Source organism: Diadema setosum, chromosome 8, assembly GCF_964275005.1.
Source record: "Diadema setosum chromosome 8, eeDiaSeto1, whole genome shotgun sequence".
Taxonomy (NCBI): Eukaryota; Metazoa; Echinodermata; class Echinoidea; order Diadematoida; family Diadematidae; genus Diadema; species Diadema setosum.
In genome coordinates, this window is record NC_092692.1 from 31,276,767 (window position 1) to 31,551,941 (window position 275,175).

Genomic DNA, 275,175 nt, shown 5'->3' on the forward strand with positions numbered 1-275,175 from the left:
GTATGTGCGTAATTGCTTTGCTGTTATATTGTGGGATTTTCAAAATTCACTGTAGTTTGTTGCTAAAATGTCATTTTTAGAGGAACATTAATAGAGTGATTCGATTGGGTATTTGATTTCTAAAATGCTATTAGAAGATTAACGTGGTGCGATGTGATGAAAACTAAATAGGGGTTCTCAAGTCATAGATGAAGGTATTCATGATAAAAAAAAAAATCTCGTGTATGATTTCTGATCACAACGCATTTCAAATCATAATCTAAACACACATTTTTCAGTGCCTTAATGTTTTGTTCGGTTTTTTTTTTTTGTTACAAATAAAAGCATGCTTAAAGTGAAATCGCACGATGACCAAAGTAATAATAATCATAATACCCCCCCCCCCTTCATGAAATTCCTGGATCCGCCCCTGTCTTTGCCTTCGATACAATAATGTGCAGACAGGCTTAAAGGACAAGTTCACCTTCATAAACATAAGGATTGAGAGAATGCAGCAATATTAGTAGAACACATCAGTGAAAGTTTGAGGAAAATTGGACAATCGATGCAAAAGTTATGAATTTTTAAAATTTTTGTTATGGAACCGCTGGATGAGGAGACTACTAAGGCTCGTGATGTCATATGAGTACAACAGTATAAAGAAAATGTAAAGAAAATTCAACATATTTTCACTTTTTTCGCATAATAAAAAAGCACTTGACTTGCCTCTTTCTAAAGGCAATGGGAATAACATTACCCATAACATATATCAGTAACGAGTCGAGGGAATGTGTACTTTTTTCAGAAGATGAAATTTTGTGAAATTCTCTTTATATTTTCCTTATAATATTATTGTTGTACGCATGTGACATCATACACTGCAGTAGTCTTCTCATCCAGCGGTGACTGCACAAAAACTTTAAAAATTCACAACTTTTGAACGAATTGTCTGATTTTCCTCAAACTTTCAATGATGTGTTCTACTAGTATTGCTACATTCTCTCAATCCTTATGTTAATGAAGGTGAACTTGTCCTTTAAGTTACTTTTCAGTTTTGATGGGAGATAAGCGAGTGAGGTCATGAGCTAATGCAATATCGTAATGCAGCCCTACCTTCGGAAAGATTTTTCACAATCAGAGAGAGCAGAATATTGTACGTTATTAAACGAAAATTGTAGTCAGTGTGCCAAATGCAGTGTTAAACAGCGGTTCAACAGCGCCATCACTCGGTTTGTCGTCGACATGTGCGGGCGTTCACGAGTCAATGCCACAAGGCTGGCATCAATACCGCAAGTAAAATCTCCAATACAATAATTAAGATGTTATCACAAAATCAAGAAAAGTCGCATGAGCAAGTTGTTGGTTACTGATGATATCGTTATTGTTTTGTTTTGATCCGGCCGTTTTATTTTGTTTGGGTGTTTGTTTGTTTGTTTGTTTATTTGTTTGTTTGTTGTTGTTGTTGTTTTTTTTTTTTTTGAGGGGGGTGAGGTAGGTGGGATGTATTACTAACTTACATTTGGTTTGAGTAATTTTGTATTGTTTTTGGTTTTGTCTTTTGGGGGTCTTTTCTATTTCCGAAGTTGAAAAAGAAAAAAAAAATAAAAACAACTAGGCCTGTTTCTGGGTTTGTTTTTTTTTTTTTTTTTTTTTTTTTTTCATTGTGTGTTTTGTTTGATTTTGGGGTGTGAACAACTATGTTTTTCTCCTTTTTTACACCAATGAGAAGCATAACATTCAAGTGGGGTAAAACTCTTTTAAATATCAATTCAATTTCAATTCAATTCAATTTATTTCCATTTCCATTGAATAAACAGAAAAAATATATACATTTACAGAACAAATTTATAACAATTTCAAAGAAAACGTACAAGTGGTGACGAGTAACAACAGAATTTCGTTTCTAAGGTATATACCTAATACAAAGATTAGAATGGAAATGGAGGGTCCCACTTAAAAAGCAAAGCTTGTAGGGTATGGGACCCTCTAAAAATACGTACACAAAGTCAAAGAAACCAATGTCAACTGACATGAAATTAACTTGGGAAGGGGAAAAAAGAAGAAGAAGAAAAAAAAAAGAACAAAAAAAAAGGGGGAAATGAGACTATGGTACAACACGCGCCATCGTGGACACAAGCATACTGTACTATATTATGAAAATGCAATAACAAAACAATACAACGCTCCCTGGTTTGAAATTGCGATTGATTGGGTGCATATGCCGGTATGAATGCATAGGAACGGATATAAAAAAAGAGAAAGAGAATAGACTCACTGTTACTGGTACACTAAAAGAAATATCTGAGGTAAACTTATGTTAGACAGATTGTTTTCCTTAAAAGATGATTTCTGTGTGATAACTTAATACTTGTAAAAACAAACAAACAAACAAACAAACGACTTGATTGAGAGAATGAAACCGAACCTAATTTGGTTGTATATCATAAGATTTCAACAGAAAAAATTTTAATTTGTTTTTAAAAGAATTCAAAGTTTGTGCTGTTATTATGTCGTTGGGAAGTGAGTTCCAATACTTAGGTCCCTCGTAGATGAAGGTTTGCTGAGCCAGCAAGGTCCTAAAAAATGGTAAATGAAATTCGTTCGATTGCCTTGTAGGATAATTATGAACAGATTGATTTTTTGAAAACATTGATTCAAATATATATGGAAGATTATTTTTATTGTAATTATACATAAATTGTCCTAAATTAAACAAATACAAATCTTTAATTTTAAATATTTTATTTTCAAAAAATAACGGATCAGTATGAGACAAATATGCAGTGTGACATATAATGCGCAGTGACTTCTTTTGTAGCAGAAGTAATTTATCCAAAAGAGTTTGATATGTATTTCCCCATACAAGAATACCGTAATTTAAATAAGGCAATATGAGGGATGAATATAATGTAAGCAGGGACGACAAAGGAAGACAAAATTTAATCTTGTTGATTATACCGATGTTTCGAGAAATAATCTTACATATACTATCAATATGAAATTTCCATGAGAGCTTATTATCAACTGTTATTCCCAGAAATTTGATATAAGAAACATTTTCCAGCGGTGTGCCATCAAAAATAATATCAGCAGGTAGTGCCTCAATGGAGTTGCTGAAAAGCATATATTTTGTTTTTTGAAGATTGAGAGATAATTTATTAGCTTTTATCCATTGAGCAACTTTTTCTAATTCAAAATTTAATGTCTTTATTAGGGTAAAAGGATTATTATGCGAAAAAAACAAATTTGAATCATCCGCAAAGAGAATGAAAGAAAGAATATCTGATGATTTACAGAAATCATTTATATAAATAAGAAACAGAAGCGGACCTAATAAACTTCCCTGTGGGACCCCACATTTAACATTTAACATTTGTGAATTGCAACCATTTAAAGAGACATATTGCTTCCTGTTCAAGAGGTAGCTCCTGAACCACTCCAAGGCCTTCCCACGGACTCCGTAATGTTGCAATTTATTAAGTAAAATATCATGATTAATGGTGTCGAAGGCCTTGGAGAAGTCCAGGAACAAACCTATGAGATGTGAGGATTTGTCCATAGCATGTGCTACTTTTTCTACAAAACTCAATAATGCATGTGAGGTGCTATGTTTTTCTCTAAAACCAAACTGAGTATTTGAGAGTATATTATTGAATTTCAAAAAAGTAAGAGTTCTTTTGTAAACAATTTTTTCAAGAATTTTGGACAGTGTACATAACAAAGAAATTGGTCTATAATTATTAACATCTAATTTGTCACCTTTTTTAAACAAAGGAATAACTTTTGCTATTTTCATACTTTCAGGAACAATACCATAAAAAAGAGATAAATTGAATATATGAGATAAAGGATCCGCAATTGAAGATATTACTCCCTTCAGCAGAAAATTACTGATGTCATCGTGTCCAGCACTTTTTTTGGAACGAAAATCAGAAACAATATTGATTATCTCCTGACTATATGTTGGGCTAAAAAACATTGAGTTTAAATTTGGTGGACCTAAAAATTCAGAAAAATGTTTATTTGAAGATGGAATTTTGCTTGCAAGATTTTCCCCAATGGAAGAAAAATGATTATTTAGAATATTACATATATAATGAGGATCTTCATGAATCTTATCATCAGATCTAATTTTGGTAATATTCGACTTGTTATTTGATATATTCATTACTTGCTTTAAAACTTTCCATGTATTTTGCATATCATGCTTATAAAATTGTAACTGCTTGGTATAATATTTTTTCTTTTCAATACGTATAATTTTCGTCAAAGTATTTTTATAACTAGTATATTTCAGTTTTGATTGCTCAGTAGGTTTCATTTTAAATTTATAATATAAATTGTTCTTTCTATTTATTGAACGCAAAAGTGACTTAGAAATCCAAGGTAACCTGGGTACCTTTTTATAGTTGGATGTCTTTTCTCTTCGTTTTGGAATATGAATGTCCAAGAGTTGAGTAAAAATATGCATAAAATATTCAAATGACAAATTCACATCATTTGAGTCAAAAATAGACGACCAGTCTGTCCTATCTAAACTAGCACCCAGACTGGCTACGTTTTCATGTGTAATTCTTCGTCTAGATAAAGAACTAGATTTATTATCAATAATATCATTTAAAAAGAAACTAGTCAAAATGGGGAAGTGATCTGTAATATCTGAAAGTAATATAAGAGAATCAGGAGAAGGCAGAATATTAGAAAAAATATTATCAATAAGGGAGGCGGATTCATTAAATATACGCGTGGGCTTAGATATCAAAGGTAAGAAAGAAGCAGATAGAAATATTTCCATAAAATCTTGTGAGATTGTATTTTGTTTCAATAAATCTATATTAAAATCTCCCATTATGAAACATTTTTTATGAATAAAAACTGGATCCTTCATTAAATTCGCAAAATATTCCAAAAATGATTTCATATTCGCACTGGGTGGTCTATACATTACACCTATGATTATATTTCTACTGCCAGGGACTGTAATTTCAATAAAAAGAGATTCAATAACTTCAGTCATACAGTTGAGCTCATCACGAACTATATAATCATACTTTTGTGAAACATATAAAGCAACGCCCCCACCCGCCCTAATTTGCCTGTTATTAACTACAAAATCATATCCGTCGAGGGCAAAAGGAAGACTTAAATCATTGGAAAGCCAGGTTTCGGTTAAACCTATTATCGAAAATTTTTTCCTGATGGGATCATCTAAAAGTAACCTCAGTTCTTCAAAATGTTTATTAATACTCCTAATATTAAAATGTATGAGTGAAAAAATGGTGTCATCATATTCCTTGACAACATTATTAAACTGGTTGAGAGTAAGATATTCCGAAGATGGGCTTTGCAATTGGTTTTCTATATCAAAGTCATAATGAAATTCTTTCGACGATGTATTAAAACTATCTGAAACACAATTATCGAAAAACATATTATTTTGATCAATATCTACTTCTCTTTCTGCCAAAGAAGGTCCTACCGTATCGAAAAAATCATCATCAGTAATTGAATTGAATGCAGTGTCTATTGGATTGTGTAGTACAGGGTGAGCGTAATTGCCATTGCTTGTATCCACGAGGGCACCTGTCGAGTGCAGCACAGGGGATTTTGACATCTTGAATGTCTGTGATGTACGAGACTAAAAAGAAAGAAAATGCTACATCTTAGTTGGAAACAGAGTCAATGTAACATTAATCCCATACACGAGGTACCACATATATTACAGAATAACGTATTAACAATTATCTAAGAGCGTCTTCTGCCTTGCTCTACTATATAATAGGAATTAGAATACACCAGTTAAGAAATCAGGTTACAGAAGGAAAAAGAAAAAAAAATAAACTAGGTAAAATGTCCCTTGACATAAATGAGTATTACATTAACCATTTTCAGAGAGTGATAGAAAAAAAAAAGGAAAAAAATAAAACACCTCTCCTATACCAGATGCAGACATCTTGAATTGAATGATTAACATTCACAAATTTATGTACATGGGATGACATAGATACAACATTGGTTAAATGCGAATGGGTGAATGCCCGCCATCGTATGGTCACAGCGCGAACGGTCAATAACCACCAGCATGGCGCCCCCTGCCACGCCCCGCCGATGAGGCAAGGGATCGCCAAGCAGTACCTCAATGAAGGCGCCAACAAACAACCACGTGACGGGGAGGCGCCATGCTTCGGACTGCAATATACAATGAAACAATAGAACGCAATCATCACCTGTGTATTACACTTGGGTGTCGCAAATATAGCATATTCAGCTTTGTGTACACAGTATAAACGCGCAGATGAAGGAATGAGAAAAAGGGAGTTAATTGTATAGGGAAACGTAGGTCAGTAACCACCAGCATGGCGCCCTCTGCCACGCCCCGCCGATGAGGCAGGAGACCGCCAAGCAGTACCTCAATAAAGGCGCCAACAAACAACCACGTGACAGGGAGGCGCCACGCTTCGGACTGCATTAATGAAACAATAGAACACAAACATTACCTATGCATTACACCTAGGTGTCACAAGTACCATAATATGCAGCTCTGTGTACACCGTATAAACACGTATGTTTTAAATCATCCTACTATCCTGTTATAAAACGTCATGTTACGACATTTTGACTCCCGCTTGCCTCTAGGGATAAGGACAGACAATGTCCAATTTAACCATGAGCGTCTGTAAATTTCATACTGAGTTAAAGAAATGCACTGGTATGTATGACATTTACAGTCATCACCTGTGAATTACACTTTGGTGTCACTATAGTAGCGTATATAAACAGCTTTGTGTACAGTTAAACGCGGTCATGGGTGATACAATCCAAGAAGAAATTTCAGACTGGCATTATAAACAATTGACCCAATATAACACAGACATTAAGGCATGTGTTTTTCAATCCAAAGGGAAGTTACAGACTGTAAATCATAAAGAATGTACATTATTCCTGCATAAGTAAATACTATATAGATCACAAATGAGTAAAACAATGACCCTTTAATATCGCCCGTTGAGAACGACAAGGGCGCTAAGCTGTCATAAAACTCATAGTGTTCAAGACAACCCAACGCCCCACCCACTCCCAGCAGACGATAAATCAATTAAACACTTTTATATTATTTATAGTTTGTGTTTAAATTCATTACTCAACTCTCTACCATCATACTATTTCACATACAGATGAAGGAATAAGAAAAATAAAAACATTAAAAGGCTTCATAACTTGTGGTATTAAGGTGGTTCGTTCAGTTGAGTGAAGAACAACAACGCAAGTGTATTAATCAAATGAGGTTCATCTTAGCAAGTGAGCGTGGTTTGAGCTCGAGTCTAAGCACACACCTGAAAATGATATTCTAACAGGGAGAATGGGAAAAAAGAATTACCTTTTAAGTCTTATTTTCCGTGGACAAACTCTGTGTGCAGCTGCCCTGCCCGTTTTCGTAGACAAACTCTTTATCATATGCTGACAACTGCTTTGTGTTGTGAATGTATTAGCGCTGTCTTTGCCCATGAAAAGTAGGCAAGATCTGCGCCAACACACATACAAGTTACAACGTAACATAATACTGATTGAGTGTTTTAGAAATCCTACTTTCCTATCAATAACATCATATTACAAATTTTAAATACCGGTTATTTCTTGTATTAAAGGAGAAACAATGTCCAATGTCCAATCTACTATCAGCATCCATAAAATTTCGTACTGAGGTGAGGGTATGCATTGGTATGTATGACATACACAGTCATCATGCCTATTACACCTGGGTGTCACAAGTAGCATAAACGTCAGCTTAGTGCACAATTCAATCCATGGAGAAATTGCAGACTGACATCTTAACGGCCAGCAGAAGCATTGATAATTTGATTTCATTATGAATATAGTGCGATCATTATTAAGCGTGACGAGATGTAGAATAATCTCATTTACTATCTTTGAATTTGTATTTTTATGGAGTTTATAATTGTTGTTGTTGTTGGCAGCTACATAATCCACTGAAAATATAATTAATCAAATCAAAACAGAATATTATTATATTTCGACTTTTCAACTTGCCCAAAGGATTAGAAAAAAAAAATCCACAGGAGGGCACCAGTTATTAAAGAAACGGTCAGTTTAAAACCAACATCATATCTAAAATCCTTTTTCTTTCACAATCACACAGCAAAAATTGAATTAATAAAAATTCCTGCAAAGGCATGAGTCACTTGAGTGTTTCTTGCTAACGACATTGCCCACAAACGTATTTTCCTATGACCACTCATGACATGTTCTTTTTTAATCCATTCTGTGCGCATGGAGTCAAAATGTGTACAAAGTTCACACACAGACCTATACGAGCAAGGACAAAAGGTAATTAATGTGGCACGCAGAAGGGTTAATGGCTGAATCACTTAATCTTGTTTTGAATCTTGTGGGGGTGCTGTGGCATAGTGGATAAGACTCTCGACTCACCATCGGAGGACCCGACTTCGAATCCCGCCCAGTGCTGACGTCCTTGGACAAGATGTTTTGCCCACCATGTCCCTCTCGACCCAGGTGTATAAATGGGTACCTGGGGCAATGCTAGGGTAATAATAATGACAGGGCCCTCTGGTAGAGCAGTGGCAACACTGAAGAGGCTACCCTGAGTAAATAAGACCTTATTATTATTATTATCATTATATATTATTATTAATATTATTATTATTATTATTATTATTATTATCATTATTATTATTATTATTATTATTATTATTATTATTATTATTATTATTATTATTATCATTATTATTATTATTATTATTATCATTATTATTATTATTATTATTATTATTATGTAGGGCCTACACTTGGTTCGAGTGAATGCAGCACTATTTGTGGAACACATCAGTGACAGTTTGAGGAAAATTATACATGAACAATTGAGATTTCCTCTAAAAATACTACACTGCCTTTTGAGGTTAAGAAGCATTCTACTCCTCGCCTCCTCCCTATAATTCTCCTCTTTCCCTTGTTCTCTCTTCTCCGCCATTATAAAGATGGGGATGAAACTGATAAAAATCATTATTCGTCGCTTCAGGCCAGAGTCAAGATGTTGATGAGATTTTTTCTTTACGTTTCTTTTCTTTTTTTCTTTTCATTTTTATTTTATTTTTTTTTTGCTCCTGAATATATAGATGAACATCTACTCCCAGAAGACTATGGGTTGCCACCACAAGGACTCTAAAAGAAGGATTATTACCTTGTAGATGCCTGAAGCATGCTACGATATACGATCGTTCTTGTCCGTGCAGTACTTTATTTTCCAATTCCGTTGTTATAAGATATCATTCGTGGTATAGGTATCGCAATAATCAGACGTTGCATGCCTAGTACAAGACACCGCAAGGGAATTATGCCTGGGTATTACTATTCAATATAAACACACACACACACACACACACACACACACACACACGCGCGCGCGCGCGCGCGCGCACGCACACACACACAGTTTTATATATATATATATATATATATATACTCAAATAAAAAAATAAGTTCCCCCCTAGCATTTTGGGATATATCTCAAAAAGCATTTTGGCGATTTTCATAATTCAAACGGGAATGGATAGGGATTCCTTTTTTTTTTTTTTTTTTACTCATAACATGAATAGCACATCATTGCCATCAGTTATCAGTGTCTTGTCCGTGCAGTCCTTTATTTTCCAATTCCGTTGTTATAAGATATCATTCGTGGTATAGGTATCGCAATAATTAGACGTTGCATGCCTAATACCAAGACACCGCAAGGGAATTATGCCTGGGTATTACTATTCAATATAAACACACACACACACACACACACACACACACACACACGCGCGTGCGCACGCACGCACGCACACACACACAGTTTTATATATATATATATATATATATATATATATATATATATACTCAAGTAAAAAAATAAGTTCCCCCCTAGCATTTTGGGATATATCTCAAAAAGCATTTTGGCGATTTTCATAATTCAAACGGGAATGGATAGGGATTTCTTTTTTTTTTTTACTCATAACATGAATAGCACATCATTGCCATCAGATATCATTATTGATGTGAAAAAAAAAATGCATTTTATGTCAAAATGCATGGGAAAAAAAAAAGTTGCACTAAAGGTTATATGAAGCATATTGTTTACATTTCCTATGCAAGTTAGCAAATGACTTTTTGAAATTGTTATGAAATTCTCAGGAATTTCTTCAGGTACAACGTGCTTCCCTATTAAATATATTGACATCATTCAGAAACTTGAGGCTTGTATCCATGATGTCAAAAAGTGGATGAGCTCTCATTCACTGAAGTTAAATCAGGAAAAGTCAGATTTGTTATTTATTGGCTCCAAAGTTCTACTTGATAAGGTCAGTCTTCCTTCTTTATTGAAAAGGCCTATTGTTTAAAAAGTATGCATAACATCTGTTTAATAGGGAATCACGTTGTACCTGAAGAAATTCCTGAGAATTACATAACAATTTAAAAAGGTCATTTGCTAACTTGCATAGGAAATATACACAATATGCTTCATATAACTATACGTGCAATTTTTTTCCCATGCACTTTGACATAAAATGCGGTGTTTTTTTTTTTCACACCGATAATGATATCTGGTGGCAATGATATGTCATTCATGTTATGAGTAATAGAATTCCCTATCCATTCCCGTTTGAATTATGAAAATTGGTAAAATACTTTTTAAGATATATCCAAAAATGCTCGGGGGGAACTTACTTTTTTGGTTGAGTGTATAAGGCGTACCTGTGCTATAGGGAGTCCTGTTTATTTGTCTACTATACCCAACAGATATACCCATCGGATATATGTATATATATATATATATATATATATATATATATATATATATATATATATATATTATATATTATACATATTCTATATATATAATGATAAATGTATATGATGAATAAAGATACATAAGCATATTGTGCAGATATTCATATAATAGGACACATCAATACTCCAAAAAATGGCAATCATTAAAACTCGTGATATAGTGAACAGCTGCAAGACAGCAACGGATTCAAATAAATTGTGTCCACCAACACAACGCATTCATTCTAGTGGCTTGCCTGTTGCTGCGCAAGATACTTCTGAGGAACAGCATGAATTCTTGATAGATTTGCTGAAATAATCTATAATGATGCTACTTAGGAAGCGCTTCATACGTTTTATAATTTAATAAAAAACTTTCTTTCTCTTGTCTCACTCTTTCTTTTTGTTACTCCATGTCTTTATCCTCTCTCTCTCTCTCTCTCTATCTATCTATCTATCTATAGGCCTATCTCTTGTTTGTGTTTCGGATAACTTTTGGTATGTACCATCTACGGATAAGGGTGTTTCAATGTTAAAAAAGAATGCACGATCACATTACACACAAAACCAAAGCAGCATTCTGCACAAATCTTTAAAAAAAAAAAAAAAAAAAAAATCTCACGAGTCAAAATATGTTCTATATTAAGAGTCGAGAAAGCTGAAAGGCTCTTACAGGCCTACATAGCAAAACGTGAAAACGTTTGCATTACAGAAAACATCATCGCACATAACATAGATCAGTGATAAAGCTGACTAACTTCAAGTCGATCGATTAATTATCGATTAATTAACAATTCATATCATTTCAGTTCCCAGAAAATATCTCGAAGTCAAAGAGATAGACTGATATCATTTTTTTTTTGTAAATTACAAAATCGCAAGATTACTCATAACACACTGCGCCGCAATAAAAGATACTGTTAAATTAATCTATAAAGCAACAAAGGGAAATCATGCTTACAGACTTCTGAATATTACGAGATCTGTCGCAAATACATTATCTTGTGCTTTATGTAGTGCAGACTGTAGCACATATCATTGGTTTACACGCCCAATTAGCCAAACCCATAGCACACATAACCATCTGCCACAATAGTTAATACAGACATTTATAGCCTATACATTTAGATTTCTGTCCAAGCAAGAGTGTTGGAAGTCTCTAGTTGGACATACTGCAGGATGATACATATATACAGACATAAGCCTATACTTTTTGTCCAAGCAAAAAATCTTATTGGCAGACAGTAGTTGGACATGATTTTACATAATGTATAATTGATATATTATCATCATATATTATGTTATACAGACACGAGTCTATACTTTTATATTTTCTGTCCAAACAAGGGTGTGGGCACTGGGTAGTCTGTAGGTCCCTACGTTAATTGGACATAAATGCAGAATGGTTATTTGAAGGCCTATAGAAGAGCCACAGCATTTTCCATTATATGATTGGAAATGCTATCTGAGTATAGGTTTCATGCACATATGAGATTAGGATCATTATTTTACGTAATATACCCAACAACGAACTCATCTTTCTGTCAAATCATGCACATCACTGCATGGAACGTATAGTCCATGCAATTTATGTTGTAATCACTGAACACATTTCTTTAACTCAGCTGAGCTTGATGCCAACAAATTATTTTCGTCCGGTTTTCATAGCATCACATATGAATACGAACATTATTATTCTACTGATTGTGCTAATCGTTTTACCCTTGCCCTTTGGTTACACGCAAATCCCTTTTCAAGGGGAAAAAATGTTCCGCTATTCATATGCTGTGATCGGATTTGTCCAATTGTTGATTGGTGCTTACACTAACTCATTAGCATAACATTACACACTGCCGCTGAAATGAGCTGCTGCTGTGGTCTTTGCTGTTGCTTTCTTTGCTGTCATCATTCATTCTGACGTCATAAAAACGAGTAGGCCTACTATAGGGGGATTCTACAGCATTCATGTCTCAGCTAGTAGTAAAGTCTCTGTAGGGCTATTCTACCACAGTAAGTAGAGCCAAATGCGTTTCCTCATTGAGGCTCTCCGTGTCGCGTCTATCTTCAAGGACGAAGTCGTGGACATCGAGTCGGTGTTCGTTGTCCGGCAGCTTCTCGGCGCCCGTTGTGTCCGGGGGTCGGAGCGGCGGGACGGGAGCGTCTGTCTTGCGAGACGGGGAGGCTGAGTAGCGTTCTGTTGGTATAGAATGACCATTATAAAGACTAAAATTCATCGGAGTTTTTATAGGCTCCTAATAACGTTTAGCTCGTGGTGGGGAAAACAATGCATCAGGGGTCTCTTTAACTTGACTGTTGATAAATTTTTTCCGATAACTAGGTTGCCGAACTTAATGATGTAAAACCACGTAAGTTTTTGTTTTTTGATTTTGTGTGTTTGTCTGATTTTGTTTTTGTTTTTGGTGTGTGTGTATGTGTGCATGATTAGTTTATATTTCCCCAGTTCATAAATTGTCAATCCTTTTAATTGTAAATATCAAGTAAAAATTAATCTCATATCAGCATCTGCTGGGAATCTACACCCTACGAGCAATGCTTTTATGTAGATCCCTCATATTTCACGTGTTTAATTGTCTTAAATACTGTATTTGACAATTCATCCATGCATTTGTTTTGTTATGTTTATGGTTTATTTGTTGAAATGTGGAAAATGAAAAAAAAAACACAATTAGTGTATTACAACTGTGTGTGAGCATAGCACTGTACGAGAAAAGGAAGGAAGGAAGGAAGGTTGGTGGGTGGGAAAGCAACAATATCCTAATTCTTCTCGGCTCTTGGTAGTCAAACGATCGTCTTTTCCCAGACTTTTTGTGCGTTTGCAGGTAATATTACGTTGTTCTCTGAAGTAAACGAAATGAGAATGTCATGAAAATGAGTATGTTTGCATATTTGATTTGTATAATGAGAGAGAATGGGCAATAGAGAAGGAGATGAATTTCCTTCTCAATTTATCGTTCGCATGTATAAAGTAAGTCGTATATCTTTGTCTTCTATAATTATTAGGTTATACTGATTGTGTTATGCATTTTTTTGTTCTTTGTAGTTATTGTTCTGTTTGATTTCTTTTGTTAATTGTTTGCCTTTAAAGCAGTTCACGTTGAATGGGGCTTTATTAAACATACCCGTGTGAAGCTGAGGTCGAAGGTCAGGCCTGGAGAAGAGGAGAGGGGGCGGAGGAGAGTCGGCTTCAAGGGAGGGCAGTTTCGGCAGGGGTCCACGCCCCGGGTCTCGGCCGCAGTGGCGAGTCACAGCCCGGTGGATGTCGCGTGCGGCCTTTTTCGATTCAGTCTTCAGCTCGCAGTAACCTGCAGCACATAAAAATACACAGCCGGGAAAATGATATTATGGTATCACGTCCTTCTTCATCTTTGAAAGTTTTTCTCACATCCTATTTTACATCATAATTAGATCAGTCTATATTCATACGAAAGTACCTCCCTAGAGCTATACAACTGACTTTGAATACATGCTTGGCTCTCTTCTTGCTTAGATTTCGCTAATTCACTGCCCTGCAACCTCCTTATTAAAGAAGAAGTATATTTAAAATCTAGCAACTCCAGAATTCTACAGCTCGCCCTTCAACACTCATTACAGAAAATCAAACTACCTACCGCCAGTTATAAGGTCTTCTCACCGGCTCCCAAAAGATATAAGAATTTCCTTCAAATTCCTTTTGCTGATGGACCATGCCATGATATTCGTCTTCCCCTGATTATGTAAATCTATCATACATTGTCATACAAACCCACAAATCTATGTTCTTCCGCAGATGCTCTTGTAAGTCATGTTAAAGTTAAACACTCATTCGATAATAGAGATTTTTTGTGTCATTAATTCGAAAACTTTTGAACGACCTCCCCAAAGACAAATTCTAATCAAAGCTTTAAACTTACTTATATGACCTTATCCATGCCTTGTATTTCTGATTGTTGTTTTATGATGCCCCTATAATATTATGTTGTTTTTCATGTGTCTTACCGTGTGTAGTTATCCTATATATTGTATCAATGCGCCGTGGGCGTCGAAAAGCAGACCTGGGCACTTATAGCCAACATTATCATGTTTGTAGTATTTTCATTGTTATCTTTATCATAATAATCATCGTTATTAGCATTTTTTAAAACATCTGTGAATTTGATAGTTTTGTTATCAATAAAATGAGCTACTTATCATTACCATAAACAGCACCATAGCAATCATAATCGTCTCTGTAAGTGTTATTCTTTTTTTACGCCCTTCGATGATTGAATCTCATCTCCACTTCTGTGTGATACTCTCGACACATACTGCGTACTATATGGGCTGTTTTTGCTCTGCAATCAGCACTGATCTCACGCACGGTGATATTTTCCATCCATATGCACTTAACTCCTTCTCCCTCTCATTGCCGTTGCACTTATTGCCTTTGACGTCGACTGGCACCCAGGCGTGCATCGGGCTAATCATCCATCAAGGAGCTGTCGGTTTGGGTTATAGCTAGTTTTCACGCATTGCTTGAAGGTTGGAAGCCTGTAAACAGATTGCCCTGGCCTGGGTTCAAATCCAGTGCCCTCTGCGTTTATCCCTTGACAAGATGTTTTGGGTACACGTCACGAGCTAGACACCGTGGAGTCATATACAGCCCACGAGTCATACCGATGAGGAAGCACTCGTACAGCCCACGAGATATAAGCCTCACGAATCACAGAGCACATTGGCTAGACACAATAGTGAACAAGGCTTATACGTGTTCGACATCAAGTGAAAAAAAAAATGTCCACGAGCTGTACGGTCCACGAGCTATACACTAGGCCTAGTTTGCCTAGTGTTTATAGAACTCATGGGGCTGTTTCACTTGGTGTGTATATAGTACTTTGGCAGCATGACTCGTGGGTGCATGACTCATGGACCTTTCTCCATTAGCTCGTGGGCCGTATGACTCGTGGACTTCTAGCTCGTGGGATAACCCTGATAGTTTGCTCTCGTATGTCCCTCTTACCTAAGTGTGCTACAGTCGTTAAGTGCCAATGCTATCTTAATGGGGGTAATTACAATGGTAAGAATAGAGCCTTCTGAAAGACAACTGACCAGTAAAGGGCTACCTCGTGTAATCACGCAATAATACAACCATTTTCCACAAGGAAGGAGTTGAGGGGCACATCGTTATGACATACGGGAAGCTGACATTTTCTCACCCCTATCGCCGCCGATATTATCCACGTGGAATCCGAACGTCACGTCGTTCGCTGCCGAGTCGATTATCCGCTCAAGGTCCCAAGCGCGCGAACAGGTCGGCGGGCTGAGGGTGGCCAGACACATCTTGTGTTTTGTCACGTGAAGCGCCATCCGGAACTCGGGCGCCACGATACCCTTGACGGGATACACGGTCCAGCTCTCTGCATGGTTGCAAAACATCGTCTCCACGATTAATCTTTAGCAAAGTGATTAAATGATAATGTTTTCCTTTTTCTTTGGGGATGGCGTGCTAATAATGACGAGGGGATTGAAAGACATGACAATTATATATGAAAGCTTCTCTTCAAGTTGACATTTATCAAAGAAGCAAAGTCAAGCATCGCAGAGCAATGATCTTTCATTAAGATTATAAGATAACTTCAAAAATGGAATTTCAACCTTCCCCATTTATAACTAGAAGAAACATGGGCTTCTACAGTTTCACAAAACCGTGGTGTCAGAGGAAATGAAGTATTATACGGCCTATATACATAAAATTTTGTACTAGTATCCACTTTCCTGTTCGAGGTGGCATTCATCGGGGTTCAAGTCAAGCATCGAAGAATAGTGATTTTCCTTGTAACATAGACTAAATAGCTGCTGATATCCGACCTTTGTAACCAAAAACTAAATAGATTGATTCTAATGTTTTGCTACCCCCCCCCCGTCTCCCTACATCAAACTTTTCAATAAACATATTTAAGTTTTCCTATCTCAAAAAGGCACCTATCGCGCGCCTGCTGGGCTCTTCCACTTGCACCAGCACTCACCTCACTCACCTCATTCTCTCTCTATAGTGTCGATACAGTATTGCTGCAATGCGATGCCAGAATGTCACTGTTTTTTTTTCTTGCTTTTTCTTTACTTCTCGATAAGTATACCAGATGTATGTTTTGCCCATTTTCTTTTTTTTTTCTCTTCTCTTTCAAGGCTGTCGTATCTTCAAGATTAAATATGCTTATTTGACGACAGTCTTCTGCATTCACACTCCCAATACATGTGCCATAATTCAGTCAGATCATCTGATTCACTTTATCTCGAGTGGTTCCCCAGTTGACGTGTTCTCTTATTCTTTTCTTTAATCTGTACACCTATATCTCAGTTTTATATTCGGATGTCCACACTGTATGTTCCATTGTCTTGTAAACAAAAAGAAGTGACTGAATTTCATTTGTAATATATATTCGATGCAGAAAATTCCTAATAAATTCACTTGAATTTAACTGAATTTAATTGAAATAGTGAAATTTCACACATAAACTCTCTCTCTTTCGCGCGCGCGCGCACACACACACACACACATGCACATTGCACATTAAGGTATATAACCTTAATGTCGGTCACAACCACGTAGGCACCTATTATGTCTACACTAAGATGATGAAATCATTGCTGCAAAAAATTTCCCATTTGACAGTGTTCGATACGATATGAGAAATGATAAAAACTCAGTCACCGTTTATTAACGCTACTGTAAGAAGTCATTAACTAGAATCATTGTAAGTCCTATGTTTCTAAATAATGCCTTCTTAAATTTTGTTTAATGAGAAATAGTATATCTAATGAAGATTTCTTACATGTTTTTTTCTTCAGTTTGGCCGATTTCAAAACCATGAAACAAAAACAAAAAACAAAAGCACAATTCTGCATGTTTGATTGTAATAATTATTATTGACTCATCAAAGTCTATAGGCCTTCGATTATTTATGACTTATGTTTCCTCTTAGCAACTGATTTTTTTTTCCTTCGTCACGTGACAAGATTGACAAGGAGTTGTTTGTCATCTGTGTTTCGTTACCAAGAAATAAAAAACACCCCTATACACATATAAATAATTTTATAGAATTCACGTTCTGAGTTGTTGGTTACATAATATAAGATAAATCATTTTTTTTTTGAAGGATGTTAGTCATACTCTATCATTGATCTGACCATGGAAAAGAATCTTCAGCAGCCCTGTGTGTGTGTGTGTGTGTGTGTTTACAAATTGTGTGTGGAGTCTTTAGTACAGCTACCCTCTGTTATCATGATTATAACAATTTATTTATGTCGCGATTTCCAGTGACTGTACGTTATATCAGATGCTAATTGCGTGCGGCGAGATCGATGTCACCAGGTTTAATAATTCTATATTTAGAGAGTCATGCAACTTTTCTGGATAATTACGTTTGAGTAGTTTACCGCTTGTCGGAGTTGCTTACTGAAATCCTGATGGACACTAAAAGGGATCGAAGTTCACAATTCGTCATAATTAATTGGAGCTGACCCTCTTACAAAACAATGATCTGAAATGTCAACATACTTTGTATCAACAAACATGTCGCCATGGTATATGAAAATGAGTGGTAACTTACCGCTGGTAAAGTGCGATTTCACCATCGAGTACCACGAGGTGAGGTCGGCCGACGCCATCCGCTTCACGAAGAGGTCTCGTGACGAGAACTTGGACTCCTGGAAGAGTATCGTTTCGGCCGAGAGCATGATGGCCCAGTACTCGATAGCGGAAGTCCGGTGCTTCTGATTCTTTCGAAACATACCTCTCTCCGTACCATTAAAGGTGTCCTTGTTGAGGGCAAAGGCGCCCTTGAGCACCTTCTCGTCCATGTTCTTGAAAATCTTCAGCTGGAACAAACCTGTGGGATGTTTCACAAAGAATTTAAGTCGATCTTACGAGATAAGAGTAACTTGAAGCCATGGTATAAGCTGTGTGTGTCTTCAATGATGTTCTAACTTCGTAATGAAAAATAAAATTTCGGGGAATTTTTCATGCAGCCATATTACAAATAAAATAAAATAAACAAAGGAATTTGTCTGCAAATTTTGATACCAATTTGAAGTGGACACTGTAAACATTCAATAAAACTAAACAGGGAAACCAGTGAAATACCATAATTTTGGGGAGTTGATCTTAACTTTTAAGATAGACCTAAATTCTGTGTAAAACAATCCTTTACCCCTGTGTCCATTAGGAATCATCTAGGTATCCATTGGCGGATCCAGAGGGAGCGCACCGGGCGCGCGCCCCTGTTTATCTTTTGTTAAAAACAAAAGAAATATGGGGGCGTGCGCGCCGCCCTTTAATTTTGTAGAATGAAGGCGGCTCCCCTTTACGGAACTTCTGGATCCGCCCCTGGTATCGGTATGGAGTAAAGTTTATTCCAAACTTCTGTATCCCACGTCCTTCATTTAACAAACCAACAAAAGGAAAGAAAGAAAGAGGGGTTATGTTTAGCCATACTTATGTACACCCACGATGAGAAACTTGATAAGACATAGAATTATCAACGAATCATATTGGTTTATTCGTATTACGAGTAGAATACTATCAATGCAATACACTTTGCATGCAGCATGAATGCACTGTAAAATTTGACACAATTTTCGTCAGCTCTTATAAGTTTATATCTAACTGTTCAGTTTGTAACCTATCCACCTGAAGTGTTACTCTCTTGGATACAATATTAAGGCCAGGAGATTTTTTGGTTTGTTTTGTGAAACGATACTGAAGGTATTACTTTGAAGAACTCTATAGTCATTTTATTTTGACTGGACTTGTGCGTAGCATTTACTAGTTTATCTATTAGATGCTTGTCTTTTCATGGACAGTTCATTGACAATGCAAAACCTGTTAATCAAGTCACGTTGTTTCTCCTTAACTAATAGTTTGGATATTCAATTCATCCTATTTTGGTCACGTAACCCTGCATACAAGTTAATGGGGGAAAATCTACATGGAAATATGATCTTCCCCCTACTCGGTATATCAGGCAACAAGACGAAAACTGTGCAGTGAGCATTTAAGCAATTGGGACAAACATTGGCAGTAATAGATGTAATATATCCAATTTCACATCTGTACGTAACTGAATTAGCTTTCATTGAGCTCTACATGGGCACAAGAAGTTTCAGTCGTCTTTCAAGATAAAAAAGGTAAATGAAACTACAAATTAAAGATGCATCTTGGATGTCAGAATAATGTTGTTGTTCTTTTTTACTTTCGTGATTGCGACTCTTTATTCCGTCTTTGCTATATTCCAAAAAGGTTGCCTTAATATCTCTATTTCTATAATATAACTCCTCCTGATTTGAACGCTGCATAGAAAAAAAAAAACATTAACTTTTTCTCTGTACTAAACCTTACATACTCTTGGTCATGCTCCTCTCATGTCTTAAAAGACTCATCTTCACAAAAGTGCTCAGCCGTAATTGAAAACATGATATTGATGGAAAGGTATAGGTACAATATACTTGGAAAATTATATCACAGTGATCAGGACAGCTGATTCAGCTGCAAATGAGAAGAGCTTGCAACCAAAAGGCGCTAAATCCACTGAAAAATAATGGATTTAGCGCCTTTTGGAAGCAAGCTCTTCAAATACACAGCAACGTTAGTTGATTTACATACAATCAAAATAGCTCTCCTTATTGCTTTTGTTTGTTTGTTTGTTTTTTTTTTTGATGTTGCTCGGTTACGCTGTCTTATAGCGAAAACCCCGAAATGTTTTGCCATGGCTTAAAAACTAATTCACATGCGAAGCGCAGTAAATCAAATAAACAAGAAGAGAGATGATTCTGTGTTCGAGAAGTACAACATCTTTAAGGCAAGAGTTAAGTCAATATTTATTTCTTTTAAATGTATCTTTCAATTAATAACAAAAGAAAAGTCAGAAAGTTCAGTAGAAAGTTGAACATTGAAATTGAGTCATATACACTATATCACTAAAGAAAAAGAGTAGAAGTATTTCTCAGAAGATATCAATCCTCCTCACAAGACTGGTAACCGGAGCGATATCTAGCAAGTATATATGAATAACGACAACCATCACAAATAAATAAATAAATATGAATATATATATATTTGCACTGAGTTGTGAAATTAAATGCGATTTGCAATCATTCAGAGAAGCTGATCATGAACACAATAATTATTGCATTAACCACACATGTTTTTCCTATTCCTATTCCATAATAAAATCTAATCTAGATACTGTGAAATCAAAGATAAAAGACTTTGTCAATATGTATGCTTTGTATTTAGTTGTTAATCGGGATTAGGAAAAAAAAAAGGTAAACTTACCCGCACTTTCATCACCCTGCAGGACCACCCATCTCTGTGAATATGAAAAACATGAAGAGGAACGAGTATATACGATTTGAAAAAAAAAATGGTATATGACAATCATGCAGGTGGAATTATTGTATATTTGCTTCCTATACACACATACGCACACATACACACACACTCACACACACACACACACACACACACACACACACACACACATATATATATATATATATATATATATATATATATACAGGTATTATATTCATTCATTTATCATCATTCTTACAACTGTGCTATTATCATGATTACTGCCAATATTGCATCAAATGTTATTTATGTAACGGTGTCCGTCTGCCTGTCAGCAATACCTCTTATTTATATATGTATATATATATATATATAGTTATAGTTATATAATATATTTATATATTTATATATTATATTCATATATCTATATAAGTACATAATATGGAAGGAGAGACAGAGAGAGAAAGCCACACATGGCAGACAGAGAAAGAGAAAGAGAGAGAGAGAGAGAGAGAGGAGAGGGAAAGGGAGGAATATAAATTCCAGGCACAATAACACTATAGTGTAATCTCACACTTATTATACTGATTGGAAACAGCTGAAAGTACTGGGTTTGTGGCAGTTCGACCAGAGGCTATATATTCAGCGAAATACAAACATGACTATGATATGAGAGAAAGAGATATGGACGACAAAAAGAGAGAAAAATAGGTCAGGGATATATGCGCAATGTCCAATGGTTTCAAATGACATGGGCTTTCTAAACTTACCAGATTTTTTCTCTCTTTTTTTTCCATCTCTCATCTCTCTTTCCTTTTTTAAGATCTTTTCTTCTTATTTCTTGAGAATTCGTGCTCTTTAGAATATTATGCAAGGGATATTCTCCAGTAGCTTCCAGTGCCATCTATATACGCTGTTAAGCATGATTTTATTCCATCCATATCTTCTCACTTTCCCTTCTCCCTCTCCCTCTCTTCTTCACTTCCTCTCGCTGACTTTCCATCAACCCCCCCCCCCCACCAGTTTCTCGGAGTCAAACGTATTCATTTCCATCGTTTTACGTGAAATGCCCCTTTGCAGTATCACTGCCGAGACAAGATTGAGTGCGGGTAGATTGGGCTGGACTGGCAGCTTCCTCAATCGATTTCAGGCCTCAAGATGTTTACGCAGTTTTATTCTAAGATACTATGTCTTGCTCTGGGTCGGGTTCCTCCACACGATTTGCGAGTAAAAATGTGTCCTTTGCAACCAATAACTATGGCGTTTGGCAAAGAAGAAGAAGAAGAAGAAGAAGAAGAAGGAATACATCAAATAAAATAGATAAAACACACACACACACACACACACACACTGTTTTTGTTTTTCAATAATCTTTATTTGATTTCAATAATTTCACATGACAAAAGCATCCATCTTGATTGTTTAAACAAAATATACAATCGGCAATGTTAAACTTTGATCAGCTAAAAAAAAATACAAAAATAAAACACACACGTACACCGAATCGAAGCCTCTGTATAATATTAGCACGATGTCCACGATTTCTGTAATTCCACACGACAAAAACATTCATCTTGAATGTATACACAATATACAATCGGCAAAACACACACACACACACATAAACAAACACACACATGTACACACACACACACACACCATATCGAAGCCTCTTAGCACGATGTCCACGTCCGCATCTTTACGTGCAAAAGGCCCCAAGGATCACCGAATAAAATTCACTGAACATGACAATGCGTTGACTTCCAACACGAAAACTACAGGCACAGTTTGCCGACCAGTCAGCGTTTAATACGTGCAGTGTTTGCATAAAATTCGTTCTTCAAATGAAGAACTGCCACAAAGTTCACTTTCCGGTCATAGCTATGAATACCAAGTTTACACATAATAGAACTCCCACTTATATAGATCTCTCTATTTATCTATCTATGTTGAACCAAGACGTTGTCCTTTATTCAAAGCTAACACAAATAATGTTCTAAAAGTAAGTATACCTCGATATAAAAACCGATTTGTATTCTTTGGAAGAAACCTACTTTGAATAAGAAGGTTCTTTTAATGTTATAAAATTCTTTGTTTCACCATATACATTTGCTTTGCTCTAACAGTGTATGGGGTAAGTGCAATAAATCTAAAACCAATTCGATATTTCAATTACAGAAAAAAGGCCATCCGAACTCGTACACATTCTGCCTATTTAGTTCATACCAATGCTTTTAAACCAACTCATACCCTGAAAGTGCACCATCTTTACACCTATACAAATCTGCTGTTAAGATATATGTTCAAGTATATTGACAAATTACTGCGTTTCTTTCACGACGCATTTATCTCAGATTGTAATGTACACTCTTATCCTATACTCGCCATCACAATGAGTTTAATTACTAAACAGCCTGAAACCACTATAGATCTTCTAGTATCTAACACCAAGGACCAAATGAAATCATGTATACGTACATGTATATCACTTTTTTCTATTATGACCATGATTATAATAATAATGATAATGATAATAATAATAATAATAATAACAATGATAATAACAATAAATATTATTATCATTATTATTATTATCATTATTATTGTTATTATCATTATCATAATAATAATAATAATGATAATAACAATAAATATCATTATTATTATTATTATCATCATCATCATCATTATTATTCACTTATAATATTATGTTCATTCAAATTTGGCATTTCAACTTAGCATACAGACAGAAAATCATATTACATGATATAACATAAAGAATGTGGTTATTCCAGGTGCATACCGCTGATTGCCAGGGGAGGAAAAGGCAAAGTTAATCACCGAGGCTCGAGGCCATCCTCCCCGACCAGTGCATGCACCTATCAGAGTCAGCTATATCAATCTAAAACAATTACAAACAATATCAAATAATACATTATTACATAAAAGAAATATGCACTTCGAATATATACAAATAAATAAAAAAATATTAGCTTATCATACACAATCATTGGGATTAGTCGATTTACCTTTATTCAAACCATTTCTTTAAAGCATATAGTGTTCAGAATCACTCTAATACAAATCATTCAACAAACAAATTTAAGCTTAGCCATAAAAAGGGCACATCGTACCATGACCGGTGAGCACACACACTCGCACCATGGCAGCATTCACTTCACGCATCTCACCTTCATGTACCTGAAAAATCTTTTGTCGTTATTGCGACGTGATGCCAGAATAGCAGATATTTAATTTTGATTCTTTCTTTTTTTATGTCACTATACGACTCGTGTTATCTATTTTTTTTTTTTTTTTTAGAGGGGAGGAGGAGGGGGCGTCAGGATGTGGTATCTTAAAGTCATTTAAGTAATGTGAAAGTAAGCCTTTTGCAGTCCTCTACTACAATATTCTGCAATGCTTTTAGTCAGATCACTGTGTGTTCCTTTATCTTGAATAGCACTAAATCAACATGTTTGTTTTCTGTTATCTGACTATTGCACACGTAAACTTAAGTTATGTTATAATGTACCAATAGTACACCTTATTGTTTTAGAAAAAAAAAATGATTATATTTCACTTGTAATGAGTTAAATGCAGAAGATTCTGAATAAATTGAAATTGAACTGAAACTACCCCTCCTTCCCTCCCTCTCCCCCCCCCCCTCTCTCTCTCTCTCTCTCATGCATACAGGCACACACAGGTACACAATGTTACATACAAAACATATTATCTCTATGCCCGTGTGTATGGACAGATGGGGAAGAGATATTCAAAATTGTTGTTTGTTCAACCTGGTTCAAGGAAAAAAAAAAACAACAGCGACAGAATCGTTGCTGCTATAGAGGCGCCCGCAGGGTTCTCATGATGTTGATAAATAGCTGCGAGCATTCCTGACCTGTTCGTTAATAATTAAATTCATGTATTCGATTGCGTTCTTTGCGGCCACCGGGTAAAAGCATCACGTGGAATTGGCCATGCATCATGTCTTAGCATTTCCCCCCCTCTTGTCTGTACTCCCTCGCTAATGCGAGTTTCATCTGTAGGTTTCAAGTGACTCCTAAAGCTGGATGAAGATAACCTCTCTGCTACGCATGTCTTCGTTTCTATGACAACTGGGGGTGATGCATCTCGGCCCTTAACGGCGTCATCTATATCACTCTGTTAATTCTGAGACGAATATTTAACTGCTATAGGAAAGTTTACCTTATCCAATCTTATTTCATTTCAATTCAACAAGCCAAATAAAGTACATTACTTATGCTCATAAAAAGAATTGCAGCTCTGCAAAATGTTTCCAGAGTCGACAAGGAAAGTAATAAAAAAAAAACCACATAATGAACCAACGCCGATTTATTTATTTTGTTCGTAGACCAAAATGATTGTGAGCTGTTTGTGAAATTTCGCGATGGAATTCATTTTTCCCCCGAGCGACATGATCGGAGCCCGTTCTCTGGTGTAGTGTAAATTGATGTGATGATTCTGTCCTTGCACACTTTTTTTTTCCCAATATGGTGATCACACTGTTGCTGCAATGCGTATGATATAATGTTTGTGTATACTGAATATCCTGGGGTGAGTTTATCAAATATAACTGTTCAACGTGAACTAAACGAAGTAAACAAACACCCTTGTAATTGTGTCGAAAACAAAAGAAAAGACAAAAGTCTAGTACTGTAGATACCACATTAACTTAATGACTTTAGTAACACTGTGCATGTGTGTATCATATTTATAAAAGATTCATGAAAACAACCTTAATGATGTCATAATTATGATTGTCATGAAACGTTTAAATCTATTGACTCATTATAGCTGAAGACATAGACATGAATCCTTATACAATATAGATGATTAATGTGCCAGGCTGCCAGGTGTTTATCATCTTTATATTCAGAACCTAATTTCATTGAGCCCAATTATAAAACTTGCGATGGGTATTCAATTCAATTCAATTCAATTCAAACTTTATTTCATTTTTCGAAAAGAACATAAACATTTCACTTTCATTGGTAACAGAGAATAAGGTTACATAATCAAAACAAAGTAAAATTGAAAAGAGAACATAATTGTGGAACCTTGGGGTAACAAATAATGTTGTAATGAAAATTGACTGAAGTGATATAGGCAATATAACATTACACAAAATATCGAAAAATGGAGGGACCCACTAAAAAGGCAATGCTTGTAGAATGTGGGCCCCTCAGGTACAGAATGTCAATAGAAAATGAACTGATGCAAAAAGGGGAAAAAAGATCGGGAATAAAGTCAGATAAAAAAAAAAAGGTCTGGAAGCCGAATAAGAAGACAGAGTAACGGACAGACACACATACACAGGCGAATGAACATAAAACGAGACTGAGACGACAAAACTTATGAAAGGGGACTTCAATACAAGACAGAACGAGGCAAGGTTGACATGATAGGAAGACAATACAGCGGACAGAAAAAAAAAAAAAACAGATCCAGCGATCCTCGACAGAACTATGTCGAAAAAATATTGGGATGCGAGGAAGGGATACATAAATATGGAAAAATAGAGAGAAATAGATGCGGAGGTACTACAAGTAGAATTGAATCTACTCAGTATATACTTAACACTCCTGGCGTTTTATTTTAATCAGTCTAACGATTGATCCAAAATAACCCTCTATCGCTTTCTTTTCCCCCTTAGAATTGCATCCATTTTAGTGTAATATCATTTTATTGTAGCCAAAGTCTACACGCATTTTCTCCTTTTCAAGAGAGCGCCAATTGTTTGAATCTATCAAGATGTACTGCATGACGGGAGATCAAAAGTCAGTACCTGAACCCAAACAATGCTTAGAGCTTATGATATAAAGACCCAAACTCTATAACATTTACATAATTTCTTCATGTCGTAAAACTCATGCGTTCGCAAACATTCTGACAAAAAAGGAGACAAAGTATCATAAGCCTTTAATTTTTTTTTGACTTTCATTTCACTTATGCATCTTTTAAACAAGGTTAACATGTATGCAAACCTTTGTACTAACGATTTGAAAGAGATACAAAATAACTCTATATAATCCCACACATGTCTGCAAGCGGGAGGGGGAGGGGACAAGCCTTTGACGTCTCTTTCAGTTTGCCAATTCATCTGCTCGTGGAATGAGTGGGAAGAAGTAACATTTTCTTCTCAGTTTTTCTGTATTTTATAATACATACATAATGAGGTGTGTGTGTGTGTGTGTGTGTGTGTATGTGTGTGCGTCTGTGTCTGAGTCTGTGTGGGTATCAGAAACTCGAATTGAGAGTCCCATGGATGCATGATAAAACTGCTAATTAAAAAAACAAACAAAACAAAACATTAGAATTACTGCGCACATAGACAAAACACCACTAATACAATGTACAGCTATAGCTACTGCAATATCAATGGTAATAATGATCTTTGAATCATACAGCAGTGATAACAATGTTAATATACCTATGCTGATTACTGTTTATGCCAATAACTTACCCGTTTCGCTTTCATAGTCTTCAAGCAGACGATGTGATCGAGATAACCAGTGCTGAACCTTCTCTGGTTCGCTATCTCCTCCGTCTGCCTGGTTAGCCGGGAAAAGATAAAGCTGCCTCCAGTCATGCCGAAAGTCGTATTTATAGTTCGTCACACTAAGTGCTAAAATCCACACAAATTACCTGAAATCTTTGACTATAGTTCCGCAGAATTCAACTTGTTCTTGTCCATGTGCAGTTTTAGCCCTGATTCCACATGAAGCCATAGAGAGAATCGTTTAAATCAAATGGAAGACATCACCTTCCGTCTTTTCCTGCTCTCATCTCATTTCATCTCATCTCCTGAATTTTATCTACTCTTTTATAGCTTCAGCGAAGGGTTATAACCTCACTATAGATCGTAGAACCTCTTTGGACAATACATATTGTTTGAAAACGAGTTCGTTACTTTTAGCTCTGATCCGGTGCGGTTTGCAGTTTAATGTCGTCGGCACATCATTTTATGGGCCATACAGAGATGATAATCGTTCTCACAGGTACGCTTGCAGGAAAATGTCTCTTTGATGTGCAAGAAGATAATGTTAACTATTCTTAAAAGGAGTTTCTGTCGTGTCTTACAAGATGGTCTCCGCAATGCATTCGGCGTTATGACCACGTTAACTATCAACCGCAGCAACGCTTTGTTTTATATACGCGACACGATTTCGTTCGCTGTAGCACTTGACAACAGGCCTGCTACGTCAGTGAGCAGCCAGATTTTCTGGATGTAACAATGTTGACTACCCAGATCACCCCCATCTGATTGAATCGGAGGTCGTTGTTATAGAGAGCAACCGTCATGGGCAACACGAAATCTATTTCAAGTGAACTGCGCGAACGTCCTTTGGTAGAATCCGCTGCTATTACCCAATTCGTCAATCAATATTGTGCGCAGCACGCAGGTAAAAATGAGCGAGAAGCGTCCACACATAATCTTGTTGACGTTCGCGCGTAACAAGGGACGAAAATACGGATGATTTAAATCCATCACCATAACCGAAACGGCGAATCTCATGAATAATGTTTTGATTTCATCCATTAAAAAAAGAAAAGAAAAAGAAAAAAAGAAAACATTGCAAAGAAAAACCAAAAAAGAATACATTCCATGACTTACTGCTCTATATTTCCCAAACCAATCTTTGGGTTATTGCTTGATTCTCGTATTTCATTCTTATTCACATCATTCTTCAGGAGTAGGCTACACCGAATGTGGAAATTTGATTTCTATCCGTCCTTCATTACCAATCAAAGCACGGCGGGATTGGTTATAGCTTCGCATACATAATACGTGAGTTCACACATCTCGAGTAACTCTATATGTATGACTATGAAATCACTGCTTAGAAAGTAGAGACACTATTATAATGATGGTAACAGTACGAGCCCACATTTATCAGTGCCATACAGCGACTGATTTTCAGTAAACACTCAGATGAAAAGTACACTAGGAAAATGTAAATCTAGTCCCTCTTTTTCCATCATTCTGTATCGTATCCGATGAGATATAACCCTACAATAATCTGAATGATTTGCGTGCCCTGTGTATTCTGAGTAGGTCAGAAACATGGAACAACGTGGTATATTATGAATATATATATATATATATATATATATATATATATATATATATATATATATATATAAATATATATATATATATATATATATATATATATATTACTTTAATATATAAATTATAATGTAATAATTATATATCATAATATACCATATATATATATATGTTATATTATTATATATATATATATATATTATATATATATATATATATATATATATATATATATATATATATATATATATAATGTATAATTGCTTTGTTTTCAGTTCTCAAAGGTATAAGAGCATGTATACTTCACAATTTCGATATTAATGTTTTCAAACCAATTTTAGAACTGATGTTACTGAATGACTTTGTGCCACCAGGGAGGTTCATGAGAAGAAACTTCTCACCTCCCTGGTGTCACTATTATTACAAAGATCGCTAGTTGTTCGGCCTCATAGGCCAGGCTCCATTGCATTATTGTACCTTATCCATTTGCATACGTTTGTTTGTCTTTACAAGCTCGAATCCTATCTTAAATTGGTTTGGTTTGTTTCATTATTCAAGAGAGGATTTTGTTTCTGCACTTCCTGCATAATACTTGATCGTTACAGTAGAATATCGACATGAAATTAATCAACAGCAGGAAGAGAAAAATTTAATAAAGTAAACATAAGTTACAATTTTATCAACCCACAATTAATATATAAAAAGATTGTGCTTACATGAACATAATCTAGATAGATAATGGTATAAACATGTACTGAACAGTTAGAAAATGCAGAAAGCCGCCTAATATTCCTTGAAGAAAATGGCCGGCCTTATTTGATAGTGGTGCATAATCTTGAGGGCTGCATGGCATGAATAATAAATGTTGCTTGCGAGATTGGAAATTGAAGGAAAATGCATGACTTGTGGTGCTTGTGCGTGCACCTGATACTGAGGATGCAGTCTACTGTACAGTCATAACATAACATAACATAGCTAAGTATAGATTTAACATGTAACGTATACCAGTGACCAGCAACGCTGTAGTCGGGGGACCTTTTCCTTGGGCGGGGAGCGAACATGCAAGATTTAGTTACCTCTTTCTAAATATTCTCGAAGCACATCTGTTTTAATGACAATTTTGTGTGTCCACGTGATGTGCTCTGCGTATCAACTTCGCGAGATGGCATTGTATGTATAGCTGTCGTCCTTTCATTTAGTTTTCTTTGATTTTGTTCTTAGATTTGGTTTCATCCTTTCTTTTATCGCTGCACTCTATTTACTCAATTTGCCCTTGAAAGCTCTCCAATTGAAGCACTGAAGCATCTACGGAACTTAACTGGCTAAAAGCTCTGTTGTTTGTGTACACAAACTTTTGGGTTATCCCGCATCAACTGTCAGTATTTTGTGTGTTCACTAAATACTCCAGTATATACTCTGTAGAATAATGGTTTTTATAGCTTCATGCAGAATTATCCATTCTTTTCCATTCTTGCTTGCAAGTTTAGGTAAAAGGGCTATACTGTTTGTAAATTCTTTGCTTTGGTCATAAATATGTAGGCCCTATTGTTTATATTTACGAGAATGAAACTCAAAACAAATGAAATTATTATAGTATAGACCATTTAAAGCTAACCTATCCAAGGAATTAATAAAAGAGTTATATTTCATTTCATTTCATTTATTTCCACATTAAAAACAACAATCATTACATTTCAAGTCATAGTATAAACATATTCATTGTGAGGGACCAATTAAGCCTTTCAGACTTGTTGGGAATAGGGCCCAAAGTAAATATCTGCATGCTAATATATCTAAAATCATGTATTTCGTGCAGGATTGAGGTTTAGTTGAAGACATCGTTATATTGATGAAAAGGGCTATTATATTCCTATTAAAAATCATTGATTCGTTGATTAAAAAAAAACAAATGGAAGAAAAAATATATCTAATAACACTAAAAGTAACAAAAAAGATTATGAATATACATGGGTATCTGGGAACCAATTCCCACCTCGGTAAATGGTCAAAGAAAGAAAGAAAGAAACAAACAAACAAGGAGAACAAAAAAAAAACCACAACAACAACAAACGAACAAACAACGCAACTCATCAACAGTACCATATAGCCCGTTTTTTTTTTTGTTGAAAATAAAGATAAGTTACCAAAAACAACAACAACTGCATGGTGCTATACCAGGACAGCTAAACAATACATGGTCGAATATAAAAAGTTATTGATGGTACAAACAGAAAGGGGACACTTATAGGTTCTATACTTCTGGCTATGTAGGCCTAATGTATTGAAGCCAAGAGAGCGAAGACATATATAATCATTTGAAGAGATTGAGATTTAGAGAGTGGAAAAGATATCACAGGGAGAACGATATTTGTGGCTGAAATCGAAGAATGAAAGAAAACATGACTAGCGACAGATTCCCTTTGATGTTGACGATCATCAACAAAACATTCTACTAAAGAGAAGATGCCAGATGGTGTAACCATCATCTATTTTCCAGAAACTGGACAAATTTATTGATAAATCGTTCTTTCATTTTTATTTTAGTGTTCATCTGTTATCAGTGACGTGACGACTATAGGAATGGATAATGAATCTAAGAATGCTGTTATGTTGTCAAAGGAACAAAAGAGATGTTCCACATGTAGGTGCCATTAATGTGAAGATAGGCCCTACTCATTTGTATGATTTCATAGGATAAAGACAAAATTAATGTTCCTATAAATCTGTGAGGACAGTACTTGTTTACTGTAAGTCTTTCCTACAATGAATGAATGCCACTATATACCATGTTTCAAACTGAGTACAGTATGCCGCACATTGTCGTTTACACGTATTACAGTGTACTCCCAATGACTGTTTAAATAAAACGCATTAGAGCAAGCGTCAATGATAGACAGATCTCAGTTTACTTTCACTGCTATAGTGTGTGTTTCCTTGTCTTTTCTTCTTTTTTGGGCCTTAGAATACAACAAAGTTGAAATAGTATATTGTTTATGCACTATACAAATCAAACATGTTATTAAAATCTCCGGTTTTGTCCTGCTGCATGAACGCTACAAGTGAAACGAGGAACCCGGTCTGCTGCTAATTTGTATCACTGGCAAGCGAATGCACCAACACATCGACATCTACGGCAGATAGCACAAACGGCATTGCGAGAAATGTCGGCAAAGAGCGGATGCACTGATTTTACGACAAGCACACTAGCTGTGTGGCGGTTATGCCAGCGGCCACAGAAATCATGGAAATTTAATCATGATTGTATTATGCCTTATTCGCGAGCTCGTGCGATACTCTTATTCGCAGCTCATAATCATAATTATACACTCTAGATTGTACAGTAAGATCCAACCATGGTAAGATCATGCAAAGCTTGAGGAGCCGATATAAGATGGTCTATGAGCTCAAGACTACAACACACTATCCACGCACCCCCATGACCTGTTACACCTGTAGTACAATGTAGGGATATGGATACACAAATTTTATCGAGTCCTCGCAGACCACATCAGTCGTTCGGATCGGAGCTCGGAGGACAGTGTTCTTCTTTGTTGGTTTCGTTGTTGTTTTTCTTTTTCCTCTCCGCTCGCGCGCGTGATTTGCAGACAGTTGTTGATTGGTGTATCGCGATACCGCGGTATACGGTAGAGAGGACACCTGTGGTGTGTACCAAGCATGCACGGTACGGTACTCGCGCTCGACTCCCGTGTTGAATTACGATCGTCTTCATACAATCAGGGAGGTGAGACAAAACCTCCCTGATACAATCGATATCGAGTGGAAACTAGCTAAAATCTACCGTGTAAACTAGTGCAGCATGCATGCAGCAGACACCCGATTGAAAAGCAAATCAACATGACTCGGATCATTGGCATTGCCATTGGATGGCACCTACTCCACGCAAAGTAAGAATTGATTATATCTCTCGTGTTCTGGGACAAGTAATTATTGGTTGTCCGAAATGTGCTGCACTGTTCATCTACAGATCTAGGCCCAGATCTATGCGATGGACGGGTCTACAGTGTTTTTGATAAAATGTGGAGAGAGTGTCGCATTTTTTTAGCAACTTGTTGACATGCGGTATGCGTAACGTTAGTCCCACGCGTTTGCCGTTGTGTTGACTGTAAGGAAAGATCTCGCGGGGCATATCATGATTGTGTTGTTGTGTTTTTTTTTTCTTTCTTCTTCTCAGTTTTTGTGTGTTAAGTCATGAAATTTTATCGACTTGCTGTGCGTGGGTATACATTTATGACGAATGCGTGCATATAGACAACCTATGAATTAAGTGTAGATCTATTCAAATTCGACAATTATTGTTAACGTTAGAAGGTTTTATTATACTTTTAATATAGGGCCTAGACGCTAGACAGGACTGACTTCATCTGTTCATAATCACATGTAGGAACCTACCATAACTTTCGTCTTTACAACCAGTTACCATGAATCATGATTTAAACCAGGGTCCAGGCAGCGAGTCTAACCAGTTAGATCTCTAACCTGTTATGTCTATTGTCAAACGTTACTCGTTACTGACGTAAGATCTAACGTTGTCGTTGGATTGTTCTAACGTTGAATAACAAAAAATGGCACAAGCAAAGTTAGTAGATCAAGGTTAACTAGTTAGATTACTACAAAGTACAAAAAGACCTAAGTGGTTAACGTTAGTTAGAGTAGGAGGAGTGGGATGAGTTAAAAACTAACTTTGGGTCATAACATTCAGACCTAGGCCTAACTGTTAAGTGTTACTTTAGCTAGGACTCGGGACAGGAGTTTTAATACCAAAATAGGACTCATAATTGGATATCAAGCTATTCAAAAGTTTATGCATGATAACAGTATTAAGTTGACCAGTGTCCAGTCACACTTTCACTACAATGACTACAAAACAATGTGAAACCAAAGTAAAGAATAATGAAATTCAGATAGATTAGCCATAGATCTATCACTATAAAGGCAGTTTAAGCTTTCCACTGCTCCAGACCCCCCCCCCCCTTTTTGTAACTAGTCTATGGTAATAGACTGGAATTCAGTGGAAAGCATTGCGAGCAGAAATGACTAAATATACAGTTAACTCGCCATCTTTGGATTCATTTAACGATGAATCAAATTTAGATTTCTAACAAGTTGATACTTCAATGATAATAGGTTTGTGGAATTTAACAGCGCTGTGGCTGTGCCAGTCCACACTGATATAGTATTGTTACACTGTAGGCATAGCCTTAATGCCCAGGTACTCCCTCTTCCTCAGAGAAGGAGCAGGAGCAAAAGAAGCAGTAGAAGAATGCAGAGGAGGAGAAGAAAAAGGATGAGAAGAAGAAGAAGAAGAAGCTGGTTGCTTGCTGTTGAATGGACTTTGTTTTTCTTTTCATTCAATTTTTGTTTCAATACTTTCATTAAATGTCTGTTTTGATGCGGGATCATATGCTGCTGAGGCTACCTCAAGCGTAAGCCTCACCATTGATTTGTACCGTATGTAACTTGTAGACTTATTTGATGTATGCAGTAGGGTCAATCAATTTCAATAAAAGCAACTCGATGCAAGAATTGAATGATTGGAATAATAAAGACTTAATAATCTTCCTTCTGCATCCACAGATGTTTCTTCTGATGACATTTTTTACTCTCTCTTTGCTTGTTGAGAGATTTTTTTTTTATTTTGATATGTTCCATTTAAAGGACAAATTCACCTTCATTAAAATAAGGATTGAGAGAATATAGCAATATTTGTAGAACACATCATTGAAAGTTTGAGGAAAATCAGACAATCCGTTCAAAAGTTATGAATTTTTGAAGTTTTCGTGCAGTCACTGCTGGATGAGAAGACAACTGCAGTGTATGATGTCACATGCGTACAACAATATAAGGAAAATATAAAGAGAATTTCACAAAATTTCATCTTTTGAAAAAAGTACACATTCCCTTGACTCGTTACTGACATGTTATGGGTAATATTATTCCCATTGCCTTTAGAAAGAGGCAAGTCAAGTATTCTTTTATTGTGCAAAAAAGTGAAAATATGTTGAATTTTCTGTACATATTTTTTATACCGTTGTACTCATATGATGTCACGAGCCTTAGTAGTCTCCTCATCCAGTGGTTCCAACACAAAATTTTTAAAAATTCATAACTTTTGCGTCGATTGTCCAATTTTCCTTAAACTTTCACTGATGTGTTCTACTAATATTGCTGCATTCTCTCAATCCTTATGTTTATGAAGGTGAACTTGTCCTTTATGGGTGTTTGAAAGATGAAGACCAAATTATGAATGTGCAGTGACACCACAAGTTCTTGGCTGCAAAACTGGTGTACTATTATAAGGTGTATTTTGCTTTCTTTTTTTCCCCTGATGGTCATAGTGCTGCATTTATTTCTTACCATTAACTTTTTAAAGCAGTTTTAGGTTGTTTTGTATACAGTCAAACCTGCCTTATTAGCCACCTGTTGCATATGGCCACTGAAAAATCCCCTCCCCTCCTGAGGAAAAAGCCATGTGAAAGATGCCCTTCTCTTCCATCACATGAAATGAATTATGTGGTGAATTGATTGCACTTTTAACATTGAAGACTTCTTTGAATGAACTCAAGATGACTGTCATACACTTAAAACATCATGCAGTGTTTCAAACTCATCTGACCTTTAAAGTTTTTCTCTCAATTTGAAATCCAATAGTAAAGAACACTCTACGAGAATTTTTGGGATTTTCTCAAGGTTGTAGCCCTCCTCATTCAATGTCAAAACTGATGCTACACTCAGTTTCTTGTCATCCTGCACATCCCATTTTGGAACAGCATCATCCCCCCCCCCCACTATTTACTTTTTTTTCTTTTTGTTTTTTAACAAAATGCTGATGAAATATCAGAAATTTTCTGTTTTGCATCTCCGTTTGCATCCTTTTTTGAGTTGCCACATTAACTTTTTTTTTATTACAACTATGGACAGCCAAAAAAAAAAAACATTGTAAATTCATCTACAATGTACTGATCCTACTGTCAAAAAGCATTGTAAATGTACCTACAGTATACAGATCCTGCTGTCATGTAGGCATTGCGTTAGAATCTAACTAGTGCACATACAGCTTTATGTTGTACTAGGCAAGAATGATCTACAAACCAGCCACTGTATGTAGTGTGTGGCTGTGGGCCTACATTGTAGGGGTGGCACGCTGTTGAGAAAAAAACAAAACATGTACTAAGTATATCATGAATTTAGACAAGTTTTCTTCACACACTGAAAATTGTACATCGTATGCATCCTGCTTTCGTGCTTGTGGTTTATATTGTGGTTTTGCACCTCCTAATGATGAGTGAGTTTCAAACTTGTCCAAGCTCATCTTAAATATTTCAAAAACCTTACATCGGTGGATCCAGGAATTCCATAAAGGGGGGGGGGGGAGGGGGGGGGGGGTGCAAAAAATATTTCTTGGGCCACTCACGGGTTTAATTGGCTGACAAGCAAAAAAAAAAAAAAAAAAGGCTCCCAATGCCATTTCTCGTGCCACTTCAGGTTTCAGCAGCTGACAAGCAAGCAAGCAAGCAAGCAAGCAAGCAAGCAAAAAAAAAAAAAAAAAAAAGGCTTCAGTACAATTTTCTGGTGCCACTACAGTTGAAAATCAAAGGGGGGGGGGGGACACACAAGCACTCCATTAATTTTTTTCTTTTCATTTCTTTTGTTTTAATGAAAAAATAAGGGGGGGGGGGGCATGTGCCCGGTGCACTCCCCCCCCACTGCCTAACATGCTTGCACCTGAGTCTGCAATATCACGAAGAAGACATTTTATTTTTAACTCTTTATGTGCCATGGTGGAAAGTCCCTGTGTGCCACATTATTCTGAGACATGAGCATAGCCATGCTTTGAGAAAACATTCTGTTGTTCAAATCTATATAACATCTGTATAGATTTTAGTTAGATTGGACATTTACTGAGCAAAGTTGTAGAGAAAATTCCAAGCTATGCTTTGATTAAAATTGTATGACAAATCGATAATTGTTTTTCTTTGAAATGACCAGTAGCAACATTACAGTAAAGGCATGACTTTTGCACACAAAACAGTGACAGAAACTTGTAATGTACATGCAAATCTATTAGGGAACACCACTTGATAGTCAATCATCACATAAAATGCAAGCTATATCATAGAGATGAACGTAAGCACAAGAAAAGTTGTCATTGTTGATGTATCGATCGGTTTGGGCGGGTTGTGGGTTTGAGCGGAATATGCGAAGTTGGCACGCCGTCGACTGAGTTGGATGTGCGAACATGGCACATAAAGAGTTAAGACAATTTACATGACAGAATTGCAATTGCAGATGTATGCAACAGCTTCCAATCAAGAAAATAGTAATCCCGTGTCACATTTCTCCGAAAATTTGGACGAAAAATACTTTCTTTATTTCACTTGGCCTTAACTTCTTGCTGGTGTAGAAGATGGTATTGTAGCAAGAACATTGCTTTCTCTGAAAAAGATACAATAATAAAGACATGAAGAAAGAAGGAAGGAAGAAAGGTCGTAATAAGGATGATAAACAAAGACCAGAGGGAAAAAGAGGGAGATGATAGATTTAAAAAAAAAAAAAAAATTTAACCAGTTGTCAGGCAACTACTAATTGGGTAGTAAAGATGTGATGCACATCTGTGTCTTCCAGTCCCGTCATTTCCCTTGCTCCCATGGCCATAGTGAGGATATTTAGTGAATATTCTCCAGGTTGTAGTATCAGGTTGTGGTATCAGGGAACTCTAGAATAGATTGTGAAAGAAAAGAATAATAATCTCAAAATATGGGGAGTGCCAATTTGTTTAGAATGAATAGACATGGACAATAACCTCATTTGGAGGCTAGACATTGTTTCCAGTGATACATTATGTATGTGTATAAAGTGACTTTATCAGGATCTCATGAATAAAACAGAACATGCCAATTTGTTTAGAATGACTAGACATGGACAATAACCTCGTTTGGAGGCTAGACATTGTTTCCAGTGATACATTATGTATGTGTATAAAGTGACTTTATCAGGATATCATAAATAAACAGAACATGAAATTTTTGGTGTAAAAAACACATGGTCTGCTTTTAAGGACTGCATTTGATAAGAGCAGAACTCCAGCCCCCACCTCCCCCCCCCAAAAAGGTGAGGATTAAAGTTCAGAAAGTTAGTGTTTTGGATACCAAACATGAATTCTTATAATCTGTTAGCTGTTTCAATTTTTTTTTTCCTTTCTGTTGTCTCTAAAGGGGGTGGATAGTAACTGACGAGTGGGAATCAGTTGGAATGCTGGGGGATGACTGTTCCAATTCTTGTGGGAACTATTTAAGAGTACATTATATGTATATATTGTTGTGTGAAAATTATTTGCTTCAGAACGGTCTCATATTCAAGTAATGTGCAGTTTAATGCCCCGTCACTGTACAGGCATGCAAACCTGGAAATATTAAACTGCACATTACTTGAATATGAGACCATTCTGAAGCAAATAATTTTCACACAACAATAGATATATAATGTACTCTTGAATGAATCCCACAAGGATTGGAACAATCATCCCCCAGCATTCCCACTGATTCCCACTGATCAGTTACTAGCCACCCCCTTTAAAGCAAATCTCCACAGGAATTCTATACAGCAGCAAGGCCTAGAAATGTATTTCTCTCTTTGATAAATATAATTCAATACATATAATCTCCCTCTCGGTATTAGATGCATTACAGATTATGATAAATTCAAATCTGTGTTAGAAACTCGCCTTTGTGATAATTGGGTAATTCCATTGTGAAATTGTGACATTCAACTTGAAAATTCAAGTTGAGTAAATTGAAATTTCCTTTCTCCCCTGATTTGTTAATCCCATTCTTCAACTTATTCCACTAGAAATCTGTTTATTACTTCGCACACTTTCAGTCAGCATAGGTAAACAGGTATGACAAAATACCTATGTTACACAGACTTCATTTTTTTGACATCCTCAGTAATTTTGTGTTCTGAAATGATAACAATGAACACATCCAAGTTTTTTTTTTTTCCACCATAACACATCAACATGTTATCTAACAGGCACATGAGATCATTATTAGTAAGATTGTATGTTCTGATATCAACTGCAAGACACTTTTATTAACATGCTTTTTTCTACAAACCATTTACAATTTCAACCAAAGGTTTAACTTTTTCTTCAAGAGTGACACAATAACAATATTCTTAAAAATACTACAATTGAAGGAAGTGAGTTGTATGAATATTCAAGTGAAAACATGATTTTATTGTTATCATCAGGGGTTTTCGTACAACATCCGTGCCCACAGTGTACTACCTGTGTTACACGGACAGTATGTCTTTGTAACATAGGTACACTATGACATATCAACTGATTTCCTTTGTTGTGGTGTGAGATGTTAAAACCTACACATATAGACTTTATGTATGTTCCCACAAATAACACTAATGTAACAGTTCTTTGGAATTATACCTACTGCATACCTTTGGAACAAAACTTTGGAACAATACCTATGTTACACAGACTTCAGTTCTTTGTAACTCTGGTATGAAAGAAGGCAGACTTAATCAGATGAAGAAGAAGAAAGTCAAGCCTTACACAATTGGACCTTATATACACTAACAACATCATCAACTGTTAACTCAACTAAGAAAACTAGTAAAGAGAAATCATACAAGTTTTCTTGTCTTCTCCGTGTTCTTTCTTTGAAGTTAATTTCTGCTCTTTTCTCCAATGTCCATTTAGCCCTCTATTTTTGTTTTTCTTCTGTCCATTTTCCCTCTGTGCAGTTTTCTTTTTGTCTAGTTTGTTACGTTCGCTTTTCTTGGGTGTTGCTCTGTCGGCCACCTCTTTCTGTTTGTGGAGTGCTGTGGATGTGTCCTTTTCACTCTTTCACATAGTTTAACATGTAGCGGTGGCAGAGGAGGAGCCATGGCAGATTCATCGACAAACTGGACAAAAGATGTAAAGAGAAATAGAATAAAAAGATTAACAGAAAATTTGTGTCGGGTTGACTTTATATTCCTGTTGATGTGTCTGTGTGTTTATGAATGGAATTAAATAATTTGAACAATTTGGTTACATTTCTACCTCTTGGCATACCCATAAATTGGCTAGAGTTCCATTTGTACCCCCCCCCCCCCCACCAAAATTGAAAAAAAAAAGTATGGGTTATGCTTAAAATGATGAAAATATTAATAATAATAATATAGCATGTAAAACATGGGAAAATATCATTTTCATACTCTATGCTAAAAACTTGTTTTCAGATGTAAGCTAGCAAGGGCAAGGCACTGCACCCGGTATCCTAGCTGTGGTTAGGGTTAGGGTTAGGGTCAGGGTCAGGGTTACGGTTACAGTTATGGTCCTTAATAGACCCCAAACAAAATACTAGGCCCCATTTTTTATTCAACCCCCATCAAAATTGTCGCCCTCTTTTGGAATTGTAGTATAGAGCAATAATAGTCCAATTTTGATGGGGGTACATATGGAAGTCTTTCCTACCCATTACCCACCCAAACTGAGGAAACTGGCATTTTAGCTTTGAGACTTCACAGTGGGTGAACGTGGAATGGAAACGGTGAACCCATGTGAAATGTTAACTTCATTAGAGCATCTAAGGTCAGTGAAATCTTGGAAGGAAAACATTGACATTTTCGAAGTAAATCTGTTCAAGAGAAAGAATTTCACAGCTCCTAGTTCCCGAAATAGCACCAACAAAATAAGGCAAACTCTATTTCTCTAGCTCAGACGCAGTCTGGATGTCTACGTTTTCCACTAGTATAATACTAACTCTAGCACGTCTACCTTGGTAGATACCAATGACAAAAGTAAGGTCCAAAAATTCACAAAAATCGGGAGGTAAAATGATTTTATATTGCAGTGAAGATACACTGATATACTTTTGTACGTTTTTTTACGAGAGGAACATATGCTCCTTTTGCAGAGACGGGCATGGAGGGGAAAATTGGGCGATCAAAATTACGAACATGAACCTGTAACAAATATCTCAGTATGTGGGACTGCAGTATCATCATCCACCGTATTTTTGGCCAGTTCAGAGGTTTAGATGTCGTTTTTTTCCTCCAATACAGTTACAGAATATGACGCATGTAATTATTTTGTAAAATAGCGTAAAAGCTTACCAATTGACATCAGAAACATCAAAACTCTTGTCCCAGTGTTACATGGACATCGGCAGAAAAACAGATCTTGCACTGTCCAGGTACGCTGTAGGTGTATACTAGCTGTAGTATGAGTGGTTTTCCCGCCGTTGGGGAAGAACTGCTAGTGACTCGAATACGATTGCTGAAGTTGGTAGCTCTTTTTTTTTTTTTTTGCTGCGATACGCGACTTTCTCATCCAGTGTTGCACGAAGACGCCAGACTTTGCACGGAAGTACAGTAATATGTTCCATATTTTCTCGTTTATTTAGAGGATTTTGATGCTAATTTTTGGATAAGAATACTCCTGAAATATGATTCTCATTATAGAAATAAAGTTTCTGATCATATTATGATTGAAAGTGTATGTAAAACCATGCAATACTTGTGTTACAACAAAAATCGCTGCGGACTTCGTTGTAACATAGGTCTGAGCCTGGCTTCAAGATGCTCTGGTGTTCTTATTTTGTTTCACATGTTTATGTGCCTTAGAGACTTTGTAGAAGTCACCTGGCCTCTCTTTATTATGATAGGCATAATGCTGAAAGAATATATATTTCATTATTACATTGCCATGAATATGGCATATATTTATGTCACAACTTGAACCACAAAAAAAAAAAAAATGAGACATCAATAGTGAAACAGTCACAGACAAAATATATTTGTACACAGGCTTTTTTTTTTCCATCAAATAATTCTTCACACATTTCTCTCCAAGAATAACCGCAAACCACATACAATTATTTGATAAATTTTTCAGAATATGACTTTTATTCTCTGCACAACATGAAAACCTAGAGAAGACCCAACCCCATGAAAACACCCAATAGTTGATTACATGTTGGAATAGAAAAATATGTGATAGATTTTGTTTCATTAATTTTGTACGCGCATAGAGACTTATCTTATCACCGATATTATGTATTCTAAGAACTGATTATTATTATTATTATTTGTCACCTTAAGAGGGCAGTAGATACATGGTGTAATGTTCCCTGTCCTTCACAGTACCACAACTTGCGCCCCCCCCCCCGACTATCTGTCAGTCTCTCTCTCTGTCTCTCTTTCTCTGTGTTTGTCTCTCTCATATACATTGATGATTCTTGTCAGCTAGATCTGATCTATGAATTGTGTGTTTTGTTGGCTGCCTGTATTTAATCGTTGACATGCCTGTTTGCACTAGGCCTAAGTGTTTGTTCGGTTGGGGTGTAGGAGATCTGAGATCTTTTGCTCAATCATTGAGAAACCGGGAAGAATAAAAGTTTTGCTGCCAACCTCGGGTCCTTCTATCTCAAAACCCCTCAGTCTGGGATTTGTCCTCAGCCGATTGACTTGTTCATAAAGAGAACACACACTCACACACACACACACAGCGTTCGGATACTGCAGGATAAACGTACTTGATAGCTGGCCTGCCAGAGGATTGATTAACGTGAGTAGAGCGTAAATTGGTGGCTAATAGCTTAATTTCACAGCATGGGTAATTGTAAAGCTAACCTCTGTGTGTACCGAATGGCATGGCAAATGCTTCCAACCATAGGTGGCAGTAGTTGGTGCATGTGTAATTACTGGCCTGGCTGATTTTGAGTGCTCGCCGATCCCAGCCATTTAGCAATGATTAGAAACTGTATTGAATATCTCGCCAAGGTAGTGGATTGGCGGGAAGGATATAATTTATCATGGAAGGAAGTATGGAATGGAAGTATAAAGCTGGCAAGTCACAACTACATTACAATCAAGAGCCTTTCTTTGTTTGGCCTGTGATCAAAATTTGGAATGTAAGGGGCAGGCAGGAAGCTATATTCCAGTAATTGGTAGTAGATGTGGACAGTTTACAAGCTTAATCTTTGAGGTTTGTGTAAAAATTATGTTACTGAAAGTCATAATGAAGAATGAGCCATTGAATTGAGAAACAGGAACTGATAAATAGTATAATAAGTCAAGTCAGTTTTACACAAACTATTTTGCTGTGCATACATCATTGGTTAAGAAACCCTCTGTGGGCTTCAAAATCTACTGTCAATCAGTTGTGTTATTACAAGATTGTGAGTCCAATATTTGTTTTTTGTATTATTCTTAATTTCAAATAATATGACTGCACAAAACCATGCATAACTGAACATTCTGAGCTGCCATAATGGAAGTTTGACTTCTCAGAGAAATAAATGAAAATAGAATGTATGTATAGCAAATCCAAATTATATTCTGAGTTTCAGTTTTCTATATAAATTTGTAAAAGGTTACAACAATATACTACAAAATGATATCAAGCTTTTTTTTTTGTCATATTTGTGGCTATTATTATTTTTTTTTATCATATATGTATAGATTTTCTGTTTTCATCAATCAAGAATCCATTTAATTGGTTTTGCAAGAGTAGCAAAAAGTGCATGGTTATGGTAACAGTGCATTATGGTCCCCAAGTTAGGAAAAAAGGCTTGTAGATTGAAATTCTCCAGTTTAAAAGTGATTTAGAAGGAATTTGGCACATATGGGCTGTAAAAGTGAAACTTTTTATGCATTTTATGTAATGAAAAATTACTGGACACAAATATAAAAGCTCAACACAATTTTTTTATGTGTGTGTGTTTTGTTTATTACAGTGTATGTGTTTCATCAACATTATGTTACACTGTATTTTTTGATTCTGTGGAATTAAAAACAAGCAAATTTCATCTTACCCTGCCGAGTGCAGAGAATTACTCCGGTTGTATTGTCATGTGAAGTGAAACTGTGCAAGATATATTTCAAGGGGTGGTGGAAAGTGTCTTCCTGGCAGTGTACCAGTCCGGAAGTGTTAAGTACAGGAGTTTATTACCTTCAGTGATAGATTGATTTCATGTGCCTCATCTTGGGCAACATCCGTATTTGGATCCTTCACTCTAGTGTATCAAGGGGTTTTATTTATTCATTCATTTGTTTGTTTGTTTGTTTTTTTTTTGGTTGCTTTGATATGATCAATTGTGGATGCTCAGGGATATTGACTTCACTGTCTTAGTTTTGTGTGTTTCTAAACCCATACAGTCTTCCACCCCCCCCCATTAAAACAATTACCCCAATAGAAAGTGCAGATGAACACATACATGTATGCTATACTTTTCACAGGAAGATTATACTGAATGCTTTCCTTCTAAAGAAATATGTAATGTAATGCTGCCTGAATGAATAAAGAACACTTTTTCTTCCTTTTTTTTCTTAATGCAGGGTTTCTTTACTTTAGTAGGTCATGTTATTGTAAGAGAGATACACTGATATATGCAATTTAAATAATTTTAGGGTTTTTGAGTAGTAAATACAATTGTGTGAGTGCTGGTACAAATCAAGTCTTTCTCCTTTAGTACTTAAAGTACCTTGTGTTAATTTCTTCCACTGGTATTTTATAGTTACAAAGGTTATACTGTATATTTACCTGATTTTTTTTTTTTGTAGTCTATATAAAATACAATAGCTGTGAGTGCTGATACATATCAAGTCTTTCTCTTTTACTTAAAGGACAAGTTCACCTTCATTAACATAAGGATTGAGAGAATGAAGCAATATTAGTAGAACTCATCATTGAAAGTTTGAGGAAAATCGGACAATCCATTCAAAAGTTATGAATTTTTAAAGTTTTTGTGCAGTCACCGCTGGATGAGATGACTACTGCAGTGTATGATGTCACATGCGTACAACAATATAAGGAAAATATAAAGAGAATTTCACAAAGTTTCATCTTTTGAAAAAAGTGCACATTCCCTTGACTCGTTACTGACATATGTTATGGGTAATGTTATTCCCATTGTCTTTAGAAAGAGGCAAGTCAAGTGCTCTTTTATTATGCGAAAAAAAGTGAAAATATGTTGAATTTTCTTTACATTTTCTTTACACTGTTGTACTCATATGACATCACGAACCTTAGTAGTCTCCTCATCCAGCGGTTCCAACACAAAAATTTTAAAAATTCATAACTTTTGCATCGATTGTCCAATTTTCCTCAAACTTTCACTGATGTGTTCTACTAATATTGCTGCATTCTCTCAATCCTTATGTTTATGAAGTTGAACTTGTCCTTTGAAGTAACTAGTGTTAATTTTATTCCACTGGTATTTGAGAGTCACAATGAATATACTGTGCTTTTTGTTGTTTGTTAAAGTAGAGTTCCTTTTGTAACAAGTGTCTTTTAACCCGTTGAGGACAGGCTGATTTTGCTACAACACCCATTTCCCATATATACTTGCCCGAGTATACTCGGTACTTGTCCTAAACGGGTTAAACAAAATATGTATACCCAATGGGTGTGTACAGATGAGGAAGGAGGGGCAGGAAGAGGAGCCGCATACTTCATTTTTTTTTTTTTAATGGTCCATGAGTGTGATGAATTTACGCAGGCAGGGTGAGGCTTGAATAAATAGCAGTGTGTGGATAGCACTTCATCCCTTTTGCAAGAGGCACCGCAGAATTAACACTGACCATTTGTTGGATGTATTCACTGATGCAAATACCTGCACAACTTCTAGTGGAAGTGAAATAGTCATGCCCAGATGCAAACGTTGAATGACAACAGACATTCCTATCTTAAAGCGCAGGACAATGTATTCAGTGTATAGTATCAATTACAAACCCTACCCCCCCCCCAAAAAAAAAAAAAAAGAAAAGAAAAAAAAAGCGAAAGTAATTGCTGCGTGACAGATGACAACTTATGCTTTCCTCTAAACAATGACTAGTGTGTTGATCAGTAATATCAGACATTCTTAGAAGTCTTCCCCTTCTAAAATGTACCACAAGTATAGGGCAATCTATAAACAAGATGTAGTAGGTTACTTGGTATCAGAAACACCATAGCAACAGCAAAATGCATAACTACAAACTGTCATTTCCTTGAAAACAAAATCGAGCATGAGCTTTTTTGTTTTAAAATCAGTGTCATATCTAGTACAAATGGAATTCATCCTGAAAACCGTAATCAAAGATTGACCGATGTGGCATATTATAAAAAAATAAATAAATCAATATTTGGAGTATTTTAGATCAAACAAGTGAAGACCAAATGTGAGAACTGTATTCATTTGACATGGAAAATATAGATTTAATTGATTTATCAATGTATTCCCTACAACAGTCTTACACAACATTCTTGTTGGCACTGGTTTGACTTTTGTATCAAATATCTCTCTTGCTCTTCCAAATAGATACCCTGCAGTGAGTACAATTGGATTTGTTGTCAGTATCTTACCTCTGCTGAAAAAGCGGTGCAAGCTATAAATGATGGAGTGAGAAGAACTTCTACTGGAAAGAGAATTCAGTTCCAGGAGAGGACAAATTGGAATCCTTCCTGCAGCGTTCCTCAGTGAGCAGCCATCATGGAGCTGGTAAGGAAGCCACTTGTGGTAATACCATTAACAAATGAAAGCCCATGGAAAACCCTACTTGTATGTGTAGGGACTGCATCCAAAATAAAACAAAGCTTTAATGAATATTTACATTAATGACACTTGATGAAGATATAAAAGTGATTCTGATTCTTATGCTTATATTCCTGTTACCTATAGATGATAACATTTCTTATCCATGGGGATAGGAGACACAATGTAAAAGTTGTCAACAATATGCCGACATTTTGGATTATGAGCATTTCCTGCCAATTACAACATATGCATTCATAATCAAATACATCTTTGTTACTTATTTGAACAATTTTTCTTTTACTTTGATTTTTTTTAATGATCAGCTTGCCTATGTAGATATGTGTCCAGTAGTACAATCATTTATTGATATTCTTACCATTTCATGCATCAAACACTTTGATTCTGTTTTTGCTATCATATGTGTACATAAGCTGTAAAAGTCACAATCATGATGACAGCCAATGGAAGCTAAAGAAGGCTGCTTAATATTTCACTTTTTTTTCCCCACTGCATTCATCTGACTGCAGAGTTGTTATCTTTTGTCCAAGCTGAGAAGTAGTACATTAGTGTAATCTTTGTCATTATCAGAGGAGGTTAAAGAATTGATGATATTATGATGATTTCTTTGCTCAGTATGAGATGAGAAACAACAACCCCACAACCCCCCCCCAAAAAAAAACAACCCAAAACCCAAACCCCCCCCCCCCAAAAAAAAAAAACACTACTAAACAGACAAAGCAGTGTACAGTATGTCCCCCAAAAAATTACAACGGGCCCTCTGCAATGATATCTTTAAAAATAGTGAATCAATCTAAATACAAATTCAGGGTATGAAACTATAACTCATTGCCCACATCTTACAGCTGAAAACCCCATTCGATTTGCTTCAGTGGTCAAAGAGAAATGAAGAATTTTGTAGAGGATGTCAGGAATCTCTTTTGTCCAAATTCTGTCTATTATTTACACACAAGAGCATTGAATTGCTAAAATTGGAAGAATCAGACTCATTACATGCTTTACAACAATCCACATTTCTCTGTGACTGCTTAACCAAATTGAATGGGGTTTTCTGCAAAATAGAGCTAAGATGTTATATTTTAAGACCCTGAAGTAGCACTTAGACAGGTTGATCTTATTTGGTGTTATCAATTCGAAAAAAATCTGATTGTAATTTTTGGGGTGACTTACTGCAGATGTCCCCCCAAAAATTACAATCAGATTTTCGCATTGATAACGCCCAATATGATTATTTTTTTAAATGCTACTTCAGGGTCTTAAAATATAACATTTTAGCTCTATTTTGCAGAAATCCCCATTCTAATTGGTTAAGCGGTCACAGAGAAATGTGGATTGTTGTAAAGCATGTCATGAATCGGAGTTTAGCATTTTGATGATCTTGTGTGTGAGTAATAGACAGAACTTGGACAGAAGAGATTCCCGATATCCTTTACAAAATTCCTCATTTCTCTTTGACCACTGAAGCAAATCGAATGGGGTTTTCTGTAAGACATGGGCAATGAGTTATAGTTCCATACCCTGAATTTGTATTTAGATTGATTCACTATTTTTAAAGATATCATTGCAGAAAGCCCCGTTGTAATTTTTTTTTGGGACATACTGTACTGTACATGTACATGTATGTCTGCGAAATTGGTATACCATGCTTCGAAGTTGATTTTAATAGACAAGTCTATTGTTGTTTTTTTTTTTTTTTTGTCAAAATAGTGTGGACAGGCTTATTTAATTCAAATTTATATGTGATATAAGTAATGTGAAAATTGAACACATCCGTATTAATATTAATCTACTCAAGAATGCATTCATTACTTTACTCTTAATGTTTACTTTGAAGGGATATTAGCATCTCAAACCATCTCCCTGCAAAATTTAATGCTCATATGTTCAGGAGCTGTACAGTGATCCTCTATATTTGGTTTTATTAACATTACCTAAAGGTACTTTACTGTTTTATGTATTTGGCTACAGTTTATACAGTATGGTATCATTTCTTGTCCACAACAATGGGTCCTTTGATTTTTTTTTTCTCCTTTCTGTGTCAGAGGTCAATCGGTAATCTACACTTAAGACAGTCTGTGGGTACAGGACAATCTTTCTGGGTTTCCCCCGCTGATCCCTTGTATAATTGTGCCCTTTGACCAGGATATGATAGCCTGCAGTCGACACTGCACTGCTGTACTTTCTGTTTACATTGCTTGTAAGCCTTTAATCAGCCCAATATATTAAATGTAGACAGAACCACCTGTAAGCTGATATGAATCTGTGGTCTCTGGACCCTAAAATTCCTTCAAAGACAAGCAGTCTATTCGTTGACAAGTCTCATAAATAAGACTTACAAAGTGTAACTACATGTATCCACTGATGTTTTCATCGTATCCAGAGCTTACTGCATATTCCATCAGTAATAAAAGTTACGTTCAGACAGGAGCCCTTAACCTCAAAGTTAGGAAACTTCGAGGTTAGAGCTTGTAGTTAGGGACCGTGAAGACGCACTCGTAGTTAGCAAACCTCGAGGTTTGCTCGATGTTTCAAGCCATGAGAAATCTTATGGTTAGCGCTCTAACCACAAGCCGCGGGGGGTCCCCACTCGTAGTTAAGCACCGTGTGGACACAAAAAATAACGAACTCCAAGTTAAGAGTGACCTCGCCGTAAACTCCAGCCCCCACAATTTCCCTCTGCTTCCGGGTCAACCTCCCAAACGTGCACCACAAATACACTACACGTGAAAAACCTGTGACGCACGACACAACAACATCATCTTTTCTTCCCATGCGCTTGATCTCTGAAACTGAACACGTCGAACTCGCTACTGTATTCTATATTCTTCTCTGACGCTAAAAAAATGTTTTCGACGAATATCTTCATAAAGGCATAAAGTCATCAGTGCAGTGCTATCTCTGCATACCATGACAGAGAAAAAGAGTACCTGTAAGCGAGTCCGACAGGGTTGGACTAAAGAATAAATAGACGCCTTGTTAGCAGTGTGGGCTGAAACTTCCGGTTTTGTGGTTTTAACATCGAGTGGGACCCACTCGTAGTTACGGGGGCAGAAGCTTAACCTTGAGGTTTCGTAACCTCGCGGTTAAGATTCGTCGTGTGGACATACATCGCAGTTAGGGGGCAAGAGCTAAACCTCGAGGTTTCCTAACCTCGAGGTTAGGGCCTGCCGTCTGAACGTAACTATTAGTGCAATTGTGTGTTGATCTTAAAATCAGCTGGGGAAAAAAACAGTGTAGGAACTGCTTTATTTCAGCAAGATCCAGTTTCTAAACTGCACCTGCACACTAGGGTTTTTATCCAGTGCCTTGATTAAGAAGGACACAGTACAATAACGAGTGCACTATGTACCGATTTGTTTTCTATTTCATATGTCATCTCTATCAAGCCACCATTCCATCACCAAAGTCCATTGTACATTTTTGTATGGCATGTCAATGATACATGTACTGTGCAACATTGTGGTTAAAAATGTTGTCAAACTTTGCTGGTTTGCCTGTTCTAAAATGGACAAAAACAATAAGCAAAACAGTACACTACAACCATGGTCAAACATTTAAAAAAAAGATTTTTTTTTCTGTCATTTTTTTTATCAATCCCTGTGTATGCACAAATGGCACTTGTGCTCCTAGGCAATGTCTAATATCTGAAATCATTTATTGGGATAATTAAAGCAATAACTGAAAGTGAACTCCTAAAGATGTTAGAGAAGAAATGTGAAATTAGTTCCAGCAAACATCTACAATAAAGTGGTGTTGTGGTGTTAAAAAGTACTACCGGTACATACTTAGGTTGTGACAAAAGTGGGGAATTAGGAAGAAGAAAAAAACAAAAAAGAGGTGTGAACTTGAAGAGAAGGATATTAAGGGGAAGAAGTCCTGAAAATAGGCTGAATTTAATACTCAGTAACTCTTCCTAGAGAGAGTCATAAAAATGACTGTGCAAAAGCACTGGAGATTTTAATAGTACAAATGATGATTAAGATGCTCTAGGATACTTGATGATACCAGCTTGACTTTTTATCATTATGCAGAGGTGATAGTCTTTGAACAAAGGACAACCAATCGGCCTGAAACTTCAAGCACTTAGAATGTCCTGATGAAGAGCTTTTGTGCAGTTATTTCACAACTCTCTCCCAAGAAGAGTTATCCACCAACTATATTCCATCGTTCCCTTTAATATCCTACAGTCATAACTTCCCTTCGAGGCAATCTTTTTTTTTCTTTCCTTTTTGTTCTAATTTCCTTCATTCATCACAACCCAACCATCTGTTGAAAGACCTCATCACCACTTTATAGTTGTTTGCTGGGACTGAGTTCTCATTTCTTCTCTCCCATTTTGGGATTGCATTTTGAATTATTGCTTTCTCTTCACATTCCTTCTTCCACAGGAGTCCTTTTAGGACTTCTTTAATTATTGTTTATTTTTCTCTCCCAAAGCTTTTTCCTACAGTAGTCCATCTCATCACTTCTCTCTCTAATGTCTCCATGATATTCCAACCTTCTGCTCCCCTCTCCTTCCTCCTCTCTGGTTTATCTTTCTCCCCCACCAACTTTGCAACTCTTAACCAGATTCTCACTATATTCTTCCATCCAACTGTCCCTGTCTCCTATCCTGTCTCTTTCATCGCAACCTCACCATCTAGCTCATCACTTCTCTTCTACATGTGCAAGCAGTATTTGCCTTCCTTACACTCTCCCTGTATTACTTCCCTTCTTCCCTCTCCTCTTTATTAGTTATTCTTTCTCAAAAAACAAAAAACAAAAACAAAAAACAAAACAAAAACCCCCCCAAAAATTATTTCGTGGACTACTTACCCGTAGTGTTACTGCGAACCTCTCTTCCTCATTTACATTGTACATTACCATGCAAACTTGCAAACAACAATAAATCTAGTCAGTCACAAATATTTACTCTTAAAAGCATGTAGAGGTCATTTCAACCTGTAATAGGGCCATATTTTACTGCTCACAATCTCACCAGATTTTAAAACTTATGGCGACGTTATCAAACAATGTAAATATTTCATCCCTTTAGTCTAATTGTCTTTGTTTTGTCTTCCTCCAAGAATAGCCATGTACCTCATAGAAGAGAAGAATAGGCAATATAGCTGCCTTAAGTCGATATTGGTCAATTTACTGAAAAAAAAAATACTAGTGAAACCAGCCATACACATGTTGTACACTCATACATACACCCACACAAACACCATGCATTCACTCACAGGTTATCATTTTCGACATGTTCAAAACTTCAGGGAATTTCAGCCATGTCCAAAATATGAAAATGTGTGATTCTCAAAAGAAGTTTGAAACAAAAAGAATATTCTGGAAGTGGAGAAGGTTACCTCAGTGAAAAAGGTATTTTCTTGCAGTAAATTGCTTTTACATTCACATTTTCCCCAAGTGCACTGTCACAATGCACAGTTTGTGAGTCAAACATGGCTTCTCCATACATGGGGAGTGTTTTCTGGTGCCTCCAAGGGTAAAAGTACATTATATCTGTGGTTGCCAAAGTTCACAAGCAAGTTGTGCGTGCCTGATTCCATCAATTGGTCAGAGCTCAAAATGAGAGTTCGTTGCTAGCTGGCTACAAACACTGGCAAGGGAGTGTCATACAAACTGCCAAGCCCCTTGTCCATCATCCTGATTTTTATGCCTCCGCCACGAAGTGGTGCCGGAGGCATTATGTTTTCGGTTGTCCGTCCGTCCGTCCGTCCTTCCGTCCGTCCGTCCTTCTGTCCGTCCGTAATGAATTTTGTGGACAGGGTAACTATCAAAACCTTTTGAGGTATCCTAATGAAACTTGGCATGTATGTGTATTAGGGGGTGAAGTTGTGCCTATCAACTTTTGGGTGCACATGCTCAAGGTCAAAGGTCAAAATGTCAAGGTCAAATACATAAAATTTCACTATTTCCATCATATCTATGCAATGCCTGAAGATATTTTCTTGAAACTTAGTGTATACATGTATTACCCAATTAAGATTCTCTGGTGAAAGTTTGGGTCATGAGGTCAAAGTTCAAAGGTCAAAAGGTCAAATAAAAACATTAAAACTTCACCTTTTTGTCCCCGCCGAACGAGTTCGAGCAGGGGACTATGAAACGGGCTCCGTACGTGTGTGTGTCCGTGCGTCCGTCCGTGCGTCCGTCCGTGTGTGCGTCCGTGTGTGATCAAAATGTTCAATTTGCTACTTCTCTGTCATTTATGAGCCAATTTTGATTCTGTTTGCTTTATATGATAGCACTACATGGGAGCTTTGAAACTTCTACACAGAATTTCAGTCTTGACCTTTGACCTTGACCTTTGACCTATATTGTACATTTTGCTACAAAATGCTACTCCTTCGCCATTTCTAACCCGATTTTGATTGCGTTTGCTTTAAGTGATGGCACTAGGTGAGGGCTTCAAAACTTCTATACAGAATTTTGACCCTTGACTTCTTTGACCTTTGACCTTGATTTTTGACCTATATTGTACATTTTGCTACAAAATGCTACTCCTTCGCCATTTCTAACCCGATTTCGATTCCGTTTGCTTTATGTGATGGCACAAGGTGAGGGCTTCAAAACTTCTTCACAGAATTTGACTTTTGACTTCTTTGACCTTTGACCTTGATTTTTGACCTATATTGTAAATTTTGCTACAAAATGCTACTCCTTCGCCATTTCTAACCCGATTTCGATTCCGTTTGCTTTATGTGATGGCACTAGGTGTAGGCTTCAAAACTTCCAAACAGAATCTTGACCTTTGACCTTTGACCTTGATTTTTGACCTTGCTTGTACATTTTGCTACAAAATGCTACTCCTTCGCCATTTCTAACCCGATTTTGATTCCGTTTGCTTTATGTGATGGCACTAGGTGAGGGCTTCAAAACTGTTACACAGAATTTTGACCTTTGACTTCTTTGACCTTTGACCTTGATTGTAGACTTATATTGCACATTTTGCTACAAAATGCTACTTCCGGCGGGGACATATATTACGCACCGCGTAATTTCTACTTTTCCTTGTTTCTTTGTACCTTGGAAATTGTTCAAGGTATCTACATGGAACATAGTATGTTTACATGTACTGACTGGCAGTGATTATTTAGAGAATTTAGGGTTCATGGGGTCAAAGGTCAGGGGTCAAAGGTCAAGGGCAACACTTCAAAATTTTACTATTTCCCTCTTGTTTATGCAATGCCAGCAGGATTATTTTTTTTTACCCTTGGTGTATGCATGTATAACCTAATAGAGATTCTCTGGAAAGTTTTTTTTTCTTTTGTTTTTGCCTCAAAGGTCAAAAGGTCAAAGATCAAGGGAAAGTGCTGAACTAAGTTTTTCCTCCATATCTCGGAATTGGCTCAGGTTATCTTGAAACGTACTACATATTTATGCATGTTCTGCCTGACAGTGATTATCTATTATGAATTTTAGGGTCAAAGGCCAGATGAAAATGGTAACAATTTACTATTCAATACAGAAATTCCACTTTTTCTCCATACATTGTACCTTGAAAATTACTCAATGCATAAACGTTTGAATGGGTCAAAGTCAAGTTACAGTCCTTAAATCCCAAATACATGCTCTCCTATTCATCCAATTAAACCTAGGTCAAGGAAGGTGAACATTCAACACATTTGTGACAAACTTGTCATTTTAATATTTTGCCAATTTTGTGAAAATGTAATCACACATTGTCCACATGTACTATTATGTACATTATGGCGGAGGCATACCAGTCGCCATAGCGACATTTCTAGTTCTTATTTAAAATCAGAAGGGATAGGCCAAATTGCTGCACTTATGTCCCCTTTATACTGCTGGTGAAATTTGGAGCCTCCTCAAGGAGGTTTACAAAGCCTGCTCAAAAAAGCAACCAGTCTGTTGTCTGTTCAAATACTGCTCGGGTCGCCCACTCATAAGTGGGCTCTGACTGCTGGCTCCGTTTTCATGGTGACTGACTTCCCCTCTGATAAATGATGCAGGCTTTTGAATTTCTAACATAATTTTAAATGTGATTATGAGTGCAAAAGTGTGCAAGTGCTGTGCACAGCATTTATCAGTGGCGGTCAGTCACAATGGCTGGTTTGTTCATGTTAGCTGGCAATGACCTTCAGTGATTATTAAACTTCTGGATCAGCCACTTCTCAAAGCCAGTAGCGTTTCTACTGCAGCAGAGGCACTTGAGGCTGTTATAGGAAGGCTGTAATTAAGAAGAAATTTGGCATACGTAGTAACTGTGATATCTAGTTGTGCTGGACAAATTTTCAAGAGTAGAAGTACATTTGTATGTTGCCATGGTAATGATGCATTATGCCCCCAAATCAGGAAAAAGACTTCAGATGGAACTTCTCAAGTTAATTTCTAAGCAGTTCAAAACAAATTTGGAATACTTATTGAACTCAATGTAAACTTGTATAGGACAAAGTTGTAAGAGTAGCAGCGTTTGTAGTTGCTGCCATAATCATGCACCTAGACTCTTGGATGCTGAAATAAAATACTGAATAATGGATCCTATTTCAACTTAATGTGCATCTAATGTCATATCAAAGGAGGATCCGTGTGATTTTAATTGGATGTCATGTTTCAGTTTATCAATGATTAACCACATTTGAAACTGACAAGTTGTACAATGAGCAATTAATGGATTTGATTAGATGTTTTCATAGTGAAGTTACTTTGAAGTGCAAAGATCAATGCAGATAATTGAGTATCGATACTAGTTTATAATTGATAGCATGTGAAAGAAACCATTGTGCAAGAGAAAACGAAACCTTCAGAGCGGTTTGGTATTGCTTCAGCGCTCTTTAGTTGTCTTCCAAAGATCAATAGGAATTTCAAGTGTGTGATCCATTAGCCCCCATCAAACTCTTTAGATACCACGTGCAGCAGTGTATGTCACTTTTTGTCCTTTCATACAGTATGTTTGTCCAGTGATACTTGGGGATGATCTAGTGCTTATGCTTGTCAAAACAGATGTGCAAAAAATTTTGATTTTTCAAAAGATTTTGCAAAAGCTTGAGATTTAACACAGAAAATACATGTAAATCATTCTGTATCATTTGTGTTGAACAGTTTTTCTCTCCCCATTGAAACACATAGGACTATCAATTGAACAGTGTTGAAAACTGGCTGTTATTTTGCACTTTTGTTTTTACATTGCCTACCCAGAAGCCACTTGCATTAAATGTAAAGGTAGTGACAGAAAAAAAAACCCAGAATCACGATCCGAAACGCGTTTGAGGCATTTTCAGGGGTTAGATAAACGCAACCATGTTTTCAAATGCATTTAGAAACGTCGTTTTGAAACGCCTTTCAAAGGGCGTTTTGAAACATGTTTGAGACCACAATCGCTGTTGTGTGAGTAGATAAATGCAATGAAATTTTGAAACGCGTTTATATCTCAAGGTCAAATCCCAGCTGTTTCCGGCAGTGCTCTCTACCCATTATTTGTGTGTGACTGAGGAGGCATTTTTGGTGGTAGCAGTTGACCTTTACTTCCAGGGTCAAATGGCGCAAAGCAGCTGCGCACTGACACCACTCGAATTGCGATTGTATGATGGTTAGATAAATGCGGCTCCCCGAGAATCGCGTTTCAAACCACATTTGCAAACACTGTTCCAAACACGTTTTGAATCTTGATTCTTTCTCTCAAGTTAGATAAATGCAGCCTATAGTGCTTAATGAGTTTTTATGCCTCCGCCACGAAGTGGTGCCGGAGGCATTATGTTTTCGGGTTGTCCGTCCGTCCGACCGTCCGTACGTACGTCCGTCCGCATTCGTTTATGCGATAACTTGATTAATATTGACTGGAATTTTACCAAACTTGGTCCAAGTATAAAGTATGATGGGGCAATTAATTGATTAGATTTTGGGTGAAATCGGCCAAAGGTTAAAGGTCAAGGTCAAATCATTAAATTGTATCTGTTTACGCGATAACTCAAGACTGGATTCAGCAAATTTCACCAAAATTTGTCTGAGGATGATGTATGATGGGACAATTACTTGATTAGGTTTTGAGTGAAATTGGACAGAGGTCAAAGGTCAAAGATCAAGGTCAAATCCTAAAATTTATCTGTTTATGTGATAACTCTAAACTGGATGAAGCAGCTTTCACCAAACTTGGTCCAAGGATGTTGTATGATGGGGCAATTAGTTGAGTAGATTTTAGTGACATTGGCAAGAGGTCAAAGGTCATAAGGTCAAGGTCAAATGCTAAAAACATTGCTATTTCCCCCATATCCATGCAATGCCCGAAGGTATTATCTTGAAACTTATTGTAGACATGTACTACTGCATAAAGATTCTCCAGAGAGAGTTTCATGTCATAAGGTCAAAGGTCAAAAGGTCAAAGGTTAGGTGAATATGTTACAATTTCACTTTTCTTGCAAATGGTTCAATGTATCTTCATGGAACTTGGTACATACACATGTACTGACTGGCAGGGATTTTCTTGGGAATGTAGGGGTCATGGGTCACTAGTCAGGGGGTCAAAGGTCAAGGTCAATTCCTCAAAATGTTACTATTTCCCTCATTATATACTAGTATATGCAATGCTTACATTATTATTTTTAAAACTAAAACTTGATATATACATGTATTCCCTAATGGAGATTCTCTGAGAAATTTCCAGCCAGAAGGTCAAAGGTTAAGGGTCAAAGGTCAGGTTTAAATGCAATATAATATATGTATATTTTATACTGTAATTACACTCTTTTTTCATACCTTGAAAATTACTCAATGCATAAACTTATAAAAGGGTAGGTCAGAAGTCAAGTAAAAGTTCTCAATTCCCCAAATACAGGTACCTGCACTCTTAGACAATTATAGCAAACCTAGTTCAAGGAAAGTGAACATTCAAGATATTTCTGACAAACCTGTCATTTCAATATTTTGTCAGTTTTGTGAAACTGTCATAACACATTGTGAAGACATTGTACCATACACCTATTGGGAGAATCATGCATTATGGCGGAGGCATCAGTCGCCATAGCGACATTTCTAGTTGATGTCTGAAGCACCCATTCATTCATTCCAGGTTTCTATAAAACACATATTGATGGTGATAAATTTCCTGAGTGTCAAATGTGGTTTCATACCCATTCCCATGTGCAGGGGTCCCTGGTATGGTTTGACGGTGGGCTGGAGTATCCAGTACCAGGCCGCATTGTGTCGTCAGACAGCAATGTGATGAAAGTGCTTTGTGCCAGTGACGGGAAGGTGAGTTAAAAAGGTTTCTTGAACTTTTGATTAGATTTCACAATCTTAACCAAATATGTCCTCATGGTCAATTTGTCAAGCTACATGTACCAGTAGTATTGATTGACTCAATGGAAAAATGCTGTCAAACTTGGCCATGATATGAAGAAAACATTTTTTCAAGCTTTCTTAACCCATGCCCAGGTACACAGCATGCAGTTCATCCCTCCAAAGATGACTTCTACATGTATGTGTAATGTTAGCAAGTCTACTTTTGTGTGGCAATGTGCCTCAGTCGAACAGGGAGGCCATGTTTATGACACAATAGGGATTAGGGGGATTAAGTAATCTCTATTCACGAACAGTTAGTTTCCAGGCATCGGTGCCAATCGAAGAAAGTAGTCCAGCTTGAGTGCCAATGATTTGCAAATGTATACAACAGATCATGAAATGGTTTATTCATATAGGCCCGAATTCACATAGGTGGTACAAATGAAACCATGGTTTAAACCATGGACAAAAAACCATGGAGCGCCAAGTGTCGCACGGAATATTTCGTTACGAAATTGGTCATTTCGTCGACAAAATGACCGTTTCGTTAATGAAGTTATCATTTCGTGGAAGAAATGTTCATTTAGCTACAAAATGTTGTCATTTCGTTACCAAATAATCATTTCATCAACGAAATGACTGATTTCGTAACGAAATATTCCATGCAACACTTTTGGCGTTCCATGGTTTTTGTCCATGGTTTAAACCATGGTTTCATTTGTACCACCTTCGTGAATTTGGGCCACAGTGTACATAATGTTGAAACTAGAGTCATGATTGCAGGTTCCTGTACAACTGGTTTTAATGAGCAGTGTAGTGTAGAGTTTAAGGAATCAGCTGCACTTTTAAAAAGCTGTATAATTCCTTTATTCTCACTGTAGAGAAACAGTGTTTATTGCAAGATACTCTCAAATCTAAAGACATTTGATTACACACATCACTTTGATTTTAAAATAAACCTGAATTTCAGGTGTATAATGTACAATTTGTTAAAGTCACATGTGGACAAGCAAGTCATTTCTTGTATTGATAGTAGTATAGGACATCCTTGGTGGATGTAAATAAATTGAGGAAGTAACTTGTATTCTAAGAGTGCATCAAACCCCAAAACAAAAGCACTTTCATTTTATTGGATGAGATTGAGCTGGCAAAGTTGAAGGAGACAAATGATGTCACTACTGCTCTGTTGCAGAGGGTCTAGAAGATCCACAATGAGCTTGTTTACAGGGATATGTGTGTCACAGTTGTTCTCAGCCAAATTCGAGGGATCTGTAATTGTTCTATCTGTTGCCTTACAAATGAGACAGATTGTGTGATGCAAGCTGAGTGGTTACTGTAAAATTTGTGAACTGCATACTTTGTAAACTGCAATGTGGACTGCAACAAAGACAGTCATTATTACTGGGTACTACTACTAATTCACCATGAGCTAAGAAACTCTGCATTATCAAAGTCCAACTCACGAACCTTATGCTTTGCCTGCAATAAAAATCAAAGAAATTAATAGCGTGGTTTCAGAAGCATTTTGAATTGGGTCAGAAGTACTGCCTTGAATTGAATGACTTGCAGAGTGATCAGACTACTGTATAATGTGTCGCGTTAGAAAGTGCAGCGACAGCAGTATTGCTGGAAGATGAAAATAGTGTGAACAAACAAACATTCTTCAGACAGACTTCAGAGAGGAATGGACAAGTGGGAGTATGAATGAGACTTTTCTAAATGGATAAGCTGTTATGAAACTATACAGTCATGTTCTTTACCAAATTAAGTCCATTTTCTACATGAATGTGGCATCTTTTTTATTAAAAGCATGTCCAAGGTGAACCTTTTTTTTGGGGGGGGGGAGGTGGGGGGGGGGTCATACACCTCTAGCATCTCATGAAGCATTCTTAACTTTTTAATGCAAAAAATAATATGTTCTTTATTTTTAGTCTCTTTATGAAGACTTTCACTTCTTTGTTTGACAGGTTGAAAGGGCATGCCAGTAATATTCTTTTATCATGATTAAAATGTAACAAGTGTGGCATTACCTGGTCTATAAAACATGAAAGGAGTCAACCATTTATGACACAGACAGCTCATCTGAAAGATGCCATGTTGCATGAATTACATATATCGATCATTGCTTATTTGTTCCCTTTTTTTTTACCGAGTAATTTCACCAATATTTTGCCTTTGCTCATGAAAGTAAACCTAGTTTTTATTTTTCCCCTCAAGTGTGTATGTTGGGTAGTGGAAAGGATAATATGATATACCCTACTTCCCGTACGTGTGTATGCTCTGTAGCAATGTTTATGAATATAAAATGGTTTATGAAGTATGAATGATGAGAAACAAATTGACTGTGTCACAAAAGATGTCAGACTACAGTGTATGGAATATCATACACATGTAAAATGAACACACATATTGTGCATGTACATTGTACAATTGTACAGTACAATGTACATGTTTTCCTCTCACCTCCCTGATCAGATATACTTAAAATGTTTGTGTGTGTGTGTGTGTGTGTGAAGAGACAAGAGAAAGTGTTGACAATATGCAACAAGTCTTTGTATATTTTTTATGGTTATGATTATGTTTTGGGTTTGATTTGTTATTGATGATTGTATTTATTGTTTGCATACATTCAAGATAAATGTTTTTTGTTATGTACATGTATTATTATAGAAATCGAATAAAGATTACTGGTATTGAAAAACAAGAAAAGTACATGTGTATCATACATGGTGTACATGATGTGAGTACACACTCTGTGAATTCTACATTTGTAGCTACCACTGTAACCCAGGCAATGAAGGGGGATGGAACCACTATCTTTGAAGCAGACTACAATGTAGTTTGTGTTGATATTGTCCGCAATCAATGTTGACTTTCCCTTTACACTTTCATCGGCAAAGAATGCCAATCTGTACACACTTGGAAGGGAAACCTAAACAGTGGATTTGAACCATGTTTGCCAAACTCAGACACTTGAGGCTCTAAATGCCCAGCCATTTTACTGCATTTTCTTAGATCATTTCTCTGTCCCCATCGCTCCTGTAAATATTGATTCTGAAATGAAAGCTGAATCCTTCGAGTTGCTTCAGTGGGCCTCTTTGGGGTTTGTGGGTCTCTTTGGGGTTTGTGGGTGTGTTCATAGCAAAGGGAAGTGCCTGTAGATTATGCAAACTTGAAGAAAGGGACGAAACAAAGTTTAATCCGTAAAACCTGTTGTCAGTCAGTAGAGCCAATATGGGGGCCCATCCCCCTTAAGTTTGTGTTTAATCCATAAAAAATGCCAAGTTGGGGGGGGGGGGGGGGTGTGAGGAAGTACATGCATATTCACTCTGGAGACATGTCCGATATTCTGACTTTGGCCCTTTTTATAGTTGTCTGGACTCAGTGCCCTGACTTCAACATTGTACAACTTGTCAAAACTTGCTATGGTACACATAAAGTCTGCAGTTCGGTATGAGAAAATAATGTACACGTACCTTCAATACCTAGCAGGACCCTATGAGTGCACTTGTACCCCAAATTTCATCTTTCCCCTACCCTAACTTTCTGCGACTCCTGTGAACAACAACGACGACAACAACAAATATATCCAAGTTGCAGATTATACAAACATGTATAACAAAGTATTACAAGGCTACCTCTTGAAAAAAAGAAAAGAAAAGAAAAGAAAAAGATCTTCATCTCCTGAATATGTACATCTTTGCAGGTATACAAAACTGTAGAAGACATACAAGTATAGAAGTTATTAGTGCACTCCCGTTTTAACGAACATGGTTATAATGAAATTCCGGTAACAACGAAATAAATATTCAGGCCGCAATATTATCGGCTCTACGTGTATGTCTTTTATTGTTTATTTCTTCGGTTACAACGAAATTTCGATACAACTAAAGAAAACTACCGGTCCCGAGGACTTTGTTATAGCGGTAGTCCACTGTACTGGCCAAATCTTAATTTTGAGGTACAGCATAGAAAATGTGTTTGTTTGTGTATTGTGTATCTCTATGTAATGTACACATTATGTTTGAGTGACTGCTTGATTGTTTGGTGAACCAGAAATGTGAAAGATTAAATTTTTTTGATAAGGCAATGAAAATGAATAAAAGGTATTTCTTCGTCACTTCTGCTCATTCCTGTGCAATAAATCCTTTAATAGGACAATTTAAAGATCTACCAAAATAGGTCAGTTGATACAAAAATCATGATACAGTTGTATACAGATCTATACATGTATTTTGTACCTGACTGGGCTACTGATTGCTTTGTGTGAGTCATACAAACGTGTTTCTACATGCATTATATTTCATCCATTGGTTGCTCAGTTTACCGATAATCCAATTATCTGAAGGCTGGTCTGCACGGCCATCACACAATTACATTGTAAGATTGGCATTGACTGTGATATGACACAAACATTGTACACAGTTACACAGTGTTTGTATGCTTGTATGCTTGTATACCGGTACTATATTCAAAGCGTAAGCCATGTCTTCCCTTGCAATTTCATTGTACCGTACCAAAATACTTAGTAAATTGAACTTTTGACCGCTTTGATAGCTTGAACATATTGCATGCATAAATTTATGTATGCTGTGATTATTGCATTTGTATTGCCCACTGAATACTTACAATATAGTGATAATGATAACATGATAAAATAGTAGTAATGAAATGATGACGATGATAAATACTAAACTGGAACTTCTACTACTACTTCTACTAATAATAAAAATGATAATTGATAATAACTTGATAATAGTAATAATAATAATAATGATAATAATAATAATAATAATAATAATAATAATATCATTATCATTATTATATTATTAGTATTTTTTTTCATTTTTCTGTATGGCGTTGTAAATGATTCTGAAACATGAAAATAAGATAATATCAGGGCTCATATATTTGATTTTCTTGATACAAGATTATCTGATTAAGGGTGAGGTAGGGGAATAAACCATTAAATAGTTCATAATACTTTGCTGGGTTTCTTTGGGGATTTTTATCTGCAAGTACATCAGAACAGAAAGAAGGATTCATAGCTTTATGGACAGAAAAATATGGACAAAGGGGACATTATAGTGAAGGACTATATTGTGTGTCACTCCAGATGTAAGCAAAAGAAGAAAAAAAAATGTGCCTTCCCTAAGATTTTTTTTTTTTTTTTTTTTTTTTACATCAAAGCAGAATTCATTGGGGCACTTCAGTGTATTACAAAATGTAGATTTCTCCCACTCATCATGTTGATCAATTAGGCAAGGACCAAATACTTTGAAAAGGCAATCGCTTTCTTTTTTGTGAGTAGTGCGCATGTCTGGCAAGTGCCTTTGGCAAGTGGGCACCATGCAGTAATCATGTTCTGTACACTTGACAATGGCTCCCCCTGGTATTTCAAGTGTGAATGTACAAACATTTGTATGGTTGGGACTCAAAAAGAAGCTAATTCTTCCAATGGATTGATTTGTTACTCCATATAATCCCATTTTGACTGAGAGAAGTAACTTTACTGCCTTGAGGCAGTTAACTTGCTCAATCTTACACTTTGCAAAATATACAATAGAACAATGATATCTGACTGTGCCATGGATCATGATAATTGAGAATGTACTCTCCTGGATCAAAATTCAAGTGTGTTCACTGTTTTGTTTACTTGTGTGTATGCAAGTTTTGTGTTGTTGTTGTTGTTTTTTTTTGTTTCAAGTAGTATCATTGAAAATATTGTGTAAGGATGATTTATTTTCAGGGATTTTGAAAAATTGTTTGTGATTCTTCACTATCTCAAAAGCCCTCAAAGTTATTTAAAGTCACATCAACTGTGTGGTCCAAGGCTATGTGAGACACTTACATGTAAGTGGCCAACTTGTGTTGGTCATACAGTACACCAAACTTGGTTAGCCTTTAATCTCACAATGGGCTCCTTGAATTTACTTGTTTTCAGCTCACCTCTGCAATGCAGTAAAGTGTCAGATAACATATTTGTTTGTTTACTTGTTTTTTTAAGCACTGGAGTTAACATCTGATGCTGTGTGTGCAAGTGTTTTGACGTAAAAGCTACTGATCCAGTTAATAACATTATCAACTAACAGGTGTAATGATACACAGTATGATATGCACACACACTACACACATGTATTTTAATACTAGTAGCAGACTGTACTGTTAAAAGGCAGTGCTTATAGTACAAGGGTTAAATATATGGCAGTTTATCAGAGTGCTAGAGTAAACATACCATTAGTCTAAAATCTTTTTTAAAGAATATTTCTGTAATGCATCATGATATTTGCTTCTTTTTTTAATGCCAAAATTCCCATGATGGTCTGATGAAATGGAAATGATGGCAAAGTCTGGTTACAATGCCCTCCATCTTTGTTCTAATGACTGACCTTTGAGTCCCCACACCTCTTCTGTCAACAGCTATCAACAATGGTATCGAAGGCTTACCTGTGCACAGAACAATCTTCCACGATATTCCCTCCTTCTGTCTTTCTAGGTTCAGTTCTTCTTTATATTATATATATGTCGTTTGGAGTGTGATGAATACCATTTTTGTCATTCTCATTGACTTAATTTTTTTTTCAGAGGCATGTGTCATTCTTCTGTAGCTGTGCTCAGATGTTAAGTAATGCATTTTTTTAGGGATTATAGGGTTTTTATGGACAGATATTTGAATGTCTGAGATAACCTTGGATTGTTCTTCATAAATTTACATTTAAACATAATCTGCTTCGCTGTTGTATTATAGTCCATGGATAACCACTCTAGCATGAAAGCAAAATGAGAAGGAAGCAAATAACCAAAGCGTGTGAAAGCTGTTACATACAGTACATTGTAAACACACAAGTACGTATCTTTTTCGCCTTTTCAACAGCGATGAAATATCACAAAACAAAGAGATGTGTGAGCAATTACAGAGATAACTGTGTGTACACTTCAGTCTTGATGGCGTTTTTTCCAACCAGAGCTTTTGGCCTGTACATCAAAGGCACAACCTTGTGCTGAGGATGAATTGCTGTGTTTACGCCGACTATGGCGTCATTATACCAGTCATTATGTTCATGAGTAATGGGTATCGAGAACATTACACCAGTGCAACATGAACATTACTGGAGCTGCCAAGTTAACCTTATATGACTATAAACAGGCAGCAATAGATGCATGGTACCTATGTACCAAAATGCATTGTATTTATCAACTTTTTTTTAAAAAAGGGACAGTAGCATGCTATTTTTCCTTCTTTTTTTGTTTTGTTTTGGAAATAACAAATATTGGACATCCATATTAAGAGACACCAAATCCCGGTAATCAGAATGTGCTGCAGACTTAATCATGAATTCTTATTCATAATAAATCATCTATTAGTGCAAATAATTTGGGGAACTTCTATCCAGTGGATTGTATGATTCATGAAAGAAGTCATTAGGATAAAATCAGAGAGTCATTTAACATACATACAGTGTAATGATTTCAGGAAAGAAACCGTGCATGATACTTTGCCTTGAATAAATATTATGCAGTATGCAATACAGCCACTACTATCACAGTAAGTCCCATTTCTCAATCATCCAGGCCAACGGAGTGTTTGATTAGGTTTGTCTATCAAAAGGGCCCATGGTGTCCACTTTCTGAAATTTGCAATAAGACCCCTGCATTAACAATAATTGTAGTACGCAGATGGTCACCAAGTCTGTTGAAAAAAATTTGATTTTTAACACTTTCATATCTCTGACTTGCTACTCAAACACTTGCAAAGATACATGGAGTTTGTGAATATAAATGGATGTTCATCTTTAAGCTGGATTCAATGTATGGTGAAGGCGATAGGGGGAGAAACCTCAGCATTTTCAAACTGCCTCTCCCATCTATCTGTGTCACCATAGTCAATAATGCCCCCAGGCATTTGCATTCCAGTAGACTTATTGTAAATATGCAACTGAAGATGAGACACGTTTTATTCTACCTTTTACAGTAATATGAATCTTTGATTGATGCAACTTCAAAAGTACAGTATACATTGTAATAGGTAGATTTAGAGCACATGCTCAGAAAGGATTTATAAACTTGTGTGTCATTTCTTCACAATAGATTTTTGGTAGGCATATTTTGCGTGACCTTCCAATTTTTGCAAAGTTTGCTTCATCAACAAAAATGTACTTATAGCATCAAAATATTGGCAGGGTCAAATGTGAGGTTGGACCCTCACCTAAGTTGGTAAGAATCTTAGCACTCTTGGTGATCTTTTTCTGCTTGTTTGTTTTTCAAGAAAGTTTTTGTGGGAGATTGTGAATTGCCCTTTCGTTCATACCTTAAAGTTTTTGTTAATATTTTGATATCACCAAAATGGAAATGTAGAATGCTCTCATTTATTATTTAGTTGACGGCAGCTTTTCAAAGGAAACCCTCTGCTTTAAACACTTTCATGGTGCGTCAAAACCTGTCTCATTCATGGACATATGATTATGTTGCATGCAGACAGCCATGCAACAAGTGACAGCTTGGTACCTCATGTACAGGTTGTACACTGATATTTTATGTGAGCACATCCCATAAAAAAAGTAAGCCAACATGTGTTAACATCTCATGTAGATGACATCCAGATTGGGCCCTATTCACAGAGAGCTCACTGCAAAAGCAGATACAGTGTAACATACTGTAATTATGACAAGACTATCAGCTTAATTTCTACTAGATAGGGACACAAAGTGTTTGCATGTCTCTGTGCTTGTAAATATTGATGTGAATGAAAATAATCCAAGGTGCACCATGCCATTATGTGTAACACATATAACCTAAAATAATATGCCATACACTTTTTATATCGCTATTAAGATGCAAAATTTTTATGGTGTTTAAATTAGTTTGCTCTCATTCACATACCTGTGAAACTGAGCATAAACTGTGGAAGTGACAAGAAAGGTTAGAACAAATAACTTAGACATGGTGTGTGTGTGTGTGTGTGTGTGTGTGTGTGTGTGTGTGTGTGTGTGTGTGTGTGGTATACATGTCTGTGTGCCTACAATATGTGAGCCCCCTGCAAGTGCTATTAATGTAGTCACTCCAGGAAATATGGTAGTCCAATAGGCAATTACATTGTAAATGCCATTCTGGGTATGAAACTTCATGTACACTATCAATGTGCAATCCACATTACAAGTACTTTTGATATTTGATATCTGTGATGATGAGAATGTAAGGTACCATCATAATACTGCTCTGAGAAAATACAACACCTTGTACTCCATAAATCACTCATCGCTGCTTCTATGAACATTGAGCCAAGTTTGTCTTTATACACGTACATAGCGTTGTGACATATTGCTTTTATATGATCTGCTTGGTATGTCTTCTAATTGTTACTTGCATTTTGATGAGAATTGTCTGCAATATCAACCACAGCATAATTCCACTATTAAGGTAGATCATTTCTTGTCCTCTTTTTCTTTTCATTTTTTTTTTCCACTATGCAGTGAGATTGTGTGTGTTTTGTTTGTGACAACAGTATCGCAAACTGTTGTGGAGCATTAATTTGAATTGTAGTTTTCATTGGTGGAGTAGTTCTTTTTTTACACGGACACTCATGTGCCGTGTTGAATTAACAAAAAGAATGAAATTAACATAATCATGTTATGAGACTGCATTTTTTTTTTGTCTCTCTCTGTCTGTCTGTCTGTCTCTTTTTTGCTTCAATGCAATGTTCTTCTCCAAAACTTGCATTCACTTGTTTTGTTTTGTTTTTTTCTGGAGAATTTGTTAGACATTTTAGTTTTTATTCAGAGTATGTAAATTCATACAAAAGCAAAAGAAATTGTAACAGTGAATTATGTATTAAAGGCTTTTCAAACATATAGTGGTTTATGTGAGTTTCTGTACTTCCCATACCATAGTGCTGTCTTTGTAGAAAGCCTGTGGGCCTTAGTTGCAGGCCCTCACTCGTGAATTGTTTCCTTATCACCATCTTGAACTTCAAACACTTGTTCAGACCATGATTTACATACCGGTATGCAAAGTCCATCGCAGCAGAATCTATTATTATAATCGAGAGAGCTGTTTTTTGTAGAGCTGTCTCCTCCGAAGCCGTCGGCTCCGGGCCCCCCAGACCAGTGTCGTCGGCAGTGGGAGGGTCTCTTCTATTCGGTCGGCCGGGTTTCGGCCGCGCTCCTCCTCTGTGTCGACGTCGAGAGCGGTACAAAAAACAAAGAAAAGCAAAAGACAAACAACAACATGCAGCGTTTGCGTGCTGGCACGCTGGACTCCCGCTTCAGTGGCGAAAGCTCTATCATCGTTCTTGGACGCACACACACACACACGATGTATACGGGTTGAGTATACAGCTCACGCCAGCTCGCAGGCCGGCTCAGGTCGCACACACAGAACGCTATACAATCTGTGGTAGCACAGTGGGCATTCTCGCTCGCCCAGCTGATTGTTCGCGGAGATATGATACACGCACTATGGGTACCGGGTACGGGCAATATATTGCAGAGAGATATGTGTGTGCATTGAGCCTGTCGCTGTGTTGCATTGCATATCATGATGCGTTCTCGGTACACGGGAAGCTACGAATGCCGTATGTTATTTCCAAAACTGCAGGATCCTCTGCAGCTCAACTACGTCATTCAGTTTACTCTCAAGTCGAGTATCATTGTACTCAGACCGTTTACTGCAGTGATCTCGACGGCTAAATATGCACTTCAATTTTGTCCATGCCGATCGTGCCTTTCCATATCAGATTACAGGCCTGCGCCTGTGTATGTATTGATGATGGTTACACGAAACACACTATCTGCTTGCACGTGATATGGGCTCTCATATGGTAATACACGGCTCGGTCATACAAGGGCATTTACGTACAGTGCGCCATTGGCATGCCCAAATGAAAACAGCGAATGCTGTTATTTTTAATTGTATTTTGCACAACTATAGGATACTATGCAGCTCAGGTACATCATTTAGTTTGCTCTCACGTCGGGTATCATTGTAGTCAGACTGTTTAGGACGGCTAAATATCCACTTAAATTTTTATCCTTGCCGATTGTGCCCTTCCATTTCAGATTACACGCGCCGCTGTCCATTCGTTTATTCCATAGCTGCTGTAAACATGAATATTCATAAGACACGTGCGGACATAGGGGAAAACCTCGCTTTGCCGACCGCCTTATATTTTTGAAGTTGCAAGTGGAAATTAAATGGGTGGTTCTATAGTCCGTCAAACCAAGTTTTGGTGATAAAAATAAAAAAGAGGGAACAAATGAAGACAAAAATATTCTTCTTTTTCCCATAACGTGGGAAAAGAAATATTAAAGAAAAAATACGAGGCCCTGAGACCCATGGATACCCACGGATGCCTACTTATTAAACCTATAACGACTATCATCTCCCCTCCAAAAATACTATTTATTAAATGATGATACAATAATAGTATTCATATAATAATGATAATAATGATAATGTACAGTCTGATGCAGATAAACGGGCGAGGATATGTAAACATATTGTCGTTGTGTGTGTGTTGTTGTTTTTTTTTAATGACGTGGTAAAATGAATATTATCATGACATACGCCACTTTTCAGCTTTTTCATGACGAGAAAAAATGTGTGTGATGGCATGGGGAAGGGGGAGATATGCAGGGCAAAATGTCAATGGCACCCCCCCCCCCCCCCCCCCCCGACGTATACAGGAAGAATCTTTGGCATAGAAGACAATCCTCGAATTTCCACGGGTGCTGCTAAGTTGATCTGTGATAACAGCAAGCGGGGTGATTTTAAAGTCCCATTCCATGGACCGGCTCCTCAGCTCAGGTGTTAGGAGGGGATGGCCATGGGTAGAAGAGGGTGCAAAAGAAGAAAGGAGAAAATAGTAAAGTTCTTTCTTTTTGACTACTAAAAACATGGCGAAAATAATATGAATAAATTCAAAAAATATGAGGCCCTCAGACCCGTGGATTTCCACGGGTGCTGCTAGTGTATGATATACCGTAATACGTTCACTTGTTTGGGCTGCACGTACGTAGCTTGAAGGAAATGTAAAGTGTAGTTGTAGACTGGTAACAGAGAAGTTGTCCCGTGTACATTGTAGATAATCCTGATTCTGTAAGGAGTAGAATATCTTTTTGAATCATATCCATATTGGTAATTATGCCACCTCACAAAGGAGAGAAGATTAGTGCTACCAATATTCTGTAGACAAGAGACACAAGAAATATATTCTAGATTTCACTGACTTAAAAATCAATTTGATAATAGCTGTATCATGAAACATATTCTGAATATCAAGTTGAGCAAGTATTGATGGTCCATACACATGTACTGAGATGATGAGGTTAAGTGCTGAGGCGCTCTAATCCAGGGTGGATCCAAGAGCTGCTATACCACCACATCAATGCCATAACTCTAAACAGCAATTCAGACTCTCAGGATCACTGTCTCCAAATTTGTATTGCTATTTCACGTAACTGGTTTTAATCTTGCCTATGGATATTAGGAGCATTTTGAAGTGAGACGTGATGTCTTTAGGACCAATAACATTTAAATAGCACCTCATTGGCTTTGTCTGTTAGAATCACCATCACCATTCTTGATCAGTGCTGACTTTGGCCTTTGTAGCAGGATTTTATAATCTGGGATTATTTTTGGACTAGCGAGAAAAATTAATGTGATGAGGACAAAAATAACTGTCAGTTATGTGGTACTTGACTGATGGAGCATTATCCAGCATGTGACTAGTGATGGGATGATGTCAGGGATAATGGTAGTAGTGTGGTGGTGGTATCAGAACTATAGATTGTCGTAACTGTGCTCTTCTCCATCAAAGTGTAAAGTGATATGGTACAAATATTGAAGTGGTGTGGTAGTAACTGCACTCTTACAATGTATCTTCGTAACAAGTGTAAAGTGAATTCGTTCTTGTAAATTAAATTGCTTCTCACTTTCTGTTTAAAGTAATTTACATCATCATTGTGTACCTTTGTTATCACAAGAATGGTATGTGTAGGGTTTGGTAATAGGATTTGTTTGCATACTCCCTCGTGTGGTTTTCATGCTGTTGATTTCTCTCCCATTCACAAACAACAAACTTTAATTGTTTGACACATTATCCCTCTTCATTATAGTTCACATGTAAGATCTTGTAAATGCATAACTGCATGTTTTCATCTTTATGGCAGTATAGCTTCATAGCATATAGATGTGCAAACATGCCACCCCATGAAACATTCTACACCATGAAATGTGCCATGTTTGCAGTATCCCAAATGGAAGATTTCCTTAAGGATTTTTGTTGTTGTTGTAAGAAGCGAGGACAGCAAAGCAATTTATGTGTGGAAATTGAAAATGACAAGGTTGAGAATTTTATGATGATACTTACAGCTGGAAGTTGATTTCTACATTACTTTATTACAAGCGGTCTTAGGAGTGTCATTATTGTTCTTTCTTTGTCATGAAGTCAGTGCAAGCCAAAAAATGAAACCACAGAAGCCCGGCATACATGCTGTACCTGTATTTACCAGGGTTATGAATCCACCAGCCGCCATAAAAGATGAAAGATCTAAGAAAAAGCACTGCTAAGGATAGAAATACAAAATTGTAGGCAAAATGGCACACTTACCTGAAAGGCAATCCAAACTACAAAGAAAATTGTATTCATTGTAGACCTGTATTTAACCTTGTACTTGTATGTCGTACATGAATGCCAAAGTTGAATTTTATACTTTAGATTTTCTGTAGATATGCAAGTATTGTACACTTTATCTCTATTAGTGTATGCCTGTGCAAATTGATATTAAAAACAAATGGTTTATATGATCAAAGGAGAAATAAAAAGAAAGGAGTGTGGAAACAACTTTAAGGGGAAGAGAATGGTTCTCTTTCGTGGAACAATGTTATCATTTCTCGTCTTGTCAGATGTACAGTGTGTGCTGTAAAACCAGAAATTTTTGTGAGCATAAAATTTTCACGAACTTTGCGAGGAGCCACGATTTGTGAGAGTAAAATGCATGCAAAAGGTTTCATCTACTCAGTATTGAATGCCAGTGGCAATTTGTGAAAGTTTCATGCTGCAAAAAAGGCCACCAGCTCCTATTCGCAAAAGTTTCATACAGCGAGGCTGATGTCTCTAGTTCTACAGTATGTGACGTGAAAGAAATATGGAAGTGCCATATAATCGGGCATAATGCATTCATTAAGGGGGAAATCCAATCCAAATATAAGCTAGTCTGATAAAAAAGAGTAAAATCTTACAAGTTCAACAGTAAAAAATTGACTGAAATCAGATGAAAAATAAGGAAGTTCGGACATTTTTAATTTTTGCGAATTTCTGCAAAAACAGTATTTTTACAGTGGATATGAATATGCAAATGAGTGAGGTAGCCATGTCATAACCTCATAATTTTCCATTGATCTTGTAAAAAAAAATGATGAAAATTCAATGTTTCTGTCATTGAAGTCTGAAACATGATGTTATTCCTGGTTGAATAACTTCAGAATAGTGATCAGTTACATATATGTAGATATACGAGCATTTCAGACTCGGGCATAATTGTGTTTGAATAATAAAAAACTGGAAATTTCACAATTTTATTTACAAACTATATGGTAAGTTGTGAGGGGATGACATGCTCACTTTGCCTTTTGCATTGTTCATATTGATTGTTCAAGAACCGTTTCCCTCCAAATAGCGAAACTTCAAAATGTCATAACTTTCTTATTACTCATCCGATTTCAATCAAAATTATACCGTTGAACTCATAATATTCTACTCTTTCTTATCAGACTAACTTATATTTGGACTGGATTTCCCCTTTTGTTGGAGGTCTTGGGATTAAGCCCAACTGTTGCATTTAATAGAAGGGTCAATCCACGTCAAATCATCCAATTTTCAGAAAAGTTGTCACCCGACCCCCTCCGATTTTCTTTAAAATCGCACCAAATGTTCCCCAAAGTGTCTGACGGAAAATCCCAAAATATTTTGCCCCAAGGTCAATTGGTTGCTAAGATACAGCCTCACATAGCAACCGGTGCGCATTCCAAAATATTAGTTAAAAGAAAATTAGGCATTTTTGATTGACTGTTTTAGCATGGATATTAATGCAAAAATGTTCATTATCTGGAAATTGAGAGACCTTTATAGTCTTTGCAAGAAAAACTTACTGTGACGCGAAATTGACTTTTCGTTAACGTGCACGAGGTCACCGAAAATGGTGTTAAATGTTAATTTTGAAAATTTTAATGCATATTTAGAGGCTAATATCTTCCACATTTCATCACCTTAGGTTCTAAAATATTATGCTGTTGAAGGCTTTGACTTGCTCAGTAATTTTGGAAAAAGTCAGCGCATTCATGCGCACCGTTTTTACGGAGAGCGCCCTCAAAGTTGACAAAAATGAAAAATGTGCCAAATTCAAGGTCACGGATCACCCTTCGTCCCACCTAGGAATGGCATCAATTTTTGTGTATTGATAGACATTTACCTATGTTATCTTGGGTTACCAAAGAAATTTTGCTACCGAAATGTTCAATGGCAAATTTACCCCACCGAAAATGGTCGTAAATGGCCAAATTTCCATGTAATATCACATATTGGGTTTAGAGGACATTTCAAATGTCCACACTTTCAAGATGAAAAGCACTAGCCCTGTGATATTTGCAGTAGGCATAGTGTGTTATACATATTTCAGTAATATATACCACAAAACACTTTTATTACTTAATAATGACCTTGAAATTTAATCCAAAATTTGATAAAAACAATAAATTGCTCCATTTTCCTCATTGCACTGCATATAAATACGTGTTTTGAAAGACATTTCACAGAGCAATATTTCAAGAATTATGAAAGCTGAAAGCCTACCTTATTAAGGTTCTAAAGTATTTGTGCTCTTCTTTCAGATTTAGTGTCAATTTGATCATGAATGTTTCACCCTTGACCTTGAAGCCCTTCTAAAAATAGCTGTAAATTTGTTAACTACAAATTACACATACGACAGGTGTATTATGGCATGATAATTGTGATTCTTTCACAAACACAAAAGCTTTTTATGGTGTAAATGTGTATACTGGAATTAATCTACACTCATGCTTGCAAGATATGTTACAATTAATAACTTTGTTCTGACAATGACCCTCTATTTATGACCTTCAAAATCATGAGAAATGCCTATTCCTCTCCATAAAGACCTGTATTATTGTACTGAATAATAGTTGATAATATGGATGTTGCGCCCAACATGATATATATTCTTATTCTAGCCTGTGAAACGCACATTAAAAGGACTGGGAGTCTTCTTTTTCGGGGGATTTGTTCTGCACCTTATGAAAACTTCCAAAATCATTTCAATTCTTATGTATTTTCTTGTTTTCGGAATTTCTTATGTATTTCTTTGTTTTTCATTTTCTAAAGCATAACTGTGTTTTCTTTTATTGGAAATTGTCACGGGCCACTTTTCTACCATAACCAGAATAAAATTAATCAATCAAAGTGATAGAGATAGTAAAAATGGTCAAGTTTTTATGAGTTTCCAAACAAAGCACTGTTTTCCATAGGAAATGCACACAAAATCACAAAATATTACTGTCCCCTTTTTTGATTTAAATTGAGGGTCATTGTCAGAACAAAGTTATTAATTGTAACATATCTTGCAAGCATGAGTGTAGATTAATTCCAGTATATACATTTACACCATAAAAAGCTTTTGTGTTTGTGAAAGAATCACAATTATCATGCCATAATACACCTGTCGTGTGTGTAATTTGTAGTTAACAAATTTACAGCTATTTTTAGAAGGGCTTCAAGGTCAAGGGTGAAACATTCATGATCAAATTGACACTAAATCTGAAAGAAGAGCACAAATACTTTAGAACCTTAATAAGGTAGGCTTTCAGCTTTCATAATTCTTGAAATATTGCTCTGTGAAATGTCTTTCAAAACACGTATTTATATGCAGTGCAACAAGGAAAATGGAGCAATTTATTGTTTTTATCAAATTTTGGATTAAATTTCAAGGTCATTATTAAGTAATAAAAGTGTTTTGTGGTATATATTACTGAAATATGTATAACACACTATGCCTACTGCAAATATCACAGTGCTAGTGCTTTTCATCTTGAAAGTGTGGACATTTGAAATGTCCTCTAAACCCAATATGTGATATTACATGGAAATTTGGCCATTTACGACCATTTTCGGTGGGGTAAATTTGCCATTGAACATTTCGGTAGCAAAATTTCTTTGGTAACCCAAGATAACATAGGTAAATGTCTATCAATACACAAAAATTGATGCCATTCCTAGGTGGGATGAAGGGTGATCCGTAACCTTGAATTTGGCACATTTTTCATTTTTGTCAACTTTGAGGGCGCTCTCCGTAAAAATGGTGCGCATGAATGCGCTGATTTTTTTCAAAATTACTGAGCAAGTCAAAGCCTTCAACAGCATAATATTTTAGAACCTAAGGTGATGAAATGTGGAAGATATTAGCCTCTAAATATGCATTAAAATTGTCAAAATTAACATTTAACACCATTTTCGGTGACCTCGTGCACGTTAACGAAAAGTCAATTTCGCGTCACAGTAAGTTTTTCTTGCAAAGACTATAAAGGTCTCTCAATTTCCAGATAATGAACATTTTTGCATTAATATCCATGCTAAAACAGTCAATCAAAAATGCCTAATTTTCTTTTAACTAATATTTTGGAATGCGCATCGGTTGCTATGTGAGGCTGTATCTTAGCAACCAATTGACCTTGGGGCAAAATATTTTGGGATTTTCCGTCAGACACTTTGGGGAACATTTGGTGCGATTTTTAAGAAAATCGGAGGGGGTCGGGTGACAAGCACTGGATGATTTGACATGGATTGACCCAGAAGAAGATCTTGAGCAACACACGTATCTAGATATCTAAAAGAATACTAAATGTGGAGATGTACAAATGTGCACAGTATTTGGTTAAAATACCCAGTTAGTTTGCTTTCTACGACTCTCTTAAATCATGCTGTGTGATACTTCGAGCACCATGACCTAGTGGGGGGGGGGGGGATTTCTCGTCGCTGGGGCAACAAGACCTCGTATCCACAAAATGTCAAATGTTCAGGAGAGCCAAAAAACATGGCGGCGAAAGCACTGTGGCGAATGGGAGAGGCTTTCCTTTGACATGCCGTGGTGGCTTCATTTTTGGAGTAAGACAGTTGTGATTTGGAGAGGACATCACTTAACCCATTATTTGACCATTAATCCAAAAAAGTCATTTTCACCCAAATTGCAGATACAAGGTCTTGTCACCCCAGCGACGGGGTTACGCGTAAAACAACGTATTTTCAGTGTGAGCTATAGAGCCACAAGAAGATGTTCTGTGTCATTGAATTGTGACATCATAATAACCCATTTTGCCTTGACTGCTGATAATCAACAATCTCTTTTCCGTAGTAGGAGCAACTATTGAAGTGATAAACCAAACAAAGTTCACTGGGTGTGTCCATACACTGTAAGGTGTGATCACAAAGTTATTCTGCATCCTTGGTCAAATACAGTGTACATGTTCCCACAGGGAGATTGCATACCATACCTCTAAGGAAAGTGAGTTGTTTTTTTTTCCCCCTTCAAAGCTTACACATATGCCTTGTGAATGTAATGTCCAGGTTAAATATAATATCACACACCCAGTTTTAGTTAGTAATGGGGTAAAGGAAATTGTTTTAATAAAACCAACAACTGGAATCTCTGGGTAGGACCACTAGAGGAGCAAAGTTCAATAGGTGTGATCTCTAGGACTATTAGGTGGTGCAAGGGGGGTAATTTTTGCCCTCAGCCAAACATGTAGTGATAGAAGTTTGCCTTCGTGAAAGAATGTGAAGTAATGTGTATTCAGGAAAGATCAGGCCACGTACATGTTTGGACAGTTTTTTTTTTTTCCGGTGGAAGGTTGATGCTCCATGTTGCATGTAGGCAGAGTATTTTTAGTGTGATGTGCTGGTATCAGCTCTGTAAATATCTTGTGCTTGGAGTACCAGTCTGTAAATGTACATGACAGCTCAATTCACATAGATCTCCCTTCACAATGAATGTGACCATTTCTTTTCTTAGCTTGTCACCATGATGTTAGCTTTGCCACTGGATACCATTGTATCACCACTGTATGACATATTCAATACACATCATGTTACAGAGCTTTGTATGTACTTGCATATCCCATGTTAGATTTAAAGGGAAAATCTATTGCATATCTATGCAAATATAATCCATGTTCAAGTTGTATCAATGTCTGTGTCAAGGAGGTAAATGTATTTTTGAAGTCTACAAAATCTTGAAGGCTTTCTTTAGTTTTGACTAGAGTGATTATAGAAGACTGTACAGTGTACATGCCCATACTAGACAAAAGGGAGAGCATTGTAATATGAATAAGAGAATAGATTTAGCAAGAAGACATTGTGCAGAAGACTTTCTTTGAGTTCAAATGTGATTGTAATCCACATCTCTGTACAGTGAAGCCCCCAGTGTGTAACAAATTTCCCCTGATTATGTGGTCATGGTATTCTTTTACAAAACACATTCAACACTTGTAAGCTGATTTGAAATTAACCCTTTGAGGACGGACTGATTTTGCTACAACACACATTTTCCATAGACACCTGCCCGAGTATACTTGGGACTCGTCCTCGACGGGTTAATGTAATATCTTTTCAAAACAAAACCAAAGGAAGTTATTTCTTATCTCTCTCTCTTCTTTTTTAGAGGTATTATGAACATTTCTATTGTATGTTGAAAGAGACATCATAGCACCTAAATGTTATTGAAAATGTATTGTTACTTTATTTTTCTATCTCATGAAAGAGATACATTGATCTTTTCTTCAAGCTTAATATTTGGTAAACGTTAGCTGTTCTCTCCTAGGATGTCATATGATGCCAGATATTTCGTAATGTCAAGTTAGTTTGTTTTATGACGGTTAATTCTATGATACCTGATTATATTCTTGCAGGAATACACCATTGATGAACCTCGAAAACTGCTCAGGATCCGACATGACCAGATTGAGATTGAGAGCATCCCAGATATGGTTGAACTCAGGTAAACTTTTGGTTTTATTCTATTTTAATAACTTGTTCACAAAAATATCAGCTTTTGAACACCTCAAATTTTTGATTGAATACATTGTACAGTATAGTCATACTTGTTCCAGTTCTTACAAATATGGAATAAAGCACACATCCACCAATTTCAGCTGTAGGTATTCAATGAATTGATTTCTTTTAAGTGCCAATTCATGAACTGAACATGGTTTCTGTGCACATTACGGAGATCTGCCAATGTTCCTGCACCCACATATTGGGGGACCTTTTATTTTGTAATTTTATTATCATACTGTATGTTGAGGTTGATGGTTAACACAGGTTAGCATGGAATACATGTATGTTTATGGCAATGAAATCTAGCTTATGATTAACATTCTATGCAAGCTACAAAGTTCCCTTCCATGCATTTTTAAATATCTGTGACAATTTACCTTCTATGACTTCATAAACAATTCAAAGTATATAATTATTTTGATGTGCCTCTTTGACAAATAGACACATTGGATAACTGTTTGTAGACTAGTATTCCAGAAGCTCACCTCCACAACGTCAAGCAATTATCTATCCATGTAGAGTCCCCTATCCTACCCTTTCTGAAGCAGAACGCGTCTTTAGTTTTTACAAAGAACATAGAAAATAAATGACAAATACTGCAATACTGCACAATGTATACCTATGTGCACATACATGTACATTGTATATGTACACACATATATATATATATGCAACATACATTGTATATCTCCCTCTGCCCTCCGTCTTTTTTAATTGTTACTTGATATTACGCTAATATTGTCACATCCTGGAGACAAGACATTGTGCAAATCTATATTTAAAGAAGACAGTCTTGCAGTAGCTGTCAAAATGCTCAGTTTGTGTCCATCTACTCCAGCATTTGTCAATATGCTGCAAGCTTTTAGTGCAGCACATGTGGGTTATCATGCTGTGATGCTGATTGCTGTGCCATAAAGCCATGCATTCTGTTTACAGGCACCTTGTATCTGCCTTACCCACTGGAATCCATCTCACCTGTTGCCTGCTAACACACGCGCAAATCAGGGTGATAATTAACATACACGTATTTACTCTGCAGCTGCACGTGTAACATGCATGTGTACATTGGTAACCTACAGATGCATTTCGCTACATGTATACCAAACGAGGGAGGTCAAGAAAAAAAATTGTGGTGGTCATGCTCCTAAATGTAATAAATAGGGCAAATACATTTTATGTTTTGAAATTGGACTCTGCTTGCTTTTCTGCTTTCCCCCCCCCCCTTTTTTTTTTTTTGGAACTGTATCATGATGATCCATTTTGAGTTCATATTCAAGTATACCTGTGACTAGGGATTATAGAAGAGAAGGGTCAGACAGAACTAACTGAGGACAGAACATATTACCACTGTGCCATGGGTGGACTGGGAGGGGAATATGTTTTGTTAAACTGTAGATGAATGATTTAACATCAAATCAGTGCAGTATGATATTACATTTTCAGCTGACTTGTAGAACTAATTTCCTTCTCTTCTTCTCTGCTTGTTGGATTGGGAGAAGCATAGATTATACATTTTTTTTTCTAGGTAGGCCTAATTTGAAATGTGTATTTATAATGATGTATATTGTACAGGTGGATAAAAGACAGTAAACAAAGTGTTGGCACTTTTTTTTTTTTTTGCCCGAATCACAGAATATGTTTATGTAGAGGAAAAGCTATGATGTGTTGCCACACCCATTATCATGTATATCCTGTTCAAATCTTATTTCAGGGACCTGCACGAAGGTTCTGTATTGTTCAACCTGCACACGAGATACGAGAAGGGGCTCATATATGTAAGTCCAGTAGGCCTGATTCAGCCTGTCATCATCCCTCTCATCAGACTTGATATGTATCTTTAATAATGATTTGAATGTATTTTTTTTTTCTTGGCTCAAAATCAGTAACAATATGCATTCATATCAAATGTATATTCTTAGAATCTTTTACACTTTATGCAAGTGATATGGTACTGTCTAAATAAACTTGGGACTTGGTAGCCTGGTCAAGCATGTGTTTTGAAATACATTGTATGCCACTTGAAGATTCAAAATAAAATTTGATTAAATAACAAACTTACTGACTCAGACTTTACACCGAGTGTCACTGAAGGAGATTTGAAAAAAAGTGCAATAAGATTAAAACAAAGGAAGTATGGGAGAGACATGTTTATGAAAATTAAGATACAATGGATCCTCCTTTAGTAGAATTGAAAGACATAATAAAACTATGAGGAGATGGTGAAATTGGCTACAGATAAATGTCATTAGAGTGAACAAAATATGGACAATGAAATAGGAATCACACAAAATACATGTAGCTCGATGAAAGTACAGCTTGATGGTCATTGCTGTGAAATTATAAGTCTATTTTGATGATGTTTTCTGAACCAAGAGAGAAACAGGAAGTGGATAGACACAGAAAGAAGTGTTAAGTCAATAAAGGGAAGTAAAGTTAGAGAAAAGAGAACTTTTATAGTGGCAATACTGACATCCCATTTCCAATGTATGACACAGGAATTATCCAGAAATGTTGGGTATCCAGACAGTAAGAATCAATCCAACAAATTGAACAAAATCAAATTTTGATGTCTTCCTACATCAACAGACGTACACCGGAAGCATCCTTGTTGCCCTCAACCCATACAAACTCTTCGACGACATCTACAACATCGAGACTGTCCGACGATATGAGGGACAGCTAATTGGACACCTCCCTCCGTAAGTCCACAACACTTTTTTCTCACGTTTTTACAAGTGTTTGTAGCTGGCATGCTTCATTCATACAGCCCCTCAGACCCTTTCTGAAATGGTTTAGAATGGGTTGGTTGATCTGAAGATAACTGTCAGAATTGCCTATAAATTGGTTTTCAAGCTCTCACAGGCGATGGCTTGTGGATGGTGCATAACTGTATTTGGTTTTACTTCCATGTATTTCATTCAAATTAATGTACAGTATTCTTGTGTCGTTGTTTTTAGTGCAACTGATTGACAAATTGCCCTTGATTGACTTTTATGTCGATGAAGGGCAATTTGTCAGTCAGTTGCAATATGTTGACTAGCTAATTTTATAAGAATATACAATAGCTTATGAAGTGTTGTGTAAGTAGGGTGTCTGTTTTTCTGCTCTTATAGTACATTGTACATAAACAGCAAAGCCAGAAATCTTGAATACATGTGAACAAAAGCTGATGGATGTTTCAACTGCCTCTTTTGAGAGTATCAGTGTTTGCCTTACACTTCCATTGCACAGAGATTTTTTCTCATCAGTCGTTCATCGGAAGCAAAGTTTATTGCTTCCGGTCACCCTCCAAAGTGTATCGGATCACAGTCCAATGAATCCGACTTGTGTTGGTCGACTATCAGGTCAGAGTCAGACATGTCGGGCGGTGATCCAATGAGGCAAGATCGTCTGATGAAGATCATGATGAAGACCACATGTCTGACACTCACCTGATAGTCGACCAGCCAGTTTGGATTCATTAGACTGCAATCTGATACACTCCGGCGGGTGGCCGGATGCAACAAACTCTGCTTCTGATGAGTGACCGATAAGAAACAATCTCTGTGGAATGGGGGTATTACTCCTGACTTTTCCCTTTATAAACATAGAGGATTGCACAGTCAGCCAATACCCTATAGTGTGATAGTGTTGTTAAAACATGGTTTGTTTTCAAAACCTATACAAGGAGACCAGACTTTTAACGGTAACGGTATCTGGAACCTGGCTCACCATCACGCTAGTCTAACTGAACTTTGGATAGTATTCAAGGTGATTATAGTCTTACGGATTTAGGCCAATTCATGGCCACAACATACAAAGTTTGGGTGTGTCATGTTTGTGGAAATGTCCCTTTGCTCCCGCCTAACTTCCTGCTGTTACAAGTTACAAGTCAAAAAGGGGCGTGTCACTCTCTAACCAACACACACTCCCCTCCCTTTGTTCCTTCACAGCCACCTGTTTGCGATAGGGAGCGGGGCATACCTGCGAATGACTCAGACCAAACAGAACCAATGCATTGTCATCAGTGGGGAAAGTGGTTCTGGTAAAACAGAGAGCACCAAGCTGATCATGCAGTACCTGGCCGCGGTCAACAAGGCTTCCAGTAACCTCATCACAGAACAAGTAAGCTCACCCCTTCCCCCGCCATCCTCAGAACTTCAAACAAATGACAAAAAAACAAAGTGAAATTTTACCGCCTTGCTAGCTGTGCATGTGCAGACCAAGTTCTGTGCAAAGAAATTCAAAAATTTTGTGATATTCTACAGATCAGTAAAGAACATTTATGAAATTAGCTCAAGTCACCATACATTTTGCTCAATCAAAGACACAAGAAAATAATACCAAGAGAAATCAAAGTGCAGTTCTTTCTATGCATAGTGTTATGACAGTGAAGCAATTTCACTGAGTTCTATGTTTAATTCATATACTATATATTTTTCACATACTCAGAATATGTCTTTATGCTTGTTCTGTCATGCCCCTAGGGTAAATCAGTTACAATCTACATGGGAGTTTTAATTGTTGACCAGGGCCCGTTTTATCAAAAGATAAAATTGATTTTAAATGTCCTTACCACACAGGCTGCCATAGACTTACAGTTGAAATCAACTTTATAATCAATTTAAACTCTTTATAAAACAGGGCCCAGATATCCTACATTTCAGAAACACAAACTTCATCAGTTCTTTTGCTTGCCAAATTGGCATCGAAGGGAAAATCAATCCTGATATCATGTTGCTGTGTATGAAAACAAACAAATCAGTGAAAAAGCTGAATGAAAATTATGAGAAAAAAATCAGACGCACACACAAATAGTTTGTCAAAGTTTTCATTCTTTCAAATGTATGGGCACAGACAGAGCTTTTCCATTGAGATGAACACATCTGATATTATATACCAACACCCTAAATATATATGGGCATTTCCACAGTAAATGGGTAGTTTTAGGTTGGAAAAACATGAAAAATTAAAATTGTCTTCAGAGTATCCATATTTCAGGGTTTGGTTGCCTAATACCTATATTAAATATTTTTAAGTAGGAAAAGATAACTTTGTATTCAAATAGAGCTTGAGTGGGTATGTAAGTAAGACATGTGTAATAGGTATGGGGCGAACGCGTGTAACACATAGAGTAGGACAGAAATATTGGAATGATGGATTCCTCATACAAAGAATACAAATATTGATTTGAAATCATCTGACACTATTTATTGTACTGATACATAATGATAAGAACAATTTAGGTTGTCCATACTTGTGAAAACATTCATTATTTGTGTCATTTTGAAGTGTGCATTCATGATTAATGCCAGAAAATTTGTGCATCATATCCGAAAGGCGAGATCGTGTTTGTACTAAGTTCCTCCATAATCGGGCGAACTGTTGTCATATTCATATCTGTGTGGGTGCATGTGTGTGTGAGGAAAAGCCAAAGCTTCATTGCAATAGAGTTTCTTGAAATTCCAAAGTACATGATATGACATGTATCACTGCATTAGTGGTGAACGCATGTAACACAAGAGTAGGACAGAAACTTGAACTTTACAGAGTTTTTTAATTTCCAAGGTTAACAATACACTCCCGTTCTCCAGTATATTGTGTAGTTCATTTTAAACCACAATGTGCAGTATATACAAAGGCTGAAATATCAAAATACTGTATGCAAAGGAGCATTTTGCTGTTGTCATTGGGTCAGCAGTTTTCATTTCGTGTCCATTACACCTTGATATTCCTACATACACGTATGTAAATCAAGTGGATTGTATTTGCCTATCCAAATTTAGAACTTTTTTTTTTTTTACTGATACAAAAATACATGTGTATTGATACAGTTTATAGGGACTAAACTAGAATTTCAGTCATCACATCCCAAACTCAATCAACACACAGGCTCTGGAAACAAGAATTAAAACTCGCATTGTTCATTTTTCTATTGCATTTAATGTCCATCAGCCACAGTTAGAAACATCAGTTAATGTACCAGTAACTGATTTCAATGTGAAAAGAAACTGTTATTTGATAGTGCAACAGTTAAATCTGTTCATTTCAATTTACATTCATTCGAAAATGAATAGTTGTAACATTCATTAGGGAAATAATCCTTATAGGGAATCAATACACAAAGACTGACACTTTCAGAATTGTTCAGGTACTGTACAACAACTCTTAACTTTACAACCTATGAGTTGATTTGTAAATTAGAGAACAAAGCATCCTTTGCAACTGATTGACAATTTGCCCTACATCAACGTAAATAAGCACTGAATTGATCAGTGTTTCTATAGTAGCCATGATATAAAAAATCATGGGCGTACATACTCGAGCAGGATTTGAACCTACGCCCCCCTGATCTCTGGACAGGCGTCATCTCCACTAGACCATCAAGCTTCTGCCCGACAGCAGAAAAAAAAAATGTTAATAAATCATGGACGTACATACTCGAGCAGGATTTGAACCTACGACCCCCTGATCTCCGGACAGGCGTCATCTCCACTAGACCACCGAGCTTCTGCCTGACAGCAGTGAAAACATCTCGACGAAAAAATGCCATGAATTTGAAAGCACCCTTTTCTTTGCCTGCCAATTCAATACAGTGTACATTTTTATATGGTGTATAGGGCCTAAACTTGAATTTCAGTTATCACATCTGAAACTACATCAACATACAGGCTCCATAAACAAGAATTAAAACTTGCATTGTTCACTCTTCTATCATCTTAATGTCCATCAGCCATAGTTAGAAACATATGGTTTATCAAGAATAATACTGATATCTCCTTATACTTTCAGCTTTATTGCGAACATTTTAAATGGTAGGATATTGTGATACAACAGACTGACACATATGCATCGAATGTGATATCTTGAACATATTTTAAATCACTGCTCCCAAAGGTAAACTGGACCTTTAATGTAAATCAGCCACAGTAAGAAACATAAAGAATTTAATGTGCCATCAACTGTTTTCAAAGAATAACACTTTCCGAAATGTTCAGGTACTGTCAGAGAACTCGTAACTTTACAACCTATGAGTTGATTTGTAAATTAGACAAAAAAAAAAAAAAAAAAAAAAAACACACACACACACAAAAAACACCCTTTTATGTGCCTGCCCATTCGATACATATATACAATGTATTCAAATGGTGTATAGGGCCCATTCTGGAATTTCAGTCATCATATTCCAAAACTCGATCAACATACAGGCTCTGAACACAATAAAAACTGACATTGTTCGTTCTTTTATCGCCTTAATGTTCATCAACCACAGTAAGAAACAAAGCAGCTAATGTAACAACTTTTTTTATTCAGTTGTATCCCTGTTTATATCTTGTTTTAAAACAAAAGGGATGGTAAGTATTGGTTTAGGTGATGACTCAGCTTTTAACTTTTTGAAATAGCATACAGGTTCTCTTAAAGGCATTGAAAGTTTACTTAAGTGAAAATCGGTTTTGAAAAGGCTGAGATATCCAAAAAGAAAGTTAAACAAAGTGATCCTAATAAAAGTTGAAACCCAGATCTTCTATTTCAATAACATTGGTTTACTTTGTGGCTTCATACCTCAGCCATTTGAAGACCATGTTTCATAAGCTAAACTTTGAATTCCTTGTAGAATTGTATGCTCATAAAAATTTCATAAGTGGTTTTTTAGTACATTGTATCTTGCAAAAAGTTAAAAGCTAAAGTCATACCATCTGATATTCTTTACAACTTGAAGGAAAAAAACAACAACAACTGCTGTCTTGTGGTGCTTTGCTCCTCCAAGAGAATGGGATCAGGCATTCTGCACAGGATGTTGTTTGTAGATTCTCCGGAGATGTCGTCTTTGATCGACCACACGAAAACTCCATGCCTCTTTTTTTCCCCATTAAGTCATCATCCAGGATGTCTTTTACCTGTCGAAAAAAAAAAAAAAAAAATATAAAAATAATCAACAAATACATATATTGAGTTCATTTTATCAAAATTTTTGAAAGTTTGGAATATTCCTATATACTGAGTGCAGATAAAATATTGTTCAAAAGGCATGTACATGTCACCTGCAATTGAAATATAGTTGAACATTTTGCTGCATAGATATTCCGCAAACCAAGCAATAAAATACACGAACTACAAATACAGTAGACTCTTTTAAAAAAAATGGAATTTTAGGGGAAAAAAACTGTTACTGTAGACAACAAAAGTATGTGTAGCCATCCCATTTTTAAGAGCTGTGTTTTATCTTACAATCTTCATTCAAAGACATCTAATAATAAAATATTTTCAGTAAGTTTTGAATATAGGATTATAGAAATTTGGAGGAGGCTGCGGGTTAGCGCTATCTTCGAAAGGTAATGTGTAATATTTATTTTTTGCTGCAGACAGCAATTGAGCATCAACACCTCTGCACAATGTTTGCCCTCTTGAATTTCTTTTCTGTTTGATTATTTAGTCATGTATGCAATATTTATAGACTTTGGGAAATAAATACAGAATACTTCTGTACATATTAGCAATGTATGTTTGTCATAGAAAAATAAAAATTGACCTCCAATCTATCAACCCACCTAGCAACCTTTCCTGGCCAAAGTTTCAAAAAAAGGATAGGTGTAATTCTTGGTATCGCCAATACCTAGGTGCCGTGCGGAGAGCAGTGTTTTAGATGCATTATGAGATACAAGTGTAGCTTACGGGACAAACTTGACCTGGTTTTGGCTGCACATGCACTCAGATCATGCTTTATCTTTATCCAGAGATATTTTTTGTTGAAGATTTCTTCGCTTTCCATCATGTGACCAGCACATTGAAGCCTTGCAGTAGTGAACCATGACTCTAGTGACCGCAAATCAGTAAAACTTAGAAACTTTCAACTCTTTTCCGCTGAATTTTAACCAAGAAAAAAAGGGATGGCAATGGAAAAGCAGACGATTAACTCCCTTGAATCATACGGGAACTGCGACCTCTACTTAGCGTGAGACAACCAGAAGTGAACAAGGGCACAAAAGAATCCCACGTGTATCTGTGACAGAGCTCTTCAGCATGCACAGAAGTTTTTTTTTTGCACACTGGCGATACAGAAAATTGATTGCAACATCATGAAAATATCAAAAAAATTCAAAAAGATATCTATGATAAAATCTTCATAATAAAAAAGAATATGCCATAGTGTAAAAAAAAAAAAAAAAAAAAAAAATGGAGGCCATGGCTTCTATCTTTGAAGGGTAACAATTAATGTTTGTTTTACACTGTAGAAAGCAATTCAATATCTCCAACAAACATCCTACACAAATTGCTCTGCAATCATTTATTCATGTATGCACTATAAATTTATGTGCTTTAAAAATGAATAAGAAATAGTCCTGTAAATAAAAGGAACCTTTTTTTTTGTCATGGTCTGAAAAAAAAAAAATGCAACCTTAACATATTTAAGAGTGCCAATTGTAGCAGCCTTTTTGGCCAAAAGAAAAAAAAAAAAGATTACATAATAAAACGAAAATATGCATTCACACCATATCACTGCAAAGCAGACAGGCTAGGCATGATGAAGGGATGCTCTGGGCACTCAGAAAATCTCCACCACAAGCTGTAGAACAGGGCCATGCAGCTTCTATAAATAAAATGATAATCGTATCAGAAGAAAACCCCAAATAAGCACAGATGTGGCTACATGACAATGGACCAAAATATCATGGAAGACAACAAAATGAAGACTAGTTATGTACCAGTTCTATGACATCTACAAATAAAATATTTACAATACATAATAGCATGGCATTAAAAATATGGAGGCCATGGCTTCTTTGAAAGGTATTACTGTTACTTGTAATGTCTGTTTTCCACTGTAGAAAGAGATTTCATTTCTCCTACACAATTGGCTTAGTGGTCATTAAATCATGTATGCAATACAAATTTACAATCTTCATTAAATAAATACAAAATAGCTCTGTACATAAACATAACATCACAGAATTTCTGCGAAGTGAAGTTGCGGAACCTCGGTCATGTCATATATTTATTAGAGCAGAAAGATTTGGGGCTGATTTCATCACAGGGATCGTTTTTAGGACACAACACAGGCCAGCAAAGAACAAACATGGTGGATGGTGCAACAGCTGGAATGAGGCTCTGCACAGACAACTGTCCAGGCCACACAAGACAGGGTGTTATGAACAGATTGTACATTGAGTCAGGGTCGCTTAGCTCCAATGAGCCCTCCCGCAAAATCATAAAAATATGTATACACACCTCATCGTAACACTGGAAAGCAGACAGGCTGGGCACCGGCATGATGATCGAAGGGACGCTCTGGTCACTCACTATTGCACTAAAAGGTGCAGAACAGGCCAGCACAGCTTCTCACATAAGTTGCTAGTTGTCTAGTCTACATCAAAACATCGAAATAGAATCTAAATAAATAAATCACATCATGGAAATCATGAGAGAACTGCAACGAGGAGACTGAGCTCATGTGGCTGAAGTGAAGGACAAAATCAACAACGTTGGAAGTCCAGTTTGCACTTTGGTTGCTTAGGCAGAAATAAATCAAGTCAAATCCCGATGTAAACCTAGTAAATTTTCTTTTGTAACTTGTTTGATCATGGGTGTCTACATATACTAACGTTATCGTGAGGTTACACTTGGGACTCGTGTCACTAGCGTAGCGCTAGCCTGGCTTTCTAAATTCTATATTAAAAGTAAAACGTTACAGTACACTCGTACAGTGCGTCAGCTCACGATGGACAGTGGAGTTAAACTTGTATTCAGCCATCTAAAGTACCACTCTTGGCTTAGCTTTCGTTCATTGCTATTCTTTCACTGTCAGTTTGGTTTTAATTTGAGGAAAAAATATTACGAAAAGATGAAAAGAAAGATTATTTGAAGCTGGAAGCAACGAAGAATTTACTGACAAAAAATAACACACGTGGGACTAGGCTTAGTGATCGTCCGTGTAAACTCGAAAACGAGTAGTGAAAGCTAGCATACAGAAAATCTCAAAAGAATTTCTAATAATGCCAGCAGGGCCATTAATCCTAAAACTACGGAAGATTCTACTCTAGAATGCAAAATTTACCTTTTGTCAGCGAGAGTCGTAATCACCTCCGTCATATTCAGATCTGAGCAGTCGATGGGTTGCACATACGCAATGCAGACATAACACGGGAAATTTCATGCGAACGATACGCAACCTCGGACAGAACGGCGCGAAACAACGAGGTAAACAAGACATGGGAACAATCTGTCTGAGTTACGCGCGTTCAGAACACACGTAACGAAGACCGATTGGCGATTCTGTCCACCGTTCGTGCGTCCCACCTAGCGGAGCGTACCCACTGAACGCACGTAACATACTGGACAGAATTAGAAAAGGAAGCTGAAGCTAGATAACTAAATGTTCTGAAAAGACAGCTATGCTTGTGGCGCGAAACCGAAGGCAGATGTCTAACTTCAGGGTAGTGTCAGCGTTTCTGTGTTAAATCGAACGACACTGGAGTGTCTCAACCAGCAGTTACGTGCGTTCGCGGCGTGGACAGAAAATTGAATTTGGTAACTTTGAAGACGGATATTAAATATTTGATTTAATTTTCTGTTGAATTAGTGAAACCTAACTTGAAACTGTCGTCAGCAAAGTGTATTTGACACAAAATAACTGCACTCTGACGCCTGGAAACCAAACGAAATTGAGGCCGAACGTACGTAACTGAAGTAGGACAGAACGCCGACCTTTTCGGTCCAGCTTGCTTTCCACTCTCTCAAAACTCTTGTAATCGTTCAGGGCGAACAAGAAAATGATTTCTCGGTGCCTTGGTGATAAATTTTGAATTATAATCCACCCAGGATGCGTGTCTTCTAAGAAAATTTATTTTGTACAAGTTGCAATTTATGTCAATTTTTATTTCAAATTTGCACATTAGCAATAATATTAAATAAAAACAAACAAACCAGCACATCACAAAAAAATAACAACAGGACTCAACGAGGTTGAATATTTTATTTCACCTTACCACATTTATTCAAGAAATAAAGAAAAAAAGATGATTCAAACAAATATTTTCAAATGAAATTGCTCCATGTCTTGAGTGCATAAAACTACCCATTTACCGTGGAATTGCCCATATATATGAACAACAAGATATTAACAACACCTTAATTATGGACCAACAACAGGTCTGAAGATTTTTTTTCCCATAGAAAAATAAAAACTGATTTTTGTTCACAAACCAAATAGATTTGAGCTGCTCAATTTCAAGATTTTACAGAGTTGCCAGTTTGTCTTACTCTATACTTTTTATAAAACATTATTGTGATCTTTCTTTTTAATGATTTTCTGCATGGACATCAAAATACTGGCAATAGGCAATTACAAACCAAAGCAAAAACAAAAAACAAAAACCAGCAACAACTGCATTAAAAGTATATTTTAAAGTTTATTGTCGCTTCTGTTAAAAAAATATAGATATATCAACTGAGTGTTTTAATCTTTTTGATAAGACACTGTAAACAATCAAGGAGATGTACAAATTACAAGCAATACAAAGCCACTGAAATAACATGTACCTCTACTTCTAATGTGGCTGTTCTTAGAAAGTTGATACACAATGTTTCACATCGTGTTCTGGCATGTACTGTATCTGATATTAGTAAATGTACTAATCTCTTACGATGTAAGACAAATAATGAATGGAATTTAATATAACAGCATTAACCAACACGACAAAGCATCCGCATTGTATTATGCTTTCTGACGTAAGTGTAGCTGTTCCAGGAATATGAATGGAAAGTTAATTTGTACATGGTGAGGTAGTGTATTCAATATTAAAAGGAAATTAAACATACAGTGTATTACTTGCATGAACATGGCTCCTCTATAAAATCAGATGTGTATTATTTTGAAACATCAGTACATATATGTGAGTTCTGTGCTTCATGGTTATATTATCTTCACTGTAAAATGGAGAGAAAAGTAGCGGAAAGGTTTGTACACAAATTAATTCATTTCTATTTTTAGAGGGACATTTTCATGAGAGCCATATCATTGCATAAAAATCAAAAGTATCTTCATTCTTCTAGCAAATACTGACATTTTCATTTTTTCGGTATACATTTGTGGGATAAAAGTTTAAAGTCCAGCCATTGTAAGTAATGAAGTCATGTGTAAACACATCGAGGCACTTTAAGGCCCCTCATGAATTGCTATTTAAAGTTTGTAGGTCATAGATAAACATGAAGTGGATTAAAGGGACAGAGTAGACGGCTGCCAATTTTGTGCTGTCTCGCTGATGTAAACAAATTTCCATCGCATGTACAGCTTTATGCTGCCTCCTCATCATGGAAAGTGATATATTTTCAGAAGATTAGAATTCTGTGGGTTGTTCCTCTACCTTAGAATCTTAGATTGAAAAAATGTTTAGACCAGCTTAGAGAAAGGGCATTAACTATATAAAAGATACTTCATGAACTGTTTGTAAATGTTTGTCCTTGGATACAACTGACATCACAACTTACTGCCAAAGGTCACACAATTGGAGTGATTCAGGATAGGGCTGACTTGAACAATATCATGATTTTTATCTTCACTACTAATACAGATTATGTTATACAACTCACTGCTGTACTCATGCAGGTTTGGTCATTTTGCGTAGAGTGCTGTATACGTGCCAGTAGTCCTGCAGCATATGAAAGTTATACAATTTTTTTGTAACCTACAATCAGTACAAGTGTAATGATAACAGACGTTGAATGCTTGCATCTGATTGAGTACTGCAGATGATAGTCAATGTTGTCATTAGATAAAACAGTTTTGTTTTTGGTTTTTGTTTTCCTACACAGTCTATTTAACTTTCTATGTATCACATGAATTTCTTATCCAGGTATTTGTGCAAAACATGTGTACATTTGATAGATTGGCACATAAAAGGTTAAACATAGTTTCGGATTGTATTCATCTCATTAGTTTTATCTGTTGTTGTTTTTTTTTGTGAATGTGTATTGAGTGTTTCACAAAATTTGTGGTACATTGTCTTTAAAATCCTGTACCATCACAGATTCTTGAGGCTAACCCACTTCTTGAAGCCTTTGGTAATGCCAAGACAACACGCAATGACAACTCCAGCCGCTTCGGAAAGTTCATTGAAGTGTTCTTCAACAGGTATGTGCATTACAGGTGTTAGGTGTTAAGTTGCCTGTTGCATACGCTGCAGGTGAGGCAAATAACTGCGCAATTGAGAACAATTGTTGCTTAAAGGTCCTATTTACCTTTGGGAGCAGTGATTTAAAAAATTTTCAAGATATCACATTTGATGCATTATGTGTATGTCTGTTGATCCTTCCATTATACACTGTATATTTATATATACATATATATATATATATATATATATATATATATATATATATATATATATACTAGTCAATGTACCCGTGGAGTGCTGAATCAGCCGAAGTGGGGCATGGGGGGGGGGGGGGGGGGCTATGATGAAGTTATCGCAGTAGTTTGGTATGTACTAAGAACTTCTCTGTATACAACATTGTCTACTATCATGCTTGTTTGGCTTCAGCCAGTGCCCAGAAATCCTCTATGGGGATTCCCCCAGAAATGGTCAAGGTCACTGGGTCAATGGGGGTCAAATAACTGTTTTGCGCTACTCCTTGGTCCGATCTTGGCCAAACTTGCTGGAAGCATAAGTAGGCCTACACCTGGGAAATCCCCATTGAGGATATTTCTGGGGGGATCCCCATATTAGTAGGCCTACACCTGGGAGATCCCCATTGAAGGAGTAGCGAAAAACAGTTATTTGACCTTTGACCCCAGTGACCTTGACCTTTCCCAAAATGAACCCCTCAAGGGCAATTTCGTGGTCAACCTGCATCCACCCACTAAGTTTGATGGAGATCGGACCAAGGACCTGGGAGGAGTAGAGGAACAAACAGACAGACAGACAAACGTTGCTCGAATTATAGTATGATATTATATATATATATATATATATATTTTTTTTTTTTCAATAAAGTCTAATTTATAGTAAGATATCAGTATTTTTCTCAATGAACCGGAACTGTAAAGATTGGTTTAGTCTCTATCCCTAACTCACATTTTAGAACTATTTTAAAACACTAATGCTGGGTTTTTGTTTCATCTGCTAATGGTAAATTATGCCTTCAACAGTGTGTGTCTTAGTACATCAAATAAAGATTCACACAAGTTGCAGGGCTTATCATCAAGCAGACATGAAGCATTAAGTGCTTTAACAGGATCAGACATGTGCAGTATTAATGTTCAGTATTTGGTTACTATTTAACATTGCATAATGTATAACTGTCCCATAATGAAACATAATTCCTGCATCTTTCACACATCTCAAAGGATTTGTGAGATAACATCGAAGTTCTTGAGGAGTTTCCACCTAAGACTCACCTCACATTACAGCTATTATCATTATGCAATTGGCATGCTGTATATCAATAGAAATGCTGGTTCATCAGATTGCTGACTGACCATTTATGTTGTCAGAATCATGTAGATAACTTATCATGTCTTACAGATTGCATACAGTAGTTTCACAGTGATTGCATGTATAGTCATTTTTCTTAAATATGCTATACATTACCTACTTGTACATGTGCAACTCTTCTGGTTTCTGTGTATATATGTATATACACTATATGCTTTATATACATGAAAAAACAAGAACAAATTAAAGTGGCTAGGTTGAAAAGGATACACCAGAGTATAGATTCTGTGAAGTGCAATTTATAGCAAGAAATATTGTCCTTAAGTTGCCATGTTTCAACTCTTTGTTTTGCAATCTGTGTCCCTGCATGTAAATGCACTTTCTACAGTCCCCGTGAGCTCAGTATTCAACAGCTGTCTTTGAAAAGCCACTCAAAAGTTTAAGCTCGGTATTCAACACCTGTCTTTGAAAAGAATTTACCTTGTATGGTGTGACATAACTAATTAGTCCTGCTGATAGAATTTCTGTTTGCTGAAAAGCTCGTCACACCACCAGATGTATTGTAAATTTTGTAATTCAGTTCTGTCTACGGTTAGTCCACCAAATATCTGCAGATTTTGATCATCTGAAATATACTGTAACTAATGGGCACATATCAGTGGGACATATTCAGTACTTTGGAAAATTTTTTGCAATGTCGATCTTTATATCACCAAATCCACTGTAAAATGTTAGAAGTAGAATTATGTTCTTTGAAAAAAAAAAGAAGAAACAATACATAAATTAGTTCATTGGGTATTCCAGACAATTTATCTAATTTTATATCATGTACAATGTTGATAGATGTATGTATAGATGTATAGATTTGTGGAATTTGTCATGGTCTTTCAGCAGATAAACTAACACTCTAAAAACCCAAAACAGAGTGCACTGAATGAGGATAATGACATATGAGGCTCACATGTCCAGTAATGTAGCAATGTAATTCCATTACAATACTACTTGCTTAACAAGTTCCCCTGAATAACATTCATGCATAATATTTCTTATTTTGTTCTGCTTCCTTGTGCACTCAATCTTGCATTCATACATGAAGCTGCTTTGTCATCATCCTTGTTCGTTGTGATTTGATGTGAATTTTGAAAACATTCATATCTCTCATCCCAATCACTATAAATTCCGATAATCTGTACCATGTATGACCAATTTCTAGATGTTTAAATGCAGAAGTCTAAGTATCATCTGGTGGCATTGTCTCCTTTCAATAAAGCCTAAGTTAAGCTTGATACTGGTTGATCGGATGCACAAGTTTGTTTGAAAAACAAAACAAAAACAAACAAACAAAAACAAAACAAAACAAAACAAAAAATTCCCAAAGAGGTGGGATGGATTGTTGATGAGATAGCGAGTTGAGATGTGCGGTGGACATGTTTTCCAGATATCAATTTCAGTTAATAGCCAGTGACATTCACATAACCGTTTTATAAATATTCACATTACCGTTAACATTGAATAACATTGACACGTTACACTGGCAACCAATTGAAGCTATTACTGTGCGTAGTAATTGTGGCTGACATTGTGAAGAGAATTTATGATGTTGGAGGGACTGTTAGACTTTGCCCATCATAATTCCAATGTTGCATCTATAAAGCATTATATTGCATCATAATGTAAACATTGCTTCCCACTGCCATGCCATTATCACGACACGAGTAGGCTACTTGTATTTAATGAAGGTTGTCGTCCTATGCAGTACTTGTGCTTGTATTTGTGGTTGCACTGTCCCTCATTTCATACCACGTCATGCTAAATGCCATGTTGTTTTGAATAGCATGATCAATATTATAAACTTTGCAAAAAAACCCAAAAACACTGCTGTACTATTACTTCTTCAGAGTGAGTAAGCTCACTTGAATAAGAAAATTTGTGCCTTGGGTTTTAACATTAATAGCATCATTGTTCAACTATGATATGTCTCTATCGATTTGCACCTGTATAATGTGTGATATATCTGTAGATTTACACCTGTATAATGTGCGGGGCTTGTAGAAATGCCTTTTTTTTTTTGGTGCAACGATTATCTTTGCCCCTCCCCCTCCAAACACAGAGACTACCTCCGTAAACTTGCTAGTTCAGGTATACATAAAGGCATGAATTATAATTATCATGCATGGAAGGGTTTGGGTTTACATGGTGTTTACTGATTCCTTTGGTTTCTATTGCTCTTGTCTATCAACATTACAATGATGAAAATCACTGTTTTTGAAAGGATTTGGATTATTATGTTATCTCATCCCCTCACTATCCAAGGCTTAGATATATGAAGACAAATCATAATATCAACAATAATTGCTGACGTTATTACCATCTGTCATTGTAATCCTGATCCCTTTTATGACTTGGTATCATTGGTTGGAGGGGTCAGGATTACAATTTTATGGTAACATATCTCTTTGGCCTCCTGTATGACTCATTGGAATTAGAATCCATTGTTGTTTGGTAGCCCTTTATTTTGTAGTCATTTGCATCATATATGATTTTAAGGCTGACCACTGTATATCAGAAAATCAATGGCTTTTAGTACATGAGCTCTAATAAAATGATGACAGATCTTAAGAATACCATTTTTGTGCCAACAATTTTTTGTCAATCATATTCTCATAAACCCTTTGCTGCTGTATATTACTTATCTAATCAACAGAAATGCATTGAAGTTTTCTACCATGGTATAGATTATATTTAAAAAAAAAAGAAAAAAAGATATTTCCTGATCATATAATTTTGACTGTGTATTTTTCAGTGGAGTTATCAGTGGTGCTAGATCAACTGAGTATCTGGTGGAAAAATCAAGAGTGGTCAGACAGGTAAGTTATAATATGCGCATTTGTGCTCCAGATGTCTTTATATCTTGATAATGTTTATACTTTTCCTGTTATATAGAAGAAAACATTTACAGGTATATTTATAGATTTTTAATGACCATTTGGTTGACCAACATTTAAAGTATTTCTTTTTTCTCTTTACTTGGTGGGTCAAAGTGACCCTCCCCCCCCCCCAAAAAAAAAAAAAATTGAAACTTCCCCAAATCTTTGGTAGATATGACATTGTCGACTCAACATATAAATCCATCTGTATTAACATTTCTAAATATGATTAACATTTTTACGTTGGATGTCTCTATCCCAAACTCGCATTTAAGAAATATTTTGAAGCACTAAAGCTGGGTTTTGTTCCATCCGCAAATGGTGAATAGAGCCTTGAGGATAGGTTAGGTGAGTCCATTTGAATTGAGTTATGCATCATTATACCCCCGCCAAATGAAGTTTGAAGGGGGTATATAGGAATCAGCGGACTGTCGGTCGGGCGGTCGGTCGGGCGGTCGGGCGGTCGGGCGGTCGGTCCGTTGCAAATCTTGCGTCGCGAACTACTTCCTCAGTTTTCAACCGATTCCCATAAAACTTGGCACAGATGTGTGCCTTGGGTTGTAGATGTGCAAGACGTATTTTTTGACAGTACCCAAAAGTACGTTGCCATGGTAACGGCATATTATGGGCAAAAATGGGTACAAATCTTGCGTCGCGAACTCCTCCCACAGTTTTTGATCAATTTTTATGAAATTAGGTACAGATGTTCATCTGAATATGTTAATGTGCAAGACACATATTTCCGCAGTGGCAAAAAGTGCGTTGCCATGGTAACGGCATGTTATTAGTAAAATATAGGGCAAAATGCTTCATGGCAAAACTGCTTCATCAGTGTTCTTCCAATTCTCATGGAATTCATATTGAATGTTTGTCTTAGGATATAGGTCAGCATGACACATTTCTTGACAGTGACAAAAAGTATGTTGCCATGGTAACAGCTCACATATTATGAGCCAAAATGATGGAAAATTTTGTGTTGCAAACTACTTCCTCAGTTTTTGCCCAATTTACATGAAACTTGGTACAGATGTGTGCCTTTGGTTGTAGATGTGCAAGACGCATTTTTCGACAGTACCCGAAAGTACGTTGCCATGGTAACGGCATATTAATGGCAGAAGATCAAGGAAAGATCTTGCGGATTTAACTACTTCCTCAGTTTTTTTACCAAAGCTTATGAAATGTTGTTTGGCGGGGGTATAACCAGTCGCTGTAGCGACATTTCTAGTCTTTATACTGTTGTACTCATATGACATCACGAGCCTAAGTAGTCTCCTCATCCAGCGGTTCCAACACAAAAATTTTAAAAATTCATAACTTTTGCATCGATTGTCCAATTTTCCTCAAACTTTCACTGATGTGTTCTACTAATATTGCTGCATTCTCTTAATCCTTATGTTTATGAAGGTGAACTTGTCCTTTAAAATGAGGCTCTCATCAATCATGTCCAGTTCTGACTAGAATAGAAATACATATTTGATGTTTCCATTTCAGGTCACCAAGCAAAACTTCGCATTTGATAAGTTTTCTCCTTTTTCAAAGTTATTATATTTAAAGTATATAACTTGTGTAATACTGTCATCAAATAAAGCATCTTATCTCTGTATTCCTTCCAAAAACCACTATTACAAAAGCATGATTTTTTTTCTTGCTTCCACATATTCAATGATCCTTATTGCCTCTCTGTATCTCATTATTATGTTAACCAGGCATTGTGCAAAAAACACACATTGACTTTCCCACCATCTTTTTAAAGCTTAAAGTCTGTTCTGTCAGAATCTGCCCTGGGAATAGTGTGTAGCTAAAAAATTTCATGTCTGCTACATATATAGCTTAGATTGCGAAGTTTTGTTGACAGAATGAATAATAGTGATGATACTAATAATGATGGTAAATATACTATAATCTTTTACTTTGCTGTGAATTTCTAAGGCACCTGGGGAGAGGAACTATCACATCTTCTACCAGATGTTGGCTGGAATGTCCATTGGTGAGAAGGCCAAGTACGAGCTCGGACAGGCAGAGCGCTACCACTACCTCAACCAGGGCGGCAGCTCCCGCCTGCCTACCCGCAACGACGCCGACGACTTCATGCGCACTGTGTCTGCCATGGAGGTGCTGAACTTTGACCCCAGCAAGCAGGAAACGGCCTTCAGCATCCTGGCAGCCATCTTGCACATCGGAAACATGTCCATGGACTACTCCAAGGTATTGCCTGGTTAAATGTCATATAAATGTGAATGTATTAAATGAAATACTGTATACGCCGTATATTTAGCGAGTCTAAATTTTCGCGAATTGGGACTTCCCGACAATTTCATGAGTGGTTAAATTCGCGATCATGGAGTACTGAATTGAACGGAGAAATGTATACGTGTACGTCACATTCATATTGGGATCAGAATCAATATTTTCGTGTATCTTTAATTTTGCGAATAGCACCTGGCTTGCGAAATATTTGGCGTATACAGTAAGCCGTAATCCCAAAAATATTTATTGATATTGCATATTACATATACATGTAGTATTAAATTTTGGTTTTCAAAAAATTTTTATTTCGGTTTTATCATTAATACACCAAATAAAAGTCCGAAGAATAACTGTATTTGGTTTACATCAAATTTGACGACAGAATGAATAATTCAACTTTACAGCAGGGAGACACAGAGAAAAAAAAGAAACCAAACTAACACTACTGATTCATATTGACCCCCCCCCCCCCCCCCCCCCCGAACAAAATACCACACTATATTACATTATCATAAAAGTTGATGACAGTATATATTCAAATTATTATAGCAGCTGCTATAATCACATTTCATGGAAACATGTAATTTGTATATGCTATATATCTAATTGTTATGTTTATAGTTTTATTCCAATTTATATTTTACTCAGCTTAGAAGTAAGCACTTCACATAACAAATGTGTAAATTTCCTCATATAATATATTGTTTAAACAAAAAAGGAGAAATAAGCTTGAAAATTTGAAGTGTTTGAAGTTTCTGCATGTTTTTTTTTTTTCATGTTGCTTCATATTCCAATTCCCCCCCCCCAAGGACAAAGGTCGAGCCGAGAGCGTGGAGGTCACCAACGGTGCTGCCCTGTCGGCGGCTGCCCGTCTCTTACAGCTGGATGAGCGGCAGCTAGAGGGCGCTATCTTGTTTAAAGTCACAGTGAGTGATGCAACAAACATAATCTTTCTCTCCAATACCATAATGCAGATAAACCATGTATACATGTAGGTTGATCAAATAACAGTGAACGATTAGATAAAATATGATCATTTGACAGTGGAACTTTTTTTGCCATATTCATGTATAGAGGGCAGAACATTTTGTTACGTTTACCACTGGGAGATCGTTTTTGTGTAACACAAAAAACAAACATTGCTATGTAACAAAATATATTTGATCTCAGGTCATTTAATGAAAACAAAAATTCATCTTCTCTGCATTGCTGAAAATGAAAAAAACAAAACAAAACAAAACAACAACAAGCAATTATTTCTAATGCACACAGAAATGATATCTAAGGAAACTGTCGAATGCTATTACAAGTTTCTGTTCCCATATTGCCCCGACTAATTTATATGATATCACAGATCAAAGGTTGTCTCACCTTGGAGAGACATCTTTTCTCTACGTATTATCTATAAATTTGGCAGTTTCAAACAAACCCAAATTCGAGATATTAGCAGTTTCTTGAGAGGCACTGTTTTCGCTGGGAAATACAATATAATTTTGTTGCATGCCTGAGTGACCCTGATCTTTACAATCTCCCTTTCTCCCTTTTCTACAGAACTGCACCTCCTTACTCTCTATATTTTCAATCACATTTTGAATCGGTATAGATGTATAGATATCATTTTAAAGCTTAGAGCTTACTCTTTTTGACTACAGTGTATGTAGTAGGTAAGTGGAAATTCATTTTGGCCTACTTTTTTGTGGGTTTTGCGATGGGCTATCACAAATTACATTCCTGTGTCTCGTTTGCCGACAGGAAACCATCGGAGAGAGGATCCTAACACCAAGGACCGTGGAGCAGGCTGAGGCAGCAAGGTGAATGCAAGTTAGCCGCTAGAATTCTCTTTAAGGGAACCCTCATTCCCTAGAAGAGTTTACAGCAATTATTACAGTATGTAGTGCAGGGCAGCTACCAAATTAGGTATGCAAACATTTCCAGTTGATATGAAAATGACTATCCAAATGTGAACTGGCTTGTTTGATGTGAATGGCACCAGATATTCCTATTTGTATCATTAGAAAAAGAAAAGAGAAAATGAATTTTGTAGTGCAGGTCGGTGGGACACAAAATGAAACTATGATTTCAACCTAAGCATGGAATGGCGTTGCATTTTTGCTGGCAATAAATAAAATCCTTGGGTCTTAGATAGGTAATTGTAATCCTTGTTACTGCATATGGACCAATCCTTTTTCCCAGAGTGGATTGTCTCAAAATTGCAAGCAGTCGTGTTAATCAAATATTTTAATCTCAATTCCCAAGTGTACATATTTTTTGTAGTTATACAGTGTGTGTCCCTGTATAACAATGTCTGTGGATACGTTACTAAACAGAAAGATGACTAAATTGAAGGCATTTTAATGAGGTTCGTCAATGTAACGGACCTCATAAACTTAAAGAGCTCTTCCAAAGTTCAGATGATAACACGTCCCACTCTGCTCATACAATAAGAGCTGGGAAATTTTATGACTGAAGTTAATATTTGTGTGTGTTTCACTTTGGTGAACAGAAGAATTGATAACTTTTTTACAGCTGCGTATGTGACCTATCAATGAGCAATGACATATATTCAGTATTTGTTTGCAGTTTCCACATCACTGGCTCGTAGAAACTCAGACTATTATTTTTACTGGTGAATGTTTAAAGCATATGTATAATCCTTTGATACTGTATACGCCATATATTTAGCAAGTCTAAATTTTCGTGAATCGCGACTTCCCAACGATTTCATGAGTGTTTAAATTCGCAATCGTGGAGTACTGTACTGAACGGAGAAATGTGTACGTGTGTGTCATGTTCATATCGGGATCAGATTTATCGTGAATAGCTCAGTTGGTAGAGCATCGGGCTAGCATCCGGAGGTCTCGGGTTCGAATCCCAATGGAATCCCATTTTCTTTGCTCATTTTTCCACTGATGAAATAAAAACCTTGCGAAATATTTGACGTATACAGTAGTTTGATAATGGATCTATATGACGTGTAATATATGAAACGACGTGTTTATGTCTGAGCCACTTACTGCAGCATGGAAATGAATCAGTACTATACACTGGTATTTTTTATTCAGACAGGGCGCAAGTATGTTTGACACATAATAGGCATATCATTGAGCTCAGCTAAAGGGAGGAGCAGATTTTGATTAAATTCAGTTTGATTTAGTTTGAGTCCTCACCCCCTCCCCCCACTGCAGTCAAAATAATGTTGCAATAATTTCAAATTAAAAGCCCACTCTTTGTTCAAGTTCACTGCTATGAAGACTATAAGGTCAGACCAACAACGTAGTAAAATTCTCTTTAGAATTTCTCAAAATTGTGCAGAGTATGATTTCTTCTTCAGTTCATGCCACAAAAGAAATTAAGTACTTTTTTTTTTAAAGTGAAATGAAGAATTGTCAGGCCATTACATCATAACCTCTTCTATTCTTCTTTCTTTTTATTGACGACCTGTGACTGATATTGTTGTTCTGGGAAATCTTGTGGAAATTGCACAACATCGTCGTCGTCGTTGTTGTTGTTGTTGTTTGCCAATTTTGATAGTATTTTCACAGTTTGTTTTTCTTTTTGGCTGTATGCCCTGACTGTATTCTTAGTTGGAAAGGTACACTGAGCATGCATGGGATGGGTATGCAATGTAATATATACAAAATGCTTGATAAATACAAAATTGTCTACCATTTTATAGATATTAGTGGAAAAATGAGCAAAGAAAATTGGATTCCATCGGGATTCAAATCCGAGACCTCCGGATTGCTAGCCTGGTGCTCTACCGACTGAGCTGTAGAAAGCCCTAGTTCAGTGTTTGTCCCAAAAACCCTAAATTCTCAATGCTCGGATGGCCAGAAGCTATAGCAGTGTGTATGTGTGTGACACACATGCGCACACCTGGCATAAACCTGAAAGATAATTCAACTTGGAAATAAATGTGAGGGATCACCAAAGTGATGCAGCTCTTTGAGTATGTAACAAACGCAAACAGAACAAAACTGACCAGAAATTAATATGATTTATTACGGGAAAAATGAGCAAAGAAAATGGGATTCCATCGAGATTCAAACCCAAGACCATGTTGTAGTTTAATACACTAGAATAAAATTGGTACAATAAGACGGGGCTCGAGTGATGTCTCCACTAATAGCTCTGAATGTTGCTCTCCCTTGTTGCAGAGATGGGATTGCCAAGTCACTCTATACATGCCTGTTTGCCTGGCTGGTTAGGAGCATCAACAGTATTACGGGTCAGGCGGGCAAGATGACATCCATCGCCATCCTCGACATCTTTGGATTTGAGGTATGACATCATATAGGGCCAAGAGGATGTCTTAATCAAGCTAGATACTGAGGCAAAATATCTTTTGCATTCTCATGCCACTCATTAAGCTTAACCCATTAAAGACCTGTCCCGAATTTACTCGGGCAGGTGTCTATGGGAAATGCGTGTTGCTCTTCCTCAATAGGTTAAACCTATTCTAACTGGGGGGGGGGGGGGTCAAATTGACCCCCCCTCGACGTTTCGCGCCACGATTCCGCAACGCGCAAAGATTTTGCCGCGTCGTTTCATGACTTTTTTCATTGAAGTCTCCCGCATATTTTGAGACCAAATTTGCGACGTCTGGGTACACAGTTCTGAAGTTATGCAATGTTTTGCATATATGCATGTCAACCCGAAAACCGCTCGAATTCATGATTTCCTGTGCAGATCCAATGCAAACTGTGTTTTTTTGTTTAATTGATATAAATTAGATTATTTCAACTTTTAACCATTGAAATAAATCAATTCTAATGTAGATAAGCTTGAAAAAGTGCCTCCAACAAATTTTGGCAAAAAAAAAAGAAAACAAAAGATCGAAAAAACAATAAAATACATAAGAAATTAACAAAACAATAAAAAACAAAAGAAAATGATTTTGATTGCGCTATTTTTGTGCAAGAAAATTGTTTGATGTGTCTTGAGGAACTCTGACACAAAAAATTAATAATCCTTCAGTCTTTTTGATGGAGTTATAGGTGAAAATATGATTTCATGCATTAATTTGCATAATTAATTTATCATAAAATATGAAATCAACATTTTTCTATTGTATGACCATGTAATCTTGTAGTTGACATCCAGCTCTATGTTCAGGCAAAATTTTGCAGCGATCGCCTGATCGATGGCCGAGATCTGAAGGGGGGGTCAGATTGACCCCCCCTCAGTAAAAACTTGGTCTCAAATAGCCCAGTTAGAATAGGGTTAAAGACCCAGTGGCATGGGAAGAGAAGATAGACCTGATTGAATCGATCTTCATTTGCTGCCCACTGGGAATCATTCGAAAACCACAGCTACCACAGCCTGCTTGCCCGTCAGTGAATAGGGAGCTTTAGATTTTGACGCGCGGACGTTTGAGCCGACGCTTGCGCTGCACGTTCTCCTCTCCCTGCGTCGTGTGGAAAAGTAGCTTTAGATTACGCTGGGACGCAACGTATAAAAAACAAAATCGCGCCCCCATATGATCAGTGCATGAAGAAGCTCTCTACGTCGCAAACTGTGCGGACGTGAAAATAGCCCAGTACGCGTAGTGAAAAACTCAGGCGACGCAAGCTAAAAATAGATTGACTTTACGCGCGCTACTGCGCATGCTCAAAACATGTTTTTTCCCTCTGAACGTCCGCGCATCTAAAATCTAAAGCTCCCTAATATGTGTATTGAAGCGTACGCTCATCGGTGACGTTCAACTCCAGTCAAGATTCCTCCGCTGTGTATGTACTTACCGAGAGATCATTAATGAATCTACGATGTACACTCAACTCATTTTAGGGATTCTTGAGTATGTCCGAATGGGGCCGGCCGAGCCTTCCCATACATGAATCCCCTTGATACTGGGTCTTTAAAGCGATTATAAAGTAAACAGAGGAATTGTTATTTATTTTTTTAGTTTTTAAAGCCGTTGAGTATGGGGTGATTTTGCTAAAAAACACATGTCCCATAGACACATGCCCAAGTATACTCCGGACTAGTCTTCAACAGGTTAAACAGGTTGAAAATGTATTGCCATAAGTAATTCACTAATGGCAAATTATGCCAAAAATTAGGAAAACACCACCTATACCTACCCTCTTCCACATGTCATGAGTGATATATATAGCAACACTTTGAGGTGGGATAATGTGGTTCTTATCTGTTTGCTTATGCCTGGGTATGTGTGTGCATGGTCAATATATTCTGCAATACATACAAGTTGAATTCTACCAGTAATTGATTTTTCAGGGATATTATTGATTTTCTAATAGCAGAGATAAGTGACAGCTCTTTGACCATATGAAAAAAAAAAACACACACAAAAAAAAACAAACAAAAAACTGAAGTAGTCAATCAAATGAAATACCTTGTAGATTTATTGAAAATATGTGATGAATTGAATGAGTATATATACTGCCATCAATATTTTGTTACACCTAAAGAATGAATATGATGTCACCAGTCAATGAATGCACTAGAAAGTATGAAGTGAGTATCAAGTATATAATGCTACAATAAGGATATGATTTACAAGTGAGTATTGAATATATAATGCTACAGTGAAGATATGATAACAAGCAGTTGCATGTATGAATAAATGATAGAATAGAACAATAGATACACAGATGAACTCAAAGGTACCCTTCATAAATTTACTATTTGTACCTGTTAGCATCACATGTTTTCTACATGTCTGTGAAAGAGCCTTACATATGTGGGGAGATTGGTGAAGTGTGAGGTAATCATATAGCAAGAGCAATCGAGGGAGACAGAATGCAGGAAAGACAGAGAGATATACAGAAAGAAGAACAACTGTTCACTTGTTTTCTTGGTTCAGGTCTTCCAAGTGAACGGCTTTGAACAGCTGTGCATCAATTATGCAAATGAGCATTTGCAGTTCTACTTCAACAAGCACATCTTCCAGCTTGAACAGGTACAGTACTTTCACTTCTTGTACAATGTATATCTATTCATTTCAAGTGGTGAAAAGTCCCTTAGTTGGACTCAAAGTCCTCTGTGTCAGTGCTACATGGCAAGTGGTTGTGAATTTCATGTCCTTGAGACATATAAATGTAGGTTGACAAGAAATATTGAATGGAATATTGAAGGAGAAATATTGAATTGACTATTGAAGGAGAAATGCAGTCACAATCCTGTTCACATTGCACAACATTCTCCAATCCTGTTCACATTGCACAACATTCTCCAAGAGAAGGATATAGAAATGAATGTAAAATTGATTTCATGACCTGTCTTCTGTCATCTCTTGCTAGTTTTGTGGTGCTCATATTGTCCTCAAAACACACACACACACACACACACACATACTCACAAACAAACAAGCAAGAGGACAAGACATTTACAATAACATACCCAATATGGGAACATGGCAGTGTGGGAACATGGCGATGGTGATCTTGGAATATCTTGAAAGATGAAAAACAAAAGCAAAATTTGCCATTACAAGCAGACCAATGAGCGTGTTCAAATGTGAATGAGTTAAGGGCAAACAAAACATCTTTACAAGTGCTCAAATTCTCTTAGAACATGTGCACAACACGACAGTATATCCTCGACACATTTTTTTTTCCTTGGGGGGGGGGGGGGGGGGTAACAATATGATAATTACATGTCATAAACAGATTGGCTCTTTCAAAGCAAGAATCAGATGTCCATGGCTGGCAACTTAACCCCGAGCAGACAAAACCATGCAAATAATCACTTTACGTTTTTGTTGATGCACAGATGGAGTACGCCAAGGAGAAGATTCAATGGCAGACGATTAACTATGTCAACAACCAACCAGTCCTGGACCTGCTGGCCAAGAGGCCCACTGGTATTCTTCACTTGGTGGACGATGAGAGCAACTTCCCAAAGGTTATATGTCGCCCTCTTTAGCTCAGGCTTATTTAGGGATATATTGAATGAATGGGATAAAAAGTCTGTTAGTGGTTGCTGTGATTTGTTAGATCCTTCCTGTGTCTTGTTTGTGGTGTAATATTTGATTGACCAGATCATAATGACAATAGTACACAGTGCATGAGTGAATGGTTTCATACCCAAGTGATCTTGCTTTGGATTTGCATATCGAGATGCATTTTTCATCTTTTCATTATTCTCTTTCCTTTTATTGATGATTAGATGGGTTTTAGGTGGCCAAGTTAGAGAACTATTGTTTAAAACCCTTATATCCTTTCATTACCCAATTGCCAACAAGATCCATAAATCTCCATAAATGTTGTACAGGGACTTATCACCGGTTCCCATAGGCAATGAATGAAGAAATTTTTTGTTCTTAGAAGTATAGAGAACATTATAAGTCACAGGAATTTACATTTTCCAACCTATTGTTTTGTTTTGTTTGTTTGTTTTATCACTCTTAGAACTCACTCATTATATTGCTGACATTTGTTCACTGTGATAATAATGCCTGAGATTTTTCAACATGATGTATCAATGTAATTTATTAATCAGGGCACGGAGAAAGCCTTGGTAGAAAAATGCCACTACCACCACACCACCAACCCAATGTACGGCCGCCCCAAGCAGCCGCGGTTGGAGTTCTGCATCAAGCACTACGCCGGCCCTGTGGTCTACTACCTGGACAACTTCATCACCACCAACCGGGACGTGCTCAAGCCGGAAGTGATGGAGATGTTCAAGAATAGCCACAACCCGGTGAGTTTTTCTTGTTTTGATCTTACTGATCAAAACCTTGTTGAACCTTATTCTACTCTATGCTTCACCCAATAAGTTCCATGATATATGCTAATAAAAGTATGTGTTGGACGTGTCTTGGTGGCAAGGATGTTGATACCAAAGGTTCAACCATTTGTAACAGCCATCAATTCATTTCACTACAAAATATATTACTGTTTTTTAACAAATTGGCTTACACCTAGCTTTTTGATACATGATAAACATTCAACCCAGCCGTGGATTAATTTAGATTGTTTTGTTGAGGTGCATTAAACATTGACATGGAAAGATCGCTTCCACTCGGCGCTTTGACAAGCTATAGTAATAGCAGTACAGTAATGACAGTAGATAAAACCTTCACAAGTGAACATGTGGAATGAAATTTGGCTGTGCTTTTGAGTATTGTTGTTGCACTGTCGTGAGATCCTGATGAGGAAAATATTTTTTAAGACAGAAATTATTTGTCACTGGTTTAAATTACTACAGATGTTTGTCTTGAAAATAGCTTTATAACTAGCTTTTGATTTATGAATGTATTTCAAAAGTATTATCATCACAGGCAGAAATCACTGGCATGATATCATTGGGTGACAAGGTGTACAATAACAGCAGATAAAAATTTTAATTGATAACAGAGCATGATAGGTACAAAAAGGGAAAAAGAATATTGCTGAGAATGGCTTACAAAATTGAGTATGTTTATGTTTGCCATTCATCATCGCAGTAACACCACAGTTGCTTTTTTTACCTGTGTTTTTACAGTAGTGGCCTATGTTCTCTCAAGGCTTTTAAATGTATCTGTTCTTACGTTATGCTTTTCAGTAGATTTAATCAACTTTGCATTCATTGTTGGTCAGTTTTTGCTGTTCTGGGCAAGTTTCAAATGAACTTACTTGCTTTCAAGAAGAACTCGTGGTTCAAGGATTGAAATGAAATTATGGGGTCTAGGGCAATTACCCCGAACCCTTCCCCTTCCCTTGACCCTAATCCTAATCCTGCATCTAATCCTAACCCTAACCCAAACTCCTAACCCTAAACCTAACCCTAATCCTAATCTTTACTCTGACCTCACCACTATAAACCAGTATTTAGCCGGTGTAATTGCCCTCTGGGAGTAATTCCCCGGATATGGAAATTTTGGTATGTTGATATAAACCAGTGCATCTGAATCTGAATGTGAGTGCCACTTGAATTAGCCATTATCCTTCCTTCCACAGATGCTTGCTGACATGTTCGTGCTGCTACAGACGCTGGAGCGGCAGCGAGCCATGATGCTGTCGGAGGGGGCCAGCGGGTCAGGCGGGCTGGGAGGCATGCGCAAGATGCGCCCCTCTACCGTGGTAACGAGGTTCAACGAGTCCCTGCTGGAACTGATCGGCACCATGAACAAGTACGGCTCTTCATATTATTAACTCTGCCAAGGAGAGGTTATGTTTTTGTTGCCGTTGTTTTGTTTGTTTGTCTGTCTGTCTGTCTGTTTGTTTGTTTGTCTGTTTGAAAATAACCCAAAAAGTCATGAATGGATTTGAATGAAGTCTTCAGGAAAAGTTGACACAAGGAACAGATGATTAGATTTTGTAGTGACCTGGATCGGATCACCGTCTTGATCCAGGATTTTTTTTTTTGGTGGAATTTTTTCAAGGCTTCGTTATTATGGGGAAATAGGGCCAACAACAAGGGAATTCAGACTGACTGTATTCAAAATGCGCATATGCACACTGAGCGCGTGCTCAAGGGGCAAAAATAAGCTAAGGTTATCAGAGACACTAAAAAGGATTCTTTATCATTAGGAAATAGGGTCATATTTAGCATTGTATGTGACTATAGGTGGAAGTGAACTGCGTGGCAGGGGTTTAATCAAATAGAAAAAAGAAGAAGAAGATTAAAAAGATTAAAGAAAGAAAAAATTACTAAAAGGAAAACAGGCTATAGTCCAGGTTAATTTGAGTAGTCACGCATTAATTCAGATTACAACTACAGTCTGTAGTATAAGAACAAGGAGGAGAGCATTCTGTAGAGACCAGTGAATGACTCGCCAGAGATGGCGCTATACACTAAAACCCAGTGAGAACATACATTGGCATCAGCATTTCTTGATCACTGTAACCTTTTAAGGAGCAGGCACCAAAGTGGTATTAAATGGACACATTGGTATATAGCCTGGAGAATTTCTGGAGATAATCAGAAGAATTTTAAAAGTGGAACTCTGCTCAGTGTCCAACCCTTTGTGTGCTTTGAGTGTTGATTGGCACAGAAAATGCATGGCATTGTACACACTGTCCAAAGTCCTTGGTACAGAAATGGTTTAGTTGACTTTGACAAAGAGTAAAGCTTAAAGGAACTGTCAAGTGCAAGATTAATTATAATTATACTTCATGATAAGCAAGTTTTGGAATATCAAACATCAGTATTTTCATGAAACAGTGACACCTGTCACTATGACAAATGCAAGAATGATTTATATAAGAGTGATTTTATTATTTTTCTTTTAAAATACCACCACTAATCATCAACAGGTGTCATCCCTTCTTTGTGCGCTGCATCAAACCCAACGAGGACAAGGCACCGATGGTGTTCAGCACCGGCACCGTGCTGAGCCAGCTCCGATACAGCGGGATGTTGGAGACGGTGCGCATCCGACGGAATGGTTTCCCGATCCGCATGACCTTCCTGGCTTTCATGAACAGGTCTGTAGCGTTGTAATCCATGAACTCCTTGGAGAGTTTTGCTGCAGAAATTATCTTGTCATCAGTATGTCTTTGGCTACTCTGAATTTGTCGTCATACTGTTAAAGTGGATCTTTGTTTTGTTTTGTTTTGCATGACAAGAAACTGGCACAAAAAAAAAAAAAAAAAATGAAAGCATGCATTTTTTTTTTTGCTTGTTATTTATATGTTTTTGTTTTGATTCCGCAGACTTAAAACATGAAATTCATCGTACTGGGAGAAGGGTGAAAAATGACTTGCACAAAATTGTTTGCTTTTACATTACTATGTATTGGATGAAGATTAGACAGAACTGGTTTCATTCACTATTGACAATCTGCACAAAGCTGAAAAAATACACAAATAAGCCATGCTGATAAAGAAATATTAAATTTGATTCTCTGAATTGTGTCGTCAATGTATGGATGAGTCATGAAATTAGGGTCCAAGAGTTTTTTTTGTTTGTTTTTTTGATAATTTTGCAAAATAGGATTCAACTAATCAAGCGATCAATGATGAAAATAATGAGTTTTATCAAAAATTCAAGCAATGAATGATGGCAATCCCTAATGATGAAAAGCTACAAAACCAAAGAACAGAAGTGTAGTTTCTGGCATCTGATGAATTAATTAACATATACTAAATCAGAATGTTTGTGAGGTGTGACCATTGTTTGCTTTGCTGCAAACATGGAATACTTTAAAGGGTACCAATTAATGCATACAAGTGTCTTTTGGAGACAGTAAATTACATACATAAGTACTCTTGCAACTGATTGACAAATTACTCTCCATCAACGTTATTTATGTCAATGTTGGGCAATTTGTCAATTAGTTGCATGAAAACATCTTGATGAAGAAATTTCACGAATTTGAATAAATACTCTTGTCTTCAAATTCATATACAAGGAAGTGAACTGAGATTGTGCAGAGGTTTTCACTTTTACATCAATGAAATGAAGGAGACAAAGAGGGCGCTGTAACATCAGTTTGCACTTTAGGATGGCTATAAAAAAAAATAAAAAAAAATCATGTGCCATACAAAATCCTGTAAAGTTTATGTTGTTGTATTTTTCTGTGTGCCCTGGGTAGGCCCTACAGATAACCACTTCCTCATCAATGCACTTTGGGATTGCTTAAAAACAAAAGTCCCATGCCAAATGAAATTCTGTTAGATTTATTAAGTTGATGTTTTTTTCTGTGTGCCGTGGGACAGATACCGCTTCCTCATCAGTGCAGCCATCACGTTCCGTGCCACCGCCAAGGAGCTTTGCCAGGAGATACTCTTCAGAGTGGGAGACCACTTCAGGCGGGACTACCAGCTTGGGGCGACTAAGGTAAGGGGCACAACCTCCAATCCAGTCATGTGATGGTCCAATTCCTGCATACAGACACCCTTTTCCTGGGCTGGAAATGTTGAAATAGCTTATTGTTCAGTGTACTTGTATGTTTGAAAAGTGTCAGTGAGTTAAATGTCTTATAAGTGACCGGTATGAAATCAGTTGTAAGTCATCCTTTAGCTAATCTTGAATTCTTCTGAAGATTATCTCATTGTACTATTTCTCTTCCATTTACCATCCAGTAAATAGAAAAAAAAAATAGTTTCTTCCCCATTTTCTATAGTTTTGTTTGTTTATTTTAATATTCATTCAATAGGCAGACAAATGGTGTGTGTCATCAAAGAGGTATCACACAGTGATAATTGTAATTGTCTGAATCAAAAATGTGTGCAAAAATTGAATGACATGAGAAAGATTTTAACAACTGTGTAAAATTCTTGATAGGAAGTTGTCTTTATGTGCCCTCATAGCTGGATAACAAGGCTACAACAATTTATTATGTGTCACATTATAGGAAGGATACAAGAATTCCCCCAAAAGTGATATTTCATGAAAGGTTCACATTCCCTTGTCTTGTTACATCACAATAATGGCCAAAGTGCTTTGAAATCCAAAAAGTCTGAAATGTGCCATTTAAAAACTGGCTACTTTGTGTGTTAAAGATGATATTAAGATCCTGCCTATGGAAGGAGGCAGGCACATGCTCTTTCATGTGCTGGCAAAATGATATAATGTGGAATTTTGTTAATAATTTTTTATATCATTACACTTATGTGACATCAATATTAGCTATTGAAGATATGTCATCCAATAATGGATTTATTCAACAATATATATTTCCTGCAAGTAGGAAAAAAAATATCACATTCTGCTCTCTTTCTATTTTTGGTTAGTGTTTTTCATAATCATCCAATAGACTTGCGAATGGTGTTTGTGTTGTATATAATTTGTAGCTTCAAACTTATTGTCCAATGTACATTTATATTTGGGGTATATTCCCCTTTGATAGCACGAGACCTTAATCTGCATACAACTCTCTTTCTTTCTGCCTCCTTCGAGCAGGTGTTCCTCAAGGAAGCTCTCGAGAACCACCTGGAGTACGAGCGCTCCAAGATCATCACAGGGGCAGTGCTCGTCATCCAGCGCCACCTGCGGGGCTACCTGGCCCGGCGCCACTATCGGGCCGTGCGCCGCAGCACCCTCAAGCTGCAGGCCCTGAGCAGGGGCTACCTGGCCCGGCGCCGCACCAGGGCCATCATCAGAGGGGTGGTGTGCCTGCAGGCCCTGCACAGGGGACGCATGCAGAGGAGGGCCTACTACCTGGTGAGTCTGGTGAACCATTATGGAAGAAGCCAAGCAATCAAAGACACAGGATTTTGATGCATACTTTTACAAACAATTCACGGCGATATTGATTATATAAAAGCTTGTTACATGAAAACAAATAAGAATACTAACTCAACATGACTTCAATTTCCTTGGAATCAAAATCGTAACACATATCTATTTTCCATGTAGGATACACTCTTTAATGAATATTATTATCATCATAGTCTTTCTAAACCTCTCTTTGATATCAAGACAGCATATCTTGTCTGCTTACTTTTGAAGTAAGTCAGACAATATAGTGCTTCTGTGGTCCGTGTCAAGAAACAGTTGTGAAAGAGTGCATTAAAGCAGAAATATATGATTGAGTGTTTCACAAAGTGAATATATACTGTTGTGTGAGTTTTATATTGTGTACTTGCCATTTCAAAAACATCTGAAGGAGCCATTTAAACTTTAACCCGTTGAGGACGGTTTGATTTTGCTACAACATGCATTTCCCATAGAAAGCTGCCCGAGTATACTCGGGACTCGTCCTCAACGGGTTAAGCCTTTGAAACTCTGTTTCATTGTTTGTTTATATGACTTCATTCTATTCAGTGAAGAGCACTTTAAATTGTAAGTACTCTCCATAGATAATTCAGCTTAATTTCTAGCACATGTAACTGCACTACAAGACAAAACATTGTGATTCTCCATGGAGTTTGGCTCAACTCATTACAATTAGTGTGTGATGCATTACAAGAGGAATCCTAATTGGTTGTGTGATTATTTTGCTCAGATGTTGCAGAAGGCAAAGGAGGAGCGAGAGGCAGAGGAGAGGCGGAAAGAGCAGAGGAGACGAGAGGAGGAGGAGGAGGCAGAGAGGAGGCGTGCCAATGAAGAAGCCATGGCCAAGCTGGCTGCCGTGGCAACCGCATCACCTTCATCCAGGCGTCCCCTCCCTACCCTGCCTCCTACCCAGCCCCAGACAGACTTGTCCAAGGTTGACATTCCCTACGAGCTGCATCTCTTGCTCAAGAGTGGTAAGATGAAAATTGTTAATAGTTCCCTCTCGTCAGCACGTCACTATTCCTGTAATTTTGTATAAACTTGCCTTGTATTTCAAGAACCATGGACAACAGACTGTAATGTTGCAATCATGCCATCTCCTGTATCAAGAGGCAAAACACAGTCCCTTGGATAAGACATACAATGTGTGTAATAAAATTTGAGGTCCGATATACGAGAGAGTTGCAAACGAACCCATGCACACAAAAGATCCTGCTTGACTACATGCAAACCTTGTGAAGTGATCCACCTCAAATGCACACAGTAAAGAATTTCTATGTACCATTTTATTAGTATGCTGTCCCAGGTGATTTGTGTTTATATTAATACTGTTTTTTCATTGTCTGGTTAAATGAATGTTAGAAAAGACAATACATGTAACTGTGAATGTAGTCTAAATGTATTTTTACTTAAGTAGAATTTGTTTCCAGTGTTGGCAAGTTTCTTGACCAATGAAACTAAAGGGCATTTTTTTCCCCCAAACTCAGATAATGATATCTAGGATGAGGGAAACACCTAGTGACAAATTTGAGGAAAATCAGGAACTCTGCTCAAGATTTCCCATGAAAATGTACGCTCTTGAAAATATAGCTGTAAAAAGTATAATTCCTGCTTTTACTTCCTTCAATATATGTTAACATTTTAAAACTCTGCGTGGAATCAGTTAAGATCGCCATCCTGTGGAGCAAGTCCGTAATGAAATCATCATCTAGCCTCCTACATGTATGTAACAAGCACACTCTCTCTTTCTTGTCAGGCTGGAATCCGCCGCACACAGAGAGGAATTTGATCAAGGTCGTAGGTCAGGTGGCCCATCATGACAGAGCCTTCAGCTTCCCCACCAATATCAACGATAATCCCTTCTCCAAATACGTCAACATCTACTTCAAGGTGAGATGAGGCTTCTTTGTCATAATCTAAAAGAGCATTTGCCTTTGTCTTCATCTGCTCATTTTCTAGATTTGTTCCTTTCTTTGTTGTTGTTTTTGTTGTTTTGTTTGTTTGTTTGCTTTTTGTTTTTTTACTATTCCTGTTTTCCTTCTTCTTCCTCCTGTCCTACTTCTTTTTCTTCTACTGCTTTTTATTGTCCTGTACTTTTCTTCCTGTTTTTTTTTATTTTCCTTTGTTTATCTCCTCTGACTAGGGGATTGACCGTAATGATAAGTCCAAGGACAGGAGTCAAAGTGGGAGCTTAAACATCATGCCATAGCTCAAGAAATTCAGTATGAGATTTTATCAATCCTTTGGCCAATTTCATAAAGATTGATGTTTGGTTGATGCAATTAAAAAAATGTCAGGCTCGATCTGCTATTAAATCTGTGCTCTCAATTAAGCGTAAGTATCTTTATGAAACAGACTTACAATCTGTATTGATCTTATGCTGGCATCACTGAGATACATTCAATAAATTGAGTGCAAGATCAGTTGTAACTCTTTATGAAACAGGCCACTGATGTCACTAAATTGTAACATTGGAAATTACTGGAATGATTTTGGACAGATTTGTTAATGGTCAGGGTCACAGAAATATTTCTCTTTTTTTTTTTCTTTCTTTCTTTTCTTTTTGAAGTAGACAGCCCATGACTGGTTGGATAGGGCATCAGTAAATTTATGAAGTAAATTTACATATGGAGATGTTTACACAACATGATATTACAAAATACAGGAGAGTTAAGAGTTCTTATCTAAAGTGAAAATGAGATTACTGCATCATGGAGTTTATCTACATTATATGTCTCAAATGGATAGATAAGAAAGAATAATATGTGAGTCATTCCAAAGGAGTTTAAAGATATTCCAGCGTACTCAATTCCATTTTCTCCATGCTCTTTCTATTCTCTCAAGTCGGATGGTTTTGGCTTCATGGACTCGCCGATCACAACGGGCTTCCACCTCCTCAACGAAGCCGACAATGAGGAGGCGATTGCCGTCTTCAAGCTCATCCTCAGATTCATCACGATGACTGACCCCGGCAATGACGCCACCAAGAAGACGCGGGACTTCATCATGGGCAACTACATCGTCCAAAAAGTTAGAAAACATCTCGTTCAGAATCGTTCTCTATCTTTATTGTCTCTTTGGTTTGAGTTTATTGATGATTGAAAATGGAAAAGTAGATCAACCGCTAGAAAGTTGTAAATATGCTTGATTCATTGTCACTGACTACATACTGTTTCATCACATTTTTTTATGCCTCTGCAACGAAGTGGCCGGAGGCATTATGTTTTCGGGTCGTCCGTCCGTCCGTCCGTCCCGTTTTGTTTTTGTCAATATCTCTAGAACCGTGTGGTGGTTTTACATCAAACTTGGTATGAGGGTATATCCTTGGGGGATAATACTTTGTGTGGATTTTAGGGTCACAGGGTCAAAGGTCAAAGGTCACAGGTTATTTTGTGAAAAAAAAAAAATTGAAATTTCATGTTTTTCTCCATATCTCGCAAATGGTTCAAGGTATCTTCATGGAACTTAGTATATATGCTTGTACCGATGGGCAGTGATTATCTAGGGAAGTTGGGGTCATGGGTCAAAGGTCAGGGGTCAAAGGTCAAGGTCAACTCCTCAAAATATCACTACTTCCTTAAAATGCAATATGCCTGAAGGTTTTTTTTTTTTTTAACTTGATGTATGGCATGTATTACCCAAGAATATATATTTTTGGGGAAGTTTCTTGCCAAAAGGTCAAAGGTCAAAAGGTCAAAGGTCAAGTGAAAGTGCTAAATTGCACTTTTTCCTCCATATCTCGAAAGTAACTCAAGGTATCATCATGAAACTTACATATTTATGCATGTTCTACCTAACAGTGATTCTCTGTGGAACTGTGAGGTCAAAGGTCAAAGACCAGGTTTAGATAATGCTATTTTCCCATTTGATACTGAAATTATACTTTTTCTCAATACCTTGAAAATTACTCAATGCATAAACTTATAAAAGGGTCAAAAGTCAAGTAAAAATCATCAGTTCCCCAAATACCTGCACTCTGACATTTTAATCATTCATCCAATTGAACCTAGTTCTAGAAAGTGAACATTCAGCACATTTGTGTCAAACCTGTCATTTTAATATTTTGCCAATTGTGTGAAACTGTCATCACACATTGTCAAGACATTGTACTATAGACCTATTAGGAGAACCATGCATTATGGCGGAGGCATATCAGTAGCCGTAGCGATATATCTAGTTTTTTTTTTTTGGTATGTGTGTGTGTGTGTGTGTTAGCTTCAACATTATCCAAAATGTTTTCATATGATGAGTGATTCTTGGTCCATTAATCATGCCGTGACATTGCCATTGTGTTGTCATTATGATGTCATCATGTCATAATCTGCTTTATTTTCAAGTGATAATGACACAATTGTATGAGTGAGAATACTTGAGAGAGTATGTTTAAAACCCTGCAGGTTATGTTTGAATTAACAAGGAACATAATGAAAAAGTAGAAACTAAGTGCAAGGCATTTTTGTTCAATTCTTTGTGCAGGGACTGAACAACCCAAACATACGTGACGAGATCTACTGCCAAGTTTGCAACCAGACGTGGAACAACAGCAGCAACTCCATCCAGGAGAGGGCGTGGTTGTTGCTTAGCAACATCATGGCTGCATTCCCGCCATCACCCAAGCTCTACAACTACCTGTTGAAGTAAGTGGGATGCAGTCTGAAAAGTTTTAGATGGAGCAGGGACATAGAATAAGCAGATACCCGTGGACAGCATGCTCAATTCAGGAAAATATAAAATGAACTTGACGAAACTGTTCTTGTGTGAGAATGTTCTTAGATGTATAAGTTTGTTCCATCTCAATAAGATGTGAAGATATTGTACATATTAGGCATAGACACTTGAGGAGTGTATAATAGATAAATTTAGAAATTTCAAGACCTAATGGCCAACTTCTTAGTATAACAAGTTTTTTGCCAGTCTCTCATAACATGGTTAATAATATGACTGTGTGCAATTAAATTGTCTGTTTTGTAATTATTGTAACAATTTGAAGCAACTTAACTCTGTATGTCATTCTTAGAATGTGCACTTCATGCATATGAACATATAAACATAAACGTTCTTCCTTTTTTTAAATATATCTGTATACTAAATACACTTTTGTATTGAAATTTATACTTGAAAAAGATGATTTATCATCAATGGTTTTGTGTTACTTACACTGTCTAGGATGTAGATGATACATGCACACCACCATAGTCATAATCATTGTGCCCCAAAATGAAAACTCACTGCCTGCTTCTTTCACCCAGGTACGTCTCTGACCACGCCTATAACGGCTACAAGGCCTACTGCCAGCACAAGCTGCTGTCTTGCGACCACCATGCCACTGAGTCCAGGGGCAGCCGCACCTATCCGCCCACCCTCCTGGAGTGGAAGGCCCATCAGCTGCAGGCCAACATGTCCCTGGTCACTCGGCTGCCCGGAGACGAGGAACCCATCAACGTCCAGGTGGACTCCTGGACCACGGGAGAGGAGTTTGCCATGGCCGCGCTCAAGCAGAAGTCAGTGGAAGCTTCATTCTTCTTGTTTTTGGTGTGATGATGATGTTGATGGTGGTGTTGGTGAAGGTGGTGTTGGTGGTGTTGGTGGTGATGATGATGGTAATGGTGGTGGTAATGGTGGTGTTGGTGGAGGTGGTGTTGATGGTGGTGGTCATGATGATGATGGTGATGGTGGTGGTAATGGTGGTGGTGGTGGTGATGATGATGATGGTGATTGTTGTGTTAATGGTGGTGGTGGCGATGATGATGATGGTGGTGATGATTATGATAATGATAATGATAGTGATGATGGTGATGTGGTGGAGGTGGTATTGGTGTTGGTGGTGATGTCGATGATGATAATGGTGATGACAGTGATGATAATAGTGATGATAGTGATGATGGTGATGGTAGATAGTGATGTGGTGGAGGTGGTGTTGCTGGTGGTAGTGCTGATAATGGTAGAGAGGGCGATGATGATGATGGTGATGGTGGTGGAGGTGGTGGTGTTGGTGATGATAATGATGATGAAGATATTTGTCTATAATCTATCAAAGCACCTATTACCGCATGTAATGATTGTTCATAGACTTATTCCTTTGTAAAACTGTTCAATGTAATTTCCTTAACTTCCTCAGGGCTTGGCAGATATCCTTCTTATCAGAGCTTTGAACAGGAGCACAATGTACATGCAATGGATATATTTACTTCTTGCTTGCTAATAGCAGCGTCAAAGAGAAACATGCCTTACATTCATAGAGTAAGCCTCCTTCACCATGCAGAGAGATAACAATCTTACTTGAAGTTGAGAGTATTCAATGTCTTATATTGTTTATGGACATCTGTGTTGATACATTACTTTAAGATATCATCGGGATAATGGGATTAATGTTTAACTGATTTAAACTGAAGCATTATGCCACCTTAACCTTCAATGTAGAAATAACTTAATACTTTCCACTGAGCAAGAAAGCTGAGAATCTCTTTTTGGTGTCTCTTCTGAGATTTAGCATTTTCTGAAGAGTGACCAAATTGGCAACCTTCTTTGTCTGTGCAGGGGCTTGCAGAAGGAATACAGTGGCTGGTCAGTGGAGCTGATGGACGAAAATGTCCGCTTTGACCTCTCAGGACTGGACTTTGTCATGGACCTCATCTCCGAGATGGAGGTCCATCCTGAAATGCCCGTCAGCGAGTCGCACTTCATCGTTGCCGCGGAGACGATCATGAATGGGAGGATGCACCATCCAAGAACAGTGCGAAGAAGGTAGGAAATGGAGAAGCAGGAGTGCATAATGCATGACCAGACTGTTGCCTATCCTAGCATTGTCTTTGAACATGTACATATGACGTACTGCTATGAACTAAAAGAGGACAGTTTTGTACTGTGGGAGAATACCGGTAGTCAAATTAATGCCCCTGATTTTAGTTGGTCAATTTGGAGGTGGATATAGAGATGGATTCACCCAATGAGGTGTGTGCAAGAACAATTAATGAAGACAAGCACATATCAAGTACATGGTAATGGAATGCATTGACTAAATAGAAGTTGATGGAATAGCTCATAATTAAGTTTCTAATGCCTTAGAGGAAAATTATCAGTAGCTTTAAGAATGCTAGTAAACTGCAATTTCACTGGTTTCCATATTCGATGCAATCTAGGATATTACTCTCATCAGGTCAACATATTGCACTTGCCTCTTGACTCAGGCATAGTCCAACAAGGACAACTCTGGAGCACATTATGTCATCTAGGGGGTTAGGGATGATTGAGAGTTGCTGTAACAATTATTACAGTAATGACACAAATACTCATATTTGATTGGTTCGCCTTTAATGCTGCCATAGAAACTTCAATCATTATAACTTTATACAGTTGTAAAGAGCTTCATGAAAAATGATCTGAGTCTACTCATCATTTGGATAATGGATGATGCACAGTAGCTAACTGTGAATAGACAACCTAGCATGTAAGAAAACATGACACATACCATCTTTTTGATTAGCTTACTTGTTTCTTACTTTTGTGATTTATGTGCAGGGAGCAGTCGGACATAGAGAACATCCTGTATGCCACGCCCAGAGCGAGGGGTGACAGACAGGCTCCGCCCCAGCAGGAATCGGTGCATGCACGGCTTCAGGCTAAGTACCCATCAAACCTCAGCATACCAGAGCCAGACTATGCCAGCATTGGGGTGGCAGGTGAGAAAGATGGAGAGAGAGAGAAAGAGAGAGATATAGACATAAGATAAAGACAGAGAAAGAGATAGAGTCATGTATGAACAATATATTGTACATATGAGAAGAGGAAGAAAGGTAGATATGACCAAAGAATGTTAATGTGCGATATAGTGAAGTGAATACATCAATTAATCAAGAGATATTGTATAGATTGCCTGACTTGTTGATGATGAGGTAACAGTATAGAGGAATGTGAAAATAGTGTAAATGCGTAAATGGATGAATAGCTTCAACTTTCGGATGTACATTGTAAAAGGACAGATTGATAGCATTTATATGTGTAGTCGCATCACAGGTGTAACAATGAGATAGATAGATAGATAGATAGATGGTTATTTTAAAAGATAAATGGTATATTGAGGTATTCATGTCTCGCAGTCATAAGACTGGACTGCACAAAGAATTACATCTTTGAAGAGACAACAAGGATTACAAAACAAGTGTTCATACCAAAGAAAGCAAAATACAGACATATAAAACAAGATCTAATTACAGGACATGTGAATGAAATAATAACATGAGTAAGATAATGGATCAACATCACGATACTATTGTAAATTGTGATAAAGAGAATAGGGCAGTTATCAGGAGTGGATGCAGAATGAGACTCATTAGGGATTTGATAGGTTATCAGTTCCTGATCAAGAGGAAAATATATGACAGTCTCACATGAGAATTTTCTATGGGCAGTGGTATATGCAGTCAGCTATTGTAAACCTTTTGCGTACTTTGAGTGCCGATTGGCCTAGAAAACCCGATATTGTTGTACACGTTGTCTGAAGTCAGTGGCACAGAAAAGGTTAAAGATGAATAGCCCATGAGGCTCAAGAGGCTCAAACGTCATATTTCCGTTGTAGGTGCAGCCAAACCCCAGCCGGAGCGCACCCGATCTCAGCACAGCATCGCCAGCCTCTCGGGAATCTCCGAGTCTGGGCTGGAAGACTACGTCTCCCATCTCTTCAACCCGGAGACCCTGGGAATAGAGGGATCGGGAACGGAGGCCTCGTCTCCCGGAGACCTGGCCAGCCCCACCCACCTGAACAATGTCATTCGGGGAGGGGGCAGGGGACCCATGATACCAACCCATCCACCGGTCCAGCCCACATCTCAGCCTCCCCCTGGACGTGAGTTGTGCTCAATAACTTTCTACTTCCTTCCTGGTTTCCCCAGCAGTATATTATAGTCATGAGATGTGATGAAGGATCCCTCCTCACGTGACCCTGGTAACATTACAGGTATAAACTTAAAAAATAAAGAAGTGCGAGATGAAGTCATCCAGGTGAAAATTTTGAAAAATAAAGATATATGAAAAGAATAAAAGTCTGATTTTTTGATAGTATTGAAAAAAAAAATTGTAGATATTTGGGAAGCATTTGGTTTTTTGCAGTCATAACAAATCTGGGAATCAATAGATTTGTGGAAAGCATATTTTGATTGAATATACTTTTCATTGTCTTCATTGTTTCAATTCATTTTTGGTTCAGTTTTGACAATGCATAAACAGGTGACAGACATGTTAAGGCAGTTGGTGTTGTCTGAATCCTTTCAGCTCCTAATTGCTGACCTACTGGAATGAAACTCCAGCTACAAATGTTGTGCAGATGTAAATGAATAACCACTGATCTGCAATGTGTCATTTCTGACCATCTGTTCTATGATGATATTGATTCTACACCTAATATTGTTAAATGATGCAGCAGTGAGAGAGGCAGTTTAAACATTAATTGAAATCTTATGGGTAGTGATAAGATAGGAATTCAATGTGAAGGGAGTGTATCGCTCATACTATGTGACCCAATGGGTTTTGCAATGTGAGATACACTATCCAAAGGGCTCCCTCTCTTGGTCTGAAATATATATGTCAAAAGGGATTTCAGTAATGTTGTTCTTTCTGTGTATATATTTTGTTATAGTCTGTTCTGTGTTTGCTCTTTATTTTGTTTGCACCCCAAGTTTATCTTACATAGCTTGGTGTCATTAACACAGACTAACATCATTGTGCAATGTAGTCAGTGCACCAGGTGTAGGTGGCACAAATGATTATTACCCTAGCTATAGCATTTAGTCATGCACTTAAACTCTATCAATAACTTAGATTGTTCATTTGTGCACTTGAGTCTCTGGGCTTTCTACTGGGTGATAGGGTAAATCCTGGCTGTTACATTTATAGCAGAGACACTGAATAAATCATTCACTACAAATCATTCATGGAGCACTTTAGTGTATTATTGAACAATATTTTTGAAGAATCTGCTTTCTCCATTATATGACCAAAATGTGTGGATAGGTGTTCAATTTTAAAGTAGCTGCATTCCAAGGTTGGTGTTGCTGTGCAGTGATACAAAACTTGATATCAATTCACTGAAAAGTATTCAAAAAGTTATTTACAATTTGCATGAAGAACTTTGCCTTGTTGCAAAGAGATGAGGAGAGAGTTTTTGCTATTAAAGAGAAAGAAACAAAAACAAAACAGAGATAAACATTGTATGTCACATTACTACATTGCTTGATGAGTAGACAAGATAAGAGAGCCTTTGTGTTGAATGGTACAAGTATCAATCTGAGGCCATACTTAAATCATTGTAAGATCGATACACAAGAAATCTGTTTTATTAGCTTCAAAGTAGCAGCTAATCTCATTCTAACTCTTAAAATAGTATTAAAAACAGTATGATTGCAATTGCAGTCAAACAAGTGCATGGTGAATTCCACCCATGGTAAGATCAAATCTTTGATATTAACTGGAACAATATCTACACTAACCTTTCTGTATAATCCTTTTATTTCTTTGACTAACCAGCATTTTTATGTGTATGTTCTTTTATTTATGCACACCCTTTCCATCCCCATTGTTGCACCATTTCTGGATTTAGTTATAGGTGTGCCTGCTTTTACACCAGCGTCTGCTCCTATGCCAGCCTTTCCTACCTATTCAGGTATTCATTGCACATTTAGCCCTTGTTTCATACTTGTGTCGTTTTCTGTATCTTTAAAGATATTCAAAATATATTACTTTTTAAATGTAAATCTTTGTATTGATAACACTACTTAGTTTGTATTGTTGTTTGTTCATTTTTCATATCAGAAACTGTCAAGAGAAGATGTTTTGAAGGTCTAGCTACACTTGTATTTGATGACAATATTTATTTTTTCTTATTTTGATAATGAAACATATTGTGATATGGTATTGAAGAGGTAGCTTCGATAGTATTATTTTTTTTTTTGTAATAAGGAGGAGAGTTTCCAATTATTTATATGTGCACAATATTTTGTTCATGGTAATTCACTGCCCATGAGATTGCTGTGAAATGAGATCATGTTTGATGTGCTAAACATATGAATGCTGTATTAACTATATATGAGTTGAAATTTGGCACTGCATGCTATCACGTTTCATTTGGTGGGCGTATGGCACTCAATTACATGCAGACCATTTTTATCCCCATTGTCTATCACAGAAAATCAAACCAACCAAACAAATCTAAAAGCAAAGTGCACAGTCAAAACAAAAGGGCAAACATTCCAGAGGGTTCATTCCCATGAATATTTGTTTGCATTTTTTTGAAAATCTTGTTTCATGTCCCACTCTGTTATTGCTTCATTGCCCTGTTACCAGTTTACGGTATGTGTACCAATATTCTCTTCAAGAATTACCTTCTTTATTTATGCATAGTTTTGCACATCCCACACATTCTTCTTTATTTTATTTTTTTTTTTTAATGAAAATATTTGTTTTTGATTTTTCATTCTTTTTAAGGTCAAAGAATCCAAAAGCTAATATTTTGCTTTACATTTCTATATCACTATGTGTAGTCCATATATATTATGCAAATTCATCAATTCATAATATTACAACATATAATCACAGAGTTAAACTTGATTGAATGAGTTAGTTGTCAGTTTTTGCTTCTGCAAATCATATCATCCGGGGCCCCATGGCATAAAAAGGTGCAATCAAACATTAGTCAGAAAATGAAATATAAGTCAGGTATCAGCCAATCAGAATTGAGTACTCACAGACTTATGTTTTATTTTCTGACTTAATGTGTGATCTTAATCTTTATGCAACATGTCTCCTCTGTATCATGTCAACAAATTTGAAGATCTTGGTGCCTGTAAGGAATGCACCTTTACACTCAATTCCCTGTTTGATTTAAACAGTCCTGGTCATGCCATAACTTTTTAACAATATTGCAAGGACATTTTTTTTTTCTTTTTTTTATTGCAAGTCAGTCAGATAGTGATTTAGAAGAGAAGACACAGGCATTGCCAGTGCTACACAACTGATTGAATAATGACATTTGTAACCAATTCCACATGTTCACAAAGAAGACTCAAAGTAGAAAGCTACTCTAGACATCTCTATTTGTTTCATAATTTTTAATGCTACTTTATTTACGAGCTATGATGACATTTCATCACCCAGTGTTTTCATTTTTGCAGTTTCATTTTCACATCACCTATTTATTCATGAATTCCTATAACCTGTTCCACCCTCATGTACAAGAGAGGAAGATTCCTAAGGATAGTTTTTGGTCTTACCCCCCTTAATTTAATGTCATCCTCTGTATATCATAAGTTTTCATTGCTCATAGATTCACTCGACATAAAACATATTTTTCACTTGCTCGGATTTCATTATCACCACCCTTAGAAAATGAACACAAAACTATTTGCTTAATGTATCATATCAAAATGATAATTAAAAGGAAAGTTCCCTTGTGCCAAAAACAATGGATAGGACTGCAGACTTCACTCTGCATCATGTGTTTCACCATTCAAGACTTGTTCACAAGTGAATAAATTCACAATCAAGTACCACACTACAGAATGAAAAATAAGTATCATTCCTTGTTAAGAAGCAAAGTTTCTAAATGTCACACCCAAGAGAAGCAAAGATATACGTTTCACTTGGGTATTGAAGGTGACATATTGGCATATTCATTGACAAATTTTGAGTGATGCACAAAATTTGGGAAAGATAATGCTGGCATGACAAATGAGAGATATGGACCATTGACTGTACTCAATTCTCCAAAGTTGCAGCATTTAGTTTAACCACATGTGTGCAGGTTTCAGTTTTTGTTATGGTTACATTATGCGGTTTCATATAGTTAATGGATTTTCATGGTTGCATTAATGTGTGGTCTTATACTGTTGTATGTCTGTTTGCGGTTTTCTGTTTTTTCCAGTCTTACTCTGGAGTTCATCTTTTGATACTGGGTTCTTTTCACATAGTTGACTCTTGATAAGGGTTTTTGGCTCAGCATTTTTTCAAGAAGCATGACGCATGAGTGTGCTTAATCCGTGAGTGGGAATCATGGTACACTGAGCATAGATAAGTACTTCGAATAGCTCCTGGGTTCCTGGTCGTACAGTGTTCACAAGAGGTCATAAAAACCACAAATCAAGTATAGAAGGCGGGAGAAAAAGGAGAACACTCAGACTTTTTTTTTTCTTGTCAAGTACCTGCATAGCAATTAAGAAAAAATCTTCATTTCATCACCAGTATCATTTTTTTCATAAAAATTCATGCAACTTCAAAAAGGTTGTTAACCAATAAAATTAAATCATCAGATTCCATATACTAGATAATTATGATTCCAATTATCGCAATTAGCAGTTTATATATAAAATTGCTTTAATATTCATAATGATCTTTTTCTTGGAGAATTTAAACTCCGCACGACTGACAGAATTCATCTAAAAAAATGTGTACTTTTATTGATATGAGTGAAACATTGCTGTCACATGGAAATGTATGTGAGAGAGCTGCACCTGTATGTCATGCATGATTTAATGGACTACATTTTATTTCCTTTTATTTTTTGCTTTTTTAAAACAACTTTGGATGCCTTACAGTAAATGAGTGTATCAGTCATAATCATGCAAAATGCTTGTATGGTATTCTAGCAGAATTATTCTGTATCATTGCAACATGTTTAGTAGTGAAATTTGCTTTACCTCATGCTTCTTAGTCTCCATGTAGCAGTTTCTGTGGAATATATCACATTACCGATGTACACATAAACAAATGACTAAATGTATTAAAACTTGTTACCAAGTCACCCCTCAGAGGTAATTTAGCAGAATGTCAATGTCTAAATGCTTAAATGAAATTTGAATCATTCTGGTTTTTGCAAAGAAATATATTGCAGTGTTTATATCTGGCTAAATGCCTAAATCTCATGCACATTTAAATCACAAGTGTACTGTAGAGCTACATGTACACTGTATATTTTCTATAAATGTGCTTTTCTTAAGGTCGACTGTCTTTTTAATACCAGTTTTTTAATCGGCACATGTATGTTATATAGAAAAAAGTTGGACAAACTACTCGACATTATGAGAAAGCTTATAGTATGGAAAATACTGTTTGAGTAGAATGAAGAAATCAGTATTTGGTGTCTTCATTTATAGCCTATCATTGCACACACACACACACACACACACACACACAAACACACAGACACACACACACACAGATTCATATATATATATATATATATATATATATATATATATATATATATGAACATATATATGTTTTATATGCTTTTATGTAATTATATATTCTTATGTTTACATACAAGATACATTTGCATGCATGATATGAGAGAAGTAGAAAAAGGAGACATGTCAGATCCTTGTAATAAGTTCTTGAAACACATGTTCTGACTGCCACGTACTGCCGATAATAGCCTGTTTTCCCATCAAGAAATACCAGCGGTTACCAAGTACTGGCAATCTACTTAACTGATCATTCACCCAGCTCCTCAAAGCTTGCCTCAGAATATGCTTTTTAATAGCAAAAATAGAAAAAGAAACAAAAGTTTTGCACACAGTCATCATAGCCATAGATTCACTAGCAAAAATGCATTGAATTTGATGGGCAAATATTGGAAGCTATACGATACCACTTGTATTTATCTAGGGCCAGCAAGTACTGTTGCTATGGGTACTACCTACATGGCTCCGCCCACAGGTACAGCACTTGTCCAGCCCATGGCAGCTGCTGTTCCAGGTACAAACATGAATGAATCAAGACTAGAAAACAACTTAAAAAACAAAAATAAACAAAACAACACAAACCGGGGGGGGGGGGGGGGGGGGGGTCATTTCATGAAGCATTTTGTCCGACAAAGTTGTCGGACAAACTTGCTCTCAGACAATCAGATGCAAGGATTTCAGTAGCTTGTAACAATTTGTCAGAAAAATATCAGACCAAAATGCTTCATGAAATATGCCCCAGGTCTAAGTGCCCCGCTAGAATGGTGGTCTGTATGCATGTTGAAAGCAGAAAGAGAAAAATTCAGAGATTTGTCCCCATTAAAGTTGTGCAGTCACAGGCTTGTAGCCATTGACTTTTGTATGGAAATAGGATATGGAGCACATTTAGTGAGCTGATACAAACTTAAGCCACTGTCTTTGATGTGAGAATAGGTACTGCACACTTTCATTGTTGGGAACATTCATAATAATAATGACGATGCATGATTTCATCATTATTGTTGCATTTTTACCTTTACTAACATCATAACTGCTATTACACATATATAGTAGGAGTGACATTGTAGCGATAGGTGTATCATCTAAATTGTTGAGATTCATGAAAGAATATTGGCGTGAGAAGATTCTGCCATTTTACATGGATGTACGGATTTGTACAAGAATGCTTTGTAAATGAACATGTGAACTTAGACACACATGTGCACACTGAAAATAAGCAGGTTTTTCTGATCATTCAGCTAGGACTCACTTTTGTGTACATTGGCTTGGAGTGTAAAGGAGACAAACTGTGGAGCGTAGCCCCAAGGAAAAAGACAAGAAGTACAAGGTGCTAATGTCAATACACTTCAACCCACAGATACGTGAATCAGCAAACTGTGAAGCTCATTTCTTAGGACAGATGTGCATTTTATCAAGTTCATATTCAGTGATATACCAGGTATTCCTGACTCTGTGACTAAGGGGGTTCTGAATAGAATTATCCAGAATGTGCATTGTTGCAGGAGTTGCTGACATGGTGTTATAGCCCCCTTTTTAGGCGTGAAGAGAGAAAAGAGACAGAGAACAAGAGAGAGAAGGGAGGAACATTTTCCCATGAAGAAATATTAATGTAATAATAGAATTATTATATATACATGTCTACCTGTACCTTGAATTTCAATAGTGCTCTAGTCTTTAATAGAATTATGCTCCACCTACATGTATATCTGTATTAAGAATTTGGTACCTGTTAACATACCATCACTCCCTTTTTTAGACCATATACGATTGTATTGTACATCAAAATTGTACAGGTTGATTTTTTTTTTTTTTTTTTGGATAAGAAAGCATTGCATTGTGTCGTTGTTGTGCTGCTAGCCAAATGTGAAAACCTTGCTAATGACTTTGGCTAGCCAAATGTGAAAACCTTGCTAATGATTTTGGCATAGTGTATTCATCCATTACAAATGATGATTCTCAAATGAGCTATCAAACCGTCAACCACAACTTCACCTTTTTTTTTTTTTTTTCTGCTCGATTGGTTTTTATGACTTATGGATCATTTGATAAGTGATGATTCCGGGGAATGCCAAAGTGCATGCTTCAGATGATTTGACAAATACATGGTGTACATTTTGTGGTGAGATCAAATGGGAATATACTGTAAAGCATGATATATTCGCGGCACGAAATTTTCGCGAATTGGAGCCGACGGCCTTTTTCGTGGCAAGAAATTTTCGCGAATTGCCTCTTGCGTTCAATGCATATAGTGTAGATAAGAAATTTTGCGTGCATTTTAATTTCGCGAATCTTGGCGCTCGCGAAATTCGCGAAATTAAAATGCACGCGAACATTTCCCGTTTTACAGTATACTGTAAAAGTGGAAATTTTCGCGGTGTTGAAATTTTCGCGCATTTCGCGCAACCAGAAACAGCGCGAAAATAAAATCCCCCAAATATTTTTGCTTGCCATATGTTCCTGTGCGTGATGTCTAGATTCCACGGAATTAAAAACACGCGAAACTCTTCTGACCCGGCCAAGCGCGAAAAATTAGTCGCGCGAAAATATCCACTTGTACAGTATGCATATGCACATAAACTTGATGAAGACATTTGCCTGTTAATTCATGTACACTGTATGTATGCACACACACACACAACACACACACACACACACACACACACTCACACACACACACACACACACATAAAATACATCTTTCCACCTTTATTTCTGTTGCAATCTTATCCTTTACTGTACATGAGGGTGTCTACAATCAATGTTCATATCCCACCAATTTTTTTTTTTTTGTGGCCGCACTTTTTCCCATGATTTTGTTTTGTTAGGAGAGACAGTGAACATTAAAAAAAAAAAAAAAAGAAGAATGGGAAAGAAGTCTTTGATTTGCCCATGAAACTTGTCAGGACGATCGACCTGTTTTCACGCTCACCAAATACATTGGTGTGCGTGGGAATCACGAAATTGCCGAGTTTGAGAGATATCTTAACACAATTGATCACCAGAGAAGCATGCTATTAGAGATAACAGTAAATGTCCTTGATACTGGTAGTGGTGGTATATCGCCCGGATGAGATCATCATTTCTATAGTTGTAAGAGATGTAGATATGAAAAAAGGTATAACAATGTCTATGTTCCTTATATGGCTGAAATTGTTACACTGAACATTTCACACCAACTTTTGAAATGAAATAGCATTGTATAACATAGGACAGTAATAATGATCATATTTGTGGTAGTTGCAATCAAAACAGTTGTAATGATCAAAGAATAAGGATGATAGTAAAAATATTAATATTCCTGTTGCTACTACTGCTAAATGTGTGATTTTCATCGTGCACTATGACTGTGAATTGATTCTCAAGTATACCAAAAAAAAAAAAAAAAAAATCCAGATGTGCTGGAAAACATTCAGTGATTCATTTTAATACTCTCGATTTGTTATAAAGATTTAATAGTAATATTAAAAAAAAAAAATGACTTTGCGCCTACCTAGGAATGGTTCCCATGCAGCCAGCCATGCAGCCTGCCCTACAGCCAGCCATGCAGCCTGCCCTACAGCCCGCCATGCAGCCTGCCCTACAGCCTGCCGCCCTACAGCCCACCATGATGCAGGCCCCTGTCATGATGTCCCAGGCCCAGATGGCCGACCCGGCCCTGTCCCAGCAGGCATACCTCAATCAGCAGGCCCTCATGGTATTATCTACTGGACTGAGATGGGGATGAATAGATGGATGGATGGATGGCTGAATGGATGGATGGATGAATGAATGAATGAATGAATGAATGAATGAATGAATGAATGAATCAGTGAATCAATCAATCAATCAATCAATCAATCAATCAATCAATCAATCAATCAATCAATCAATCAATCAATCAATCAATCAATCAATCAATCAATCAATCAATCAATCAATCAATCAATCAATCAATCAATCAATCAGTCAATCAATCAATCAATCAATCAATCAATCAATCAATCAATGAATGAATTCAATCAATCAATCAATCAATCAATCAATCAATCAATCAATCAATCAATTAATTGATGAATTAATCAATCAATTAGACTGAGAGAAATAATTATTTTATAAAGTGATCACTCAACCAAAATAATGAGGATGATTATAGTAATAATGGTATTGATAGTCATAACAATATTGGTAATGATGATAGTGATTATCGTAATGATGGTATTTCATACTTACCAACTGTTCTAATTATGTAATGTACAACTGAACCATTCAGATTTCTGAGGTTTTTTACCATGAAGAACAGAACATTCTGATGTGGAAAATGGTTTGTTACCATGAAGAACTGAACATTCTGATGTGGAAAATTGACAAAATCATTTTTTTTTTTTTTAGAACAGTCAATTGATGTATCACATATGTTCACCAAGACTTTTTTCTGTCTCATCCAGATGATTGCTTGTATAAAAATCAATTATATAGTACTGTACATAGGATTTATAATCTTAGGGAAAATGATCTCTAAAATAAGACTCAGATTACATCAGAGAGCATCTAGAACCTAGCATCTTCCATGCCCCCAAAGCAAGCCCTGGACCAGGGCCAAAGGACTTTTTGCACATTTTTTCCCCTCTGAAAAAGTGTTAGGATTTCTAATTTTCAAATGTTGGCAAGTATGGTATTTCTGTCATATTGTATAATAATGGCATATGTATACAGTATAATAATTCAAATGGCAGTGAATGTTAGGTCACAAGTACAATGTAGTAACCTTTCATATACCCACAATCAATAGACTCATCATTCACTGTATGTGAGCTTAGATCTTCTTAGACTTTGTCACAGATAATATCCAGCATTACCAGGCTCCCATTTGTATGATATAAACAAGGCGGTGTAAACTGTTGGCACATGCCCCCAATTTTTTTTTCAGTCATTTTTATCTTTGTTGGCACTCTGTTATGCCAATGTGGCCAAGGTCGTGATGAACATGAAAGCAAAATGTTTGTACCAGCACTTTCATTCTATATGCATTTTGGATAGTCCTCAAGAAGAATTGAAAATTGTAACTATATCTCGTTTTGTGTGCTTGCCATATCTATTTCTACTCAAATTTCAAGTGTTGCTGGTATTTTTTTTTTATTTGGAAAGAATATTGATGTAATGCACAGTCTAAAACTAAGCAGTATAGAAGTCCTCATTGAATGAAGTGCTTCATTGACATATTGCCCCCTGATGTAGGCACAACAACTCCAGTTGCAGCAAACTCAGCAGCAACTAATGCAGACCATGCAACAGTTGAGTCAACAGACGCAGCAGACCCAAGCCATGACTACCGCTGCGGTAGCTACAGCACAGACCCAGGTGCAACAGCAGCAGAGCAAGCAGCCACAGGTGCAGCCATCCCTGAATGGAGCCCCGCCCAAGAAGCGGCTATCCTCCTCCTCCAGGTCGGCATCTTCTCCCACCTACTCTTCCTCCTCCCCATCGATATCCCCTCCCCTTCCTCCGCCGCCTCCAATGAGCAGCGCCCCTCTGAGGAGTGCCATCAAGCAGCCTGCAGCTGCCCCATCTGCTCCATCGTCTGGTGAGAAGAAGAGCATTCACTTCAACCAGGAGGTTGTCAGCATCACCACTGGTTCCAATGGAGAGACGACTGCTCTGAAGGCTTCCCCAGTCTCGCCTCCAACATCACCTGCTTTCCCAGTAAACAGTCGGGGGATACCACCACCACCACCACCACCACCCCCACCCCCACAGCTTGTCTCCAAGGGTGGCAAAACGATCCCCATGGACGATGTGAAGGACAGGGCGCGGACCGTCCGCATTGGCAAAATTGTGTGGCCACCCCGCAAGGCGGAAGAGCAGAAACAAGAAGTGGAGGTGGGCCGTCTCCAGCTGGAGCAGAGTCAGCAGGCAGAGGCCCCTCAGCAGTTGAGGACACCTGTGAACCCCATCACCCCAGAGATGCTCCAGGGGCGCGCCAGTACCCTCCGGAAGACGAAGACGAAAAACATTGGTCCGAAGGGCATCGGCCACGTTGTGGCCAGCAAAGAATCCGCACCGGAAGCTCCACCACCCGCAAGGGTCAAGTCGCCGCCCCCAGTAGTTGCCAAAAAGTACAACAAGAAGGTGGACCACCACGCAGAGGCCTTGTTGATGCTGCAGCAGCAGATGAAGACGGCTCCTCCACCATCACCAAAGAAAGAACCACCAAAGACCACGCCTCCCCCGCCACCTCCTCCTCCCATTGCCAAGCCAGCCTCTCCGCCTCCTCCACCCAAAGTGCCTTCTCCACCACCTGCCCCCGTGGTAGTGGCAGCAGCAGCAGTAGCGGTTGCTGACCCTGCTCCCCCACCTCCACCACCACCACCACCACCTCCAATTGTGGAAGAGGAGCGGAAGGAGATTGCAGTTCAGGCCACTCAGACAGAGACAGAAATGCCATCTGTGGAGATCCTCAAAGCACAAGGAATCATCCAAGAGATTGACGACACCCCATCTGTGGTGAGTTAGTGTTGCTTATCGAGACTTGCAAAAGTAGTCAACCTGCTGTATGTTAGTACAGTATTCATCGCATAATCGGGACAGGTTGGGAGTAGCAAACACGGCCCCTTCAAGCGGGGTGCCCGATTTCGCGATGAGCACTCGTCACCATACACTAACGGCATACAATATGTACATGTAGTGCACACACACACACACACACACACACACATGCATACTGACGTACTGTACATGTACATGAATACACAACCACACTACCCCTTGGCGCGACCCTCTAGCTCTCCCTGCATTCTCGCAATGATGTACTGTAGAGTAATCGCAACCAGGAGACCAAGAGAGCACATGGCTTTGCTTATGTAGGGGAGAAGAATGTTCGCGAAAGCATGTGTTTCGCAATGGCATGGATACTTATACACGGTGCTTTCGTGGCTATGCATGTACGTGTACTGGATGGAAGGAGGTCAAAACACACCAGTCCGAAGCTTGCTTTGTAAGTTCGATGTAAACGACAACTGATAGGGAATCTTTGAAATATTTTTGTGGTATTTTGGTAGATTTTTTGTGTAAAATATCAACAAAATCAAAGATTGCTTGAAGAAAAATTGTCACGTTTATCAGAGGTCCCCACCCGATTATCCAGTGAAAATAACATGCATTGGAAATGTTTCTGGGAGGCGTATGTCATTTAAGCGAGGTTCCCGATTATCAGATGCCCGATTATGCGATGAATACTGTACTGCTATTACTACTTCTGCTACTACTGCTCTGACTACCACTGCTGCTACTGCTACTGCTACTACTACTACTGCCACTACTACTACTACTACTACTGCTACTACTACTACTACTACTACTAATGATAATTATGTTATTGTACTACACCTGTATTTCCTTCTCATTTGCATCTCTTCCTCATCATCCGCAGCATCTCCTAATTCTTCCTCTTTTCTCTTACTATAAACTTTCATTTTCTCTCCTGTTTTGCTGTCCTTCATCCATTTGGATATTCTTGCAACCTTTCATGCCCACCAGCTTCAATCTCCATGTTTACACCAGTAAAGAGATGCTAGCGACATATAACAGAAGATGCTTTCATTGTCTCTTTAATTGTCAGATGTCTTTTTTGACATCTGCGAAGCCATCCCAAATGACCTCTCTGATACAGGTATTAGTTGATGAATCTGTCTGACCCCTGTCCTTCTTATGTTCTTGCCTTCTCCCAACCTACAACTTTCTTTCTCTAAAATCATTTTACACAAGGCTTTTTATTCCTACATTTTGTGTTTTACTGTAAGTTGCACAATTGTTCATCACTTACCCCAAGATACCAATTACTGTCTCCTCCAGACGTCCTCCACCATCCCAGATGCCCTCTCTGATGCGGATGTTGAGGAGATGGAGAAGATGCAAACTCTGATCTACCCCGTCGGCCAGTCGTCCTTCTACATGTACACCCGGGTCCGCTGGAACCTCACCATCAGGAAAGAGGTGAACAAACTTTTACTCATCTGTTCTGGCTCACTCAGTGTCAAACAAAGTCTATGGGATAGCCACATTGTTTGGAATTTACCAAGGCTGCTATGATCTAGTCCACAAATTATGCAAATTACTTTCCATTACATTAAAGCTCATAACATGCCAAAGCATGCCAAAAGACTTTCATTTGGAAGTATTATGCTTGTTTCATGCTTTTTTTTTTGGTGTATGGACTGGATGTAAAACTTCAGATTTGATTTAAACTGCCTTGTCTGGGGTTTATTGCAGTGTAGGCTTTATACAGAGAATGTAAATCCACACTTGCGGAATCTTGTTATTTCAACATTTTACTTAGATGAAGACAATAGAATAGGTGCTGATCCATCTTTAGATTATGTCGCTGTTTGCAAGTTTAGACAAAATCTGATAATTTGATAATTTAACCAGTGCTTAACATTTAGCAGTGGCCTCCGGCCATTAAAAGTTGACGTTGGGATTCCAAAAAAAGTTATCTTTTGTTGGCCCAATCAGGCATATAAGTTCAAAGTGGATTGTTACATATGCTTTTGTTTCAGGCCACCACATATCTTTTAACCCATTGAGGACGGACTGATTTTGCCACAACACGCATTTCCCATAGACACTTGCCCGTACGTATACTCGGGACTCGTCCTTTATGGATTAAAAAGATATGTGATGGCCTGAAACAAAAGCAAAAAAATATTTTGGGCCACCCAAGTTTCAGATTTAAGGATTTTAGCGGCCCGAACTGGTCACCAGAGAAAAAAGTTAGTGTCGAGCCATGACTTTGGTATTTGTGACAATCAGCAAGATCCTGCCATATTTGATAATAAGCTCCTGTTTACCACCCCCTTCGACCATGTCAGGTATTCACTCCTGGGGAGCGCCTTGGCAACCCCACAGCCCAGCAGCTCATCTTCTCCCAGATCGTCTACGACGTCTTCAGCAACAGCTGTATTCGCATGCGCAAAGGGGAGAAGCGGCTGATGGCAAGCCTAGTTGGTAAGTCGATCATCACCATACATGTACATGGCCCAGGACTGACTTCAAGGGGGAGGGGAGTGCCTTTACTGGTGTCTCATGATCAAGCCTCATAGCATATCAATAAGTATCCCCACCGAGCATTAATTCTCAACTCATTTTTCATGGGTTTTACTCTCTGAAATGTTGCATCAAGCAAAGACTGCATTTTGATTGATGGCCCTGGGGGCATTACAATTGAAGATGTTTACTATTATTTACCTGGGACAAGAAACATCATACACTGCCCCATTTCATGATACATGTACATGCACTTACAATGGGTAGCCCTGTTGTACTTCTTTACTTTTATTTATTATTTTTTCTGCGGGTAGTAGTCAGCGATCAGTTAAAAAAAAAACAACAACAACTGCAATTCTCGTCTTTAGTCAGGCCGTGGGTATTTTTAATCAGACATTTAATTTCTTTCTTTATTTTTTCATTTTTTTTCTTTTTTGCCAGAGGCATTTTTACCTCTTTCGTAACAGGACTGCCTGTCTTTCAAGTAATTGTAAGAGGATTCCTACAAATCCTTTGGTATTTATCAATTGTAGTCTCTGTGTGACAAACAGAAACTGAAACTTCAAAGGACTTTATGACAGTCAGATTAAAGTTATGAAAAGAAGTTCAAAGTGAATTTAGTGAAGGAGAAAATGAAAGAAACAGAGAGACAGATGGACAAACAAACAGAGACAGACCTAAACATACAGATAGAGAGAGTGAGAATTATAGATAAAAAGAAATTAGTCAGTATGATATATTCAACTCAGTAATTTTCAGGACAGCTTATTGTGTAACAATCACAATCCAAACAAATGAATAGATGGATCAAAATATGATTGCGAGAAAAACAGGAACTGTCCATTCCAGGAAAATATTTTATGGAGTGTTTATACAATTGTACCTACAGGCTGTAACCAATAGATGTTTGTATTCCTTCGTGACGTACAAGCGGCAGTTCACGTTTTAGCACCACTCCTATCCCCCAATAGATAAATAAAAGAATTAAAAAATCACACACATACACACACACACACACAAATGACTATTGGCTTTCTATGTTGATTAATGGCACTTAATGCTTTGTTCATGATCATTCAGAGCAATGAGTTATAGTACTTCCCGATTGATTTTGTGAGGCCATCAACCCAGAATGTGGGGGCTTTCAGACCCAAACTTCAAGCGTATGACCTCCACCTTGTCACTTGAGAACATACTTCAAGTGTATTTCATATCCTATCATATGATTTATATATGCAATGCACTGGTGATGGGTGTGATGATATATTCATATTAGATGTATACTGTATTAACCCGTTGAGGACGAGTCCCGAGTATACTCAGGCAGGTGTCTATGGGAAATGCGTGTTGTAGCAAAATCAGTCCGTCCTCAACGGGTTAACCCAGGTTTTGGAATGTGGCTCTAACAAGACTTTATTTATCCATTAATGTTCACTTTATGTGTTGTTTGGAAGTTTGCATGGTAATGTAAATGATGAAGAGAGGTTTGCGGTAACACCATGCTTGCATCTTACTTATTGCTTACTTCATGTGATTAACCATACAAGTGCATTGATGATACTTATTCCAAGTTTTGTTTTGCTTAAAGGGGCTGTACAGTACTGGTTGCGGTGGGGATTCATGTGTTTTACATTCCTAAGTGACATAATGAGAAACCTCTTATGAAATATGAGAAGGATTCAATGTTTATTTGATGAAAACTGGTTTTCAAATGGCTGAGATATAAAAAAAGTGATAATAATAAAAGACTACAGGCCATGCCTTGTATTAGAATCTCCTTTGTTTCACGTTGTTTTTGGATATCTAAGCCATTTCAAAACTGATTTTCATCAAAATAAACTTTTGATACCCCTTAGAATCGCATGCTCTTTGACATCTCATAGAGTGCTTTCTGAATATTTCGCAAAACTTTAAAAGCTAGATCCTTACCTCGACCAGAACTGTACACACCCTTTAACAATATCAGCTTTTTTTTTTTTTTCATTTGTTTTTACTTACGTCTACATTGGCATTACAAATGCCTGCTTCTTGCCATATTTAATTGCTGCAGAATTTTGATAGAGCATTAGTTTATCGAATGCACAAAGCCATTCATAATTAGAAGTATCAAGGATTTTACCAGGAAACACTAAGTTTGAATCACTTTTATATTGCCAGTGTATGGCACCCTGGATAAAGATATTGTTTGTGGTGGGCCTCGGGAGGGAAGGCCCAACCTCTTATTCACTGCCACACTGGAAGATTCATTTTATAGCATATAATCTAGTTGTTTTTTTCTCTATTCCTTTTCCTATTCCTGGAGAATACCTTTAAAGGAGACCTCCAGATGATTTTCAGACTTTTACATATGAACAACTATAAATTGGTTATACCGGGTACAGAGTTTCAGAATTTATAGTGATTGGGATGAGGAAAAAGAATGTTTTCAAAATTTAGAACAAATTGCAATGAACAAGGATGATGACATGGCAGAGTCACCATAAGAATGCACAAGTTGGGGCTCAAGGAAGCAGAGCAAAAGAAGAAGGCATGCATACATTATCCACAGGTGAACTTGCAAACTGGCAGTATTGTAATGGGAATTACACTGCTACATTTCTGAAATATGTGAGGCTCCTACGTCATCATCATTGTTCAGTGTAATTTGTTTAAAGTTTTTTCAAAGTATTTTTTCTCTACTCAAGGACCACAATAAATTCCACAAATCTACACATGGAGCTGTTGATTTATGTATTATATGATGTGAAATTATGAAAATCGTCTGGAATGCCCCTTTAAATGGAGATTGTTTTATTTTGGTTAAGATGATAGCCTAACCATCAAATTTTAGGGCAAAAGTAAAATTCTTATTGCTGCTGTATACCAGCTACCAGTATCTGTCCTGGGGAATATTGCAGCTTCATTTTCATGAGCTGGTGACCTAAGAAGACAATGAACAAAACAAATCTAAAGCTCTTGCTAGCGGGCAGATGAATTGGGAAACACTTTGATTTTCAGGGGTTATTTCATGTGTATTCAAGGTGTTTCATGCATTTCATCAAAAGTTGTGATACGCAGAGAGATTATGTTAAAGCATCATAAACCAATAAGCTTCTGGTAGAGATCGGTTGGAAATTGCAAGAAGAGAGCTCAGGGTTATTGCTTGGAGTGCTAACTGCTTGTGCTTTTCAACTAACCTAACACTTTGAGGTTGGCTGTATGTTTTTTGCACTGCTTTGCTCTAACCGCCACCCAGACAAGTATGGCATCACCCCAAAGAATGTGTCCCAAAAGAGTGCCCACCGCAAGGAGGTGATCGAGGCAGCTAGGCAGCTGCCCCTGTACTTTGCCAGATTCTTTCCGGTCCATGTGAGTATCGCCATCACTGCTCTTGAAAGCGGCTGGGTGAAGCGGGACACGTAAAACATGATACCCCAAACCACGTTCAAGTTGATTTTTCAATCAGCGGAAGAATACTGAACAAAAAAAGTAGGGAAACTTTCTCCCAAATTGAATATGAAATTGAAGAAAAAAAGTGATATCAAGTTTTACATATTCTGGCAAAAACAATGACATCAGTTATGACCATATACTTGTATATAGTATGCAGAGTGAATGACATCATTATTGTCCCCGCCGAACGAGTTCGAGCAGGGGACTATGAAACGGGCTCCGTACGTGTGTGTGTCCGTCCGTGTGTCCGTGTGTCCGTGTGTCCGTGTGTCCGTGTGTCCGTCCGTGTGTGCGTCCGTGTGTGATCAAAATGTTCAAAATGCTACTCCTTCGCCATTTCTAACCCGATTTCGATTCTGTTTGCTTTATATGATAGCACTACATGGGAGCTTTGAAACTTCTATACAGAATTTCAATTGTGACCTTTGACCTTGACCTTTGACCTATATTGTACATTTTGCTTCAAAATGCTACTCCGTCGCCATTTCTAACCCGATTTTGATTCCGTTTGCTTTATATGATGGCACTAGGTGAGGGCTTCAAAACTTCTACGCAGAATTTTGACCTTTGACTTCTTTGACCTTTGACCTTGATTTTTGACCTATATTGTACATTTTGCTACAAAATGCTACTCCTTCGCCATTTGTAACCCGATTTCAATTCCGTTTGCTTTAAGTGATGGCACTAGGTGAGGGCTTCAAAACTTGTACACAGAATTTTGACCTTTGACTTCTTTGACCTTTGACCTTGATTTTTGACCTATATTGTACATTGCCTACAAAATGCTACTCCTTCGCCATTTCTAACCCGATTTTGATTCCGTTTGCTTTATGTGATGGCACTAGGTGAGGGCTTCAAAACTTCTACACAGAATTTTGACCTTTGACTTCTTTGACCTTTGACCTTGATTTTTGACCTATATTGTACATTTTGCTACAAAATGCTACTCCTTTGCCATTTGTAACCCGATTTCAATTCCGTTTGCTTTAAGTGATGGCACTAGGTGAGGGCTTCAAAATTTCTACACAGAAATTTGACCTTTGACTTCTTTGACCTTTGACCTTGATTTTTTTTACCTATATTGTACATTGGCTACAAAATGCTACTCCTTCGCCATTTCTAACCCGATTTTGATTCCGTTTGCTTTATGTGATGGCACTAGGTGAGGGCTTCAAAACTTCTACATAGAATTTTGACCTTTGACTTCTTTGACCTTTGACCTTCATCTTTTTACCTATATTGTACATTTTGCTACTAAATGCTACTTCCGGCGGGGACATATATTACGCACCGCGTAATTTCTACTTTTCCTTGTTAAAGTGATGTTATTGCCCTACATATCTTCTGAAGACCGCACACTAATCGTCACCTAATTTCCATCTTTCAGCATCATTAAAACAAAGAAATTATGTTTTTTGCATTAAACCATTGATGAGTTGTCAAGATGAGGTACAGCTGAGGAAAAGTTATTTGTTTTTATTTCTTTTTTTTATGTATAAGCCAGTCAGTAAGAGAATGGTAAGAGGACGATACCATTGTATTATCCAATTTGCACATGTCAACGCACCTATTTTGCTGTTCTGCTCCAAATAAAAAATGTATGGGGGAGGGGGGTGGGAGTGATTGACCTATTTTGCAGATTTTGCTATACTCAGTAATCACTGTGCTCTGTTTGAATATGTCAATTTGGTATCTTTTGGATAATTGACATCACTACAATGAATAATCTTGCAATTAATGAGTGCAGAAATGATCCTTCATAAATGCTTGTTTTGTTTGGTGATGAACTAATCATAAACTTTTTATTGTTTTACTTGATATGCACATTGGAGAAGTTAACACTTTGCAATGCTCTTTCTTTCTGTTGGCTTAACTAATACGGCCACTTTGATGTTAAGTGTTGAAGCCAATCTAAAATGCTAATCACTAACTTTGCTAATTGGGCCTGTATTCAGCACAATGACGTTCATGTGGATTTGCATGCTTTTGAGTTTTTACCCCTCAAGTTTTTCAAAACAGCATGGAATTATAATTGTACCTCTTTCTGGTTTTAATAGCTTACTGCGGTTTTATTCCTTAATGCTGAGCAAATCTGGCATTGCAATTGGGTAATGAAAGAACCAGTGGCATTGCTAGCAGTAGCAAATGAAATATGTTGTTTAAGTTTAACCCAGTCATAGGGATATTTGCTTGCTCATTAACATCTGACCTGCATTTGCAGTATGTATGGGATGTGGAGGGTTATTAACCCATTTCAAGTGATACTAGTGTCAGATTAATGACCATGATAATGGTATTTGTTGTAAATAATTTACAAATAATAGGGGAATCTGAGCAGATCCTTTCCTGCCAGTGCTTTGATGCCACATTGATAAATATGAGAGACAATTGTATGACAGTCAGTCGAATCTCCTGAAGTCTCTTCATCATTTTAAATAATCCTTCCAATCATCCCAGGGTGGTAGCCAGCATCGTGGAGTGAGGTGGCTGTGTGTCAGCGATAATGGTATTTACCTTGTAAGCCACGAATCGGACCCAATGAAGGACCAGCTAGTCGTGATGGAGTCCTTCAAGTGAGTGCATTATGTGGCCAAGTATCGATATCATGCACCGATGTCAAAGTCGAACTCTTAATCACAGACTTTGTTATCTGTATATTGTTGAAGCATAATAGTGTTTCCATCCATTTGCCATTTCTTTTTCTATTATTCTTCTGTCTTATAGGTCTTTTTCACCATCCTTGACTTTTGTTGTTTCTTCTTTTCCTTATTCTGTATATTCTTCCCCTTTTTTATTTTTTTGTTTCTATGTGTTCTTCTGCTGCGTTCCTGGTCTTCCTCCTCTTGTTTATCTTCTCTTTTTTTGTGTGTGTGTGTGTCATCTTCTTTTGCCTTTTTCATTCTTATTCTTCTTAAAGTTGTGCTTTTTTCTCCTCCTCTTCCTCCTGATTTCTTCTTTTCTTCTTTGTTTTCTTCCTCTTCTTCTACGTACTTTCCTTTTCGTTATCATCATCATCATCACCGTCAATGCCACCATCTGCTGGTTAACTGACTACTGTAAAATGAGGAATGTTCTCGTACATTTCAATTTCCCAAATTTCTCAAGAGCCAAGATTCGCAAAATTAAAGGGCATGCAAAAACTCATGTCAACACTACTATATGCAGTGATCGTTAAATGTTAGATGCAATTTTCGCAAAAATTTCATGCCGCGAAAATATCTTGTTTTACAGTACATGTCTAATCTCCATTATGTGCATCCACAGCTTCTCAGACCTTGGCCAGCTTCTGGTGTCTTCCAATCACACACTGAAGATCAGCCTTGCCGACGGCACCTTCATCCCACTCTTTACTACAAAGGTATGTGTATCATTGTGTAACACAGTTTTTTTAGTTAACGTTGGGGACGGACTGATTTTGCTACCCATAGACACCTATTTCCTATAGACACCTGCCCGTGTATATTTGGGACTCATCCTCAACGGGTTCAGGTTCTCACTGTCTTTATAGGAGATGTCGTTATGGTTTGACCAGTACGAACTCACAGAGAGAAATTCTACAAGCTAATTTTTCTACGTCCATGATGATGTTGTGGTACTTCTCACTGTTCAAATGTGGATGCCTCTGCATGTTGGCCTCTGAACAGTGCCAATGCAGAAATTGGTTGATTGGATTTACAGCAGAAACATCAACAACAGTGTAGGCGTGTTACGTGTTAGTGAACACAAGTACAAAGTAAGTTGTGTAGGCTGAAGTCTTGAGGTGCATTGGATTCATTGTGGAGCCGCTTGCTTTCAGCAAAGTGTACCTCAGTGAACATTATTTACATAGAGTATATCTGCATATTCTAATATATATACTAGAAGAACCAATAGAAATAAAAGAAATGGAGGAGCCCAAGATAAATGGAAGAACCAGATTCACCCCAAAACAACCCATGAAATCAAGTAGGATAGAGATGGCCTAGCTACTAGTTGGGTTGATTACCCAAGCACTGAATATTAAACAAAAGAATAATATGTGAGGGATGCAGTAAATGAACACATATGAATAGGAAAGGAGTGGAGGTAATGAGAGAGATAGAGTGGAGGTCAAATCAGAAAGTGATGAGTGACAACCTAAGAACCTATACAAAAACCTGAACAACACTAAAATACAGAAACCTGAGCAACACTAAAATACAAAAACCTGAACAACACTAAACTACAAAAGCCTGAACAACACTAAGTTACAAAAACCTGAACACCACTAAAAATACAAAAGCCTTAAAAACACTAAAAAACATAACAGAACTGGAAAGAAGAAAACTTGTTTATATTGTGTTGCATTGAAAACACATGCTGTGAAGCGTCACTAGTAAACATGTTATATTTTCTGTTTTTTTACTAGTTTCAAAACAACATGAATGAATATTTGTGAAATTGTAATGTGTACCGTCAGTGTGTTTATCATCTACAAGGTTGAAAATAGGTAACTATTCTCATGAGAACGGATAACACTTTCTTTGTCTATCAAAGTGATTCTCTATCATGAATTCAACAGCTCACAGAAATTTTTTTACAAGCCCCAATTGGCAAGTACAGGAAACTATACTTGTGAAGTGGTGTACACAATAATTTATGTGACCATACATAATAAAAGCAACAAAAAGTTGCACACACTAATTTTGTGTCAGGGCCAAAATAGGTGAGATGGGTCAACCTACAGTGTAGTTAATCTTCAGGTTCTCATAGTTTCTGAAGGAGCAAAATTTTAATCACATTATGGTAAAGTAAAGAATGGGAAATTATGTTTCTTTCAGTTTTTCTGGAAAGCTTTTTTTTTGTAGAAAAGTGTGATTAGGTGTCTCTTAGAGTCCTCTTTTCATTTCTAAATTAAACTGTTTACACACTCTTCACTTTCAACTCTAATATAAAAGGATGATGTTACTGCTGTGATAGGCGGTGTTAGTCATGGATAGTATGTGTTATTAGAGCATGATCAATTCCCGCGTAATCTGATAATCTCTTCATTGTTTGTGTTTCACATCCTGTTTTTTTTTTTTCCCCATTCATTGCACAGTAAGCACGGTTTGGTAAGATGAAGCGCTTAAGTAGTTCCTATACTTTAGGGCCTAACAAGGCGGGGGGGTGGGGTGGGAGGGAATCTGCCCCCTCAACGTTTCGCGGTATAATTCTGTAACACGAGAAGGCCTCGTCGCAAGGCTTCTTGACTTTCTTTGTTCAAGTCTCACGCAACTTTTGAGACCAAATTTGCAACGTCCGCGCATACTTTTCGAAGCCATGCCCATTTTTGTAACGGCATGTCACCCCCAAACGGGCACAATTTTGTGATTTTGTGTACATTTCCTATGGAAAACAGTGCTCTGTCATGAAATTCATAAAAACCTGATTATGTTTACAATTAATCACTTTCATTGATTAATTTTATGCCAGTTATGGTAGAAAAGTGGTCAGTGACAATTTCCAATAAAAAAACAAAGAAAAAACAAAAGTTAAAAAAACAAAGAAATACATAAGAAATTCTGAAAGCAATAAAATACATAAGAATTGAAGTGAGTTTGGAATTTTTTGTGCTGTACAATTGTTGAATATGCTAAAATGGATTTACAGACCAAAAAGTAGACTCTCAATGCTTTTATAAAAGCTGAAATATGATCTTGAGCTTAGTTTGCATAGTTAATAAATTGAAATTAGAAATTGATTGTTTAAAAAAATTTTATGATACAATCTTGTAGATTATGACGTGGGTGTCACGCATGCCAAATTTCATCGCGATCGCACAACCGATGCCCCCCCCCCCCCCCCCCCCACCGCCTCTGGCTGTAGCATAGCCAAAAAAGCCCGGCCTGATAAGGGATATATAGAGCTTTAAGTCTGCTCTTAAAAATCTGCCCTTAACTGAAAATCCATGGCTCATAACTTTTTATTGGTTTTGTGGTGCAGGTCACATACACTGTATGTGGAATCTTATTTGGTGTTTTGTCATGAATTGCGAAAGAAAGGCAGAGATGTGTTAAGGATTTGTCCGTCTTGGTTTTCCCCATCAAAACCTAGCATGTCACTGTTATTCATACCAACTCATAGTTGCCCACCACTTTAGATATCAAACACTCTGTTTCATGTCTGAGAGTTAAAAAGACAAACGAACATCTTATGACTCTTAAAAAAAAAACACAACATGTGGATACGTGGATGTATCAGCTCCACTTTGAGCATGAAGTGAAACTCTTCCACTTAAACGGGATGGCTAGTAGCTGATCAGTGGGAATCAGTAGGAATGCTATGGGATGATTGTTCCAATCCTTGTGGGATTAATTTAAGAGTGCATTATATATCTATAGTTGTGTGAAAATTATTTGCTTCAGAATGGTCTCATATTCAAGTAATGTGTAGTTTAATGTTTCCAGGTTAGCATGCCTGTACAGTGACGGGACATTAGAAAAATTGGAACAATCATCCCCAGCATTCCCACTGATTAGTTACTAGCCATCCCCTTTAAGACATGATTGTATTGACTTTACCCTGGTGAGGACAAGTCCTGAGTATACTCAGGCAGGTGTCTATGGGAAATGCGTGATGTAGCAAAATCAAACCGTCTTCAACAGGTTAAGTGTCAGTCATATTTTGTGATTTTATATTAGTCTGTCTCCATCTGAGTGAAGATCTGGCAATACCAGTTCATGAATACGTTGGCCTGTTTCTTTAAGTCTGCTATCCTTGCATATAAAGGGCAGTTATAATCATCTTTTGTTCAAGTCAAAATAAGATAACGTGCCGTTGTATCGTCCAATAGTTACAGTATGGTAAGGAAAAAGAAAAGTGCAGATGATAATTTCTAGTTGTATCTTTTTGGGTCACTCGGCTGTAGGCTGCCCAGATAAAGAGCATGGTGGATGCCTACGTGTTAGACCTAGAGAAAGATTCGCTGCACGTGAGGGCCATCCAGGACTACATCACTCGAGAGACCACCCTCCTCAGCTTCCATAAGGGGGACATCATCAAGGTCACCGGCAAACATCACGTCACCGACCCAGGTGAGACTCGGCTTTTGCCAGTGGTAATCACGAAATACATAGACTTTTGATTGGCACAACTTGGGAGTGATTTTGATAGGATGGCAGTCCAAACAATTGATCAAATTATAGCTGTAGCTCTTTATGTGCCATGTTTGCAAGTGTGACTCAGTCAACGGCTTGCCACGTTCGTATATTCTGCTCGAACGACACACTAGCCTAAACTGATCGATAAAATTGCCAAATGCCACAGTACAATGAAGGCGTTTTTTGCAGTTGCAATCCTGTCACATGTGGCTTGCATTTTAAGCTACAACTGGTTATTTGAAAGAAAAAAAAACACATAGATCTGTCACCAAATTCACATCTAAGCAAAGCTTCGCAGTTTCTATACAACTTCACTCATTTTATGCCCATAGTAACAAAACTGGAGGAAAATTACAAGGATATGACAAAATGCATTACACCTGTATGTTTTTCAAAATCATGACTATGTTGCTGTCTCAATATTGTAGCACATAGGGGGTTTACACCATGATACATAAAGAGTAAATAAAACTCTAAGCATCCATGTTCATATCTCTTCTGCTCTGGAGCTGAATCTTACAGTATGCCTTCTCTTATATATTTTATTGAGAGAATTAAGTGCAATGTTTCACAACATTTTGGGGTGATTTTGAAAGACAATTCTACAGCTTTATTTCATTGTATTTGGTCCTAGTTACAATACTTTCAAGAAAACTGCAAACGGAGAGAGAGAGAGAAAGAGAGCAAGAGGGTGCGAATATGTTTATCTACAAATGTATTTATATGTCCAGTTGACATTATTTCAAAGATGATTGGTCACCAAGTCTGCTCATATTTATTTTTTTGTTATGTTTTGAACTGCCTTTGAAAAGTGTCAGAGGCATTATAATTTTGTAGGTGTGCAGTTTGATTTATGATATGAATATATGAAAATGTAAACTTAGATAAGTCTATACTTAATATGCTGGGAGGCTATGCATGCAATACTGCCTGGGAAGAGATGTTATCCCTAGCTGTTACCATGGTTGTTATGATAAACATCCCAGGGGTGTTCTTTCTTCTTTGACAAGAATTGTGCAAGCTACATTTGTAAATCAATAATTCATATGAAAGGCTGAGTGCTGGGAGTCAATAGCTACCTGACGTGAAATTCTTCCTCATAACCACTGGTATTGAGGATTCAGCATATAGGCAGGCGCACGTACTGGTAGTTATCTTGGCAACGGATATTAACCTCATTTCAGTGTTCAGTGGTACTAATGAAAAAAGTCTCGACCAATCATTGCTCGACGTGTGTCTCTTCACTATTTTATCAACATCCCTCCAGAAAATGGTAGATCGAATAAACCGCAGGGGTTCAGAACGATTCTGAATATCATCTAGTAAATGAACCCTTTGAACAATGCTGTTGTGGCCTTGAATTGCCTCTGCCAATTGCCATTCCATTATGTTTGGGCACGTTACTTTATATGTGGGCACGTGAATAAAGAGCCATCCATGCACTCACGAAGATGAAATTCATGCATGAATGCGAAAAAGTTCCATTCAACCCTGCACAACTGTTTTTTGCTTTAGTACCTGTACGTAAAAAAAAAAAAAAAAAAAAAATGGGACAATTGATTGTCATCCATTATTGTGTCCCTGAGGAGTGCCGCTCTTGTTCTTGCTTTGGGTTCGTTGGTCCTCTGCATGGGATCTCACATTGTTGCCAACCAGGATCAGAGAAGTGCGTCATATTTTGCTGGTAGGATGGTTAATGTGCTGCCCCTTGCTGGCAATCAAAAGGTAGGAGAAGTGGTCTCAAATATATCTCTTTGGCCGTAGACAGGTATTCTTCTCCCAATATCTGTAACACAGTCCAAGCCAAAATGTCATTGTATTTTTCCTTTTTGCAGGCATGTCTTTGTTGGTGGCTACTTCTGATTGCCATTGTTGACATTATTGCACCATGTTATACTGTAAAAAAACAGTATTTTCATGTCATGACATTTTTGCAAATTTGAGCTGACGACCTTTTTTGCCATATGAAATTTTGCGAGATGCCTCTAACATTCAAATGCATCTAGTGTAGGCAAGAACTTCCGCGTGCATTTTAATTTTGCGAATCTTGGCTCTAGCGAAATTCACAAAATTAAAATGCACACAAATATTCCTCATTTTACAGTATAAATCATGTTAAAGCTTATGCTATAAACTCTCATATTACGTAATAATCTGAGTGAGGGCGCCCTAACATTTCATTTCTAATAGTAGGACGCCCTCGTTATGCCGTACAATTATCTTTTTCAAAATTGTTTTGACATGTTATCACCACATTTATTCACACATGTTCTTGTATCCCAGAAAGGTCTAGATATAAATGTTGTAAAGAATAATCTATCATCTTTCAGTTGATGTGATTTTTATGCCAAAAAGCATTGGTATATTTTTCATTTTATAAACAAAAGTGTGTAACAATTACAAACCACATTTGGAACATTTTGGGGCAATTTCAGATTTTATGGACCAAATGTTGGTCTAAATGTAGATACAGCATTGTACCTTCTCTACTCAGGATGAATGTATGACTTTATGAATTTAACAACACGCGAAAATGTTGTCATGCGTTAGGCTAATAGTACACTTATGATATCCTCAATTTCAATTCGCGTAACAACATCTCGCAAAAAAAAATGTCCCAGACCTCCTCATTCGCGAAAATAACAGCTTATACAGTATCATTTGCATGTGATTTAGATTACTCATATGCTATGGAATTGGCATAATGAGCAGATAATCTTAGAGTAAAAAGATTCAGCCTTTGTTGTACTGCTACAATGATTATGCTAGGCTATGTAAATTTATGCACACAATTAGCCTGTTGCACAACTGTATGAAGCTCATTGCAGTCTGCATGGAAATGAACATGGGTGGGTCCACCACAACGTCCAGGCCTTTGAGAGGGCTTTTCTCATTGGTTGAAAGTGGTGAACGCTTTTTCTTCACTAGATATCATTTCTTTATACTTTCCAGCCAATCACAAACGAGTTTACAGAGTTGTAGCCCCCTAGCCTTAACCCGTTGAGGACGAGTCCCGAGTATACTCGGGCAGGTGTCTATGGGAAATGCATGTTGTAGCAAAATCAAACCGTCCTCAACGGGTTAAGATTAGGATCTGTGAATTAGAGGTGATTACAATTGGCTTTTGCAAACTGGTAGTCAACTTACAGCCAATTATATCAGATTCTGCTCTTGATTGATGTTGGGTTCAAATGTCAAACCTGTCCACTGGTTCTTTTCTCTTTGGATCACTGATCAGTGCCTTACGTGTACCTCTTTACAATACCAGCACTGTTTTTCTCCCCACCCCACCTCTCTCTCTCTCTCTCTATCTATCTATCTATCTTTGTTGCTTTGAAAAAAATAGAAATATATCTCCTGGTGATTTGTCAATGTTATAGAAACAAGGTGATTGGAAGATATATTTGTGTATTGTGAGTGAATTGGTAGAAAGTTGCATTTTATTGGAGTCCTTTCATCTGTTTCTCTTTATCATATCTCTACACTCTCTCAGGAGGCAGGAAATTTTTTTTTTTTTTTTTTTTTTTTTTTTTTTTTGTAGAGAGGTTTCTTTGAAAGTATCCCATAGGCATTGATTGCTTCATGCACATCACTAGCTTTTCCCTGTTTTAATGTTTCAGTCGATGTGGCATATATTTGATATCTTACGACAGACACATACAGCACTTGGTGTTTTGCATGTATGGAATATTGTATTTCAAATTTTCCCGCTTTGTTCAAGTTGTTCTGGAAATTCAGGTGGTGAGCGTTTCAAGAGTCAGCAACCTTGTGCCCATGATTGCCATTAGATCAATTATTCAGATATAGCTATAAACAAAACAAAACAAAACAAAGAAGAAAACTTAAAAGAGACCTCAAAGAGCATAGACCTCCGCCAACTAGCTTATTCCCGCCGTATATTGTCCTGCAAACCAACATCGGCAAACACATTTTACCTCCTTGATGCTCCTATTATATATTCTCATAAGCATAGTGTATGGCAGCACAGGGAGAGCAGATGTGAATGATTCAAATGAAAGAAAAATGCTTTAGACAATGTTATATGCTTCATAGATAGATAAAGATAGATAGATAGATAAATGGTATTTTATTGAAGTATTCATGTCTCGCAGTCATACGACTGAATTGCACATAGAATTACATCGTAAAAGAGACAATAGATATTACAAAAAAGGTATTCATACAAATGAAACACGTAAAATACTGACATCAAGAAACGAGGTCATACGACAGGACATGTCGACATACAGACTGGGCAAGCCGTAAACATAATCTCATAACAAAAACACAGATGATCATGGTTCGGTATTCACACACTCTCTTTCGACACCTGCCTCACACACTATCACATGCCCTTTCGCTCTTTGTCACTTTCACTCGCTCTTTCTCTCATGTTTTGCATACGCACCACTACGCTCACACAACATATTGGTACATTATCAGACCTGCTGATTTCCTATTCTCGATACACCACAGTGATCACTCACGTGCACCTGATCATCAAAGCCTATACTGATCAATGAGATTCTTCTCGGGAGATATGCACAATGAATGCCTATTGAAATACACTGTATATTGCACTGAATTAATTACGGGGGATTCTAAAATGTGCAAAGTATATATAATTCCACTCCCAAACAAATAGGGTGAAAAACAGCAAAACATGTTCCAGACAATGAATTGGTGTAGTTGAGTAGAGATAAATAGAAGAATGAGGAAAGAGGGGTATGGGTGGGAAGGACACATAGGGCGGAAGAAACAGAGAGGATAAAAAAAAGAAGGAAATAAGAAGGTGTACACCAACAGAGCGCCTATACAATATTGGGTGGGATATACACTGTACATGCATGCAAGAACCAAGGGAGGTTAAGAGAGAAATAGGAATCAAAGTGTCGGCTGCAGCAAGTATTATACAGTTCTGCGAGGCACGTGACACCTGTACATTGTGTATCATAACAAACAGATTATCCAATAATTGAAATAACACGCAAAATTAACGCTTTCATAAGTGTAAGCCACAGACTCTACACGCGTACATTATACCTCTTAACACAAAAGATATCATCTTTGTGGTGTAAATAGGAAGAAATAAGAGGGATCACATCAATGAGCATAAAATTGATCAAAGTGACACGAAACTCATTATCCGAATACGACATGAGACATAATGTTGGGTAAACTAGTTCTTCTTCTCGTAAAATAAATATATACAGTTAAATGTGATTATCATTGCATCAAAAAAAAAACCATATTACAATCATACAGTACAAAAAGCACTGCTTAAAGCCGAAAAATGAGAGAAGCCGGAAAGGCCAAGAGAAAACGGGAAATAGGAGTATACATCGTAACATACACACAACGGGAAATAAAAACCTACCCATTGCAAATCAAAAGCTACAAAATGTAATGTCATATAAACCCCGCATCATTGTATAAACAAATCATCAATGCAGTATAGACGTGTAGATAAAAGGGGGACAACCAGTCAATGGTCATAAAACTTGATCAAAATATCGTTGGTTCGTCATCCAAATACACGTGCACCAAAGATTGTTTTGCGTGAGATTATTATACTTCTCGTGACATGAAAATGCTGTATAGTATCGTACAAAGAAAGCAATGATACGATAAAGCACAAGGGGCTGCATAAAATACCATCATGAGTAAAGGTACAATTATGATAACAATTTCCGAGCCTAAGAGACGACTTTTGCTCACAATACAAGGAAACATTACAAGGAAGTAATATTTGCCGATGAACATGATGCAAAACAAAACGTAAGACCTGTATAACATCATTTAGAATTCAGTAGTTTAGTCATGAATGGTACTGGGCTATTTTTGTAACGGTTGGTGCGGCACCTAGGTTCTTTGTACAACTTTGTATGTCTTGAAGATCTTGCGCAATCGTTAAGCATGAACCAGTTTTTTCCAATCTCTAGTTTAGTGGAAGACTTGGCAAAGGAGAGGCAGAGTTTGACACGCCTTGAGGCCAAGTCCTGAATCCCCGCTAGCTCGAGTGAAGTGCAATAGGAATTTCCAGGGAAGATAATTCTCAGTGCTCGTTTCTGGATACGTTCGATGGCGGATGACTGACTATGAGCGACAGTAAGCCCGGAGTGCCAGACAGGGGAGGCATGTTCCAGGAGGGGTCTGATGTATCCAGTGTATACTGTCACAAGGTCAGCAGGAGGAAGTCGGAATTGTTTCAGTCTGCGGAGCATATACAGGCGAGAGGCTGCGTGTGACGTAATGGAGGACACATGGTGATTCCATTTAAGGTCGCTTTGGATAGCCACACCGAGCAATTTCATGACTGACACTTCCGTCAGAACATCGTTGCACAGAATGAGATCAAGATCAGGTGGTGGCGTTTTGCGGAAACTGACACGCATAATGTGACATTTGTGTGGATTTAGCATGACATTATTGTGACCACACCAAACTTCCAGGTCACACAAAACAGGTTGCAGGGACACACTGGGCGTAGCACCACTGATTTCAACAGCGCCAAGGGACATATCGTCTACATATTTCCACCGACGAATTGAGAAATCACGCAGTGCATCATCAATGAGAACTAGAAACAGGAGGGGACCAAGACGGGTGCCTTGAGGGACACCAGCCGACATCGCTCTTGGAGGTGAGAGGACGCCTCGGTAACGAACTTGATTTTGTCTGTCCGTCAGGAAACTGCCCGTCCATTCAATCAACCATGGAGCCACGCCGGAAGCGAACAGTTTCTGCATCACGACTGAGTGGTCTACCCGGTCGAAAGCGCGAGTGAAGTCAGTAGAGACGATGGAAGTGATGGATTTAGGGCGATCCGCGTTTTCACACAGGAAGTTGTAGATGTCAACAAGACATTGCGCTGTGGAGCGACCTGCTCTGGCACCATATTGGTTCGGGTCTAACTGATGATTCAGGTGACGCAACAGATGGCGATAAACAAAAATCTCAGCTATCTTCACAAAGTGATCAGTCAGGGAGATCGGCCTATGTCTCTCAATCGAGGAGGAAGATTTCTCTTTAGGCACGGGAACAATGATTGCCTTTTTCCACTGCTTTGGGACAAGACCTGACTGGTAGGAAGAGTTCAGCACCTCACAGAGGGGTGTTGCCAACTCAATAGCAAATTCTTTGACAAGACGTGCGGGTATTCCATCAGGACCACTTGATTTCCGTGGTTTGATTCGTTTCAGCTCCTTGAAGACCTCATACGGTTGAAGTAATGTTGGAGGTTGGGCGGGCAAGAATGCTGGTAAGCTCTCACGATCAAGTACAGGTATGTCGAGATTGATGCTTGCGAAGTGGTTATTGGCCGCTTCAGCGACAGCATAATCGTCCAAATCAGGAATTTCTGGTATGGTGATGGTACTTGCGGGTTTCGCTGCAGATGACAAGAGTTTGATATGTCTATACCAGCTTGATGGGTTCTCTTGCTTCAATTTGAGAACACGCTCTTTGTAGAAGTTGCGTTTCAGTTCCGCTTTCACCCTTTGAACTTTGTTACGCAATCGTCTCCACTCCCTCTCATCTGTTCGAAATGCTCGTTGTCTCTGACAGATCAACGCTTTGAGGAAAGGCGTTACCCATGGTTGATCGTTTGAGTGCATTTTGGTTGATTTCAGCGGAAAAAACACATCAATTTTCTCTCGCAGGGTTTCATAGAAATTGTCACATTTTTCTTGGACAGAAAGCTGAGGGGATGTGACTTCAGCCCAGTTGTGCTGTGAACACCAGTTACCAAACCCACGAATCGCAGAGTCTTTCATGGGACGAGTGATTTTACTGACCAATTTGTTTGGTTTCTCACCTTTACTATAGGATGGTTTCCAAAGCACAGCATTGTGATCGCCACCAGTGCCTAGAGGTGAGAGGATGTCTGGTGCGGAGTACTCTCTTTGCATATTTGTGATTATGAGGTCCAATATGTCAGATCCACGTGTGGGACTCCTCACAACTTGAACAAGACCACCCGTACATGTAAGCTGAGAGATGTCGGCTCGGTTAAAATCACCAAGAATCATGATACCAGCGTTTGTGTGCCTAGTGTTTATATCGTCGACACAGTTCATGAGGTACTGGATGAGATCGTCGGCGCCATCGTACGCGGGAGGGGAATACACAGCCGCTACGTAAATGCACGAAACGTCACGGGGTAGTCTCTTAGGCCTGATTTGAATCCAAAGAATCTCATGATCAGGATGTGGTGGGAAAAAACTGACAGTCATAGGTGATAAATCAGGTCTAGCGTAAATCACCACTCCACCACCACGCCGAAAAGTCCTCGATTTTGCGTAGGACAAGAAATCGTTCACTGCATAGTCACTCTCGGGCTGGTCAGCTCGAAACCAAGTTTCACTTACTACACATAGGTCACACCCCAGTTGTTTGACGATGATAGCAAATTCATCCAGTTTGTTATTCAGAGAGCGAGGGTTGCAGAGGTAAACAGTCGGGAATGTAAAATAGTGCAAGTTTGAGGAACTTACGCCTTCAATTCTCTGTAACTGGGGGGTGCGGGGCCTGGTTTTTGTTCTTCTATTTCTGTTGCCAGTAATGACCTTAATAGCTCTCCTTTTGTGAGAACCAGCTCGGCATCCGCGTCGCCTATAGATGCCGAGTTCCTTTGTCCGGTTGAATACTTCAGTGGGCAGTCGAGAACGGGTGGCTATATTACGTAATGACGTGAGTTCCGATGGAGAATAGAAGAAACGTTTGCAATCTCGGTTTGTACTTGACCCTTCAGATTTCTGCGGCTGGAAGGCCATGGCTTTGGTAGAGGTGGATGGCGGCAATCCGTCGGCTTGCAGGAGGGACAGTGGTCCGTACAGTGCAAGTACCGCAAGAAACCAGTAGTAGACTGTCATCGTCACAGCAAAGGTTTTCCAAAATCTTCCCAAAACTGAGGTTAAAGTTTCAACCAAACATTGCCAGGTGATTCCACTGGGCTACAATGACACACTAGTCAGGACATTATGAGTGCAACAGGCAAAATATAGGTCAAATCCAGCAAAATTCAGAGAAAATATGAGAAGGTTTGAAATCGGCGTCAGTGTTGAACGACAGCGCCCTCTGTCTATGAAGCAAATGGTATGCAGTGTACTATTGGAAATCTCTGGGATGTATGATACCAGCAGAGGCTCTCTTGTCAGAGTCCCAATGTCTTATTGTACAATTGTATGATATGCCATTGTGCTTCTAGGGAACATTTTGATTTTTAGTTTCCAATCCCCCAATTGTGTACATGCAGAGAGACACTACCAAGGTACAAAGTATTCTTTGCTGGGCTTCCCTGTTGCAGTTAGGTGTGATTATAACTGCGACCAGCAGCCCCAACGTACAACGTACAGTGTTGGGGCTGCGCCGTTTTGGCCTCGATATTTTAATGTTGTACCAAATGGGTGCCGTTCCGGCGCTGTATTTCCTTAATTTTTCAACAAAAACTACTGGGAATACTTACATGGGTGGACTAAACCTAAATGATTCACATCGGCGACTGTTTGATGCATTTCATTGCTTATGATGCAGAAAATGCTGTCTTATAAGGCAAATATCTTCAGCTCACTGATGCTCACTAAAACTCACAATCACTTGCACATGCGCACACAATGCATTCAGTGCAGTGCATTGACAGCTGTATTACTCGCTACATGATGCATATTCACCGTGCGATGATGCATTATTCATATCCTTTTGCGTCTGTAACGTTGACGTCATTGTTTACGCATGCGTACTGATGGATATACACGTTCAAAATAGCAGCAAAGCTCTCCACTAGGGCAGACCGCCTACTCCTAAAAAATGTGGAAAATTATGCAGTTTCCAGATAAATTGGTGAGAAGGACCAAGGCAATGGGGTAGTGTATATTTCATTTTATATTGTCACTGTGTTTATGATGGACATTTAGCCATGGTTTATTTGTGAAGTTGCCGTATATGTGGCAATAGGGAGTTGTTCGTGATTCTCACTTGAACGAAACTGCGGGGTAGCCGCCAGGACCCCGCCGCAGAGCGGCGGGTCTCCGGGGCTAGTGTGATTATATCTGACGCTGACATTTGACACCAAACAAATTTGATAGAAGTCTTTTGAATAATAAAGGGAAGACTTTTTTTGAAGAGACACACTACATGCTGCCATAGACTTAAGAGCATAAGATGTGAGCCCATGCCTCCATATTCATGTGTCATGTACAATTAAAGAAAGGGGAGGGGGAATTTGTTATCTCGTTAATGATAGCTACATTTTGTATTGCTACATTGTTTATTTGCTAAATACTAGTTAGATATGCAAGAGTTAAAGTAAAATAGCCAAAAGCAAGCTTATGTGAAGGTTTCAGCTGCTAAGGTTATTATGCTGAGGGGAAAAAAAAAGGAAGGAAGGAGGTCAGCCAGCTCAGCAGTTCCTGTGTCGTTGGATATGGATACCAGTGAGGCAGCTAGTTGTTGTGATATCTGTAAAGATATACAGTGCAGGATGACAGAGTCATGACTTCCTGTTTTCTCTCATGATTTCCTGTTCTTCCAGATCATGTGAGGAAAGGCAAAATGCAAGATCAAGGTTGTAAAATAGCTTCTGAAGCAAAACTATTTTTTTTTTTTTTGCTCTCAGTGCCCGACTTCCATACATACACCCGTGTACATGTAATCCTAATGCTTTTTTTTTTTTGCTGTGTATTCTGTAATGTTAAGGCAAAGTTACAAAAAAATGCTGAGAACTATTGATGCTCTGTATTATTTTACAATTCATTTCTCTTTGTACCTAGGGAAAAGTAGAAATCTTGTAGCATCTATACAGTTCTGATGTTTATATAGCAAGGTACCGGTACATGAAGTAATAAATGAGGCAGACTAAAGTTTAAATGAAGTAAATGCATAGTTGTTGTTTTTTTATGTTATTTTTTTTCATAGATTTTAGATTAATGTATTTAGGCTTATTTGAATCTAAATTGCAAATACATAGTTATCTTTAGCATGTGTCTAGAACAGGTATCAGGTTGAAATGTGATTAAGAGAAATGGAATTCCCACAGGAACACCCATATATGCTGTATATGTTGTTTTTTTTTTTCTTTTGTTTTATTTGAGACAAGCGGGGAAATAGATGAGAGTACCTTTACAACATGACATTGGGCAAGCAACAATGTATTTTTGATATGCCAAGGGTCATGCCAAGCAGAATATAGCATGTGATTTCATTGGTGTACAAACTTCCTCTTTTTCACCGAACTTTAGGCTGGCATTGTCACGTATTATATCCAGAGTATGAACTTCCTGAAATGTATCCACACGCCTTATCTGGATGTGCTATCATTTGGATGGAAGCCAAGAGTGTGAAGTCAGAGCTGACCAAAACTTTATCAAGTTGCTTATATTGCTATGGCAAGCAATTGACACTTACTGTTACAGCTTGTGTAAGATGTGTGCAATGGCTGGAGGGAAACCAATACAAGAGCGTGGACATTTTTATTTTATTTTTTTATATTTTTTTTTTGCCTTGCCAGCAAGAAGTTTCCAATGAGCAACAGTTGACCAGTAAGGTGTAAGTACATTGCAATCTACATGCATATTATGCAATCAGAGATATTCTAACAGAAGTAGGAGTATGCTGATATTGTGTGATGTGGCTCAAATGCTTCTCTATTTAAAAAAAAAAAGAACAATAGGGATGTTGCTTTATAAAACAAAAAGGATATGACACATAATTTATGTCTCTGTCTGTATTGCACTTTGGCTCCCATAGGATGGCTCTTTGGTATGCTGGATGGCCGCTCGGGCCTCTTCCCCAAAGAGATGGTCATTTCAGCCCCTGGTCCGCAGACACTTCGGCAAATCAAGGTCAGTTGTACAATGTTCTCTGTCATGGCTGTATATTGATACGTGTACATTTGTGTCCAGCCCCCCTGGTCTTGGTGCGTGTTTTTGTCACCTTTTATGTCTATGTCTTCTCATCGTCTGCTCTGTTGTCTGATTCTCTACGTATGTATCTGTCGATGACTCTCTATGTCTCCTTATATTGTATGTTTGACTTTCTCTATATCACTGTATTTCTTAATTTTGGTGTTTTCTTTCTCTTGTCTTTGTCTCCCTGTCTCATTCTCATTGTTTTTCTTTTCTTTTGTTCTGTCTATCAATCTTTTCATCTTTTGATATCTCTTCCCCTGGGCTATCTTTGTGCTATCTCTCTCATTTTTCTTTAACCATTCTGTTATCTTCTGTCTTCCGTACTCCCCCTTCCTTATTGGTAGGGAATTGAAAAATGTCTGCATGAGAGTGCATTCCCATGCCTACTTTTCATTTTACCTTTGAAATTAACCTGCATCCATAAAAAGATCCTTTCATTTATCAATTGTAATTCATGTGATTCACCTATATCCTGTTTTCTTTCTGATATTTTCAGATTTATATGTAACAAGAATATTATAGATACTATCAAACTTGCTTTGTATCTATTGAATCTGTGCTAGTGAATTTGTTTAAGGCAGGAAAATTATTAGCCAGAACACCTGTTGCTAATTTTGAGATGATAGTAGGTTGATCCAAAAGGAAAGAAAGAAAGAAGGAAAAAAAAAAAAGAACTTCATTATCATATTCTGGCCCCATAATGGTGAAGTTTGCAAATAGATAATGTTTGTTTTCTTTTTTCAAAATTTTGATATTAAGAAAAAAATGTGTGTCATTTTCTTTAATAGTTTAGTCTAGCCCCAAATTCAAGTTGAATTTCCACACCATATGATAATTTTACTTTATACCAGAATGTCAGTTTGATTGTATCAGAGAGAGAAAGAGAGTTGAATTCATCTTTCAGCTCTGTGTTCAATATGTCCATAAGTCCAGGTTATCAATAGATATGTTTGCTCTGCATATCTTATAGTATTGTTCTACATGCATGCTACAGATTGTCTCCCCCCCCCCACTATCTTTTTGATCAGTTCAGTATGCATGTACAGCATTGTTTATAGATCTTTGACTGTAGATGGCGCTGCACTCATTTTGAATCATGGAGCATTGCATGGCAAACCACAAACACATTGTGTTAGTAGATACCCCCCTCCCGCACAGCACCATACCAGTAGTGCATTTCCACCAGCAGTCACATACATTTCCTGAAGTTATAATGGGAGGGGGGGGGAGGGATATGACCTCTCTTTTTGTTTCATTCTAGGTACAAATGCCTTTTGAGCACATGCAATAACAACTAATTCTTCGGAGCTGTAATTCTTACGCTTGTTGTGTGTCTCACTCTGAAGTTGTGCATTGAAGTCGTGGGACCGAAACCTGAATTGCATTACTGTTCAAGTGTACATACAAAATTGGAATGAAATTGAAGTGATCCTTTTTTTTTTCGTCTTTCTGTGCAATCAATCTAATAAGTCAGCTTATGAATTCCTGTTGGAATTGAAATTCCCCTGAAATTTCATCTTAACAGATGATTCCCTTGAAACCAACTGCAGTAGAAACATCTTTGGTCATACTACTTACATGTTCAAAAATGTATCTATATGTTTTTTGTTTTTTTTTGTTTTTGTTTTATATTGGAACTGCTGGGAATTATATCTTTGCTAAAAATCATGTTGGTCCATGTGTGCAGAAAAGAGCATGTGATACCGTGAAAAAAATATAACAATATATCCTTTTTTCATAATTTCTGTTGAGAATTCTTTTTAAAAAAGTCAAATTGTTCCAGATTTGATTTCAGAAAAATGTTTGTGCAATATGCCACAGTACATGCCTGGCTCAGAGGACAACATTTTTGTAGTGAATCCTGCCATTTCCTCTGCATGAACCATAGTCTGGTTTCATCAACATCCATGTAGGAGAGTTCTAACAACTCAGTGTCTTTTTCTCACCTCATGTGCATGGTGATCAGGCCCAGAACCGGGTTAACATCGAGTCCAGGATGCGTGAAGAGGTAAATGAGTTCATCAACCTGAAAAAATCCACTCCGCGTTCAAGTAGATTGTGAGAGATAGAATGAAGTAAAACAATTATTGTATACATTAATTTTTTTTTTCTTTACTCATTTTTCCACCAATTAATATTTTGCAAGATTTTCATTTTCAAAAATTTTGTGAGTCAGGTGCCATTTGCAAATTTAGATACATTCAAAATTATTCACACTGATCTTGACCTTGATACAATGTGCACGCATAAATTTCTCAATTCATTGCTATGTGCCGTTAGTGCGAACCTAACCACTCGTAAACATTTTGGAAAGTCCCAATTCCCCCCCCCCCCCCCCCAAAAAAAAAAGACTCACTAAATGATGATGATGATGATCCACAGCATTTGTATGGCGCCATATATCTGTCACAGAAACATTCAAAGGCGCAGACTCCTCCAAGACAGTTAGCAATTAAATGTCTGGTGAAAAATGTGAGTCTTGAGTGAGGCTTTGAAGTGATCCAGTTTGTCAATTTCACGGAGGATATGCATGGCATATACAGCGAGTGGGCAATGAAAGTTTTACAAATGTCAGACCAAATATGGATATGAATTTCAAAGTTTCATATGTTTTCAAAAACAGTGATGTCAATCACTGTCCATGCACTGCCTCAAATTCCATAAAGTTACAATGACATGGCCTCATAAGTATCTTATTTGCTTACTAACTGAAATCTTCAGTGAAATTCCCATATGTGATGAGAATTTAAGAAGAGGAATTGTATACTGCACTCCAAAGTGATACAGAAACATGACAATTTAGCATTGACAACTTTGTGAAGGGGGCTTTTAGTTTTGTAGTCCATGAATTGACAGAGAAAAATGATTTCGTTTTTCCTATGAGATGCATATGACTGGGAGAGTATTGAACCAGTTGCATCATTACTTTTATTTAATTTGCATAATTGGCATCAATCAAGTGACATCACTGCTTTATGAAAAGATATTGGATTCAAAATGGCATAAAGTTTTATATTTTTTGCATACTGTCAAAAATTCTGTAACTTTGTTATTTTCATCCGAATCTAAGAAAGTTTTAATGCTCCATCATGCCTTTACTCATCTTGTTGAAAATCGACTTGAACCCAGAGTGGAGTGTCCCTTTCAATCAGATACATGTATATGTATATGTATCTATCTGTTACCCAATGTGTTGGATTTTTAAGTGCTTTTCCTTCTTTTACTTGGATTAAAATGATCTTGATGCTACACAACAAAATATATATGTTAGAAATTGACACCATAGGGCAGGGTAATTGATGTCTTTTCATATAGGCAAAGTTTGTTAACTTTTTGCAAAGTGGAAGAGATTCCCAAGATCAAATATAAACAACAGGCACTTACAGAATCAATTTTGGGATAATTTCTTGTCTTCACAAAGTAATGAGATAATTCTATGCATTCATTCAAACATGAGAGACTTCACCTATTATTCATTTCTCTAGTCTTCACACATTTGCATGACACACATAAATCTTTCCCCCGTCATCAATATCCCTACCTAGGCAATCTCATGCAGCACCTCATACCCCGAGCAATGCGTGTTCAAATGTCTTGAACCTCCAACATTACAAGTAACATAGTGATGAAACTTCTTTCAGGTTGGGTTCTTATATCTGCAAAGAGGCAGAAGTTCCTGAGCTGTAAATGCATAATTTGCATCACACATACAAGTATATGTAATATTTTTGCAATCAACATTGTCATACACTGTTGCAGTCATTATTTCTGGCAGTTCAGGATTGCATGTGGAAAACTACTGCCAATTTTCACACACCTGACATAACGTACATGTACATTGTACACTGTATGACATGTTGAATGTATACAGAGAGTCAAAGATGTGTAGACACTCTGCCTGGTGGGAATTTTTTACCCATCAATAACAACAATATTTTGATTGCAATCAAGTAGAAAATCATCATTCATAGAATTGATTCACAAACTGGGGTACCTACCTGGATTTTGATGAATACAAGAGGGCAGAATTAACACATTCCGGTACATAATCCATTCCGCTGGTTGGTATCATTTTGGCTACATTGTAAAGCTGTGTTCCTTCACATGCAAAATTGCACGGTACTCAATGGCACCCCACACATGATGAGATCATGACAAATCTCAATGCACGGCAAGATCATCACTAGAGGGCGTCATACAGGAACATTCAATGCAAGAGTTTAGCATACATTATGAAACTGTGGCTGAATCTGATATGCAGTGTTTTATTTTTCTTATGCATGTCAACATATATGAATCACTATTTACTTTCCAGAGGTTTCTTATATCTTTGTCTATTTCTATTTATTTATTTATTTTTATTTCTTTCTTTATTCATTAATTATTTTTTTTCCATTTATTTATTTTCATTTATCTGTTTCATTTATTAAGTTATTTTTTTCCATTTATTTATCTATTTATTTATTAAGTTATTTTTTCCATTTATCTATTTATTTATTTATGTATTTATTTATATATTATTTATTTATTCATTTATTCATTCATCTTTACTGATAGACTAAACCCCAATGTTCATTTGTTTTTGATATCTGATTAGGGATAAACATCATTATTATTTGTGTATGTGTGTGTGTGTGTGTGTTTGTGTATGTGTTGGACACTCGTTTGCAAAATGCAAATCAACATCAAGATATGCTGGATACATTGATATATTTTTTTAAATCAGTTTTCCCATTAAGTTGCAGTATTCTAGTATCTCCCACTTCATATAATTTGTTTTTGATGGAAGGTTGATGTCTTATTTGCTTCATACACAATTCTTTTTTTTTTATTGCGGTAACCAGCAAAATATAATTTGTTTTTATTCAAACAAAAGTGATATTTCCCTTCCATTTTAATGCCATTTCTGATTCATAAAGGATTTTCCCCCTTTGTTTTTGAGCCACCACATTGTGATAAGTTGACAAGACTAATAAGGGTAGCTTTTAGGATAAGTTTATTGGAATACACTGTATCTTTTATTTTATTTCCTTGTTGTTGTTGTATGTTTGAGACGGGATTCAGGTAAATTTTCCCTGCTGTCAACTCATTATGGCAAACCTGCATCTGTGCTTACAGGCCAGGTATCCGATAATCAGTGGTAATGGACTTTGAGGCCCCACATGCACAGCTTGTTTATCATTGTTTTTGTTTGTTTGTTTGTTTTTTGTTTTTGTTTTTAATAATTTCCTTGTATCTATTCTCTCACAAACACAGCAGGGCCTGCAGCCCCGTGTGGAACAGCTACCTGCCGCGACTGTATCAAATGAGGACCAGAAGAGGTTCTCCATGCCTGAGTTTGCTAGCAAGTACTTCCGGGAGAGCTCTGATAAGTAGGTCCAGGACTGTTTTGTTGTTGTTGTTCTTCTTTTTAAGCTTTTCATGCCATAGTGTCAGTGCAGTTTAATAGATGATTTAATAAACTACAAGCAAAAACATAAAGCTAGCAAATAGAATCAAGAAAGTTAAAAAATGGTGAGATTTTTCTCTCACAATCTGTCTCTCTATCAGTTGAATGAATTGATTTATCTACAAATTGTACATTTATTCATTCATCTATCTGCCGTCTGCATATCTATTTATCCATTTTTATATGTTTTTTTGTCTATTTGTCTGCTAATCTATAGTCTCAATGATTTACTGTAATTCTAATTCTCTTTCCATAACGTAGACCTGTAAATATGTATGTCTTTCTGGTGACAGGTCTGTCTGTTAAAAGTAAGGATAAATCCATGCAAGTGTTTAAAAATCTCACACAGTTCTGTCAGTGGTAGTTGTCAAGAGTCAGAATGGTGTGTTTTAACCTGTTGAAGACTAGTCCTGAGTATATTCTGGCACGTGTCTATGGAGAATGTGAGTTATCGCAAAATCAGTTCGTCCTTAACAAGTTAGGATGGGTGTAACATCATCCTGGTAAAGGCGTGCAAAGTGAAAATGTGTCATAGGGTGTTTGTTTGTTTGTTTGTTAGTTTGTTTGGGGGAGTATATTTGCCATTGACCCAAATCATGAGTTTAACTCATTGCTCAGAGTTGATTTTTATTTTAATTTTATTTATTTACTCTTTTTTTAACTTGGTTTGGACTCCCTGTTTGTACATTAAGTAACAATGTGCCATCAATATGTGAGTGTGATAGTGACTGGTTGTAAAAAAACAGTTTTAATGGGGTGCAGTGTATTTGATCTTTAAATTCTCCCATGAAATGGGTGTGGGCATATCTTGTGCACATTACTCCAGTGAACAAAGGTGTACTCTTGATGCACTGTATCAGATATTATTGACTGCATCTATGGGCTAGCATTTAATGATTCCAATAGGAAGCTAATAGAAACCAGTAAAATCAACAGAAGCCAATAGGACCATTAAGACTGATTAGACATCCTGTTGGTTTGAAGTTTATGGGTTTCTATTGGATTTCTGATGGTGTTTATAGGAAAGTAATTAACTGCTGTGGGACTCACCACATGCCTATATGATAAGATTTATATAACACTTTCACTGACACCAGGGTGGAGATGTAGAGATGTCAAATCAAGCTAGCGTTTTTGTGATGTCATATATTGAACAATCGTCACGTGTTGCATTGCCGTGTTGTAAGTGAATTGATGGTGATGTGATTCTGCAATCCCCTGAAAGTAAATTTCCTTGAAGGATAATTATTATCATATCAAATTAATTAAAATCAAATCAGATTCAATGACAGCCATTTATCTCATACTTTGTGGTAAGGTTCATCATGCAGAGGAAGAGTGACGGGTCGATCCGCGGTTCTCTCAAGTTTATGGGGTCGCTGAAGAGGTCGCTTCTCAGAAAAGGTGAGAGCAGATTGCTGAACATCCATGCTAGGGTGACTTGTAGTTCCCTAGCTACCATGTGTCAACAGCATGTGACCCAAGAATTATTTCTTTTGCAGGAAATGTATTCCTGTTTGAAAGTGCAATACCACTCCCATGTTAAAGCTTGCTTTTATATGAAGGAAAACTTCAGACAAGCACAATTGTTAATATTCCTAGGGTAAGATATGAAGTGTTGAATGAAAACAAAAAAAAGAGCTATAGGTTTGCGAAACTTCAAGCTCGATTTATACTGGAAATGAGGTTGGATGTACATTTTTGTAGATACATTGTTTTGCCATCTCAAGGCCGCACAAGGCTCTCCCTGGTTGCCGGCAGTGACACGATGAACTTGGAACAAATACCCAAGCTCTGAAATTCTGACATTATGTTAAGTAGTCCAGGGTAGACAAGGCATATAAAATGAAAGCAAGAGATTATTAAGCAGAGGGATGAAGATATGGGGTATGAGTTTTCTTCAATTTGTCTCCCTCTGTGCAAATGAAATTTGTAGAATCACAACCACTAATATGTGCATTTTTTTAAAGATAGTAAGTTTTTATGAAATGGGGCCCTGGAATATTTCTGCTTTCTTGTCCACCAACAGAGAAGAAGAAGATGGAGGAGGGAGAGCCGGCTTCAATGCAGCAGTCAATGCAGCAATACATCATGGCCGTTTCCTTCACCAACAGTCCCATCCAGGCATCCCTCATCGAGATCACGGTTCCCGAACTCAACAAGACTGCCCTCGAGTGCTTCCTTGGTGAGTTGGGTCCATGTGCTATCCATCCATCCATTTACTGTGTCACCGTTAACTTTTTATGTGCCACGTTTGCACGCCTGACTCAGTTGATGGCATGCCAAGTTCGCATATTCTGCTCTAAAATGCACAAACCCGCTCAAACTGATTGATAAATCGCCACTGTATGCCACCATTAAATGCCATCATACAATGAAAGCGTTTCTAGCTGTTCCATTCCTGTCACATGTAGCTTGCATTCTATGTGGTGATTGAAGATCAAGCTATGTTCCCTAATGGATTTGCAAGTACTGTAAAACGAGGAATTTTTGGTGCGCACTTTAATTTCACGAATTTCGCGAGCGCCACGATTCGCGAAATTAGAATGCATGCGAAAGTCCTTGTTTACACTATATGCATTGAACGCCAGTGGCACTTAGCAAAAATTTCATGCCACGAAAAAGGCTGTGGGTTCCAATTCGCAAAAAATTCATGCCGTGAATATATCATGTTTTACCGTAAGTTTTAACGTTCTATCACTATTTTGTGTGCTAAAGTAATGCCTCTGCAATAATGTAGCTATACTGGTCATTTGAGAGAAAATAACCATAGGTTTGTCGTATAATTTACATCAAAGCAAAGCCTGGCATTTTCTCTACCACTTTGCTCAATATATGTCGAGGGTAACAAAAGTCCATTAAAGTTGCATGGATTAAAAAACAAGCTTTCTCATTGCATGACTTCACTGCTGTCTCAGGATAATGTGACACACAAGGGGTTTACGCCATGGCACAGATAAAGAGTTAAGACCTTGCCCCGAACTTTGTTGTTCATGCCCTCAGCCTGCACCAATACAAGATTTGTTCGTCTGTTTTTGATAGGTAGGGCGTGAGGATGAATAAGGTTTGAAAGAATAGTGGAAAAGGTGGATTATAACTTATAGATGCATAACAGTAAAATAAATCCCATTTATGCTCTTTAGCACATCTTAGTCTCAGTTTAGTACACAAAGAAAGCTTACTCTTTATGCTGATATCAAATACCTCAGGCCGTTTATTTACCTATTAAACCAGTAGTAATGTCCAGGCTTTTTTGTTTGTTTATTTGTATGCTGAAAGATATTAAAATCAATATTTCATGTTAGTTTAAGATTAACAACTTGTTCTTGTTGAATATCCATAATTACATTTGTTATTAATTCACTTTTCATTTTGACTGATCAACCTTATAAAATATTCTGACATTTGCTCATATATGTGACCCTGCATCACAAAACAAACAAAAAGTCGCCAGACATGGATTCTTTTAATAGTTAAGGACAGATTCTGAAAGAGCAGAGTCTAATCTTTAAAATGATGTATAACTTAATTGAAATGGACTCTCCTAACCTATCTGAATATTGGAAAGAAAGCACACACTTTGGAAAAGTGTGAACCGAGAAAAGAGGCTCTGAAGTACAGGGTCTATCTGTCTATTCAAGCGCTTAATCCTGTACAAAACCGTGCTAGCTGTGCAATGAATGGGACAAAAAACATGATGTAAACCACTGGGGCAACAACAATGAAGGAATTATCAGATAAAGTTGGAATTGAGCATGCACTATTAATACATTCTGTCCATGATTAATGCCAGCTTTCAAAGCAGCAGCCTTATCTCTTCAAAAGTTATCAGACTTGAAAGTGAAGAGTGTGCAAAGGGTTATCAAGAAATGAAAAGGGGCCTCTAAGACATAACCTGATCTCACTTCTCTCCAAAAAAAGAGTTTTAGAAAAACTGCTGAAAATGCACTTTCCCATTCATTTTATGACCCCCAACTTAGGAACAATGTAGAAGAAGGGTAGGTCTTTCAGAAAATATGATAAACTCAACATTGACGTAGTTGACTCATTTCACCTTTTTTGAGTCCTCACGTAAAATCAAGTGGTGCGACTTTTTGTTCGTTTTGTGGTGCACAGTCACATATAGTACTTGTTAAACGGTTTTGTCCAGGGCCAAGACAATGGCAGATTTTTATGTTCAAACACAAAGTTTATGTTTTGTTTGTGGCCAGGTTTTTCATAGAGGGGAAAAGAAAAATTATTGAATGCATTCTATGAACAGTACAAATGCTGCTATGATCAATGTAACATGCTATTTCTCTTTTCCCCACTAGCATTGCTTAACAGTAGACTCTTAGTTGTGAATTTAGTGCTCATGTGTTATTTCATTTTCTCTGTCACTCACTCAAACATATAGCACTGATGCAAATAATGGGAGACTACCCTCTCAGAACACGCGGCGGTACTGGCCAAGAGAGGGCGATATATGAATGTGTCATCCTCATTATCAAGGTATGTTAAAATCAGTTAAGGATATCCCCATAAAAGGGATTTGGACTGCCTGATTTGTATCCACTTTGTTTGTTTCTGTTTTTCTCATCACAGAAGGGTATGTGTAGAAATCTCTTGTCAAGAAATTTTCTAGGGAGAGAATGAGGTGCATTTATGAATGAGCTAATCATTTTGTTTTAAAATGTTTATTAAGTTGATTTGCTGATTATAATTACAGTATCTTTGTTGCTGCTGATAATTCTTGCAATGTTTGTGCTTGTCATGAATTTGCCTCTAATTTACTCTCACAAGGTGTCGAGAAAATGTGCTTCTGTACAGAGTGTCAATGCTGTTGCTTCATAATTCTGATGAGCGCCCTCTTGTGGGCACTGTGTGTTCAGCTAAACTTTGATCTGGGCACCTGTTGCTATGAAAACAACTTAAACTTTTGCCTGTTTAGTCTTTAAATCCATATCTTACATTGGGCCAATAGTATTTTCATCTTATGAGCACAAATATCAACATACCATTTTCCCCACTTGAGCAAAAAAGGCAATCTCTAGTGAGGAGGGACTCATTTACAAGAAAAGTTTGTCCAACTTTCCAAGAAAGTTGTCTCTTTCATCCAAGGTATACATGTGGAGTATTTGGACTAGTGCCCTCTACTGTTAGTGCTGGTCAGTCAAATCCATTTATGCTGTCTCATGGTGTTGTAGTGGCTCCATCTTGAGTAGATTTATCTTCGTATTGGTCTGGTTTAGCCTACTCATAATTTTTTCACAATATGTACATGTGCAAGTATACCAATCATTTCCCAAAACGACAAATACACAATACTTTTTTTTTTTTTGTGAGTGGGTAAAGACTCTAAACAATAGTGTGTGAACCAAACTTTCATTTTCCCTGTGTCATTTGTGTGATCTGTGTAAAACTTTATAAATTTCCATCTCTTTCTGTAAAATTCATCATCAGGTTTGAACTAAACATATGAGGGATGATTCTTAGGGGTAGGGCATACACAGTTGTTCTTATAGTTAAGATGGCACTGTGAATATGGGCTCAAAGAGCCCAATATCAATAAATTTAAGATCCCCCGCCCCTCCAGAGCCTGTAGTTTATTGCATTTAGAAAGGAGAAGAGCAAGGTGAAGAACACTACAAGCTGCTCACGACTGTAGCAGAGATGGCCTTATTGAGCACTGAAGGGAGAAGGAGGGGGGGGGGGTAGGTGTAAGAAATTTGTAAGGCCAAAGGGGTACAATTTGCATATGTAGCTACTCTTATCAAAAGAAATTATGAGATTTTGACCAAACTGGTCAGGAATCATTCTTAGTTGCAGGTTGATATGATAAAGAACTTGTTCAAATTCCACCCAAATTTCACCAAAAGCCCCAATGGGGGTCCTCATAACTAAAAACTCTTGTTTCTTTGTTTGTGTGCAAAGGTGCCCTGTTTTTTGGAACTGAAGAAAATAGATTGTTCATGTACCCACATGATACACTATTTTGTGTAGCTGTCTGTATATTACAAATATATAAGGGTAAAAAACACAAAAAATCATGGTAGATCCAGGGTGGTCCTTATTGATGAGAGTACCCTGGTCATTATTTTCTCCTATAAATCGATTCTGAGGAGACTTAGAAGAAATCGTCTTTGATGAGAGAATGCAAAGTTATCCCCAAGGTACGTTGGGGGCCTTGGGGGCAGTTTGTTTTTGCTGCTATACATAACTCTATGTTGTAGGTTGATTTTTTTTTTTTTAACTTTAGGCAAAAACACACAGAAACATCTTACCCAGCAGAGCACAAAAAATTACAGTATCTTGACTGACAACCAAAGGCAACGGAAGATAGGTCACAAAGGATGATGAATGCCACAGAAAGTCTTTGTTATCTTTTAACATGACTACTCGCTGTTACTACTCCTGCTTTGTTGTTGTTTTTTGATGAGGATATGATCACAGTTTGAATGTGTAGGAAAGTTCAGGTTTTACTAGTGTGCATCTACACTGTGTTTCCAATCTCCACTCTGCTCAGGCCGGCTACAAGTACCCAGAGCTTCGGGACGAAATCCTGTGCCAGGTCATCAAGCAGGTCACGGACAACAGGAGCCCTAAGAGGTGAGCACAAAGCACGTCTATGACCAAATCATCAATCCTGCCACTCACTAGCCATGTAGCTTGACCCTAGGGGCCATATATGGGTATGGGACACACACAAAGTGTGAAATCAGTGATCAATTGACTGTACGTCATTTTCAAGTGCAATGCTGTTCCATGTTCAAATCGATTTTGATAAATCATTCAAATTCATGAAATTCTTCTATAAATCATGCTTATGACAGAATTTTCCTCGAAATCAGACATGACTCTAGAATTTGCAGTTGGAATTTTTTTTTTTTTTTGCACCACAGTCATATTATTAGTTGAAAAACAAACGGCAACAAATTACTGATATGTTGATGCGGTCATATCACTACTCTTTCTATTGTTTGTACACAGAAAAAAAACAAACAAACGCTTTACTTATAGTCAATAATTCATCACCTGCAGCCTCTTCCAGCTAAAAGCTAGTGTTAAGGGGAAGGTAAACCCAAAGAACAATGTGGATTGAGTGAAAGCAGCAACATTAGTAGAACACATCAGTGAAAGTTTGAGGAAAATCGGACAATCGATGCAAAAGTTATGAATTTTTAAAGTTTTGGTGTTGGAACCGCTGGAGGACGAGACTTCTAGAGGATATGACGTATGAGTGGACAACAATACAAAGAAAATATAAAGGAAATTCAACAAGAATTCACTTTTCTAGAATTATGAAAGAGCAATGGACCAACCGCTTTCAGAAAGCAGGGGGAATAATTGCTACCCTTAACATATGTCAACATCAAGTTGATGGAATTTGTCATTTTCATGAAAAATGGATTTTTGCAGAATTTTCTTTATATTTTCTTGGTATTGTTGTCCACTCATACGTCATAACCTCTAGTAGTCTCCTCATCCAGCGGTTCCAACATCAAAACTTTAAAAATTCATAACTTTTGCATCGATTGTCCGATTTTCTTCAAACTTTCACTGATGTGTTCTACTAATGTTGTTGCTTTCACTCAATCCACATTGCTCTTGGGGTTTATCTTCCCTTTAAAGGAAGGGTGTGTACAGTTCTGGTCTGTCAAAGAGCATGCAATTCTAAGGGGTATCAAAAGTTTATTTGATGAAATTGGTTTTGAAATGGCTGAGATATACAAAAAAAAGGTGAAACAAAGAATCCTAATAAAAGGCGTGGCCTGTCGCCTTCTATTATCACTTTTTTTGATATCTCAGCCATTTGAAAACCAGTTTTCATCAAATAAACGTTGAATTTTTCTTAAAATTACATGCTCTTTCATATTTTTCATTAGAGGTTTCTCATTATCTCACTTAGGAATGTTCAAAACATGAATCCCCACTTCAACCAGTACTGTACAGTCCCTTTAATGGGGAATAATGATGCATGAATATTTGAAACAAAGGATGCATTTTTATATATATATATTTTTTTTACACACTGATACATACAATTGTAGGGTAGCGTACATTGTAGGGTCACTGAAAGGACATGCCACATCTACCATGAGTTGGCTAAAAAAAAAAAAAAAAAAGGTGAGGGAAGTAATTCAGGAAATGAGCGTCCCTGATGTTTTTTCCTCTGGAAGGACCTCTTAACCCCCTTCCAGATGGTTGAAGGTTTATGGGTTGTTTTTGGTTTTCTTTTTGTTATTTTTCAAATAAGAAAGTTTCTGGGGATTTGTATGTTGATTAACCCATTGAAGACAGGGTTACTTGGGCAGGTGTGTATGGGAAAAGCGTGTTACAGCAGAACAAGTCTGTCCTCAACGGGTTAATGGGGGAATTGTTGTCAGTTTGTGACATCATGCATGGACAATGATCCTATATTATAATCGCGTAAGGATGGCCCCCATGCCTTCCCGTGGTTTATTTTGTGCGGCTATCTCCTCCGAAGCCGCCTGCTCCGGGCCCCCCAGACCGGTGCCGTCGGCAGCAGGAGGGTCTCTTCTATTTCCCGTTCGGGTTTCGTCCCCGCTCCTCCTCCGTGTCGACGTCGAGAGCGGTACAAAAAACAAAGAAAAACAGAAGACAAACACCGACGTGCAGCGTTTGCGCGCTGGTATCCCGCGTCAGTGCGTTGCGAAGGCTCTATCATATCATCGTTCTTGGACGCACACACACGCACACGATGTATACGGGTTATACAGCTCGCGCCAGCTCGCAGGCTCAGGTCGCACTCACAGAACAGTACACTGTGGCGGTAGCACAGTGCGCATTCTCGCTCGCCCAGCTGATCGGTTGCGGAGACACGATACACGCACTATGGGTACCGGGTACGGGGAGCGTTATTTTTTTAAAGACGGCACAGATTGGGGCATGGCGCGTGTTAAAACCTATACGAAAAACGTTGGGTTAGGGTTTTTTTGTTATGGTTATGGTTAGGGTTAGGGTTAGGGTTGGGGTTAGGGTTAGGGTTAGGGTTAGGGTTAGGGTTTGATGGTTAGGGTTAGGATTAGGATTAGGGTTAAGTTTAGGGATAGGGTCCCCGATAGATTTTTAGTTTCCCCAATCTGTGCCGTCTAAAAAAAAACACGCGTACGGGGAAGGAGGTAATACCTCCTTGGTACGGGCAATATATTGCAGAGAGATATGTGTGTACGCATTGAGCCTGTCACTGTGTTGCATTGCATATGATGCGATCTCGGTACACGGGAAGCCGTATTTTATTTCCAAAACTGCAGGATCCTCTGCAGCTCAGCTACGTCATTCAATTTACTCTCAAGACGGGTATCATTGTACTCAGACTGTTTAGCAGTGATGTCGACGGCTAAATATCCACTTAAATTTTGTCCTTGCCGATCATGCCTTTCCATATCAGATTACAGGCCTGCGCCAGTGTATGTATTGACGATGGTTACACAAAACACACTATCTGCGTGCACGTGATGGCTCTCATAAGAACACGGCTCGGTCGTTCAAGGGCATTTACGTACAGTTCGCCATTGGCGTGGCCAAATGAAAACAGCGAATGCTGTTATTTTATTGTATTTTGCACAACTACAGGATACTATGCAGCTCAGGTACGTCATTTAGTTTGCTCTCACGTCGGGTATCAGTGTAGTCAAGACTGTTTAGGACAGCTAAATATCCACTTAAATTTTCATCCTTGCCGTTCGTGCCCTTCCATTTCAGATTACACGCGCCGCTGTCCATTCGTTGATTGCATAGCTGCTGTAAACATGAATATTCATAAGACATATGTGCGGACGTAAGGGAAAACCGCTTTGCCGACCGCCTATTTTTGGAGTTACAAGTGGAATTTCCTAAAGGAGTGGTTCTATAGTCCGTCAAACCAAGTTTGGGTGATAAAAATAAAAAAGAGGGAGCAAATGAAGACAAAAATATTCTTCTTTTTCCCATAACGTGGGAAAAGAAATATTAAAGAAAAAATACGAGGCTCTGAGACCCATGGATACCCACGGATGCCCAATTATTAAACCTATAATGACTCTCATCTCCCCCTCGCCTCCCAAAATAAATATTTATTAAATGATGATACAATAATAATATTCATACAACAATGATAATAATGATAATGTACAGTCTGAAGCAGGTAAACGGGCGAGGATATGTAAACATATTGTCGTTGTGTGTGTGCGTGTTTTTTTTTTTTAATGACGTGGTAAAATGAATATTATTCATGACATACGCCGCTTTTCAGCTTTTTCATGAAGAGAAAAGATGTGTGTGCGTTCGGGCCAGATAGGGCTCATATATATATATCTATATATTTGTTTTTTTTTTTTTCAACGGGCGTCGAGACTGAGGGCGAATGGCATGGGGAAGGGGGAGATATGCTGGGCAAAATGTCAATGGCACCCCCTCCCCCCCCCCACCCCATGCTTCGACGGGAAGAATCTTTGGGCAAAGAAGACAATCCTCGAATTTCCACGGGTGCTGCTAAGTTGATCTGTGATAACAGTAAGCGGGGCGATTTTAAAGTCCCATTCCATGGACCGGCTCCTCAGCTCAGGTGTAAGGAGGGGATGGCCATGGGCAGAAGAGGGTGCAAAAGAAGGAAAGGAGAAAATAGTAAAGTTCTTTCTTTTTGACTACTAAAAACGCGGCGAAAATAATATGAATAAATTCAAAAAAAATATGAGGCCCTCAGACCCGTGGATTTCCACGGGTGCTGCTAGTATAAAAATAATGTATTAAAGAGAATTCCGCAAATACATGTATGTCATTTTAGTGAAAAGTACACATTCCATCGTTGTGGTAGTGACATGTTACTAGTGATATTATTCCCCCTGTTTTCTGAAAGAGGTAAATCAAGTACTTTTACATTATGCTAGAAATATGGAAATGTGTTGAATTTTATTTTATTTTCTTAATATATGCCATCCACGTGCGATGTCATGAAATATTGCAGTCTTCTTGTCCAGCAATGGTGGCAACAAAAACTCTTAAAACTTGTTTTCCACAGATTGTCCGACTTTCCTAAATTTTGTCATTGATAATAATGATAAAAGTTAACAGTGCTTATACTTAATGCATACCAAATAGTGTATAATTGATGTGTTCAAGTGATATTGTGATATTCGTTCAATCCACATATACACGTAGAAAGTATTGGGGTTTTCCATGCAAGGCCTATGCTGTCAAAGGCAAATGTTGTTCAAGGGACATCCTCATCTGATAATTGTTCTCCCCCATTTGTGTTTCAGGCAAAGTGCTCAGCAGGGCTGGCGACTGCTGCTCCTTCTGACAGCCTACATGCCTTGCTCCAAAGTCCTTCGGCCCTACCTCTTCCAGTACCTCACGGAGGCAGCTGCCCAGGATGGGCCCAACGTGTACAGCGGCCTGGCAGCCATGTGCGCGCAGAACATGCGCAAGGCGCTGCGCTACGGTGGCCGGCGAGTCATGCCCATCGAGACTGAGGTCACCAACTTACTGGTGAGTATTAAAGGGACTCGGGGGGAAAAGGGAAACCCCTGAATGTAGCTCCTCCTGTCCATTTCGGCAAACTGCTGCAGTGCTTTTTGACATGCATCACTCATTAGTTCTAGAGTGAGGGCATTGAACGTACACACCAGCAAAAATCAAACTCATCTTGGCTGTTAAACACCAACAACTTTGTAACAAATGCAAAACATCGTTTGAAATAAAGGTATGATACCATGTAGGCTTTATGAGTGATGAGATTATATAAATCTCTCAATGTCTGGAAAACTGTCTTTTTTACAATACATCTGCCAAATTTGGGTTTATTCCTAACGAACAATGCTAACATCTCACTCAGTGTCTCCAATATAGTAAAACCATATGAGCAAGGTTTAGGCAAATTTCAAAGAGTTTACTCGAGTCTTACAATTCCTGTGATTTCATTCTGCTTTTCCCAGGACGGACGGGTGACCAAGCGACAACAGTTCATTCTCCCCGGTGGAGCGCGCACCATGTTAAAGGTCAATGCCAGCACTGTGGTGACTGACGTACTGGACGCCCTGTGCAGCAGCCTTGGTCTCACCAACGAAGGCGACAGACAAGAGTTTGGCCTATTTGTCATCATAGGCAACAGTACGTATTGAGCCGTCTTTGCACACTCACCAGCTAACAGATTGCTAATTAGAATCCAGTGCCTGGCCATTGACCTTCCCATTTGTTTGATCCTTCTAGATCTTTTTTTCAACCTCAATCTTCGTTATGCTATTTTGTTTTTTTTTTAAAGAAAAGAAGAAATTCCTTTGCAACAACAGCAACAAAACGATACTGCACAGTTGCAAGTACTACTGCATGGTACAGTGTGTTATGGAGCTTCTGCCATATGCTACATCTGGGATAAAGTTAGCGCACATCAGCAATTCTGATATTTTTCTGGTGTATTCTCATTTCTTATTCCAAGACATCCCTGGTTCGACGTTTTCCCCAAACACTCCTGAGGTTCGTAGAGCATGAAAATAAACATTAATGCTTGTACGATGTAAAATTTAGAAGTTATGACAAATGGTGTGACCTATTTTTTTTTTTTTAGACCAATATATCACTACGTTTTGAAGTACAGATTTAATGGTTGAGCAATGCGCTGATTAAGGCTTGATGTGATTCAAGGTGAAGTTCACTGTGTTTTGTTCCAAAGTACAGAAAAAAAGGCTTAAAATAAGTATGGTAACAAAATTCATTTTGACAAAAATGAGCATCATTATGACAGTCAGTATGAAATATTATTATGCTTACATTTTTAATGTAAAGTTATTGTTTTTCTATATTTTTGCGGTTTTCTTTCTTTTTAGGGTATTGTTTTGATGTGAGTCACCTCCATGCAAAAATCTAAGCTGTGAGGCCTGATACCAAGACAAAATAGCACTTACTTACAGTATTTCACTACTTGTGTAACTATCTGGTGAAACAGCCCTCTATAATCTGTGTTTCGGCGTGCAGTGCAATATGACAATATTCTTATCTATATGACTATAGATTTGTATGTCACATTTTAGTTTAACACTATCAAACACAGCCTGTCCAATTCGTTGAATGTTTTCTGCAAAGTGATAAGGAATTTGCAATAAATGTTTTCATTTATAACATACACGTAGATTAGTGAATGTGATGTTAATATTACGTAACACTTACATCATATCTACTAAAGACGTACAGTTATTTTGATATGAAACTCCTGAATTTATTCCGTAGCACAATACACAAACAGTTCCCTGTTACCCTTGAATCTACTCTTATTCAGTTACATATGAGAATAGTTGCTGTGAAAACGGAATTCGAAATTGATTCCAATTGGCCAGGAAAAGTGCTACATGTCTTCGTCACATGACCAGTTGGCCATGTCTTTAGAAGATGTGAAGTTTTTTGTTTCAATGTAGATAAAGGTAAAACTGTCCAGAAAGATGTATAAATTAAATGAAAATTGAGCAAAGGGTTTTGCTCCATCAGGATTTGAACCTTAGACCTCCGGATTTCTAAACTGGTGCTCTGTCAACTGAAGTATAGAAGGTCCTAATGTGGTGTTCATGCCAGAAACCCTTTAATCTTGATGCTTGTATGGTCAGAAGCCTATGTAAAACTGACATAAACCTGATGGAAAGATATCAACTTGGGAGATTTAATGCAAGGCATCACTGAAGTGATACAGCTATATGAATCTTCATAAGTGCAAATAAAAGGAAACTAACAACAAAGATAAGATAGTATTGATGAAAATTGATTCAAGAAAACCGGGATTTGAACCTGAGACCTCTGGATTGCTAGACACGGTGCTCTGCCCACTGTTGTTAAGATATTACTACTTGACACCCACCAATCTATGCCATAACATTTTACACTGAACAGCTCATTTGAACATGGAAATAGATAATTTGAGGAATGTGTGGGTAGTTAGTACACAAGTGATCAGGAATTTGTTCCAACTGGCCAAGAAAATACAGATGAAAAGAGAATAAAAGTACATTTATGACGTCTTTGGTAGATGTGAGGTCATTACAACTTGACAATCACCACTACAATCTGTAACACTTTACACTTAATGGCTTACTTGAACATTGCAATACTGGTGCATACATGGAACTTGGAGAATATGTGAGGTTTTTCTTAACAAATGATCAAGAATTTGTTGTAACTGGAAGTGGTTATATCTATATCATGTAACCCTTGGGGCTTGTCTTTAGGAGATGTGAAGTCATTGTAGCGTGACACAAGGCAGTTTATTCCATGACACTTTACACTTAACACCCTACTTTAACAATGAAAGAGATAATGTGTGGTGTGTGTGATTGTTTTGTTTTTATTTTTTGTTTCATTGGCCAGCATGAGGGTGTTTGAGCATGGCACAGGCTTAGCTTTTATCGTATGACCTTTACATTGCGTCTTCATGAGATGTGAACTCAGTGTCAAATGTCATGTCTGGTCATGTGATAGAGTTTAACCACAAGAATCCTGGTAGACAAATAATTTTCACACAGTAACACCAGATAGTTATTGATCCACTTTGGGATCTCCATGCTATGGTGCTGTCCAAGGTCACATGCTTAAGTCAAAGGTCAATACAGGCCACACGTGTAAGTCCTCTGGCACGAAGCCTTTTTAGAATGTCCTCACGCTGTTTGGAAAACAAAGTGTGAGAGAACCAAAGCTGAGTGCATCAGCACAAAATCTTTTTGAGATCAACGATTGTGATTATAAATCATAACTAGGGAGACTATACCCCAGAAACTAATCCCACCGACTAATTTAGATAGTTACTTCGACAAATGGAACTGCTTAATTCGCCCTTGACCGGCAGTGAGAAATGGGTACTCATATGCATTTCAGGAATTCTGGAATTCAAGTGTAAGTTAACCCTGTGTGTTTTGAGTGCTGATTGGCACAGAAAGCCCATAGTATTGTCCGCTGTCCCTGGCGCAGAAAGGGTTAAAGACTTCTGAAAGATCTCAAAAGACCCTCTGGCCTAGTATGGGCTCTCACTGTAGGCTTTACTAGTCTCTATTAATGGCCCTCTGCCTACTCCTTGCAGTCACTACAGCTGGAGGGTCTTGGACAAAGGCTAACTGGCAAGACTCTCTTTTGACAAGTAACTATGCACTTGGGACAGAAATATCATCTTTTTTATGCATAATTAAATTTCTAAAAGCTTCTCACACTCTCTGCTGAATATGGTAATGATTACCTTTGCTATGAAAATGTGCAGAGTTATGTATGCTTAATGCTTTGAGCCACAGACTTAACTACCATGCCTTTTTCACACTTCTTCGTAATTTTCTCAAGTTTGCTCTATTTATCCATTCCCATGAAAATGTTCACCCTGGGTGTCTCCCTGGTGGGCAAGGTGCAGTCTGGAAATTTCCTTGTTTTATTATACGTAGTCAAATGATAACTATCTATCACATCCAAGCTTGGAAGCCCAAGACTGTAGTTGCAAAACTTTCCCAAGAGTTAAGCATTTCTGATGCATTATAAGTTTGATACCAAGCTACTTTGGCATCATTGATTTTTCAGAGAAAGGGGTCAGGCTGTGGAATGAATAGCTTTATTGGACAGAAAATGCTGTTACAGTGTGATGGTAAAGACCGGGAGGGGAGGGCATACAGAGAAAATTGCAATGATTTGAAAAGGTATTGAGAGATGTCAGTCTTTAGATGCAAAGGACTTTAACCTTCCCAAACTAGTGTGTTATACCCTGAGATGTATATTCCCTGGAACATTCTAATGAACTCTCCTGTTTTATAATGCCAGTTTGAATACTAAAGTATCTCGGAAATGAATGCTTCGAATTAAAATTTTATAGGTACAATGTAGCCACTTTCATAGCATCATCATCAAGCCCACAACATGCATAGTACACTGTCATGAGTGGTACAAACTATAGCAATTTAAGCAGTGTACATGTCATCTGCTGAGACAGATGTTTTACACAGGTGGTCCTATTCTTTCAATTGTTTCCTTCCAGAGCACAACGAGACCATGCTCCAGCAGAACGACTACATCATGGACGTGTCCACCCACATGGAACAGATGGGCGTCGGCTTCGTGCTGCTCTTCCGGCGCATTCTCTGGATGCGCCCCCTGCGGCTGGAGAATGAGGACCTTGTGTCCATTGTCTACAGCCAAGTATGTGTGAAGGGCGTAGATGTTATGTAATGTTAAGTGTGGCTGCACTAGTGGATATGCGCACTGCCTGAGAGAGGAGAATGTGTCTGATGGGGTTTCATGACATTTTCTCCTGCAACATTTGCTGCCATGAAAAATCTGCATGCTGAGCCAAACATAAATTCTACCCACAGACACAATCCTAACCCTAATCCTATTTCTGACATCAAACTAAACCTAAAACCCTATCATGACCCTAAACCTAACCCGAGAGAATAAGACTGGAGCAATTATTGCGAAGCGAATGTTGTGTCTTTGTGTGAAGGAGCGGGTTCAGAGAGATTACTATGCGAGGAGCTTTGAAGAACCAAAGCAGTCATGTAAGATTTTGTTGTTGTTGTGTTGTTCTTGTTGATGTCAGTCATGCCATACCAAGTACCAAATGAATTTCATTCATATGTATTATTCATGGTTAATTCAGAGATTATGGATGCCAGCCAAATGCTGCTTTGTCATCCCCTTACATAGGATGCATGCCACCCAAGAAAGAGTCACAATAAATAACCAATAATAATTGACACACATTAACATGTATATTACTATAAGAATACACAGCCAAGGCAGTAGGCCCTACAGTAGTTTGAGATTATGTTGTGACATGATGATATTAAGCTTAAACATGGGTGTGTGTCACAAGTAGAGTGAGTCAGTGGTCCTGCTTGGTATTCTTACTTTCTGTTTTGTCTCTTTGAATCAAGGAACTGATCACAAAACGTAGTGCTTCCACATGTGGCAAACTAATCAGGATCAGAATATGGGTTCTGTTTTTATTATCCTTTTCCGAACAGGAGGTTGCATGATCAGCGATAAACAAATGCAACATACCTGGCATCCCAAACCAAATCCATTTAAACTGATGATTGTTTACAAATGGCACTTTCTCAAGGACGATCAATCTGCTTAAATAAAAGTGTGAAGTATGTTGAAATCTGTCATTACTATGTGAAGTGGCACATGAAGATATCGTATTGATCTCTCCGTCTCGATTTCAATGATCTCTGCAGGTCCGTCAGGATTACATCGCTGGCCACCTGGTCATTCTTGAAGACGGTCAGTTACAGGACGACTTGATTTCAGCCATCATCCACCTGGCAGCCCTCCAGATTAAAGCCAACGATCAGGTCCAGCTCCCAACCCAGTAAGTGTCAGTTGCTACAAGCCAGAGAATCCACTACCTCCTCTCCCCTTCCTCTGGGGTTCCCATATTTGGCTTTATATTATTGTATGTAAATGCAGCCCCCTCCTCCCCCCCCCCCCCCAAAAAAAAAAAAAAAAAACAAAACAACAACAACAACAACAACAACAACAAACAACAACAAACAAACAAAAAAAACAAACAAACAGACAAAAAACAAACAAACAAACAAACAAACAAACAAACAACAAAAAACATGATAATGATAATAAAGTAGATGAAAACAAAAGAACCCAACAACAGCAGCACCACCACCACCACCACCAACAACAACAAAACATGTTAGACTCTCCTTGTGACAGAAAATGCAGGGTTGTTCTTTATGTTTGGGAAGGGGGAGGCACAAGGGGAGGGTTGTCAACAATTTTGCTATTTCCTTGTTGGCATTTTCTGAGAAGTAATCTTTATTCTGATGAAATATCAAGTTTAGAAGGAGAAAATATTTCTTGAAGACATAACTTTCTTGTATGAGGTATTATTTTACATTCTGTTATACACTACTAGCATTGATGACAATGTCAAAAGTAGGGATAATTCCAAATAGCAACAGGGTGTGCTTAATATGTATGCAAAGTTTGGGACTATTTTGATAATATTGTGGTGATGCTTTGATTCCATTTGTTCTCTCCCTGTGCTTGTCCTGCAGAAAGGACATCAACCTGGTGCTACCCTACAATGTAAAGGACAAGCAGCAGCCACAGAAGTGGCTCAACGCACTCCACGCCACCCTCAGTGACCTGCACGACATGAACCCCGCCCAGGCGCGGGCCCGCTTCGTGGGTGTGCTCCAGAGGTGGCGCCTCTTCGGCTGCAGTTTCTTCCCGGTCAGGATGCGCAGCGCCGCCAGTCCCAGTGAACCGCGCCTCCTGGCGATCAACAAGGAGGGTTTCTACGTCCTGAAGGACCACACCCATGTGAGTAATTGTCACAAGGATGACATTTCCTTTTTTTCTTTTAACCCGTTGAGGACGAGTCTTGAGTATCATATGTGATCCTGCATCACAAAACTAACAAAAAGTCGCTAGATATGGAATTTTTGTTATGGGTAGATTCTTGGAAGAGCAGACTCTAAGCTTTATAATGATGTATAAATCAATAAAATGGACTCCGCTAACCTATCTAAATACTACAAAGAACGCACACACCCTGGATGGAAAAGTGTGAACTGAGAAAAGCGGCTCTGAAGTACAGGGTCTATTCAAGCGCTTGATCTTGACCAAGCTGTGCTAGCTGTGAAATGAAAGGGACAAAACACAGGTACAATATTGTACGATATAGTAAACCACCGGAGCAACAACAATGAAGGGATTATCAGATTAAGCTGAAATTAAACATGTTCTATTAACACATACTGTTTATGATTAATTCTAACTTTCAAGGCAGTGGAGTTATCCTTTATTCTCCACCCAAAAGCATTGTACAAAAACTGCTGAAAACACACTTTCCCATTCATGTCATAATCCAAAACTAAAGAATAATGTAAAAGGGTAGCTCTATCAGAAAATATGAAAAACTCAAGATTGACTCGGTTATCCCATTGCACCTTTTTTGAGCCCTAGCGTAAAATCAAGGCTTGCAACTTTTTGTTTTTTTTGTGATTCACGGTCACATACATGTAATATATACTCAGGCAAGGGTCCATGGAAAATGTGTGTTAAAGCAAAATCAGCCTGTCCTCAATGGGTTCAACGACCTGGGGGCATTTCATGAAGCATTTTGTCTGACAAACTTGTCGGACAAATTTGCTCTCAGCCAATCAGATGCAAGGATTTCAGTAGCTTGTAACAGTTTGTCAGAGAAATATCTGACCAAAATGCTTCATGAAATGCCCCCCCCCCCCCCCCCCAGGTAGCATGGGGAAACATGGGTGGTTTGATTGAACTGATCTTCATTCACTGCACATTAGGGTACATTTGAAAAACCAAGAATAGCACCTGTCAGCCGTATATCAGTGAATATGTGCATCAAAGTGTATACACATATGTGACATTTCAACTCTAGTCATGATACTTCAGCTGTGTGTGTACATGTACAAGTACTTACTGTAAAACATGATATTTTTTCGTGGCATGAAATTTTTGCAAATTGGAGGCGACGGCCTTTTTCGCAGCATGAAATTTTTGCGAGTTGCCTCTGACATTCAGTGCAGATAATGTAGACAAGAACTTTCTCGTGCATTTTAATTTTGCAACTCTTGGCTCTCATAAAATACTGAAATTGAAATGCACACAAACATTCCACGTTTTACAGTGCATTACATAGAGATCAGTGATAAACGCCCTACACAATTTGTTTGGGAGATTCTCGAATATATTCGAACTGGGCCGGCCTTTCCATCTCCATGGTATCCCCACACTACCAGGTCTTTCACACACATCGTCAAAGACTTAGACAGGATATTTTGAAAACCTTTAATGAAAAGAGCATGAATGATATAGGGGATTTTACCTTCTTGTTTGTTAACTCAACACAGTTTTTCATGAGTGATCTCTTACTCTGATTAACTTGACTGTACATTAAATTGATTGTTGTAGCTGAGAAGCTGATATTACGGGAATCATAACTTTCAAGATAGATGTGTAATTTTCCTTGTCCTCACATATCCCATCTTAGCATAAATGGTACTGTACGTGCAGCTAGTTAAGATGTTAGACATCAGGTAAAGTGGCAATGCAGGAAAGTGTGTTGGCATTATTTTGGAAAATACATCCATTAAGATCTGTTAGAAAAAAAAACTTTTTATGCTGCTTAAAGGTCCTGTTTACCTTTGGGAGCAGTGATTTTAAAATGTTAGAGAAATCACTTTTGATGCATATATATAGGTCAGTTGTGTCACAAAACTTCCGACCATATAAAATGTTTGCAATAAAGCTTAAAATATAAGGAGATATCACTATTTTTCTCATTAAACCGTAAATGTAGACGGTTTAGTCAGGAGACATTTTTATTATAACTATTTTTCACATTTTGTATATTTAACAATACTTAACATGGATTACACTGTTTCATATTTTTACATTGGTTGTTTCTATCCCTAACTCACATTTTAGAACTATTTGAAGCACTAATGCTGGGTGTTTGTTTCGTCTGCAAATGGTAAATTATGCCTTTAAGCCATGCAAAAAGGCAGCAATGGTACATATGTCATGGAATAAGGTCAGCATTGTTGGCAAAAGCGTAAGATTAGAAAAAAATGCACAGTAAAAGAAATTTAAGAGAGAGAGAGAGAGTATCTTTGACTGAGACTGCAGGTTTTGCAATTTAGGGTTATCAATTTATAATGCTTGTAACAATTGCAACTGACCACAGTTCCTCAATAGTGTATTTTCTTCTCCTTCACACACACAAAACCATATAGGAGATTCTTCAGCACGTCTCCCTTGGTGAGATAGTCTCAAGCCGCAGACTGAAATCTCACGATGGGGTGGTGTACTTTGATGTGAAGCATGGTGACCTGATGATGCAGAAGGTGTCTCGATTTGAGACTAATCAGGTGAGCATACTCTCTCCAAAGATCCTCTTGACTGAAAAGAATAATCATTTCCTCTTGAATCAAAGTAAACATGTGCATGGTTTTTTGTGCGCATGTGATGGCTTGTGTGTGTGCATGTGCCTGCTTGTTTGTGTGCATGTGATTGCTTGTGTGTGTGCATGTGAATGCTTGTGTGTGTGCATGTGCATGCTATGCTTGTGTGTGTACATGTGCATGCTTGTGTGTGTGTGCATGTGATATGTTTCTGTGTGAAGCAGACTGTATGTATTTCCAAGGAATTCAAGGGACTGTACAGAGCTGGTTGAGGTGGGGATTTGTTTTGAACATTCCTCAGTGAGATAATGAAAAACCTCTCATGAAATATGAAAGAGCATGTAATTTTAAGAAGGATTCAATGTTTATTTGATGAAAATTGGTTTCCAAATGGCTGAGATATCCAAAAAAGTGCTAATAATAAAAGACGACATGCCACAACTTTATTAGGATCTCTTTGTTTCACCATGTTTTTGGATATCTCAGCCATTTCAAAACCGATTTTCATCAAATAAACTTTTGATACCCCTTAGAACTGTAATGCTCATGCTCATGCTCATAGAGTGGTTTCTGAATACAGTTCGGCCTCGATTATCCGGCCTCCTTTTATCCGGAAATCTCTATTATCCGGACGCGTCCACGCAGTGAAGGACTTATTTTTTTCATCCAAAAATTGAGAAAAAAAAACAAAACAGTAACTTAAACATCTTTTCGTGGATCTATTTCATTAATTTCATTAGATGTGCATAATAGGTTTCTCAATATCTAATGAGGTATACAAAACATCTGTGATTTTCACCTAAAGATATACTTTATTTTGTGAAGAAGGGACTACAATTTTGCGCAGGCTAGCATAGATTACACCACCATTGCGGGGTATGCTACCTGCCTAGCTGCTAGTGCACTGGGACGGCAGCTTGGACGGCAGCTACATACATTAACATTGTGTCTCCCATATCCGGCTGATTCGCTTATCCGGATGAGTGCCGGTCCTGAAATGGCCGGATAATCGAGGTCGAACTGTATCTTGCAAAACGTTAAAAGCTAAATCCTCACCTCGACCAGAACTGTACACACCCTTTAAGCTTGGGAGACAATCTTATGAATTTGGCTGTTGACAGCAGTCTTTTGGTAGATGTAGGAATCAGTTGCTCTGCGAATAAATGTGCGCACAATTTTTTTTAACATCACTACAAGATGGACTGTAATAAAGAGGATCAATCTGTTGTTTTACAGAAAAAAAAAAGAATATAGCGCGATCATATTTTTGGCTGACAGGTCTAATCAGCTTTAATGCCTCTAACCCCATCGGGTGCTAGAGGCATTTTGTCGTTTATTCATCTGTCCCATATCTTGCTGTTCTGATTTTAGTAAAAAAAAAAAAAAAAAAAAAAAAAAAAAATGCTTGATAGATTTCCGTGGTACACAGCCCAGGTAGGCTGCATTTGGTATAAATTCTACGATGATGAATAGATGCTGAGAAAATCCCCTCAGTTAAAAGGTTAACCCTTTTCACCCTTTCTGCCAGCTTTCTAACTCTTTTGTAGCATCTTCCACAAGTAGAACCTCATGTCATTCTTGGGGTCACCTCCTTCATTTGTGTACATCAACCATAAATCCATTTCCCAAAGTTCATGCACAGCAACACCAAATTTGCCATTACCCCTCTGCTTCCCACACACACCACATGGATCTAACTCATTCACTGAACGGCACTACTCGTTCCAACCTGGTAACAATAGGGGCGCTGTGGCATATTGGATAAGTCTCCCAACCAGGACACAGGTTCACTTCCTGCCTATCAGTGCTTACCTCCTTGGACAAGATGCTTTTATCCACCACATGTCCCTTGGTGTATACATGTGAATGGATACTTGGCAATTAATGCTAGGGTAATTATAATGGCAGGGCCCTCTGGTAGAGCAGTGGCAACACTGAAGAGGCTATCCTGCATTGGTAAATGTTTTAGTGGTTTATTTTTGGCCCCTTGCTCTCAGCCACTACATTTACCTTCCACTGAAACTTTTCCCTCAATTCCTCCATCCCCTTGCTCATCAGAACCACCCTACAAGCAATGCTTCTATGTAGATTCCTCATATTTCACAATCATGTTAAATTGTCTTAAATGCTGTACTTGACAATACATCCTTGCTTTTGTATTGTTATTTTTATAGTTTATTTATTTGTTGAAATGTGAAATATGGAACAATTAAAAAAAAAGAAGCAAAACCAGATTATTTGCATTCAATATCTCCATTAACAATCCCACTCTCTGTCACCTCATTAACCACTATTGCAAACACTAACAGTGACAGTTAGGACAGATCCCTGATGTGTGCCAACTTTCACCACAAACTCCTTCCAACAGCTCTGATCCAATTACTCTATCAACAAATAAAGTATTGTCCTTACCTCTGTGTAAGAACTCGTCAGAACTGCCCCAACCATTACATCTGGTATGCCTCTCTTTCTCAGCGCTTTCTTAACCACCTTACTCTATCAAATGCCTTATCCAAATCAACAAGGCAGATGTGTAACTCTTCCTTATCTTATAGGTATTTCTCAAAGTGCAATTTCCTAAGGATGAGCACTGCATTTGTTGTCCCTTTTCCTGGCTCAACACTGAGATTGCATCTCGTTCCATTCCACAGTTTCTAAGTTCTCTTCTCCAATACCCCTGCCACAATCTTCATTGCATCTTGTAATTACGTAACTTCACTCCCCTGTTCACATCACAGCTCATCATATCCCCATTCCCTTAAGGATCGGTACCTCTACGCAATAGTGTTCAGTCCTCTAGCATTTTGTGAATTGAATGTTCTAGCAGGTGTGGGAAACTTCGTTGAAAGCTGAAGTGAAGAAAGAGGGAGATTGGTTCAAAACTTTGTCCATCACAAGTTGTTATGGTGACTGAGTGTCCATGGCTGAAATTACGTTGTTCACCATGGAGAAAATGAACATATGACTCATAGTGCTGCTTCAAAAGCTACTACTCCCCCTATAGATTGATTGCTGCAAAATGAGATGCAGGAATAATCAATTGGTGAAAGAGAAACAGAATGTTCTCAGTTGAGAAACAAAGTGACAAATAAGTATTTTGATGTAGAAAATAACAGGCTGGATCTGCAGAAACAAAAATGTTGTCTCTGTAAACATTGACACAGTAATTAATATACTTGGTTGGAAATATCATGTGGGTATTGGATCTTGTCGTCTTGACTTTTGTGGTTGTATGATGAGAATTTTAGGAGGGATTGTGAGGTAGGTTGGAAGGGGGCGTGGCAGGTTTATGTCGTGCGCTGAGTGATTGATGTAGGCCAGGGGGCTCTTGTAGGGTGAAGTAAATGTTCCGGACTGATGTCCGTTTTCTATGAATACTGAATTCAATCGGTCAGTGCTGATGGTGTCATGTTTCCCATAGTAGTCGATAACAGAAAACTTGTCAGCGCAGCTAATGACAGGAAAGGACTTCTGTATGGAGGCTGTCTTGTTTCTCAGTGTTATCATGAGTGAAAACATGCGAGGAAGTGATGAGGTCATTGTGCATGTATGAACATTTTGTGTTGTGTGCACATTGAGGAAGTGTGCATGTCCTGCATGAACTTTGTAAATAGGCAATGGACATAGTCAGAAGGTTCCATGTCTGTTGTGGCATGTTCATGTTGGGTGATGCACTCACCTGGGAATCATAGGTTCTTACGTCGTGTAGACAGGCTCTGCAGCGGAGCAACCTATGTCTGTCTTCACTGCGGTACGTCAAATGCCAAGGAGAACAAATGTGACCCTGCATCACAAAACCAACAAAAGTCACCAGACATGGATTTTAGTTAAGGGCAGATCCTGAAAGAGCAGACTCTGAGCTTTAAAATGATGTATAACTCAATTCAAGTGGACTCTCCTTACCTATCTAAATAATGGAAAGAAAGCACATCACACTCTGGAAAAGTGTAAACTATCCAGAAAAGAGGCTCTGAAGTACAGGGTTTATTCAAGCGCTTTATGTTTTCCGTGCCATGCTAGTTGTACAATGAAAGGGGCATTTTACATTGTAACAGAGGATTGTAAACCATCGGAGCAATAACGATGAAGATATTATTAAATTAAGCTGAAATTGAGCATGTTCTTTTAACACATTCTGTCCATGATTAGGTTATAGTGCCAACTTTCAAAGCAGTAGTGTTATCATTTCAGAAATTATTAGACTTGAAGATGAAGAGTGTGCAAAGGATTTTCAAGAAATGGAAAGGGGCCTCTAAGACATACCTGATCATTCTACAATGTACTCTCCCCCAAAAAGGGTTGTAGAAAAACTGCTGAAAGCACACTTCCCATTCATGATATGATCCCAAACTAAAGAATAATGTAGAAAAAGGATACTAGCTCTTTCAGAAAATATGAAGAACTCAGATTGACTCGGTTGCCCCATGTCCTTTTTTGAGTCCCCCCGTAAAATGAAGGGGTGCGACTTTTTGTTGGTTTTTGTGATGCACGGTCACAAATGTTAGTTTCTCAGTTCATCTGGCATCATCGGCCTTTGGGCATCATTTGAATTGACTGATATTTTAGGTGGTAGCGTGACCATGTGATGGCTGGAGTGGACCGACAATGTTGATGTGCTGTTTATGGTCAAATCGTTCATCAGAAGATGAGAAAGTGCCAAGGGGTGCTTTCTTGTGGCAATGAATTTTGCTGCATTGACTCTGTAGACATGTTTGGTCCATGACGGAACATCACGGTTGATGTTGTTCTACACAAATCTGTAAGTGACCAGTTTTAGTGTTGCTCTTACCCAGCAGGATGAGATAGCTGGTAAAGGGATTGATAGATGGCCTTACGATAAAGGGCTACAACTGGGATGTAGGGACAAGAAAATCTAGTTGACAAATCACACATTGTGCAGTCTGATGAGGGCATTGGTACTGGTGTAAGTTTGAGTAAGCCGTCAGCTCTGAGTTGTTTGATTTCCTTATCGTTCGCTTGGGCAAGGGCAACAATGTTGAAGTTCATGGTGTAATTCACATTGTTGATGAAAACTCGAGAGAGAGTGTCAGCAGCCATGTTGCGTTTGCCCGAAATGTGTGGTATTGTGCATTGGGAAATGAAGTCAAGATGACAAATCTCTCATGGTGAGTACCTGTCAAGGCTACCATGGAGAGAATAGGTAAAGGGTCTTGTGATCAGTTCATAACATGTACACAATGAATTTCCTTCAAGCATATACACGTAGTAGTGAAAATGCTTGGTGCTTAAAGGAAGACAGCAAGCAGCTCCTGTCCAAATTTAATGTAGCAAGTTTCAGCTGGCTGTTATAGCCATTTAGAGAGAAATGTGAGAGGTTGCCATGTATGCCATCAACGCAATATTGCTAGAGTACATTGCTGATGCGGACATCCAACACATTGGTGAGGATCATAGAGGGGTGCATCCACCTTTGGGTGCATTAGCATGGTAGTTTGTGTATACAGGTCCTGCTTTGACTGTGTTGAATAAAGAGAGTTAGATGTCATTGAGTGAGATGGGCTTATCTTCCCTTTGAGCATTTCTCACCCTGTCGGTATTTGATGGTACCACTTAATGAGGTCAAGCTTGAAAACTTGCACTGTCTTGCAGGCCCTCGAAATCAGCGGCAAAGGAGTGCGACATGGGATATCTGTTGGAAACAGTTTTTCAGTTGAGAGCGTGGTAAACACTGCACGGATGCCAGTCTCTGCATGAATGCCAGCTAGTCTCTGGCTGTCTTTTATGGTACCATATGTGGAAGGGACATTTGACCATCACGCAGTTGCTTTTTGATTTGCGGACAATATGCCAAGTTTGTAAGCGTGAGACTAAATTCCTGTCTCACAAGGCTTTGAGACAGGAAAGATGTGAGATGGTATGGTCGAGTAGAGACTCTGAAACTTAAAGTCTTGATATGGTGAGTGATTAGTGTTTGGCATTGACAGTGTGTAGACTAATTGTGCAAAATATAGATGTTAAAAAACCTGTCAAAATGAGTACCAGTAAAATGTACCATTTTTCTTGGCTGAGGGAAATAATCTGCCAGCTGTTCTGTGACGATGCTGCTAGCTGTTAAACTGAAAGATTTGTTGTGTCAATCAGTTTAAGTTGTTTGATGTCAACTAACATTTTGAAGTGCATCAGGAATCAGCAAAATAGTCTGCAAATTCCAAAGTGTTGGGGAATATATATCAACCCCCAATTCAAAAAGGAAATGAAGTGACGTTCTCAGTGATGTCTATAAATTCAGCTTTTCAATTCAATTTCAATTTTGACGAAGAATGCTGTTATGCTCTTGTTCTTTTGCAGGGTTTGGAAATAGGCGAGCTCATATCAAAGTATAGCAAGGCACAGGAAAGTGGAACAAGGCGAGAACCCCAGCCTGTCCCAAGCAACTATGAGTCCGATGCTCTGACAAAGCTATGGCCAACACCTGGTCCAAGACAAGAGGAGACCGCGGCCGCACAACCAGAGAATGGGATGGAGGGTCACTACCAGCAGCCCTCCACTTCATCTCCCAACAACATGATGATCCCCACTGCATCGACATCTACACCGGTAAGTCCAAACAAAACTGACCCCAACATTGCACATGTGGAGTTGACAAGAGCGGAGCATCAGCCCCACAGTACCCCGACGCGGCTGGGGAATCCCCCAGCTGGTGGGGTCAGGGTTATGGCCTTACCCCCGTTAGAGGTCAAAGTGGACGACCAGCCAGAATACAACAATAATGGTCCGGACAACAGTGGGAAGCGGTTGTCATCTGGCTCCGCAGCGGGAGGCGGTCAAGTGAATGGTTACCCTCCCTCTCCAAGGAGCAAGGAGCGTTCTCTGTCTGCTGAAAGCCAGGTGCAAAAGGCGACGACAACGCCCACACGATCGAGTGTGAAGCGGGCACCTCAGGCATCTGATAATATCCTGAAACGGGGAATTTTGCGGGGAAAGAGAAAGTGAAGCAAAGATAGTTTAGACTGCGTGTGACCGCATGTTCTAACTTTTTTGCCCATTGAGGACGAGCTGATTTTGCTGCAACACACGTCACCGATAGACGCCTGCCTGAGTATACTGGGGACTATAGTCCTTGACAGGTTAGTTGTACATTGCTTGTACAATGTGTAAATTCTCCCTGACTAATTGGTTGAACTCCATTTTTTTCTCATCAAAAATTTGAAGTAATGGAAGGTGCTAAAAGTGATGGCAATTTCCCAAGGCAAGCAACTCATATAAACCTTCCTGAATTGCATGTGACATGATTTGTTATTCAAAAGTGAAATTATGTTTCAATCTGAAGCCTGTTTGTGCAGCATCAAGGTGAGCCACACTCAGTAGTTTTTCTTGGAATTGATTTCAAGTATTCAAAATATCTTTGAGATGTGAATTCAGATTAGTGTGTTGTGTGAATTCACAAGGGTGATCAACAAATTATGACAAAAATTGAACAGCTTCTAGAAGAACTGTGGACAGAGGCCATAATTTCTTTTTCTAGACATAATTCTTCAGGATTGATGAATACTGATATGCTTTTTTAGTATTTTCTTTTACATTTGTACATATCTTTTATCTCTTTAGCCACGTCTTGAAAACAAAATTTGCTTCCAAAGTTAAGAAGGATTTTGTGTATGATAAATACATTCTGGGACATGACATACAATATGAGCTAGATAGTCATATCCGAGAAGGTGCAGGTTTCAGTGTCACATGTATGGGCACATTACTGAACTTCAAGAAGTATACAAAACAGCTCAACATCTTAAACGTATTAATCATGACTATCGATTTATTGGGAAAGAGATCTTTCTCCCAAATCTTCTCGATTGGGTGGTGCAACTGTGATGTACTGTTTCACTTACTGTATTGTATATGAATGTACAATTGAGGGTATCGCCAATATGTACGAAGCAGTTTCAAACAGCGGTCACTATACTTTCTCAGTAGGGGTCAGGAGACAAGTTTTTCTTCAATCTAATTGTAACTTCATGTGAAGTTAATTGTGACTGCATATGAATTGGTGGTTGCCATTAATTGGCCCATACTTAATGCAAATCACCCAACATAAAACCCAGTGCGTGTACAAAGTTGTACAAGTGTACGCTATGGGCATTGCCTGCACTTAAAGGACAAGTTCACCTTCATAAACATAAGGATTGAGAGAATGTAGCAATATTAGTAGAACACATCATTGAAAGTTTGAGGAAAATCAGACAATCCGTTCAAAAGTTATGAATTTTTGAAGTTTTTGTGCAGTACCCGCTGGATGAGAAGACTACTGCAGTGTGTGAATAACTTAGATGTCACATGCGTACAACAATATAAGGAAAATATAAAGAGAATTTCACAAAATTCCATCTTTTGAAAAAAGTACACATTCCCCTGACTCGTTACCGATAAATGTTATGGGTAATATTATTCCCCCTGCCTTTAGAAAGAGGCAAGTCAATTGCTCTTTTATTATGCGAAAAAAATGAAAATATGTTGAATTTTCTTTTATATTTTCTTTATACTGTTGTACGCATATGACTCACAAGCTGTAGTAGTCTCCTCATCCAGCGGTTCCAACACAAAAATTTAAAAAATTCATAACTTTTGCATCGATTGTCCAATTTTCCTCAAACTTTCACTGATGTGTTCTGCTAATATTGTTGCATTTTCTCAATCCTTATGTTTATGAAGGTGAACTTGTCCTTTAAAACCATGCACATCAGAGCCCACTAATGAGCCCACTGATATCCACATAAAAAAGTACATTCAGAAACAAAATAGCAAAAAAAAAAAAAAAAAAATAAAAAATAAACAAGGGACACAGCACTCCCATAATTTGATTTAAAAAAGTGCATTGACCTGTTTCAATGAGTCTACAAAATCAGCCTTTTCAGAGTTCACTGTGCACGTCTTATCATGATGTCTAGATACATTGTTTGGCCCTGCCAAATACAGCTTCACTAATTTAACTGTAAGAGGCAGCACCGTGAATGTTTTAACTTCCATTGTACACACTAGTCATGTGAATGGCATGCCGGCTACAATGCTTTGATAGAAAAAAAAAAACACATTCTTATCTCATTCATCCCTCATTTCACACTTTACTGCACACACACATGTCCACAAACACACTATACATACAGATTCTCCAAAAAAAAAAAAAAAAAAATAGGGAGGAGTAGTGTAGATCTTCAATGGGGAAGGCAACTCTTCATACATTTTGTGATCAAGGCTAGGGACTAACAATTAGAACACACATGTCCTTCTGCCTAAGGACTCATATGTTTAATAGTGCAAGTGACTTTGATAGTCTTGTGTAAGTAAGTCTATCCAGGGTTAGTTAGAAAGTAGCCCTTCTAGCTGTTATGGTAATGATATCCCTGTGATTAGTTCTTTGAATATTCATTTTCAAATGTTAATGACGGACAATATAATATGGAAGTGTTTCAATTCTCAATTGAACCAAACAGTTTTTACTGAATGTCTTCTAAACGTTTTAATTTGGGGCAAGACATAGTAAGAAATGTTTATTTCTGAACAAATATCTTATTACCCTTGCCAATTAAGATGTTATGTATAGGCATTGCTTTGTTTGTTTGTGTACAAAATAACTCAAAAAATCTTGCAACTCACAGGAATAGCTGATGATGACAAAAGAAACATGATTGAATTCTAGTAGTGATCTGGGAATTCTTATGAATTTTCGAAGGATTTTTGAACTTTTCCCTAATTTTTTGTAGGGCCACTGTGACTGAATTTTTCAGTTCAATTACAAGCTGCATGTATTTGAGGTTTGCATACATGCACTAAAGTGTGTGTACTGCTCAAGGCGCAGCGCAGCATGTAGAAAATTGATCGGTAGTGGGATTTACACTGATGCATAGCTCCAGATATGGTTTGCAATTATTATCCATCTATTTTGTATGTGTGAACGTAGCTGTAGAGAAACTGGGTGATTTTTCAGCATGCGTGTATGGGGAGAAATGAGTAGCATTGCGGGGATTTGTACTGTCAGTGTGTTTTTTTCTAGTTTCTTATTGCTTGGCCAGATGATCAAGGGGGTAACACTGAAGAAGTCAGGAGTCCCATACATATTTTATTTAATCATATAAATCTGTATAAAACATAGCCTGCATTAAGCATGCATGCTACCTGTAAACTTTAGCTGATCATACCAGTAGTTTACTGCTCAGTTTAACTCCTCTTTTTTGGCAAACTGCATCCAGTAGGCCTATTGTGTACATGAAGTTATACCAACAAATGTCAGGGATGCCCCAACTGTTGACATTTTGAAGACAATATTAGTTGACAAGGATATCTCAAATTTCATTCTTGGGTTCACTTTCTATAATACCGCTATCGCCATGCACCTTGCACCTTCAACCTGATATCCTGGTTGCGTAGTTTGCTTGCGGAAGCCAGGAAGAAGAAGCATGTGTCTATTAATTATAAGCATGCACCTCCTATATATAGTACATTTTCCGTCTGAGTATATAGTTCTCATGTTCCCATTCATCCAGTTTTGCATGCCTTCCCATTATGTGTTTTGGACAGTCATCGATGTTCTGCTTATTTACATTCACACACATACACACACACACTGACTGGAATAAAAACATGGCTGTTGCTCTTTAGCGAGTTCTTGATCACTATCTTTGAGTGACCCACTGGTGATGAGTGTAATCCATTCCCCCGTAGTTCGGTATTTCTTTTTCTTCATACAAAACCACTTGAGCTAGCTTGAAGGGAGCAAATATGCAGGTTTTCAACATATCCTACTTGAACTTGTAACTTTTCATGACCTTTAAACAGTCATATTCCCTGTTACATCATCTACATTGTACTTGTACAATTTTGGTCTTCCATCCAAACTGACAATTCACAGAAAAATATGAGACATGCTGGAACAACAAATTATATCAGATTCAGCATTTCGAGCTTAACATGGTTCTTGTAATGGTTGGAGAATCTGTCTTGCACCATTTAATATTTGCTTGCAATATAGAAAGTGTCTATCAAGTAACAGACCTGACTGATGCAGTTTGGCAGGATGATGAGTTGTTTTGGAGTATTTCAAGATAAAAAAATGTAGTGATTTTGATCGTACATCTCTGTTATTCCAGAAAGCCCTCACCGTTCAGTAGTGTGGGACTGTAGAATATTACATGATGATTGATCATGCCCTTGCAATGTATTTTGCAACAAGCTGCATGCGATTCACTCTAGTGCGGAAGATCACTGTGATCCGATATATCTATTATTGACAACTGCTTATGAAAGATTATGTAGCAAACATGATCCGGTAAGTTCTGAGATTGTGGACTTCTGGCAAGCCTTTTTGGTTAATATTTCACATTTTTGTCGTAGCCCCACTGAAATCATGTTATTACAGCATTATTCCACACACATTTCTTTAATACGTGCATGTAAATATTTGAGCAAAAATTGACAGTTCCGGAGGCATACAAGAATTATGTGTTGGCTTTGAGCATACTTTTTTAACATCAAAGACTAAATATTCTTGGAGTACAGGCATTAGATGGTGTGGGTTAGATCAGGAAATCACAATTTGATTATTTTTAACCTGTACCTTACGGGAACCTGGTATACCAGGTTCCTGTGGGAGCATCTGATGAAGACAAGAGTGCCTGCTTTTGTGGCCTAAATTCGTGCTTCTTTGTGCTATAAAGTCCCCCAGAATTTATTTGATAAAAAGGTTAGAGTTTATTCCATGTGCATTTTGTTCTCTTTCTGTTGGAAGAATTTGTATATATAACAGTATTTTTTACCTTTGTTCTGATTTAATTTGCCCTTACTCTGCTACAAAACTTGTATGAACATGTACATTAACGATCAAAGCTGATCACCGTAGATATCTGTGTTCACTGACCCCAGTCATCGCATTCTGGTGCCTGATTTGTGTAGAACAAAGGAGTCTGTGAGCCCATTTATAGCGCATGTTGTATTCATACATTGCACCCGATCAATATTTCTATTGTTCAACGGCACATGTATTTGACCGTGGGGAGGGGATGCATGCACCACTTAGCTGCTTTCGCACAGGTGCATTAACCAACCTGTCCGTTCTCTGTCGATGGGCAAAAAGAATCTTGTTTGGGGACATTGAAGGTATTTATAGAATTGCGGAAGGAACAGGTTAAAGGGCAAGTTCACCTTCATTAACATAAGGATTGAGAGAATGTAGCAATATTAGTGGAACACATCATTGAAAGTTTGAGGAAAATCGGACAATCCGTTCAAAAGTTATGAATTTTTTGTGCAGTCACTGCTGGATGAGAAGACTGCTTCAGTGTATGATGTCCCATGCGTACAACAATATAAGGAACATATAAAGAGAATTTCACAAAATTTCATCTTTTGTAAAAAGTACACATTCCCTTGACTCATTACTGACATATGTTATGGGTAATATTATTCCCATTGCCTTTAGAAAGAGGCAAGTCAAGTGCTCTTTTATTATGTGAAAAAAGTGAAAATATGTTGAATTGTCTTTACATTTTTTGTACTCATATGACATCAGGAGCCTTAGTAGTCTCCTCGTCCAGCGGTTCCAACACAAAAATTTTAAAAATTCATAACTTTTGCATCGATTGTCCAATTTTCCTCAAACTTTCACTGATGTCTTCTACTAATATTGCTGCATTCTCTCAATCCTTGTGTTTATGAAGGTGAACTTGTCCTTTAAGGAGTGTGTTTGTTGATTTGCTTGTTTTGAATTTCCCTTGTAGCGTAGTACAAATTTCCCATGTAGTGTAAAATTGTCTAAATTGAACATGGATTTTCATGCCATAGGTGGATCTTTAAGGTACAGATGCAAAGTATAAAGGTAAAAGACACAAAATTCTTGTTCAAAAAAAAAGAAAAAAGAAAAAAAGTAGTAATTTTCATACTGGCTGCATTATGCCCAGTGGCTGCTGTAGACAGGTGGCTGCTAATGCAGATTTGACTGTACAATGTATCTTGTGTTTACCAGTATCATCTGTCATCATTTCCTTTGTATTGAGTGTAGTGTGTGCACTTGAGGTACATTATTACCATGATAGTGGGAAACAAATATGAAATCAACTCTTTACCACTGTGTTTAGTGTTATGTGTAAACATGCTTTCCCCACATTGCTCTGAACAGGTTTCACAATTTATACATTCACTTTATAAAACACCTTGTTGCCAAGAAATCAAGTGCTCTCATATGATAATCAAATTACACGTTATAGAACTTTGATTGCTCCCTCTTGACCTTTGATCCCTAGACAGAGGCAGAGGAAGTCTCGGAATACGGGTGGAAGAAACTGCAATACCACGCCTCAAAAGCATGTAATGTGTCAAATGGGGGGGGGGGGGGGCACATTGATTGAGAGTTTAATACAATGTTGATGACCTCTCGGTCACTGCAACAGGCTTTCCAGTACAAGAATTTGTAGTGGCGGCCTTGTAAGCTGCACAAACATGTTTTCTGAATATCCTCATTGGTATTTGCAGTAGTTTAGGCATTCTTTGCTTTGATGTTATTTTATATTTTAATAATGTAATGAGTACTATAATTTGAAATGTCAAAAGTGCCAAAGACATTTGATATGATGTTCATTTAATGCATGGTGGTCTTGTTCTTAATGCCTTATGCTTGTACATGATTTTTATTCAACTCTGCCACTTACATTTTGTCAAAACTTACACCTGAATGAAATGAAATGAAAATTTTTAATGCTTTCAAGTTAATTTTATCTGCACTTGTATCTTTGTACATAATATACATACTTATAGATGTAACTGTAAAATGCTTTTAACTCTAAATGCTTATCATACATGATGCCCTGTATTCAGATTTTGCCTACTCTCATTTAAAGTTTTCATTCTCGCTTTCAAGATTCTTGAAAGTAAAATGCAAGCAAAGGTTTTTGTCTAGAATACAAGATGATTCTCCCTATCACATATAGCTCTCCGAATCTGAATGCGTGTGGTGCTCTAATTTTTTTTACCTTTAATTCTTTGGATAAAACTTCTGGTTATGAACGGGCGATGTGTAAATGTATGCTTTTATGTACATTGAATGCCGAAATACCATTATTCATAGATCGTATCAAATTATGTCTTATAATCTTTGGAATAATAGAGTTATTTTCTAATCTGTAACTTTACATTTGATAAATGGGATTCTTCTGCGAAGCAGCCCAATGCTGGGCCGATGATGCCAAAAGAAATTATGGAAATATCCATAGATGAAGGATGTGATGTGGGAGAAGTTCTCAACAAAGTTCAGTGGAGATTGTGGAAAAATCTGCTTCTCACCAACCTTGCAAGAGATTGCGTAAATATTGTCCCCTTGTAGAGTCCGTAGGAATTTTTGAAAAAAAAAAAAAAATTCGAATGTTTATAAGAGTAAGCATTTGTCTTAAAGTATAATAGCAAATACAAATCCCTACCTAGCATCACCCTTCAAGACACATAGTGGCCGTTGGAAATGGCAGTCCAACCATTGTTTGGCTACATAAACGTACCCAGGTACTATATTCACTGTATCTTTTTAGTGGAAGTTTAAATTCATTAATTAGTGCATCAATGTTAGCACAGAATAAACATCGATCAGAGAGTTCCACAAAATTCTAAGTGACATTGTTGAGAGTGGTGGATTACCTCTTCTTGTATCTGGTCAGCGCCTCCCATTCAAAATGTATAGCATCAAACCTTGTTTCAAACAAAGGAGAAAGATTTAGATTTTTACTACATGATAGTCATCAGACTTGCTTGTTTACTTTTTATCCATGTGCCTTCATGTTAAAGCAGACTTTGTAGCTGCACATTCAAGTACTATTTGTATTTATGTTTTTTGTTATTGTTGTTGGGATGTTAAAGATATCGAGGAAGTGACTTAGATGTCTTTCAGGAAGATATTGTTCAATGTTCATAATTGATGTATTCAGATTGTGTATGATGTGTGTATTCCAGTATAATGATGATGCCACTGCTATCAGACAAACAGTACTACATGTACATCGAGACAGAGTGGTAGTTCCATGTGTAGACCATTTCTAGAATGTATTTCGTTTTATCCACTCCATGTGTAGACCATTTTCTAGAATGTATTCGTTTTATCCACCCAAAGGCATGTTTTGTTATTTGCGGTATCTCGATGGTATTCCTGTCAACAGCGATTGAATTCAACAATGCCTGTGAATTCTTGAATCATGTGACTGATAGAAATTTATATCAATTTCCTTGTGTTTGCAGGGCTGTATCAGGTCAGGTAAAACAGAGCTATTTTTCATATGCCTACACTGTATATAGAGTTATTACAGATCATGTGGTAGTCCAGAACCATACAATTTCATGTGAGATTTGTTTGCATGTTACATGTGTAATTATTTGAAATCAGCATGCCATGAAAAAGAAAAAACTGTTAGAACACATCATCAGTTGTACCTTAATTGTGTAATGCTAGGTTTATATTGAATGCTCCAAGCGGCCACGGCAATCATGTTTCAGGCCATTGATCATGGACAAAACCTGATGGTTGTGAGTGAGATAACAGGTCAGATGGCATTAGAAAACGTGACAGGCTATGGTTACATTGGTTGCTATCATGTCAGAAATTGTCAATATAGAATGCCATGACAGTCACAATATGGATGACAAACATAGCAGGCTGCAGTAAAATGGATTCATGAACGACATAATACAATATTTATATGTACTGCATACTTTATGATATGAAAAGAGAAAACTCAAGCTGTGAATTAAGGTGGCCAAACTTGGAAGACTGAGAAAAAAGTGGCCAAAATCCCACGGAGCAAGATGTTTCAGGCAAGTGGGGTTGCTTTGTCTCAGGGAACATCACGTGAACCTAGCATATCAGGGCTATTAATGTCTGAAAATATGTCATTCACAAAAGATTTAATTAAATATTCTGTTGGTAATGCACTTATAAACATGTGTGAATGCGGAATTTGTTGTTTACTTCAAATCTTTGTGGGTATCATACATGTCAAAATTATATTTCTTTCATGCCCTACACATTTTCTGCTTTGTGGCTTTATAAATCACTTTTTTTTTTCAAGGGCAACAATTTGGCATTTCACTGAAAACATGGTGTCAAATACAATCTTGGTATGACGTGTGAAATATTCTTTTCTTTGCATTCTGTACTTCGTGCATGTACAATTGCTTTCTATTTCATTTTTTTTTTTTCATTTTGATTCTGAATAGTCAAACTTTTACTGAATATGCGTGAACAGGGCTTGTCATTCGCAGTGGCCTGGTGGCCGAGGACAACCAAAGATGGTGTGTTGGTGGCCTGATCAGGCCTCCAAATTTCATTGCTGGGCTGCTCAAAGAAAAAAGGTAGTGTAAAGCCTTAGTGAGAATTAGATATTTTGGCTTGCAAGTAACAATGTTATTAACTTTATGCCACATTTGTTCTATGACTGTTGCGTTTTGTTTCAAGCTAACTGAGTTTTGTTTAGGTTGTATCATCTCAGAGTTTCTGAAAGTGGCAAGCCTGTCATTTCAGTGGTGATACTGAGTTTAAGATTGTAGTTTGTTTTCATTTCTGCTAATCTGAGTACAAGCCTTAAGATTTCCAGGCTTGAAATTTTGTGCATGCCAAATTTTATGTTTTGACTGTTGCCTTTTTGCTCTCAAGCTATTAAACTGCATTTCCTTTTTGTAAGTGTCACTTTTATACGAATTTCATACTGGGCATCTGAGGGTCTCAGGCAGAGTTTTGTGGTGGTGCAAATGGTTTTCAGCTTGATTTTATTTCCTGCTCACAGGCCTAACTTTGCAACCTCTTGGTTATTTCTGACACAGCAAGACCAAACAGTCACCAATTTCATATCTTTACTTTGACAATTTTAAATGGGTCTTGGCACGTATTTTTCGTGAAATGGTTCTCTTTTCAATTTCCAATTACTCCTATATCATGCAGCACATTTTCATTTAGTTTGGAATACAACATTTGGTTGATGTATTTAGTCATGTTTGCATAACATTATTTGACATTAATCGATTTTAAATGGAAATATACATTGTTTGAACTTCTAGTGCACATTTATACTTGGCATTCTGAATATGATACATTTGGCCTTAAACAGTTGTTAGATGTTATGCAAAAAATGTATTTGCAAAGAAGCAGATTTATATTCCTATCAAAATATATATTTGAGATGATAATTTATTGCAACTGTAAATCAAATAAAATACATACAAAAAATCAGTATCAACGAACTCTTTTGGCTTGGTGCAGCTTTATTTTGTTTCTATTCTATTGTTTGAGCATGTGGTTATTTCTTTAATACTAACTCATTTCAATACCTTCAGTATCACATTTCCGAAACATGTTTTTTTTTTTGTTTTTTTTAATGTGTGTGTGTTTGCGAAAAATATCAAATAAAAATAAAGACTTCACAAGTTGTGTACTACATGGGGCTATTATTATTCAAGTCAAATTTACATTGAATACACTTCTGCATGCTGTATAAAAGAAAAACATTTTCCTTTTCATGTAATCTACAAATTCACCTACACTCATCAAACCCATCTGTCTTTAAAATTTGTGATGTTTTACTTTACCCTCCTTCTCAAGATGGTTTAAAAATTATTTTGGTATTGGAGTTGAGTTTGGTTGTACTGTACCTTTGCTGAGAAGTATGTTTAGCACAAATTTGCTGGATTCTCTTTATGTGACCATGCACCACAAAACCAACAAAAAGTCGCTCCCCTTGATTTTGCGCGAGGATTAAAAAAAGGTGAAATGGGTTAACTAAGTCAATCTTGAGTTTTTCATATGTTCTGAAAAAGCTATTCTTCTTGTATATTACATGTATTGGTAAGTTTGGGATCATTAAATGAATGGAAAAGTGTGTTTTCAACAGTTTTTCTATAACCTTTTTTAAAAAAAAAAATAGTGAGATCGTGTACTGGTATGTCTGAGAGGCCCCCTTTTCATTTCTCTTAAATCCTTTGCAAACTCTTCACTTACAACTCTAATGACTTTTGATAGGATAATGCTGCTGCTTTGAAAGTTGTCATTAATCATGGACAGAATGTGTTAATAGAGTATGCTCAATTTCAGCTTAATCTTATAATCTCTTCATTGTTGTTGCTCCTGTGAATTACATCCTGGTTTTTGTCCCATTCAATGTACAGCAAGCAGGGTTTGGTAAAGATAAAAGCGCTCAAATAGACCCTGTGCTTCAGAGCCTCTTTTCTCAGTTCAAATTTTTCCAGAGTGTGTACATTTTTTCCAATATTTAGATAGGTTAGAAGAGTCCATTTGAATTGAGTTATATATCATTTTGAACCCTAGAGTCTGTTCTTTTAGAACCTGTCCTTATCTAAAAGTCCATGTGTTTGTTTTGTGATGCAGGGTCACATATAGTGTACTATACCTTTTCTATACATGACAGACATGGTAAGTGTGATTTTCTAAAGGGTGCTGTAAAAAACAAATAACATTTTTTTTTTCAATGCCTAGAACATTTTCTGACAAAAGTAGTTGCTTCATGTGTGGGGTGCATCATATCATTGGAGCAACTTTTGATAGTTGTTTTTTTTTTGTTGGTTTTTTTTGTAGGACCTAAACCAAATACGTATCTTATTCATATTTAATGCTAGGATTGTGTGAATGAGACAAATATTGTGGAGGGAAGATCATACAAAAGTTGAAAGTGTATATAGGTACTTGAACAGGCTAGTGGTGTTAGAAATCATATCACATACATATACTTCAACTCAAAGGAGTTGTAGGAATTCACTAAGGAAACCTGTAATAATGACTGCAAAACAAACAAGCAAAAAAAACAACAACCGCAAGACACCATACTACACCATGGGAACAATTATGTTAGACAGGCATCTCCACGTACCATGCCTCAATTGTCTGGTTCTCAGGTTACAAAAGGATTCCTTCTTTTTTTCCACACAGTACAGCACGTGCTTTGTAGATCTATACAGGGAGGTGGATTCCACCTCCCTGATCTATACAAAGAGCACTCATACACCGCACATGGACATGGTAACTTTGTAAGCACAATAGCACCTCATACATGTACACACACAAGTGCAATTATTAATGTCAACTGTTAACAGTTGTCTGTGTATGCTGTTCAATCTCATTTAGTTTGTCCTTATCTTGCCATTACCCTTTGCCTTCTTCTTCTACACCCATTTTTTGTGTCTCCGACCCAGTAGCAAGTAATTGCCAAATGGTAATTCAATTTCTGGGTAGATTAGAAATGAATGAAATGCTATTGCTTGAGATGGTACATATAGTGTACAGTTAAAGTAAAAAAAACAAACAAACAAACAAAAAACACCAAAATTATGTTAGAAAGTCATTTTATGGTCTTAAAGTCTACATGATAGAACCAAACTGCAATTATTTTGTGTAATGGATAGAAACAAATGGCAAAACCTATCCTTCGTCCTGAAAGTTTAAAGTTCAATCCTTGTAGATGTACAGGGCTATACGGTGGTTGCATGACAAGTAGCAGCAACCCAGTTCTTTTGAAAACAGCAAACTGCTTTTGGTTTCTCTGAAATACCCTAACAAACCATTAAAACAAGCCACACGTGAGCAAAAGTGAAAGTAGATATGAAGCAAAATATGACATGATGCCAAATTATATATTATATACCTTTATATTCATTGTGTAATTGACAGGATTGATATAATACATATTAATGTTTTTTTTTTCTTCCCCATTAAGACCGAGATGCAAGCAACCTATTAACAATCCTGACAATTTACAAACTCTTGGTATAATATAGATCTGCAAAATACTTCACATAGCAAATTATGCTTAAAGATATTACTCTGTAATATGCCCTAAACTTAGCAACAATCATTTTTTTTAGTACTTCTACAATTTACACAATTTATTGAATCACCCCACATAATCACGTACAATGTAGTGTTGTAAACATTGAATAGTAATGTTGTGTAGGCAGTTTTAATACCAGTATATTCTTTATGTCACAAATGTAGTTGAAATCCGACAGTTTACAAAAATAGTTTATGCAAAAATAATCTCAGCTTAGACCAGCCCGTTGTATCCTTTGTCTGTATCCTAAGTCTTAAAGCTTGAAAGGTGTATGTACATTTACCATTTGCAGATGAAACAAAAACCCAGCATTAGTGCTTTAAAATAGTTCTAAAATGTGAGTTAGGGATAGAAACAACCACTGTAAAAAAAAAAAAAAAAAAATTGAATCGGTAAAATTGATGTAAGTATTGTTGAATATACAAAATGTGAACATAGTTATGATAAAAATGTTTCCAGATTAAACCGTCTACAGTTACGGTTTATTGAGAAAAATACAGATATCTCCTTTTATATGATCGAATGTTTTGTGGTACAACAGACCTACACATATGCATTAAATGTCATATCTTGAAATTTTTTTAAATGACTGTTCCCAAAGGTAAGCAGGACCTTTATATTAAAGGCAAAACAGAATTGCATTGTAGGCCTTTCAATGCCGGTTACATCCCCTTCAAGGAAAACGGATGCATGGATTCATTTTTTGATCTCTTTCCTACAAGCAGTCTGTTTGACATCAAGGAATCGAACGTCATGCAATTTGGGATCTTCCAGGAAAAACAACGTTTAGCTATGTGTTTGGACACAGGAGCCCAGGATGGAAAACTACAGATGAGTGCATGTTTTATAAATCTTCAATCGTCACTGTTGGTCTGAATCTGACAAAATATGATGTATGCAAAATGCAAGCGAAGACATTCATGTGAGGATGTGGAGTTCTTCCTGATAAACAAACTGCAGAGGAACATGTGGAATGAAAATCAAATCTCATGGAGGATACTGGATTGACAATGCAACAAGTCGTGGCAAGATACCCATCCCACCAATGTGGTAAGTGAAATTTATCTTTAAAACCCTTTGAGACATGGGACACTGAAGTGTGACCAGGGAAGGTGCATGCATGCAGTGTATCTCGAGCAGAGTGAATTTTGTTCAGAAATCTATTAACTTTGTTTCTGTAAAAGCTATAATTTTGTGAGAGTAGAATATTAGCGAATTTTGCAAATCGCTGTTGGGCCACAAATTTGACAATGCATGTATATAACGCGAACAGACAGGCAGTAGTGCACTTCTGATAGCCTCCATGTCAAATCACTGAAACATCTGTGGTGTGGAAATATCTGTGACTTCATATGCACACACACACACACACAAAAAATAGCAGTTTTCACCTACAGATAGGATCTTTGTCTTTAGATTATGTAGGAATGTCCATTCTATGTCTTTGATGGGGTTGATTACAGTGTGCAGTGACAGAAGATGCTGTGGTGTCACAAGATGTGTAATTACATGTACATGCATTGTTATGTCATATTCTAACTATACACAGCCCTGTCATGCTGTACAGCATCTGGTCGGGCTAGTCATATTCATGCCATTAACAACATTGTTCACATGTACATACACAAAAATGTATTATGGTATTCATTGCTTTCTTGCATTGGTCCCAAATTCTTTTCTATCTTCTGTTTGTCCCAAGACTTGTTTCAACTGGTTCCTGTACTTCTGACATGCTGGAATGGCTAGTTTATGTATATAATTGTGTCCTGCATATAGTTCAAGGAAGGGATTCTCTCAAGTGGCCCATATAATTTTGTAGTGCCAGATTTGTGGACATGTCAAAAATGTTGTCACTCATGAACACATTTAATGTATTTGCAAGCAAACCTTTACACATTTCCACAAATGTCTCCCACATTGTACATGTGTATATATTACACATATAACACATGTCCATTGTACACTAGTACCTGTCCACACACTGTTGTATGTATACGTTATCAGTGCATGCATTGTACATGTGTATAATGCATGCATGTTCACTGTGGTAAATTTTTACGTAATGTATATTAGTGTGTGTGTGTGTGTGTGTGTGTGTGTGTGTGTGTGTTGCGTCATACTGTAAAAGTGGAAATTTTCGCGGTGTTGAAATTTTCGCGCATTTCGCGCAACCAGAAACTAGCGCGAAAATAAAAACACGCGAATATTTTTGCTTGCCATACGTTCCTGTGCGTGATGTCTTGATTCCGCGGAATTAAAAACACGCGAAACTCTTCTGACCCGGCCTAGCGCGAAAAATTAGTCCCGCGAAAATATCCACTTTTACAGTAACCATGATATCCAAAAAAAAAAAAAAAATATCCTGATAAAAAGTGACACTGAACATCAGTTTTTTTTTGAGTTTGGTATCTTTACAAACTCCACACTTTAAAGGGATGGTACAGTATTGGCGGAGATGAGAATTGGGCTTTTAACTTTATGCAAGATACCAAGAAAACACTTATGAAATAGTACAGAGCATACCATTTTAAGAGGAATTCAAAGTTTATTTGATGAAAATTGGGCTTGGAATGACTGAAACATCCAAAATAGAAGTAAAACAAAGCGATGGTAATAAAGTGTGGGTCCCACACTTTAAAATCGCACTGGTTTGGATATCTCAGCCATTTCAAAACCAATTTTCATCAAATGAAAGTTGAATTCCTCATGGAATTATGTGCTCTTTCAAATTTCATAAGAGGTTTTTCATTATCTCACCAAAAAATGTTAGAAACCTGAAATTAGATCTCAACCAAAACTATACGATCCCTTTAAGCTCACTTAATATGTACAATTCATCTCATTCAGAACCTGATTTATTTCCAGCTAAACTCAGACGATAGGTAATTAGAGTGAAGTGGGAATGCTTGGTGTCCTTTGAGGGCAGTGTTATTGTCCTCTCTTTTATAGCAGATTTATATCAATAACTGCGTTTGTTTACATGTCTGACTTGTATTGCTAACTGTGTTTCAGTAATGTCTGATTTATATACAATGTAGCTAACTATGTTTACATACTTGTAGGTCTGTTTGATATCACTCACTGTGTTTACCTGTCCGTAACATATAGAGAGAGGCTGGGATTAAACAATGTTAAATCTTCAAGCAACACAGTTATACCCCCATTCCACAGAGATTTTTTTCTCATGGGTCACTCATCAGAAGCTAAGGTTGTTGTTTCTGGCTACCCACCGAAGTGTATCAGATCGCAGTCTGATGAATCCAACTTGGTTGGTCGACTATCAGGTGAGTGTCAGACATGTGGTGCATGATCTTTGTCGGACGATCTTACCTCATCAGATCACTGCCCAACATGTCTGACACTGACCTGATAGTTGACCAGCACAAGTCGGATTCATTGGACTGCGATCCGATATACACTTGTGTTGGTGGCCGGAAGCAACAAACTTTGCTTCTGATGAGTAACCGATGAGAGAAAATCTCTGTGGAATGGGGGTATATTGAAACATAGATAAGTATTGTGGATAGTTAGTCCCTACATACAGAACCAGAGCTACCAAGTCTCACGCATTCTGCGTGAGACTCACACATTTAAGGTCTGTCTCACGATCTCATGCATGGCACCCATTTTTCTCACACATCGGGTGAAGTCTGCAACTTGGGTCAAAAATAAGGAGCATAGCTCATACAAAGAATTAAAGTGATAGTTGTAATTGAAGGTATATTTCCCGTAAAAATAGTCACTCAAGTATGCACCAGATCGCATCATTAAGTCGTAAGAGCTAATAATTAAAAAAAGCTCCCAACCATGGGAGGGGGGACATCCCCCTAGTTCGCATGCACGCGAGCGCCAAGACGCCGACTCATGAAAATGTCACTCATAAAAAATTTTTGAACTTGGCATCTCCGCAGAACAAACGTTTTAAATTTGCCCGTTTGCTTATTACAAACTTGTTGTTCCTTCGTTTCTCTGTAGAAAGTATACTATGTACACATACAGTGTTCATTGAATAGTATATGTACAAGGTAAATCTGTTGTTTTCAGATAGTCTGTGAATCATGCATCTATATGTACTGAGTGGAGAATGAAGCTGCATATAAAGTAAATTTTATATCAGCTCTTTATCACTGTATTTCATTATTCAGTATTTTGGATGATAATTGATATATGTAATGTACCATTTTGCATGTTTCCCTACTTGAGTTTGTTCAGTGGCACAAAATTTTGTTTATATACTTTAGAGCTCATGAACAATTGCAAAGACGTTTCATTTTTTTTTTTCCTGTAATGCAATCCCAGACTTGTTGATACAACTAATCTGTTTCCTAAGACATGACATCTTGACCTTCCCAGAAGACAGAGGCAGAGGATTTATGTGACAAAATGCACACAAAAGTCAAACAATCAAAGTGAGAGCAACACCGGCCATGATCTCACCAGGCTGTAGTGTAGACAGGCCGTCAGAGACAAACATTCTTTCTTGCCCTATCTAGCTGATCAGAACAAAAAGGGATATTTCTGTAGAGCAGGTGGCGTGCCTGTTCATTGTGCCTAATCAATGTGATTGCTTGCATGGCGGTGGGGGAGAAATAGGGTGCACGTGTCATTTACAATGTACATAAAGAGCATAAAATTACCCTATTATACTTGACCCTCACACAAAACATGGCATACTTTTACAAATTTGAGCTTCCTGATTTTTTTTTTTGTTTGTTTGCTGGCAAATGAGGAGTTTAAAGACAGATGTGCTGGACCAGGCTAGAGTGCTAGTGCAGGATCTGCTGTTTTAAAGCCTGATTCTTCAGCGATATTTATATACTGTAAAAGTGGATATTTTCATGCGAGTAATTTTTTGCACTTGGCCGAGTAAGAAGAGTTTTGCATGTTTTTAATTCCATGGAATCAAGACATCATCTACTGGAACATACATCGTTGTATTGCTGGCACAAAGTTCGCATGCTTTATTTTCGCCCCATTGCAGCTTCTGGTTGCACGAAATGTGCAAAAATTTCTACTTTTACAGTACACCCTTGTGTCTTCTTTTTTTTTTCCAGGTATTCTCATTACCCAAACTGTTGTAAAGTCATTATACACTGCAGAATATCAGAATCCAGAATCCAGATAGAGTCCAGATATTGAAATAATCCTTTGCTATAAATGAGAGTAAAATTTGAATTGGAGTGCACAGTCTGAGTAAAATGACAAGGAAAGCATCAAGCAACAAGGCTGATATGCCTTGGATTTGAAAGTAGGAATTATGAGCAATGAACTTCTTCTTCAAAACATATTTCCATTGACGTGAAACAAGACGCTTCCTCGTCTGAGAATGCGGGTACATGTGGAGTATGATTTATTTCAGTCAATCATCTATAATGTCAATCAACCGTGTGAAATGTTTAGCTGTGTGTATGGGCAGGGGCTCAAGATGGATATTACAGATGAACAAGTGCTTTATGATATCTACAAGCAACACTGTTGGTTTGAATCCGACAAATATGCAGAGTGCAAGTGAAGTACAGTCATGTGAGAATGTGGGGTTCTTTTTCTTGGTTACAGTCGTACAGTAAGCCCTGTAATGTATAAAAGGTAAAAACTGCTCTACACGTATGTGAATGTAAATAAGACAGCTCCTTTTTCAGCTAGGTTTAATTCTCAACCAACTGCCGCCTAAACTGTTACAGGCAGCTGTCGAACCCCAAACCTACCTCCATCCCCACCCCATCCCACCCCACCCCTGTAGATCCGCCATTGATGTGAATGTGAACTTATTATACAGTGTGACAGATTTTGATTTGATTTGAATTTATTGCCACTTTATGGGGTGGAACACCCTGATCAGCAGAGCTGGTTTCCATAGGGGTCCACATACATATATATGAATAATGGTAAAAAGCGAAAAAGATGAGTTTGCACCACCAAGGCAAAAAGAAATATTTGTGTGGGCAAGTCTAATTTAGAATTGTGTTTAAGGCTTCAGCACTTTGTGGATTTCAGTCATTAAAATGACATTTTCACACACACAAAGCTGGATACAACTTATTTGCTAAACCAGCTTGACTGTCCTATCAAAACAGGGGTACTGTAGTAAATGACAAAACTCATGTCAAAAAAATAGTGACAATAATCATGTAACCTGAATGTCACGCTGCCAAGTCCATTAATATTTAAATTATGTTGAACTTCACCTGTGCTTAAGATTTTGACAGATAATCCAATATTAGAATTAACCAACTAGTTTGTTTCCCAGTTATTAACAATAAATACTATTTCTCATTCAGTCTTATTAACACTGCCAAGCTCTATAATGTAAATATTATACGGGCCCCTCTGATAGATAGATGCATTGTTGGGTAATGAGTAAAACTCTTCTTCCTTTCTTTTTTCAGCAAGGAGTAGTGTGTGTTTCAATAAAAGCAACCATATACCATGTAAGATCTCATTGGCTCGTGCCTGTAATACGTGCCCATATCTTATAAAGTTATTCACTAAAGCGATGCGGGGGTCAACCTTTATTCCCTGTTTTATTCCAGCGTCGCTGGATTGTCTATCTCTTCTGAAGCCATCGGCTCCGAGCTGCCGCAACCGGTGTCGTCGGCCGTGAGAGAGTAATCAACATCGAACGGCGTGGGTTTCGTCCTCCATGTCGACGTCGAGGGCGACAAAGAAAAATTAATTAGATAGATGCATAATGCATGATGTGTGCGACGAAAGAGCCGAACGTTTCAATAATCACTGAATTCTGTGTTGGACTCCTGCTTTCTCGATTGCCCAGCTATTTGCTTGCAGAGACCAGGGAGGCGAGAGGTCCTATATCAAAGTCAAAATGTCAAGGGTATCTCTCCGTTTCGACTGGAAGTTATCAATGGGCAGAATTTTCGTGGAATGTAGTAACGTTTTTAGTAATTTCCCCAGAATTGTTTTTTGTTTGTGTTTTTGTTTATTTTTTTTTGCGGGGGTGGATATCTGTGTGTGTGGGGGGGGGGGGGATGAGGGACAACAAGACAACCGTTGGATTTCGACAGGTACTGCTAACCCCTCAAAAACTCAAGTTCTCTATTAAAGCAATTAAGTGGCGGGTAGAGGAGCGCACAATAATGAAGGATCGTACGAGAAAACCTTTGTTTTATTTCATCAATAAAAATGTGAAAAAATCAAATACCAAAAATATATATATATATTAACAGGCCCTCAGACCCGTGGATTTCCATGGGTGCTGCTATTCATAAATTGAGTAGGCAGTCCACGTGTTTGGCGGGATTATCAAAAACAAAAACACAGAACATTGTTCCAGTTTTGTTTTTGTCTATATATATGTATATATACATACTTATATATGTACATATATATATATATATATATATATATATATATATATATATATATATATGTATATATATATATATCACATACTCAATTAATTTCGTGATGTCCACAAGAATGAATGCACCGTGTAGTCGTCGTACAAATGTATTTCTCCTTTTTTGTGAGTGTTACATTGTATGGAAATGGGTGCCAAGGCAAAAGTGCACAACACAATGGTGGACCTTTTGGCAGTGCTGGGAATATGTATGTAAAGAGGCTGTGGCTGTGTTTACACAAGCGTTTATAGACTCTGACGTGGAGATTTTACATGTATATTGTGTATCATGTGTATCTTGGGTCAAGATTTTAATCAATGTTGCATGGACAGGTTACTGAACAGTCATACTGACCTTGACTCATTGATAGACAAAGTCTTACATGTTTTGTGGCTGGAAGTAAGGCACGAAATGGTAGTGTGCTAATGGATCAAGTACAAATAGTTCATTGCTGAGATAAGATTGTAATGTCAAGGGTAAATATTGACATGCCAAGGAATAAAACAGCAACAATGTCACGAATGTCGTGATTAATTGCATGTTATTGTATGTGATTTTAATCTAATTCATGGTTATCAGGGCAGATTGGCCACAAACTATAGATAAGTTTAATGAGTTCAGGAGGTGTACTGAGCACTTAATGTGATGGGAATATGAGAATACAAAGATATGAATGAGAAATGATTCAAAAAATGGGGGGGGGGGAAGAAGGAAAGAGAAGATGGTTTTACTCTGTTGACCAACTTGATGACAACATAAAAAATGTATTTATGCCCTATGAATATGATACCAAGACTTGGCACATATCGTTGATTGATACGGGAATGCGGTGCCACCACTTCACGTTATTGGGTGGTAAATGGTGCTAGACTGTATCAATCCAATCGGTATGCAATGACAGAACTTAGAGGCTCTGTTGACTGGCTTGTGCTAGTATTTTAAGCCGTGTTACACGCCAAGGTGATCGACAGAAGTAATAATGATCTGCATGTTTGGCTGGTTAACTTATTCTGCTAGCATATGAAGGCAAAACAGAATGCTAACGCATGTGCATGTGTACGAAACGTTGTACCTCCCAACAGAATTTGTAATTACATTTTGCTGCTGTAACACTGCAAAAGGGTGTTGACCTTAGACCATAGATGGAAGATGCTTTTCACCAGTCATTTCCTTTTCTTCCTCCACTGAAAATCATCCAGATACTCAACCTTTGGCAGACTTCTCGTGATGCTGGCCCTATTTATCTTAACCACAATATTAGCAATCGTTGATTCCTCTACTTGTAAGTAGCAATGATGATGATGAAGAAATGAAAAAAAAAATTATAATAACAATGTAATAACAATCTTCATTATTTGCCTCATACCATAGGCCATACACATTGTTTGTAATATTTGTATCAACCAACACAAAAGGCCCTGCATGCAAATTTTGTGCGAGATGGTTTTTGATTTATCATGTATATGATCTTACAGTTGGTTGGGGTCTCTCTTTCCTGTTGACCATGTTGACTTTGTGGAAGTGGGAGGACATAGTGACAACCCTATTATGGTATCAAAATTCCTCCGACACCCCCCCCCCCCCTCTCTTTCCTTCTCTCTCTCTCTCTCTCTCTCCCTCTCCTTCTCTCTCCCTCTCTCTCTCTCTCTCTCTCTCCTTCTGGATACATGATGGCCTCAAAGTTTACATTTTGTTTATGATCTTGATCACTGGGGCTTTGCCTCACCAATGCAGGATTTGTATATCTTTCACACACGTGTATCTTTTATTCTGACATAATCACACCAAATCATCAATGACTCAAATTCTTCATACTTTTATACTAGAATCTACTCTTGAAGTGCATGAACTACTGTACATGGAAATAATACACATACTCCTTTCTGCTATTAAAAGTAGCTAGACTACAGCAGTTCAGTCCAAACTAATGTCTGCAATTTAATACAATACAATGAATTACAATACAAAACATTTACTTACATACAACTACACTGTAGTTTGGCACACTCTTCCCATTCATCTCAGAGTGCATAAAAAATTGATAGAAATAGAACATGTATAAATGCAATTGAGAATGATGAATGCAAACAATAACAATATCTATACCAAACTTATTTTGTATCAAATAATACTTGCAAGCCTCAACCTATAATGGAATGGGGGGAGGGGGGTGGGTTGGTAGACAGGAAAGATATAGGGGAGAGGATTACAGGAAACAAGCATATTTAGAATCTTAGGGCATACACTGTACTAAAAATAACAATGTATGATTGGTGTAGTGAGTCACTCTCAGATAGCATGTGGACATAATCATGCAAAAACTAGTCCATCCTGCATAGCTTTTACCAGGGGCAATGTCCAGCTCTCATAACACTTCCTTCTCCCTGTCTAGAAATGATATCCAGTACTGACAAAAATGTGAATGCTTTCGCAGTCATTGCATGTGTATAATATACAATACAGGTATATTATTGATCTCAATCTTTATGTTTATGAAAGTAGTGTCAAAGACAAATATCTCTTCATTGGTACTATGGATGTTTTCATTTTTTTTTGTCATTGTTTATAAATCTTATGACATGATGAAGAAAGGAGCCAATGTAATTGGTATTTTAAGTTTGTAATTCGCTTGTGGGAATTGGGTTATTCTTCATATTATTTCCTCTCTTTCTCTTTCTCTTCTCTCTGTGCAACCCCCCCCCCCCGACTTCTATTTCTATTTCATGCATTTCAGAGTTTCAGTGTGTACTCTTATCTCATTGTGACATGGACAGTAATTCAGCCTGTTGGCTACTTATGTTATTATCAATAAACTACTTCAAATTAATTCATTGCAATACCTTGCTTATATGTATCTACTGATATTGCTTTCACTTAATCCACATATATATACTTATCTTCCCCTTTGAATTTGAGATCTGGTTTGAATATGATATGGACTAATGATACCATGTACTTTTAATAATGAGCAGGTATTAATGAGAGAAAATTGGGTACAGTTTGGAGTACAGCAGGAAGGAAGCAAACTGCAGGAAGGAAGGGAAGTCTTGTCTTTGTCATGCTCACCATTTTGCCTGCTCCTTTTCTCCCTCTCAGCAGTAGAATTCTCAATTCCACTTAAAATCCCCACTTCCCCACTTCTAATTTTTGCAAGAAGAGTGAGGCCCCTTTGCCATTTTTGTTGTTGAATTGTACCTTCGTTTTTCACTGAGAGACTCTAGCTTATCCTGATTGTCGTATGGTGTAGGGGACCAAAAAGACACAAAGATATACATATACATGTACACGGTTTTCAGTGTTCCTCATCAAAGTTTGATACAAACATCGATTATTGTAAAAGATGCCTGAGTCTGTGATCTGCATTGCATAATCTGCACTTCTGGATCAGGCTGCATTATCAATTTTTCACATAGAAGGCAAAAGACACTGCTTTCCTGTTGTAATTTTCAACTTACAAAGACAGTGCTTGACACATACAAACTAAGAATAACTGCAAAGTCCTAATCTTTATCATTTATCCAATACCACATTCAACAATACCAGCCATTTCTGATGAATAAATTATTTTATCTTATTTATATATACTAAATGAATTTATGCTTCTTACACCGAGATATAGTAACTAAGAAACTGAAACATAGTTCTTAATACGTAATTCATTGACGTGACACAATACAATAAGTTATGTTTCTGCAGATTCCTATGGATTTCAAGGTTTGCAAAACCTCTACTACAATGTATTTTTTTTTCTTTGCAACCAAACTGGACACTCGGTTGCATGTCACTCCTAAAATATTTGCATGAGTAAAAGCTTGTAACCATATCGAATTGAGACAAATGTGAATATGTTTGCAAACACCCGTTATTTGAATCTTTGGATGAAACGTTTGCTTGACAAAGTCATGAAATTGTGAGACTACTGTTGAATTTAATGCCTACCCTTAAGTTTTTGAATATTTTCCACAAAATGCATTAGATGTTGATTATCCACTTGGCTGTTTGAAATAATTATGGACTTGTCTTGGAATTTTTAAACTATCTTAAGATCAGACTAGGGTTGTGTGGTATTGCTTGCTTTATTCTTTCTGCCCCGCAAAAAGCAGAAAAGACCAAGGGCGATAGCTCCGCATACCGGTATAAGAAGTGAGAGATAGATGAGATGGACTTGTGCGCCTGTATCCGATGTGAACGTCATGGTTTGTTGAGTTGTTCCAGAGGTTTCATCCCAATGAGCTGTAAAGACCAAAGATACAAGTTCATTAAAAAAGGCAATCAATTTTCAGAACTTTGTTTATGCAGTCGCAAATGAATAATTCATCAGAAATTAACACAGGAAACATCAAGGATCAGACATTTGATTTAAAACTATCCGTGGACACCATATTGCACCTTGTGAAGGATACCATGCCGTGACTGTTATTAAATTCCAAACTGGATCTCCTCTCAGTGTTCTCCAGTCTGTTCATATTTTACTATATTAAATGGGTAAGTCAAATACCGGTTAGTGAATGGCTAAACAGAGTCACGTGATTGAGGCACATTGGTTATGTTCGCCCATGGGCAGAACATTTTTTGTAATTTTCTCCCATGGGAAAACATTTTCACGTAACAAATGACAAATGATACCAAACGATTGAATGATCATATTTTGCATGCAATCGAAAGGATAAATTTGCCTATGATGGTATTTGACTAACCCATATAACAGATGATGGCTTTTGTTGTCGGGAACATATACCAAACGTTCCACCCTCAGGGTTTAAAAGGCTATTTCGGGAGGCTATAAGTCCCTTGACTTCGTCTCGGGACTTATAACTTATAACCACCCTCAATAGCATTTCAAACCCTTCGGGTGGAACATTCGGTATGTTCCCTCCGCTGCCAGTCATCATCTATATATTAATCGTTCTTCTGAGTTGCTTTCAGTCAGTCTAGATCTTAACAGCTTTTCCGGCTGTTATTGGTATTTCCTCGTTTTCATGGCATGCAGCCATTCTGCCGGGCAAGTGCATGGGTGGTAATCCTATATGCAGATATGATCATTCTCTAGTGTAACACATCAGACAGGAAATAGTTTGGAGAGAGATGGCTGTTATTATTTGTGAAGGTTCCTCAGTGGTTGAAAATATCCCTAATGACAAACCGTTGACAGCTAAAGACACCTGTAAGTGGAACTGTGTCAAGTTGATAGCAAAATAAAAAATGCATCTTCTTGTGAGCTCTCAAGATTACGTATGAACACTCTCAATATCTTGGGTTATTGGAAACCTTTAATCGATTTATTGGCGATTGAAAGAACTGAGGTAGTTTGGAGTGATGGACTACAAAAGCGATAAAAGTTCCACATTGAGGATTGCCAGTTCTTAGGGAAAAAATCTGGATTCAGGCCCTTTTTGTGAACAAACAAGCTTCATTTATCGATATTTTTTCAGGCCTATCTCCTTTCATTTTAACTGTGGCCAGAATAGCCAAGACAACAAAGACTGCTATAGTCAAGGGCAATACCTGTACCTTCTCCCTGTGGTGTTGGTGGTTCAGGGGTAGTCTCAGCATCCACCTGTTCTCTTCCTGCAGTGGTCACTGAAGATTCAGTTAAAATAATTCATTTTCGTTTAACAGCCAACATTACAAAGTAGCTTTTGTGATTTATAAGAAGTTGTTTTTCTTTGCCTGTAAAATATATATCTGCAGTAGTTTTTTTTTTTTTTAAATTCATTCAAATTATTTCAATGTAATTGCAATATATGGTCGTGCAAGTATCGAAATTGACAATTTTCAAACAACTCACACACTGTATCCAAGGTGGAAGAATTACAAATTCATACTCAAATTCATTTCCTTTGCTGCCAGTGAAATGAATGAATAAAATTTCAGCATGTAATACAAACATAACACAAAGGGTTTGAATGAAAATCTTAATATTTGTGCAAATTCTTGGACTCACATTTTAATGAATATAACACTTGCAGGAGTATAAGATAATATAGCTTGCTTTCTGCACAAAGTTTATGCCAAAAGGGTCTCATCGACTGCATCCTAACTGTTGACATGGTTGTAAAGCTATAACATACTGTACCAAATAAGGTAATGGTGAATGTAATGACAATAAAAAACCAAGATAAAGGGTTTGAAATTCTATCACACACTTTGTAGTCCCCAATTTAGATCTTTTTTTTTTTTTCATTTGTTGTCTGGATAGTAGTAGCAAATCTCAGCGTTTTATTTAAAAGTATTTGAGTTAAGTATACAGTGTACTTACTTTTTACTTCCACGCATGTTCTTAAATCTGGATCATACGCTTGCCCAACTGGGCATTCAGTCTCTGCCACTACCTGTACAATAATTGAAAAAAGTATCAAGGTGGCAATATTATGTTCAAATACTCTTTGAATCACTTCCGAGTCTCTTGTTAGCCTACATGCAAATGTTATAGTCACTTTCTTTTCTTTTTTTGAATAGATGTATGTAAATAAAGATAGATTTATCTTTCATCTGAACTCATTGTAGAGGAACCATAGCTTGTCTATGATGCGGAACAAGAAGAGGAAATTGTATTTGCTTGGTTATGGAGCAATTTTTTATGGACATTCTGGTTGTTGGTTGGTTTGTTTGGGTTTTGTTTTTTCAGTCCAACACTGTCCAAAGGGAGAGTTGTGAGGCAATAATAACAGCTGAATCTAAAGCAGCATGTGCACATTGTAAAAGATGCTATCATTTTTCTATTAGCAAGATACCCTGACATTTTTTTTTTTTTTTTTTTGGGGGGGGGGTTCATGTTTGTCCAACTTGACCATCAGAGTTAATTTGAAAGTGGAGTACATCATACTTTTGACTCATTTGGAGTCTCTGTGAGAAAACACTCACTGGTCATGGATGGATTGTTGAAAGCTATGGTAGCCTAATGATGTAATCTTGGTATAGGCTAGTGAAGGAGTGACTCCATGAGACAAAGACATTAGTGGAGGTATTGGTGGACAGCCAGATCTGAATCTCCACCTAAATCTCATTCACCTCTTGCCTTTTTAGGCTTTTCCTTTCATCTTCTGTTTATACCAACATTTCAATATGATTAGGCCTATATACTATAGACAGTTTACCAGTAAGAGGGAACAAGAAATATATGATTTACCTGCAAAAACAGATACAGCCAGGCTGAAGCCAGCATGGTGCATGTCCAGCCAAGACGAAAGGCCATTGCAACTTGTAGTGTGGACGTGGTGTCTAAAAAAGTTTTTTTTTTTTTTTTTTTTTTGGGGGGGGGGATGAGGGTGGAAAGAAGATTATGTTAATGAAGTGGGCAGGTTTAACTCCTTTGTGTTCCGCTGAGTTTCATTGTGATACTTGATATCAAATTTCATTCTTGTTTCTGATTAAAACACAAAACTATGATCCAATTCTTTGTGTTCAATGAGGAAAAAGGTTTTTGCATCTATACAACGCCTGTATGTGAAGGAAGTATGTTTTACCCTTAAACCTTTAAAGGGAAGGCAAACCCAAAGAACAATGTGGATTGAGTGAAAGCAGCAACATTAGTAGAACACATCAGTGAAAGTTTGAGGGAAATCGGACAATCGATGCAAAAGTTATGAATTTTTAAAGTTTTGGTGTTAGAACCGCTGGGTGAGGAGACTACTAGAGGATATGACGTATGAGTGGACAACAATACAAAGAAAATATAAAGGAAATTCAACAAATATTCACTTTTCTACAATCATGAAAGAGAAATGGACCAACCGCTTTCAGAAAGCAGGGGGAATAATTGCTACCCTTAACATATGTCAATATCAAGTTGATGGAATTTGTAATTTTCATGAAAAATGGATTTTTGCAGAATTTTCTTTATATTTTCTTGGTATTGTTGTCCACTCATACGTCATAACCTCTAGTAGTCTCCTCACCCAGCGGTTCCAACATCAAAACTTTAAAAATTCATAACTTTTGCATCGATTGTGCGATTTTCTTCAAACTTTCACTGATGTGTTCTACTAATGTTGCTGCTTTCACTCAATCCACATTGCTCTTGGGGTTTATCTTCCCTTTAAACAAATGAATTTAACCTACATTCAAATTTGCATTGCAATTCACTGTATTTCATCCAAAATAATGTATTTTGGGTGAGGCCTACAGTATCGTCTCCTTGTTGACATAGAACTCTTCAGGAAAGACCATTTTCTTTAGACATTCATCTTGGTGTGAATTAAATTTACCCATCATTCAAACCTTATAAGCCATAGAGATTCACAAGCTGTGGGGTGAATTAATGATCTTGCCTCATCCCATTGTCTTTGAGATGAGACATTCTCCACCGGTTTATACAAGTCATGGCACATCTGCAGAGACTCCAACCCAAAGCACCTTCTGATCTGGAGATTCTCCCGCCTGAAACCCCTAGCAAACGGGAGATTCCAAGTTGATGTGTGCGAAGCGCGAAATTCTCAGGGTTCTAGATGCTCTCTGGTGCTATCTAAGGCTTATTTTTTCAACATGCAATAGCAATAACTAAGAAATCCTTTCCAACGGGAGACACAGAGCCAGGGCGGGAGAAATTAAATCATAAGCGGGAGAACGGGAGATTTTGCAAAAATGAGTTTTCGGCGGGAGATCTCCCGTCGAAAACGGGAGAGTTGGAGTCTCTGCATCTGTTTCGCCGTGAGTTGGGAAGAATATAGGCCTAACGCAGCGTTGGTCCGGAAAGTTCGATGACCCTTTGGCCTTAACTAGAATTTAAAGGCAGCCGGTCGTCGCAGGCGATTCGCAGCTCAGTAGAAAAGCACGACAAGCTGCTCCTCCCGTTATTGTACCCCCGTACGTACCGAATGCCGAACACGACGCTACGCAGCGCACCAGCGAAAACCTGATGGGGCACGAGCGCCGTGCGAGCTGTCCACTGTAATTTCAACATGGACGCCCGGAATACCTACCGAATGGGGCCGAATGGGTGCATGCACAAAACCGCACAACAGCCATGCGCATGAAAATCTCTCCCGGTCCGCGACACAACAAGTAGTGAGAGCTGTAGGGTGTACGTACGTACGTATCTGGCTCCAGTCTCTGTTTATATGCACTATGGTGCCAATTTCAGCAATCTATATTATAGGCAATGATATTTAAAAATGTCTGAAAATATTATATAACAATATCATAAATTATTCATATATTACGTTGTTTAATATTTGGTATTTATAAATATGCTTTGATGAAGAAATATTAAAACTCTAAGCTTCATGTATAGCAAGTTGCAATGCATATGGCCATATGACAGGTTGTTATGATCTCATCGTGCAATGTTGTCTGCTGCGTCAGCTGCATGTGTTATACGTACAGCTTACAGTACGTTGGGCCGGATCGTAACATAACAAAGTTGATAGAAAGTCGTCGGTACCGGTATGTCAGTATCAATATTGTGTGTGGTATGCGAGTACTGTTTGCAATAAAAAGTGCTGTACTGTTTCGGCTTAGCCTTGGCTTTGGTTTAGTAATGAAACCTCACAATGGAGATCAAACAGCCGTCCAACTCGAGGCAACGTATCTACTTGTTTGACGCTATCGACGAGTGGAGAACGCAGAGAGACGTGTTCTTAGCTGGAGGACAAGTAAGAGACCAGAGGGGGAGGCTTCAGCGTCAGCGTGCCGATGAAAATTTTGCTTTCCACTTGCTGGAGTTGCATGAACAGTTTTGCAGGAATTTTTATTTAGAATGTGCAAATTCGTGTTACGACATGCACGGTGGAATTGTGTTGCCACGGCTTACGCCAATCAAGCAACCCCAGCTGGCCAAGTCAACAACTTCAAGGAATCCAGATCCAGATGATGTGTAAGTAGAAGTCTACACATGAATCAGTGATTGAAGTGGAATTACTTTTTCTAATCTAGTATCAGTAACTTTAGGGCATTTGCGTTTGATCGACAAGTAGGCCTATTTTTCTATGTATAATTCCGCGTTCTCATTTATGTCAAATTATGATAATGCCGTAATTGAAATGACATTTGCTGGGTCAGTTTAATGTGATTAGTCCCATTAAATGAGAAGTTTTTCATATCAATCATGTTATGCAAATTCCCCAAGAATATGATTTAGGATTTGCAAATAAATATAAAAAAATGAATAGATCTATCGCAAGCTCCATCATACATGTAGTCTAACCCAATAGATCTGGTAGAAGTCTAACGCTTAAACAGGGGAACTAAAGGTTCAAAGATGATAGATCTAACAATAATAGATTCTAGTTTAGGCCCTACTTCGACTTGAAGGTATGTCGGTTGGTGCACGGCCCCCTTCTATCACGGCCACAGTTACACTGTGCAGTGCAACTGTGGCCGTTGGCCCTGCACGGGCACAGTCGCTTCCGGTCCCCGTCCTGAATTTACACACGCCAGGGCAAGTATGGTTGGACCTACTACTAATCGACCACCTAATGTTTATCTGCTTGATAAGAATATTTAACACTGAAATTCACGTAAAAAAACTTGACCTACGTGATTGAGAAAATCCAGCTCTATCAAATGCCGTTGTTCCGTTTTCGATTCGAAGTTTCAGTGCAAAAATATCGCCGACGAACTTGCGTGGCCTCGTTTCAGCTCCCCGCGGTAAATCGCGTTAATAGGATCGACCGCTGTTTTTGCATTGACAATGCACGCAAACCGAGTTGTATTGAACACCGTGTTGTACGAAGCTTTTTAGAAGCCTTTTAGAAACTTCCATAGACATTACATTGTGCTGTCATTACGATTCGGTGAAAATATTCATTCGAAATTTTGTCCTTGATTAAAACCATTAATGAACAATGAATTATCGCGTTTTCCCACACCATCCTCATCTACATTCAAAGCCAATCCATTTTTATGTGCTTTGCGCGCTGAGAAGTGCGTACTAAGTGTTCAGTGCGCGAATTATACGCGGTCGGTTTCAATAAGGGTGGTCGATATGTAGTAGGGCTACACAAGACACAGGGTCTCCGACCCAATCGTCCGCGTTCAGAATGGACAACTCGGCGGTAATATCCGCTACCCATGACGATGTGTCATCGTCCATGATGGCCACCCTACCTATATATAATCTGATCTGACGATTACAGTGTAGTTAACGACTGACGACGATCGACGGTGCGCCGGTGAAGAGAAGGCGTACACTGTAGTCGTACAAGTATAGGCAGCTAGCTACTATAGCTCATGCGAACATTGCATCACACAGTACATACAGTATACCATACATTCAATTCACATTACACAAAACGTACTCCCCGCGCTCAGATCAATCAAGCGAGCAAACGAGATACTATAGCGCGATACATTGCTTTAGGGATGTCTTGCGCCCACACACATTTCGCTTCGTAGCAACTTCGGAAGCGAGTTTACGTGCTGCCGCCCGCGGCTGAAATATGTCCATGTATCCTCGCGACTGGGTGTCTTTAAGTCATGAATTGATAGAAGGCGATCAGATTATTATTGGTGGTATAGTAATTAATATAATACCTTCACGCATGATACGAACAATCTCCACCGAGAAATCCGGCCAGTACAATGCGAACAAGAAATGCGTATGCGATGGTGTTTGGCATTAGTATACAAATACAATAAGCTGTTGTACGTATCTTCACAAGCGTGATAAGAACAGTCTCCAGCAGCCCACTATTGAATGTAAACATGCTGTTCTGATGAATTAAACACTCTAAGTACGGGATGGACAAAAGTCAGTGATCTACACTCTAAATTTTACGTAGATCCATTGTTTCTACGTTCGTGCAAACATGACTGTGTATCAAGACTTTACTGACCAGCAAAAATATACTCTTAAAATAATTTGTCATGCATCCACAGACAATCATATCTCCATATTATCCTCACTGATTTTAACGCCAGAATACGGGGTAGGCTTACCTGGCGGAAAAGAAAAGTCGCCGAAGAGTTGCTGTGCGCAGACTTAATGTAGAAAAGCCCTGCAACCTTGCGGGCGAAAGCTTCTGCGAGTAACATCAACTGCGGAAATGCGACTGGATCAATGATTCCCGCCCGTACTCCGCAACTTGGTATTAGAGTTCAGGGCCCCGTTTTATCAAAAGATAAAATCGATTTTAAATTTCCTTACCACACAGTCTGCCATAGACTTACAGTTGAAATCAACTTTATAATTGATTTTAACTCTTCATAAAACAGGGCCCTGATCTGTGAAGCTCCACCTATCAATACCCTGTAGTTCATAATCAACATCTGCCGATCATGAGTCCTTTTACCAGTCTACCGAAGGTAAGTTGTTTCCATCGTCTCTGGGAGCTGGCCCTTTTCGCCCGCCGCATACGCACGCGACAAGACCTTCCGACTGTCGGTATGACGTCATCAAACGCCGTCTGGTCGTGGGGCTGATCGGATTTTTTTTTTTCAGGTGAAGGTCGAAAACGTCACTTTTTTTTTTCTCACATGTTTACGCACTGCACTCGTTTTTAAAGAGACATTGATAAGGCATGGACTTATCTTGCTCGACGTATGTATGGGATTCTTTTTCAAACACAGAATGGACTTGTGATCCTGTACTGGTTTCTCTTTCCTGTGTTTGTTTGCTCTCAATGTCCATCCTGTCTCTCCTGTAATCTCTGTACTATTCCTTAATCTCTGTCCTATTCCTTAATTACTTTACATTTTACTTTTGTAATGAGGAAAGTCTATAAGTTTTTTCGTTGATTCCACCAGTCAGGGGTCACGGAATGTTTTATTCCGTGTGTGTGATGGGGGGGGGGGGGGGGAAGGGGGAAGGGGTGGGAGGTCGAAAGGTAAACTTAAGGTCACTGGTATCTCCCCACCCCCACCCCCCTCAACAAATCAAAGGATGGAACCTTCGACAGCTCATGAGTGTTGTGATCCTCCTTCCCCAATGTTTTCTTCTTTTTGTTTTCAGACCCAGAAATGTGTGTGTGTGTGTGGGGGGGGGGGGGGGGGGGACTGCAGCCCACAACCCTTATGATTCTGCGTCTCCTTGTCTGCAGTATAAACGCATTTACTGCATTTCAGTGGACCCGACATTTTTTTTTTCCTCAGAACGCAGAATGTGATTTCGATTTTTTTTTTTTTTTTTTGGAATTTATATACAGTCATGTATAATGCATAGTACGTTCAATTCGGGTTATGTTATTTCCATCCAACGAATGGTAATACAGAGGCCATGTAGAACAAAATATACATATATCATTGATGCGTTAATTACGTTCAATTTCCATCTTAAACTTAAAGTCACACAATGCCTGACTCAAGACCATTCGAAATAATTTCGGATGTGTTCTGTCGAAACAAAAAAAAGACAAAAAACAAAAATTGCACGGACCATGTGCTCTGTAAAGCCACAATGGACGTAACTTGGAATATCTATTTTATCCATTCTTCTACATTGAAGCATAAATATACTTTTTTTTTTATTATACATATCAAGAGGATATGCTTCAATGGACATTATGTATAGATGCCAGGTGGAATGCGGCTGATAGGCTGCGCACCATTTAAAGAGATTGCATGAAGGATAATGTCATCACACGTGCTTATCTTATGTAAATATAAGAACATCATTAAGCCTGAATACGGCATAGTTCTTTTTTTTTTTAAACGAGCGTTTCGTGTACAGCAATAAATCGTTGATGATGGGGATTCTATGGTGTATTTACACTGGCCTTGAATATTTACGACAGGGACTGCATGACGTTTCATCCATTCTTTAACCAATTTTACTTCTCCTCTAACATTATCATTATTGTTTCTTTTTGTCATTATTCAGACAGCAACAATGGGTGTCGAGTGGCTTGACTGCTTTTAAAATAATTTTCTGTGCAAGTATCATTCCATGTTTTTACTTAATAACTCTTTTAAGAAGAGATTATAAATTATTATAACAGCATCAAAATCAGAGAGATCCGTGTTCTTAATATGATCTCTCCTCATCGGACGATCTTGCTTCATCGAATCACCCCCTGCATGTGATTGTCTGACACTGACCTGATAGTCGTCCAACAACACAAGTTGGATTCATCAGACTGCGATCCGATACACATCGGTTGGTGGCCAGAATCAAGTAACTTTGCTTCCGACGAGTGACCGATGAAAAGAAGAAGAAGAGGAAAAAAATGCCAGTGGAATGGGGGTATTAGAAAGGCTTTGCTAGAACGCTTACGATCCGATTGACTTGTGTTAACCACAATGAAGCATGGTCTATCAGTGAGTGTGAAAATGTAGGTCCCTATTATGACATGTCAGCAATATAAGTATAGTATCGATTAGTGTATCGTGACGAATTCGTTGGTATCCATCCATTATTGTCATGGATACCATCCGTTTCGTGTAGCAACATAAACAAACGAAAATGAAACCTACAGGTTGAGAATAATTTCTTCGCCCGTTTCAGGCAAACGATGTCTACTCACTCCCTATGATAGTTAATGCCATGCAAGTCATATCTATATATTACTAGTATATTAGTTGAGACTGGACACAAACGCATTATTTACAGGTGAGAGGGTGTGTAGTGACATTGCATGTACACATCACAGGCGAGACGGTGCTACCATTAGGGCCCTATATATAGGTCACAGCTGCCGCTGTGTATGGGTCGGTCATGCACCCAGCTTTCGGCTGTGCAACTGCTCGTTGTATTACAGGCAAGATGGCGGAGTACACGCCTCTGTGTTATAGGTGCATGCTTCTACAGCTCTGTCCTATTTCGCATAATATCGTGATGGGCATTTCGGCATTTTTATGGACAGTTTTGTTCTTAGATGCTGAGACCACATTATTAGTAAAAGTATTGCGTCAGAATCTGCTTTGTACGTAAGAATTCGTTTGCTTCCTATTGTGATGTTGATCATGACAGCTACAAAGTTCTGGGATGCATCTTGTATACATGACGAAAATGGTTCAATTTGCAAAAAGGGTTGGCATTTGAGCTACATGTTTTTCACGTACTCCTTGTGATAGTGCCGGGCAAGTCAGATATGCTTCAATTCGGAGTGAAGACTTGTTTAAATGTCTTATCAACAGGAAAAACGAAGGCCATGGAATACAGTTGTTCGTGTATATGATGGCAAAGGGGAGAATCCCTTATGAGTCATGCACCCACCCCTACCTTGCCCATGCCTACCACTCTCGCACGCAGCAACGCAGGGCTTCGTGCTGGCATATGGTGCGATCGCGTGCACTGCTGTATAGGTATGTGACGTGTGAATCAACGGCATAATACCGCACAGGCATATACCAGACACTATATTCATAGCGCTGTGTGTTAATTCCTGGTTCTCCCCGTACATGTATATATTATATGTATCTAATCATAATATTTCACCTTGTGTGAGAGAGGGAAGGAATGTGTAGGAGAGTCAAGAGATGGACACTGTCTATTCATATTAAAAACGTAATGTGAGAGGGGTGTTTCCATTTGATTATCATGCTGCTGGTTGTGACAACTTGACGCATTTTTGTCGAGTCCATCACCGGAGGTATGGGGAGTCCGTCTGTCGTCCGTCCGTGACGCTACAAAGACTACAAGAACTCTTTACTGAGGACTTCAATTTTAATCAAACTTGGGCTCGGAGGGAAGAATGGTTATACCATGGAGCTACCAAAAAGAATTGGTAGCTCCATGGTTATACAAAGTTTCACAGTTTACCAACATGAGGGTCACCTCAAGGTCTAAGGTCACAGGCAGAGGTCAATGAACTTTATTAAGCTTTTACGGTGCGTTTCGATTATGGCTCATAACTTTTGATGAATATGTCCGTTTGTGACCAAACTTGGATGGTAGATGTCCCTTGGGAGTTGAAGGTCACCATAAGGTCAAAAGTCACAGACAGAGGTCAATGATGTTTTAGGGCCCAATGTTAAGTTCTTATGGTGCTTTTCGATTATGGCTCATAACTTTTGATCCCTACGTCCGTTTGTGACCAGACTTGGATAGTAGATGTCCCTTGGGGAGTTAAAGGTCACCACAAGGTCAAACTTCATAGGCGGTCAATGAACGTCCGGGAGTTGGAAAAATATCAATTTCTTCTACTAGTATGCGAATTGGCGAGACACAAGTTGACACTTGCCATGTCTTTGTTCCTTCTTGAGTCAAATTTTGAGCAAAATAATATTCCATATAAGTTTTGCTTTGGGATTTCTTAAAGTCTTTAAACCTTAGTCCCACAATGTAGGTAAAAATGAATATACATGTACATGGTGTATTTCCATGGACTAGGTGCAATAATATATAGCTATGACACGATGCCCTTTGCTCCAATGTCACTTCTTACGCGTCTTATTCACATTAGCATGTAATTCACCCATACGTCAGTGAAGATTACACATTATGAATGGGGGAAAGGGAAGACGAGCTCCGCCAATCTCGGAACCCAATAGTCATCGTTGTTATACAGTCGTAGCTATTTTTTCTGTCACGCCTGTTCTGTCACAAAACAAACAAAACTTTTGAACGGATCGTCTGATATTCCTCAAACGTCAGTAATGTGTGATAGGGCCTGCTGCTTATATGCTACGTTTACTCGATGCACATGCTTCTTTTGGCCCCACTCCCGAGTAATTAAACTGGGCAGTTAAATGACAAGTTCACCCAAATAATCATAATTGTATGTGGATTGATTGAAAGTTCTTGAAGCTATAGTTGCCTTCACGCGATGCACACATTATAACTTGGATGAACTTGTCCGTTAAAGGAGACCTCCGGATGATTATAAGATTTTTACATTTAAACAACTATAACTTACCTATACTAACAGGGACAAAGTTTCGAAATTCGTGATAATTGGGATGAGGAATGAGAATATTTTCAAAATTTATATCAAATTGTAATGAACAAGGATGATGACATGGTAGAGTCGCCATAAGAAAGCATGAGTTGGGGCTCAAGGGAGCAGAACAAAAGAAGAACGCATGCATAGATTATACACAGGTGAACTCGCAATCAAGCGGTATTGTAATGGAATTACACTGCTACATTTCTAAATTATATGAGCAGGGAGGTGGCCCACCTCCCTGATATGAGGCTCCTTTGTCATCATCCTTGTTCAGTGTAATTTGATCAAGGTTTTCAAAGTATTGTTTCTCTGCTCAAGAATCACAATGAATTCCACAAATCTGTACATGGATTTGTCAGATTTTGTAAGATGTGAAATTATGAAAATCGTCTGGAATGTCCCTTTAAAGATCAGCAACCATCAGTTCCTATAGCAACAATTATACTAGTCACATCTAAAATCCAAGTCATTATGCCTTAAACTTCTCTTTTTCAGTTTTTTTTATACACACACACACACACACACATATACTCACACACGCATACTTTTTTTTTTTTGTTTTTCAATGATATTTTATTGATTTCATTCAAATCAATCATAAATCAACCCATTCTGGGTGTAACATGAACATAAAAACGGTACAAATGCCATTCAAAAGACAAATCCATTACCAACTTATACTGCCCATCATCTCCCTTCAAACATAACTCGATTATAAATCAATCCTACTGACCATTTCTTCACGAGAAAGTATTGACATGTACGAAAAAAAAAATGTATATATATATATATGTATCTTTGACTATGGTATATTTATACTGCCAATCATCTCTCTTCAACACAACAACTCGATTATAAATCGAGTATGTAAGGGTATATATATACACAAGGGTTTATACATAAAAAAGCAACAAAAATACGTTATACAAAACTAGAATGAAATCATTTCATTGAAAATCAAATCCCCATCCCATTCCCCACCAACCCCGATGCACTCAAACCTATCCCACACCCCCACCACAACCCCAAACACATACTTCTACAACCACCACACACATACACCCCAAACACAAACACACATACACACCAACACCAAAAACGCACATACACACATACACCCCACACACAAAACACACCCGAAGCGATACCACCTTCCTAATGAAAACGACTTTCAAATGTTGATTGATACATACAACATACAAGCGTGTAATGGCCGTATGCAGAAAAGCATCGTCCGCCCGCACCCAAATACTGCTCCAAATACCCATTCAAATTCACCAAACAAAACTCATCAAACTCCTAGCTGCGGACAAAATCCTATTACACCACCAAAAACTTATCCCTCCCCGCGCGCGGCCAATGACACATTATATTGCCTTCACCACTGATAACTACACTGTACTAATAAAAAAAAGAAAGAAAACAAAACAATACTTAAACTCTCGTTTCAGAAACATTTTCCCATTTCAGCAAATGTAATCCCAACTTATTTCTTTTTATAGCAATTTCTTTTTCTTCATCCCGAAAACTTATTATTCTTTTACAAATTTCCTCCAAAGTAGGAATTTTTCCCTCCGACCTAGATCTAAAAATGATATATTTCAAAATAAAAATTATTGTATTATAAAATTTTACTTTTGGATCCCTTCCCGTAACACCAAAATGAACGTCTCTCCACTCTATACTTGGAAGATCTGCCATCTCAAACCTATCTATCACTTCCTGCCACAAATTCTTAACATACACACAATCCCAAAATAAATGTTTATATGTTTCTACCGATTGCTCACAAAAAGAACACCGGTTATTTGCACCGGTTATTTGTGTCTGTGTGCATACGCACACAGACACACACCCACCCACACCCACCCACACACACACACATACGTAGTATATATATATATATATATATATATATATATATATATATCTGTATTATGTATAATTTCATATAATATAACCATGTACCTTTTTCAGTCATTTCTTCAAAAGGACTTGGCAAACAAAGTACCCATCACCGGAAATTAATGAAGACATGAACCAAATTTAATGTGACACGTATGAGTTTTATTTCACAAAACGTGTACTATTGAATCAATTTGACTTATTTTGTATGTGTGTGTGTGTGTGTGTGTGTGTCGGGTGTTTTTTTTTTTTTTTCAGCGCCAACTGAAAAGTCTCTCTTTGAACGTGTCAGTCGAGATGACTCTTTATCCTTAGAGAGGAAATAACTACGGGTGTAATAGATCACGTTGCATGACTTTCGATACCTGCCTCCCCTATACCAGAACTCATACCAATTTGTCAGTGGAATGTATATCCTGGGGGAAATGTGACCTTTGTCACTTTGTGGTTCTATCGAACCGTACGGGTCTGACTTGCCCTCGAAATGATTTCCCCTTTCACGGGCCAAGGTCTTGGTTAAAGGGAAGATAAACCCCAAGAGCAATGTGGATTGAGTGAAAGCAGCAACATTAGTAGAACACATCAGTGAAAGTTTGAAGAAAATCGGACAATCGATGCAAAAGTTATGAATTTTTTAAGTTTTGGTGTTGGAACCGCTGGACGAGGAGACTACTAGAGGTTATGACGTATGAGTGGACTACAATACCAAGAAAATATAAAGAAAATTCTACAAAAATCCATTTTTCATGAAAATTACAAATTCCATCAACTTGATATTGACATATGTTAGGGGTAGCAATTATTCCACCTGCTTTCTGAAAGAGGTTGGTCCATTGCTCTTTCATAATTCTAAAAAAGTGAATTTTTGTTGAATTTCCTTTATATTTTCTTTGTATTGTTGTCCACTCATACGTCATATCCTCTAATAGTCTCCTCATCCAGCGGTTTCAACACCAAAACTTTAAAAAATCATAACTTTTGCATCGATTGTCCGATGTTCCTCAAACTTTCACTGATGTGTTCTACTAATGTTGCTGCTTTCACTCAATCCACATTGCTTTTTGGGTTTACCTTCCCTTTAAAAGAGGAAAAAAGAGGGTATAAAAAGACCGTTCACTAGGTCTGGGCAGCCTTACCACGTCTCACTCAATCACAGTGATTATCACCAAAAATCTCAAAACATCACATCATTCAAACATCTTACACAACATTTAAAAACAGATTCGCCAGTGTTTGTTACGTAAGCAATTTTATGTCAGTCCTGTTTGTCCACACTTTATAAAACACAGGAAGTTAACACGGTGACATGTTAAAGTATTACAATGCTGATTATTTATTTGACTGTTGACTCTCCTCAATACTGTTATGTAAGAAAAGCTTAACAATCTTACTGACATATTAAGTACATGCATTTCTAATGTGCATACATTGCAGAAACGCGATGATATTTCATAGAATCACTATTCTTAAAATGGGATCGTTGCTTATTTGTGTATTCAAATAATCTATATTATAATAGATATGATGACTGGCGGGGGAGGGAACATACCAAATGTTCCACCCGAAGGGTTTGAAATGCTATTGAGGGACTTATAGCCTCCCGAAATAGCATTTCAAACCCTGAGGATGGAACGTTTAGTACATGTTCCCGACAACAAAAGTCATCATCTCTTAAATTATTCGATGGGTGAGTCAATTACGTCAAATACACTGTACGTCAACATCGTCAACCACCAGCACAACGCACTCGATCGCTCGCTCGCGCCGTCGCGTGTTCAGAGCCAAATTCACTGTGCGCGCTCGGTCCTATAGACCTTCTGTCATTAAACGTGAAAATGTTTTCCCATAAGCTCCCATAGGAGAACATTACAAAGAATAAACGAATGTGCCTCCATCACGTAACTGTGTTTAGCCAATCACTAACCGGTATTTCACTAACCCATTTACTATTTAACTTTGTTAACATAATGGAAAATCATCAATGAGTGTAATGTCTTTTCACGTTCTGGAAACTCGAATTCCTCGCTCAAAACTGCTTCGCCATGCTTTTGGTTTCTATGTGAAAAGTATATGGTACTGTGCCGCGGTGCACGTGTATCGTCACAATCGTCACAACAATTGACTAAGTAATATGGTGGATTCTCATCATTCACGCATATTGTTGCTTTGTCTGAAACATAAATGAGATACGATTTTTGCCATTCAAGAGAGAGGTACAGTGCAGTTATTAAGGATTGTACAGCCAAATTAAAACAAACTCAAATAGTAACAGTTATAAAGGCATTCGATATGTTGGGTATTTTCAGAAACATGGCTCTTGTTTCGCTGTTGTAAAGTAAGCATGACGCTCAATGCGCTTCACATGTACAATGTATCTTATGTATAATGCAAAGCAAAGTATGCTAGAGTACTGTAACTGTTAACTTATGCTACTAGTACTTTGGTTTCTACTCGTGCTGTACGTAATAAAAAATATAAAAGCAAACAAAGGGAAACTCACCAAAAAGAGAATGTGATTTATAAGTGAAAAATTGAGCAACGAAAATGGGATTCAAATGTCTTTAATCTGATTATCAGGGATACGGACATGAGATTTTGTGAATACCACTATATAGGAATTATCACTTACAGAACTGAAAACAATGGATATCGGTGGACAAGAGTGTATCCGTTGGTCCAAAACAGGAATACACTGGATCTGGTGGACAGGGATCAGTGAGATTGCCCACTCTCCAAATAAAGCTCTGCTAGAGTGTGAAAAATGGGGGACACATACAATTTTGTGTCTTACACCAGATACATCCCCCTTCTCGGTTGTCAAACACCTCTCACACCCTTCAAATTTGGAAGCCATTTCATGTTTTAAAAAGAGCGCAAGAAATTTATCTTTGTAATGCATTACTTTGTCATGTTTGTGCATCAAAATGTATACCCTGCCCCCTCGAACACCGATAGAAATAATGTATAGTTTCTAAAGGTCATCGACTAAATGTAATAATAATAATAATAATAATAACAATGATAATGACAACAATAATAATAATAATAATAATAATAATGATAATAATAATAATAATAATAATAATAATAATAATAATAATAAGTACAGCATTTGTGATGCGTCATCGATCTAGTGGCCTATTCTGAGGCCCAGGATAGACTGAAAAGATGTAATACGACCTAATGGGGGACTTGTGTATAATAACTAATGGGCGGTGACACAGCATCATGGCTCCTGCGACAAGTATTGCTCCGATCTTATTTTCTCAAAGGACTTGATTGGATTAAGGTTAGGGTTATGATAGGGTTTTAGGTTTAATTTGCTGTAAGAATTGGGATTAGGGTTAGGCTTATTTTTTGTGTGGAAAGAATATATTATGTTTGGCCGAGCGTGCAGATATTTCATGGGAACATTGTCTCAAGGGCAAGTGTCATGGAGCCATAATGGGCACGTGTGGTTGTGACCAATGTCAAAGACTGTCAGTCATTAAACACGAGTTTCGTTTTAACCTAACAATTATCCTGCTCTTTTCGGTTGTTTTTAAATTTGACGATAGCTTCCCTTATTCGCCTTCTGCAAACAAAGCAAACTACTACTGCTACTACAACTACTACTACTAGTGTCAAGGAAATGGTTAATGGAACAATAAGTGATGACATGCTTGGCTGTGGTGCACTGGTCTCATTCAGGTGTATTGTGCTTGGATCGGTTGTGAAGGCGTTCATCAAACCAGGCGTTGTACCTTTATTTAGAATGACATCAAAGAAGTATCACAAATCATTTTTAAAAGATGCAAAATATAGATTAGGAACAAAACTTATGACCATCCACATGTACATCCACATGAAGGAAAGTTTCTCACTTCCACAAACTTTGACTTCCAAGGGAACACAACATAATACCTTATGTGAGAAAACATCAAATTTTCCGACATGATTGTCGACCTGACCCACAGAGTGAGATTCGCTTCGAATTGAATTCATTGATTCATTTTCCGATAAATCGGATCACCTGATTTGTCACTATTGACAAATCTTCAAATCTAGTTTCTTTGTTTGCTTGGTTTTTCTGGTTAACAAGATCACATCATATTTTTATATTCCTACAACCAGAACCGAAATGTGGTAAAGAACTTGAAGAAAAGGGTATCTTATTGAAAAAAAAGGTGAAGCATTATTTTCTTTTTATTTTACTCTAGTCCATACAAACATATACAAGATCATTAGATCAACGCTGGTGAGTTCAAGGGTCAAACTATAGCAAGAATAACGAAGACTATAATATGTGAAACTGGACAATAATAATAATAAGGACAATACCTGACGTGATATCAGTAGTGTCCGCGGCTGGTGTTAATGTGGTTACTGCATCCGTTCCATTGGTAGGTGAGTCTGCTGAAAAAAAAAAAAAATGTCAGGATTAAGTTAGGAAAATCACATTTATTTGAATAATAAACTATACACAAATCTGATTTCAGAGTAGTTTTATAGAGGGAGAATTCTTATGTCATTTCCCTTACCTTAAACAGATTTTTCTAGAAGATATCCCTTATTGACTGATATCACCTTTTATATATTTACTTATAATTATAGTTGTGCTACTATACCGTTGGCTTTACCCACAAACCACCAGAAGAATAGAGCCTAACCCTCCTTCAGTATCTGGGTGAATGATTAATATAATTTGTGGTAACATTTTGAAATGTCAAAAGAATTGTGATAGTAAAGATGAGAAGTGATCATGAAAAAAAGAACAGCTTTGAAATGCCATCGAACATCAAACAGACCAGCAGTGTATACAATTTCTATGTAATTTTACCTGAATTCGCAAACGTGTGAAATGAGGTATGATCAGCAAAATGGAAGTTCGCTCTTTCCTTCCATCATAGATCTATACTTACCAGTGGCGACAGGCTTACATCCAGAGTGTCCGACCCATTCCTGTCCGAATGGACAAGTGTGAACCATTGCCTGTGCAAAGCGGATAAAAATAGATTTGAAAATGATCAAGCAATCAGAGTTTGTTAAAGACACCCAGTCGCGAGGATACATAGGCATATTTCAGCCGCGGGCGGCAGCACGTAAACTCGCTTCCGAAGTTGCTACGAAGCGAAATGTGTGTGTGCGCAAGACATCCCTAAAGCAATGTATCGCGCTATAGTATCTCGTTTGCTCGCTTGGTTGATCTGAGCGCGGGGAGTACGTTTTGTGTAATGTGAATTGAATGTATGGTATACTGTATGTACTGTGTGATGCAATGTTCGCATGAGCTATAGTAGCTAGCTGCCTATACTTCGTACGACTACAGTGTACGCCTTCTCTTCATCGCACCGTCGATCGTCGTCACTCGTTAACTACACTGTAATCGTCAGATCAGATTATTATGTAGGTAGGGTGGCCATCATGGACGATGACACATTGTCATGGGTAGCGGATATTACCGCCGAGTTGTCCATTCTGAACGCGGACGATTGGGTCGGAGACCCTGTGTCTTGTATGGTAGCCCTACTACATATCGACCACCCTTATTGAAACCGACCGCGTATAATTCGCGCACTGAACATTTAGTACGCACTTCTCTGCGCGCAAAGCACATAAAAATGGATTGGCTTTGAATGTAGATGAGGATGGTGTGGGAAAACGCGATAATTCATTGTTCATTAATGGTTTTAATCAAGGACAAAATTTCGAATGAATATTTTCACCGAATCGTAATGACAGCACAATGTAATGTCTATGGAAGCTTCTAAAAGGCTTCTAAAAAGCTTCGTACAACACGGTGTTCAATACAACTCGGTTTGCGTGCATTGTCAATGCAAAAACATTTTACCGCGGGGAGCTGAAACGAGGCCACGCAAGTTCGTCGGCGATATTTTTGCACTGAAACTTCGAATCGAAAACTAACGGAACAACGGCATTTGATAGAGCTGGATTTTCTCAATCACGTAGGTCAAGTTTTTTTTTTTTTTCTTACGTGAATTTCAGTATTAAATATTCTTATCAAGCAGATAAACATTAGGCGGCCGATTAGTAGTAGGTCCAACCATATTTGCCCTGGCGTGTGTAAATTCAGGACGGGGAAGCGACTGTGCCCGTGCAGGTCCAACGGCCACAGTTGCACTGCACAGTGTACCTGTGGCCGTAAGGGGCCATGCACCAACCGACATACCTTCAAGTCGAAGTAGGGCCTAAACTAGAATCTATTATTGTTAGATCTATCATCTTTGAACCTATAGTTCCCCTGTTTAAACGTTAGAGTTCTACCAGATCTGTTGGGTTAGACTACATTGCGACTACTAGCTTGCGATAGATCTATTCATTTTTTTTTAATTTATTTGCAAATCGTAAATCATATTCTTGGGGAATTTGCATAACATGATTGATATGAAAAACTCATTTAATGGAACTAATGACATTAAACTGACCCAGCAAATGTCATTTCAATTACGGCATTATCATAATTTGACATAAATGAGAACTTAGAGAAGTTTTTCGCGGAATTATACATAAAAAAATAGGCCTACTTGTTGATCAAACGCAAATGCCCTAAAGTTACTGATACTAGATTAGAAAAAGTCATTCCACTTCAATCATTGATTCATGTGTAGACTTCTACTTACACATCATCTGGATCTGGATTCCTTGAAGTTGTTGACTTGGCCAGCTGGGGTTGCTTGATTGGCGTAAGCCGTGGCAACACAATTCCACCGTGCATGTCGTAACACGAATTTGCACATTCTAAATAAAAATTCCTGCAAAACTGTTCATGCAACTCCAGCAAGTGGAAAGCAAATTTTTCATCGGCACGCTGACGCTGAAGCCTCCCCCTCTGGTCTCTTACTTGTCTTCCAGCTATTCTAGAACACGTCTCTCTGCGTTCTCCACTCGTCGATAGCGTCAAACAAGTAGATGCGTTGCCTCGAGTTGGACGGCTGTTTGATCTCCATTGTGAGGTTTCATTACTAAACCAAAGCCAAGGCTAAGCCGAAACAGTACAGCACTTTTTATTGCAAACAGTACACGCATACCACACACAATATTGATATTGACATACCGGTACCGACGACTTTCTATCAACTTTGTTATGTTACGATCCGGCCCAACGTACTGTAAGCTGTACGTATAACACATGCAGCTGACGCAGCAGACAACATTGCACGATGAGATCATAACAACCTGCCATATGGCCATATGCATTGCAACTTGCTATACATGAAGTTTAGAGTTTTAATATTTCTTCATCAAAGCATATTTATAAATACCAAATATTAAACAACGTAATATATGAATAATTTATGATATTGTTATATAACATTTTCAGACATTTTGAAATATTATTGCTTAGATTGCTGAAATTGGCACCATAGTGCATTAGAAACAGAGACTGGAGCCAGATACGTACGTACGTACACCCGACAGCTCTCACTACTTGTTGTGTCGCGGACCGGGAGAGATTTTCATGCGCATTGCTGTTGTGCGGTTTTGTGCATGCACCCATTCGGCCCCATTCGGTAGGTATTCGGGCGTCCATGTTGAAATTACAGTGGACAGCTCGCACGGCGCTCGTGCCCCATCTGGTTTTCGCTGGTGCGCTGCGTATCGTCGTGTTCGGCATTCGGTACGTACGGGGGTACAATAACTGGAGGAGCAGCTTGTCGTGCTTTTCTACTGAGCTGCGAATCGCCTGCGACGACCGGCTGCCTTTAAAAACCCTTCTTTCACTGCTTGTCTTTTATCATCAGTCCTTCATCATTCAATGACACTTTGATCAACACATATTATAACTGTATAGTGGAGGTGATGATTATTATCTTTTAATTATTGTATCATGTTAACATGCACCACTTGAAATAGGATGGAAAAGAAACTCCTTATTTTATCTATTCATCATTCATTAAGACAGTCTTCTTTAAAAGCAGGGTAGTCCCATTCAGAGCCACAAAGACCTGCTTTACAAGGGAGCCCTGCGTTGATATGCATTAAAAATGGAGCAAGCAACCTATATACATAAGAAATGTAAGTATATATAATACATTGAGTTGTTAACTGATTCATCATGCCCCCGAGTTCTTATTGGTTTCAAGACAACAATACAATACAAGGAAAATAAAAACAAACGTTTTCACCTTTTTTCAAAATATGAAAGAGTACTGGACTTAGTTATGTTGCAATAAATCACTAATTCGCCTAGTTTATCCCCCTTCCGATCTCCTACTTCATCAAATAAAACACTATTTCTATACCTAATGCTTTCAGAGGATTGATACAATTTGTGCCGTGAAATCTTGCCGCAATAAGAACTTGTCTGGCCGAATTTGGTCTTATATCAGCCAGTGTTTATACATGAAGACTAGCAGTTATCACTGGCATATACCTGGTTGCCTCAGCTAAAATGCGTGCAGTTATGAAGCACTCAGCCGCGAGTTATTCTTCCATACTCTGGATGAGAAAACACATAAAAATATGATACACACTCACAGGATGACCTGATCGAGTCACTAAAAAAGTATTTCTCAAAAAAGTGGTGGCCGCGAGGCGGCCCGGAGTCCGATTCTGGTGGTCGCGGGCCATCGCTTATTTCGAGCCTTGTCTATGTAATTTAAGTGCAAAGAGCGAAACATTAGGTAAATAGAAATAATGTCCAAAATTCTTACTGTGGTTGGATACCCTGGAAGCAGAGCAAGACTGGACTGCGAAATGGCGACGTTCGAACGCGAGATCTGTAGGCGAAGCGCGGCGACACTTCCGATTTAGGGCTGAAAGAGAAGGCACACAAAACAAAAGGAAGTACTCGTACTAGATTCATAGATACACGTACACCGTATACGCCAGTATCGTATCCTGTATTTCCACAATCAAGCGTGCGATTTTGCTCGCTGTGGACTGACTGTATAAGAGCATGCACAACTACAGAAGTAAGGCAGTGGAAATTCAAGGTGTGTGAGTGAGTGTGTGTGTGTGTGTGTATAAATGTATTAATTTTATTGTTAATATGGATTTCACATTGAATGAAACTCAAATAAAAGAATATTATAAAAAAAAAGTGTGTGTGTGTGTGTGTGTGTGTGTGTCACGACGCGTCGCAGTCACGTGAACGTGAGTAAATGCAACAGTTCGACTGCGTAGGAGCAGGGAGGTGATGTTGTCTCACCTCCCTGGTAGGAGGGCCCTGCATGTTCACCGCAGATGATGAAGTAATGTCTGGGGGCCGTTTCATTAAAAAAAAAAAAACCCTTATGAGCAGAGAGACTCATCTCATAATTAGACACACTTATGAGCGAGTTAATGAAATTGATTTACTTCTCTAGATTGTGTATTCATTATGAGCAACTTGGGTCATTCTGCGACCTATTATGCAAAGTCTCTTATGTGATGATCAACTTCATGAAGCGGACTCCTGGCGTCGTTTCTTTATTGACTGGCAATGGTATAGCGAGAACACACATGTCGTACTTTCCAAACAAGAATACATGCATGTAATAATGCTTTCCTATACCTGCAAACAAAAGAATAATTTATCAATTGTGCCTTATCACGAAACAGAATCGTTATTTCCTCTTCGGGAAATTTGGCATTCTTATTAAGAGTAACCATGTGCTTGAAACTTTTTTACAAATTGCATGAAAATAACCTGTGCAATCCACGTAATTTTTTTACACTTTCTTTTTTTTTTCTTCTCCGCTCTCTATAATATGCATGATATTAGTTTCATCAACTTTGAATTACCCGTGGTGTTTTAGACAAACGACCAAGAGTTTGTTATTTCATAGTACACGTATATAGAATCCATTTAGTCCGTCCAATGTAAAGTAGGCCTAAAGCCGAATTCGTATAAAAAAAACAAATAAAAAATACATTGCAATGTTAAAAATGCAATCCTTCTGCTGTACGCCTCTATACCGTGTATACAGAAACACGTTGACCCAGTAGGGAGGGAGGGAGGGCAAGAACCAATGTCGAAAGTTTGATCTATGTAATATCTGGAGTAAGATAAACGTACTATGATCCATCCCATGATACAGTACGTAGGTTTCATCAGTCCCACCTGCGTGGTATACCGAGTGCACGATGTGGCTGAATCTACCACTGATGGTGACTAAGCAGTTTTGGATCGGTCCGCGGCGAACGTGTATACAGAACGCCAGGATCGTGGGGCAAATGGCAAGATGAAAAAAAACAAAACAAAACATGGGTCTGAACGCTGACTATTCTTAGAATTTTTATCCCGCCATCTTCATTAGACAATTTCATCATGTCTGTCATGCTATGTCCGCTCTATTTCAAACTTCCTGAAGAAAACAAACTAGTTCCATATAATGTGGGAGCAATGTGGCACAGTGCATAAGAATCCCGACTTAAAATCGGAAGAAATTAGTTCCTTTGCACTGACATAACGTGTTCATTCGATTCCACGCATTTTGAAGATTTTGACATTCCCCCCTCGGGGAAATCGTTCGATTTCATAGACGTGTTGTCTCAGAGGTAAATCGTTGCTCTATACGTGAGTTCACATTGATAAAGATAGTCGACATGTATGATGTTCAATGCAGACAATGAAGCCTATAAGCCATAGCAATTTGTCTGATTGATACTTATTATGATAGTATAATAGTAGCATGCATACAGGACCCGCTATATACATGTAATATGAAAGGACATTACGGAATAAATCCCCTTGAATGCAATACAAAGCAATGTATCTTTGTATAAATATAATCTTTGGGATGAGATATGCAGATAATAAAGCCACGTACAGAGACTTGAGTTAGGAATGGATCTTGGGAAGAGCAAAATAGAATAAAAGAAACAACAACAACAACAACAACAACAACAACAACAACAACAACAACAACAACAACAACAACACTCATTGACCTGAAAATCGAGGTATGGTATAGCGCTGGTAATATTTTCAGATGCTTAAAAGCTGTCAATGACGAAATTTCGATTCGACATCAAAGATTATCATCAATATGCATTTCGAATGTATAGTTGCAGGCTATTATCATTTTTTTTTTTAAGGACGACGTTTGATACTTCAATCCCACAGGACAGCAAGAATCATAAGGTGTGGTCTGTCAATAGAAATGAAAAAGTTACATGATTGCAGGATTTTAACCCCCCCCCAAAAAAAAAAAAAAAAAAATATATATATATGTATATATATATATATATATATAGAAGAAAGAGTCTCAAGTACGCCATGGATCCAACGATTACACAAAAATTTTATTACAATAAAATTTTATTGTAATAAAATTTTTGTGTAATCGTTGGATCCATGGCGTACTTGAGACTCTTTCTTATATATATATATACATATATATGGACACCAAATTAGTGGTATCTACAATATCACAATTGCATAATTTTAGGCCCTGAAGAACGAACCAGTGAGAAAGCTGTTGACAACATGGGGCCTTTATACGGTCAGCAAGTGTAATGCCATTGGCGAGAGCAGGGAATAAGGGGGAAATTCTCGAATATTCTGGCGATGACAATAACATATGAAAATAGGATTCGATTGATATAATCATGAAGATCGTAGTAGTACAGTATTCCACTCATTTGTAAAATAGATCCACTCTTATTGATATACAAAAGACATTTCAACAGATCGACGACAAACAACAAAGTCTTATTCATCCAAAAGTCAGCCAATTATTAAGCACATAGATACTAAGGTATACAATAATACGAGACACATTAAACGTGTACGATATTGATATAGGCCCACTATTTATCAAGTTGGAAAATGGTCAATGACAACGTTGTGTATTGTTGGTATCGAAGGAAAGTACTAGATGGGCCTATAAGTCATTGCCTCAAAATGATTATGAATAGAGAGGTTATCCTTGTTAATTCAAATCTTACGTGCTCCCCTTTTATTTCAGTATCCTTTGTATACTCCATAGATTGGTTTTCATGTGAATTAGACGTCTGTCCTGTGGGTAATTTTGGTTGCTATAGTTTTCTTTCATTCCTTCACATAAATAGATTGATCATGTTATCCATCAAAGCATACCAACAATACATTATAATACACTATAAGCATAATTATACAACACCCTTTTCCAAGTGTAAATGAGTTTTTCATAGATTATATTCATAGATTATATTAGACGTAAATATTTCTACTTCTGACTCATAAAAACAAGCAAGGCGTTGTTGTTCACACACAAAGGCACATCAAGTGATATGATGACCCCGTATGCACAATTCCTGGAAATTATCGTCTCTGTGAACGGGTATCGTAGCAAATTTGCAAGTCTTTGCCTTCTCCTGTGTAAAATTTTTAAGATTTCAAATTGTTATCTCAGCCTACTATTATTACAATTTGTTTTGATTTATCTAAATGCCTACTTTAAGTCAGTACAACACGCGTACTGTCAACTGAGAAAAAAAGCGATGGTGTGTAATGCTACTGACTCCAAGGTATGGTACGACGAATATTGTTGTAGAGGCTATGGGATGCGTATAAAAGTGCGAATAGTTTCTATAATAGCATGGATGCGAACATGCGTGTTGACGCTCCGACAGGTAAATTCATCATAGTGTTCATCAGATACACATGCATTCTTATTCATAATCAACAAAAATGTCCATATTATTTCTCATTGTAAGTGAATATCAATAATTGTAACGATAATTGATAATCGCGACAGAGTACGGCTTACCTGACGGGAGAAATTAGATCGTTGTTTCAAATCTTGATGTATACCACAGTATCAGTTGACGTGCCGGCAATCAGCGGAGTCAATGCGCCACGACGGTCTGGCGGCCCCGACAGCATATCCGTGTTATCCTCCTACCGAGTTGTTCGGTGACCAACTTTTTATGATAAGATGCCAGGCTCAGCCAATAGCAGCAGTGGTGGTAGTGTCATTCCGGAATAAGCCAGTTCTTGTAAATTCACCAAACTCCTCCTTTTCCCTCCCCATTCTTCTGACACACACACACACACTTTCCCCTTTTTCTCTCCTTCTATCTATCTATATCTATCTACTAGTATCTATATCTATCTTCTCACGTACATACACACATACACATACACACACACTCTCCCCTTTTTCTCTCCCTCTATCTATCAATATCTATCTACTAGTATCTATATCCATCTTCTCACACATACACACACACACACACACACACACACATTCTCTCTCTCTCTCTCTCTCTCTCTCTCTCAATCCCTCTCTCTCTCTCTTTCTATCCCTCCCCCTCTCACCCTCTGTCTATCTCTATCTATCTACGTGATTGTTCTTCTCACACTATGCCCCCGCCCTCTCTCCTCTCACACACACATTCTTGAATAGGGAAGTGCCGTTTCCGAACTGTGGTTTTTCATGCCATGTTTGTTTCCATGACTGTATATGTGATGACATCTATAAATAGTTGTGGGATCAATGGGCTCTACAATACTAGTATCCTCTTAACAAACATGACGAAAATGGCTCAACTTACACAAAGGGTTTGGCACCTGAGTTTGCATGTTTTCCACGTACTTGTGATAGAGCCATTTAAGTCATATTGGTATTAATTCGGACAGAACGCTTGTTTGAAATGTCTTATCGTGGGAGGACTTTCGAATATCTTAGCATATTGGTGATGATGAAATGATGAAACAGCATTTGTATGGCGTTTGTATTTGTATTTGTATGCATTTGTATGTTAGAAGCATTCAAAGGCGCCCAGCTCCCAAAAAGTGTCACACATCATTCACAAAGTTGCCGGAAAAGATGAGTCTTCAGTGCAGACTTGAATGTATTGAGGCTGCTGCAATTCCGAAGCTGAACTGGTAGCGAGTTCCACAGACGTGGTGCAACAGAAGAGAAGGCTCTATCCCCATACATCTTTAGGCGAGTATTGGGAACATGGAGTGTTATATATTGCAGTCAATATGACTACGATATGGGGAATTCAGCGACAATGAGAATAAACTTGTCACATTAATATGGTGTTTGCTCCGAAAAGAGTAATGAAGCTATGTAGGATACCCCCAAGGGAAAAAAAAAAAGATTTTGATATACAGATAGGAAGGTTTCAGTCTCCTAGTTTATCAAATTTGTTTCCTTCCCTCGTGTGAAAATATCATTTTTAAAATTTGTGTTATCATTATTGTTTTCATAATACCTTAGTTCTACTCGATCTTTCCTACCTAGCTTTATCTTCACATTCCCTTATCTTCCATTCTCCTCTCTCCCAAATCATTTGTGCCAGATTATTTTACCTTTCCTTCTTCATGCTTCCTCTCTTTCTGTCTCTCCTTTTCATACTCATACTTTCTTCTTTCTCTATCTCTATCTTATCTCTCTTTATTTTTTTATTCATTTTCTTCATTCTCCCCTCCCTCTCCTTATCCATTTTACCTCTTTTTCTTCATATATGTATTCTTTTCTTCTCTCTATCTCTGCTCTTTCAATATTCCTTTTTCTTACTGTTCAATTTCTTCATTCTTCTTCTTTCTCCTATTCTTCCCCTGCAATTCATTCTCCTACTTCTACTAGCCCTGTATTTTCCTCTGTTCTCTCCCCCTCTACATGATGCATTCAGCTTGTATTTGAGACACTTTTACCAGCAGTGTTCAGGAGCTGATCCAGGAAGGGCGCCTTTACAAAATTAAGAGGGGGGGGGGGGACGCACACGTCCTTTCCTGCGCCCCCCCCCCCACCCCCCCCCCCCCCCCCCCCCCGTGATCGATCCCTGCTGGTAGATATCAGGGGAACGATTAGGTAAAATGCGTAGGGCCGGTCACAATGCATGTACATATAATACGAGAAGATACATTATTATGATAGATAGATAGATAGATAGACAAATAGATAGATAGATACACAGATAGATAGATAGATAGATAGATACACAGATAGATAGATAGATAGATAGATAGATAGATAGATAGATAGACAGATATTGGTTTATTTCATCAAAGGGAAAATACATGGCAGCCCAGAGGCTGAATTGCGTGTTCTTGATGTAAATATACAAACGAAACAAAACAATACGATGCAATAATCATCCACATTAAACAGTCTACCAAGCAATAATTTATTGAGTCTTATTACATATTATACATATACTAACAAAAACGATTCTATTTCAAAATACAATATTCCATCAACAACTAATTACACATAAATAATTGCAGCAGAAAATAAAAACAATTGATTTAGAGTACCAAAAGATACAAATAGACCTGCATGCAGTTGTATATAATTATGCACGTGTATATGTATATACATAACATACATATGCCCCATTTCATTTTCAAATCATTTTAATATCATCGGTATTATGAGAAACAGAAATACCTCGCAAATAGCAATATTGGTAAATTTATAATACCGTGTGTATATCCACTTCAGAACGTAATATTGGCCTAATGTGAGGTATTTTGAGCATTTCTGTCTAGTCCGGCCAAATCACTTATCCGGCAGTTTGTCCGGATGCCCGGCTGTCCCGACGTGGCTGGATACCTGAGGTCGGATTGTTAAGCAACTCTTATGTGTCTTCGACTGAGACTAAACTGTAAGTTTCATCCCAATCCGTTTACAATTTTGTGAGTTATTTTGCACACGGACAAACAAACAAACAAACAAACAAACAAACAAACAAACGCCGATGAAAAACATCATTGTAACCTCCTCCCTTGGCGGAGTTAAATATAACAAACTGTCAGAGAATAGCTTTACAGAAAACGATAATCAATTATTGTATAGGAACACTCATATTATGCATCTTGCATAACATAAGTTATATCTAAAGTAATTGGGAAATTTAGGTCAATTCCACAATCATATTGAAATCACTAAAATTTTGGCATTAAAAAAAAAAAATCATCTTCCTGGGCATCAACTCATTTATTTTCATATAATTATATCTTTAAATTAGCATCTAGATTAACACATTCTAATATTTTCAACAGTATACATGATGATGACAACGTCAAAGAAATAATCTAACAAATGACCACTATTCGTTCAGGGACATGAAATTCCCTGGTGGCTAGACGCTTGAACATCGAGTGAATGAAATTTGGCATGAATGACTGATGAGTGGAAAAGTAAACATGGTGCGAGCCACGAGCATCATGATTTCGCGGCGATTGTTGTCCAGTAATAGTTTACATTGAAAGGGTGCGAATAACAGTTCCCGATCTGTTTGACTTTTAACCAGACCCTTTACCAGTGTTTGCTCAAAGATGTCAGGCATCACATGTGAATAATAAGGGTAGTTCCCTGCCCTTTGTGCGAACCCGCGTCTAATGCGATCAGTGCTATTATGGTTCTTTTGCTTAATTCGTATTTCCTTCGTAGCATATATAGATAGCAAAATTTGAATGAGGGCCTTGTACTATAAAATAAAAATCGGTTGGTCAATGGGGAAATTGTTTAACATTCGCAACAAGTAAAGCCCTTTTACCCAAAATGATATATTATCCGAACAGATAAGCGTGATCGAGTCTCGCACCAAGTATTTTGTATTGCTCCACTTGCTCAATCTCCCTGCCATATAAAATCATAGAAATCATGTAAACAAAGGAATGTGGATTGCTCAGAGTAAACAACAATATGTAAATTACAGTGACTATAAATTGTAATGGGACTAAGTGATTTGTGGGGCGTACATTCATTTTTACGAGTTGAGTTGCAAGAACGTTTGATTGTATTGAAAACAGAGTCCTCACAAAGTTCTTAAAGAGATGGTTTTCCTGCATGGTTGCGATGGAGAGATTTTTTTTAATGGCAGAGGCATTACTAGAAACCTCTTATGAAATATTAAAAGGATAATATTCTAAGAGGAATTTAGGATTTAGGATTTATTTGATGAAAATCTGTTTTGAAACAACTGATATCCTTGAGACTCCTTAAATAAGGCGAAGGCCGAGGAGTGATAGAAGGGGGGGGGGGGGGTATATTATGAAAAGCACAGAGGGAGTGATAATTTCCACCACCATCCTCATGAGCAATCGATATTTTGTGCATGTACACTGCGTATTGCAAAACCCGAAACATCTCAATGCACTTCCGTCTGTTGCCATGGTTGTGTACCAAACACCAAACACCCAGGATGCACGGGTGCGGGGGGGGGGGGGGGGGGGGGGAGGGGGGTTGCGGGGGCGCTGGCAAAACCCTCCTCACTCTCCTGCTCCTGTCTCACTACCTGCTCTCCGCGGATGACACGCGGATTGACTACATTGTATTTGAAACGGTAGCGTAAAAACAGGAACGATCATGGAACGAGGGGAAATACATATCGCAGCTAACTGCCCACTCCTTTGTGCACAGTAAAGTAATTAATCCTCGACCAGTTGTACACAAGAACACACGAATGTGCTCAAAACAACAATTACAGTTGTTAAGTTTGTCATATGAAAATAAAACACCTACAAACTCATAATACTGCATCTGATTGACAGACGTCTGATATTGGTAATAATCAACCATGTTTCTCTTGAAAAAGGATATGAGAAAATGGCATTAAATAACAAAAATCAAATCCTTCTGAAAGCCCTAGTGGCCTATAGCTCCCCCTTCCAATCGAAATGACTCGTTATCTTTCATATCTTAATAATCATACCGTTTAATCCTTGCTACAGAGTATAGTTTACAATCATTCTCCACTTCAAATTAAATCCCCGCCTCATCTAACCAGCACCGATTCAACCCACAAACCACAAACCGACAACCATGGACATATATACAAACGCACAACACATTGTTATTGAAACTGTTACACGAAGTGACCACGTTGTGAAGTGCAACATGTACGTATAACTTAAGATGTTTGATGATAATCCTGAAATAAAGAATTGTTAAGCTATGCCATACTCAGAGCAAATAAATCAAATGAACTTAAATGAAATATACTGGTAAATTAACGTTATCGATGGTCCCCCAAAAAAGAAGAAGAAGATACTTTTGGTGGGGGTAAAAATGGAGAAGGGGACAGTGGGAGTGCCCACTCTAAAAAAAAAAAAAAAAAAAAAAAAAAAAAAAAAAAAAAAAAAAAAACATACTAGGGTGTGGGGAAATGGGAAAGTCTATAATTTTGGGCATTACACCTAGTACAACTCCCCCCTCCGGTTGCCAAAGACTTCCTATACCTGTACAATTTTGAAGACATTAATATGTTTTTATGTGGTGTTGAGAATGCAGGGACATTTTGTTTCTTATGCATTTCTTTTTCTTTCTTTCTTTTTTTGCATTGGAATGCCAAAATCATATACAGTCGTATAAACCCACCCCTCTCTAACCTGATCAACGAACCTCTTCCAACACATAGAATGTAGTTACTATACCTATCAATTAAAAACATGTTATTTAATGTATACTTAAAATGATATTACCTCAAGGGGGGAGTTGTGTTTATAGGTACGTATGCTTGTGACCCGACACTAGAATGAAAGGAAACCCAAACCCACATTTAGAATTATGTGGACTAAGTGAAAGCAAGGACATCCAGCGATGACGGCACCAAATGTAAGAATTCATAACTTTGTAATCATGTTTTAATTGCTGCTCTCACTCAATCCACATTCCATATAATTGGACGCAGGTTCCCTTAACAAACTCATCAAACAGGGGTTTCGGCTTGATTTTCAGCAGCAGCATCAGTCTGCCCTGTAGGGATGTAGGCATCTCGACTGCTTCTACATCTGGTGATAAATCGTTTTATTTGCTTTCTGCACAGGAAGCAAAGACCAAGAAAAACTAATGCTACTGCAGTCGACGAAATTGCTATTGGAATAGCATGTGATAACTTCGTTGCCTCTGTTGTGTTGATTACATTTTCATGATGTGTGCTCAATCGGGAATCAGGCGTATTCGGGATAGCTAGAAAAAGACATTAAAGAAAGTACCACAAATCAATTTTCATAAGTTACAGAGTTAAGAGAAGAATAATAATCTACATACCAAACGTGCATGAATTACGAAAAGTTTCTCACTTCCACATTAATTTGACTTTACTCCGGAACACCAGTTACATATTGCACCCTATACTGGTAAGTGAGATATAACACGTTGTGTATACATGATTGTAAGAACTGTCCTTCAGACCTGCAGCGTCATATAGTATTCTCCGATTTTTGTTTTCACAAGTTGATTTTTTAATTTTTTTCTGGCTCATAGTATAATCACACCAAACTTTGACCAGAACTAGAACAATAATATTGTAAAGAAACGGGTATCTTATCAAACAAGCCGAATAGCTTTTTCTTGCCTTTTGACATTGTAGTCATTTGAGAGGCACTAGTGAATGCTGATGCAATAGTGACGAAACGATAGGATGTACTAGAGTATTTTTTTTTTAGGGGGGGGGAGGTGATATCATACAAATATGTTTGACGGCTGAATCATAAGAAACAAACTGATTATATTTTACATGAAATTATCAGGTTTTCTATTCCTTCTCTTCGAAAAAGTGGATCAGATTGCAGCCAATATATGACGTCAGGTATCATTCATTCATTTCATTATTCTTCCATTTTCAGCAGAAAATGTTCGTTTGAAAGACTTTCATCGCTTTCAGTTGCAAAAAGTAACCGTTTTGAATTAGGAGTGAATCCTGAAGACTGCAATGGGGAGGAAAGTTTCCTATTACTACAGCAAGGATAATGAAGACTATAACAAACACCTATAACGTCTTATAAGCTTAGGAACAATACCTGTGCTACTATTATTGCCTGCCAGTGGTGCTGTCGTCAGTGGTGTGATGGTTGGTGTGATGGGCAGCGATCTGTTGGCTGGAAAATGTCAGGATTGTATGAAAACGATTACTTATTTCTGGGTTTAGACTTTCATTGCTGCCATTAACAAAGTATTCATTTTGCCATTTGATGCACAGAAAGTCCCTGTTTAATACCTCTCTCTCGATTCTGTGTATACTGCAAACTATTTGCTACACATTTATTATTTCAAATCAGCAAACACAGTAAATCACCAAGTACTAAGTGATCAGCCAAGATCAGCTTATGCTCGCCCATCTTGTTCATTATTGAACATCTATATGGCTACATGTATGTACACATACATGCAGCAAATAACGCAACTGACTTATTTTGCTATCTCCATGTACTACTGAACTGCGAGCTCGATTCTATTTTATACCACACCGGGCATTCTCCATTGAAACTTTGTGAAATTCAAAGCACATTACCAATTCAATTAAACACCGCACAGGTATGGTAAGGAAGATAATATCTTAGAGGTTCAGTGCATCGTATGATTTAAACCTTTATCCCATTTACTAATGGCTGTAACATTGTTTTGAGTTTGGGTTTGTCTGGTATTAAACTTGAAAATGCACATAAAGATGTGCTGCAATCTATTGTCCTTTTTAGGTTGCGAAACGAACGTCGCCATGCATATCAAAACAAGACCATCATTTCTTATCAATTTCTTTTTTCTTCCAGAGTTGCATTGCCATATGCACAAACGAAGCAAGCTGGGAACACATATTCTGGGCTGTCCTATACATAAACAGGTCTTGTGTAGTGACTTCACCCAGCTTGCAGCAAGCTTTATATCTCGTTACAATCGCATCAAGGACTGCTCAGAGACAGTATGTGCTCATAACCACTGCACTCAGCACCATAATGCTAAATAAACTTTGGATCACATCTTCCATTATTAAAGAATGACTGCTATATCCCTCAGATTTTTTTTTTCAAACCAATATTCAAAAGGGGAGAGTGTTATATTACAGCAGCAAGGATAACGGAGACTACTAGTATACAAAAACTGATTACCTGCGGTATCATTACTGCCTGTCAGTGGTGCCATTGGTTCTATGGGTGGTGCGATGGGCAGAGATCCATTGCCTGGAAAATGTCAGGATTGAATATGGATGTTGAATGGGTGACACAACATTTGCTCCTGCAACAAATTGCTCCGGTCTTATTTTCTCCAAGGACTTAGGGTTGCGATAGGGTTTTAGGTTTAGATTAATGTGAGGATTATAGGATTATGGTTTTTGGGGTCATGTTTGCTGGTAGAATTTATGTTTCGCTTAGCGTGCAAATATTTCATGGAAACAATTTTCGCGGGAGCAAATAATGTCACGGAACCATTGAATGCGTATCGTTAAGGTCATACTACCATGAAAGTGTTTGCTGAGCGAGCGAGAGAGAGAGAGAGAGAGAGAGAGTGAGTGACAGACAGACAGATAGACAGACAGACAGACAGAAAATTGAAGGGATATGAAACCAAACATATTTATCTATCATGTGGATTGATTGTTATGCAGCAATATTAGTAGAACACATTGGTGAAGTTTGAGGGAAATCTTACTATCCGTCAAAAGGCTATGAATTTTCTAAATTTTGGGTGCTCAATCCCATATAACAATGATCATGTCGGAAGCTTCTGAATTAGAAATCCTTTGAATGAAAAGATTTATTATACCTAGATCTGAACACATTTGAGGAATACTTTACACGTGTATACGTGTTACACTATGTCTTCGCATTTATATGCCTTAGTTGGAAAGGAGGATTCTTAGTAATGAGGAGACATTGTTGAGCTGATGTAAACTGTGTGAGTGCCTTTATTCAACTGGTTCTTCCAGTGTGTCCTTTGCACATGGGGCATATCATGTTACATCCAGCTACAGCTGGCAGGTTAGTCTTTGCTCAGACTCATCATTGCAAAGACTTTACAAACATACATGTACACAACACATCTCCCTTTCTTTAAAAGGAGATAACATTGTTATCGTCTATTTACATACACATTCATGACAACCTCTCAGAGTTTACTTTAACTCTTTTGACTTTCATGCATGTGCGTTTCAAACATCCAAAATCTTTGCTGTAGTTTCAAAACTGGGTTCTTTGAGTTCAATGATTAGAGTTCATATGCGACAACCGGGTTTCACTGCTTCTTCGTGCGCGTATTTAATCATTCGCGTATTTTAACTAAATCCTATCTTTACATTATCATTAGAGTCCATCATGTTTCAACTATTAACTCTAACAAATTCGCGAAAAGTTCTTCTCGAGCGGTCTTAATAATTCTTCATCTCTAGTTTCACTATTTACAAATCTAAGCGGATGGGAGGCTTCACGATGCGTCCACTTCGGGTAGATTTCACAGACATGACAGACGTCGCGTTTCGTGTAGTCTCGTCTACCATCGGGGCGTTGACGTTGTCGTCGTCGTCATCGTACCTCTGCGCTGGTTGTCGCTCGTCTTGGCCTCGTCTAGGATCAGGTCGAAGATGACGCCTATTTCTGCGACGAATCTCGCCAGTCTCTGTCTGGACCAGGTACGACCGATGTGGTAGTGTTTTCTTGATGACACCACCTTGTGACCATCTGCCGGTATTCATGTCTTGGAGTTTGACATGATCTCCTACTTTCAGGTGGGGTAGGTCACGAGCATGTTTGTCGAAATGCTCCTTTTGCTTCTGTTTCTGCCCTTCTTTCCTTTCCTTCACCGAGCGAGCATTGATGTGCTGGGGTCAAGTAGTTTTTCGGCCATAGGCAGATTTGTTCTGATTCGCCTGTTGAAGAGCAGTTCTGCTGGCGATTTTCCACATTCTAGTGGTGAGCTCCTGTAGACCTGTAGAGCTCGAAGGACTTTTTGTCCGCTGTGCTTGGACTTCCGTATCAGGTTTTTGACAATCTTGACGGCATTCTCTGCTTGTCCGTTCGACTGCGGGTGATATGGACTTGTGGTCGTATGGCGAAAGTCCCATTCTGCTGTGAATTGTTGGAACTCACGACTTGAGAAGTGTGGTCCATTGTCTGTGATGAGTTCACACGGAGTTCCGTGGCGGGCGAATACAGCTTTCATACTGTTGATCACTGCTCTACTTGTTGTGGTCGACAGTGAACACAGTTCTATGTACTGTGAAAAATAATCCACAATCACCAGGTACTCCTTGTTGTCCAGAGTAAGCAGATCTGCGGTCACCTTTTGCCATGGTCTATCGGGTACCATGTAAGGTTGAAGGCTCTCTTTCTGCTGTTTTGGCTGGTACATGAGGCAAGCATTGCAGTTTTGCACCATTTCTGCTACATCGTGGTTGATCCGGGGCCAGTACAGGACATCTCTTGCACGTCTCTTGCACTTTTCAATTCCCAAGTGCCCTTCGTGGATCTTTTGCAGCATCTCACGTCTCATTGTAGCTGGTACAACAATCTTACTTCCTTTGAAGATGATGCCTTGTGCCTCTGACAGTTCACTTCTGATGTTCCAGTATTCTCTGACTGAGACTGGACACTGTTGTTTTCTCTCTGGCCATCCATCTCTGATGACAGCTAAGAGTTCTTGTAGTGCTGTGTCTTTCTTTGTCTCATCTACAAACTGGCTTGGTTTGTTTGACGTGACTGGCATGTTCATCACGACAGCATCTACATAGACTTTGATGTCTTCCTCTCTCATGACATCTGGTTTTGACTCTGGGTCAACTGCTCTGGAGAGGGTATCCGCTGTGTACATGTACTTCCCTGGTGTGTATGACACTTTCAAGTCATACCTTTGAACTCTGATGAGGAGTCGCTGGATGCGAAGGGGACAGTCACACAGGGGCTTGACGAACAGGGGTATTAGCGGCTTGTGATCCGTCTCTACCTCTACCTGTCGTCCATATATGTACTGGTGAAATCTTTCACATGAGTACGTGATAGCTAGCAGTTCTTTCTCGATCTCCGCGTATCTTGTCTCTGCATCAGTCACGGCTCTAGATGCATACGCTATGGGGACCCAATCTTGGTCATGCTTCTGAAGCAACACTGCTCCGAGCCCATTCTTTGATGCATCAGCTGACAGCTTGGTTGGTTTTGCACAGTCGTAGAAATGCAGCACTGGCTCTGCTGTCAAGGCTTTTTTCAGCTCTTGCCATGCATGTTCCTGTGCATCGGTCCACACCCACTCATTCCTTTTCTCTAAAAGGCTCCTGAGGGGCTCTGATTTGGTTGACAAGTCAGCGATGAACTTTCCTTGGTAGTTGATCATGCTGAGGAATCTCTGGACATCCTGCTTGCACTGTGGTCTTTCCATGTTCTGTATGGCTGCCACTTTCTTGGGGTCAGGCTGAACTCCTTGATCACTGATGACATCTCCGATGAATGTCAGCTTGTTGACACGGAACTCACATTTTTCTCGGTTGAGTTTCAAGTTGTTCTTTCTCGCTGTCTCTAGAACTTCTTTCAGCCTGAGGTCATGCTCTTCCTTTGTAGCTCCCCATACAATGATATCGTCCATCATTGTGTTCACTCCTGGAATATGTGCGAAGAGCTGGTACACTATCTTGTGATACACCTCTGGAGCACTGCATATTCCGAACGGCAGTCTCAGGAATCGGTACCTTCCGAAAGGCGTGATGAAGGTTCACAACCTTGAGCTTTCATCATCCAGCTGAATCTGCCAGAATCCACTGGATGCATCTAGTTTACTGAAGTACTTCGCTCCGGCAAACTGCGCGGTTATTTCAGCTCTCGACGGTAGCTGAAAATGCTCTCGCTTTACAGCGCGGTTTAGATCTCGCGGATCTAAGCAAACTCGGAGTTGGCCGGTCTTTTTCTGTACGATCACGAGAGACGACACCCAGTCAGAAGGCGTATCTACGGGCTCAATGACGTTCATGCGTTTCATTTTGTCTAACTCTTCTTTAAGTTTTTCTCTCATCGGAAACGGTACTTTTCGGCATGCGTGTTGGACAGGTCTCGCATTTTCTGTCACTGTGATGTGGTGCTTCCCGGGCACACATCCTAGACCTTCGAACACGTCTTCATAGTCTTCGACCGACATTTTTTCATCATGTGTGTTTTGTGCGACATTCAACACGCGTTTCACCAGTTTCAACTTGTCACATGCTTGCAAACCTAGTAATGGTTGACGATTTCCGGGAGTCACTAGAAACGACATATTCTCTGTCAAATTCTTGTGCTTCACCTGTACAAAGCAACAACCTTTCACTGGAATTTCGACTCCACTGTACCCTGTCAACTTGACAGTCGCTGATGACAACTTTGGTTTTGGTTTCAACGTCTGATACACACTCTCTGGTAGTAGATTCGTTTGCGCGCCTGTATCTAATTTGAACAGCACTTGACGTTCATTCACCATGAGATTCACTTTCCATTCGTCACATGACTCCTGTGACTTGACGACATCAACAAGAAAACTCTCATCTTTGGAATTACTCTGTAGTTCATTTACCTGAACACGACTTTTGCAACACTTTGCGAAGTGATTCATTTTTCTACATTTTTTACACACCTTTCCTTGTGCACGGCATGAATTCATGGCATGTCGATTGCCACACCTGACACAAGCCTGGAAATTCTGACCTTGACTTTGACTTTGACTTTTTTGCTTCCACCTTGGAGGTTCTGATCTTTTACCGGGATTGACTGCCTTTTTCTTTTTGTTCAAAGCATCAACAGGGACTGACACATCTGCCTTTGAACCAAGCTCTTGTGCCTGAGCTCTGGTAATTTCAGCAGCACGACAAATTTGCAATGCCTTTTGAAGTGTCAAATCATCCTCTCTGAGCAAACGCTCACGCAAACCACCATCTGTGATTCCACAAATTATCTGATCTCTGATCAGACCATCAGTCAACTCTCCGAATTCACACGATTGTGCACGATTTCTCAATTCTGTGACATACTGATCAATGTTCTCACTCACACCCTAAGATCTGGTAAAGAATTTATGCCTCTCATACGTGACATTCTTCTTGGGAGTGCAATATTTCTCAAACTGTTCAAGCACTTTCTCCAACTTCATCTCATCACCCTCAGCAAATGTGAATGTGTTGTATATAAATATATCAAGGGCAGCATCACCTATCACATGCAACAACATTGATGTTTGTGCTTTATCATCTTTCCTTGACATTCCAGAAGCAACATTATACAGAGTGAATCTTTGCTTGAATCTCTTCCAATTCTCAGACAAATTACCCCTCAAATCTAGTGGTGCTGGTTGGGTTAAGTTTGCCATGTTCACTCTCTGAGCATTCACTCACATGAACAGTGTTAACAATTAGCAGAAAACTGTATCTTTTCAACAAGTTAACTTATGCTCAATCATCCAACACTTTCACGAGGTTAGTATGTTCCATCATATATGTGGCTAATCTAGGCTAAGGCCACGTCACTGGCTGTAGTGTTCCCAATACCTCATGCACTGTGCAGTCTGGTCAGTTGGCCTCTAGAACTTTCTGTTCCTAGCTACCACAGTGCTGATGCAGGTCATTGGACACACAATACAGTCATGCACATTCAGGTATGTCATACACACACACACACACGCTGGGTTAGTGCATCTCAACACACTGCTGCTTGGCTACTGTACAGCATGCTAATGTACACATAGCTCCATGCATCCTCCACTCTTTCAAATGAAACGGTCTAGCCTGTTTCTTGCGTGGATTATTCCTTGTCCTAGTCCCTTCTGTACTTCAGAATGATGTAGACAGTTGACTGACACCATGACTTGGACAGCTGAACCACTCTGACACCATGTCTTGGCATCATGGGCGTAAATCCCGGGGGGGATGGGGGGGGGGATATATCCCCCCCTGAAATGGAGGAGGGGGGATGGCCTGTACAATCATCCCCCCCCCCTGAATTTTTAGGAAAAAAATGGAGGAAGCAGAAATGTGATATGTATCAATTTTGGCATATTGCATGACGTTTGTACGCCGGCCTTCAGACAGGTAACAGAGCTGAACAATATGCTATCTTGTAGGAAATGTATACACAATTTTCTCAGGCGCTCGCTCGCTTCGCTCGCTCGCGAAGAAAGTAACATCGACATACACTGCGAGGTATGGCTCAGACGTTGACAATGTCAAATAGTATAGGCCTACATGTAAACATCCTATGACGCGAGTAACTGGGGACCATCTGCAAAATATGTACGAAAACAAACAAACAAACAATAACAAAAAATATATCGCCATAATTGAACCCCCTCCATTTCCTGAATCATTATTGAGAAACGACAGTGACTGATGACTCAGTCAGGATACATCTATGGGCATACCCAGGGAAGATCAGGGGCGTCGAATCTATTGGGGGGGGGGGGGGGGGGGCAAAGGGGCATTTGCCCCGCCCCTATACGGATGTGTTTAGGCAGACAAATCATTTATCCCCCAAGCAATTCCCGAGATGAGGACAAATCTCGAACTTTCTTAATGGAAAATATTGTCCAAATATCGCCAAAATTATGCACCAGATCGTTGTATTGCAATCATAAACATGCAAATGCTCTGCTATACAGGATCCCTTTCGATAAACTTTGTACACTTTTGATATTGACGTATATTTCCCTAATTTATCAAAGAGTGTGGAGCAGATCTTTCACTTAACTCATATTATGAAGAGGCGTCGATGGGGGGGGGGTGGTTCCCCCATAAAAGTGGGACAAACAAAAGCGAAAAATATAGCTACAAACGGCAGTTTTTGGAGTGTAAAATGTCAAAATTTTAAAGCTCGCTCGCTCCGCTCGCTCGCATTTAACCGCTATGCCATTCTCCTGATGTTGCTGCCAGTGACTGACAGCAGTTGCGCCCGGTGCGCCCCCCTTAATTGCCAAAGCGAAAAATATAGCTACAAACGGCAGTTTTGGGACTGTAAAATGTCAAAGTTTTGAAGCTCTCTCGCTTCGCTCGCTCGCATTACTAATCATTATTCCATTCTCCTTGTGTTGCTGCCAGTAATTGCCAGCAGTTTTCGCCCGGTGCGCCCCCCCTTAATTTCCAAAGCGAAAAATATAACTACAAGCGGCTGTTTTGGGACTGCAAAATGTCAAAATTTTGAAGCTCGATCGCTTCGCTCGCTCGCATTTAACCATTATGCCATCCTCCTGATGCTGCTGCCAGTAATTGCCAGCAGTTTTCGCCCGGTGCGCCCCCTTAATTTCCAAAGCGAAAAAATACAGCCACAAACGACAGTTTTTTAGACTGTAAAATGTCAAAATTTTCAAGCTTACTCGCTTCACTCCCTCGCATTTAATCATTATGCCATTCTCATGATGTTGCTGCCAGTAATTGCCAGCAGTTTACGCCCGGTGCGCCCCCCCCCCTTAATTTCCAAAGCAAAAAAATACAGCCACAAAGGACAGTTTTTTAGACTGTAAAATATCAAAATTTTCAAGGTCACTGGCTTCGCTCGCTCGCATTTAATCGTTATGCCATTTTCCTGATGTTACTGCCAGTAATTGCCAGGAGTTGCGCCCGGTGTGCCCCCCCCCCCCCCATAATTTCCAAAGCGAAAAAATACAGCCACAAACGGCAGTCTTTGGACTGTAAAATGTCAAAAATTTTCAAGCTCGCTCGCTCCGCTCGCTCGCATTTAACCACTATGTCATTCTCCTGATGTTGCTGCCAGTGATTGACAGCACTTGCGCCCGGTGCGGCCCCCCTTAATTTCCAAAGCGAAAAATATAGCTACAAACGGCAGTTTTTAGACTGTAAAATGTCAAAAATTTCAAGCTCGCTCGCTCCGCTCGCTCGCATTAGATTGCTATGCCATTCTCCTGATGTTGCTGCCAGTGATTGACAGAAGTTGCGCCCGGTGCGGCCCTCCTTAGTTTCCAAAGCGAAAAATATAGCTACAAACGGCAGTTTTGGGACTGTAAAATGTCAAAATTTTGAAGCTCTCTCGCTTCGCTCGCTCGCATAACTAATCATTATTCCATTCTCCTTGTGTTGCTGCCAGTAATTGCCAGCAGTTTTCGCCCGGTGCGCCCCCCCCCCCTTAATTTCCAAAGCGAAAAATATAACTACAAGCGGCTGTTTTGGGACTGCAAAATGTCAAAATTTTGAAGCTCGATCGCTTCGCTCGCTCGCATTTAACCATTATGCCATCCTCCTGATGCTGCTGCCAGTAATTGCCAGTAGTTTTCGCCCGGTGCGCCCCCTTAATTTCCAAAGCGAAAAAATACAGCCACAAACGACAGTTTTTTAGACTGTAAAATGTCAAAATTTTCAAGCTTACTCGCTTCACTCCCTCGCATTTAATCATTATGCCATTCTCATGATGTTGCTGCCAGTAATTGCCAGCAGTCTACGCCCGGTGCGCCCCCCTTAATTTCCAAAGCAAAAAAATACAGCCACAAAGGACAGTTTTTTTAGACTGTAAAATATCAAAATTTTCAAGCTCACTGGCTTCGCTTGCTCGCATTCAATTGTTATGCCATTTTCCTGATGTTGCTGCCAGTAATAGCCAGGAGTTGCGCCCGGTGTGCCCCCCCCCCCCTCCCCCTTAATTTCCAAAGCGAAAAAATACAGCCACAAACGGCAGTCTTTGGACTGTAAAATGTCAAAAATTTTCAAGCTCGCTCGCTCCGCTCGCTCGCATTTAACCACTATGTCATTCTCCTGATGTTGCTGCCAGTGATTGACAGCACTTGCGCCCGGTGCGGCGCCCCTTAATTTCCAAAGCGAAAAATGAAGAGCTTGCAACCAAAAGGCGCTAAATCCATTCCGGCTACTTTCGAGTAAATTGATGTTTTTTCATTACACATATTACAGCTTGTTTATTCATTAGCTCTATGCTCCTAGTGGAAGAGCCATCACAGTAGGTAATAAAAATGCACATTAAAAAAATCCTGCACACACCATTTATTTTTTATGAATTTTTATATTTCAGATTTTTTCGGATTTAGCGCCTTTTGGAAGAAATCATGGATTTAGCGCCTTTTGGAAGAAATACTTTTGAGTTGTTCAATAACATTGGTATTAGGGAATGTCATTAATGTGCAATCCAGGTAAATACTAGAGAACTGCATAAATTTACATCACAGTAGCCACACATACCCACACACACACACACCCACACACACACCCACCCACCCAAACACAAACCCACATACACATACACACACAAATGCACCAAAACACACACACATCAAAATGTGAAATCTTTCCCAGCATGCTGCTTTTAATTTTACTCATAATAGCAGCATACTGTACACCTATTCATTATACATTCCACACATGCAAAATACAACTGCAGCAGCAACAACAACAAATAAAATACTTTGATCTCCTAATGACACTTTGCACTGAATATCATGAAGTCTATACAGAAGGTACAGTGACTCAAGGAAAGTGAGGACTTGCAGAGATTGTGAAATCATGTTGACTGATAGTATTTACTTCAGGTGAAAATAAAATACAGGTTGTCATGCAGAAATCTGACTGCAAAAGACATGAAAACAAATCACTATGATAAGCCCTCACATTGTATGCTTTACCTATTAATACTAAGAAAGCATCGCAAGGCTTTGCTGGAGGCTTTTTGATTTGGACTAACCAAACATCTGTTAAAAAAAAAATGTCAATTTGCTAAAACTGTAGTACTTATTAAGAAGGCAACAGGTGCACATGAAAGCACATCTGTGGACAAAACTCTTTGTTTATACGTAAGTCAACAGCAATAAGGCCTACATCTAGGCATCTGTACTGTGAATCACATTGTCTTTTTTTTTTTTTTGTCTTCTTACCATGTTCATTTCTAAAAAGTAAAAATTGAGTCATTTACAGCCAAAACAGGAGGTTTACCGCATGAAATGCATACCATCAAGTCCATGGCAGAATATCTCAACTAGTTAAAGTGCCTGCCCTCTAGAGGAATCATAATGTCTTGCCATAAGCTCAAGTCAGAGTTCCCTTCATCATTGGTGGCCACTGTTGCTTTATCCTAATTGCCTGAGATGTCCACTGTATTCAATATCAAGGAAGTCATCAAAGCACGGGCCACTAGGTCAGCCCCTCACCCAATTCCTGTCCACCGCCTCAATGCACGCAATATCACCTTGATGTTGTTTTCCAGGGATGTTTTCTCCTTCTCTCAGCTTACGTTGTGTCAAAAACACACAGCCACGCGAAGTACGTTGCACCTACCGGCGTACTCAAGAAAGTTTGATTCAGCATTCAATGAGATTAAGACCACTGTAATGGTTCCGTTGTCTGGTTCAGTACGCATGAGCTCAGAAATGAACGATAAGCTCTGTGATTTCTCGCAATCCTCTGATTCACTGAAGAAATCTTGGCCTTTCATGTACTGCTATGAATGCATCCTGTCACCCTCCTGGTATAAGGCATGGTAAATGTCATCGATGTGCGCTTCTTCTTCTTGCGTATGAGGCAGCAGCAGCTAAATAACGTCCCTCAGTTGTTGTAGCCAAGTTACAGTCTCAGGAGTAGGGTGTGTCAGGTCCATGTTGTCAGGAGGGCGGAGATCAGGGCACTCACTCAAGATGTGTTGAGCAGTCTGTTCTGGTGCACCACACTGGCAGGCTGCTGACAGGCGTAGCCCCCACCGATGCATGGCTGCGTTGAAACGCCCAACTCAGGTTCGAATCCGATTTAATGACACCCACTCCCTCCTTGGGAGGTTTGCTCCTGGGGGGACAGATGTATTCGGCGTGACGAGGAGTTGGGCAGGTCGTTGGGTGTCTTGCCAGCTCAGTGACACTTGCTGCTTGCAGATATGCTGTAGGTTGTATGACTTCCAAGGATGATTTGCCATTAACCTGAATTGGGAGAAGAATAAGAGAATTCAATCAAAGTAATTAATACCGATAGCTTAGAATATCTGTCCACGTGTAGCAAACACAATTTCAAACTTCCAATTTTGATACATTTCTCAATAGCTTCTAGACAGCCATAGTGATTTGGAGCAACACTTACTCTACTAAAAGACCAAAAAGAAAGGGACTAGTTTGATTTACAGATTTTTTAACATAATTTTTTAATGTTTAATACAAGCATAAAAAACCCACTAATGCAATCATATCAGGATTATAAGATCCATCAGTGAATATTAGATAGGCTCTTTCTAATTCTATCATTACCAGGGCAATGCAACCGTGCTGCATAGACCAACTCGAACAGTTTAATAGAAAAGTAGGTAACTACCAGGTCATTACCATTGCAACACAGCATAAGCAGTACTGTATAGACTGACTTGAATAGTTACACGATGTAGATCTACAGAAAACTTAACTGAGAAAATGAGTCAAGGTAACTTCATTTATTGATTTACACAATTCCTTCAACAGATAATTAGTGACATACTTGTGAAATGGACCCCACCACTGTCTCTCTAGCATCAGTACTAAATAATACGGCAGCTTACCTGTTACATCCCCACCATGTGGTGTTCAATATGGTGCTTTCTTGCACAATACAGGGCTAATACTGAGGTATGTGGCCCCACCAAACGACACTTTAATATGCATGATTGATACAGCAACAGGACCAGTTTCCACTGCATACAATGTAGCAATACACTTCATTTGGCATACTCGTGAAGTAGGCCCCACCACTGTGTGTCGGTACTAATACTACAGCGGCTCGCCTGTTAATACTCGTGAATTCAGCCCCACCGTGTGGCATTCATCGGTACATAAGCACGGTGTTGGGGCTTTCTTCCACAGTATACAGAAAACTTGTGAATGCGGCCCTACCAAACGGTGTTTACGAGCAATTGATACAGAGGCGGGGCCGATTTCCACAGCATAGTCCTCCCTTTCTCTTGTTTTTTTTTTTCTTTGGTCTTCATGTTTTATTCTTAGACTCCCTAATGTCCCTCGACTAATTCAACAGCCAATTCAACTATAAGTATGTACAACCCTAACCTAAACTTAAACCCTAACCCTAACCTAACCTTGCTTAATTGCTAAATGCATGAGTGCAAGCACACTGCTGTGGGGCCGATTTCACGATTTTACCCTTCGTTCTATCCTTGGAAAGACTTCCTCATGACCCTTGATTATTCTTACCATAGGTATACAACCCTACGCTAAACTAACGGCATATACTTGTTAAATAGCCTCACCACTGCATGTCAGTATTGGTTCACAACAGCTCGCCTGTTTATACACACGCAGCCCTGTTGCTGTAAGTCCACCCTATGTTAGTAACGTTAGCAGTAATTCACCTTGCTTGGCATTGCATCGCCGAAAAGTAGCCTGTTTATACACACACAGCCCTGTTGCTGTGAGTACACTGTAAGTCCACCCTAGATCTATACGTTAGTAGTAGGCCTACTGGTAATTTACCTTGCTTGGTATTGCATCACCGAAAAGTACCGGTAAATTTACCCTGTTTATACACACGCAGCCCGGCCCTGTTGCTAATTGCTGTAAGTCCACCCTATAATATCTGGTAGTAGCTAGATAGCTACTAGTATAGGCCTAGTAGTAAATTTACCTTGCTTGGTATTGCATCGTCGAGCAGAACCCGTAGATCAAAAGGTTTAATTTACTAAAACATATTATATAGTACTAACATTTAATAGAGCTCTAACGTTAGAGCTCTACACTACAGCCTTGTACAGGTAAACATTTAGCTGGTAGCCAACACGTAAAATACATAATTTACATTGCTGCACGACGCGAGCCCTGTTTGTGGTGCCGGTGCATAGTGGGGGCCCATTTCACAATTTTCCCCAGCAGATTATTGATCCCATTGAATGATTAATTATAAAATTTGTAATAAAACCCAAATTTGACATTCTACGTTGCTCATAAATCAACTCAACATGTTCAAAGTAGAGTATGATGCCCATCTCGGTCCCAACACCAAGATGCACATATGGGACTGACTTAATCTGGGCGTCGTACAGATAAGTAAACTCACCTTTCACAGCTGTATTTCCACTGCTTAGCCTTGCATTTCTTCAACACTGCTTCATTTTTCCACTTTTTGTACCACTTTTTAGATCACCGGCAGTCTTGGGTCTTTCATCCATTATGAAACTGTCATGTACTTTCGACTGATAGCCATGGTTCTGTACAGCACTACAGACAACAGTGGTAGTGATCCATGACCGTGAAGATATTGCCATTGAACTACGTAGTGCAGTATCGCTGCATGTAATAGTACGTGTTGCATGTTCTCATTGGTCAGAGCACCCCTAGCTAGCGTGCTCTGACCAATCAGAGACCGGAATAGAGAAATTGGATATAGCGCCTTTTGGTTGAAAGCAAAAATGGATTTAGCGCCTTTTGAGCTCTTTTGGTTGAAAGCGTGAATTTCATGTTTGATTTTTTCATATTTCCTCAAACAATTTTGATTAAATTTTTTGTGCCTTATATGCACATGACAAAGATCTGTTCGAATCATGCGAAAGATGGAGTTCGATAAAAATTGGATTTAGCGCCTTTTGGAAGCAAGCTCTTCAAATATAGCTACAAACGGCAGTTTTGGGACTGTAAAATGTCTAAATTATTAATGCAAAAAGATTTCATCGTGGGAGGGGGAAACCTCCCTACCATACCCTCCCCCCCCCCCCCCTCGCTTGCTTCGCTCCCTCCGTGGCACATAACCGCTCCTCCTAAGATCAAATCCTGTCTACGCCGGTGATAGGCCCCATTATTTAGTAGGCCTTCACAGTGATGTCGCACAGGCGGAGCAAGAGCTGAAATACCACGATTTAGTCATTCAATAATATATATTGTGAATATTTCACTTTCTTATTGTTTTTTAAAGAAAAGAAAAGAAAATTTCACCAAAAGTGTGCACCAGATCGCTGAATTTCAGGTCTGAAAATGCAAAATCTTCCTCGTGTGGGAGAGGGATACACACCCTCCCCCCGTTCGGTCGTTCCGCTCCCTCTCCCAGATATTTCAAAAAGAAAAAGAAAAATGTTCTCATACTTTTAAGGTCTCATTTTCCGCCGAAAGTCATCTGACAAGCAAAAAAGAAGCAACAAGAACAAAACGTCTTCATATTTTTGCTGCCACTTTCCTCCCACTATAACTTATTCCATGCAAAAGAGAGGGACATCCGATCCCTGTAAAGTGTGTGTGTGTGTGTGTGTGTGTGGGGTTCACCAAGCTTCCTCCCCCCCCCACCCCCCACCCCCACCCCCCCCCCCCCCAAGGCTGCGCCGGTCCGGCTTGTAATCGTGGTGATGGTGACCATCCCCCCACTCCTCAGTACGGATTTACGCCGTTGTTTATATGCCTTAGTTGGAAAGGAGGATTCTTTTTTTTTTTTTTTTTTTTTTTTTGTCTGGCACATCACCTGTTTTTATTCATATTTACGACAAAGTACGTACAGCTACAGGAGAAAATGTACAACTATCGGACAAGGGTCAGATCGCGCTGTCCGTTTTATTTAAGAGGGAAAAAAAAAGACTTTGTGCATGCACAAAGTTTTCTGGCCGCTCTGACGGAAATCACCGGAAATAAACGTCCATCCAAAGGATAAAAAGGATATGAAACGCATTTTAACGGATATCAACGGATGCAAAAATCAACATTCGTTTCTCATGCGTTTGCCTTATCCGGCAAAGTGTGAAAGGGGCATTACAGATATCTTGAGAAAAGTTTGACGACTCGTATAGTACCACCGTCCCGTTTATTGAAGTCGCTGTGTACTGGTAGTTTATCATTCTGCTCATGCGCCGCATGTCCCGTTTCAGAAAGGAGGATTCTTAGTAATGAGGAAATATTGTTGAGCTGATGTAAACTGTGTGAGTGCCTTTATTCAACTGGCTCTTCCAGTGTGTCCTTTGCACATGGGGCATATCATATTACATCCAGCTACAACTGGCAGGTTAGTCTTTGCTCAGACTCATCATTGCAAAGATTTTACAAACATATATTTATATCAACACACACTATACAATTGGCTTTATACAATGTACGCACCAATGCATGGCATGAACGTTAGCCTCTTCTACTGCATATAGATCTGATTAAGATGGATCTTAATTCATAACTCTGAGGGAAATATGAATACACCATGGTTACAATGATAATAAGAAAGAACACCCTTATTAGGTCTCCTTTATCTATAGGGTAGCCGCTTCAGTGTTGCCACTGCTCTACCAGAGGGCCCTGCCATTAGTATTACCCTAGTCGTTGCCAGATACCTATTCATATACACGTCGGTCGAGAGGGGCATTGTGAGTAAAAACATCTTGTCCAAGGACATAAGCACTGGGCAGGAATCAAACTTTTGGAAGTCAGTCCGAGTCTTATCCACTATCCCAGAGCGTCGCTAGACACGATACAATATTTTACTAAATGTTAGCACATTCTAGAAATAAAATATGCATCTAGTTGACACGGAGGTTCGCGGATTTCTTGTGCGTTTTGATGATTACTTACCATCAGTGTCTCGGCCTCTAAAGTGATCCTGCCCTCTCCCATATGGGTCATTGTCCTGATCATTGGCCTAGGCAGTCGAAGTGCACAATGTGTAAGAAAAGAAAACAGTATCATAATGATGATAATGATGCAAATAATAAAAAAAAATAATAATAATAATTGATAAAACATACACGCATAATATACTATAGTATACAGTTAATATAATTATGTTTATCATGTAAATGTAAACACGTGTAGTTTTTGTTAGAAGTAGACATCGTGTATGGCATACGTATAATTATATTGCAATATTATCAGTATATTCATCACGCAATGAATGGTTCATTAAATCAGGGAGGTGACCTCCCTGATCTGCACTACAATATCTTATTGATAAGTATTGTTAAGTATCTGGCAGTAACCTCGTAACACAATAGTGCGCATGAAAAAAAAAATGGGAAAAATACTTCGTAACTGCCTGAAATTCAAGGGACCAGACTCGACTATAGCATTCATGCTATTATCTGGTTCCTATTATCCTTGCTTTTTTCCACGTGACCGCATGTTTGTAAACAGGTACAATGATTTTTATTGCATTGTATAGTAAATCTAAATTCATTCATTCATATGTATGTATTGTTTTTTTTGTTTTTTTTTGGTGTGTGTGTGCGAGCTCTTTACCTAGGGAAATATGTTTTTCCATTTTCAATGCCCTTGACCAATCAGAAGATAAGAAATAATTTTTGAGGGATATATGAATCATATATATATATATATATATATATATATATATATATATAATGTGTGTGTAAACATCTTAATGAGAAGGCTTCAAAAAGCAAATATTCATTTTCAGATTGTAAAATTTTTTTGAAAACCTATCTCTCTAAAAATAATCTTGTGACCAATAAAAACACACAGTAGCATTGCATTTCATTTCAAACATTACATTCCATCTATTTTCCATTGCCAACAACAACAACAACAACAACAACAAAATGTATATATACAATCATTCATATTTTCCATTGTCTCGGTCATTCCGATACAACAATACTACTTTCTTCATTTATGTTTATTCTTAAGTCACGTCACAGGATGGAATGAAATTATCTTCTTACCTGAATCATAAGGGAAACCCACGCTATAAATAAAACTGTGCTGGAAACGTCCATGACAGCTGATTTCTGGTCGGATGTGAAATAAAAAGGAATACTTCATTAATTCCAGCCAATTTGACTTTGAGCTTGAATCTACCTTATTTTCACTCTATTTTCACTCAAAGGTTAGATAGACAGATCAAATTATTCAAGCCACGCAAAGGAATTGGGGAATTGGTCTTCGAAATACATGTAGTACAGTACATTGACTACTTAGTGACCTGTAGTTCAAGGGATGAATAAGTGTAGACAGTATTTTCTAAAGCTTACACCCTTTAGTGACAAAAGACTTAATATATTATATGTGACAAACACTTTGGAATCAGAGTGAAAGTGATCCTTAAAAAAATCTTCGTAATCGAATAAGCGTGTATACAGTCAACCTTGCTTACCTCGCATCAGTCGGGATTAAAGAAAATGGTTCGACTTGAAAGAACTTCGTCTTCCGCTTACGCCGAATTTGCCCCTACTTACTTAACTCTGGATTGTTTTTATTGACGTTGAAACTGGTGTAAGTAGTGCCAGTTGTTTACATGTGTGTCACAGTTGTACATAAATCATGTAATATGAATACAAGGAATGGAAATTGACCGCACTTCTTTTATTACATTGCACATCTTCTTCTTTTTTTTCTGGTGAAAGACGTGGAAAAAAAAAAAACCCAAAATGAATCGAATGCAAGAATGAAGGATATATTATGTGTGCTGAATTGTGTCTGCATGTGGTATGGAGTGTCTGTAGCACATCTGCTAGAGAAAGAATGAACACACGCTCTTCCAATGCTTCAGCATGGCTCCGACGGGGCATCGAATGCTGCCATAAGCACTTTACCACAGAGGTAACACTGAACTTCGAATCGCGTCTTCGAGTTACGCATGTTATAAGAACAGGAAATGCATAAGGAAGATTTGCGACTTATATTTTGCCTCGAGATAGGTGATATTCGGGCAATGAAATGTCAAGGTATTCGAGGTTGATTGTATACTAGCATGAAAATGGAAATATTACATCACACTTCAGGGTCTTTCAAACGACAAAAGTATGTATATGTGAATGATCACAGTTGTGCCTAATTTCAAAAAGGAAATGTTTATTGATGAATCTCATTGAACAGCATGAAAGAGGTGTGCTAATCAAACATTTTATACCCATATACAACACACGTGACTATCGATAACAAATCAATACTATCTCCGTCAGTCTAAAACATACCGCATTTCCAAATGGAAATGATTGAAGAGAAAGAACACCATTACATGCATGCCCACGTATAAAAGCATCGGTAAAAAGGACAGAACAGAGACGATATCATTAAATCGAACCAAAATCTCAAAGAATTGTAGTTTCATGATTTGGCACAGACAGTGCATCTGTTTTGACCATGAAATACAAATTATATAATGCAGTGCTATCACCTCAAAGATAGCAATTGGGTTATACACGTCATCTTTTTATGTTCCATCAATGACTATATTGAAAAGAAACAAATCGTTTCAACTGCATCAAATTAAGCTAGACCTGTATTGCTGTAGGGTCTACGTGGTAAATTCTGTTTACATGTGATAATAATTGCGACGCATAACTCACACAAACAGACGCACACACACAGACACACACACATACAAATATGTATTTTTTTTTATTCATTTTCAAGTACGAAGGGGGGGGGGGGGGAGAGTAAATGTGATGACAATCAATACCCTATTTACACCGCATGAATGATTGCAATCGATATGACAGTTTCATGAAGGCATGCGAAACTCAGGATTCTATAATCTTCTAATTTTTTTCTTCTAATTTTCATGAAATTTTCACCAGTCAGATCAATTTTGAAAGCTTAGTTGAGTTTGTCCATTCAACCGCGCAAAACCCTGCTATCACCAAAACGATTCGGCTAAGATGTTACATGTATTTTGTAACTGTCTTAAAGGGACTGTACAGTACTGGTTGAGGTGAGGATTCAGGTTTATAACATTCTCAAGTGAGGTAATGAGAAACCTCTTATGAAATAGAAAGAGCATGAAATTTTAAAAAGGATTCAACGTTTATTTGATGAAAATTGGTTTTCAAATGGCTGAGATATCCAAAAATGTGATAATAATAAAAGCCGACATTCCACCACTTTTATTAGGATCTCTTTGTTTCACTTTGTTTTCGGATATCTCAGCCTTTTAAAAACGATTTTCATCAAATAAACATTTTGATACCCCTTAGAATTGCATGCTCTTTGACATCTCATAGAGTGGTTTCTGAATATCTTGCAAAACATTAAAAGCTAAATCCTCACCTCAACCAGAACTGTACAGTCTCTTTAAGTGCACTGAATGCAGAACATTGAGTGGAGCCCCCCCCCCCCCCTCCCATTATCGATAAAACATCGAGTTGCGTGGGCCTATACTGCAAAAGAGAAGGTGGAAAAAGGCGGAAACTCTCGAACATTCCCTAAGCCCCATTACGATGATAAGATTGTTTGATAGGGAGATGTACAGTATACGTCATTCATTGCACCCTTATCATTATTGTGATATGAAAGACCTTTGATTATCTACAGATGCATGAATACACATCATGAAAGCTATATTACAATTCAGCACTTACTTTTTGGGGCGCGGTCCTCGTGAAGATGGTATATGAGTTCTCCTTCTCAAACTCTGTACTGCCAAAATGCGTTATGCGACGTCAATGTATCATTTAATGCACGTAGCACAAAGCAACGGTATAATTGTTGTTGTATAGATGGGTAGATGATTATGGTGCCAAGCAGAACTGTAATACTGGACGGAATGATAAGTTATACTACTACCAAGACGAACAGGCACTGTCAACGCCACGCAATCTAGTATCTGTTATTGGCGAGATCCATAGAGATTACACTAGGGCGCGGGTGGCTATGGCAGGTCTCTAACATAAGTTTGCAGCGATCACATGCACGTTCTCTGCGGGCACGCGAGAACAATGCGGAAACAATTCCTTTCAGAGATGGAAAGTGTGTGAGGTGGTGTAAGGGTGGGAGGGGGCTTTAAAGAGGGCGCTAAACTGATTTGGCGAATTGGAGTTGTCCTGAAGTTTTGAAGAATCGGCAAAATTTCTTTTCAAGTTGTGTGTTGTTTATGTATTTTTATTCTGCCAACTTATAAAGAAGGGACAAACACACTACACAGTAAGGCTCAAAATGCCAAAATTAGGCTGAGGTCTTTATTGATAATCGTGGATTGTTAGGGGCTATGTATTATGTTTGGAAAAAAAAAGAAAAACATCACCCATGTGGTCATTACAGTCGGTCAATTTGCTGCTAATATCAAAGAGAAACTCCTTTTACGGTACAAGGAAAGACGGTGAAGCTTAGGTTTTGCCCTGTTAGACTCAGTGAATGAATATTGTCGTGGACAGTGACAAGCAAAAATTGTACCCACAATAACTGTGACAGAATTATTCGATGACATGCAATGACGCATGTAAAGATCTATGCTACACCTTGTTAGAAGTGAATGACAGTGGTAAAAATCAAAGAAAGAAAAAGATTTGTTCTTCATCTTTTTCTCACGATCTTAGAAATCTGTTTAGGATCAGTACCGTACTTGATATTACAATTAAAAAAATGGACATATGTTGAAGGCAATGAATCAATTATCAAGCATTGCTCAAGTGGGGGGAATTGCTAGTGGTTTGTTTAATTTGGAAATGATATTGGAAAGAATAAAGTCACTTTGGAAGGTATTAAGAGTAAAAAGAAATATTATCTAGAACAATATGTATTGGGACTGTGTAGATTGAGCAATCAGTCGTGGAAAATTTTGAAGTCTGTTATTCCTAGTAGTAGGTCTTCATTGGTTATACAAATAATCTTGATGAAATATTAAATTAGCCAATGAGTTTAATGCTCGCTTTGCTAGTGTAGTTATAAATGTTAGAAAAATGAGTGGATGTCATGATGTACCGAGCACAAATGATACTGAATCTTCAAAATTTAAATGAAAGACATCAGCAGTTTGTGCTTTCTCCACCGTGTGAAGACAAAGTGTTAAGTTTATTTGTTCTTAAAATATAGAGCTAGGTCCTTACAACAAACCGTTTTTTTTTTTTCTGAGGGCATGTTCAAGACCACAAAATATGGGGAGTAGTGTGAGGCTATTATTGGGTGCTTGCTTAGTGTATTTAGTTGTTCGTATTGCCGCGGGTGTGATCTTGATGAGGATGTTGTTTGTTTGCGACTTGCATTTGTGCGGCATGGGTTATTCTGTTAATTTGTACGCAGTAAGGCTGGTGAATTTGTATGTACATTGTACATTATGGTATGGTATAGTGTATGTTAGATAGGTAGTGTAAAAGACTAGCATTGTTATGTAATTGTTACAAGTATATAATAATGTGAGAGTAAAGGATACTGGTTGAGATGTTCGGGGATGGGTAATATATAGGCCTAATATTCATTATAGCCTTTATGTAATAGATTAATTTATTTTTTATTGTTTTCACTTGCATCATCCAGATTCGGATTCAGCTTCCTCGAATATGGTAAAACATTAAAAAAATCGGGCAGACGCTAAAATAAGGTTCAGCCTCGGGATCAAGACTATATTCAGATGTGGCAGACATACACCGCTAGGATCGTCCCCATTTATAAGGTAGGAAGCCATGCTCCTGTTTTTGATGTGGACTGATTGTATGGTTACAGATGTCATGGTGTCATGAGATGTGTAATGACATGCATTGTTAGGTCATAATTATTTACACCATACTTAAAGGACAAGTTCACCTTCATAAACATAAGGATTGAGAGAATGCAGCAATATTAGTAGAACACATCAGTGAAAGTTTGGGGAAAATTAGACAATCGATACAAAAGTTATGAATTTTTAAAATTTTTGTGTTGGAACTGCTGGATGAGGAGACTACTACAGCTTGTGATGTCATATGTGTATAACAGTATAAAGAAAATGTGAAGAAAATTCAACATATTTTCATTTTTGTCGCATAATAAAAGAGCACTTGACTTGCCTCTCTCTAAAGGCAGGGGAATAATATTACCCCTAACATATGTCAGTAACGAGTCAAGGGAATGTGTACTTTTTTTCAAAAGATGAAATTTTGTGAAATCCTCTTTATATTTTCCTTATACTGTGGTACTCATATGACATCATACGCTGCAGTAGTCTTCTCATCCAGCGGTGACTGCACAAAAAATTCAAAAATTCATAATTTTTGAACAGATTGTCTGATTTTCCTCAAACTTTCAATGATGTGTTCTACTAATATTGCTACATTCTCTCAATTCTTATGTTTATGAATGTGAACTTGTCCTTTAACATTGACTTTGTTCACGCATTATGGTATTCGTTGCCACTATGTACTTGCATTAGTCACCTTTTCTTTCTTTTGTTTTCCTGAGATTTGTTTCAATTGGTCTTACTTCCCCACTACCAATGACTACCCGCCTACTTGCACACACTGGAATGGCTAGAATATGCTTTTAATTACGTCCTGCATAAAGTTCAAAGAAATGTTCCTGAAAAGGGTCCATAAATGGTGGTTTCAAAGTTTTAACATGTCAAAAATTTTGTCACTCATTTCACGCATTTCATGTGTGTGCCAGCATACCCTTGCACATTACCACGAATGTTTCCCGCATTGACACAAAATGGTATGCGCCAAACCATGTGGAAACGTAAATGTGTGCAAGTTTCAGAGTAGTAGTATTGCTCTTGAACCTCCTGATTACGTGTAAGCGGCAGTGACTGTTTCATGCAAATAATGAATATAATTATGCACTGTATGTGTGTAAATGTTTGTCCACATGTACCTGTGCGTGGTACTGTATACGAGTATCTGTTTATGTGCATATAGCTGGTACATCATTGTACATGACCGATTGTTCCATACACATATGTAACACATTTCCATTGTATAACCTATACACACAAAGTTGTATGTATGTCGGCCCAATGTATGTACGTATGTATGTATGCGATATAAATGCACCACATAATGTGATGCATGGGTGCTAAAATGTATACACATATAATGTATTTACACATATAATGTATTTACATATAAATATGTTTGTGTGCGTATGTGAATGTCTTGAGCCCCGGTGGGAGCTCAAGGTCGCTTTCAACTCGCGCCAGATCGCAGGTTCAGGTCGCGCAGTAAGCATTGGGCCCGACGTAACAGTTTATAAAATTCGTGGTCAAACAAAGAATGAATTTGCGTTTAAACCACGTGACCAGAATAGTTCGTCAGTTGGCATTGTTTAAGCAGGCATCCATTTCATTGTTTTGCATTGAGTGCAATAACAACCCTTTTCTTTTGGTATTGCAAAAACAAAAACAAAAACAAAAACAAAAACAAAAATACAGCTTAAAAAGTACTGTCAGATGGATGTGCTTTCAAGCACCATTTAGATAAGGATCACATGAATAACCATCTCATCACAGATGCTTATCTCAGTGAATTAACAAACCAAAATGCCTGGTGGTACAAATGACTTTTTCTGCTCATGCGCAAAGTGGAATTACGAGTCTATTCGACTGAGACCGCAAAGTGATATTCAACAGTGGATGGTTTTGATTGTTTTGTTGTTGTGGTTTTTTTTTTTTTTTCATGGAATGAGGGATTCTGGTAATGAGGTGTTGCGTTTCATTACCGGAAGTGGGGAGATTCTGCACACTGAGATTATTTTTAGCTTAGCTAGAAGGATCGAGCCTCGTGCCATTGCTTGGCATTGTTTGTTGGTGACATGGATGTCATGAATAATATATATATATATATATATATATATATACATATAATTATATTATATGCTATATATATTTATATGATATATATATATATATATATATATATATATATATATATATATAGTATATTATATTGATATAAAATCGTAACTGCACGGCAATCATCACACTTGGTTTGTGAGTGTTTACTGATGTCCCTTCATCTCGAGCAGACTGTTTACCAAAAGAGGTATTCATTTTTTAAACTGAGACGTTGAAGATATCAAGGTAGTGGCCTTATGTCTTTCAGGGAGATATGTACATAACTGGTATTTGGTATCAATATTCAGGGGTGTATAATGTGGGTATTGCAGGACTAGTGATGTCATTGCTTTCAAAGACTATACAGTATTATGACAATATACTTAATGACAACTATACTTAATGACAATTATACTTAATTTTCTTCATGCATTACAGAATCAGGTAAGATGAAACGAAATGATTTTTATT

The 275,175-nt window shown here is 38.0% G+C and overlaps 3 protein-coding genes and 1 long non-coding RNA gene across 4 annotated transcripts; 1 reads left to right on the forward strand and 3 right to left on the reverse strand.

Annotated features, from left to right (window-relative positions):
- Positions 1-12,821: 12,821 nt before the first annotated feature.
- LOC140232201 (uncharacterized) lies at positions 12,822-27,761 on the reverse strand. Its single transcript, XM_072312339.1, has 6 exons — positions 27,636-27,761; positions 21,134-21,167; positions 18,411-18,689; positions 16,017-16,217; positions 13,965-14,147; positions 12,822-13,018 (listed from the first exon to the last, which is right to left on the reverse strand). Exons 1-6 carry the CDS (start codon positions 27,759-27,761, stop codon positions 12,822-12,824), a joined length of 1,020 nt encoding a protein of 339 aa, XP_072168440.1.
- A 5,360-nt stretch (positions 27,762-33,121) lies between these two features.
- On the forward strand, positions 33,122-191,823 carry LOC140232202 (unconventional myosin-XV-like). The gene is made up of 51 exons (XM_072312340.1): positions 33,122-33,148; positions 46,568-46,747; positions 57,902-58,006; positions 78,008-78,096; positions 79,867-79,930; positions 80,742-80,854; positions 82,088-82,259; positions 92,159-92,262; positions 96,369-96,432; positions 98,422-98,697; positions 99,549-99,665; positions 100,492-100,550; positions 102,897-103,020; positions 105,566-105,661; positions 106,474-106,605; positions 107,203-107,406; positions 108,645-108,817; positions 109,944-110,114; positions 111,348-111,468; positions 112,534-112,794; positions 113,579-113,822; positions 114,605-114,738; positions 115,693-115,878; positions 117,325-117,485; positions 118,098-118,349; positions 119,386-119,592; positions 120,367-120,527; positions 121,424-121,690; positions 123,440-123,502; positions 130,571-130,770; positions 132,291-133,556; positions 134,904-135,044; positions 135,920-136,055; positions 139,330-139,442; positions 141,984-142,099; positions 142,791-142,884; positions 146,395-146,560; positions 158,372-158,466; positions 160,499-160,540; positions 163,789-163,904; positions 165,300-165,385; positions 166,011-166,166; positions 168,378-168,472; positions 170,487-170,569; positions 175,222-175,450; positions 175,897-176,071; positions 179,949-180,109; positions 181,153-181,286; positions 181,990-182,257; positions 184,702-184,836; positions 191,179-191,823. Exons 2-51 carry the CDS (start codon positions 46,739-46,741, stop codon positions 191,821-191,823), a joined length of 8,781 nt encoding a protein of 2,926 aa, XP_072168441.1. The 5' UTR covers positions 33,122-33,148; positions 46,568-46,738.
- On the reverse strand, positions 85,878-89,256 carry LOC140232353 (uncharacterized). The gene is made up of 4 exons (XR_011901480.1): positions 89,188-89,256; positions 88,362-88,497; positions 87,626-87,723; positions 85,878-86,032 (listed from the first exon to the last, which is right to left on the reverse strand). It is a non-coding gene; the product is annotated as an uncharacterized lncRNA (long non-coding RNA).
- A 24,030-nt stretch (positions 191,824-215,853) lies between the features above and the next one.
- LOC140232406 (uncharacterized) lies at positions 215,854-223,963 on the reverse strand. Its single transcript, XM_072312536.1, has 5 exons — positions 223,922-223,963; positions 219,174-219,265; positions 218,304-218,376; positions 217,556-217,624; positions 215,854-216,277 (listed from the first exon to the last, which is right to left on the reverse strand). Exons 2-5 carry the CDS (start codon positions 219,237-219,239, stop codon positions 216,096-216,098), a joined length of 390 nt encoding a protein of 129 aa, XP_072168637.1. The 5' UTR covers positions 219,240-219,265; positions 223,922-223,963; the 3' UTR covers positions 215,854-216,095.
- Between the last annotated feature and the right edge of the window lie 51,212 nt (positions 223,964-275,175).

Coding starts and splice junctions, on each gene's coding strand:
- LOC140232201 (XM_072312339.1), bottom strand. CDS start 27,761: ATGACTGGAGGCAGCTTTATCTTTTCCCGGCTAACCAGGCAGACGGAG. Junction 14,148..16,016: donor TAATATCGGCGGCGATAGGG/GTGAGAAAATGT, acceptor TATGTGCTGCAG/GTTACTGCGAGCTGAAGACT. Junction 13,019..13,964: donor TCGACCTCAGCTTCACACGG/GTATGTTTAATA, acceptor CTATACCAACAG/AACGCTACTCAGCCTCCCCG.
- LOC140232202 (XM_072312340.1), top strand. Junction 108,818..109,943: donor CTGATCGGCACCATGAACAA/GTACGGCTCTTC, acceptor AATCATCAACAG/GTGTCATCCCTTCTTTGTGC. Junction 139,443..141,983: donor CCAGATTCTTTCCGGTCCAT/GTGAGTATCGCC, acceptor CAATCATCCCAG/GGTGGTAGCCAGCATCGTGG.
- LOC140232406 (XM_072312536.1), bottom strand. CDS start 219,239: ATGGCCTTTCGTCTTGGCTGGACATGCACCATGCTGGCTTCAGCCTGG. Junction 217,625..218,303: donor AACATGCGTGGAAGTAAAAA/GTAAGTACACTG, acceptor CTGAATCTTCAG/TGACCACTGCAGGAAGAGAA. Junction 216,278..217,555: donor ACCAACACCACAGGGAGAAG/GTACAGGTATTG, acceptor TGGTCTTTACAG/CTCATTGGGATGAAACCTCT.